The sequence below is a fragment of the Pantherophis guttatus genome, chromosome 2 (assembly GCF_059756535.1).
Source record: "Pantherophis guttatus breed Tessera chromosome 2, ASM5975653v1, whole genome shotgun sequence".
Classification (NCBI taxonomy): Eukaryota; Metazoa; Chordata; class Lepidosauria; order Squamata; family Colubridae; genus Pantherophis; species Pantherophis guttatus.
This window is the reverse complement of record NC_142064.1, coordinates 239,240,537-239,528,894: the sequence shown is the minus strand read 5'-3', so window position 1 is coordinate 239,528,894 and position 288,358 is coordinate 239,240,537. Positions and strand designations below refer to the sequence as shown.

Below are 288,358 nucleotides of genomic sequence, written 5' to 3'. Positions count from 1 at the left end.
GGTCTTCTCCCACGTAAAATCGGAAGTGTCTTGGCGACGTTTCGACGAAGTCTCCTTCGTCATCTTCAGGCTGGTGTTCTTGGCTTCGTGCTTCCAGGAGCAATGTGAGATCGCAGCTGTCTCTTCCTTTTAACTGCTAGTGGGGGTGTGAGCTGATTGGGTGGGAACTTGGCTGTGCTCTGATTGGATGGGGGGTTGGTTGTGCTCTGATTGGCTGGGGGTATGTTCTGTTTGGGTGGGGGCTTGGTTGTGCTCAGCTTAGTCTGAGTTGCAGGGGGATTTGAGCTGGTGAGCTGCATTGTTGTTGTTTGGCTTCGTGTTTGTGGCCGTGCGAGCTCTTCATGGTGGGTGTCAGTCTGCTTCATGTATGGATTGGAGGGGTTTAAAGTGGCTAATGATGCAGCTGCGGTCTGGCTTCTGGTCCTTGGTCGTGGCTCATTATCAGTGTGGGTTTGAGTCTGCTTTCTGCATGGATGTGTGGTGGTGACATCCTGTGTGGCTCTCGTGAGTGTGGGTCTGGTGTCATTCGTCGTGTTAGGGACTCGTTTGTCAATGAGCCATGACCAAGGACCAGAAGCCAGACCGCAGCTGCATCATTAGCCACTTTAAACCCCTCCAATCCATACATGAAGCAGACTGACACCCACCATGAAGAGCTCGCACGGCCACAAACACGAAGCCAAACAACAACAATGCAGCTCACCAGCTCAAATCCCCCTGCAACTCAGACTAAGCTGAGCACAACCAAGCCCCCACCCAAACAGAACATACCCCCAGCCAATCAGAGCACAACCAACCCCCCATCCAATCAGAGCACAGCCAAGTCCCTAACCAATCAGAACACACCTCCACCCAATCAGAACACAGCCAAGTTCCCACCCAATCAGCTCACACCCCCACTAGCAGTTAAAAGGAAGAGACAGCTGCAATCTCACATTGCTCCTGGAAGCACGAAGCCAAGAACACCAGCCTGAAGATGACGAATGAGACTTCGTCGAAACGTCACCAAGACACTTCCAATTTTACGTGGGAGAAGACCCGAATAACCAAAGACCTACATACAAACACCCGCGAAAACCTAAGAAAACAAATACATATATATATGTAGGTCTTTGGTTATTCGGGTTTTCTCCCGCCTAAAATTGGAGGTGTCTTGGCAACGTTTGATCGAGTGATCCAGTAGCGATGACAGCAGGTAGTTTGGAGAACCGGTAGCAAAAATCCCTGCCCCCCCCCCCCCCGCTCATGCCTACCCAATCGCCCGGTCACCCACTTGCCCACTTGGCAGCTTGCTGCTTCTTTCGGGCTTGCTTGCTTTTTCTGCCTTGCTTCAGCTGCTGCAATCAATTGCATCATCTAGCAACTGAATCTGCCTGCCTGCAATCAATCCAATCGGTGAACAACTCAATCTGCCTGCTTTGTGCTTTCTATTTGGTAAGTAACTAAGGGAGCTTTAAAAAAATAGTTAATTGGGGGGGTTAGTTTTGGTTTTTTTAGACATAGCAATTTAAAGTTAAGGAAGTCTTAAAATTAGCTGCTTTTATCTAAAAATATAAATAAAATAAAATAATAAAATAAAATATTTGTGCAGTTTTCTGAGATTTGGTGTGTTTCTGTAGTGTTTCACTCTAACTACACAAACACACACAATCTCACAAAGCTGTATGTGGCATTTTGTGTGAAAAAAGTGTGAAAGTTGGTTTTTGAGCTTTTTGTGGCTGTGTGAGGTTCCTGCTTGTTGCAAGGGCCATTTTAGGTGAAGTGCAGCTGCTTTTACATTGTGTATGTCAGTTGTGTTGTGTTGTGTTGTTTTGTGTGTGTGTGTGTAAAGTGTGAAAGTTGGTTTTTGGTACCTCTTATTGTTTTGTGTACTTTGTTTATTATTTTTATTATTTATTATTATTGGCCACACCCACCCGGTCACCTGACCACCAAGTCACGACCACTGGGTCACCTGACCATCAAGCCATGCCCACCAATTAAGCCATGCCCACAGAAACGGTAGAGAAAATGTTTAGATTTCACCCCTAATATATATAGTGTGTATGTGTATGTATACACACACACACATACATACATACACATACACCATATTATATAGTTTATATATATATTCAGAAAGTTAGATAGGCAAATTTAAATAAAAAGAACTCTATTAAATAATACAGTTCTTTGCCAGGAATTCCACTTGGAAAAGGGCCGTCTTCTCTTCAACTGCCATGTTATATGACAAGCAACAGAGTTGATGGCAATCTATTCCATTGTTTAAATTAGGTCAGATAGCAAATCCATATGTATTTCAAGAACAATTCTCAGGAGTGTGAGCCCTTACTATTTTTGTTAATGGCTGTGAGTTAGGATTTTCCCTTAATACTTTGTAAAAATTCATGAACTATGTATGTAATGTTTGCAAGACAAGACTTAACAACAACAGACCCTCTTTTTGCATAAATTACAACTAAAAGAGCAATGAGGAATCATAGCTTTCTTCTTCTTTTCTTTTCTTTTTTGATGAATTACTTGATTGACCTTTGTGATTTCTTCTCCATCGTCAAACACATGCAATCTTGATAGTTTTATTCCTTTGAAGAGCAAAAGAGGCATTTATTATCCTCCAGATCAGATTGTACAATCAAAATTCCAAATCCAAAACAACCACTCAGCAGAGCAGGGCTTGAAATACTTTTAAACACGAAATATTTTAAACACGGTACCAAAACATTTTTTTCCAAGGACCAAACTTGTGAAATCTGCCTTACACCTTGCTATACTTCCTCTTCATGGTGAAGAGGGCATTCCCATGAAGGAAGTGGAGTGGAGATGAGTGGAGAGCCCTAGGTAGGGATTGGCTTCAAAAATTTTAGCAAGGGGTTCTCTGCCCGGTTGCTGGGTAGGCATGGCCATGGTGGGTGTGGCCTAGTCGGCTTCCTGCACCATGGCGGGGGGGTGTTTTTTCCCTCCCCGGGTTGGTTTCAGAGGCTTTCCTCGAGCCTCCAGGAGGGTCAACAAGGCCTCCCCAGGCTCCAGAGGCCCTCTGTAGGCCAGAAACCAGCCCATTTCTGACCTTCCCGAATTTCCGCTAGGCCTGTCTTTCACCCTCCCTGAGCTTCCATATGGGAGGGGAGGGGTGGGTGGGGCCAGCCAGGAGTGGGATTTGGGGGTTCTCTGAACTGCACAGAATCTTAGCTAGATGTTCTCCCAAACTCCTGCAAACCCCCAGCAGCCCACCCCTGGCCCTAGAAGTAGACACAGCAGGGTTACCCAAAGTGGGAAGTTCCAGCTGCCCAGCTAAAGTATGCAGAGCTCTATAAATATACTGGCTAGTAGTAATATAAAAAGATGCTGGGGCCATATGCTCATTTTAGTGACAATGCCAAAAGCATCGTTTTATTCTGTTTGGAAAGAGGTAGTGGTGTTTTTTCCAAGAAATACAATCATGGAAAAAAGATAGGTAGGAATGGACACTATTCAAGCGATTGGCAATATGGGTCTCTCCGGTCAGATGGTATTCAAAATGCTACTGAGGATGATTATATTTGGACTACTAATGGTGTTGATGATGTGGCTATATTAAAGTCTCTGCAACATCTAGTTGCTGATACCATACCAAAAAAAAATCTTAAACCACAAAGACAGAATTAAAAAGAGAAAATGGAATATAAGAAGCATGAACATGAAGAAGCTCAACAAGGTGGAAGTTGAAATGAATTGACTACCCATTAAATAGCTTGGGCGACAGCAAATTGAAATGGACTGGCACTGGGCATTTTTCAATCAGAAGATTATATTGTTTAGTACTCAGAACACGAAAAACAAATTAGGAATGGCACCACTTTCCGAGACAGGAAGGATAGCTCAAAGACTGCACTCAAGTACAATGCAGTCAATGAATAATATCAATTAAACTTTCTGGAGAACCCTTTACAATGACAGTTATCCAAGTTTATGATCCAACCGCTGATGTGGAAGAACAGGTTGATGAGTTCAACAGTCAAGTCCAATCTGAAATCAACAGAACATGCAAGCACGATAGGTTGGAGACTAAAATGCCAAAAGAGGAAATAGTGGGAAGGAAAACATAGCTGGATGATATGACCTAGGAAACAGAAATGAAGCAGAATTTCTTCCAAACCATTATTTTCTCATTGCTAATTGTCTTCCAACAACTGAGATTACACTTATATACTGTATGTAGACATCACTAAATGAAGTACATAGAAGTCAAATTTTACCATCCCAAAAGTGCTTTTTCAAAAGGCAACTGGGTTTTGTTTTTCCTTGAAGACATTTCACTTCTTATTCAAGAAGGAGGAGGAGGAGGGGGGGGAGGAGGAGGAGGAGGAGGAAGAGGAGGAAGAAGAAGAAGAAGAAGAAGAAGAAGAAGAAGAAGAAGAAGAAGAAGAAGAAGAAGAAGAAGAAGAAGAAGAAACCACAAATGTTCAGCCATAGAAATCACAATTACTTGATGAGACGATCACTCAGGTTTTCTATCTTATGTTTTACCACACATAGTACAGATATATAACATAATGTAAATTTTTCAAGTATTACAGAAATGTTAATAATAATGTATGCACTTCCATATAATTTCTTAATGGCTTGGTTACCCTTATATTACTTGAGTGCCAGGTGCAAGAAACCATAGCGGGAGAGGAGGAGGAGGAAGAGAGGAGGAGGAGGGGGAGGGGAGGGGGAGGGGGAGGGGGAGGACCTGGATGACTGAGAATCTCCATAGTCAAATTTACTCTATTACTAGTACAGGGAGATGAAAGAATTAAAATATAATAGTAAATATCTGGCCACAGACTGATTGTGAAAAAGTTCACAAACTGATTGTGTGCAAGTTTCAAATCAAGCTGAAACAAAGAAGATAGCCAATTCATTTCTATGAAAATATATGTTTATTTACTTATTTTTATTTAAAACAAACATTCACAGAGAAACAAAGTCTTCTATAACATCTGCGAACTAAGAAGACGGCTGTAACCTCAAATTGGTAAGTTAAAGGATATCAATGGACAGATACTGACTCAAAGAAGATCAAACAAAAAGAGAAAAGAATATTCTGAAAAATAAAGTCCAGTTGCTTTTTGGAAAAATCACCTTTTCAACAACCATGACCTGGATGATTGAGAATTTCCGTAGACATTCTGAAATTTTGTAGAATAGAGTGGTCAAAATCCAAAATACCTTAGAAGATATTCCCTATTTAGCCCAACCTCTAGTAGCTGAAGTTAGACTGGAGGGAAGAGGGGAAGCATAATCAGATTCACATGATTGTGTTACTATAGTCAATAGCTATTTTTTAGACTTCCATGGAAGCTATTTCTTGGTCTGGTTTGCCCCTTAGGTCTGACAGGGAGTCTGAATGTTAGAATCCTCTACTTTCAAACCAATCTTCCTGCTGCCATAGGAAATGGTTATGTACTCTCCAGGAAATGAAGGACATACTTTGAAGTTGTAAGTCTCTGAGGGCTGAAATGTCATTTACCACAATGGTCCAATGCAAGGCTGATAGATTTCAACCAATGATCAACAGCTACTAACATTTGGTTTATTCTGAGTTCCCCAGTGTCCATTAAACTGCTCTCCAATAGGGAAATTACTCCATCCACCAATGAGAGAACATGTTCTTTGGTTCTGGTGTACCAGTTGGTGGAATTATGAACACACATACACACACACACACACCAGGGGCGGGCTTCAAAAATTTTAGCAAAGGGTTCTCTGCCTGGTTGCTGGGTGGGCGTGGCCATGGTGGGCATGGTCTAGTTGGCCTCCTGCATCACGGCAGGGTGGGGGCGTTTTTGCCCTCCCTGGGCTGTGGAGGCTTTCGTCGAGCCTCCGGGAGGGCAAAAACAGCCTCTCCACGCTCCGGAGGCACTCTGGAGGCTGGAAACAGGCCCATTTCTGGCCTTCCCAAACTTCCAGTAGGCCCGTTTTTTGCCCTCCCAAAACTCTGTGCACGCCCTGCACTTACCTGCATCCAAAACGGGCCACATGGGGACTTCTGGGAGGGACGGAGCAGAGTAGGTGGGGCCAGCCAGGAGTGGGATTTGGAGGTTCTCCGAACTGCACAGAATCTTAGCTAAAGATTCTCCCGAACTCCCAGCAGCCCACCCCTCACACACACAAACACACGGACACATTCAGCAATATACAATATTATTAGCATAGCATTGAAGGAAATGGCAAAATATTCCTAAATTCTGCCAAAAACTCCAATGGTTATTTGAGATGATAATGGAGGAGGAGGAAGAGGAGGAGGAGGAGTACTCTTCCAGGTCAGAAAGTATCCAATAAACTACAGGAGAAAAGGAAAAAAACAAATCTAATTATTTTTACGTTATGGATGGATCAAAGTCAAAAGGATATTCAACTGTCTATATAGCTAGAGGCCAAATAAAAGGTCTGCACAGATATGTATAAAGCTGGCACCTGTGTTGTAAATGTTCTGAATGTCAGAATCGTGAAATAAGACAAAGTTGTTATTGAAGAATAAAAACGTGAAGCCAAAATACCGAAAGTCTTGGAACTGGCAAATTGAAATGGATTGGAATGAGTCATTTCATATCAGTCTTCCATTAGGGACAAAAACACCATATAGGAATTGAAACAGCCATCAATATTAAGTTGAGAGTATCAAGTTAATGCTTGGATACAACCCACAAAATAATAGATTTCAACTGTAAAGTAAGCCAATAAATACTATTGGTGATCCAAGTCTACGCTCCCACCACAGAGGCTAAAGTAGTTGAAATTAAACAGTTGTATTTTGCCAACACAATGCCAAAAACCCACCTCATCATATTTATTATAAGAGACTAGAATGCTAAAGTTCAAGATGAATAGGATGCATCTGAAATAATGAGGAAATTTGCCTCTGTGTTTGCAAAATGAACATGAAGAAAAATTAATAGAGTTCTGCCAAGAAATTGCAATATTTATAGCAATTAGATTCTTCCAACAGCTTAAAAGATTATATATGATCATCACTGGAAGGACAATGCTAAAATTAAATTGATTGTATACAGCGCAAACAAAGATTAACAAACAGCATTATTCAGATAGCAAAAATAAGACTTTGTGCTGGTTGTAGCTCAGATCATGCACTCCCGATCGACAAATTACAACTGAAATAAAGTCATCCAATCAACAAGTTACAATCTCAGCAATTTTCCTTCTGTTTATATGTGAAGGTAAATAATAGATTTAATAGACTTAATGGTAGAGTTTCTGAATAACTCTGGTCTGAAATTTATGGCATCGTTAAAGATGAAGCAAACAACACTATCCACAAATTTAAAAAGCAAAGAACCTAAAATGGCTGTTTACTCACACATGGAAAATAGGCCGAAGAAAGGCAGAAAGCAAGAGACAGAAAAAAATTTCCTCAGCTACTCAGTTTCAAGCAAAACCAATAAAAGATGAATTATATGTAAATGGCAATGCAAAGAAATCAGGATAATTAAAAATGGGAAGGTCAAAAGATTTATTTAAGGAAATTCCATAAAACCTTTAAACCAAGCACAAAAACCACAAAGATTGTGGGGTGTTTTTTTTTCTTTCCCCTGCTGGAAAAGGAAGATATAAAGAGGTGGTGGCATGAATATCTATAAAAACTGTACCAAAATTAATGAAATATATATTTCATTATAATATATATTATATTATAATGATAACTGAACTAGAGCCAGACATTCTAATAACTGAAGTTAAATGAGCCCTAAAATATTGCTGACAACAAGGCTACAAGAATTTATGAAATACCAGCAAAACCCTTTAGAACAGTGGTGAAATCCAATTTTTTTTACTACCAGTTCTGTGGGCCTGGCTTGGTGGATGTGGCTTGGTGGGCGTGGCAGGGGAAGGATACTGCAAAATGTCTATTCCCACCCCACTCCAAGGGAAGGATATTGCAAAATCTTCATTCCCACCCCACTCTGGGGCCAGCCAGAGGTGGCATTTTCTGGTTCTCCAAACTACTCAAAATTTCCACTACCGGTTCTCCAGAACCTGTTAGAACTTGTTGGATTTTACCCCTGCTCTCTATCTAACTAACTTACAACTGTGTGTTCTGGCCTATTGTATACCTTACTGTTCCAGCTAGTACGTTCAATAGGCTAACAAGTACCGAAAAACAAGAGTGCTAAAGAATGAGCCAACTGCCAAACAATTGTGCTTATCCTACAAGCTGGTTGTTTATTTGTGTCAGAAGCATCACAATTAAAATAACACATATTATACAACATAAAATATAAAATAAAAGATTAAAGTTAAACAGATTTTGCCCAAAAACCATCAACATTAAATGTGTTCTGTTATGCTGCCATGATGTCCTCAAGGATCTAAAGGACAGATATACATATATGTTGTTGTCTGCATGTCACCAGAACCTTGAGTTGGTGAGATGTGAACTACTGGCAGTCAGCAGTACTGCATTCTAACCACTGTGCCACCATGGCTCTGTAAATATAAATATACAGGTTGGATTAAGGAGAGCAACTGAGACCACACTGCCAACATTTTATGGATTCTGGAAAAAGAAGATATTCCATAACGAAATCTGTTTTTGCTTGTTGATTATAACTCTCTAGGTTCAACAGTTCCCAGGGAGGATAACAAAGGGGTCAACTGCGGCTTGGGATATTGGTTGGATTTATATGCCACCACCTTGTGTAAATTCATGTCAGTTTCCCAAAGATCCACAATTTTTTAAAAAAGAAAAAAAAAACCTACGAAGGTATTGATCAAAACATTCATGGTAATTACTAATTCTCAATTAAAGTATCCACCGTTGGAGTAATGAAAACATCAAATCATGACAGAACTAAGATGTCTAATGAACACTAAAACATCCACAGTACAATACCAATAAAAATCTACAGAACATGATAAAACAGTAAAGCATCTACAATAAACATAAATTATTTCATAAATTATTTATTATTTTCATCAACAGCAAAGCAAGAATAAATTACAAATATCAAGGGTGAAATATTCAATCATCAATGTTAAATCTTAGTTTTACTGACAATTATTATATTTTTCTCGACTGCTATATATATATATTTATTTTATACAATTCTTACTTGTTTTAGAATTGTTCGCCACCCAGTGTCATTAGGTTGAAATGGGTAGCTAGAGAAATTAAATAAGTAAATAAAATCAATGACCCTTCAAAATAGCTCTGACTGAACCACCTTCCAGAAGTCCCATTTATTGACACCCAGACTTTTGTCACTTACCTGATCGAAATAAAATATTAAAGTGCAAAGACATCTAACTGATAGCAAAAGAACAGATTATCAGGAACAGATTTTTCCCAGTTGCAACATATAACTGTGACCTATTTGAATTTGAAGGACTGGACACAGAAAAATTGAGACCATTAAGTGGTAATACTGGATAATATTGTTGAGACTATGTTGGACCAACAGAAGAATTTTTTCAGTAGTAGATGAAGCAAATGCTAAATGAGGTCAGGAATTACCCAAAGCTTTGAAGCAGAAGATCTCAGATTTAGTCCAAGTACAACTAGAGATTGCTGACCAAAAACTACAGATAGTTTAGTTTAGTTTAGTTTAGTTTAGTTTAGTTTAGTTTAGTTTAGTTTAGTTTAGTTTAGTTTAGTTAATTGCCATTGAACATGGTACAATGAAATTAAATGCCGTCTTCAGTGTACATTTTAACTATAAAAATAAAAACACAAACATGCATCCTTTACATTCTATATAATTGAAATTGAAAACCCAATATTGTACTATACCGTAGAATTCAATATGGTTATTGCCCTGGGATAGAAGCTGTTTTTCAGCCTATTTGTCCCTGTTTTTATTATCCTGTACCGTCTGCCAGATGGTAATAGTTCAAAAAAAGGGTGCCCAGGATGAGATGGATTCTTTAAGAATGTTTTGAACTTTCTTAAGGCAGCAGGAGCTATAAAGCTCTTCCAAAGAGGGGAGAGGGCAACCAATGATCCTCTGGGCAATGACGTTGACCCTCTGGAGCGCTGTCCTATCTGCCACTGTGCAATTGGCAAGCCATACACAGATGCAGTAAATTAAAATACTCTGTGGTGCAGCGGTAGAAGGCCACCAGCAATTTTTCATTCAGTTGTTGTTTCCTGAGAAGTCTCAGATAGATTTTCCTGAGCTAACCAGTGGAGCAGCTTGCCAATGGGTGCTTCATCACTGGAGGTTTTTAAGAAGAGACTGGACAGCCATTTGTGTGAAATGGTCTCCTGCTTGAACAGGAGGTTGGACTAGAAGGTCTCCATGGTCCCCTCCAGCTCTACTTTGATTGATTGATTGATTGATTGATTGGATGGATGGTGGAAGTATTATCATCAAGAGAAGACTAGGTTGGGGCTTGAGTTAAGTGGGGAAAATTTATGACTTGGTACAGGTCTCCAACGTGATTTCTTAGTTTTCTGAGAGTTTACATCCTGTTTTAAGACAATCAAATTATGAAGAGGAACAAGATGACCATCGCATTTGCACAACTTTTTCAAACCTTGTCTAAAAGCCTCCAGAAGCCTTGAAAATGCTAAATGGTTCAAGAAGCCTGCTAGGATAAGAACCATCGGTAAGATTCTTTTGATCCATCTTATGTACAAGAAATCCACTTTATGGCCTTTTGCTATGTTTCTCCTATTATTATATTATACTGTATATTATATTATATTATATTATATTATATTATATTATATTATATTATATTATATTATATTATATTATTATGATATGATATGATATGATATGATATGATATGATATGATTATAGGAACAAAATCCAGAAGGGAAAAGACCGAGGCATTGTCCCAGAGCTAAATTATTGATTACTGTATCCCACCCAGAGTCACTTCGTATGAGAGAGGTGGCCCTATAAATTTGAGTCATAAATAAATACATGTTGTGCTTTTCCTTTCTTGGTGAAATCTGGCTAAAAGACTGTTGTTATGGGAGGCTCAGAAAGAGAATTACACCTGTTCTTTGTCAGCCATGAAATAAAAAAGCAATACTTTTCAGTGTGGACAGAAAAAGAAGAAAAATGTTCCCGGTGACATCTGGGGATTGTTAATGGATGGCTAAAAAACACACGCTTGGTGCCAGAATTGTCAGCACAAAATAAAATTTTTAAAAACCCCTTCCCATTTACATGTGTGAAATCAATAGCAGGTAATTTTTGTTTTCCTGCATTAATGATGAACCAATCCCTGGTCCTCCCAGTAAATAATGAGATGGAGAGTTGTATGAAAAAGGGTCCCCCTGAGATTTAGCTATATATAAAACAGGGATGACTAATTTCACCCTTTGCCATCATCAAGATACGGCCCTTCCTTTCTAGCACACAACTTCTGCAGCCCTTGCAGGCAAAATCTATATAGCTGCTCATGTGGGAAAGGTCCGTTCCTGTTAGAAAAAAGCTACACATCTTAATGCGATCTGCTTGCATTCCTTGAATTGGGAAATATTATATTTGATGCTGTGGATATGACACCAGAACTGGCTTTTCAATCAAACCACATAAAGATAGGGAATAAGCAGAAAAAGATAGTCATCTCTGATTTTATAGGGTTTTTTTCTCTTCGGTTACTGAAGAGAAACAAACTGTCCTGTTGGTTGAATATGATTTTCATTTTTCTAATGCAGGAAATATTCACCTCACCCCGTCTTGGGGAATATATTTATCTCTTCCAAGCTTATGTTTGCAGCCCCTGGGCTTCCCCAAAATCAAGAGGTTAACTCTGAAGCAATTTGGCAACATGATTCTTCCAGGAGGTCTGTTGCTTGTAAAAATTGCTTGTAAAAATAAGAATTAAATGAAGTCTTTAAAGCCATTGCTGAACTAAATAGAACTACCCTGTTTCCCAAAAAATAAGACCCAACTGGAAAATAAATCCTAGCATGCTTTTTCACGAGGCTCGTAATATAAGCCCCACCCCCAAAATATGCCCCAAAATAAATTAAGATTGTCAGCCAGATGGGTGCATTTAGAACCGTATTCCCCCCAAAATAAGACCTAACCATAAAATAAGCTCTAATGCGTCTTTTGGAGCAAAAATTAATATAAGACCCGATCTTATTTTCGGGGAAACACGGTATTTTGAACTGAATAAATCCTTCAAGTTCCCAACAACACAAATGGACAACATTGTCAGCTCACAATGTTGGGGTTCCTAGCATCTCTCTCCATGCTTCTTGTATCCCTGGAGGTCCCCCAAATGTTAAAAATTAAAAATTCAGCCTCAGCAAACCTAAAGATGGCTGTCATGCATGCTCTAAAATTTTCTTAGTATGGTATCTCAGAAACAGACTTAAAAAGCACTATTGAACATTTATTTTCCAAAAGTATATGTGGCATGATTGTACATGCTAATGAAAAAAAAATGGGTTTAATGAACCTGTTTTTTCCATCAGGAGAAAATCTTGAACCACTCCTTCCTATGACGAGTTGCTTGAAGAGGTCAAATATTAAAGAAAAATAACAGAATAAGAAAGTTGGAAAGGACCTTGGAGGTCTTTTAGTCCAAATCCCTGCTCAAGCAGGAGACTGTATACCGTTTCAGACAAATGGTTGTCCAATATCTTCTTAAAAACCTCAAGTGATGGAGCATCTACAGGGAAAAAAATAGAAGAGAATACTTGTAGCTCAGAGCTTAAAAAGACGGTCCTTGGTGCTCTCTGAGCTTGGCTGCTTTCTTGCAGATGTTTCATTACCCAACCAGGTAACTTCATCAGTGCTATGAGGGAGGGGAGCTTGATCTCTGTTTATATACAAGTGGCTTTGCCTCTCAGTATTCATTGTAGTGTTCTTGGTAGTTCCTTAATTGGGCTGTTATTTACAGTCCGATTGTTCGTCTGGGTTGATAGTTCCTTGTTTGGAATATTGCTTATTGCTTGATTGCTGATCAATTAACACTTCCCCAGAACCAAGGCAAATAGGCTGACCCAATAATAACCCTTAATCTTAGAACTATTTATAATACATAGGATGCTGTTGAGGAAGTACATTGTTTCTAATACATTCAGATGTAGATCTCCAGTTATATTCAGCATCAACTTGAGACTGGAATTAGAATGAAACAGCAAGATGGTGGTTGAGATTACATGAAACCAACAGCTGTAGGAGTTGCAAATCTTTTCAGTTTTCAAGTGTCCTCCATAAAACAGAGAACCTGGGACTTTCTTAAGATAGCTTACTTTGACATCATACTCTTGTCCCCAAAATCTCAGGACAATTTGTACAAGAATATTGAGATCCCGCAAAATCTTGTGCAATGGTTCTTCATTCAATTTTGACAGTTTGACAAGATTTTGACATTTTTGTAATTTTGAATAGTGTAGTTTGGTTTAGTTTAGTTTATTTCATTGCACCTCGTACAACGAAATTAAAATGCCATCTTTACTGTACATTATAACTATAAAAATAAAACACAAACACACATCCTTCACATTCTATACAATTGAATTGAAAACCCCTGATATTGCATTAATATTGCACTATACAGTAGAATTCAATATAGTTACTGCTCTGGGGTAGAAGCTGTTTTTCAGCCGATTTATCCTTGTTTTTATTATCCTGTATCATCTGCCAGATGGCAATAGTTCAAAAAAAAGGGTGCCCAGGATGAGATGGATCTATAAGAATGTTTTGAACTTTCTTAAGGTAGCAGGAGCTATTAAGCTCTTCCAAAGAGGGGAAAGGGCAACCAATGATCCTCTGGGCAATGACGTTAACCCTCTGGAGTGCTGAATATTGAGGTGGTGGTGATGATAGATACTGTGGTAACTGTTTGTACCATGCTGTCAATTCCTAACTGACTGTGATGTGTGACTATTGTTCTACTTGCCTGGGAACATAATGATTTCATTTACAACTATTTTTTTCTCTTTATTATTAAAGTATATATCTTTGCCTTTCTATCCATATTAAGGAGGTTAACAGAAAATATAAATAATTTAAGTAGAAAGACCTAAATTATTAGTAGTACAGTTTTACAAGGCTGGCTAAAGATGAAATTCTTAACAAGTTTCCAGAATAGGTAAAAAATTCATCTCCATGGGGAATATATATCACAGTTTGGGTATGACCAGTATTTATGACTTTCTGGAATCAAATTGTGCAGGGAAAAGAATCCTCTCCAGTTAAGAAAAAACAAACATTTGTAGTAGTATATAAAGGAATAATGGCTCTATGTGGCTTGAAAAGCAGGAGAAGGACAAGATGCATGAAAAATAATTTTTCAGCTGGACCTCAACTTATTACCAGGCACTTAGCAACCATTTGAAGTTATAATGGACCTGCTGCCCCCCCAAAAGCTACTTACAACTCAGTTTAGAATGTGTAATATCACCCCTACCGCTGCCTTATAGTCACATAACCAGATTTTGGGTGCTCGGCAACCAGCCCAGCTGTTTGCAGTGTCCTGTGGTCATGTGACTGCAATTTATGACAGTTTTGCCAAAAACTAGCATTCACTTCTGGTTTCCAGCAAAAACCACCTCATAGCGAACAATGAGTTTGCTTAACAACCGGATTCACTTAACAACCACCATATGTGCTTAACAACCTCTGTGGAAAAAAGGCATAAAATCAGATCCAAACAGATGGTGACCCACTTTACAACAGTCACGATTTATGACCATAATTGCCAGGCTCAATTACAGTCATAACTCAATGACTACCTGTACTGTCCAAAATGTTTTTTTGTTTTTTTTTTTGCTAAATTTAAAAACGGAGGATGAACAAATAAAAGATATAATTGGTACAATGGGGAAAAAACTTTGGCTATAACATAGAATTAGAGAAATTGCAAAACTTATGGGAAAGGAACTATAGATTAACAATGGTGATTTCTTATAAAGAAAATTTATATAAACTGTTTTATAGATGGCATTTACCACCTGCTAGGTTAGCTAAAACATTTAAAAATATGTCTAGCAAATGTTGGAAATGTAATCAAAAGACAGGCACATTTTATCATATATGGTGGACTTGTGCTAAAACACAAAAAAATGGCCAAAAATACATAGACAGATAGAAAAGATAATAGGTAAACATGTAGATTTTAAACCTGAACTGTTTTTATTAGGGATGGTATCAGAAATATTTGATAAGAGAACTATGTATTTAGTATTACATGTTTTTCAGCAGCGAGGATAATTTTCGCACAATATTGGAAAGATGAAGAAACACCTCAAGATGAAGAGATAATGAAGAAGATATTAGACTGTGCAGAAATGGAAAGACTTACATTGAAAATCAAACAGAAAGAAGACACAGGATATTATCAAACTTGGAATTTATTTTACCAGTGGTTGGAAAAAAGGGGTGGAGAGTAAAAATAGCATTTGTATTGTTAAGCAAATCAAATACCCAGACAACACCATGTTTATTAAGGACTAAGGAATGTAATTAATAGAAAATTAATAAAATTTATTTTTAAAAAAACCCAAAATGGTAATTTTTATATGAAAAAATAAACATCAAGAAAATATCTAGCACATATGTATTTATTTATTAAGTTTATATGCCACCATCTTGCAGTCATGCAACTCTGGGCAGCTTACATTCTGATAAAAGATATTAATATGCACCACAACCCTTTACCTATTTTATTTTGTTTTGTTCTAGTTCATGATGAGAATTAATTAAACCATTTTCATAAATTTATTCCATTTAGGTATGGAGTATGCATCTGTGAAAGTATTATGCTAAAAAGTAGGCCTTGGGGGTACAAACCCAATTGGTCATTAATAAAACAGTGAGGAAAATACTTATCCTTTAGCTTTTACAATATATTAGACATGCCAAATCTAACCCACAAAAACATATGAATGAAATGGAAATGAATGCTGGTAGAATGGCACACCATATAAGCAAGGGATCCTATCCAGGTTCAATTTACATTTTGTGCACTGTTTTCAGCTATAATTCACAAGATTTAGCAGCTGCTCAAATAGAAACACCATCTTCATCACCATAAAGAGGCAAAAGGAGCAGAAAAAATGCTGCCATTGGTTTCTTTTACCTTATATTTTTTTAATATATTTTGTTCCATGTAGAACTACTGTTACCAGAAATATATAGAAAATTCCATATGCCAAACAAGCTCAGAGTTGTGATAGTCTGTAGTTACTGATTTTAGCAAACAAAACTCCATCTTTTCAGCAGTTCAGACTAGAATAGAATAGAATAACAGAGTTGGAAGGGACCTTGGAGGTCTTCTAGTCCAACCCCCTGCTTAGGCAGGAAGCCCGAGACCAGACTAATCCAACTGGTCCTTACTGGAGGTGAAAGCTGAATGTGAAACCCAATCCAGAGATGATGAGCATCACGACAGAGGAAGGTGGTTTTATACTAAGAGTAGGAACTTTCATAGATGAGAATCCATTTGAACAGATGCTAGCATGTAATGTAGATTATGAAGCTAAATTATGAACCTGTCCGTGCGGAAGATCACATCCACACAGGAAGAGCCAATTAAACTGATTTATTGCTAAGCATGCCTATGCACATGAATTTTCACAACTAAGAGTTAGCATCTGCTTGGAGTTAGATAAGGATCAACAAATTAAGGGGGGGGGGACATAGTTCACTTGTGGATACATTGCAGGGGTGAAATCCAGCAGGTCTGACAGGTTCTGGAGAACCGGTAGCAGAAATTTTGAGTAGTTTGGAGAACCGGTAGTGGAAATTTTGAGTAGTTCGGAGAACCGGCAAATACCACCTCTGGCTGATCCCAGAGTGGGGTGGGAATGGAGATTTTGCAGTATCCTTCCCCTGCCACGCCCACCAAGCCATGCCCACAGAACCGGTAGTAAAAAAAAATTGAATTTCACCCACCACTGATACATCGGGATTCTAGCCGATCCCTCTTTTAACTCTGCCCCCATGTTTTGCCACTGCTTCTCCTGCAGAAGCAGGATAAAATGGCCTGTTTAGATGAAGCTGATGTGTGGACAGAAGAGAAGAATTAACAAAGCAAATGATAGCCAAATGGCACTGCAAGTGTTTTTAAGGTAATCTTGAGGACTTCAAAACAGAAAAAGCAGGAATGATTAGGCACTAGTAATAGAATAGAATAGAATAGAATAGAATAGAATAGAATAGAATAGAATAGAATAGAATAGAATAGAATAGAATAGAATAGAATAGAATAGAATAGAATAACAGAGTTGGAAGGGACCTTGGAGGTCTTCTAGTCCAACCTCCTGCCCAGGCAGGAAACCCTACACCACTTTAGACAAATGGTTATCCAACATCTTCTTAAAAATTTCCAGTATTGGAGCATTCACAACTTCTGCAGGCAAGTTCTTCCACTAGTCATATTATTATTATAATCGAAACTGATAACTGAGGAAGGGAAAGAAATCCAAGCTCCTATTCTTGGGCAGAATGTATTGTTGCCCCAGGCAGCAAAGCAAAACAAATGTACAGAGGATAGAGTCCAGACTGGGGTGGGTTCCACTTACCTTTACTATCGATTTGCAGCAGGAGAGCATGCACTTCTGTGCATGCGCAGATCACCCATGATGACGTTGTGGCAGGTGGGTGGAGCTTCTCATTGGTTTTACTACTAGTTCTATAGATCCAGACCGAACCGGGAGCAACCCACCACAGGTCCAGACGTTACTATTTTTCCGACTTTCTGCCCACAGCCCCTGTTGAAAGCTGCTTGCTGCTCTTACCAGCCATTCTATACATGGCTACCTCTCAGGTTGACTCTGCAATAGTCCCCCAGATTTCTTTCCAAAGAGCAATTAGCCACCCAGAAATGAGCAATCATGTTGCCAAGGGAAATTGTAAAGGGAGGAGGAGAATGTAAGAATGTGACACCAGGTTAAAAATCAGGAGACTGTGAGTTCTATTCCCACTTGATACATGAAGCCAACCCAGTGGCTTGGGCTGCTCAGTCTCTCTCGACCCTAAGATTGAGGCAAGGGCATGCCACTGCTGAAAAATCTTGCCAAGGAAACTGTTCTGACTCGGGAGAACAAGGGTGAATAGATGTGAGGCACAGACGGATAGAACTTAAGCCATTTAATCAGTAACAGCAGTATGCTAACAGGCAACAGGAAAACCAGCAACAACAAGAGAACAGGACAGCTGCTATTTATATAGCAGCTGTCAAACAGGCTGACCAATAGCGGGCGTCCATTTTCCCGCCAGCAGAACTGTCATGCATCAGCCAATGGGAGGCGTTTCCTTATTACTATACTCCGGCATGGCAGAATATACAACAGTAACTGTAAGGACCTGTCCAGTCAACACTGACATGAAGATATTAAAAAGACAACAACACAAAGGCTGAAGAAGATGAATACACCTCCTCCTGTCTCAAGAAAGGGGCCTGGTTGGGAAGCCCCTGAGTAAAATCAGCACTCTAATCACCGTGAGGCTTGGCTTTTTATGCCTCCACAGCAGGGTTAGTGTAAAGGCAAGATGGAAAGGAACACACAAGAGCCAATGGAGGAATGTTGTAAAAAAAGCTTCATTTAGATAAACATCGCCTAATTTTGGAAGAGAAAATATAGTTATAATAGCATATAAGGAAGATGGTGGAACTCCAGTTGTGTGTGTGTTTGCATGTTGGAGTTGAGTCGGAGTTGATTTCCAGTGACTGCCTGGACTGTCCCTGCAGTTTTTTCGGCAAGATTTCAGAAATGGTTTGCCACTGCCTGCTTCCTAGGGCTGAAAGACAGTGGCTGGCCCAAGATCACTCAGCTGGCTTCATGTTTAAGGCAAGATTAAAACTCATGTTTCCCAATTTCTAGCTTGACATTTTAACTACAACATCAAATTGGCTCTCCAGACTAGATACACTTAACATAAGCTGGTCTGGTTGCAGCAATCCCTCAAGTACATCTGTACATTAAGTGGGAATTTCAGCTATTTTTAACAATGAGTAAGAGAAAGAGAAAGACTTACTCATTCTCAATATTTATGGTATTGTACATTGCTTTAGAAAGGGAAGCCATAATGTTCATGGGGATTGATTGCTTTCGGATTTATTTCCAGACATATGCCTTTCCCCAAAACATAAAATGCAAATATCTCCAACTGTCCACAGCAAACCTCGTCAACTAATGCAAACTAAAATGGTGTTATTAAAAAAGTGGAATGCTTTATCTTCAGAAGTTAAAACTTCAGTCAACTGAAGCAACAGAGATCATCATTATCATCATCAGAATTGGAAGGCAACTTGGAGGTCTTTTAGTCCAACCGCCTGCTCAAGCAGGAAAGCTTATACCCATGATGGCGAACCTATGGCACACGCATGCCACAGGTGGCATGCGTAGCCATATCACTGGACACACAAGCTCAGCTCCAGCACTCATGCATGCACCAGCCAGCTGATTTTCAGGCCTTCTGGGCCCACCAGAAGTAGGGAAACAGGCTGTCCCCAGCCTCCAGAGCCTCTCTAGGAGTCTGGGGAGGGCGAAACGGCCTTCCCCCCCCCCTCCCCAGAGGCCCTCCGGAGGCCAGAAACGACCCTTCCAACTTTCGGTGGAAGCTTCCAATAGAATTATGGGTGCGGGCACACATGCGCATGACCCCCCACCAGCCTCCCCCTCCTGGCATGCAATGGCAAAAAGGTTAGCCATCACTGCCTTATACCATTTCAGACAAATGACTGTCCAGTCTTAAATGCCTCCAGTGACAAACCAACCACAAATTCTGAAGGCAAGCTGTTCCGCTGGCTTAACTTACTCCACCACAAAACTTACAAAGGAAAGAAGCAGTTTAAAGTCTTGCTATCTCTCCAGGCCCACCTTTTAGCCCTCAGGTGAAGAACTAAATTTTAATTGTTATGGGACAAAAGAGAGGGCCCAAATACTTCCCACTGACACACACCTGTAGCTCAAATCTGTTCCTCAGGGGGAAAGACATAAAGACAATCAAGTTGCTATGGCATAATTCTCTTTCATTAAGGAGAAGTGAATGGAGGGGTGATTGCCAGGCCTTGAAAATGTTAACTCCATGCATTTTAGACTGCATAATATATGCTGTCTTGTATTTGGTGTTATGAGGTTTCAGTGGAAAACATGAACTCCTACCTATGTAGAGGGAACCAATGGTTTATGGATTAGCAGCATTATCCATCCCTCATTAACGCTGCATACTATATTAACAACTCAAGCAGGCGATGGAAAGAACCAGCAGCTTTGATTAGGATGTTTACTAAGAACCATTTAATTTGTGGCCTCTCTGTGTCCATAGAAGGTTTGTGTTTTCCTTATAGCCATCCATATTTCGAAAATCCCAAGATAATAATAATAAACCATTGAAGAATAATGATACAGTAGATGGATGGATGCTGCACTCTCACTTTGAAAGGAATTGATGGACAAAAAAAAGAAGATACTATAATCTGAGTCTGATGAACTATGTAGATTATTTTTAACTGCTAATCCTCTAAATTCTTACTTACATAACTGGTGCAACTAATACTCTGACAGCTGTAGTGAATAAGAAACAAGAAGAGAAATTAATCCAGTACAGTAGACTAGGGAACTGCAATTTTCTCAAAGGCTACTGCAATATCAGGATTTGGTTTGGAAACAGATGGAGATGTTGAAGAGGAGTTTTTCTATAGCTATAGTTTTTCTATTTAATGATATTAAAATCTGGAGAAGAACCTGTGGATTAAATATTACAGATCCAGAAATGTCATATGTGAGGAATTCCTAATACACTATTTTGCTAGAATCTTCCATATGACATGGACAATAGCTCCATAGGGATAGATAGATCATATACAGTGGTAGGTTGCCCCTGGTTCACACCAGTTCTATAGAACCAGTAGTAAAACTGGCGTGAGGTCCGCCCACCGACCCCAACATCATCAAAATGCTTCTGCGCATACGCAGCCCTGTTGCGAACTGGTAGTAAAGGTACCAGCCCTGTTGTGAACTGGTAGTAAAGGTAAGTAGAACCCACCCCTGGTCATATAGTAGATGGATGGATGGATGGATGGATGGATGGATGGATGGATGGATGGACGGACGGACAATGTGGCACAAAAAAATCATACTGTGACTGTCACAAAGTGAAACCAACCATGCATTAAAGGGAAGCTGCCATCATTTAATTTATAGCATGTCATTGTCTACAGGATGATATAAGTTTATTTCTGCAATCTTCAGCTTAAAGAATTCAAGGTGATGTGAAAGTAGTTAAAGACTTTGCAAGTCAGTGAATGTAACTGGACAAATCTTCTGATCTGTTATTTCTATGGTTTTATATGTTACACAGGAAAGGTTTTTTTTCCTGGCAAGCTGTATTGGAAGAAGCTTATATTAATGATAAGAAATACTATTAAGGCATATGAAAAAAAGAAAGTGGAATTAATCTGCTATGTCTGTGCTGTACAGTAGTGTGGAATATATCAGCATTGTCCATGTTATTTTTAACATGTGGCTTTATACTACATACACCCTTACCTATCTGTATATGTATTTATGTGTGTGTGTGTGTCAATGCTATTTTTAACATCTAGTTAAAACATGTTTATACACATATACAGATACTAAATAAATGTATTGATATATAGATACTAAAGAAGATTCCTGACATGTAGGACAGAGGTGGGTTTCTACAGGTTCTGACCAGTTCTGGAGAACTGGTAGCGGAAATTTTGAGTAGTTTGGAGAACCGGTAGTAAAAGTTCTGACTGGCCCCACCCCCATCTATTCTCTGCCTCCCAAGTCCCAGTTGATTGGGAGGAAATGGGGATTTTGCAGTAACCTTCCCCTGGATTGGGGAGGGAATGGAGATTTTACAGTATCCTTCCTCTTCCATGCCCACCAAGCCACACTCACAGAACCGGTAGTAAAAAATTTTGAAACCCACCATTGATGTAGGAATACTAACTCTTAAGATGTATGTTAATCTTCCCTGTTCTGGTGCCTTCCAGATGTGTTATAATTTCTAGCAAGTATGGGTATTGTCCATGATTTATAACTGTTTATTTATTCCCTTTTATAGCCTTCCTTTTCTATAAGCAGAATACAGGTAGTCCTCGATTTACAGCAGTTCATTTAGTGACCATTCAAAGTTACAACGGCCCTGAAAAAAGTGACTTATGACCGTTGAGGCATCCCCACGGTCACATGATCAAAATTCAGATGCTCGGCAACTGGCATGTATTCATAATGGTTACAGTGTTCCAGGGTCATGTGATCATTTTTTGGGACCTTCTGACAAGAAAAGTCAGTGGGAAGCCAGCAGTGATTCACTTAACAACTGTGGCGAGAAAGGTCGTAAAATTAGGCAAAACAAATATCTCACTTCATTGGCATCCTTCAGTCTCAAGAGACTATGGTATCGTGCTCTGGAAAGAGGTCCCAAAACAGCATCTAGTGTGACTAAAAAGGCCAATTCGAGAGTGGCAATCCCTTCCACACTGAGGGCCAGATACATTCTACAAAATTTCTGTTGTTAAGTGATACATATCTCACTTAACAACAGAAATTTTGGGCTCAATTGTGATTGTAAGCCAAGGACTACCTTTACATAGAGGCAGTCTTCATTTTTATTCTCACAATAATAAACCCCAGAATAATTAGCATTTTATCAAATAACCCAAGTAAGTATGTAAGCAGGCATAATTCATCAAAATGTAAATATTTATGTTTCTAACTTTATCATGTCTTTCTAGAGAGATCTGTATGCAGATCTGTGTTTGCTGCAAGGAGTCTGGCCTTGTGATGTTATCATTTCAAAACCCTTTGATCTCTACATTCTTCCTCATCGCCCACCTGCAGAAATATAGAACATGGTTGGACCAATAGTCTACATTTTAAAAAATTAATAAACTCAGCAGGAAACTCATCCCTGCTGGGCTCTTCATTATAATTTAGCCCCTTGATCTTGACTTGTATCTCTCCTGGTGCAATGTTTGGTTCATGAAAAACAACATGCTCTGATGGGATTAGGTAAATTAGTTTGCAAAAAAACTCTGTTCTGTCAGCAGTTAACGATCCCCTGAGACTGCAAGAATAATTAGCAACTATTCCAATCTGGATGGATTTGGTCAGGTAAATACCTTTTGAACACTTCATTATGGGAAATATTCCTATACTGATTGTGCAGGAGGCTATCTGCATTGCTCATTCACTGTTCTCCTAAGAGCTCCAATATAGCAATAGCACTTGGGCTTATGTAACTCTCCACAGTGACTCTCTGGGCGCTTTACAATATTGCCCCCAATAATCTGGGTCCTCATTTTATGGACGTTGGAAGGATGAAAGGCTGAGTCAGCCTTGAGCCCCATCAGGATCAAACTCCAGCAGTGGTGGAATTCAATTTTTTTTACTACCAGTTCTCTGGGAGTGGCTTGGTGGACATGGTGTGGCTTGCTGGGTGGGGCAGGGGAAGGATACTGCAAAATCTCCATTCCCACCCCACTCCAGGGGAAGGATACTGCAAAATCCCCATTCCCACCCCACTCCTGGGGGAAGGATATTGCAAAACCTCCATTCCCACCACACTCTGGGGCCAGCCAATGGTGGTATTTGCCAGTTCTCCGAACTACTCAAAATTTCCGCTACCAGTTCTCCAGAGCCTGTCAGAACCTGCTGAATAGCATCCCTGAACTCCAGGCTGGGGGCAGAGTTTGCTTGCAATACTGCATTCTAACCACTGCGCCACCAGGGCTCTTATAGAGCGAAATACCCTCTATATTCATCACCATTTGTTTGGTTTTTCTATCTAAAAAAGGGGGAAATTTTATTGTTCAGCTCTGAAATATTTTAAAATGGAAAAGAATATATTAAAAAATTTATGGTACCAGTTTGCATTAATTCTTATTTTCTATCAGATTAAGTTGGTGCCTTCTTCCACTCCCAAATAATGTCTCTGACTACTCCACTATATCTATGGACCAGTGGTGAAATCCAATTTTTTTTACTACCGGTTCTGTGGGTGTGGCTTGGTGGGTGTGGGAGGGAAAGGATACTACAAAATCCTCATTCCCTCCCCACTTCAAGGGAAGGATACTGCAAAATCTCCATTCCCATCCAACTCTGGGACCAGCCAGAGGTGGTATTTGCCAGTTCTCCGAACTACTCAAAATTTCCACTACTGGTTCTCCAGAACCTGTCTGAACCTGCTGGATTTCACCCCTGCTATGGACCTATTCTATGAAGTCTATCAGAATTCTTTTCCACCTGACATATACAAACCAAAGTAAAAAGTAAAAGGTAATAGAGTCCCTGCAAATTTTACTAATGAAGGGACGCAGTGGCTCAGGGGCTAAGACGCTGAGCTTGTCAATCGAAAGGTCGGCAGTTCAGTGGTTCTAATCCCTAGTGCTGCGTAATGGGATGAGCTCCCGTTACTTGTCCCAGCTTCTGCCAACCTAGCAATTCGAGAGCACATAAAAAAAATGCAAGTAGGAAAATAGGGACCACCTTTGGTGGGAAGGTAACAGCGTTCCATGCGCCTTTGGCATTTAGTCATGCTGGCCACATGACCACGGAAACATCTTCAGACAGCGCTGGCTCTTCGGCTTTGAAACGGAGTTGAGCACTGCCCCCTAGAGTCGGGAACAACTAGCACATACTTTAATCAACTTTAGGGTATGGTGCTCATCTCTGTTTCAAGGGCATTGAGCTAGTGCTGTCTGAAGACATTTCCGTGGTCATGTGATCAGCATGACATCACGGAGTACTGTTACCTTTCCACCATACAAAAAAAACATTAGAATATCTTATTCCTTAATGAGAAATCAAAGTATATAATGAGTAAATATTAACCAAGAACTAGAGCCTTTAATAAAAAAATAATTTGCTTTTGAGATCTATGTCAGTAGCCATAACTATAAAATGAAAAACGTCTGGGGGGGAGGGAATAAATGATCTCTTCTGAAACTATAATCCCAATTTACTAATGATTTTAAAGTTTATTAGAAACATATTTCTTTCAAATCAGGCTCCTAGAAGAAAGCAAAATTAATCAAATACTGGTGTTTTGGGTTTTGTTTTTTTGGGGGGATGGCTAAAGCATCTACAGTATAAGTAAAGTGCTAAAAGACTATATAACATATTTAACTTTAAATGTACTATATTTACTATAATCCTATAACATATTCTTTCACTTCTAGATATACCTCTAAAATTGCAGATAAGGTTCCAAATTATTTTTCAGTTTTACCAATTTATAATAAAAAGGAAAAAAAGGAAATTATATTTTAAGAGTTTAAAAAAAAAATCACACATCACACATCCTCCTAGCACTGAAAGCCACTATTTGCACAATGGATAGAGGCAAGTATTAAATAACTGGCAGTTATCTTTCTACAACAGAAACGCAAGTCCTACAGCCATTCTACACCAATCATTTAAATACGCTAATCTTGCAGTACTCCATGTGCAAATAATAGCTCAAGCACTCTAAAATAATAAAACTCACACTGGACCAGGCAAAGATCCTACATATTCTCCTCTTGGTAATATTGGTTTCTAAATATAATGTAATTAATCAATTTCTTGCTTATCGATCATCTATCACCTATCTGCCTATCTATCTTCATCTAGTTATCTATCTATCTATCTCTCTATCTATCTTTCTATCTATCTATCTATCTATCTATCTATCTATCTATCTATCAATCACAGGGGTGAAATCCAGCAGGTTCTGACAGGTTCTGGAGAACCGGTAGTAGAAATTTTGAGTACTTTGGAGAACTGGTAGTAGAAATTTTGAGTAGTTCGGAGAACCGGCAAATACCATCTCTGGCTGGTCCTAGAGTGGGAATGGAGATTTTGCAATATCCTTCCCCCAGGAGTGTAGAGGGAATGGGGATTTTGCAGAATCCTTCCCTTGGAATGGGGTGGAAATGGAGATTTTGCAGTATCCTTTCCCTGCCATGCCAACCAAGCCACACCCACCAAGCCACACCATGCCCCCCAAGCCACACCCACAGAACCGGTAGTTAAAATATTTGAATTTCACCACTGATCTATCATCTATCTATCTACTATATCTATCATCATCATCATCATCATCATCATCATCATCTATTAACTTGTATGCTTCCACAGAACTAATGCAAAGGTAGCAAACATTTCACTTCAGCACAAACATTAAATCAGTGCTACACATAAATGCTATCAAAAAGTTCCATAAAATCCTTGAGAAAAGAAATGAGATATGATGGTTTCTAGACCATATAACGAGTTTTGATGTTTGTACCATCAAATAAAATATTCCAGAAAAACTATGTGCTTCTAGCTTCAAATGAAATATTTTTTAAAAAAAAATATCTATATTTAACACTTCTGGAAGAGAGAAGTTTAACCAAGTTACACAGGACAAGCTAGTAAGTATAACCAAGGAACAATTTCTTGAAAAGACATCAGAAGAAGAAGATATTTCACAAGAGGCCTTTAAAAATCAACAGTGATCCATCTTATCACAGGTGCACCTTATTCAACATTTTCTTACATCCAGGTTACCTTTGGCAATTTCTGCACCAAATGCGTAGGCTCCCAAAAAAAATAGTCTCTTGGGAATATTCTCCTGTTTACACATTGGGCATCTTGCCTGACTGTCAGCATTTATTTAATCTGCATTTAAGTCTCCTAGGCTGCACCTGCATTTAAGTCTCCCGAGTCTGTCAAACTAATAATCTACCTGACATCTTCTCTGTCTGTTGTTCAATTCCTTGTTTTTATAGCTACTCCTCTCTGTAGTCGCCGTAAAGTCAACATTTTATGCAAGATGACCTTGAGGGAAAACTCCTTTGCTATATAACCAACTCCATAAATTCACATTCCCTACTTAATTCCTCTATTATCTTTTGTCAATTTATAAAGGTAAAGTTTCCTTTGGATAAGTTTGATTCTGAATGATTACCTGGACACACAAGGGGCTGTTTTGCTCAATAAAAATGCAGAGATGGTTCACCACTGGCTTTCTTCTGAGATGGTGTTTTTTGTTTTTGTTTTTTCAACTCTAATTGCCAATTGGTACAAGAAGCCAGATAAACATTCCTTCTATCATCAAATGATATCTGGCAGTGTTGGGATTCAAAAATTTTTACTACCGGTTCTGTGGGCGTGGCTTGGTGGGCTGGGCATGGCTTGGTGGGTGTGGCAGGGGAAGGATACTGTAAAACAGAGGTCTTCAAACTTGGCAGCTTTAAGACTTGTGGACTTCAATTCCCAGAATTCTCCAGCCAGCTATGCTATGACTTCAACATCTTCATCAATGACTTGGACGAGGGGATAGATGGGGAACTCATCAAATTTGCAGATGACACCAAGCTGGCAGGAATATTCAACACTCCAGAAGATAGGCTCAAAATACAGAAGGATCTTGACAGACTTGAACATTGGGCACTATCTAACAAAATGAAATTCAACAGCGAAAAAAGTAAGGTTCTATATTTAGGCAAGAAAAACACAATGCATAGGTATTGTATATGTGGTACGTTGCTCAATAGTAGTAACTGTGAGAGGGATCTTGGAGTCCTAGTGGACAACCATTTAGATATGAACCAGCAGTGTGCAGCAGCTGCCAAAAACACCAACATAGTTCTGGGCTACATAAACAGGGATAGAAGCAAGATCACATGAAGTGTTAATACCACTTTATAGTGCCTTGGTAAGGCCACACTTGGAATATTTCATTCAGTTTTGGTCGCCACGATGTAAAAAAGATGTTGAAACTCTAGAAAGAGTGCAGAGAAGAGCAACAAAGATGATTAGGGGACTGGAGGCTAAAACATATGAAGAACAGTTGCAGGATCTGGGTATGTCTAGTTTGATGAAGAGAAGGACTAGGGGAGACATGATAGCAGTGTTCCAATATCTCAGGGGTTGCCACAAAGAAGAAGGAGTCAAACTATTCTTCAAAGCACCGGGTGGAATGGGTGGAAACTAATCAAGGAGAGAAGCAACTTAGATCTAAGGAGAAATTTCCTGACAGTTAGAACAATTAATAAGTGGAACAACTTGCCTGCAGAAGTTGTGAACGTCCCAACACTGGAAATTTTTAAGAAGATGTTGGATAACCATTAGTCTGAAGTGGTGTAGGGTTTCCTGCCTGGGCAGGGGGTCAGACTAGAAGACCTCCAAGGTCCCTTCCAATTCTGTTATTCTATTCTATTCTATTCTATTCTATTCTATTCTATTCTATTCTATTCTATTCTATTCTAAATAGTGATAAGAAAAGTCATAAAATGGGGCAAAATTCACTTAGCTGTTTTGCTTAACAACATACATTTTGCGCTCAATTGTGGTTGTAATTTGATGACTACCCCAGGGGTGGGTTCCACTTACCTTTACTATCGGTTCGCAACGGAAGCTTCTGCGCATGCGAAGATCATCAATGATGATGTCCGGGCGGGTGAGCGGAGCCTCCCACTGCTTTTACTACTGGTTCTATAGAACCGGACAGAACAGGAGCAACCCATCACTGGATTACCCATAAGTAATGTATATCCAAAGCTAAGGAAAAAGAAAATATAACATGCTCATCTCCTCCAAACTGAAGGAATCCAGGTTTTTTTTAGACCCATAAAAAATGCTGAAGGCCTTTCCTGGGCCATCATTTCAGGTAGCTGTTTGGTGAAAAAGATAATAAGATAAAAAGATAAAATGTGTGGCACACTTGTTTATTACAACTTTTATGCAGCTTTAAATTGACTGACTAAGTGGCTTACGAGTCAGTAATAAATATAACAGTTATGATAAAATAATACAGTAATCATTAATAAATATACTAGTATAACCCTGTGAGAGTTCTTTGTTTTCAAAAACCGGATACACCGCAGCATAACAAGTCTGTATACAATGCTTTATTGTGGCATACCAACAACAGGCTATTTATTTATTTATTTATTTATTTATTTATTTGGTCAAATTTATATGCCGCCCTTCTCCCGAAGGACTCGGGGCGGCTCACAAAGGATTAAAACCGTAGAACAGTAAAACTAAATTAATTTAGATTAATTAAAAATACAACAATTAAAACCCATATTAAAACCAATCTAAAAACAACCCGCAGGTCAAGCGATTTGTTTAAAAAGCCACGTCTTTTATTGCTCTGCAAGTTGATGTTGCCATGTAAATTTGTGTCCAATACTCAGTCCTTTCTACTCATATCTTTAATGATGGTGATAATGATGTTATCCATTCAGTCATGTCCGACTCTTGGTGATTTTATGAGCCAGGTTTCTCCACATCTTCCAATCTTGCACTACTTCTTTGAGTTATTCTATGCTCTGGCTGGTGTCAGCTCTGATGGTGTCCAGCCACCGTGTTCTTTGATGGCCTTGTTTCTTTTTACAGCTAGCTCTTCCAAACATAATTGCTTTCTCCGGCGAATTCCCTCACATGACTTGGCCAAATTAAGTGAGCCACAGTTTTATGATTTTACCTTCTAGTCACCTGTCTTGGGTTATGTGCTCTAATACTGGCTTATTAGTCACCTTTGCTTTGCCTGTTGCTCAGCGTATCTTTAATACTCAGTCACAAAGTTGGTAAAGTAGCATACAGCCTTTGCCTCCTTCCAAAAAGTTCTTGCACCGGTTGGGATGAGATGCTGCCTCAGTGAGGTTCCCCTTTTTAGTTTCTACCAAGCTCAAAGTCAAGCTCCAAGCTCTGCTTTTAAGCAGTGTTGCTTTGGAGCATTACAACTGAGCTCTGGAGCCAAACTTCAGAGAGAAATCCCACTAGAATACACAGCTTATCATAGCTTGTGGCCGGGCAGTTGACTGATAGTCCTCTTGCCTGCTTGTAATGTTTGTAAATCTCCAGACATCAACTCCTGCTTCCCTGTTTCCTTGCTCCTTTCTTATCTCCTTTTGTCCTACAACACTCCCCACATAAACTCATACACATACTGTCTTAGCATTCACTTTTGTACGCTAAGGGCAGTGGTGAAATCCTGCCAGTTCTGTCCGGCTCGCACAAATCGGTAGCGCCACCGGCGTGTGGTTCAGTGAATTGGTAGCAGAGGCAGCATAAGCTCCACCCACCCACCCGGACGTCATTACTTCCTGGTTTTTAACCCTCTGCGCATGAGCAAAGCCTCCTGCACATTCACAGAGGGTAAAATATCGCACATGATGATGGCGGCACGCGCACTTCCGAACTGGTAGGGAAGGTAAGTAGAGTTCACCAGTGGCTAAGGGCCTGGGTGAAGTAAGGCTACTCTGGACATCAGCACATCCCTGAAAATGCCAGGGTATGGCTGAAATGAGGCCTAGACATTCATTTGGACCCCCTTTGCTGTGAGATTACTAGTACAGAAATGTCTTACAAAGTGAAAAAGGAACAATTTTAAGCAGACTCCACAGGATATCAGTGAGGGCAAATGAACCCTTTCCTCTGGAGGTTGTAAATCAGTGTTGCAGAGTTAAACAAACAATATTGAGTTAAATGGACTCAAATGCAGAAACATCTACCCTGGAGCAAACATTAGGAATGTTACAAGTTCATTTAATAAGAGGTCAGCTTCGTGAACTATTCAGATTTAGACCACAAATGGGCATCATATACCAGACATGTCACTGGAAGACAAAAATCATTAAACTGTGTCTGACTTATTTTGGCCATGTCATGTGGGGGAATTCACTGAGGAAAGCAACCCAACAAGACAGGCACAGAGGATAATTAGAACTGCAGAAAAAACAATTGCTACCAACCTGCCTTCCATTGAGGACCTGTATACTGCACAAGTCAAAAAGAGGGCTGTGAAAATATTTACAGACCCCCTCGTATCCTGGACAAAAACTATTTCAACTCCTACCCTCAAAACGATGCTATAGAGCACTGTACACCAGAACAACTAGACACAAGAACAGTTTTTTCCCAAACGCCATCACTCTGCTAAACAAATAATTCCCTCAACATTGTCAAACTAGTTACTAAGTCTGTATTACTATTAATCTTCTCATTGTTCCTATCACCCATCTCCTCCCACTTATGACTGTATGACTGTAACCTTGTTGCTGGTATCCTTACGATTTATATTGACTGTTTTCTAATAGGATTTGATTGCTTATTTGTTCCCTGTGACTATCATTAAGTGTTGTACCTTATGATTCTTGACGAATGTATCTTTTCTTTTATGTACACCGAGAGCGTATGCACCAAGACAAATTCCTTGTGTGTCCAAACACACTTGGCCAATAAAGAAGTCTATTCTATTCTGTTCTATGTTTAGAAGAGTTAGCGGTAAAAGGAAAACAGGCTGCCAAAGAACAGAATGGCTGGACACTATCAAAGCTGACACAAGCCAGAGCATAGAGCAACTCAAAGAAATAGCACAAGATTAGAGAAGACATGGATAGACCTCGGCCAAGAGTCAGTCACAACTGAATGGATAAGATCATTACCATTCATCACAGGCATCTTACCACTTATCTCTTCTCTGATTCTTTTTCAAAATCTGTAATAAAGGAGTCTGAACCTGAAAGAGACTGCATGAAAAGCATATGATCTATGAGAACCTGCAATCCATCACATGTTCAAGTTTTGTTCACTTTTTTAAAAAAAAGATACAAGAAAGAATCCTAACCTGCTGTAGAACTATCTATGCATGGCCTCCCTTTCTTGGCTCCTGTCCTGCTACTGATTCAAAGGCTAATGTTGGTAAATTGAGAATAATGATGAGATCAGCGGTTAATTAAATATGAACATAAATCTATTTTGTGTTAGAAGATTTTAACACAGTTAATCTGACTTATATTTGGTGTATTACTTGAGCAATTGGCCAAAAAGTAAGAGGAGTTCCTCATCATCACAGCGAGTACTTTAAGGTACTATGACAAATCCCTCTTTATAAAATTAGAATGGTTGCAAGAATTGTCATATTGACCCTTAATATTAGATAACGTAAAATATCTAATAAATAATTAAGTGACAACATCAGTTTATTGAAAGAGCCCTTGGTGTTGTCTAACTTACAGTATCCTTCAACCATTAAGTGAGTTTGCAGCTTCCAGCTGTGGTGCATCATACCAGTTTTTCATCAATATGGAAGAACCATATATATCTCCTTTATAAAAAGGGGGAAAATTATATTCTTGTTCTTTACCTTTAGCAGTGAAGTCTAGAGTCAGTATTGTGACAGATGAGATCCATGTTTGTGTGAATCAGTCCTAAGATTTTTAACAAAGGAAACAGTGATGCTTAGATTCTTTGACATTATTGTTCAGGATGGATGGATGGATGGATGGATGATAGATAGATATAGATAGTTTTGTTCATTGTATATACACTTTAAATCCCTTATAAAGCAATTGGAATAAATCTAATTCAGATAGTATTCTTCTATGTAGGCATATTATTTGAGATTCCATGCCACAGATATCATGATTTTTCTGTGCAGCAATTACATTTTTTGGATTTTGAAAATCCCTAGCATTAGTTGGTAATATGTAACTACTAGAACCAAAAAAAGAGAATCCCAGTTCCCACAAATATTAATATTCCTGTTGAGGAGCTCAGAGCAAGAAACGAGAATTGTTGATAGTACTTTGATGAATGATTAGAATGGAAGGGAAACTTCTTTTCTTTCTTCAAAGTAAGTCCACGGCTCTTTCTAACTATAGAAATTTTTCAATATATTTTAATCCACATCAAGAATCATTATTGTTAGCTACTCTTTTTTTGTTACTTTGGGGTTGATTTTGGAGTGCAGGTTTTTTTATTTCCTATCTGTATGGCTTAAACGTTTGCCACATTTTAAAGATAATTTTAGATAGCTTTTTAAATAGTTATCAAGCTACCCTTAAATTTCTACCTGTCCCTTTTTTCCCTTTAAGATTTCCAATATTTGTTTAAATTTTATTTATTTTTGGCTGTCCCTCATCCCAAGGATTCTAGAATGATGTAGAAAGAGCAATTTATTGAAACAGCAAAACCAGGATGAATCCATCACTCCCTTAACCAATTTTGTTCTGTCCCTCTAAAATATAATCATGGCAACTTACATGGAAGTTACTTACCCAGCAATAAATAACAGAAATCACAACTGGCAACAACCAACCATCATTTATAAGCAGCGGTAGCAGCAAACATATCTTTAAAAGCAGCGGTCTCTTTCAAGCTTTGTTCCTGCTTCCTATTGAGAGTCCATGCTTTGACCTTCCCCAGCAATCATCAGGCCATTAAAAAGGCAATGATTTACTTGCCCACACAGTAGCTGTGTAGGGAGCCCCTCCACCCTGTCCCCCTTTAGTATCAGCCAGGCACTTCATAAGCCTGCTCCATTCATCATTAGTGGGATTTGTGCTGTAAAATGGGAAAGCTGCATTACCAAGTCTAATTACAAGCCAGGAGGACAAAGTGTTGTGTGTCTCCACATCACAGTGGAATTAGTGGAATTAGAAGTCAAGGCAGATGAGAAGAGAGCGGGCTTTTAATTAAGCAGTGACAGCTCCTTTTCACAGAGAGACTACAATTTAATTTAAACATTCTCACGGCAAGAGCACAGGGGTCACACGGCTTCCCCAATGCAAGAAATTTCAGCTTTGGTGATCGGGAAAGAGAACAGAACTGTTGCTGCTTCACACCAAGGTTGGATTTTGTTGGGTTTGTTCTTTTCAGCTCGGATGGTCTTGTGCCTCCCTTTCCACCGAGCTCAGCTTGAGTTAAAGGAAATGTAGTTCCAAACTTTAAAGTATGTCAGCTTTCACTTGATTCCGATCCATCACGTACTGAGTTGGTGCGTCAAACATTTGAGCAAAGGATTACTTGTTGATGATATCAAAGTAGGGATTAGACACCTGTATGATCACAGACTTGCTCCCAAAACTGATGACTTCTCAATGAAACCTCTAGAATGAAAACCAAGAGGTAGAAATGGAGTGATCTTAATTGCTTGTGGAGTTACCCCATTTGTACTGTTGAGAGAACTGAGTAAGTTATTTAAGGTAATGGAAAGCAATGGCAGTCATGTCTCTGGCTAGTCAGCACTGACAAAACACATGCAGAGAGACATTTTCAGTGCGAGCCACTATCTGCTAACGGTTTTTATGCGAACAGGCTAATTATAAAACCAAAGTACTGTGGGAATTTCAAATTACAGCTATAATGCCTTATATAATTGCTTCATATTTAATTAAAGAAGAAGTGTGCATTTTTGGAAAGAGGATAAGTCTTGGATAAAAGACTTCTAAAGTCATTTGCAGGGAGAAAAAAATAAAAATAAGAATGGCACTTGGAGTATTTCATGCTGGTCCACATCATACGTTAGCAGGCCTGATATTTACCATCTATAGATGCTTCTGCTCCATGAGGGAATCCATGTGGCTGCACTAGAATTTATATTGCTCACAGAGAAATGACTTAACCCGTTGGCCTTATCGAAAAGAAAATCTCAGGGTCAATGGAAACAGTCCTCTAGAGAGGACCGTGCCAGCCATAGAGTCTTTTCATGTAATTGGGCTCATCTATTTAAGCCTATATTTTGACAAGTTACACGGAAATTCAACTGCTTGGAAATGGTTTTCAGTGGCAAACAAGAAGGGAAAAAAGTGAATTGAAAAGTCCTGAGTGTAAGTAAATATTTTATAGTCAACAGCCCGACACATATTGGACATGATCCTTTGTCAAGGGCACTGAAAGACAAAATGATATAAACAACTCACAAAATTTATTTGTCTGTAAAAAAAACTATTTATTTGCCCGATGAAGACAATAATAATAATAATAGTAAAAAAAAATCCACATCATTACATTGTTTACTATGTAAAAAAATACATTAATGCTGTCATATTACTTGCCTAGCTTGTAAAATACTGAAACGAGAGAGAGTGAGGGAGAGAGAGAGAGGGAGGGAGGGAGAGAGAGAGAGAGAGAGAGGGAATCTTGAAGATGTAGCTTCTTTGCGGAAGATCTACTTGAAGTATGCAAACACATACTTTCAGGAAAAACACATATTTTCCTGAATAAAGTGTACACAAATATTCCCTGCATCTTTAATGCCACATTTTGGAGTGAAAAACAACATGGAATAATAGTGTATATTTTAAAGTGACAAAAACTGAAAAAAGTGGACTGTGGATAGAATTTTTTCTAAAAGATATTTTTTATGGACCACAAACCACTTCATCAGTTGTATGGAGTATTTTCTTGAAACTAGGAAATGGTAGATAGCTGGAAAATGAGAGAGAAGTCGAAATACAGAAATTGCAGACAGTGAAAATTGCCTATAGGTTGTGGTTGTTATCAATCCCCAAATGTAAAAGGGTCTCTCATGCACAGCTTATCTGGCTCACCACATTTTGAATATATGAAATTATGTCCCTCACTTTCTGAGGGTTTATAGATCAATTACATTCAGAGAATAAAACTACATAATTGTATCACTGGAGAATCCTACCTGCTTTGCTGATTGCAACACTCTGGCTTTTCACTGGACTCTTTTGAAAATGGCCAGAAATACCATGCAACGTACAGATAATCATCAGTTTATGACTACAACTGAGTCCAAAATTTATGTTGCTAAACAAGACATTTGTTAAGTGAATTTGTCCTCCTTCTGCAACTTTTCTTGCCACAATTGTTAAGTGGATCACTGCAGGTGTTAAATTAGTAGGGTAACACAATTGTTAAGTGAATCTGGAGCTTCCCCGCTGACTTTGGTTATCAAAAGGTTGCAAAAGGTAATCACATGACTCATGACACTGCATCCGTCATAAATACATGCCAGTTGCCAAGTATCCAAATTTTAACCATGTGACCATGGGGAATCCTAAAGATTATAGTCTATAGATGTTTTCTCATCCCTCTTTGTGGCTCATGCAGTATGCAGGTCCTCAATGGAAGGCAACTTGGTTGCAATTATTTTTTTCTGCAATCCTAGCCATCTGTCTGTACCTATCCTGTTTGGTTAGGGTTAGGGTTAGGGTTAGGGTTAGGATTAGGGTTAGGGGTTAGGGGTTAGGGTTAGGGTTAGGGTTAGGGTTAGGGTTAGGGTTAGGGTTAGGGTTAGGGTCAAACCAGACAGTTATAGAAGTACAAATGACAGACTCAATAATTCCCTTGTAGAGCTCCTTGGGCGTCTGAGCTTATATTATTAACAAAGAAGTATTCCAAAAGAGTTTCTCCCGCAAGCTACATAATATTGTTTCACACAGAAGACTCCAACTTGCAGGTCATATTCTTCACATGGTGAACAATCAAATCCCCAAGCTGGCAATGAGATGATGCTTTCCCGATACCAAAAAAAACAAGTGAACACTCTCAAAATACATGGCGAAGAATGTTCATGGAAGACTTAAAGGCTCTAAACATCAAATGGGAAGATGCTGAAGTACTCGCCCAAGAGCAGAAATGCTAGAAATCCTTTAATGCCCAATATGCTAAGTAGCATGGGATGATCTAATATTAATAAATGACCATGGGGATGCAGCAATGGTCGTAAGTGTGAAAATCAGACATAAGTCACTTTTTTCAGTGCTGTTGTAACTTTGAATGGTCACTAAATGAATGGTTATAAGTCAAAAACTACCTGTATTTGTTTCTGGGAGATGCACAGTGGTGGGCTGGCCCCGGTTTGGACTGGATCACAAGAACCGGTAGTAAAACCAGTGGGAGGCTCTGCCCACCGACTCCGACGTCATCAGGAAGCTTTTGCGCATGCGCAGAAGCATGCACACAACCCCGTTGCAAACCAATAGTAAAGGTAAGTAAAACCCACCCCTGGAGATGCATCAATTCAGGAAGCTTGCCTAGACTCCCTTTCTCCCTGTAACCTGCTAGTTATAAGTGCACAGAGGACCTGGCTGTTTTCATAATAATTGAATGGTATGTTTGGGAGTAACAGTCAGTGTTAGTCAGCTGGAAGTGGTATTTTTATTTTTTTAAATAGAAAAATATGCTTTCATATTGGTTGTTTTTTTTTTTTAATTCGTGTTAGCCTCCCAGAGACAAATTGGCAAAATGGGTGGCCATAAAAATTGAAATAAATAAATAAAAATAATAGAAGTCAGGTTAGCTGGGGTAGCCTTCATTCCATTCCATCAACAATAACTGTTATCTCAAGTGGGGCTTATCATCATCCGCTTATTTTAACTCCTGCCAGCAATGTTGTGCCATAAATTTATAATGCTACAATTTTTATTTTATTATGAACCAACCTTATGGTGCAATTTTGTGCATATTTACAGTATTAACCGTGGTTAATTCTCTAAGCTATGCAGATATGATTATAGCTAATGCTGGCCAAGACTCTTTTTTTTTTTCCTGTTTGGATAAAAAACAAAATGGGCTCCCTTCCTATTTTATAGAGATAATTTACTGGATTAACAATAATTCAGTCCTGGTAATATAACTGAATTGTTTATGAATGATTTTATGATTCTCACTGAGAACAACAGAATTTATGAGGCAGAGACAGATCACATAATGCCAAGAACTCTTTTTCAGTAGATGGAAACATTTATTGGGACTATTTCTTTTGCCCTCTCATGGGTCAGAACTTTCCAAGACAATCCTTTATTTCTGCTTATCAGCCAACCCTTGAACATTTTAACATTTCTTCAATTCTATGTATTTTCTTTTTTTTATTTTTTCTACTGTAGTTTATATCTGAAAAGATATAATTTTTATTTATATATGCAGAGTGCTTAGTTTTAAATTTCTTTCTGTTCTTTCTTCTGAATCTGTTATAACATATTCACTGCTTAAGCAGCTGATGCCTTACAATAAAACAGGGACTACCAATATCAGTTATGGTAAAGCTAAAGGTTCCGAATAACAATTTCCATTTGTTGTTAACAGAGAATGGGAAATTCTTTCCCGGCCCATCCTCGTAATGCATCCACCTCCAAAGGGCGGAGGTGCCAAACCGACGGATGCTGCTAGTCAACATATCAGCCGGAATGAGACCCCGGCAACAAAAAAGTTGCTTCTCCCTCACGACCTTCAGTTAATCTAGAGCCACGTGATGCAGGTGTTATGGGAGAAAAACATATTTTCTTTATTTTTAATGATAACCATATAGCCGTGATGGCAAAACTATGGTACGCGTAGCCATATTGGTGGGCACACGAGCCCAGCTGATTTTCGGGCCTTCTCAGCCCATCAGAAGTAGGGAAACAGGCTGTTTCCTGCCTCTGGAGGACTTCGGGGGGTGATGGGGAAGGCCAGTTTTTCTCTCTCCCCAGCCTCCAAAGCCTTTCTAGGAGTCTGGGGAGGGTGAAAATGACCTTCCCCACACACACCCCAGAGGCCCGCTGGAGACCAGAAATGGCCCATTTGCCAACTTCTGGTGGGACTGGAAGTTGGCAAATGGGCCATTTTCGGCCTCCGGAGGGCCTCTGGGGGGATGGGAAAAGCCGTTTTCTCCTTCCCCAGACTCCTAGAAAGGCTCTGGAGAGCCAAAAATGGGCCTTCCAGTCCCACTGGAAGTTGGCAAACAGACTGTTTTTGGCCTCTGGAGGGCCTCTGGGGGGGGCTGTTTTCACCCTCCCAGACTCCTAGAAAGGCTCTGGAGGCTGGGGAGAGCAAAAAATGGGCCTACCGTGCCATTGTGTGCCAGGAGCGTAGGGAGTGGGGGGGGTCGTGTGCGCATGCGCAGGGGCAAGGCGCATAGAATTAAGGGTGTGTGCATGCACGCGCATGACACACACACCTGCTCCTAGCATGCGATGGCAAAAAGGTTAGCCATCACTGCCATATAGAGTCATGTACATGATACAGGCAGCTACATAAATCAATTAAACAAACAAAACAAAAAAACAAAAAAAACTATGTAAATTAGCTCTTCTTTTATCAAAACAGGATTCTAAATAACTGTGTGTTTAGCCTGTAAGATTAAGATGTCTCTGGACAGTGAGAGAAGAGTTTCTGAACCCCAACACAACCTTCTTCAACCCAGTGCTCTCCAGATCTATTGCATTTTCCACTCTCGGAATCCCTCACTGATCCGGCCTGAGACGGATCCCAGAATTCATGAACTGAACTGCTCCTATCTGAACTGCTTCGGAAATTGCTCCTATCTGTACACGCAGCAGTGGCAAGTGTTCATCATCAAAATCAAATGAATGAATGGGCTTGAAGCAATTTTGGATAAAGCAATTTTGTACGTTCTATTTCTATTGTAACTGAGGCTAATCAATTAATGTACTAATTTTAGACATTCTGCTGCTTGGAAACTTTTGAATTACCTAGATTTATTTTTATTGTTATGTATTCTAGCAACTATTTCCCATTATATAAATATTTTAATTGTCTGAACTTTTACTGGATGATTTTACTTTCAAATTCTGGCTTTGTAGGTTAGAGCAGAACACATTTCAATTAATCAATCAAGCAATCATCAATAGACTTCTTTCCTGGGACCACAACATAATCTAATAATCTAATAACCTTAAATCCAGATGAAGACTTTCAGAGGGAGCTGCCCTGGCATTTCAGTCTTGTCCTTGGGTTATCCTGGGAGAGGAGGAGAGCATGAGAAGAAACGTACCTGTAAAGTAACTTGCAGAGATTTTAAATCCAAAAGTAGTATGGTCAAAGGGCAATCCAGTGGATAACCATTGCAATAGAAACACTAGGTGAGCTGAACTACCAGAATAAAATCTTAAATTTAGTCCAAGGACAGTCCAGAGTTAAGTGGTTCTAAGCGCTAGATTGATCATCAGTCAAGAGTGCCTTGATGCAAATAAAGATCAAGGTCACAGATGTTTCTCTAGTATAGGGCTGCTGTGAGCTCCAGATGTTCATGCACCAAATTGAAGAGGGCCTCCCTTATACCTTTTAGACTTAATCATTATAGCTAAATACACAAAGACATTATTTATTTTCCCACTTTTTTGTGCCATTGGGGAGAAAATAGCTTTAAAACAGAAAGAAGATCTACTTAGGAACCCTAATAATTTGCCAATCAACACTTCTTACTTGGACAATACACAGATCAGTCCATCTATTTTCCAGATGTGGGATGATGAATTGTGCTTCCCAGGGGTGAGTTCTACTTATCTTTACTACCGGTTCGCAGCGGGGCCACGCGGATGCTCTTCTGCGCATGTGCAGAAACGTTTTGATGATGTTGGGGTTGGTGGGCGGAGCCTCCCACTGGTTTTACTATGGGTTCTATAGAACCGGTGTGAACCGGGGCAACCCACCACTGGTGCTCCCCTTTAAAGTGATGTCTTAAGTTCCGTGTTTGTATCTATACACCTAAATTTTAAGGCGTAGCCCCTTCTCTCTTTTTTGATGCTGTGTTTTTTTCAATAATGCAAAAATGCCATTTTACCTGAGAGGAAAGTACAACGTGTCCATCAGTAATATATTTGTTTAAAACTTTTATTTAAGAAATATGGGGACAAGCGCATCCAATTCATACATTTTAAGCCGTAATTCTTATTGTCTATCATAAGCGAAAACACCTTGGCCTTCCAATTCTCATCCATCACATAGTTCTGATCTTATTAAACAGACATCAATTAAGGTTTACAGCTTCTTTTGCCTTGGTCAGTTTGATGATCAATGGTCAATTTAGTTCACAGACATTCCAGACGCACCATTGAAAAAAGAAATCATGTTCAGCAATATTCAGACCAAGTTTTTTTTCAATGACTGGCACTTGGATTTGCTCCCTCTCTTCCCCATTTCCAGATCAGTGATCCCAGATGTTAGGCTGTAGTTTCCATGATTGCCAGGTCAAGAGTGAAAGGGATTAGGGAGAGTAGATTGGGAAACGCTGTTTAAGATTTTGTAAATGGTAAATTTGTTCATTATATATCAAGTCTTCTGAACTTCAATTTAGTCTGTTCTCTCTATCTCTACTAGGTGTTGATAGTCTGTCTGTCTGTCCAGGGATTACCAGCTAAGGGAGAGAGGGAGAAGCACCTTTTCAGTAATCCCACTCCTTCACATAGCCTGCTATCCTCATGAAAGATTTTCGGTTGTTCTATATCACATAGATGTGGCTATCACCTGCTATCCCACTTTCATAGGACATAGAATCATAGGGCTGGAAGGTACCTTGGAGGTCTACTAGTCCAGGGGTGGGCAATTGTGGCTCTTTTACAACCATTGCCCACCCCTGTACTAGTCCAACCTTCTGCCTAAGAAAGGAGTCATTATCCCATATAAATTTTTTATTATTAAACTTCACAACAGAATAAATGATAAGTGAAAGAGTTCAACCTCACTGTCTTTATATCATAACCACCTTCAGAATGGTTTTCTCTTGAAACCATACTCATTTGGAAGTAAGAATTGGAAACTCTCAGGAAAATAAATAATTAATCAAGAGAATTAATGGAGGCAAATTGTCTTACTGTGGTTCCATGATACGGTCATCGTTCTGAAATTGTTTCAGACTTGAAGTATAAAATCATGGTCAATTAGTTGTTATTATTTAGATTTACATCCCACATTTTTCCAAAAGGCAAAAGGCAACTTATTGGATGCTCTCCTATCATGCCTAACAAGCCAGTAATTTGGCAGAGTCCAAAGCATACTACCCTTTTGGCTTCTCCCATGAGAACTGAGCAATGGTCCATCTGTGTTGTACTATTCAGAAGAAGGAACAATACTACTTAAATACCAAAGGTGTTTCTAGTCCAATGTTGACAACGGACACTGTTGACATTGACTCCATTAATTTTGGTCTAATGAGATATAGCCTGATAAGTGGGACTCAACTGTCAAAAACTGGAAGATCAAGGTTTTTGTACTTTATATGATGCCAAAGGAGGGATACATACCATTCAGTCTTGAAAAGCTATCTCTGGTGTGCAATTTTCTTTTGAAATTGATTGTTTAAAGCAAATGTTGATGGTGTCTCAGCAATTGATCAGCATTTCTCCAGAGTTATTTTCAAATGCTTTCCTTTCTCTAAATTTTTCTTTTGATACATTAAATTAAGGGGATTCTGCTGCATTGAACTCAGGTGACCCTGAGGACACAGACAAACCTCCAAGTGGCTTCAATGACTCTCTAAAAGAATGCAAATGATCAGCTGTCTGCAAAGAGTATAAATCAGAGGTGGGTTCTACTTACCTTTACTACCGGTTTGCAACGGGGCCACGTGCGAATGCACAGAAGCGTTTTGATGACATCAGGGTCAGCGGGCGGAGCCTCCTGCTGGTTTTACTACCAGTTCTATAGAACTGGTGCGAACCGGGGGCAACCCACCACTAGTATAAATCCTTCCATTCCCCACCATCCAGTCAGAGCTGAAGAAGCTTGTTGTATAGAAGCGAAATGTCTTCAAAGAAAAACAAGAAAGCACCTTTGGAATGAGAAAATACCAACGCAAGATGAAGTTATTAAGAAAATAATGGAATGTGCTGAAATGAGTAAATTGACATTTGAAATCAGAGAACAACAAGATAAACAATATTATAAGACATGGGACTTATTTTATCAATGGTTAGACAAAAAAACATGGAAATGAAATATGATAGAGATTTTTATAATACAAGAATTGTAGAATTATATAAAATATAGCATAAAGATGTATTATTATTGGATCGATTTAGGATGATGAAATGAATGTTATAATATAAATTAACTCTAATTTTAGAATATTTTGTACAAAATGAGGGAAGAATAGCTACAGTCAAATAAATAATTAATGAGAATAACAATACAAAGATATATATTAGATCGATAATATGAGAATTTAGGTAAATTGTAAGTTATGAATATGGTGAAGACACAGAAAAGACTTGTAACCAACCAACGCACTGTGTGTAATTGAAGATGGCTTTATGTATTTATGTACGTTTGTTTAAAAATAAAAAAAAATTCAAAAAAACAAAAAAGCACCTTTGGGACAACCATGACCTGGATGGCTGAGAATCTCCATAAACATAATTGATGTGTAACAAATAACTGACTGCAATGCATATGTGTCTTTAAAAATTGGAATAGCCGGCAATCTGAATGGTTTCAATGGAGCTATTTCAATACCTAAATCAGCACCAGCCTGCAGGATTCTGAAGTAGCTGAAGTTTCTGAAAGCTATCCATGTAGCTAAGGAATATGTCATAATAGTTAGTTCTGACGTCTCCAAGAAATATATGTGGCCATTGCGGAAATTTGGACAGTCTTCTGAGGCGGTGAAAGTTGTCCAGCAGCTATTACTTACAGAACTGTCTTTTAATTAACCCAATTCACTGATGTAGAGCTTAATCAATTTTCTTGGAAAAGAAGAGAAGAGAAAAGAATGCAGTTGGGTGTTTCTTCTGTACCATCCCATTCTGAGCTAAAATGTTCCACCCTTGATTGTTTTTTTAAAAACTTACTTTTGCCTGAAACCTTTTCAATAAAACAGAGGAAGGCTGGGACCAAAGAGCAACCTGATCCAGATGATGTAGGGGAAAAAAATCACTTGTTTTTGTTAACTATGATTTTATATATGCCTGTAGCTCCATCCACTACAAGAGACTCTACGACAAGAAGGTGTTTACAATTGCTCACATTAAAAATAGATCCATACAGAAGCTTGCCCTTGCCAATCATAAATTATTAACCTTGGCCTTTTGTTAAAAGATCCTGGTTACAAGGCTGTTCCGTGCATTAATACCTTTATTTCCCTTCTAATCTCTGTTGGAAAGCATCTGTGGATGAATTTGCATGATGAAGTACAGTGTGTTGCATTTTGACAGTGCATCTGTTGTGTTTGCATTCCATGTCAGAGTATTTGTTGTTGGTGAGGAGATCGTTATCATTTAGAAGAATAGTCTATCATTTGCATACTTTTGTTAAAAAAACATTTATATCATTTTAAATATCCAGTTGTCCATGAAGAAATTATTATCAGTCTTGTTGTTTCCTTTTTTCCCCCTTCCTACTGAATCCAAGACTACAACATTATATGAATCCTATTCTATTATGGACAGTAAGAAAAAAGGCATACTAAAAAGCAGAGACATCACCCTGCCAACAAAAGTGCGCATAAGTCAAAGCTATGGTTTTCCCAGTTGCAATGTATGGCTGTGAAAGTTGGACCATAAGAAAGGCTGAGCGCCAAAGAATTGAAGCCTTTGAACTATGGTGCTGGAGAAGACTCCTGCGAGTCCCTAGGACTGCAAGGCGATCAAACCGGTCAGTCCTAGGGGAGATCAACCCTGACTGCTCTTTAGAAGGCCAGATCCTGAAGATGAAACTCAAATACTTTGGCCACCTAAGGAGAAGGAAGGACTCACTGGAGAAGAGCCTAATGCTGGGAACGATTGAGGGCAAAAGAAGGGGATGACAGAGAATGTGGTGGCTGGATGGAGTCACTGAAGCAGTAGGCGTGAGCTTAAATAGATTCCAGAGGATGGTAGAGGACAGGAAGGCCTGGAGGAATGTTTTTTTTTTATTATTGAAAAAGTTTTTCAAATACAAATTTCCCCCCCTTCCCCCCCCCTAACCCCACCTCCCCCTCCCCTCCCCCCATGGCTTCTCCAAGATGAAATCCAAATTAATATCATATTATGTAATATTTTACCACCCTTATACACCACCCCCTATGTGCTATACATTTCTTCCTAACATTATTATTATATCCCCTGTATACTATACATTTAACAGCATTCGGCTAAAAACTATATAATAGATCCTAATTTGAAACATAACATCCCTTTTCCTAAACTAAGCAATCAGTAACCTAACCTATCCCCTTGTACCATATCAATTTTATATCACCCACTTTCCTACAGGTCTACCATACATAATATATTTAATATCTTTATTCTTCTGCCCATATCACTAAAAGATATTTCCATAAAACCCTCAAATAACTTTAAATTTGTATTCCATATAGTATCTTCTGTAATGTCTTTCAACTAGATTGTTAATTCCATCGACCATGTTAGGGTAATTCTGTCAGGAATACAGGAGGGGGATAAAGAAAAGCAAAATGAACAAGAGATTGAAACTCAGGCTAAGCAGATGGAGATGGAGGTAATGGAAAAACAACAAGTTATAGAGGGCTTTTTGGATGAGCCGCTTCTGGATTCTCCTTCAGAGGCTATAGCTGGATCACCTATAAATATAAGAGAGGCGGCTTTGGATCTCGATTTGATGTCTTATCAAGTTAAAGACCAGCATGTAATTCAATCAGCTGATATACAAGTCCTAGAAAGGCAACCAGGGTGGAGATCTAAACCACAACAAGTTAAGAAAAGAAGAAGCAGGTTCTACAAAACTAAAAAATTCTAAACTAAACAATTCTTTTTTAGCCAACAGATTAATGCCAGTTATTTAAGAGATGATTAAATATAATAAGCGGGATTTATAGAAGGCTGATACATGAAAATATAACTGAGGCAAATTACAGACTTACACTATTTTGAGAAGAATAACTTATCTCTGCAGTGCTGGTGTTTTGGGGATGTGGAAGATGGCCTGTGATTGAGCGGACTGGAACCTTCTATTTTGGACTCTCTGAAAAATGGATTATGTATATGTTGAGCTATAAGGCAAGAGAACTATGGAATTGGGGCATGCAGATGATCTGGCTGTTACCCTAACGTGGTTGTTGGAATTAATAATCTAGACAAAAGACATTACAGAAGATACTATATGGAATATAAATATAAAGTCACTCGGGGGGGAGGGTTTACATACAGAAATACTTATTAATGATGGGGGCAGATGGTAATTGAAGATACTGAATACACTGTTGGAAGCAGGACTTGATGTTACCCTAACATGAAGGAATGTTGTCCATGGGGTCACGATGGGTCAGACACGACTTTGCAACTAACAACAAGAAGAAAAAAGGCTATCGCAGGAAACATTTTTGCTATTTTTGCATACCTCACATTTACCCAATGGAAGAACTTATATTACTATATATATGTTGATAGTGGCAAAAATCTTATAAGCACAAAAAATAGAAAGACACATTAATTCCCACAATGGCAGAATGAATTAAAACTGATGGAGTTGGCAGAGATGGCAAAGTTGACTGCCTTAATTATCCCATTTTGTTTCCACTTGGAAAGTGGAACTTCTGGACTTTATGCTGAAAACAGAAAAAAAATGAAACTTTGATTTCAGATTTTGATGATATTAATTTTGTAGGAATGTTTTTTTTAATCTATGAGAAATATAAAGCAAAAAGTTGAGGTTGTACCTTTTTTTTTTTTGTACTCTACTACCCTAAAAAAAAAGTCATTGCTTTTTTCTTTTTCTTTCTGTATCTTTGCAATCTTCCTCATTCTCTTTTTTCTTTTCTTTTTGGATCTTTGTTTGTATTTTATAATAAACTTTAATAAGATTCTTTAAAAAAAAACATTTACCCAATTCAATAATACCTCAATTTTAAGAGGGTATGGTTATATTTGTATCAGTGGTGGGTTTCAAAATTTTTACTACTGGTTCTGTGGGTGTGGCTTGGTGGGTGTGGCAAGGGAAGGATACTGTAAAATCTCCATTCCCTCCCCACTCTAGGGGAAGGTTACTGCAAAACCTCCATTTCCTCCTGAACAGCTGGGACTCGGGAGGCAGAGAATAGATGGGGGCGGGGCCAGTCAGAATTTTTACTACCGGTTCTCCGAACTACCCAAAATTTCTGCTACCGGTTCTCCAGAACTGGTCAGAAGCTGCTGAAATCCACCTCTGATTTGTGTGGAAATGAGTGGTCCTGCAAATGATATTGTGTTGATATGATATTTCAATGGGAAAAAGCTGCAGTGAAAGATTTTTGATCCAGGCACCACCCATTATCTTGCAGATCTTGAAGCACCCCCTCCCATGGATGCACATGAAATAAAATGAGCAAACAATATTCACCAAGCTGTTTGCCTAATAGTCCAAAGATGAAAATGCATGAGCTGGCCTTTTATTTTTATTTTTGGCTCACAGTGTATTTAAAAAAGAATTGCTTGTTTACTTAATGTAAACAACAGCACAACAACTGTATCTATTGTTTGCTGTCAGATTTTGGACAGTATGCTATGCATTTAGAAAACCTAATTATAATGTACTATCGATTGGCAGGTGGATCTGCAGATCTGCTGTGAAAGAAAAGTCCTATTTTTCCACAATTCAGTTTGCTTTAATCTAATTACTCCATGTTAGCTAGCTGTAGACATATGTCAGTTCTTAAACAATTAGGGGCAACATTCCTTAGAAAGATATTAAACCAGATCTCACTTTCTAGCACTAGAAGTGAAATCTTGTTCAGCCTTTCTAGGTATTTTCCCTTGTTCCATGTTTCATATATTCGTGTGAAATATATCATTTTTTTTATCTGTCAGAAGTCAAAGTTGTGGGATGATGCTCACCTTCCCTTAGAAATGCAATCCGTCATTTTAGAATGAAGTAGGCAATTTAGGATGTGCACGCTGGCTTCCATGTAAGGAGTTGATATAGTTGAAGGCTGAAAAAACTTTTCAGCAAATTTGTTGTAGCAGCCGATTCTATGCAAAAACAGCAATGCACCTCAAAACTCTCATGTAACATCATTAGTTCATGAGCTCCTCTAGATTCCCTGGGTGGTAACCCTCTCTAAACGGTTTACAGAGTCAGCATATTGCCCTGGACAACCTGCATACTCGTTTTACCAACCTCAAAAGGCTGAAAGGCTGAGTCAATCTTGAGCTGGTCAGTATCGAATTTCTGGCAATCTGGCAGAGTTAGCTTGCAATTCTGCATTCTAACCACTGCCCCACCATGGCTCTAAATACGAGGTGGGTTTCAGCAGGTTCTGACCAGTTCTGGAGAACCAGTAGCAGAAATTTTGAGTAGTTCGGAGAACCGGTAGTAAAAATTCTGACTGGCCCCGCCCCCATTTATTCTCTGCCTCCCAAGTCCCAGCTGATTGGGAGGAAATGGGGATTTTGCAGTATCCTTCCCCTGGAGTGGGGAGGGAATGGGGATTTTACAGTATCCTTCCCCTGCACATCCACCAAGCCACGCCCACAAAGCCATTCCACACCCACCAAGCTACACCCACAGAACCAGTAGTAAAAAAATTTGAAACCCACCACTGCTCTAAATGGCAAAGGGACAGGTTATTTGCAGGACAGCATTTCTCTGGTTATTTCTGTGTGTCTCATTTGGAAGCAAGGGGTGAGAATCAGTGGTGGTATTCAGCCAGCTCTATCCGGTTTGGGCGAACCGGTAGTGGTGGCTGTGGGAGGCTCCACCTACCTGCCCGGACGTCATCACATCCCATTTTTGATGCTCTGCGCATGCGCGCACTCACATTTGTGAACCGGTAGCGAAGGTAAGTGAATACTACCCCTGGTGAGAATGCTCCAGATCTCCCTCAATAAGAAAGAGGACATGTGCATTCTCAGCTGCTGCTCTTGCCCTTGAGAATCAGCTCATCTCTCTAAGGTTCAGACCAGGGGTGGGTTCTACCTACCTGTACTACCGGTTCGCAATGGGGCTGCGCGCACGTTCTTCTGTGCATGCACAGAAGCTTCTGCACATGCGCAGAAGCGTTCTGATGATGTCGGGGTCGGTGGGCAGAGCCTCCCACTGGTTTTACTACCGGTTCTATAGAACCGCTCCGAATTGGGGGCAACCCACCACTGGTTCAGACAGTCTGGTAAGAGTTGAGACAGTCTGCCTTTTCTCCTCTGAGTTAGACTAAGATGGTAACTGAGCTTGTTTTGCTTGGTATGCTCAACTTCAGCTAAGTATATAATAAGGTTGTTATATTGATTTTGTTCAGGTTTTTTCTTTGGATAATTACTGTTTCTGATTTTGATTGATTCTGGATATTCTGCCCAGAGTCATAATTATATGTGGAGTGACCTTATAAATTCTATAAATAAATAAATACAGGTAGTCCCTGACTTACGACCACAATCGAGCCCAATGTTTCTGTTGCTAAGTGAGACATTTGTTAAGTGAGTTTTGCCCATTTTATGACCTTTCTTGCCACTGTTGTTAAGTGAATCACTGCAGTTGTTAAATAGTCACACAGTTGTTAAGGGAATCTGGCTTCCTCCTTGACTTTGCTCATCAGAAGGTCATAAAAGGGGATCACATGACCCCAGGACACTGCAACCGTCATAAATGTGAGTCAGGCATCAAGCATCACAATGTAAATCATGTGACCATGGGGATGCTGCCAAATGGTCATAAGTGTGAAAAATGGGCGTAAGTTACCTTTTTCAGTGCTGTTGTAACTTTGAATGGTCACTAAGTGAGCTGTTGTAAGTTGAGGACTACCTGTAATAAGCTAGCACTAGGGATACCATCCAGAAGGTTGCCCAGATATCACAGCATTTTTGTTAATGCTGTGCCAAAGTGTGTACTCTCCCATGGCATTGCAGGAAGCTATGTATGGGTTGCTTCTTTCCCCATCTGATTAAATTTTCAAGAAATTATTTCAGTACCTATTTAAAAAATAACTATTCTACTGTGATTATAAAATCTCACAAAAAGCAGAAAGCAGCAGGATTTTGTTTTATTTTTTAAATTAGAGCCTTGGTAGTACAGGGGTTTAAGGCACCCTGTTATTAAGCTTATTAAGACCAGCTGCCTGCAATTACTGCAGGGTTCGAATCTCGCCAAGGCTCAAGGTTGACTCAGCCTTCCATCCTTTCTAAGGTAGGTGAAATGAGGACCCGGTTTGTGGGGGCAATAAACTGACTTTGTATAAATATACAAAAGGATGAAGGCTATTGCTGAGCACATTGTAAGCCGCCCTGAGTCTTCGGAGAAGGGCGGCATATAAATCAAATTAAAAAAAAAAAAAATTAGCAAGTGAGCGACTGGAAAATCATACACATCACTTTAAAAAAAACAGAAGTAGAGATATATGGATCAGTGTAAATCAAATTACTTTCTGTCTTTGGATGCTAAATTTATACTGCAGACGTTTAATGAAATGTCTCGACGTAATGCTGCTGGGCTAGATACGGATAGGAGAGGATTTACACACTTATGGAAAAGTGGCTGAAGCATTGGGTGTTTTCTTGCCTTTCACAATAACATGCCCTAAAGATGGCAGCAAAATAGGACTTTCCTCAGAGGCTGTTTCCCTTGTGCAGGGCTCCGAGAAGAATGACACGACCATGTTGCGCAGTCAAATGATCCTTCCTGGAAGACCAAGTCTCAGAGGAGTTTGATGAACTGCTGTGAGCTCATGGGACATCTTTGAGGGAAGAGATGAACCAATATTTCAATAAGATCTATGTCCATCATTCAATTTATGAAAAAGAAAAAGCCTGGCTCATCTTGACATTAAAAGAAGGAAATTGGTGTGATTTTTTTTTTCTAGATTATAAATAGATTGCACTGATACATCTTATTTAAGTATAGTTTCTTTAATAGATCACAAGTAGCTGGGACCCTCTCATAGATTACAAAACCTTCAGTCAAAAAGGAAACACCTCACGATACAGTATTATAGCTGGGTTCACAGAATGTGTTAAAACCGAAAAGCTTAGTTAACAAAACATGGTGTCAGTATTCATCTACTAAACTCCAACAACCCAGAATACCAAAACAGTTTACTGGTAATTATCTTAGCCACCATGGTGGTAAACCGCATAGTTGTAAACCATTTATATGATTTAGCATGATGTGTACTAAATACAGCATACATACCCCGTGGCTGAAAGTAATGAATAAATAAAGTTTATGCTTATTTTAACCTTAGTATTGTGTCCTTTAAAAATTGTCGAAGGGTACTAGTTTTTGCATCATTAACAGCTTCAGGGTTTTATAAAATGTTTTAGAAGAAGAAAATACTATACCTTTGTAATATCAAAAGGACAAAAATCATTCATTTTTATTTAGTTTCCACTTTTTTAAATGTTTTGGATTTTTTTTTTCTAAATTTGACTTCATTCTATTTTAAAGCTAAATAAATAGTATAATCTTGATGTAGACCTCAGAATGATTTCAAGATGGATCTTGGCAATTCCATATATCAGCTGCATTATAAAAATAAAAACCTGATCAACAAAATGGCAGACAGCATTTATGTTGCCGAATTGTATCTCTAAACAAAGGCAAATGTGTCCAGCATTTTTGTATCCTGCTGCTTTGGATATCAGATTGGAAGCTATAAAATGGCTTTGGAGCAGTTTTGGACTGCCTGGTGTGCTACAAAAATGTCAAAGAGTCCTTAGCAGCATCAGCTTGGCTTTGAAGTGCACAGTTCAGCTGGTGTCACATGCTGAGGGAAGCACTTTCAAAACAATACTGCTATTTCTCCAAGAAAGTCTGTCAGTAAGTAACATTTTCTTTGTTGGATCACTGAGAGGGAAGAGAACAGCTAGACACAAAACCAACAATTATATGGAAGGAAAGTTAAGGAAAGCATGGTGGAAGTTAGCCATGGGACATGAAAGCTTTATTTTCTGCTTGGGAGTAGAAATATAAATGTATATGCGTACATACCCAACAGCCTAATCCATTTCAAGATAAATTAAGGGAGGAAGTGAAGCATAATAAAAGCTGTGGTGGCACAGCGGTTAGAATGCAGTATTGCAGGTTAATTCTGCCAACTGTCAAGAGTTTGGTCCTGACTGGCTCAAGGTTGACTCAGCCTTCCACCCTTCTGAGGTCAGTAAAATGAGGCCCCAGATTGTTGGGGGCAATATGCTGACTCTGTAAACCACTTAGAGAAGGCTGTAAAGCACTATGGAGCAGTGTGTAAATCTAAGTGCTATTGCTACAATCAGACTTGCAAGACTGACGTAAATCCCACAATGCAGGCCAAAGAAACAACTCTATGAAAGACTAAAACTATTTTTTTTTAAAGATGGACTGCAGTAATAGAATCTTGAAAGTCCTTATCTTCTCCCTTTCTTATACTCATGTGAATTGGGGGTGGGAGGTTTGTTTGTCCGAGACGCTTATATATGCTTTCTTGTTTTGTGTTAAGTCATATTTTGCTCTTCTTTGTTGTTTTTGTATCATTTGTATCATTTTCTTTACTTTGCACAGTAGGCATTCCACTGATCATAGAAAAGTCTTCAACTGTGTCCATCATGTCCAGTTGTGAAACATGCTTAGAAAAATGGAAATCCCCAACATCTCCTTCTCATATGAAACTGATATATAGAACAGGAAGTCACAGTAGAGGCAGAATATGGCAAAACAGAGGTTGGTAAAGGAGTGAGACAAGGCTGTATACTCTCCCATTATTTATTCAACTTTTATGTTGAATATATTTTAAGGGAAGCTGGATTGGAAGAAGATGAGTGTGGTTTTAAAATTGGATGAAGAAACATCAATAATCCCCACTATGCTGATGGCATTAGTCTGACAGCCGAAAATGCAAAGTATCTGAAAGACTGAGTAATAAAAGTCAAGAAGAACGGTGAAAAAAATGGGAACAGGCTTAAACATAAAGAAGACAAACTAATGACAGAAGATGTAGCAATTAGCTTTCAAATTGGCAATGAAAACCTTGAAGCTGTAGATAGCTTCTGCCTTTATGACTACCAGACAGTAAAGGAATCAGCAGTCAGGAAATATACCATAGAATAACATTTGGTAGAACAGCAATGAAAGTCTTAGCAAAGCTATCCAGATGTTGTGATATCTATATCTGCATTGAACAGAATTCTTCAGGCAATGGTTTTCCCAGCTGTACTCTGGAGAAGTGAAAGTTGGGTTTGAAGAATTAGAGTAAAAAGAATACTGATGCTTTTGAAAGTTTGTGTTGGAGAAAATGCTTGAATATATCCTGGATACTCCAAATGACAAACAAACGAATTATAAAACAAATCAATGCAGAATCCTCACGCAGCACAAATGCACAGGTGCAAATTATGTATTTTGGACACATTATGCAAAACTCAAGCTCCTTTGAGAAGTTGGTAATTCTGGGAAATGTGGAAGGAAAGGAAGGAAGACAGTCAGCAACCAGATGGCTGGACTCATTTATAGTGGTGATGGGTACATTACTGAAAGACTCGATGAGGCAGGATGAGGACAGATCATCCTGGACAAGATTTATTTGTGTGGTTGCTAATAATTTATACTAATCAATTACTGTTTTGTTATAAATAATTACATTGGTAAAGATGTCAGGATTACCTTCTGTCCTGACTGCAGTATCTGATTTATACCTGTGTAAATTGATTCAAGTATTTCTTGGTGCATTTGCTAATCACACCTGATAATCAAGGGAAAGACTTCAAAGCATTTATTTATTGATCTATTCATTGTTGTCTCATTTTCTTGCATACGTTTGTAAGAAAAACAGAGAGATCTGGAATGCAACTATAGTTTCATAAAGCTCTAGTTTTACTACACTATAACTCAACATATTTTACATCGATTTAACTATTGCAAAGAGGTTATTTCAAGGGCAGGTTTCAAAACCCATTGCTACTGGTTCACTTGTGGGCACGTGCATGTATAGAAGCATCCGGGTGGGTGGGTGGAGCCTCCCACCACCGCCGCTACCGGTTTGCCCGAATCGGGGCAAATCGGTAGCAATCCACCACTGGGTTACTTTAGAGGGAGGGAGCAGGGGTGAAATCCACTTACCTTGGCTACCAGTTCGCAAATGTGAGAGTGCGCGAGTGCTCGCTACACTCGCGCAGAGGGTCAAAAACAGGATGTGATGACATCCGGGTGGCTAGTTGTGCAAAAGGTGATTTTTCAAAAGGCAACTGGACTTTTTTTGTTTTCTTTGAAGATGTTTCACTTCACATCCAAGAAGCTTCTTCAGTTCAGTTGCCTTTTGAAAAAAATACCTTTGGGACAGTCCCTGCTCTAATTATAGTGACTTTGTTTTTCACACCCTCAGCGCACAAAATTATCTTCAGTGGATAAGAACCTAAGGATGTCCTATCCCAAAGAATGACCACGAATCGAATCCCAACAAGAATGAAGTGGATACTATGAGTTGTTCCAAAATGCACAAGAGTAAGAGCCCAGGAGCACTTTACAGTACCAAAGCTTTCAAAAAATATGTAATCTGAATCCTATTGAAGCAAGATTATCCCTAGTGATGGAAAAGAAAAATGGATTCTGAAGGTTGTGGAAGATAGAAAAATTAACTGCTTTAATTAAAGAGGAGAATTTATCTAGTTTTGTTTCCATTTGGAAACCACTTCTAGATTTTGTACTCAAAAATGAAAAAAATGAATGATTAATTATTTTGTTGTTATAGAAATGGCTTGAAATATTTAGAAATGCAAAACAAAAGCTTGAAGTTCTAACTTTTGTTTATATTCTAATGCACTGAAAAAGTCCAAAGTCACTATTTTAAAAATCTTTTCTCTTTATCTTTTTTCCACCTTTCTTTCTTCCCTTCTTAATTTTCTTAATTTTTGTACTTGTATTTTAACTTAAAATAAATTTTAATAATATTTTTTTTAAAAGAAAGAAAGTGGAATATTCCTAGTATCTAGGGCTAATGCGGTCCTTCCTTCCCCTGAGTATTATTTTTAATTTGATGTATCAACATAGTCTTTTCCAATCTGATGATCAAATCAAATCTTGATTATGGGCATGAAACAGCATAAGGAAGGTGGGATGCAAACCATTAGTAAAAAAGATAAAAGTTATAAAAAGTACATATAAAAAACAAAAACATAGTAACATAAGGAGGTTGGGGTACACAGGATTAAAAAGCATAAAAGTCACATCTAAGTCTTTTTTTAAAAAAAGCTAAAAGATATGGAAAGTATATACAAAAACAAGAGTCTAAAAATCTAACGGGAGGAGTAAAAGAAATAGATGTAAGCAAACATCTAAAATTTAGGGTAAGGCAAACTATATCTATCACAATAAAAAGCACTTTTAAATAACAAACTAGATGTTCATTAAAACTCATTTGTGGCACAGGTTATCATCTGATGGATTTTAAGTGCTGCTGCATAGAACCTGGCAACATTATATGTTGAGCAGCAGTGGCACAGTGGTTAAAGTGCAGTACTGCAGGATACTTCTGCTGCCTGCCGGCTGGCTGGCTGGCTGCAATTTGGCAGATCGAATCTCACCAGGGTCAGGGTTGACTCAGCCTTCCATCCTTCCAAGGTGGGTAAAATGAGGACCCAGCTTGTTGGGGGCAATATGCTGACTCTGTAAACAGCTTAGAGAGGGTTGTAAAACACTGTAAAGTGGTATATAAGTCTAAGTACTATTGCTATTGCTATCAGGATTAGTATCTGCAGCCAGCAGGATGGTGTAGAATTGTTCTGTACCCCCTGGGTATTTATACAATAATGGTAAAATGAAGCTAGTATCAATGTCTCTGTAATACAGGCATTGGGTACATACAGGTACATTCTCCGTTGTGTTCATGTGTCCAGAGTCACAGGGCCATTGTCTCTCCAGCTAGGGATTTTCCTGTATCAATCTTCAAGGACAGCTGAGGGACATTGTGCCAGAGTAAAGGCCCACTAGTGGTTAGGTACTTCAAGCTTAGTTAAGTATGTCACGGGAGAGACAAACTCCTGTTGGATTTACTGGCCCCAAAGGTTGAGGACCAGCTGAGGTCCATTTGGAGTCTGTGCCTGCTACACATTGCTGAAGGAGTATTTTGGTCTGATTATATCCCCCATCCTGGAGAGAAGCTCAAGGTTAAGATTTTAGTTGCCACCACATTTTCCATGTGGATTGAAAGTCATATTTCATAGATAATAAGCCAAAGTCAAGGGGAAAGGGGGAAGGACAAAGATAGCTTGGGCCAGTGGTTGAGCATGATTACTCATATTCTAGTCTCCTTTGTCATGAGGCTTTGTCTCCAATTTCAAGGTGGCATTAGAGACATTTTGGGATTTGACATTTTGGGCCAGTCTTAGTAATTTGGACTGAAAAAGTTTTAATGGTGCAAAATTGGAGAAGAGGCCCAGCTGGACAATGTTGGTTTGGCTTATAGTAATTTGCAGTTGTATAGTGGCCAACTCTTGACTTGAGGAATTTGAGGATGACAGATGAACTCCTCTGTGCATTTTCTGCAACATGGTCTCGGTTGTTTCTTTCTGTTGGTAGAATATGGGACCACTCCCAGATATTTGAAACACAATCTTGTGGTCATCTATCTTTGAGGAGTGCCTTTGGAAAATACCATGGTTTTTAATTTTTTGAAAATTGAATACTACCTGGTCTTCCTTTCAACACTGTGTTATTGAAGGACAATAGATCTTATTGAAAGTATTGTTGTATTGTCTGAATATAGTAAAACAGTACATTGGAACAGTAAAACTTCCAGCAAGTTTTGAGGTGTGAAAGTTCATGTTGAGGAGATGGCTCATCATGGAGTTCATACAGAAATTGAATAAAAGGGAGGAAGGAATATGCAGGCTTGCTTGAAACCTTCCTCGGTTCGAATGGCACTGGTGAGATGGCCTCTTAGTTTGAGTGAAGTCCCTTCATGGAGCACACCAGTGGTGAGTTGCCCCCGGTTCAGACCGGTTCACAAGAACCAGTAGTAAAACCGGCGGGAGATCCCACCCACTGCCCCAGATGTCGTCATCAGCAATCTGAGCATGCGCAGAAGCAAGGTGTGCGAGCCCGTTGCAAACTGGTAGTAAAGGTAAGTAGAACTCACTCCTGGAGCACACATATTAAATGAAGCAGGCATCAGGCAGTTGGACAGGCTCCAGTTTTCTCTACAACTTACCTGGGGATATGGAGTCAAAAACTGAAAAAGCAACATATAAGGAAGTTGTATTGGAGAAGGAATATTTTTCAATGAGAAAGTGAAGGTGTAAAGCAGATGCACTATGAGCCAGGGGCTAGGTGGGTAATTTTTGCAGCGCAGTAGTTTCTCCCACTGGAGAAGTAGGAGTATCATTGACTTCCCTTCTCTGTCATCAGTTTATCTGCCAAGCCTCACTTTTTGTGACAGGGCAGGAGAGTATATGTTCTAGGAAAGAGACCAAAAGAAAGAGCAGCATGAGCAGCAAAATTGTGGGTTCACTGACAAGCAGGGATCCCAACTCTTTAGCAAGGGGAGGGGCATCCTTTGGCTTGTTCAGTGAGAGATTTAAGGACAGTCAGGTTCCTGCAGGGCCAAGAGAGTCTGCTGAAATTTGGAAGTAGATGAAGGATTTAGATACCTCTAGTTTGGATTTCTATATAGTCTTTGGCTGAAGATTGTTTCTTTGAGACAGTTCTATTGAGGCAGTTTCTCTTGGGGATCCTTGACAATTGCTGGAGTGCCAAGTCACTGCCAGGGTCACTGTTATTGGTGAGGAGGTCAGAGGAGGCTGCTGATGATTTTCTCTGTGTGTCTGAGTCAAAGGAGAGGCTGAGATGTGAGATGATTTAGATGAGCATCTCAATGGGGCAGATGTGTTACCGTAAGTTGGTACTGGCCTTGCATTTCACTACCAACTCTGGGAAGCTACGTCAGAGTTGTATTGATGTCTGCTAATTTTCTTCCTCAGCTTAATGAATCCTGTATTTATATATTTAGCTTCCTCACTTGGAGTTTGCTTAGCCCCCTTGCTCTTGGCAAGTCTGGTTATTTTACTATTTTGAAGCATGTGTTTTTATGGCTCTTATCCAGGTCATGACCAGATGTCACTTTCCTAGTGATGAAGTCACGGACTAACTCTTCCTTTAAAATTCTGACAGTTTGGATATGATGTGTCTGCCAGAGAAATTCGCTCATTTGCGCGTCAGGTGGGAAATGGAATATGAACTTAGCATTTCATGAACTGGGTAACCAGTGAAACGCTTTCGAATGAATTGTCCCATTTTGACAATTTAGGAGCCAAGATAGGGAGGCACAATAATCTTGAGGCTGTTGCATCTATGGGCATTCCAGTGGATTTTTAATTGTTTTTTTCTGTAGCACACAGCGATGTTTGGGTGCTTCAGGATGCCCTGTTGACATAGGACAGGCTGCTAGAATTTTTTTTTTTTAATTTGATTTATATGCCGCCCTTCTCCGGAGACTCAGGGTGGCTTACAGTGCGTTAAGCAATAGCCTTCATACTTTTGTATATTTATACAAAGTCAGCTTATTGCCCCCACAAACTGGGTCCTCAATTTACCTACCTTAGAAAGGATGGAAGGCTGAGTCAACCTTGAGCCTGGCAAGATTCGAACTTACTTACTTACTGTTAAATTACAGTGCCTTGTCTGCAGAGCTATCCAGGGCTTACAAGCCTGATTGGGCTGATTGTCTGCAGAGCTATCCAGGCTCCTATATCAGCATGGCCAGCTTCTGCTGCCATTTTAACCCCAATTGCAGATCAAGGAATGGTTGGAATCGGTCCATGTTGATTGCTGTATCATTTAGCTAGTGCAGTGTGAAAATTAAGGACAAAAAGAAGACCTCGTGGGAAGTTGAATAGGTGTGTGTGTGTGTGTGTGTGTGTGTGTGTGTGAGAGAGAGAGAGAGAGAGAGAGAGAGAGAGAGAGAGAGAGAGAGAGAGAGAGAGAGAGAGAGAGAGAGAGAGAGAGAGAGAATGAGTGCAGGGGACTTGTTCCAGAAAGTTATTTTCACTATCTTCCTGGTCTGGGGAGTGACAGGAGCTGAGATCTTGGGAGAATTTGGGTGGGGGGAGCTGTTTTGTTAGTGGCTTTTGTGTTGTCATATTCTGAAGAGGATCTTGAAGCTATAGATCCGTTGTCCCTGCAGTGGGGAGATGGGAGTAACTCCTCCTTTGTTCCTCGGCTTTGTTGGACTTGTAGGCCCCAGTATCATTATGGGAGCTGGCCCATGTTCTTTTCTTGCCTCTGGATGGCATTTTTAGGTCATGGGAATAAGTTAGAGGGGTGAGATGGTAAGAGCTTATTTTAGGAGCTGTTGTTTCATCACCATCTTGGCTCCTCCCCTAAAAGCCCCAATCTGATGACCTTCCAATTTGTTCTGACAACAGTGCTCCTAGGGAGCCCATTCAGCAGCACAGTACTATTACTAAATTTGGGTGCTACCCAAAGCATTAGTGTGCAGGTCAATAGGTCTGCACACAATGAATAGTGTTCATTTATTCTTGCAATCTGATGCCTGCTTGGTCTTTGGTTTGTTTTAAATCAGTTACTAATCCATAATAATATATCAGTAATAAAAGGAATGTATGTTATCAAACATAGTTCTTTCAGTGCCCATATTTGGCACGGAAGAATAATTATACTGTTTTCCTCTTTTGAAGCTATACTATATACAAGGCTGGAGATCTACCACCTTCATCTAGGGTCTGACAGTTTTATTGCCAATATTTAATTTAATCTTATTTGGATGTAAATTTCTCCTACAAATATTTTATCTGCAGAGGTTTTTGTGAAGGGGTGGTGGTGGTAAAACCAGGAAATAACTGCTGTTGAACTTATAAAAAGGCATTGTGAAGAAAATATACACATAACAAGGATAGCACAGACTCGTAGTAAGATTTTAAAAATTAGTTGGTATTGTTTTGTTCTATACAAATAATGAAACTATTTAATGGTCCATAAAATAACTCCAAGAGTTAATTTAAATCATTCTTTAATGAGAATGATTTAACTGCCCAAAGGTTAAGTGGACTATATCACTAACCAAATAATCTATGTAAAGAACATTCATGAGTTCAATCCTTAGATCTAGTCGGTCTTCCCAGATAAACCAGACAGGAAACAGGATTGGATGAACTAATTCTATTTTATTGTAAGGCTGCGTTAACAGAATTTTGCAAGTCTATAAGCACAAACTTCCCGCCACAATCCCTTTTAATTGTTTGATCCTTTAGTGTGGGTCCTTTCTAAGTTTCTTCTTCTGACTGTTAAGACACTGTTAAGATTCTGCCTCTCGTCTTACTGTTTCCTAGGCAGAATCTTTTCCCCTCTTTCCCCAACTTTTCCACTTTCCATTTACAAATATTTTAAAATGCTGTGATTAAAAAAAACCAGTAAAATCATCCATCCTAAAACATAACTGATAAAATTATGAACAAATAAAAACATTTAAGATTAGATGAAAAGAAGAGAGCCGGACACAAGGGGGGAGGAATTAAGTTTAATTAGTTAAGATTAATTTAGATTTTATGGGTGCTTGTTCCCACTAACTCCAAAATTATTTTTCCACTCTACAAAGAATATAAAATTGACTTGTTTGATCAGGAATAAGATAATAAGTACTTTTATTGGAAAACCTTTATGGACATTTTGCTGAAAATGAACAGAAACGAGCTGGTTATTTCTGGATCTGATGACTGAAAGAGACTGAAGAAGCAACTATGTAATATAATTTTAAGTGGGATGGAATGATACTAAGTTTGTTCCTGCTGTAAAGAAGTTCAGAAGTCACTTCTTTAAATGTCTTTTTCTTTTTCTGTACTTTTACCTTTGTCTTTTCTTTCTTAATCTCATTTTCTGTACTTTTTTCATGTTTATCTTTTGCGTGTGTAAAAATCTCTAAAAATATATTTTAAAAGGATTACGGAAAATTGAAATTTAAAATGTACCAAGGTGAAATTGTTGAATTGCAGAGTGTCTGCAAATTCCTCCCTTTGAAACTGTCAGATTGCATATCCAATCTGGTCAAATCAAAGCATATCCATCCATCCATCCATCCATCCATCCATTGAAAGCTAGTAAAATGAAAAGGCCATCAGCAATACCCTGGTTCCATTTTTATTTCCAAACATGCCCTATAAGTTCCCACAAGCATTCCAAACAAATAATTAAACAAAAGATATGCTGTTTCATCTTCATTCTTTATTGGGAACATGTTCATCTGTCCAGAGAAAAGATAAAGGGTAATTTGATATTATAGAGGGCCCAAAGGATGAACGCATAAAAGGTACGGCAACCTCAATCTACTGGTAAGGCTTTGCTCACTATGGCTGCCATTTTGTAGCAATCAGAGCACCCCTCCCACTACATGACCATTATTATTAAGTCCCAATACATTGAGTGACTAAATAATGGGAAAAGCTGTTTTTGAGCATCCATTATTTGTCTCCAAGGATGGAATCAAGTAATTTTCCAAATATTTGTGTGGGGGGAACACCTGCCCCATTAACTAACTCTAACCAGTTATTAAAATTAAAACTCTGAAGCAAAAATGGAGAGCTGTTATCCTAATAATAAAAAAAGGAGTTCTGTGAAGATTTTGGAATGATGTATGAGTATCTCAAAATGTTTCTCACAAAATAAAATCCAAGCAATGCTTATTAATTCTAAACAACTTCACACTGTTACAAGAAAATTCTCACACCCAAGTGGACACATTAGTGCAACATCCACCATGTTTTTGGCATTTCTGAATCTATAAGAAATGGGGAGGAATCTATAAGAATCTATAAGAAATGGGGAGGAACAGGCTCAGGCTCAACCCATCCAAGACTGAGTGGCTGTGGTTTCCGACGTCCCGATATAGTCAGTTGACGCCATCACTGACTATTGGGGGCGAATCATTGGCCCCCACGGAGAGGGCTCGCAACTTGGGCGTCCTCCTGGACTCACGGCTGTCTTTAGAAGAGCACTTGACGGCCGTGACCGGGAGGATTTTTCATCAGGTTCGCCTGATTCGCCAGTTGCGTCCCTTTCTGGATCGGGACTCTTTACGCACGGTCACTCATGCCCTTGTCACCTCCCGCCTGGACTATTGCAACGCTCTCTACATGGGGCTCCCCTTGAGGAGCACCCGGAGGCTCCAACTGGCGCAGAGTGCGGCCGCGCGGGTGGTAATGGGAGCGACATGGCGTTCCCATGTAACACCTCTCCTGCGCGAGCTGCACTGGCTCCCGGTGGTCTTCCGGGTGCGCTTCAAGGTTTTGGTTACCACCTTTAAAGCGCTCCATGGCTTAGGACCCGGGTACTTGCGGGACCGCCTACTACCACCAATAGCCTCCCACCGGCCGGTACGCTCCCATAGAGAGGGGCTCCTCCGGGTGCCGTCAGCCAAACAATGCCGACTGGCGGCCCCCAGGGGGAGAGCCTTCTCTGTGGGGGCACCTACTATCTGGAACGAGCTCCCCCCAGAGATACGGAGGATCCCGGATCTGCGCACCTTCCGCCGCGCCTTAAAGACCTTACTATTTCACCAGGCCGGCCTGGCCTAATTTTCCCCCTCTTTTATAAAAGATTTTTAAAATTTTAAATATTTTTTAGTATTTATATATTCAATTTTAAATTGGTTTTAAAAGTTTGGGGTTTTAAATTTGTCGGGGCCAAAATTATTTAATTTGATTTTATTCTATTTTTTAAATTTTGTATTGTATGTGTTTTTATTGTTTGGCTGTGCACCGCCCTGAGTCCTTCGGGAGTAGGGCGGTATAGAAATCTAATAAATAATAAATAATAATAATAATAAAAATTAGTTGTATGTCAACGCAGGAAAAAAATACATAAAATACAGCAATGACGGCCTCACTTATGGTAAATTTGTAGGGAAAGATACAGAGATGGCTACATTGAAACATATTTTAATGTATTTCAAAGTAAAGTTGATACATCTGGGACAAGACTAAAAGTGAATTTTCTTTTGTATAAGCTGAAACAAAACAAAGGCAAACCTTGGGGGAAAGATGAGACCTGGAATGAAATACAATTAAAGTAATAAGAAATAGTTACATGTTAAGAAATCATACAAACTAGAAAATGTAGCCTCCTAAAGAACTGCATATTTAATTATCATAAATAGCAACTAACTGAAAGAGGAGGTATTTCTTCTACCTAGAACATTGTTTATAGGACATAAGTATACTTCTAAATAAGTGGTATACAGCAAGCAAAAGCCAAGCAAAAGAAGATTTTCTCTTCACCTACTGTATAATTCTAGGTAAAATATTGGCAGTTTAATCCAAAATCCCCAGATGCTCTGTGTCCTACAATCAACATTTTCCAGTTTGCTTCATTGGCACCATTGAAGGACATTACCCTGACTCAGCTCACAAGATCAGAAATCAGATTAAACGTAGTTAAGCACCAATACAGGCAACTAAAACATACATGGGCACTCCCCATTCCAAAGATTTTCCTGTACCTTTTGGTGCATTGATATGGACATCCAATTGAAAGGTCGTAATATTATATATGAAAGACAGAGGGCTAGATGCGTTGTTATACAGTACGCTGATACTCTATGTGAGTTTATAGATGTTATCATGAGTTTTAATTCTGCATGTGGAATATACAGTATGGATGGACAAATCTATCAAGTTCAGTTTGTTGAACCTGATTTTTTTCTTCCAGGTTTGCATCACCGTATATAAAGTTTGGTGCACTTCTTCATATGTATACACTTTGGTTTGCAATGTTGATTAATGCAGAGCTTTTGCAAAAAAGAATTCTTTGATAGATTGAATTTTTGCATATTGTATATTGGACATTTGTACAGTATAGTTCATTAGTGTATACCCCAAGTGACTCTTCTGTTTTGGTGATGTGGGAGGATGGATAAGGAAATGTAATCTTCCTTTCCAGTAAATGCAGGTCATTCACATTCAAATGTGAACAAAATAGTTCCTTTTTCATTTTGTTTGATTTCTAAACTCCAGAAGTCTACGGTGTATTTGTCCATGACCATCATCAATTGAAAATGCCAGCAATGTATACATTTTATTTCATTTATTAACTTAAAAATGTATTGACTGCCTGTGGACTTTAAATAAGTGGCTTAGCTTATTAATTTCCACATGTATATGGAACTAGCAAAGTGAGAACTGAGACCTCAATATTCCTTGAGTTGGGTGAAATTTCTAATCAATGCTTGCATTTTCTTTCTGTTTCTGGCTGCAGTGAAACAGAACGGTACTTACAATTCTATTTTATAAATGAGTGGACATGTCTGATGCTGTAAACGTTATCTACTTGTAGAACAAGTATTCTCTCTACTCTCTTTAACACTGTACAGATGGAAAGAAACAAAGTTGTACAGACTGTTAACAGAATATAAAGATTGGCATAAGCTACAATTTACTGAGCATAATGTTTTACTTCATGAGCTCGTTTAATTCTTGTTAAATCCTACATAAAAATATATTGATGTGAATATTTAAACATTAATTCAATTGCCTTTCCTACCATATTCATCTGAATTATTTCTGCTTCTTCATCTAATTATTCCCACAAGTTATGCGAAACCAGTTTGAGTATTTAAATATCATAAATCAGATCCTAGATGATACACTCCACTAGATGTTTTGGCTTCCCTTTTTAACAATTGTTCATCCTGAACATGAAAGGGTTGGACTTACAGTTCCTGTTTTACAGTTCTTTATAAGAAATTTGTGTTTTGAAGAGTGCTGTCATCATTAAAAAGACGGCAGTTCCAGTTCTTGCCAGCTAACTTGAAAAGTTGACAGTACAAACTTGACACTTTCCTTGCCAAGTAAATGTCTCTGTGCAGCAGTCGGGAAATTTGGTTGTAAACCCCCCATTATTCCAACTTTGACACATGTTTACTTTGTGCTACCGTGTCACCTGCAAGCAAAGGAAAAGAGAAATGAGAGAATTATACATATAAATATCGCTGCTGGTAATTGGTTTTTAAAACCTCTTCAGAAAGTTTAAATATGCAGAATGAAGATAAAACACATACAAAGATAAAACAAGTACATTATCCTCACAGACAGATCTTTGCGGTAGCATCTGAGAGAACCAATGGCTTCAGAAAGAGGTGAATTTTAACCTGTGGGCAAAACCTGTGATGATGCTAGACGTGTTGCAGCAATAGTAGTAGTCCAAATACCAAATACTGGGAGATTTCAAGCAAGAATACTGATAACTCAATGCTTGGAGGGTGCTTCAATTAAAAGTCACACATCCATTTTTCCTGAAGATTGGCAATTTATGAACGTCAACTAGGACAACGATCCCCAACCTTTTTGGCTTTTCGGACCAGCGGGGTGGGGGTGGGGGAGAGGGGATGGTTGCATGCAGTGGTGGGATTCAAATAATTTAACAACTAGTTCTCTGCCCTAATGACCAGCTGGGTAGGCATGGCTCGATGGTCATGTGACCATGTGGGTGTGGCCAACTCAACGTCACTCACGTCGATGGGCACTTCACCTTAGCTGTTACAATGTAATAAGGGTTAACCAGAGAGGCAGTTTCTGTAAGCAGGGCAATAAAGATTAGGCTAGAAACAATACCAGAATGTTTCCTTCCTACCTTCCTTACAGGATTAGACCTGTAAAGTGGAAAAAACACAAAATAAGATTTCTTCCAACAAGCAGTTCTCCAAACTGCTTAGAAAGTTAACAACCGGTTCTCCCGAATAGGTGCGAACTGGCTGAATCCCACCACTGGTTGCATATGAACGGCAGGTGCTTGTGCACACAGCTCCATTTGCTCAAGGGGCAGGTGCGTGTGCACGCTGCTTCACAAAAGTAGAGTTGCAAGCAAACGCAAGCTCACCCACCACTTGGACAGCCTGGTTCTGAACAAGCCGCAGTCCGGAGGTTGGGGACCCCTGATCTAGGGGGATCATATATAATATTGAACCTGGTCTTCAAAACATTTCATGAAAGGAAGAGTGTGCATGAAGGAAATGGTCCCAATAAACGGAAGAAAGGTAATAGCAGAGTTAAAGGATTGGTAGGACTCTCTGGAATCAGTGAGAAAAAGAACTTTATTCAGACTCTTAGGTAAACGCTGACAAAAGATAAGGAATATCCAAAAGCTTTTAGTTTGTTTCAGATAACTACTTTGGCCTTTAAGCTTTCACAATACATTTTATGTACATTTTGAAACAGCTCAGTTAGTTATGCTCACTGAATGTAAACAATAAAGTACATTCCATTGATTTTTATTTAGTTTTGTAATCTTTTCAAAACTGGCTTATCTGTTTGCTAGAATTTATCTTGTCCAAACAGTTATTGTAAGTATTAACAACATGCAAAAGCATCATTAGTCTTGGTTTGGTAGATGCTTTTCTTTTTCTTTTTTCTCATCAAATGACTTTTTCAGGTCCAGCACTGCTCCACACTGTAGCTGAGAAGAACAAGTTCCTTTTAAAGAAGCTGAAGCCTTCCTTGCTAAAAAGCTTTGAACGACTTTTCAAATACCTAATCATTTCTAAGGAGATTTCCATGTATTATCCTGAGAATAATACGCTCATTTCCCTCCCATCCCTGTCATACCAAAGCTTTCACTGTTGATGGCACAATCTATATAATCAATATACAAAGTGGATGCTCACTCTGTCTGGCTTTCACACCCAAGTTAACCGTTTTCAAACTAGTTTTAAAATTAATACTGCATAAAGTATATCAATATTAGCTTTTCTATCATCATCAGAGTTTGAAAACTTTCATAAAAACTGGTTACTTGCATTAACTGGCTCCCATGGATTGTCCTCGTTTTTTTCTGAGTAAATTCATTATTAAATGGACTCTATTTTAACCAAGTTTTGGAAATCCTACGTGGTGTAACTTCTGAACCTGTACACCAGGGGTGTCAAACCCAAGGCCCTTTGGCCGGAGCTAGCCCACAGGGTGCTTAGGTCTGGCCCACAGGGCTGCCCTGAAAACAGCGAAGGACCGACTTGCGGTGCCTCTACCATCAAAAATGGTGTCTGCGAGGGCTGCACGAGGGCCTCCAGAGCTCCATTTTCACTGGCAGAGGGTTGCAGGAGGCCGTTGCAACCGAAAATGGAGCTCCGGAGCCTGTTTTTGCTGGCAGACCACTCGGGCAACCACCAGCGCTGACATGAGTGACATTGAGCTGCCACCCACCCCAGCCCCTCTAGGTCAAACATAATCCCGATGTGGCCCTCAGTGAAATTGAGTTTGACACCCTTGCTGTACACCATGGTGATATTATTCACAATCTAAATAGTTATTCATATTTCAATCTGCTGACAAGGGTACTTGCTTCCCGGACTATGATTCCCCATTGACCAAGGGATACTCACACCAAGTTTTATATTAGAATTTGGTTTAAGTGTTCAGCAACCCTCAGAAATATCCGAGTTGTACCAACACCTGCAATTTGCACATAAGGGATCTCTTCTATGTTGCCCTGGTGATTCTGAATGGATAAATGTTAAAGAGTTGTGCAGGAGCTTTGGGCATCCAAAGAATGATAATATCTACCCTGATAATATTCAGGATACCTATAATTACAAAAAAAAAAAATTAAGTACCAAGAGCCCAAATTGATACTTCTCCAGGGCAGAGACCTAGAGAGGTGTGGAATAGTGACTCCATCTTTTCACAGCATCACCCTCTGCTGGTGTGACATTCAACAAGCTAGTAAATAGATTTCCTCATCCATGATACTCATCAAGTTTACAATCATTTACTGCTCAATTAAGGGACTTGCTCCAGCCCTTTCATCATTTTATTGTAGGTGTTTGCAACTGTTCCTAGAATGGAATGGAATGGAAGGCATGGAATGGAATGGAATAGAACCGTAATGGCGAACCTATGGCACGCGTGTCCAAAGTGGCCCAAAGTGGCACGCGAAGCCATACCATCTCCACATAACCTTTTCGACACTCGGTGCTGAAAAGGTTCGCCATCATTGGAATAGAATAACAGAGTTAGAAGAGACCTTGGAGGTCTTCTAACCCAACCCTCTGCTTAGGCACGAAACCCTATACCATTTCAGACAAATGGCTGTCCAATCTTTTAAAAACATCCAGTGTTGGAGCATTCACAACTTCTGGAGGCATGTTGTTCCATTGATTAATTGTTCTAACTGTCAGGAAATTTCTCCTTAGTTCTAAATTGCTTCTCTCCTTGATTAGTTTCCACCCATTGCTTCTTTCTCCTACCCTCAGGTGCTTTGGAGAATAGATTGACTCCCTCTTCTTTGTGGCAACCCCTGAGATATTAGAAACACTGCTATCATGTCACCCCTAGTCCTTCTTTTCATTAAACTAGACACACCCGGTTCCAACAACCATTCTTTATATGTTTTAGCCTCCAGTCCCCTAATCCAGTTGTGGGTTCTAACCGGTGTTACCACTCCAAAGCATGGAGCATGCTTTGCGCATGCTCTGTGCTGTTGTAACGTCAAACAGTCACTAAACAAATTGTTGTAAGTCAAGGACGTCCTGTAAATCATGCTTTACTACGGTTGTGTTCACACGACCTGCTAAGCCGAAACTAAATAATATTGTGGCTTAGAATAAAGACTGATTCAAGCCAAAGAGGTAGAAAGTAGATAGGAATGGGTGAGAATGTCATGCATTTAATTCCAAGAATCCATTCATCTATTTGCCTTCTAAACTACTTTTAAAAATAGATAGAAATGTGCATTCAACTGCATTTTTATGCACTGTTCCATTATCTGGATGTTGTATACATACTGATAAGGAGACGAGGCCTGTTCTCCCTTGCCTGTTCTTTTGCACAATCCAATTGAAAGACCCACTTAGGCCACTGAGTCCTGCTCTATGCAAGATTTCAAATCAAAACGCCCAAGAGAGAGGCTTTCTTCTTTAAAAATTTAAAACACAGCACCTGCCATCCAAGATAAAAATCTTTCTGACAATGTGCAAGTGTATTATGCTGTGGTCTTCTATTCTGGTTGGTAAGATATGGCTGTCCTGCTGGAGCTTGGAGGTCAGCCAACTTACAAAATATTGGCCAGGGAAGTAGTAATCCTTCTGCGTGCTTTCACTTAAGCCATGGATTTTTGAGCTACTGAAACTCATCTTTAATTGCAAGTGCAAAAGAGGAGATGGGGAGCAGAATGCTTGTTACCCTTACGAGTTTTACCCCCTCTGCTATCCATTTATCTTCCATCTATAAAGAGGTGTGTTTGTTTCTGTATGGATCTGTGTGCACAGGTGTGTGCAGGTGTGCGTGCGGGATTTTCTGAATGGAGAGGTGCCTTTTGCTAATGAGCTGCTTCTGTTCTCTTAGTTAGCACAGAAGGGATCTGAGCCAGTTCATTCATCGTTATACCTACACGAATTCACAGTGTGAAAGGAAGCTTAATGTCTTATCTGAATATCCCTGCCCCTTGTTTTTTTCTTTTCCAGCGAAAAGCATACTGAGATACCAAAAAGAAAAATAGGGGGAAAAGCCTCATCACAGGCAAATTAGCAAATTAAAGATACTTGCAGCACCTTTGGGTGCAATGCCAACCCATTAAGATCAAAGTGGAGCTTTGCCATTGACTTCACTGGGACGCAGATTGCACACTCGGGGCTCTCTTCTTTGAAGAGGGGAGTTAATAGCTTGTTACTTTAATGAAGCAAAGCCAGTTTAAGGGCACTCCCGGGTGCTAATTCAGCACAGTAGTTAATCTCAAACTGTAGATGTGCACAAAAGGCCAAATCAGACTTGGAATCTAGATTCACACTTGTGGAGGAGGAGAAAGTCCTTATGCTCATCTGCATTCTATGTAGGTCTGCCAGGTCTTTGGTCCCTGGTTTCTGGTGACTTCCCTACGTGTTTTTAATCACATGTCCAACAGCACGAGAGGCTACCAGTGATGGATCGTTGCTCCACCCAGTCTGTGTAATAAGTGGGCTTGAAACCGTTACTATTTTCATTGTCGTCTTACCTTACGTGTGCGAACAACTCAGATGCTTACGCTTCCCCGCTATGCTCCGAATCTCTTGGTCTGATACTGTTCTTTTTTGATGGCTTACACCTCAAATCAGCTTAGAAAGAACTTGAATGAATAACCCAGGGTGGCATATACAGCAGGCTCTTGGTAATATTGACTCATGCTCTTATCACCACGGGCTTGAACATGACCTTATTATCTCACTCTACATGGGGCTGCCCTTGAAGACAACCTAAAAGCCGCCCCTGATGCAAGAAGCACTGCCTTCCTGCAGACAGATGAGAGGTCTTATTGTAAAATGACACCAGTGCTGCACGAGTGCCGGTGATCTGATCCAAATAGGATCTGCTTATCTACTACATATGGGCGGAGAAGGCATGTTGCAAAACCTAACTTCCTGGGATAAGATTATTTTATCTCCGAAGGTCAGAATAGCTCTCTCCCTATTGATGTGTTTTTAAGTCTATAAAGATGATCCTCTTTATACAGCGTTTGGGGTATAAGGCGCCAACACAGACAGCAGATGTCTAACACATAGTTTTAAGACTGGTTACTTCTGTGGAATAACGGAGGTATTTTTATTACGAACTTTAAAATACGAGGACCAAACGATGTGCATGAAAAGCATTTGTGGTTTTACTATTTGTGTTATTTTTATTAGATTGTGAACTGCCTTGAATCTTGAATGGAACCAGCATAAATTGATAGAAGTAAACTAACAGAAGTACCCATGTGAAATCAATAGCACTTGTATAAAAGAATTTTTCTTTGTCCCTCTTTTCCCTCAGTTTTCCAGAACGGATTTATTCTGTTTCATTTTAGATCATACATTCCCCAAAAAATAATTTTTATCTGAGTAATCTCTGATCTTCTGGCCACTGGTACAACAAGGGGCGCACCTCTCGTTTTGTAGCAGAATATCCTGCATCAACACCTTTTTTTTCTAAGCTAGCAGAGTTTTCAGCTTGTGAATGGTGACAGTAACGTCTGCATCAAAGGAAACTTCAACCAGCCCCAACAGGTTTCTGAAAGCTGAAGTTTAAACCAGTGTCAGATGACCAACTAATACAGATCAGATTGAAAATTTCAGCTGGTGCTTTATAATAAAGGCCTGCGGCAGAGTTATGCCATGTGCATGTCTTAGAAAGAATTTAATTTATCACATTTAATTTAATTTATCGCATTTCTATGCCGCCCAACTCCCAAGGGACTCTGGGTGGCTTACAGCAAAAATAATGCGAACAATGAACATAGAAAAATTATTAAAAACATTATAAAAACATTTTAAAAACATTAAAAGCCCATGCACACCATTCATGGCCGGATCTCGCAAGATTGCAACAGCGAGATCAATGGCCCCAAGCCTGCCAGAAAAGCCAGGTTTTCACCGCTTTCCGGAAGGCCAATAAGGTGGGGGTAGTCCGGATCTCAGGAGGTAACTGGTTCCAGAGAGCTGGGGCAGCCACAGAGAAGGCCCTCCCTCGCGGGCCTGCCAGCTGGCATTGTTTAGCTGACAGGACCCGGAGGAGACCAACTCTGTGGGATCTTTCCGGTCGCTGGGAGCTATGCGGTAGAAGGCAGTCTTGAAGATAGCCTGGCCCTGATATAGAAGCCATACTATATCCAGTAGAATTTATTTTCAGGTCAGTGTGCCTAGGAGCAGCATCCTATGTTCAAGTAGGCCAGATCAGAGTTCAAATAATTACCGTATTTTTCAGAGTATAAGACACACTGCAGTATAAGAAGTACCTTAATTTTTGGGGAGGAAAATAGATAAACAAAATTCCGCATAGCAGGTATTCAACTGGCTAGCATCCTTAGCCTGGCAAGCTTCAGCACATTAGTTTCCTGGTTTTGAGTGTGCGCCTGGTTGGGGCTGAAATACAGCTTCTAAAGCTGTATTTGTCAGAGGGAGCTGATCGTCGGAGGGAGCAGCAATGAGAACAGCAGACAAAGCACGGAATATCGCTTCACTCGCAGGTGCCTCGTTGAGGCTAAAAAACAGCTTGAAAAGCCCAGCTGATCGTCGGAGGGAGCTCCAGTGACTAAAGTAGGCAAAGCACGGAAGGGGTAAGAGAAGGCAGGAGCTGTTTCAGGTAGCCATTTTGGGCATCCTGCATCGTGTTTTCAGCCTCAAAACGCATCATGTTTTCGGGCGGCGATGTGCTTTGGCGATCCCTGCAGTCTAGAAACAGAGAATTTGGAGGCTGAAAAAGCAACATGCAGTGCCCAAAATGGCTAAACCATTGTCCGTAGTAATCTCTGCAGCAAGGAAGAAGACGCGCGGAGGCCGAAGGGTGGGGGCCAGTGGGTGGGCGGGGCTACATTCAGAGTATAAGATGCACCCAAATTTGTTGCACAAAAGGAAAAAGACTTTTCAGAGTTCATGCATATTCCTTAGCTTGCCTTGTTTTATGTGCCTTATGCTTTAAATTTAACACAGGCTTAATCTGTTGGGAAGGTTTGAAAGCCCATCCTTTACATTCATCTCTGTATAAGAATGAAAAATATCAATATCAAAAACAAAGCGTGATTCTAAGTACTGCGAGGCAAAATCAACTAGGTGTTTTAGGAGAGGACCATTTTTTCTCAATTGACAAGTTAGTCTTGGTTTTATCTATATATTTAATAAGTTGGCAAACAAATCACAGAGCGCCGTCAGCCTGCTGAGTTGTCCATTCTTCTTCTTTATAGCCTAAGTTTACACATCTCCAGTTTTCAGAGACGGCTTACCTCAGGTTTTCAAATTTGGAATGAAAAAATTCCAAAACAAGAACATCGAAAACTATGGTTTGCATCTTGCCGGAAGGTCTGAGACTAGCAAAATCCAGATGACCAACAAATAGCAGCAAAGATATACAAAAAAAAAAAAAAAAAGAGGACTCTTTGGTTTCAGCCAGGGGTGCTATTCAGCAGATTCTGACAAGTTTTGGAGAATCAGTAGCGGAAATTTTGAGCAATTCGGAGAATTGGCAAATACCACCTCTGGCTGGCCCCAGAGTGGGGTGGGAATGGAGATTTTGCAATATCCTTCTCCCAGGAGTGGGGAGCGAATGGGGATTTTGCAGTATCCTTCCCCTGCCATGCCCACCAAGCCACGCCCACCAAGCCACACCACGCCCACCAAGCCACGCCCACAGAACCGGTAGTAAAATAATTTGGATTTCACCACGGGTTGCAACCTATTTGTTTTTTTGTTTTTCCCCCATTAAAAGTCTTGAACTTCCCAGAAAACAAATTTGTTGAATTTGTCTTTATGGACAGACTTCGCTCACCTAGGTCCTCCTTATAAAGTCCTCAGATTGACTTCGCTTTTGTTTTGTTTTGGCAGGAAAGGAGGGAGCAAATGTGTCTATGTTCAAACAAAGCACTGGCTTGGGAGAGGCAACCTGTACCCCTAAAGAGATTTAGGACCACCAATTCCGCAGTTGGCAATATTGGCTAAGTCTGATGGGTGCTGAAGTGCAAAACCTGTTGAGGACATCAAATTGCCTATCCTACACTGGACTGTATCCATCTACTATTATGTTTTTTAAAGTCTATAGAAAGTTATGTTAGGTCCCTATATTCTTGAAAATAACGATGATAACCGGGACTGGCTATTTAAAATAATCCCTATACTTTTGTAAAAAAAAAAAAAAAAAAAAAAAATCAAGTGTAGAGGAGACTTGATGATTGCCACAGAAAATATTCCATCTTCAGTCATAGGACATTAGTTTAGTTTTATATTAAATTTATATACTGCCCTTCTCCCGAAGGACTCAGGGCGGTGTATAGCCAGGATAAAAAACCCACAATATAAAAGTTAAAAACAATTTAAAATTATTAAATAGTTTGGCCCACAATCTAAAATAACATAAAATAACCCATTAAAAATAATATTTTAGGCCAGCCCTGCTTGATGGAATAATAATGTTTTAAAGGCACGGCGAAAGGTACGAAGGTCGGGAATCCGACGAATCTCTGGGGGCAGCTCGTTCCAGTGGGTAGGTCCCCCACAGAGAAGGCTCTCCCCCTGGATGGGGGAGATGGAACACTCATTGTGCATGTGTAGAGTTCTCCATCCCTTCTATACCAGTGATCTTAGCTGCACTGAAATGCCAGACAATGATGTTGCATGCATTTGCGAGAATTCTTGCTGTAGTATGACCCAAATATCAAAGTCAATGCATGGACACTGAGAGAAAGGCAGCATTAATGATTTGTGATGGGTGTCACTTTAAAAAAAAAGAAAGAAGCTGCAACCTCAGCTCAACCTTGACTCAAGTATCAGTCTTTTACTTCTTTCCCGTAAAAGACTGTCATTCATTCCTTATTACAGTAGGAACAAACCACTGACTTTGGGGACATTATGGTAATTAATAAAGCCTGACCGTACACTGCATGGCTGCATCTTCAGTAACTAAACTACTACAAGGAGATGAATTACAGTCCCAAAAGACTGATGCAATATGGATGTACCCTTCCCACAGAACTGGCACCAAGGTGAATGAGGCTTGTGTCTGTGCATCTGTATATACGCATGGCCCTGCATGCACATATGCTTCAAGAAGTCTTTGTTTTAACAATGTCCATGCTTAGTGCAGAAAATTATAAAAATGGAGGGAGATGTGATTGGATGTCCCACCTTCTGAATTAAAATTGGAAAAGATTGGATTAGGACACAGTTTAGCAGGAAGATGTTTTCTTAGTACATAAAGCCTCTACCTCTGCTATTTGACCCATGGAGAAAAACAAAAAGGTAAAGGTAAAGGTTCCCCTCGCACATATGTGCTTGTCGTTCCCGACTCTAGGGAGTGGTGCTCATCTCCGTTTCAAAGCCAAAGAGCCAGCGCTGTCTGAAGACATCTCCATGGTCATGTGGCCGGCATGACTAAACGCCAAAGGTGCACGGAATGCTGTTACCTTCCCAGCAAAACTGGTCCCTATTTTTCTACTTGCATTTTTTACGTGCTTTCGAACTGCTAGGTTGGCAGAAGCTGGGACAAGTAACGGGAGCTCACCCCATTATGCGGCACTAGGGATTTGAACCGCTGGACTGCCGGCTTTTCGATCGACAAGCTCAGTGTCTTAGCCACTGAGCCACCACGTCCCTGGAGAAAAACATAGTCTCCATCTAATAACATGATTTCCATCCTGGAGGGGAGAGGGGGCAGCAAACTCTATTTCAAGAGGAAATTTAGATCTCAGAGTAGATTAAACTCTCCTTTCCCACCCAGTATCATAATCTGGATTATTTTGTGCATCCTTTTTTTTTTAAAGGTCAGCATAGCCCCTGGTATTAGTCAGCTTGAGAGCAGGGAGTGAGGCCATCCATCCAAACACTTACCTTGGTTGTTTTAATTTTGTTTCCACTGCTGCATGACCAACCTGAGTAATCTGGAAGCACTTTACATTCCTCTCCTTCCAGACAAGGTTCCATATGACACCACCACTTCTGGATAACAATGGCAGCTGGAAAGCAAAAATGAAGTCATTTCAGAACTACATGCAACAAATGGGACCCAGAAAATGCTGCCGGGAAGCAGCTAATAGCTACTTTGATCTTCCCATCCTTGGCATCTCCAAATGTGTTGAAGCTGCAGGCCAAAAGATGGGAATTTTGGGAGTTTCATTGCCAACACAACTGAAAGTCTATGCAGATTCTCAGTCATGCAGGTCATGGTTGTCCCAAAGGTGTTTTTTCCTCCACCTATTTTTCCCCAACTGGACTTTCTTGCTTTTGCTTGAAGACATTTCACTTCTCATCCAAGAAATTTCTTCAGTTCTAATTAACTTGTGGGAAAAGGAAAGATCCTTTGAAGAGAACAAGGTTCGCATTCTAGACAGAGAGGACCAGAAGCTTGAAAGAAGAGTCAAAGAAACTATGTTGAAACTGAACAGAGATCAGGGAGCATGACACCACCTATGTCTTACAATCAGTGGTAGGTTGCTCCCGGTTCAGTCCGGTTCTTGTGAACCGGTAGTAATGGCGGTGGGAGGCTCCGCCCACCCACCCAGACGTCATCATGAAATTCCTGAGCATGCTCCCATTACGAACCAGTAGCGGAGGTTAGTAGAACCCACCCCTGCTTACAGTGCAGTCCTTTCAGCAGTCCCAAGGCACTTCCACACTTTTTTGCACTCTGATTCAGGTGACTCTGAGGACACAAATTAATTCCCAGACCAGGGGTTGGCAAACTTAAACATTCAAAGAGCCACTTGGACCCGTTTCCCAAAGAAAAAAAACACACCGGAGCCACAAAACCTGGGTGGGCATGGCCAACTCAATGTCACTCACTCACCCAGTCACATGACCCCCCCTAGTCAAACCATTCTGTCTCTTTCCCTTCTTCCTATCTCCCTCTCTCTCCCCCCATGTCTCTCTCCTTCTGTATCTCTCCCTCTCTTCCCCTCTCTCACCCCTCTCTATGTATCACTCTGTATGTGTCTCTATGTCTCTCTCTCTCCCCCCCCCATTTCTCTCTCTGTGTGTCTCTCCCCCTCCCTTTGGGTAACCGTCCTCCTTCTCCCCCTCCTCTTGTGATGTCCTGGACGGCTTTGGCTGAGCCAGGAGTGTGTGCATGGGCGGGGAGACCCTCCCCAAACGAGCACCAAAGCACAGCAAAGGCACCCGCGGGGTGAGCGGCTGCTTGATTAGGAGGGTCTTAACAGGATGGGACTTCTTTCCTGCACTAATGCTCTGGCCATCGCCTTGCTGTTTCATCCCCCACCCCCAGCAGCTCTTCGCTGCTGAGTGCGGAGGGTGCGAACTCCAGCCTGAATCGGCAGGAAGCAAAGGCTGCCTTACGTGCAAATGTGGCGCGAAGGTAGGTACAGGGCAGCTTCTCTCCTGCACTCTCCTCCTCTCCCACTCTCGTGATGCCCTGGCCGGCTGTGGCTGAGCCGGGAGCATGCGCACACATGGAGAGACCCTCCTTAAGCAAGCCGCTGCCCACCCTGCGCGCACCTTTCCTGAGCTTCGGTACTCGCTTGAGGAGGGTCTCTCTGTGTATGCGCACGCTCCTGGCTCAGCCACAGCCGGCCAGGGCTTCACGAGTGTGGAAGAGCCACACTCAAGGAGCCAAAGAGCCGCATGTGGCTCGCGAGCCGTGGTTTGCCGACCACTGTCCCAGACGGTTTCAACAACTATCGGTGTTAGCTGCTGACTGAACTGACTGGGAAGAGTATAAATCATTTCCATTCTCTACCAGTTAGTTAGACCTGAAGAAGCTTCTTGGATGAGAAGCGAAAAAGTTTTAAGAAAAACCAAGAAATCAAATCCAGTTGCTGTTTGCAGACAAGCACCTTTGGGACAGCACATCTGAAAAGGAAAGGCCCTTGCTATACCATGGGATCGGTGTAAGGAAGGATAATAAACTGCAATTTCCAACGAGAATGTTCCTCCCTTTCCTTCTAATCCAACTAAGGTTCTCTTGACAGAAAGTTACACACACACAAAAACCCATTAAATGCTAGAAAAAGAACATTTTAAAACCACATAAGAAAAAAAAATCAATGTCAGTTAAACAGAACAAAACAGAAACAACATTTCTATGCACACAGAGAAATTGGCATTTTTATTTTATTTTCTTCTCCTGTTGAGTAGTCCCATCCTGGCTTTCACTATGCTGGAAATTGCTTCTGAAATTGTACGTTTTTTTTTCTTACGGCAGTTTGTGAAACAACAGTCAAGAATAAGTGCCTTAGGGGAAGAGCATGGAGGAAGTTGTTTGAGTCACCACAATTTCATGAATGAATTTTTAGGCCCAATTATTCTCATATGCATGTCCTTAAGGATTTTCTCTAGGAGGCATTCTGTAAACAGTATCCTCTTTCTCACATCAAAAGGATCTTCAAAAAGAATTCACACATCTCATTTTTCCAATTCTCCAAGCTATGGTTTGAAAGGAACTGAAATATATGCATTTAATTATTCACTGATATTTGTATTCTGCTCTGCTCTGGAGATTCTAAGCGGCCAAAATGAAGATCATCAGAAAGATTTAAAACATTTGAGACATTGGGTTGTTGTTGTTTTTTAAAGACCTAGATCTTTGTTCTGTGAAATAACAGGATCACTAGACTGCTCTGGAATTTGGAGGTGGGTACATTCCATAGAGATGGGATAACTGTTGAAAAGGACTGATTCTTCTGCTCTTGATCCTACTGAGGAAGGATGCCTCAAGTTCAGAAGAATCCCTCATCACCTCATCCAGAGTTGGGTTTCACATATTTTTACCACCGGTTCGCCGCCCGTGTGTGCCTTCCGCGCATGCGCCCAGCCTTCCGTGCATGTGCTTTGCTCACGCATGCACCTTCCACGCATGCACCCAACCTCGAAAACGTGGCTAAATAGGACAGCATAGTGCCGGGGCAGGTGGGCAGGCCCACCCGTGATCTCCAGTACCGATTCACCCGAACCGGTCAGAACCGGCTAAATACCACCACTGAGCTCATCACACTTTGCCCCAATTATTTCCTTTGGTTCTGCCAATGTGGAGTCCAGTTCTGAACAAGGTGGAGTCCAGATGAGCAATTTTATCAGAAAAGTGTTTGATCTTTCATATCAACATTAAAAAAAAAGGCTTTCTGAGCTGTCCTTACTTGCTGCTGCTGGATGACAATCTGCTGCTCATTCCCTACCCAGAATCTTTCCTATATCTGTGCAGTCCGCATCTTCTCTTCTCTGCCATGTTCTTCTCTCACCATGAACACAATCCTAATTTTCCATTCCAGGGAAGTGGATAAGAGCTCCTTCCTCAACAAACCTCTGCCTCTCACTCAAAGAATTGCAAGCTTATCGCTTATTCTGGATCTACCCATGACACACAATGACAAAATTCCAGGAGGGAGAGTGGCAAGTATTTGGCAAGTTTGATTTCTTCATCTGTAGAGGAAATAGATCCCTTAGCCAGCCACAAGAATTGCCTCCTATTTCGTCCAGTCCTTCCTTCCTTTCCTTTTGTGAATACTTTTAATGGAAGATGCCTTGGTTTCTACAAAGTGCAGCTTGCTCCAGCAAACATCACATAAATCAAATCCTCTGATTTAAGATTACAAACCTGGATCCAACCATTTCAGGAGGAGGAGCTGACTTAAATCAGGACATGTTGATTCACATATTATCAGCAAATTCAGTTTGCTGAAACTACATTGTGTATGTAGTTACAGTTTTGATGTGTGCGTGTGTGTGTGTGTGTATCCCACTTTATTTTCACAAATAACTCAAGATGGTGAACATATCCAACCCACCTTCCTCTTCTATTATTCCCACAACAACAATCTTGTGAGGTAAATTGGTCTGAGAGAGAGTGACTGGCCCAAAGTCAGCCAGCTGGCTTTCATGGATAAGGTGGGACTTGAACTCCCTGTCTCCCTCTTTCTAGCCTGGTGTCTTAACTAGACCAAACTGGCTTTCCAGTTTACTATCCAGTTTACTTTAATATAGGGACATGGTGGCGTAATAATTAAGATGCTGAGCTTGTCAATCGAAAGGTCGGCAGTTCAACGGTTCGGATCCCTAGTGCTGCGTAATGGGGTGAGCTCCCGTTACTTGTCCCAGCTTCTGCCAACATAGCAGTTCGAAAGCACGTAAAAATTGCAAGTAGAAAAATAGGGAACACCTTTGGTGGGAAGGTAACAGCGTTCCGTGCGCATTGCCACACCTTTGGCATTTAGTCATGCCGGGCACATGACTACGGAGACATCTTCAGACAGTGCTGGCTCTTCGGCTTTGAAACGGAGATGGGCACTGCCCCCTAGAGTCGGGAACGACTAGCACATACATGCAAGGGGAACCTTTACCTTTACCTTTTACTCTAATATCCAGTTAGGGAGTTGAAGAAAAGGATAAAGTAAAAAAATACCACATCAAAGCTGTGAATGAATGGTGATAGGTTTCTTTCTTACTCCCTTACTCCTACCCACCATGTACAATTACATCCATGCACTGGGAGGGAAGATTTAAATTGGTCTTGGACATGGATACTGGCCATACAGAAAATTTCCACAAGCTACTATAACTACTATTATTATTCCTACTTAAAGAGAATTCAAGGTATCTTACAAACATTGTATTTATTACAAGCTTGTGGTGTGTAGGTTGAGAGAGAAAGTGGGAGAGAGAATGGCTCAAGGATACCCAGTGGTCATATGATAATTTGAAGCTACATTACCTTCAGTCTAAGTCCTGAACACTAACCAATTTACTGTTTATGAAATGTGACTTATGAGTGCTGTTCCTACTTTTGATCTAAAATAGCTATATTGAAATCTATGCTTCATTATTAACCCATAACCCAAAAAGCTATTCTTGGGTTATTCTTCAGAAAGTAGTACAAGGAAAGGACTTACCAAGCATGCCACTCAAGTAAATTTTTAATGCAACTCAGTGATTAAAATGCTGGCCTAGAAACCTGGAGACTGTGAGTTCTAGTTCTGTTTTAAGCATTAAGGCTGGCTGGGTGATTTTGGGCCAGTCACTCTTTTTCATCCCAAATCACTTCAAAGCATTGTTGTTATGGGAAAAACAGGAGGAAAGAGTATTATATAGGCTTGCCACCTTGAGTTACTTATAAAGTAATAAAAGCATGATCAAAATCAATTAAACAAACAAAAACAGCCTTGTGAGATAGTCCAGACAAGAAGCACACCTACCTCTAACTGTATTGTAAGATTAACAAAATAACAGAGTTGGCTATCCCACTGATGGCTAACTTTTTCCGGACCGAGTGCCCAAAGCGTGTACCCGAACCCCCAAAATGCAATGCCCGCACGGCCCTGCGCATGCAGGCACGGCCCTGCATATCCCCCCTGCCTCCCGCATGCATGCAAGGCCCCTGCATGCGCCCCCCACGTGCATGTGCCCCCCACATGCGCCCCACCGTCCCTCACATGCACGCGTGCCCTGCCCCCACACAATGCACACGTGCCCTGTACATGCACACCCCCACGCATGCACACCCCACACATGTGCATCCCTGTAAATGCAGGGCAGAGACCCGAAGACCAGCTGGCCGGCGGGAGGCACGCATGCATGTGTGGCGGAGCTGAGCTGGGGCGACGGCTCCCGTGCCCACAGAGAGGGTTCTGAGTGCCATTTCTGGCACACGTGCCATAGGTTTGCCACCACAGCCCTATACCATTTCATACAAATGGTTGTCCAGTCTCTTTTTAAAAGCCTCCAGTGATGAACCACCCACAACTTCTGAAGGCAAGCCATTCCACTGATTTATTCTCACTGTCAGGAAATTTCTCCTTAGTTCTCCTGGGTTAGTTTCCAACCATCGCTTCTTGTCTTGCCTTCAGGTGCTTTGGAAAGTAGGTTGACCCTTCCTTCTGGCAGCTCTTCAAATATTGTAACACTGCTATCATGTTGCCCCTGGTCCTTCTTTTCACATTACATTAACATTTCAGATTACATTAATAGAATCTTGCAAATCTCCCCCCTCACTTTTACAATCCAAGAAACTAGGGAAGGTTTTTCCTGAGAAGTTTGCCACGCTCACATTCCTTCTGCAAGCTCAGATGCCTTTTGTTTGCCTACTCTGTGACTCTTCCTCCTGTGGTTATTCTCACATGCCATTTCACAAATGAATGACTAGGGCACCAACCTCAGGAAGCAAGAATGGCTTTCAATGCAGTATCCTAATGCAACAAGCTAAAAATAAGGGAATGTTTGCCAACAGTGCAATTTCAAAATAATCAACTGAAGATTAGCAGCTGTATATCTGTTTTACAACACATCTCACGCAGCAAGACTCAGGGCAGCATTCAAGGAACAACCAGAAACAGAATATTTCAAACCTGTTAAAACCAGCCACACTAACAATCATAGTATGGATGAATGCCCACAGTCAGCCTAGAGACCAACTGCCTGTTGGAACAAAATGATTTTCAAGACAGGGAATGTAGATAACTTAAAATGATGGTAGTGTGACTTTTTGCATCTTTTGAGGTTGGGGGGGAAGTGAGCAAGTGATCAAGATGCTCATTAGAAGTTACTAAATTTTCAAAGTGTTTACATTGTTGTAAAACCCATCAATATGGTTGGGGAGGAGGAAACTGCACATATCTGCTCTTCCTACATTGTCACAAGCACCCTGGAAACCGTTTCTCACTTTGGATGTTTCACCTTTGCCACCCTGGTGTCTGAAAATTACATGGTTGCTTCATCCACACCTTAGTTATTGATGTGAGCTGACTCCTGGTCCCTGGATTATAGGAAAATTATTTTGAATATTGTGGATATTAAATTAACAGATTTGTCCAAGTAACTTGGCAATAAAATGCATGGAAAATGTGTTCATGAATTATAATAGAGCAAACAGAATTTCTGCACCTTCAGTTCAGTGTTTCTTAACCTTGGCACGCATACCAGCTCGGGAATTCTGGGAACTGAAGTGAACACATTTCAACGTTGCCAAATGTGAGAAACATCTCTCTAGTCAAAGTGCTTTCTTGCAATCTTAACCATACTTGATCAAAGAACACATCGTGACAGAGGTCAGGAACATGTACTTCCTCTGAACACAAAAACAATTCTGCTGGATCAGGCCAAGGTGTACTGTACATCTGTGTTTAGTATTTTGTTTCTCACAACAGCCAAGCATAATAAGCAGCACCTGCACTTATTCTAGGAACATGCTTTGTTCTTTCCTCGATCCCCAAATCTCTGTGAAACAGCTGGGTCATTAAGAGCTTTCTAAATGTTAACAAGTAGGACACTTCTTATTTCTGAGACTGACTGCTTTCATAGAGGAAAGCATTCAAGTCCCCTGATTGTTTTTGATTGTCGTCTTCTCTACTCCTGTGCCCACACACTATTCCTTTTCACAAAGCAAAAAATCAGAATTTTCATAACGCTCCAGGTACAAATGTATCACAGAGTTGTAAAAATGCATTGGTACTTTTGTTTTGATTCCATTCCTAATGATCCCTAACCTGGATCATTGCCTTTTTCACAGGTGCCTCACATCAAGTTAACATCTCCAGCTGAGGACTGTGACTTTAAAATCTTTTGCCTCATGAGCGTCTGATGTCCCAGATTTCCTCAGTGTCTATGTAAAATGAAAGAGTTTTTGTGCAGTTACATTGCTTTACCTCTATTCAAAATAATGAAGTGGGTTTTTTGATTTGGTTGACCACTCACACAGTTTAAAGAGGTCCTTTTGCAGATCTTCACAATCACATTTGGATTTTTTTTCTTCCCTGTAATCTGGATGATACAGGCAGTCATTATTGCAATTATTGTAATTTGTTATTGTGGTTACTGTAATTCCAAAGAAAGAAGCAGTTTTCGATTCAAGTTGCCATTATGATTCTAAGCACAGTACAACACACCTCCAAAATTTGTGTCAGGCTCAGTGACCAAGGAAATGTACTTTTGGGGGAAATCTCATCTGCCTAGTTTCAGGATATGACGTGCCTCAACACTTTTATTTCTGCCCTAAGCCTTGCCATCTCTGTAAAAGAACTAAACTTGCCCTATGAGCTCTCTCTCAATCTCACAAACTTTATCAGGGTTTAATCTTTTTCACTGAATAAGCTTTTTCAGATTCCCTTAGTTCTATGCATGGATAAGTGTAAGTGTCCTCTTGGTTATTTAATAGGTGGCCTCCATTAATAGCAATAGCACTTAGACTTATATACCACTTCACAGTGCTTTACAGCCCTCTCTAAGCGGTTTACAGAGTCAGCCTATTGCCTCCAACAATCTGGGTCCTCATTTTACCAACCTTGGAAGGATGGAAGGCTGAGACAACCTTGAGCCTCTCAGGATCAAACTCCTGGCAGTGGGAATGCAATTAACCTGCAGTATTGCAATCTAACCACTATGCTATCACAGCTGTAATATGCATTTTTTTGGCGGAAGAGGTTGTAGAAAAAAATGCTTTTAAAAGTAAAAAAAAAAGCCTCTGATGATCGCGCAGCTCAGCTGGGCATGGGGGGGACAGGGATTTTTACTACCAGTTCTCCGAACCACCCAACATCGCTACCGGATCGGGCGATCCTGTCCGAACCGGGAGCATTTCACCCCTGGTTATATGTAAAGCAAATATCTAATTCAGAATTCATCACCATTGCAAGATTGCTTTTGCTGCACCACATTGCTAATTACTTTTGTCTGATGCCTTCGTAGGAGTTAGCAACTGGTTGACCTTGGTTGGGCTAAGTAGGGTCAGGTCTATTTAGGACTTGGATAGGAAATATTGGGACATATTGGGAATGTTGGGACATGGACCAGACTAGAAACTGGAAAACTCTTAGGAGAAGGTGCTGGCCAACCACTTCCATACTATTGCCATGTCTGTACAATCACTGGAATCCAACCTTGACTCAGAGGAAATGTGTTCTCATCTGTACCTTTGTCTGACAGTATGCATGGCAAAGCACCAACCTGTTTTCATCACTAACAGAGAAAGGTTTAGTGGCACCATTAAGGCTGAGCCAAGGAACAAAAATGGCCTGAAGTCCTAAAGCTGAAAGGGACCAAAATAACAAGGGGTCTTCTAGGGAATGTTGGTAGATCACCCTCCGAGATCTAGTAGCAAGTAGAGTATTTGAGCCATGGTGGCGCAGTGGTTAGAGTGCAGTACTGCAGCCTACTTCTGCCGGCTGCCTGCAATTTGGCAATTCAAATCTCACCAGGCTCAAGGTTGATTCAGCCTTCCTTCCTTCCTTCCGAGGTGGGTAAAGTGAGGACTTAAATTGTTGGGGGCAATATGCTGACTCTGTAAAACCGTTTAGACAGGACTATAAAGCACTTTAAAGCGATATGTAAGTCTAAGTGCTATTGCTATTTCCTCTTTCCTAGCCAGGTTCCCCAGCCAGTTTTCTATTATATTCCTTCTTGAAGGGGGACAAATGTACCTTTCTTAGCACAGTAATCAGGTTTGCTGTACAACTGCAATTCCAGCACAATATAGGTAGTTCTTGACTTATGACTGCTCACTTAGCAACTGAAGTTACAAGGAAACCCCAAAAGGTACTTAAAATCTGATTTCAGAGTTCCAATGGTATCTCTCTGTCTCTGTCACTCTGTCTCTCTCTCTGTCTCTGTCTCTGTGTGTGTGTCTTTCTCTCTGTCTCTCTCTGTCTCTCTGTCTGTTTCTCTCTCTCTCTCTCTCACACACACACACACACAAAATCATGTGATCACATTTTGGGCACTTGACAACCAGTCACTGCTCTTCTCAACTGCACATCCCATGGTCATGTGAACACAATTTTTGCCTTTTTTGCTTATTTCTGGTGTTTACTTCCGGTTTCCAGAAAAAGAAAAAGAAAAACAACACCCATTGGATGAAATATTCACTTAACGACTGTTGCATTCACTCAACGACTGCCACAAAGAAGGTTGTAAAATCAGATGCAGACACATGACGACCTGCTTAACAATCACAATGTCTTACCATTGTAATTCCAGCCTCTCAATTACAGTAATAAGTTAAGGAGTACTTTTAGGGCAAAAAGAGAGGCGATCTCTCCTGTTGTCCTGGCAGTGAAGTTCTCTTTCAACATGATCTCTTGCGCCTAAAATGTTGTGGGTGAATTACCTGCCATACACATTGTATTCATTACCAAATGACTATTCAATGCAGCATTTTGGAGTATGCCTTTCCATCAAGGTAGCTCAGCATCTTGTTTAGGGAAACCAATTGGCATACAGCTAGTCCTCGACATACAACAGTTCATTTAGTGACCACTCGAAGCTACAACAGTACTGAAAAAAAGTGACTTATGACCATTTTTCACACTTATTATGACTGCTGCAGCATCCCTGTAGTCATGTGATTTACACATTTGGATGTTTGACAACTGGTTCATATTTATGATGTCCCGGGGTCATGTGAACCATCTTTGGTGACCTCCTGACAAGGAAAGTCAATGGGAAAGCCAGGTTCACTGAGCAACCATGTTAGTAATTTAACAACGGTAGTGGTTCACTTAACAAATGTGGCAAGAAAAGTCATAAAATGGGGCAAATCCAGCGGTGAAATCTGGCTGGATCTATCTGACTCGCACAAAGTGGTAGGGCCAGAGGTTGGAGGCTCCGCCCACCCACCAGGACGTCATTACATCCCATTTTTTACCCTCTGCACATGTGCAGAAGAGGCACAAGTGCTCACATTTCCGATCCTGTATGTAGGTAGCAAAGGTAGCGATCCTGTATGTAGCTGGGCAAATCTCACTGGGCAAATTTCTAACTCAGCAACATCAATTCTGGACTCAATTGTGGTCCTAAGTTGAGGACGACTTGTATGTATGCAGTCATGATGCCAATTTGTCAGTCCTTTAAAGTAGGCCAAGAAAATAGCTACAGCAGAGAACTGAGGAATGCCCTTTATTTAAACAACAAATTTTAAACAATCTGCCCAAGTTTTCACTCCCTTCCATCAACAAAATTAAGAGTTATTCTGAGTGTCCTTCTTCTGTCTTCCTCTTTCTCAAGACTGATCAATCTTTTCTACAAATCCATCTTCCATACATAGGTCATTATTTCCTACAAGGTCAGCTGTACCTTCCTGCCTTTACACAACGTACCCCCATTTAGACGGATTAAGTTTCTTAATCATAACCAGGTATATGTAGAACTAAGTCTCACTCTGCTCAGCTGCAATCTATATTCGTTTCATTTCGACAGGAGTTAACCAGCTCCAGGGCACCACGGCAAAAGCAGACAGTTCCTTCTAATAACCAGTCTACTTTTTGATTTTTTTCATTGTGGTTATTCATATTGAGGTTTGTGAAATGAGCTGGCAGCGTAGCTGGGTGACATCTTTATCATCCTTATAATCTGATTGAATGGAAGCTATTCATCAGTTCAAATAAAGTTACTAGACAAGATACTGGTTCACAAAACAAACTCAATTAGAAACTGAAATATGAAAACAAATATTAACTTGGTTAGCTATTATTATTTTGTTATGTCTGTGATATCTCAACCTTCATTCCCGGTTACAATTCCTCATTCTACAGAAGGGGTATAAAATCCCTCTTCTTATATGTAAAGATGAAACAGCAGATTATTAATTCATAGGGCACTTTTTTTTTTGCTTCAACATCTAAATTAGCTTAACTGACAGCAGATTGATAATGGGAGACTTGCTAGCTTGGGTGCTGATGCAATTATTTCATTTCCCCTGTGCATTTCAGTGCAGGCAGCAGCTAGAAATAACTTTATGTCTGAAGTTTACTTAATATCAAATACCAATAATCTCTCCAAAGTCTGCCTGTCTCAACCCCTAACCTTAACACTCTGTCTGTCTGTCTCTCTCTCCCTCCCTCCTGCCCTCTCTCTCTCTGTGTGCACACGCATACATATGTACATTTTTTTTCTGGTTTAAACAGTTATTCCAGGAGAAAGCTGCACTTTCTCTGTAAGTGGAATGTAATCCACCCAGAGTCATTGATTGAGATGGGTGGCTATGGCAAATGAATAAATAAATAAAAAATAAAATAAATAAATTGTCAGCATTCCAGAAAAACCCAACTCCAAATAAAAACTCAGAGACAAGCATTTTCTCAAAGTTCCATTTATTAGAGTAGGAAAACCCGAATCTGAGAGTTCTGGGTTTTCCCTCAGTAAATCAAAACCCCCAAAACTATCCCCTCGCTCCTCAGTCCATCACATGCTTCAATCACCATCTGTCCCATCTCGAGACATCACTCCGACCACTCTTTCTCCAGATGCAGGATTGTCCTGACCTTGACCGAAAGGAAGAATGCTATTTTGTCTAACTACATTCCCTCTACTAAATCCCCCCCCCTCCTACTTTCACACACACGAGAAGATGGCAGCGTGGAAGCTTCCAGGGCTAATATGGCTTCCAAAGCTGATGTAAGTGACATACTTGGGGCCAGTGGTGGGTTTCAAATTTTTTTTACTACTGGTTCTTTGGGCGTGGCATGGCTTGGTGGGTGTGGCTTGGTGGGCGTGGCAGGGGAAGGATATTGTAAAATCTCCATTCCCACCCACTCCACGGGAAGGATACTGTAAAATCTCCATTCCCTCCCCCCTCCAGGGGAAGATTACTGCAAAATCCCCATTTCCTCCTGATCAGCTGGGATTTGGGAGGCAGAGAATAGATGGGGGCGGGGCCAGTCAGAATTTTTACTACCGGTTCTCCAAACTACTCAAAATTTCCACTACTGGTTCTCCAGAACTAGTCAGAACCTGCTGAAACCCACCTCTGCTTGGGGCAAGTTTTTTTTAAAAAAAAAATAGGTGGGTGGAAGGAATCCAATACAACTTTCTCTTCCCCTAACTAAAGACCCAATTTAGTTTAATGCTTCCAAGACATTAAATCTGGTAACAGTATCTTAATATTGTCAAATTAGCCCTCTAAATCTTGGCACAATTTCTGCAAGGCTCCAGGATGTAGAACGTACCATTGGAGGAATACCTGCATCTCTCAGGGTGTCTATCGGGGGCTTACTTATACATGGGTAACAGTTTTGGTTCTAAAGGCTACTTGTGGTTCCATGTTAGGCCCTTACCCACTCCAGCTGGGCCACATTGCATATGATATACACACATCTATTAATCTGAGGGGTCCGTGGTGCTCTCTGAGCTTGCTTGTATTCTTGCAGATATTTCATTATCCAAACTAGTTAACATCATCAGCGCTAGACTAGCTTGATGTTACCTATTTTGGGTAATGAAACATCTGCAAGAAAACAAGCAAGCTCAAAGAGCACCAGGGACCCCTCATTTCAACTCTGAGCTATAAATATTCTCCTTTATTGGTATCTATTCACCTTCTCATCCTCCTTCCCAGAGAGGCCTACCTCAAACCAAGGGAGCATCAATGTTTTCCCAAAGCCACTGGAAAAACTCTTTAAAAAGAGTTTAACTCCAGTGAGGTTGATCAGTATAGTGTCAGTATAAACAAGGCTCATTTCCCTCACTGCAGCTCCCCTCATAATAGGATTCTACTAATCTTCTGATTAAGATTAGTAATTGCTATCACTGGAGGAGACAAACCTGGAATTTCCCAAACAACTGCGTCCTTCTTCCAGAGATAAACTTCCTTACAGAATCAAACGTCTATGCATGTTTCTTTTTTTTCCCCACAGGTTCATGTAGGCTATAGAATAACACCAACACCAATAATACCAACAACATATTTGCTGAAGACACTCCAATGGGATCAAGAACTATTTTTACCCTTACTGCAATGAAACATTTCAAAGTAGTTCTCCTAAAAATGTTTTCTTTAAAAAAAAAAAAGGGAATGGACATATTTTCGAGGGAGACTTTAGGGGGCAAATAAATGCATACTTCAATTATGGCATTAAATCCTTTAGGTTTACATATCTCTCAAGCAGAGGGTTAGAAGACCTCCAAAATCCCTTCCAACCTTATTATTAAATGTTGTGTTCTAAGAGAAATTAGCAAGGGGAAAAAAAACCTTATTGTCTGTAATATGTCTGTTCTTTGCAAGAGCCTTGGTGATGCAGCAGACTAAAGTGCTATTAAGTAGCCCCAGCTGCCTACAATTACTGCAAGTTCAAATCTCACCAGGCTCAAGATTGACTCAGCCTTCCATCCTTTCGAGATAGGTAAAATGAGATCCCAGATTGTGGGGCAATAAGCTGACTTTGTATGAAAAAGAACACTGCTTGGGGGGGGCCAAAAAGCCCTACTAAGCAGGTATATACAAAAGTATGAAGGCTATTGTTTAATGCATTGTAAGCCGCCTTGAGTCTCCTGAGAAGGGCGGCATATAAATCGAACCAATAAATAAATAAATATTTCATACAAACCCTTTCAGTATCATGTGGTATACAGAATACTTTGTGGTACAATCGCACTGTAGTTACACCTTCACAATATGAGGCTCTCCAAGTGTGTGTGGACTACAATCTCCATCACTCCTAGCCAGCTGGCAAACATCGGAATTGCAATCTAAAGTTTGGCAGGTGCTTTGCTTGCAGTATTTTACTTAATGGCAGGACACAAAGCTTATCCGTCTTCTGGGAAGAAACTGTCAATCTCCTTTGAGATACGACCAGGCCAAGAGTGTTTATTCCCCCCACTCACCCCCCCAAAAAGGCGAGAAGCCTAAATCTCTTGATCACATTGAATTCAAGTGTTTATTGCTTGTTTAAAAAAGAGACAAGAGGTTGACCTTTAGAGAACACAATACCCCGTGGCTCCACTGGAGTCCTCCGACTGCCGCAAAAGGCAGTTGAAAATCACTGTGGTTCCTCTCCCCCCCTCCCTTTCCTTTCTGTTCCATTTCTTAATTCTTCTTTTCATTTGCTAGGCTGCTTTGAGAGCTGAGGAAATCAATAGAATTGGGGGAAGCAGGCATCAAGACCATTTTTTTGGAGCCTCGCAGGATCCTTAGGAAACAAAAAAAAAAGAGACCTGCCAGTGGGCGACTCTGGCTGCAGCATTAAGCTCTCGAGTGGCTACATACAATGAATAAAAGGCAATGATATTGCATAGCACAAAATTGCATAGGCTAATGTATATGCATAGAGGCACAATTAGGAATAAATGCTATAATTTAAACAGTGTACATAATAGAGTTGAATACAACCAATGGCCTGCATGCTTGCTCTCTTGCTTTGGGGTGGATTAACCCTTCATGGTCCAATCTGGATTAAGGCTATCAGGCACAGGAACAGGATGTGTAAGTTGTCCCCATGTTCTGTAACACTGCCTTAAAATGCAAACTCTTGAACCTTTTCTTCTCAGGAATATAGATGTGATTCAGTAGCTAAGACGTTGAGCTTGTCGATCAAAAGGTCGGCAGTTCAGCGGTTTGAATCCTTAGTGCCGCATAATGGGGTGAGCTCCCATTACTGTCCCAGCTTCTGTCAACCTAGCAGTTCGAAAGCACATTAAAAATGCAAGTAGAAAAATAGGAACCACCTTTAGTGGGAAGGTAACAGCGTTCCGTGCACCTTTGGCATTTAGTCATGTTGGCTGCATGACCATGGAGACATCTTCGGACAGTGCTGGCTCTTCGGCTTTGAAACAGAGATGAGGACCACCCCCTAGAGTCGGGAACGACTAGAACATATGTGTTGAGGGGAACCTTTACCTTTACCTTCATGGAGTACAGGTAGTCCTCAACTTACAACCACAATTGAGGCCAAAAGTTGTGTTGTTAAGTGAGAAAATTGTTAAGTGAATTTGCCCCGTTTTACGACTTTTCTCGCCACATTTGTTAAGTGAATCACTGCAGTTGTTAAATCAGTAACACGGTTGTTAGGTGAACCTGGTTTCCCCATTGCCTTTGCTTGTCAGAAGGTCGCAAAAGAAGATCCCATAACTCCGGGACACTGCAAGCGTCATATAAATGTGAGACAGTTGTCAAGCATCCTAATGTAAATCACATGAGCATACGAATGTTGCAACAGTCATAAGTGTGAAAAATGGTCATAAATCACTTTTTTTCAGTGCGATTGTAACTTTGAATGGTCACTAAAAGAACTGTTGTAACTCGAGGACTACCTGTACATAAATTGGTTTCATGGAGAATATAAATTGAAATCAAGGGAACAATTGACTGCAGACAGATATGGTTTTCATATCTACAGCTAAGGAAAAGATTTATTCTAGATAACAAGACATTTGGAATTGAGCAATTGAGAAAGACACAGTTTGAAACTGAATGATGTACAAATGAAGAGCATCAAATTGCCAAAACGTATAAACTCTTGCTGAAATGTGGAGGATGAACAAGTGAAATAGTGTTATGATAAAATGGGCTGAAGGTTTTATCTAATATAACATAACACATTGTTGGAAAATTGGGAAAATGTGGTTGAAAGGTTTGAAATGTACATTACCATTCAAAAGAGAATTTCCATAAAATGATGTACTATCGATATATGACTCCAGAAAAATTAGCCAGAATGTATAAAGGTACTTTATGTTGTGAATGTGGGCAACATAAAGGATAATTTTAGCACTGCCTGATGGACTTGTAAAAAAGCCAGAAAATTTTGAATTCCAATACATACTTTGTATTATGTGTGTTTTATCTTTTGGCTGTTCACCGTCCTGAGTCCTTCGGGAGTAGGGCGGTATATAAATTTAAACAATAAATAAATAAATAAATAAATAAATAAACATATGCTCACATAAAGAATTTTAAAGACTAAGATTCAGCTAAACCAAACAACTAGAAAAGAGCCATGGAAGATGATTTTTATACATGAACAGTTATGAAACTGTATCCACAAAAAAGATGGAAAGATTCTGATATGCCCCCAATGAAGGAGTGGATGGTGAAGATGACACAACTAGCAGAGATGGCAGAATTAACTTGTTTACTTAGAGTAAGGTCAACAATTAGTGCCTGGAAACTATGAACCTATTTCTGAAAAAGAGGGGGGGGGGAAATCTTATGATTCATGAGTTTGATGATTAGAAAGTGCATCTTATGAAAGAAGGAAATTAGAGAAATATAAATATATTTATAATGGCTGTCAAAAAGTTAGGAAGCCATTTCTTTATTAACTTTTCTTGGCTTTCTTTTCTTTTCTTTTTTTAATTTATTTAGTATTCTTCATTTCCTTTGCTTCTTTTCTAATATTGGTATTCCCTTTTTCTTGTTAAAAATTAATTCAATAAAAATTGCAATTTTAAAAAAGGGAATATGCATGTAATTTGTCATTACCTTGTTCTGGGATTATTATTGTTGTTATTGTTCTTAGTTTACTTTCCAGTCTAGCCTATAACCTTGGTATTTCCTGGTAGGTCTCACATCCAATTCCCAACCAACTCTTACAGCCCTTGACTTTTCAAGGTAACAAATTTCCATCTAACTTGGGACACTGACACATTTATTATTTTTAAAAAACTCTCATGGTACCAATGGAATTGGGGTTTTTTAAAATCAATCTTCAATTCAATCTTCGATGAATATTTTAAAAGAATAATCATAGTGAGGAAAACGAAGTTCCCTTCTCCTGCCCAACAATTCAGATCCATATCACGGTATCTGCACACACACCAAAACCAAATACAAAAGGAAAGAGAAGCTGCCTGATTAATATTTTACATGTGATATGTTGTCCCATCTCTAATAAATGAAGGGCGGTTTAAAGATCACTGTTCTCCCTTCTTAACGCTCTTTATCTTTGAACTAGACTTAAACCAGACAGTTCTTCAAATATTGGATGACTTCAGAGAATTACATTCAGTAATTAAAATGGGTCACCATACTTCCTCCTAGTACTCAAATAACAGCTTTACCTGCTCTTCCTCATAGTGTACTGTATTGAAAAATATTCTATTCAAATCTATTCAATAAAATGAATTCTTCTCCACAAATGGAGGGAGGAAATGCTGGAGGGTATGCTGGTAGCCATGGAGTTTTTTAAAAATAAAAATAAAGCTTTGTAGAAAGTTAGCACCCACCCTTCTCCTAGAAGAATGAAATATTCTATGAAATATTAAAAAGGCAGAATATTATATTTTCCCTAAAGGATAAACATGTTTCTAAAGACATAAACTCACAGCCTCAGCTCCCAGCTCCCCCCCACCCCAGCAGATATTTTGGTGCCAATTTATCTACAAAACATAAGGCTGGGCCAGCTTATCTACAAAACAAAAGACCTTCAGCTCCAGGGTGATAAGATTAGCCCTCACTCAAGGTCCAAACCAGGACAAAGCCATTAAGCCATAATAGGAATTGCCCAACACCCTTTCAGAACACATGCCTCTTTGTCAGAGTGTGGCTATTTTGAGACAACCCAGGAGCAAAATACAGTAAACAGAGGTTTGTCGTTCAAATAGTGGTTTATCTATAAGGAATATATACATACACATACTAGGCAAAGTCAGGCAATCAATCATCAACTACAGCATGGAAGCACACATGAAGAGAGAGATACGCCCTCACAGGGCCTCTCTCATATTACAGCTTCTTAAAGCAGTAGAAGTCAAATAACCCTGCTGACTCATTGCTACCATTGCCTCATCATTACAGCATTACAGTATTACAACAGTATTCCCCTCCCTCTCCCTCCCTCCCCCCCCCTCTCTCTCTCTTCTTTGGAGATTGAAGTGAGTCTTGCATGTTTAACCAATAGAAGAGAATATTTGTAGTTCAGGGTTGAACTGTAGGGTCCTTGGTGATTTCTGAGCTTCGTCCTTGCAGATGTTTTATTGCCCACTAGGTAATATCACCAGTCCGTGTTGATGAAGTTACCTAGTTGGATAGGTAACATCAACATGTTACCTAGTTGGTTCCATCAGGCATGCTGATGATGTTACCTTGTTGGGTAGTGTGGGAAGTACACCCCAAAAGGACATCACCATAAACCTCAGAAACTCAAGCCAGCCCTTCCCCCTTTATGAAAACCAAGAAGCACCAGCTGAAAAAAACACTCAGAGAAGCCCTGCTAACAGAGCTGACAATAGAAATACTTAAATAGAGGCATTAAGATAAGGAGAATCAGGCTAAAAAAATCTCACCAAGGCAAAACCAGAACTCCCTTTTTCCTGCCCCTTGACAAGATTAACCCCCAGGATAGGAAAGACAAAGGTCCTGGGACAGGATTAACCCATTAAGGCTGGAAGAGAGGATCCAGGGCAATCACTTTAACTAGAGGCACACAAATAAACCCATCAAGCTGCAGGAACTTCAAAGGGGAATTAAGCATAAAAGGCTCAGAGTCACACCCCCAAGCCAGGGACTCTCCAGCTATGTCACTACTTTTCTTGCCTTCCTGAATTAAAGGACCCCTTTTTCTGGCAGCTGGCTTCCATGTCTATTTCTTCTCAGCATCAGTGACTGCTTCCCAGCTGGGAAACGAACACAGGAAATTTTTTCCAACAGTAGTGAAATGTCTGCAAGAAAACCATCAAGCTCAGAGAGCACCAAGGACCCCATCATTCATGTTTAAAGTCCATCCATCCCCCCATTCTGGTATGATATCCTTTAATCAAAGTCCCAACACAAGTATTCCCTGGAACTTGCTGTTCTTGTCAACAGCATCACACCATCATGCTGCAAGCTCCACCTCTTTTGCATGAGGGTGCAATATGCATGTGCAAAAAATGGGCAGAGTATACAACACACTACTGAATCCTCAGAAACCCCCCCACACACACACACACACACATATGTATAAGTCCTGTCACATTTAGCCTTCAGACCTGCAGGAGACAGTGGTGCAGTAGATTCCACCATCTTGATAAAAGATGAAGATAAGCAAGTCTGTTTCCAACTCACCCAATTTTCACCAGCTTTCTCTTCTCTCCCCCCACTTCCTTGCCATTCTTTTGTTCTAATGATCTGGTTTTACTTCTATGGCTACAGTATCTGCATTTGTAGACGGACGGAGCCGAGGAACTGCAAAGTGTTGTACCAACATTAATTAAACCTTGCAACAGGATAGCTATTATTAGGCCCATTTCACAAATGAGATAGTGTTTAAGTGAAGCCTCAATTGAAAAGACTGGGCTTTCCTTATTTATCAGATTCGAGGCTTCTGGCAGGATGGGTTTTACGTTTAATTACTATTTGAGTTTCTTCCTGCTGATTGCTGTTAGCTCCCAATGATCGCTTTGGCTGTGTTTCTTTCCCTGCTCTAATCAACACAGAGAAAATTGCTCCTCTTCTCCCTCTCTCTCTCTCCCTACAAGCAAAGTTTCTCCAACAGAAAACATTAATAGCACGCTCCAATTTATGATCTTTGCAAAGCCCAAAAAGTGGTACCTGCATTTTTTTTCTCGATCCTAGCCCTATTTTGCCAGAACCCACAGGGGGCCCTGGGGAGGCACTAGTAAAGTTAGGCAGCAGCAATCCTTGATCCAAAAATAATTTTTTTAAAAAAGGATGTGGTTTTGTGTGAACACAGTCATCAGCCTGACTTTTTTGACCCATCTTTTGGAGACACCCTTGACAATCAAGCAAAATCTTTTTTCCTTTATTGCTACAACATATGACCAGCCGCTTAGACCCATCCAAAGCTACTTAAAAGTTCTGAAGTTACGATGGTCAGCCGCCGCCCCCCCACCCCTGCAATCATGTGCCTGTATTTTGGGTGCTCATCAATCGGCCTGCGTTTATGGCCATTGATAGCATCCTGCCATTTATGATGTTTCTGCCAAAATCCGACATTTACTTTGATTTTTCAGATAAAACACCACCATTGCGAACAATGGGCTCTGTTGAGATGGGTTTCAAAGACCGTGACCCTTATTCGTTTGCAAATGCACCAGACAAACCAGGCAGAGAGGAGTTTAAGAAAACTAAAATAGTTTAATAAAAACAAGTAAGTAAAACAAAAACCTATAAAAGTATCAGTAGTTATTTCTTCTTAGCAAAGTCCATTCAGCTCTCTTGGAGTCTCTCCATGCGGTTTTGAGTCCAGCTCTTTCTTCCTTTCCCAGAAGGAGGAGTGACTTCAGCTAAAGCGTGTGTGAGAGCGAGGTGTGCGCGCGTGTGTGCAGGTCGAAGCGTTGGGTAGGAAGCGAGTGAAGTGTATGGAGGAAGCGCGTGGAACCTGCTAACGAGCAGCTCCTTATATGCTGAGTCAATGTCAGTTAGAAAGCCCGGGAAAACTCAGAGTCAAAGGCTGTGCGTTGATTGGCTGATTCAAACATTCAAACCAAAAACCAATCAATAGGCACAGCAAATGCTGAGAGAAGTTTTCTCTCACAGGCTCACTTAACTGTCACAGATTCATTTAATGTCTATGTTGATTCCCTTAACCACCATCACCCAAAAGGTCATAAATTACTTAATAGAGCTTTGATAAATATGTGCAATTAATATGGGCATTGAAATTAGTACTGTTGATATTTTAAATATACAATTATAATACCAATAAATATACTCACATACTTACGCACAAATTTATATGGGGCTGGGGAGGGGCTGTTAAAGTCATCAAATACAGGTGGTCCTCAGCATACGACCACAATTGACCCCCCCCAAAGCCCTGTTTGACCGGAAACCACCATTTCCGGTGGGACTAGAAGTTGTCAAACAGAGTGTTTTTGGCCTCCAGAGGACCTCGGGTTGGGGGGGGGAAGCCATTTTCGCCCTCCCCAGACTCCTAGAGAGGCCTTGTAGCCAGGTGAGAAAGAACATTGGGCCTTCCCCATGCCTCAAGGCCCTCCGGAGGCAACAAACAGTCTGTTTCCCTACTTCTGGTAGGCACAGAAGATCTGAAAATCAGCTGGCCAGAGCACGCATGCGTGCTGAAGCTGAGCTCGTGTGCCCACTGATATGGCTACGCGTGCCACCTGTGGCACATGTGCCATAGGTTTGCCATCACGGGTGTAGGGTCTCCTGCTTGGATGGAGAGTTGGACTAGATGACCTACAAGGCCCCTTCCAACTCTGTTAATCTGTAATCTGAATGCTGGATTGTGGGGGTGCTGCAATGATTGTAAGTGTGAAAAATGGTCATCAAGTCACTTTTTTTCAGTGCCTTTGTCACTTTGAACAGTCACTAAATGTACTGTTGTAAGTCAAGAACTACCTGTAGAATCTTCTGCTCAATGCAAGAATAATTATAGTAACAGGGAAAGTTTAAAAGCTATTATGTGATATTTTTAAAAAATCTCATTTTTTTTAGGAGGAAAGCTTTCCTGTACTGTAATCATCTCATTCTGGTTTGGGGAGGTAAACTGTAAATGAGAAGGTCAGAAGAAAACAAAATGTAGAAAATACAAGCAGACCCTTGAGTATAAATATATGTTTTAATTATAATTGTTTCTTTGTTCATTCCTTGTTCTAGTGCAGGTATAAGGCAATAATCTTATCCATTCCCTGTTTCTACACAGCAGACTTGTAGCCAATATTTTTATCTCACATACTATTTCAAGGGTTCTTAAAGGGGTATAATACAACATTTAAACAATGGGAGGCTGAATGCAATTAAAATGATACATTCACTTACAGAAAAATTCTCTTTATGAAAGGACACTCACTACTGTCATTGTTCAAGGGTTACAATAGCTCGCTCCATTGTTGGTGAGCCTTGGTGATAATGGTCAACCACACTGGGTCTCTAGGATGTATGCAGTTGCGAAGACTCTTTTTTGCAACATCTGGAATCATTGAAATTCAGCACAAATGGCACACACACTACTTAACTGCAGGGATACTCACCAATGTCCATAAGAAAAATAAATAAAGGGAATGGGTAAGCTAAAGAAGCTCCAATAAGTTTAACATACTTATTTAGAACATGAAAAAGTAAAAGTTTGTTGACATTTCCTTAGCATACCCATGTCTTTAGCATATCAATCCCAAAAAAATAATAGTACCACAATGAAAGCGAATCAGTTGGGTTTAGTGCAGGGGTGAAATCTACTTACCTTCCCAACCGGTTCAGAAGTGCATGCGCACATCACGTGTGCGCATGGACCCTCTGTGCATGCGCAAACCCTTCTGTGCACGCGCAGAGGGTAAAAAACAGGTTACTTCCCAGTTAAAACCCGGAAGTAACAATGACTTGGCGGGTGGGCGGAGCCTCACACCGCCAACGCTACCGGTTCTCCGAACCACCAGCCATCACTACCGGTTCAGCTGAACCGGTCTGAACCGGGAGCATTTCACCTGATTTAGTGGTTAAGGTGCCTGGCTAGAAACCGTAGAGACTGTAAGACCCCTTTCATGACTCTCTTTTCATACTTTGCCTAAATAGACATGCTTTGTCATTCTGCAAAATGCCTTGGTATTATATACAATACCTAAGAAAAGTATATAGCACAGGGGTGTCAAACTCAAGGCCCGGGGGCCAAATCTGGCCCACAAGATGCTTAGATCTGGCCCATGGGACCACCCTGGAAACAGCGAAGGACTGGCCCGCAGTGCCTCTGCCAGCGAAAATGGAGCTTATGAAAAGGGCTGCGTGCGGCCCTCCCGAGTTCCATTTTCACTGGCAGAGGGTTGCAGGAGACTATCGCAGCCGAAAATGGAGCTCCATTTTTGCTGGCAGAGGGTTGCAGGAGGTTGTTGTAGCTGAAAATGGAGCTTGGGAGCCCGTTTTCGCTGGCAGAGTGCTCAGGCCACCACAGGCACCCCCGACACAAGTGATGTTGAGCTGGCCATGCCCACCCTGACCTCCCAAGTTCAAACACAATCTTGAAGCAGCCCTTAATGAAATCAAGTTTGATACCCCTGATATAGCACATTAAAATAACAGACATTTCGTACTTTGTCTAAACCTCACACATTCTATAGATTTCCTAGGCATTCTGTACTATTCTGTACTATACCAGCTTTTCACACATTTATCTGTCTGTCTGTCCATCCGTCCATCCATCCATCAAGCAAAAATTACAAATTTGAATGAAAAAACTAAAATAGAGGCAATAGGCACATTAGTGCAGTTATGCATCCCCCCACTTAGGAATCTCTTAAATATGGGATGAGGTCCACAGAAGTTAAATTGGAATTAAAATTGTGAAAGTTAGTAGCTAAGACAACTGAATTGGGCAAGACATTCCAGATATTGCCAATAATATATATAAATATCCTGTACATAGGACAATTTTATCCCTCCTTGCTCCTCAAAGATACCAACCCTGCTACAACATGCAATATTGTGGAGAAGTATTCAAAATACATGGTTTTTTTAAAATATATATATATATAACCCATCCTCCTTATGCTGGTCTTCGACTGTAAAAAAGATTGATTTGATTTAATCTGAATGTTGGAGGTGAATCCTGGGCATGGACTCAATTGACTCTCTAACATGAAACACTTTGTAGCATCTAATATTGGCAATATTTTTTTAAACAATTAGCAAACAGAATGCTGTGAGATTAAACAAATCTGTTTTGAAGGTGATACACTTCTGCTGACTTAGTAAAGGCAACTATGTATGTCTTTGGCTCTTGTGCCTTTTTAAATAACTCTCCCCAAGAAAATATAACCAGCTTCAGATCGATGCGGAGTTATAAATTGTTTCCCAGACCATATTGGCACCCATCACCTTGCTTGGCACGGTGTGACCTGAAGCTTTGACTGACATAGTATCAAGAGCTTCACTTCTGTTGTGCTGAAGAAGGGACAATACGCCTATAAATTTTTTTTCTCTTTTGTGCTTCCAAAGTAACGTAAGGATTACCTTTTTCTCTATAATCCTCACAAATAGAGACTAGTTCTCAATTTACGGACACATTAGACCAGAATTTCCATTGCTAAACAAAGTGGTTATTAAGTGAGTTGCACCTGATTTTATGACCTTTTTTGGCATAGTTATTAAGCGAATCACTGCAGTTGTTAAGTGAATTACACACTTGTTAAGTGAATTTGGTTTCCCTCATTGACTTTGCTTGTCCAAAGCTGGCTGGAAAAATCTCAGATGACCCTGGAATGCTGCAACCATCATAATTCCAGTTGACAAGCAGTTGACTCAAATTTTGATCATTTGACTGTGGAGATGTTAAGTGCAAGGATTAGTTATATGTTACTTTTTTCACTGCTGTTATAACTTCAAATAGTCGCTAAGCAAATGACTGTAAGCTGAGGATTGTATTCCATTTTTTTTTTTTAATTTGATTTATATGCCACTCTTCTCCGGAGACTCAGGGCGGCTTACAATGCGTTAAGCAATAGTCTTCATTCTTTTGTATATTTTATACAAAGTCAGCTTATTGCCCCCACAAACTGGGTCCTCATTTCACCTACCTTAGAAAGGATGGAAGGCTGAGTCAACCTTGAGCCTTGGAGAGATTCGAACCAGCAGTAATTGCAGGCAGCTGTGTTAATAACAGGGTGCTTAGACCACTGTACCATCAAGAGATTTTTCATCTCAAAAAACTGTATCCAGATTTCCAATACACCTTTAAGCAAAGTAAGCCTAAGGAATATTCAGACATATTTTTACTTTACCAGAAAAACATACTACCTAGCAGTTTTATAACATTCCCATCTCTAGCCCTCCATTATTAGTTTCTCCTAAAAGTACTAATTGAATGTTTTAATTGCATTTTTATTTAAATATTTAAATAATTACATTTTAAAAACTGCAATAAACACATATCTGTGTATAAAAATTTAGTACAAGTTCAGCAGTCCTTCAGATTTATCTTCACCCTTCAGAAGGTAGTTATTGCCACACCCCCAACCTCTTGAGTCTTTAGCCAATTAAGGTCCAGATGAAACTGGAGCAGAATATTTCTGTCAAATTGTGGGAAATATCTTTGGATTTAACTAATGATTTCAGTTTATCTACCATAAATTGGTAAATAAACTGGATGGTGGGGCAGGGAGCAGGTCCTGGCAATCTGGATACAGTGGAGTGGGAAGAAGTTGCCAGGGAATGGGCTGTGGCCTCTAGAACCCTGACAACTTTGTGCACCCTGGTGGGCTGGGTGGGCAACTGAGTTGGGGTTAGAGATAAGCAGGTGGGTGGGAGTTGCAGCACCATCATATTGGTAAGGGCAGGCACATTGCCAAGTGCCCAAATTTTGATCACATGGCTAAGTTACACATGACTTTGGGCAGAGGTCATAACTCTCTTTGTTCAGCATCACAATTTCAAACAGACACTGACAAAACAGTTGTAAATGAAGGACTACCATTTTTTTCGGAGTATAAGACGCACCTTTTTTCCCCCCTAAAAGGGGGTGAAAATTTAGGTGCGTCTTATACACCGAATATAGCCCCACCCACCCACTGGCCCCCACCCTTTGGCCTCTGCCTCGCAGCAGTTACCTCCTTGCAGCAAACAGCAAGAAGAAACAGCTCTTTTTAGCTTCAGCACAGCCTAATTAGCACAAGTTGATTGGATCGGCCTCTCAACTCTCAGCTGTTTTGCGCAGGGCTCTGCTGCTTGCTGCAAAGAGGTAAATTGCTGGAGCAGATTTTTTTTCCCTAGTGCTAATCAAGCTATGCTGAAAACGAAAATGAAAGTAAAGCAGGCTGTTTTCTGCAACGAGGCAAAATTGCTCAGAGGCAGAGGGAGATTTCTTTTTCTTCTTTTCCTCACCAAAAAAGATAGGTGCGTTTTATAATCCGGTGCATTTTATATTCCGAAAAATACGGTACTTATAGCAACTGGATGGCAGGCAGAGGCTAAGGATAAAGGGAATAATAGACTTGGAAGGAACCTTGAAGGTCTTCTAATCCAATCCCCTCCTCAAGCAGGAAACCTTATATGATTTCAGACAAATGGTTATCCAATCTCTTCTTTAAAATCTCCAGTGTTGGAGTACCCACAACTTTTGGAAGCAAGTCATTCCACTGATAAATTGTTCTGACTGTCAGGAAATTTCTTCTTAGTTCCAGGTTGGTTTTCTCCTTGATTAGTTTCCATCCATTGCTTTTTGTCCTGCTTTCAGGTGCTTTGGAGAATAGGTTGAAACCAGGGGTGAAATCTAAAATTTTTCCCTACCGGTTCTGTGGGCGTGGCTTGGTGGGAGGGGGTGTCCTGTGACTGAGTGGGCATGGCCAACTCAATGTCACTCACAGCCACGCCCACTCAGTCACAAGACCCCCCTTCCACCAAGCCACGCCCACAGAACCCGGTAGGAAAACTTTTTAAATTTCTTTCTCCTGTGGCTCCACCCACCTGCCCCATTCCCCGAACTCCTACTGCTCACCTTTCTCCCGCAGCTCGCTGTCAGGAAAGGCAAGCACCTGAAAGGTACCGGAGTCACTCACTGTCCTTCTTGAATGAGCCGCTCTGGTCCACGTGCCGGCTGCGCAAGCGCACACCCAACCTGCCACTGAATTAAATAAACAGTGTGCACTTGCGCAGCCGGTGCGTGAACCAGAGCGACTCATTCAAGAAGGAAAGTGAGCGACTCCGATACCTTTTGGGCGCTTGCCTTCCCTGACAGCCAGCTGCGGGAGAAAGGTGAGCAGTAGGAGTCCGGGGAATGGTGCATTCCCCGAGTCCGGGGAATGGGGCGGCTGGATGGAGCCTCCAGCTGCCATTGCTACCAGTTCTCTGAACCACCGGCCATCATCGCTACCTACTCACCCGAGCCAGTCCGAACCGGGAACATTTCACCCCTGGTTGAAACCCCCCCCCCTCTTCTTTGTGGCAGCCCCTCAGATATTGGAACACTGCTATCATGTCACCCCTAGATCCTAACCTTAGATCTTCTTTTCTTACCCAATTCCTGCAACTGTTCTTCATATATTATAGCCTCCGTTCTCTAATCATCTCTGTTGCTCTTCTCTGCACTCAACATCTATATACATACATACATACATACATACATACATACATATATATATATATATATATATATATATATATATATAATGGTGATCAAAACTGAATGCAATATTCCAAGTGTGGTCTGTACTTTCATGCTTGAAAGATTCTATTAATGTAGCTTTATAATAAAGTAGAATTATCTCATGTGGTTGTGATGCCTCTCTAGTTTACCCTAGAAGGCCAAGATCAAGAAAATGCAGATAATAGTTTGTAAAACATTATTAGCTTGGATCATCTGCTTCTTTTTGCATTGTCAGGAAGGCAGCAGTCTGATGGGTCCATTAAATGGTTGGTAGCAAGAGAATCAAGACTTTCCTAACTACAAAACATAGAGATACATTGGGTGTTAAATTGAAAGTGTTTGCTTGCCTAATGTCTTTTCCTCTTCAAAACATCTGATTACAGAGAGGGCTCGCAATCTGGGCGTCCTCCTGGATGCACGGCTCTCTTTAGAAGAGCATATGACGGCCGTGGCCAGGGGGGGCTTTTTTTCAGGTTCGCCTGATTCGCCTGTAGCAGCCCTTTCTGGACCGGGACACCTTGCGCACGGTCACTCACGCCCTTGTCACCTCCTGGCTGGACTATTGTAATGCTCTCTACATGGGGCTCCCCTTGAAGAGCACTCAGAGGCTCCAGCTGGTCCAGAATGCGGCCGCGCGAGTGGTTATGGGCGCAACCCATTGTGCCCATGTGACACCCCTCCTGTGCGAGCTGCACTGGCTCCGGTGCGATTCAAGGTGTTGGTCAACTCCAAATCTCAACCGACAAATGCTCTGTCTTACACATTGGCAAAAAGAATCACAACACAAAATATAAGCTGAGTGGACATGACCTTGTAGATGACCCTCACTCTGTCAAGGACCTTGGTGTACTCATATCAAATGATCTAAGTGGCAAAGCCCACTGTAACAACATCGCCCAAAATGCATTAAGGGTTGTAAACCTAATCTTGCGTAGCTTCTTCTCTGGTAATATTACACTACTAACTAGAGCATACAGAACATTTGCTAGACCAATTCTTGAATACAGCCCATCTGTCTGGAACCCGTACTGCACATCTGACATTAATACAATTGAACATGTCCAGAAATATTTCACAAGAGTCCTCCACTCCTCCACTCCTAACAAAATGCCTTATGCCACCAGACTTGAAATTTGGGGCTTAGAAAATTTAGAACTACGCTGCGTTCGATATGACCTAAGCATAGCTCATAAAATCATCTGCTACAATGTCCTACCTGTCAATGACTACTTCAGCTTCAACCACTACAATACATGAGCACACAATAGATACAAACTTAAAGTGAACCGCTCCAAACTCGATTGCAGAAAATATGACTTCAGCAACAGAGTGGTCAATGCCTGGAATGCACTATCTGATTCTGTAGTTTCAGCCCAAAACCCCCAAAATTTTAACCTTAGACTGTCTACTATTGACCTCACCCCAATCCTAAAAGGTCTGTAAGGGGCGTGCATAAGTGCCTACCGTCCCTGTCGTAATGTTCCCTTTAATAGTATTCATTTTATGTATCCAATTCATGTTTATACTTATATATATTATCTAATACGTACTCGGCAAAATAAATAAATGAATAAAATAAAAAGTAAGGGGGATTTATAAACTGGTGCCACAGCCGTTGAGAAGGGAAATGTTGGAATTTGGCTTAGTTTGCAGCATCTTTCTATATCTACAGACCTTGAGGGGCAACAAAGGGACTTATATTTTATCTCTTTCCTGAAAGAAGTAATCTGCAGGCCCCTGTGGAACATGTTCCTATTGGTTAGACTGATATCCTGAAAACTTTTATCACTTCCTTCCTTTCTCTCATTTCTGTCTCTTCTGACTCTGATCAGTGTAGTTCAACCATTTAAGCTGAATCATTATTTCTCCCTCATGGAAGACTACAAGACTATATCTTAGCTATAGCTAGAGTTCAGTCACTTAAAATTACCAATCAAAATACAACTTCCTAATGAAAGTTATGTCTTTTTTTCACACAAATATCAGCCTCAAGAATAATTTATTACAAAAGTTATACGCCTAACTTTAGTGTTTCTCCCTGCATGGAATCTTTCCATTACATTAAGCTATCTGCTATCTGGCATTCTATTTTGATATAGCTTTACAGTGGTTTGAATAAATTTAGGGCTATAGTTGATACTTCATTTTGCTTCAGATTTTAAGTATATTCATATATATATACATATTTATTGTGTGTGTATGTGTATACACACGCGCATGCGCGCGCACACACACACACCCAAATGTTCAAGTTACTACTAAGCCCAAATTGGGGACGATGGGTTAGCTCTTTGAAAAAGAAATGTATACTGAAAATAATTAGCTACACAAGTGAGGGCAGGAACAGCCAACCTTAATTAAAAAGCTCCTTAAGGCTTCTGCAGTACAGAAGCTTCACAGAGTTGCATTCATCCCCCCAAAATAAGATTTGCAAAGTGTAAGTGGACATACATGGATTCCTGCCCTAAATATAGAATAAATTATCTGAGTTTATAGTATAATTTTTTTTAAAAAAAAACCACTCTAAGCTATCATACTATAGGGAAAATGCAGAATTGCCTGTTTTGTACATCTAATACATGCATACATAATATTTCCTTTGTTAAATCTCAAAATATATGCAGTAAACAGTTTCAAGAAAGATCTGTTAGGGCAAATATTAGAATATTGTAAAAAAGAAACCAAAGGGAATCTACCTCTGCCATTTAGATGCATATTTTAAGCAAACATCTTGAATTTATTCCACATCATAAGGTGTGTTGTTTCACAGTGCATAGTATATAAAATGTTATCGGCTTTGCCTTGGAATAGATGTACACACATACAGATACATACAGAGAGGGGAAGGGAAGGAGATAGGGAGAGGCAGAGGGGGAGTGGGAGGGGAGAGGGAGAAAGAAGGAGAGGAAGAGAGAGGAGAGAGAGAGAGGGGAGAGATCGAGGCAGAGACAGAGGGGGGGAAGAGAGTAAGAGAGATTGCATTTTGAATTGCTTGCTCAAATATATGAGGTACAAAAAGTAAACATACAAGCAACATTTAATCTCTGAATAAGAGAAATTAAATATGCGACATTGGGAATAAAAAAATGTGTCAGGGAATTGATCTTACACCTAAGATTTCAACAAATCAAAAATAAATGATGCTCCATCCAACTTGAGATAATGCACAAATGCTTTCGGGGAGATAAAGTTTACTCTGTATTTCTCCAGACTGAGGGGATTACTTGTGAAAAGATTCAGTCAAATGTATTTCAGATATCTTCTGAGGCAATTAAAACATACATAAGGGTGTGTGTGTGTGTGTGTGTGTGTGTGTGTGTGTGTGTATCTGTGTATCTGTGTATCTGTGTATCTAATGTTTAGAAAATTTATACTCCCCCTTTATGCTAGGATTAACATTTAAGGGAGCTGAAGTTTTTTAAAAAATACAAAAGTTAAAACATAAAATCAATACTAACATCAGTTATATTATGTTAATCTCTGAATGAAAAACTTTCTAACGAGGAGGAAACCAAAGGTCAACATCCAAAACATAATGGGGACTTAGTCAAACAATTTTATCCAAAATAAGTGGATGAACTACACCATTCATCCTGCTTTACCCACCACTTGTGAAGGTTCTACACAAATGAATCCTTGTAGCTGGGTTTCTGTCCTTCTCGATCACTGGAGGTTTTTAAGAAGAGGATGGACAGCCAATTGTCCAGAGACCTTAGAGTTTCCGGCCTGAGCAGGGGGTTGGACTAGAAGACCTCCAAGGTCCCTTCCAACTCTCTTTTTCTGTATTCCATATTTTGTATTTTCTGTATTCTATATTTTGTACTTTCTGTATTCTATATCTGCACCTACTGGTACTCTTGGTGCTTGTTTTTTTGCTGTTGTTTCAGTTCAGATTTCTTCCCATTGTCTTGATGCCTTGTCTTACTAATTCTATCACCCATACAAACATTACTGATTAGAAGCCCATAAATTGATGCTGTCTTTCCACAGAATACTTAAACTACCTGAAAAATAAATTTGATATCTCTTCCAAACTCTGTGGAACACGTAAACATTAGATAAGGTTCAAATGTTAGCAGCACAACTACAATCTATAATTTGACCAAAGCATGTTTTACCATTGAAAAACCCTGGGTTAATTCATAGATTAAAACATCAGAGAAATTAGAGAAAATGAAGTTCTGTGTTATTGCTAATTCATTTTAGAAGGATACTGTTTTGTGTGGAAAGCAATGAAAAGAGAAGTTAAGCATCTTCTACGTAGCTTAATAAATACACGTTCTATGTCAATATTAATTAGCAGGAAGCTATTAAATAACGTACTGTTTTGCTTTCATGTAAATATAAATCTCTTAACTTTTTATATCAGGATATTTCACTGCTGTTGACAGAAGCACTAAGTAGAATTTATAGTTCTTATTGCTCAACAAAAAACTATCCAGTAGAAGAGAGAAATCTAATCACTCTGATGTTGAGGAGTAGGAGGAAGGAAAGTGTCACATTACGCAATTTCTTGATTTTCTTTAAAGCAATCTAAATTTCAACCATTAATATACATTTAACTCAAAAAAGGGAAACCCTTCACATTTTCACTGGAAGTCATATAAATATCTGCTGAAGAAATTCAAATAACAGATATCGTTTCAGAATGTCCACCTATCCAAGATGAGGGTGGCTGCTCTTATGCATTGCCAGAGTTAGACAAACGAAGAAAAGAAACAGAAGATATATATCGATACAGAAAAATTCTCATTTAAACACAAAAGCAAATTATGGAAAGCAACCGTAACCAGGAGACTATCAGGGTTACCCAGCCTGAACGACAAAATCAAGATGACCTTTGGAAAACAGCAAAGAGAATTAGAGTTTAGTGAACATCCATTTCTTTCAGCTCAGTTCAAGTAGTTGTACTACAAATTCATTTTGCTCCTTAGGTTGAGGTTAAGGTTGATGGCTAAATTCAATACCTGTATTCCCACATATGTTGCCTCTATCTTTAAACCAGGCTATAATTCAAATGGCAAGTATTTTTTAAATAGCTCTAAAACAGGAATGCCCATTCCACATGTAGTTTAATCTCATTGAAACAGGTTCCTCTCTTCATTACTAGCATGGCCTTCTGAAAGTAACCAGAAGACGATCTTCATTTTCTGCTGATTTCACTGAGTCTCTGATTCCAATTTGCTTTATATGTATATAATGGACCTAATTTCTTTCAGACATCGAAACTCTATGGATGACTGTGTGAATTGCCCTGTCTCAGACTTATCTTCCTCCTTAGGGCTGCTATCATGGGGATAAAAGTAAGGCCAGAACCTTATATAAGCCATCTACAAGAAAGATGGGATATGGATAAGGAATAACAACAGCACAGCACTTAGACTTATATACCGTTCCATAATGCTTTATAGCACTCTCTGGGTGGTTTACAATGTCAGCATATTGCCCCCAACAATCTTGGTCCTCATTTTACCAACCTCAGAAGGATGGAAGTCTGAGTCAACCTTGAGTCCCATCAGGATCAAACTCCAGGCAGTGGGCAGAGTTAGCCTGCAATACTGCATTCTAACCACTGCCCCACGAGGGTTCAATGAAACAAGTAATTCCATTCCTCTTATCAACTGCAAAATCCTACTGTGTTTCTTCATGCTTCTAAGTCCAGATTTTACACTGTTTCAAGAGATTTAGTGGACAAAAGTGGTAGATCTGTTCTGGTTTTGTGGAATTGGAGGGGGGAGGGGGAAGTGGTAATGGCCATGTTTGGTGGAGGCATAATTAACTAATTCCTTTATCCTGATTTTTTTGGCAAAAAAAATATCAAATAGGGTCAAGTTGGCTATTCCTGGATTAATTATCCAAAAGGCCTTTGTTCAATTTAGGCCTTGTTCAAAGTAGACTTTTCCATGCAAAGAGGTTAAAAATATATCTATTACATAACAAGTAATCATTCTGGCAGAAGACTGCATGAACAAATATTTAATTTTTGGAGACTGACCCTTTGGGTTAGGATCACTGCTATAACTAATTAACTGCATCAATTATATAAATTAATTAACAATTACATGTAAAGAAACATATATCTAACTTTGATAAAGAAAGGGATTTATTCTTGTTATTATCAATTATGAATTCACAATGTCAAGGAGATGGACAGAGTCTTTGAATTCTGAAGCCAATAAGGTAAAAGATCCTTACCTTCGACACAAGATGGCCGCGCGTGTGTTGTGCCTGCAACCTGACCTGGGAAGCAGGAGCACTTGACTGTCTGTGACCGCTCTTCAATCCTGTTCTTGTTGCAACACCGATGCACTGCAACCACCTCACAGGTTCCTTGCTTAACTTGGTTGAGGCCTACGAACAACAAGGCATGGGTTATTGTCTCAGAACTGATTACAAAGGACATTGTTTCCACGGTTGTTTGTTTTTTTCAGAAAAAGCAGTTCATGGATAAATTATGAGAAATCTTATTACAGCCTCCATCATTTCACCTATTGCACTGTGTGACTCATCCTTATCATGCAATCCATTACAATGGAATAATTCTTTTTATTAAATTTGTATACTGTGGTAATCACATAATAAGACTTAAAAGCAATTTGGTATTACATGGGCTTCCAACAGAATAGAATAGAATAGAATTCCTTATTGGCCAAGTGTGATTGGACACACAAGGAATTTGTCTTGGTGCATACGCTCTCGGTGTACATAAAAGATACATTCTTCAAGAATCATAAGGTACAACACTTAATGATAGTCATAGGGAAACAGTCAATATAAATCTTAAGGATACCAGCAACAAGGTTATAGTCATTCAGTCATAAGTGGGAGGAGATGGGTGATAGGAACGATGAGAAGATTAATAGTAATGCAGACTTAGTAGCTAGAGTGACGGTGTTGAGGGAATTATTTGTTTAGCAGAGTGATGGTGTTCAGGAAAAAACACCAATACGGGTGTTCTTGTGTCTAGTTGTTCTGGTGTGCAGCGCTCTATAGCGTTGTTTTGAGGGTAGGAGTTGAAACAATTTATGTCCAGGATTTGAGGGGTCTGTAAATATTTTCACAGCCCTCTTTTTGACTCGTGCAGTATACAGGTCCTCAATGGAAGGCAGGTTGGTAGTAATTGTTTTTTTCTGCAGTTCTAATTATTCTCTGAAGTCTGTGTCTATCTTGTTGGGTTGAAGAAACAAACCAGACAGTTATAGAGGTGCAGATAACAGACTCAATAGCTAAGCACCTGCCTGACCTTAACAGGAGGACTATTCCATAGGGCATAGATTGCTACCAAAAACCAGCTTCAGATTTCCTCTTGCCTTTACCTTACATAAATTAAGGTAATTTCTTCCCTGAGAGGCACACTGGTCAGGTTAATTCCAGTTGAAAAAGGCAATCCTGACGATACCTGGGAAGCAAGCCATAAAGTGCTTTATAGGTTAAAAATAAGTGTTTGAGCAATTCATGATAACCTACTGGAAGCATTATTCAACAAGATTCTATTTACATCATTGCATTGCAATCCAATCAGGCAACCTTATTTTTTATTCAAGTAGGCAATCTACTGATTGAGGCATACCTTTACATCCAGAATTTTGATGTACAGATAGAGTGAACTTTTTTTGCTTTACTTTCTGATACATTTACCAAAAGTAATATAATGTACTTTCTGACTTTGGGCTTTTATCAAAGGTCTAAATAAGTTAGTATGTATATCTAACAGCAACATTTATTCATTTACTAGTAGAATGTGGCAACAGTCTTGGGAGCAGTAAAACATGCTCATCAGGTTGCATTAATATGCAAAGCCAGGCAAAAATGTGAGTTAACTTTTGAAACTAAAGGGATATAGAATTAAAGATACAAGTTCCCTCATAAGAACAAAAATACTTTTATAATTTTGAAAGGCCAGAGTCATTCATATTGCTAAAACAGCTTTTAAAATAATAATAATAATAATAATAATAATAATAATAATAATAATAATAATAATAATAATAATAATTAAATTTGTATACCGCCCTACTCCCAAAGGACTCAGGGCGGTGAACAGCCAAATAAAATACATATACTACAAATGTTAAAAAAACCATTAAAATACAATTAAATAATTGGCCTGAAAAATGAAATTTAAAACACCCCAAGACAAATTTAAAATTTTTAAATTTTAAAAATTTTAAAAAAGTTTAAAAGAGAGGTTAGGCCAGGCCGGCCAGCTGGAAAAGAAATGTTTTGATGGCACGGCGGAAAGCGCACAGGTCCGGGATCCTCCGTATCTCTGGGGGGAGCTCGTTCCAGATGGCGGGTGCTCCCACAGAGAAGGCTCCCCCCCGGGGGCCGCCAGTCGACATTGTTTGGCCGACGGCACCCTGAGGAGCCTCTCTTTATGGGAGCATACTGGTCGGTGAGAGGCCACTGGTGGCAGAAGGCGGTCTCGTAGATACCCCGGTCCTAAGCCATGGAGCGCTCTAAAGGTGGTAACCAAAACCTTGAAGTGCACCCGGAAGACCACCGGGAGCCAGTGCAGCTTGCGCAGGAGGGGGGTCACATGGGAGTACCCTGTCGCTCCCATAACCACCCGCGCGGCTGCATTCTGTACCAGCTGGAGCCTCCGGGTGCTCCTCAAGGGGAGCCCCATGTAGAGAGCATTGCAGTAGTCCAGGAGGGAAGTGACAAGGGCATGAGTGACCGTATTTAACGAGTCTCGATCCAGAAAGGGACGCAACTGGCGAATCAGGCGAACCTGATAAAACGCCCTCCCGGCCACAGCCGTCAAGTGCTCTTCTAAAGACAGCTGTGAGTCCAGGAGGACCCCCAAGTTGCGAGCCCTCTCCATGGGGGCCAATGACTCGCCCCCAATAGTCAGTGATGGCACCAACTGACTATATCGGGATGTCGGAAACCACAGCCACTCGGTCTTGGATGGGTTGAGCCTGAGTCTGTTTCTCCCCATCCAGATGTACAGCCTCCAGGCACCGGGACATCACTTCAAGGGCATCATTGGGTTGGTCCGGTTTACTTCTTCATAAAGAAGAATGGAAACTAAGCATAAGCTTGAATTTAACCATGAATCCTTGCTTACTAAACCATAATATTTTAAGATGATTTCTGATAGTGATTGATGTGATTGAGGTATTCCTTCCATATTTATTTATTCATTCATGCGAAACGATTAGCAACATTTCTGTTTGTATGCTACTTGTACTCATTCTGTTTTATTAAATCAAGATTCCAAAATTAATATGTTATTCAACACAGCCTACAACCTAAAAGAATCAGTGATCGATGCTCATTTGCACCCTCAAGTTAGTTTCAAGCTGTATTTTTAACACTAATATTATGCTAAATATTTTTAAAAAGTGCTGAGAACAATGTGAAGTCACTCCATAGGTAAATGAAATTGTACAACTGGAATTCAGATCCAATGAAGACTCCGCTTAGTCCTTTAATATATTTTCTCTACAGCATTTCTATGTATAGTAAAGAACTACTACCTTACATAAAGACTTAAACAGCTGCACTGAAAACTACGCAAGGGTGAATATGAAACAAATAATAGAATATACGAGATTTTATTCAAGCTCCCCAGCTCCTAGATATCACCCTTTTAACAAAATATGCTTCATCTCTGGGATGAATCATCCATTTACTGAAAGTTGCAAAAAGGTTGATCATTGTACTAAAAAAGTTGATCATAGCCAGTATATTATATTTATCGACAGCCTGTATATTTTATGGACATGTCTAACATCTAAGTAATAGCATTTAAAAAAAAAAAAGCTCTTTGGGGCAATGGATTTATTGCAAACTGAGAAATAAATAAGCCGCCAACATCTTTATATCTCCATATCTTTCAAAAAAAAGTCACTTCCTAAAATCTGTTGTGAATATTTCCAAGCTGCTATAAACAGAAGATTTTATTTTGTTAACAAATAAAGAATAAGTACCGTTCTGTACACTTAAATGACTTAAACAGGTTAATAGCTTGCTAATAATCTTGCATCAACAGGAGGTAATGGAGGTGATTATTCTCTTGATAATTTGTGTAGGAGAGACCTGTTTGTATTTTTTTAAATATAGGATTCAATCTGGCCTAAGCAAGTTCTAAGCAATTGCATGTTGAATTTAGAGACTAAGGTTATGAGCAGTAAAACTCACTAAGATGAAGCACTATGAAGTAAAACAGCATTAGAGCTTTGTGCCCTGAAGTCATGATGTACTGCCAGCATGTGATTCCCAAAATTAGCAGTCAGAGATCAGTCAGGGGCATGGCTATTGTAATATCCTGCTTATTTCTTTTATTCAAACTCTGCAGATTCGGGTCCAGGAATCCCAACTGCATCAAGTGGAAGACAAGAATTGTTTTAATTTAAGAACCTAAGCCAATATACATTCAAATCCATTAGAACCCTTCACCAACTCCCAAATTCCCTAAAGAATACATCTAGGCTTGCAATCATATATGAGCACATTCAGACCAGTATCACAGAAGGTTTTCCAGTTTAGAAAGTTCTGGGGACATCATGTCTTAGTTTAGAAGGAAAGTTCAGAAAGGAGACATAACTGCTCAGAGCCCCTCTTACTGCCCAGAGCTCCTGGGCAGTACAGAAATATAATGGATGGATGGATGGATGGATGGATGGATGGATGGATGGATGGATGGATGGATGGATGGATGGATGGAATAGTGGGTGGTTGGGTGGGTGAGAGAGTGAGTGAGTGAGTGAGTGAGTGAATGAATGAATGAATGAATGAATGAATGAATGAATGAATGAATGAACGAACAAACAAATAGCATGGGATATGTTAGAGGCCTTGGGGTCAACAAATAATGCTTAGTGATGGGAGATTCTGAAGAAACAAAAAGAAGTCTTTCTTCACACTGAAATCTGGAATTTCCTCAGATATAGTCATGACATTCAGTTTGGGTGACTTTAAATTCGAGAAATTCATGGAGAAAGGAGCTATTAGCATTAATGGCTAAATTTTATTCTGCAATCAGAGGAAGTATGACTCTCAGTATCATTTGCTTTACAGCCTGTATATGGAAATGGATTGCAGAATCACAGAGTTGAAAGATGTCTTAGAAGTCATCCTATCCAACCCCCTAGCCTAGATCATTGTAGGACATCTTTGAGAGACACATGGCTGTGTCTGGCAGACCACAACTCTTCCCAACCTCTGGCCTGGATCTGCTTCCTTTTAGTTTAAGCCCACTGATTCTAATCCTGCCCTCTGGGACCATCAAAGTCCACTCCTTTTTCCAAGTGACAACCCTTTTGATATTTGAAGGCTATCATTTCTCCTCTCCAAATACTACACTAGCTAGGCTTTTGATTTAATCCAGCGGAGCGGTTTCTTAGCTTCTCATATTTACCCCAGTTTCTGCTTATTAAGACATGAAAACAGTGATGTCCATGCAAAGCAGAGAACCACATGAATCTAACTAGTGTATGCACATTCATGAACAGATAGCATAATTTTAGGTCCTCTGCTGTCAATCAATTTTATCAGTGGAATACATAAATACATCTGTGTTTTCAAATCAAGTCACTCCCTCTCCATGCATATGAGGTTCGGAGGTTCTTTCTGTGCTTATGAGGGGGTCTCTCTTTTTTTCAGGGAGTTTCGTTTTTCCATTGGAAGCCATAACACCCCTGATTGTTCCCATGCCTTTCTTAATAAGGAACTTGAGTAGATTTGAGAAAAGACACGTTCCTTGATTTGCCTGAGGAAGTCACCAGAACTCTTAAAGCTCACTTCCCACAACACTCTTTAAAGATAAAGCAGCAAACAGCTAGACAGTCCTTGACTTTCAACTGGCCGTTTACCAACTAGCTGAAGTTATGACAGACATTCACAGGGATACTTACTACATTGTTCTGAAGTTCTGACGGCGCCTTTAATTACATGACCACATGTCAAGTGCTTGGAAATCAACCCACATTTTTGGCTCTCTCGTAATCACAAGACCGTGTTTTACAATGTTTTTGCCCATAAAAAGGCGTTTACTTCCAGTTTTTGCAAATACTGAACAAATCGATTTGTGTACTGACCACTGCATTCGCTTAGCAACCAGCAGGTTTACTTAACAACTGCCACAAAAAGGTAGTAAAATCAAATCAGTCATGTGGATAACCCACTTTACAACTGTTATGACTTTTATCTGTAATGGGCAGGCTCTATTTAGGCCATAAGTCAAGTACTACCTGTACTGTTTAAAAGATCTGAACTGCTAAGGGAGACCCAAATCACTGAAAAAATTGCCAGAACATTTCTGACATGCTGCAGCTTCAATATATGTTTAGTATTTCACAGCACAGTGTGGCATTACAAAAAGAGATCTCTAATTTGTACAGTGTATATTGCTGTCTGGAGAAACATAGCAAGGTCATGTTACAACTGTTTAAAGAGCCTTCAGGTGATGATTCCACACTGCAATATTTTGTTCAGTAAAACCTCAATTTAATGGACTATTTGGGGAGCAGGGGTGCTTGTTAAAGCCAAATGTCTATTAAATCCAAATTTACCTAATTGATGCAATGTATATCATTTGCATAATTATGTTCTTGACATTTTTACATTGCACAATTACTTGTGCAACATCAATTATATAATTATGCCAATGACAAAAAGAGATGCAAATGTCTATAATGCAATTAGGGAAACTGATACAAATAACGTAAAGCATCTATTACATCATTATGCAAATGATGTAAATTGACATAAATGGAATATATTAAGTGAACTGTTTGAACTATGCCAAAAATCCTCAGATTTTGATCTCCTGTTTGTGAATGAAGTTCACAGTAAAATTCATCCAAAAGTCCATTGAATAGGGAGACTGCCAAGAGAGGTATGGTGAACTAAAGACAGCTCTTCAAAGGCGTAGCTGATGACTATGACAAAGACAAGGAACTGGTGAATAGACTATTTGCTTGAAACCTCTCTGGTTTAAGAGAGGATGGGAGATCACCCACATGTGCTCCAGGCAGCTGTTCCCCCTTAAGGAGATTGTAGCCACTTTTCCATGATTTTGAGCACTAGGAAACAATGGGAATAACCCAGTGTTGAAATGTAAAATTTGTTACTACTGGTTCTGTGGGCGTGGCTTGGGGGGGGGGTAATGTGACTGGGTGGGCGTGGCCATCTTTTTTTTTTTTTTTACTTTTAAAAGCATTTTTTCTACAACCTCTTCGGCTGAAAAAAATGCTTTTAAAAGTAAAACAAAAGTCTCTGATGATCGTGCGGCTCAGCTGGGCATGTGGGGGGGGGGGCAGCGCAGGGATTTTTCTCTGAACCACTCACCGCCATCGCTACCAGATCAGGCAATCTGATCCGAACCCAGAGCATTTCACCCCTGGAATAACCATCTTGCTCATAAACATGATGGAGACTTTAAAAGTTCACAAACCTCACTTTGTAATCACTTTCAGAAAATGTTCATTAATTGTTTCTAAGCTATTAGAGACTCCTGAAATAACAAGTTTGAAGCTGTCTTTAATTCTAAACAAATGACAACTGTAATCATAACTTTAGAATTTAAAGAATCCAAAATAAATAACAGGAAGCTTTCTGAAATGAAATGGAACTCTGCATTTTTTTTAACATCAGCATGAATATTTGTAAAACACATACAGTAATGAACAACTTTTTCATTCCCTGCCCCCTTCACTAGATGAAGTCCAGCTATTTTTCCCCATCTTGATCTGACTGAAAGAAATGGAAATGGATGGTTAGGGGAGAATGCTTCTCCCACCCTTTGCTTCTCTATCCTTTCATGATGATGATGCTGTTGCTCTTAGATCTGTGCCAGCTGGTAACAAGAAAATCAGGGTCATGCAATTATATGATGTTTGCTTCAAAGTCATTGTACATCCTTTCCAATACCATCCCACCAGCACACATGTATCACACAAAAGTGGAGATCAGAGACCTGTTCCACAAACTTGCAAACAATTCAAGACAATTTATCTCCTTGTCAGCTCCAAATTACTGATCTGGTTTGGACATCCAGAATTCCAACAGGAGCAGCCTCATCTCTCTGTGCTTCAACTTTACTTCCATTGCTCTCAATTCTCCCCTAATAAAAATATCAAAGCACTAAAAGAAACAAACCTGCGCATCCAAAAGGAAATTTGAAGAATTAACACAAATGTTTAGAGAAAAAGCTAACAATTGGACAGGAAAACATGATGATAAAGGACTCAAAATATAAACATGCAAGCTTGCATTATGGATGGAAAACAAACAACAATTAATTTTATTACCTTTCATCCCACCAGTACGCGAAGTTGAAAAAACTGCCTGCTTCTTTCAAGCACATTATTAGTACGAAATTAGAAAGCTGAGGGAAGGTGGGTGTAAAATGAAAAGTCAAGGTGGGCACCCTCAAGTCCTGGTAATGAGAGTCCCAAGAAGTTAACTAAATCAAAAGCCTGACCTTTCACTCCTACCAGCCAAAGAAAATGCTGACAATGTAAGAGGAGATCATAGTATAACAGCATTTACTGGTGAACATCAGAGGTCACATCTATATGGAGATTGAAGTCCCCTGAAAATAAGTAGTGCAGCTGACCTTAAATCAGATACAAGTCAAAGGCTCACCCAGGAAGAGAACATAGCACTGGATGAAAATGGCTGATAAATCAAAGCAGATTTGACATAACCATGTGCTCCAAAAAAAATTTGTCAATACAGATAAATATTGGCACACACGGGCGGGCGCACATATTATTCACAGAGGCCAGCATGCTCCCTGGAACCATCCTTAGTGCCCACTGCCCACTTCGTGCCCACTGCACTTGATTTTATTTTCTTTTTTTTTCAAATGCTTTTGATTCACTTGGAAGACAGCATGTTATCATCAAATGAAGTGACAACTCCTGTATCATATTCCTATACCAAAAAGTTTCTGGAGTTAGCACAGAGAAGTGGATACATTGCATTGCCTGTTTCTGAATATACCTTCCTACCAAGGAGAGGCAGGGGAGGGAGGGAGGGAGTAAAATGTGGTGTGGAAGGGACTATTGTGTATTCCCTTGAAACAGTAAAATTGGGAGATGGCTATTAATCCAAGATGTAATTTTCTCTTTTTCCCTTCTCTTTCTTTATAGGCAAAGGGGAAAATCAGCTGGTTCTGGCAAATCTACCAACTCCTAAGAGGATCTCGATAACTGTCTCCCTACATTATCTATTTAAAATTATCCTGCATAAGCAATCTACACCCGGTGAATCCTCCTGAAATAGAAGTATCAAGGTGTCAAAAATTGCCCAGTAAAGATATAAATGCGCTATCTATTTGAATCTGTACAGTGGGAATAAACAAATGTCTGCTAAAGTCACATTAAATAAAAATGGTGGGTATTGAAGATAAGTGCCAGGGAGAGTCCTGCTATTCTTAATATGAACTGTTTAAACAATGGTTTTCTTGCTTTGATCGCCAAGCATTGTGATGATTTGCTAATATCTCTTACAGAATAGAAGGCAACTGAGGTGGCTGCATGACACCAATCGACTTGGGTCTGGAACATTTTAATATGAGAGGCATACATTACAATCTAAAATAACTGGATTTTCAAGAGGATTCTAGCAGGCTGATCTGGCTAATCATTAATCTTCCAGAAAGACCCAGCACTTCGCAATTACTAGAAAACTGCTTTCAGTGTTTGCCTTATCCTTTAAGAGGCCTTTTTTAGTTAAAGCAGGCTTATTCAGATGAAACAAGTAAGGGTAATATTCCAATTATGAAGACCATTCTTTCATTCTCTCTCATTTTCTCATTCTCTCTCTTTCATTCTGTCTCTCTCATTCTCCCTCATTCTGTCTCTCTCTTTCATTCTCTTCTCTCTCTTATTCACTTTCATTCTCTCTCTCTCGTTCTCTCATTCTCTTCTCTCTCATATTCTCTCATTCTCTCTCTCTCTGTTTGTATATACACACATCCACACCAGGGGTGGGTTCTACTTACCTTTACTACCGGTTCACAACAGGGCCGCGCGCCATTGCAAACCAGTATGCGCATGCGCAGAAGCATTCTGATGACGTTGGGGTCGGTGGCGGAGCCTCCCGCCAGTTGTACTACCGGTTCTATAGAACGGGTCCGAACCAGGGGCAACCCACCACTGATCCACACCCTTGAGTGAATCTTGATTCCTAAGGGATGCCTGAACAAATCCATGCAAATCCCTCCTGAGGCCCAGATCCATAAAAGAGCTCATTACAAAAAAAAAATTATTAAAACAGAAATTTGTAAGTTTAGCATGGATGTGTTAAATATTGTGGTATTTAAATTCTGAATAAACCCATTTCTAAAGAGATAGTCAGAATGAAACTGCTTAAATTGCCATTTGAGTTTTTAAACCTTTCAACCGGAAAGTTATCTACATTCCATTGGATCTTATTTTCAATATGTACTAAGCACTACATTACAATAATGTAACAATATTACCATAATAAGAGTTGTGGTGGCGCAGTGATTAGAATGCAGTAACGCAGGTTATTTTTGCTGACTGCTGGCTGCCTGCAATTTGGCAGTTCGAATCTCACCAGGTTCAAGGTTGACTCAGCCTCAGTTGACTCAGCCTTCCATCTTTCCGAGGCCAGTAAAATGAGGACCCAGGTTGTTGGGGGCCATATGCTGACTCTGCAAACCACTTAGAGAGGACTGTAAAGCACTGTGAAGCAATATATAAGTCTAAGTGCTATTGCTATAACCATAAAAACATTCAGTCTTTTCTCAGAGACTTGCATTAGAATCCATATTCTGGTATCACTTGACTCAGGTTTGCTTGAAAAACAGGCAAATGTGTAGGATATCTCTATTTGCTCCATTCACAATAACCAGGACTTGATCAAATAACAAAGAAGTGAGATGGGCAGCAAGCAAATCCAATGAATAAAATTAATTAATTAATTAATAAAGGATGCAACCAGCTCTTGTGGTAAAGAATACTTTATTAAAAGTATTCTTTTTAGAAAGAAAGCAAAACAGCCTGTCCCATGAGAAACCTCTGAGTCCATAGTTTTTGTCTGAAACCAACATTAGTTCCAGTGTCAATTTACAAATGATCAAATGAAAATTTCATGTGAACATTTTAACTTGCATTAGAAATTTGGGTTCAATGTTCAAGAATGAATTTTTCTTTTTTTAAAAGAAAATGCTGTAGAGATTTGTAATTTGTAAAATCAATACCACCATACATGCAATAATATGCAAAGTATTAGATATTATTTTGTATCTTTGGTTACAAAATATATTATTGCATGCCAATAACCATCCAAATATTAATATGCTTAAAAAAATACCAACAGTTTTGTTCCATACACAGCTACCAGAGAATGACAAGCTGAGAATCCTATATACCACCAGAGAGACTTTAAAATTGACACCAAACTCAAATTTTTAATAAGACAAAATAGGAAAATCATTCAAAACTGGAGTTTTATATATTGTAAATTAAAACTGAGTCAAATATGACTTTTTGGCTCTTCCTACTTTTTTATCTGGACCAGCCAACTCAAATTTTGATAGTTGCCTTTGGAGCGCTGTTGAAATTTAAATGTGATTATTTTTTATTGATATCCCACCTTTATTATATTTATGAACAACTCAAGATGGCGAATATACCTAATTCTCCTTCCTTCTCCTCCCCCTTCCTCCCTCAACTACTCTGGGAGGTGAGAGTGAGTGACTGGCACAAAGTCACTCAACTAGCTTTCATTTCTGCTTGTCCTAAAGAAACGTGTACACTCTGGAAACACAATTTAAATGAAACATGAACAATTCAATCTAATGACAATCACATAACTTCTTAGCAATAGTAAGAAAATAGTCCTATTTACTTGCCACCTAAAAAGTGCCCTGCAGGTGCTTTTCAATGCAGCACAGCATATTACACTTGAATGCCTGCAAAGAATGCTTGATAATTTAGGTGAGAACATTTGGGACTTTCTGAATAATGAAAAAAAATCGGAAAGATTGTTTAGAAATAAAGGCAAATACCCAAAGCACTTTATTTGCAGAATTTTCTGTCACAAAACGTGGAGATGGGCAGCTGCTTAGATTGACTTAAAAAGAGACTACATATATTCAGTGAGACGTCAGGTAAGAGCTGCAACTGATAATAATGACAATAGGAAATCGTAGTTTACAGATCCATGAATGAGCTCTTGATTACTCCATTCTTTCTTCCGCTTCCCATTATTGAAACAACAGTCTGATTCTGATTTACTTATCAGAATTAAAAAAAGCTCAGTTCCTCAGCTTAGATGCAGTATTCCAGTAAACAGTAAAGAAAGTCAGTTTGGTTCAGTGGTAAAGCACCCACTGCTTTAAAAACCAGGAGACTGTGAGTTCTAGTCCCACCTTAGGCAAGAAAACCGTGTTGGTAACTTTGGACCAGTCACTCTCTCTCAGCTCATAATATCAAGCTTGGGCAATAGGTTGGTGAGTCAATTCCTGTCACAACTAATGGATCAACACTTGGCTGATCAAAAAATACAGGGATTACGCACTCACAGGAAAACACCAGGAAGGAGAAAAAAATGGAACAGCGGTTTAAATGAAGACATAATCAGTGTGCAAAATTAGAACACATGAAAGGAATGTATTTCTAAGACCTGCGGTGAAATGTAATCCTGATTCCGAGGATGGAGAAAGGACGTTCCAAAGGACCAAAGACAGAAAAGTTTAAATAGTTTGTCTGGGAGGAAGAGAATCAAAATAGCTCCTCCCTAGGAGTACTCAGACTATATATTTGATGGTGTAATTAGTCTGCTTTAGTTTAGCAAGGGATGCGGTGGCTCAGTGGTTAAGACACTGAGCTTGTCGATCAAAAGGTCGGCAGTTCAGCAGTTCGAATCCCTAGTGCCGTATTAACAGGGTGAGCTCCTGTTATTTGTCCCAGCTTCTGCCAACCTAGCAGTTTGAAAGCACATTAGAAATGCAAGTAGAAAAATGGGGACCACCTTTGGTGGGAAAGTAACAATGTTCTGTGCTCCTTTGCCATTTAGTCATGCCGGCCACATGGCCACGGAGACGTTTCGGATAGTGCTGGCTCTTTGACTTTGAAACAGAGATGAGCACCGCCCTCTAGAGTCTGGAATGACTAGCACGTATGTGTGAGGGGAACCTTTACCTTTACCTTAGTTTGGCAAGATTCTTGTTTATAGGTGGGGAATGATAAAAGAAACTGCTTAGAAGAACCTCAACACGTCTTTCTTGGGTTTTGAAGCCTGACAAGAGTCTCTGTTATCATGTTCACATAGTGGGATCTAAAGCTAACAATTAGTTGTGCACAATGATGACCTTCAGAAGTGATGCATTGGCAGGTAGAATTTGGCACATGGGGAACAACAAACAAACTCATCCAATCAGTCCTAAGACATGCTATGAAGTCCATGAGTACAGAAGCTGCTCTAGGGAGTCCATTGAATATAAGCGAGTGGATTGCAATGGTGGAAAAAGACCCCTCCATGGAATGTTGATGAAGATTCTCAGTCATCCAGGTAGATTTACTGTATCTGGAAGTTAAGTCATGGCAACTAGGCTTATTTTTTTATTGGTTTGTTACCTTTTGCTGCTTATCCAAGTAGGTTCTTCAGTCTGAGCAAGCTGGTTAAGGTGCTATCTGAGTAGGCAGAGTCTCGCTGGAATGTACCAACTCCTAAAAATTCTTAGGGGTGATTAAATGTGACCTGCCTGGTGAACCTGTGAAGTGGTCTTAATGTTCCCATTTTGGACAGGGAAAATAGATGGTTTGAAAGAAGTGTGAAGGAATCTATTTATGCCAAACTGAAAATTTCTTTCCTTAGTAGAGCTGGAGGCTTCAGACGCAACCTGCCCCCCATTTTTTATGTCGGTCATTCATCAGTCTTCAGAAGATTAAGACCACTTCACAGGTTCATCAGAGAGGTCACACTTAATGACCCCTTGAAGCAGCAAAACGTATCAAACCAACAAAAAATAATAAGTCCAGTTGCCATGACTCAACTTCCAGATATCCCTCCACGGGCTTTCTTGGAATTAGAGTTATTCCTTGGGCTAGAGTAACTTTTTAGCTGTTTGCAACTCGGGAAACTAAAAGGCAGCTACTCAGTTGCTAGAGAATGTATTACTACAGAAATATCCTACTTATGGATTCCAGCTGCCTACAGTGAGAAAAGAGTGCTGGACTAACAGTCCTTTCATCTGATGTAGCGATGCTCATTATTTATTTTATTTATTTATTTATTTGTTTAAATTTCTATACCGCCCTTCTCCAATGTAGGACTCAGGGCGGTGAACAGCCAAAGTAAAAACAAGACATACATACAAACATACAAAATCTAAAAACTGTTTAAAATAATTAAATAATTTTGGCCGTAATTAAAACATTCCAATTTAAAATCCATTTAAAATTTGACTCAAGCCAGCCCAGCTAGTTGGAATAAATGGGTTTTCAGGGCCCGACGAAAAATCCGGAGGTCTGTTATTATACGTAGCTCTGGGGGGAGGTTGTTCCAGAGGGCGGGCGCCGCCACAGAGAAGGCTCTCCCCCTGGGGGTCGCCAGCCGACATTGTCTGGCGGACGGCACCCTGAGGAGGCCCACTCTGTGGGAGCGTACTGGCCGGTGGGAGGCTATTGGTGGCAGAAGGCGGTCTCGTAAGTACCCCGGCCCTAAGCCATGGAGCGCTTTAAAGGTGGTCACCAACACCTTGAAGCGCACCCGGAAGACCACCGGGAGCCAGTGCAGCTCGCGCAGGAGAGGTGTCACGTGGGAGCGCCTCGTCGCCCCCAAAATCCCCCGCGCGGCCGCATTCTGGACCAGCTGGAGCCTCCGGGTGCACCCCAGGGGGAGCCCCATGTAGAGAGCATTGCAGTAGTCCAGGCGGGAAGTGACGAGTGCCTGAGTGACTGTGCGTAGGGAGTCCCGATCTAGAAAGGGGCGCAACTGGCGTATCAGGCGAACCTGATAAAAAGCCCCCCTGGCCACGGCCGCCAAATGATCTTCTAACGACAGCCGTGCGTCCAGGAGGACGCCCAAGTTACGAGCCCTCTCCGTGGGGGCGAGATTAATGGGTGAAATCCAAATTCAGTTCTACTAAGAAACCCCCCCACTGAAATCAATAGGAGTTAAATTGGTCAAAACATGCCTAATATATGACTTTTCCCTGGTAGAAGATTAGGTCTCTATATACCTGTTCTTATGGTACTCTACAATGGTTGCTTCAAAATAATCCGTTTTACGTTTTTATATCACAGGAACTCTACAGGTAAGTACTCATGAGTTGAATTCAACTGGAAGTAGATTTTGCTTTTTTTTTTTTTATGCCTACGTGCATTTGTAAGCCAACTGAAGTAGGAACATTTCTGAAACTTCGGCCCAATGGCCACACTTTTCTTAGTGCGGGTACAATTAAAGCAGCAGTATTATACGAATTAGTTAACATACTTTAGCATTCTTTTATCTTATTTTACGCTCTGGAAAATAAATGTGCTGGAAATGTTTATGGAAAATTCAAAGGCCATATGAGAAAAATTCAAATGAAATGCCCAATTGCAATGTAGAAAGAGGGAATGGTCATCATGAAAAGGAGAAATAAAGATAAACAGATGCTAGTTTTGAGCCAAGCTTGCAGCTTGTCAGCACTGAGAAACGTAGATATTTGACAGGTTTTTCAACCTGTCTTTTTGAGACTATCAGCAGGGGCAAAGACAAAGATAAAAGCTCGGAAAATAGCTTTGTTTAAACAGAATCCCAAACAAATAGCTCAGTAGTGTGACATGTTTAGACCAAAACAGGAAAAGCAACGTATGTCAAGTGCTCTGCTTAGTTGTAACAGTAAAATTACAAGAGAAACTTTGTCTAGTAATATGTCTGCAGCACATTAGTATTTCTAGAGCTGAATCTGTAGGATGAAAAGAAGGGGTTTTTTTAAAAAAAAAAAGTACAATGCAGAAAGACTACTAAACAATCACTACCAAACAGTTGTTAATGTCATATGTCCTCCAGTTATTTATATGAACAGAAAGCCAATAAACTTTTAAGAAATTAGGCGGGGACAATTAGATTGACGTCGTAAAGCTTATGCTTTGCACTTCTATCTCAGTTTGTGTTTGCCAATATGTGTGTAAAAAAAACCTAAAACATGAAAACAAAGTTTGCCCGAAGGTGTGTGTCAAGATTGCAATGAAGGTATTCAGGGGTGGGTTCTAAAATTTTTTACTACAAGTTCTGTGGGCGTGGCTTATTTTGTGGGCGTGGTTTGATGGTCATGTGACAGTTCTTTAGGATTTAGCAGAGGTACTGGTCTACCAGGCTTTTAACTGCTTGCAGAGCTGTACCAGTCTACTCATTTGTTCTTGGAGCATTCTGGTCAACCCATTTGTTTTTCGAGCATCCCAGTCTACCCATTTTTTTTTTGAGGCACCGGTCTACCCATTTGTTTTTCGAATGCACTGGTCTACCACCACACTGCCTTTAACACTGATCAGCTGTAGGGCGGCCCTTTGAAGCCCTGCGGCAAGAGTTTAAACAGGTTTTTTCCTTCTAGCCAATCAGCTGGGACTCAGCAGGCAGCGAATAGATTGGGGCAGGGCCAAACAAAAGGTAAGAATAACGCGGGGGCAGGGGGGCGGAAGGACCCAGCTCCCGAACAAAGAGAACCGGTTCGGTGACGTCATATTGTCACCGCTACCGGCTCAGCTGAACTGGGCCGAACTGGGAGGAACCCACCACTGAAGGTATTGTGCAAACCATAGATCAGAAAGCTGAGTACAGGTAGTCCTTGACTTACAACAGTTCATTTAGTGACTGTTCAAAGTTACAATGGCAGTGAAAAAAAGGTACTTATGACTGTTTTTCACACTTACAACCGTTGCAGCATCCCCATAGTCACATGATCAAAATTCAGATGCTAGGCAACTGACTCATATCTATGAATGATGGTTGCAGTGTCCCAGGGTCATGTGATCCTGTTTTGTGACCTTCAATGGGGAAGCCAGATCCATGCAACAACCCAGTTCCTAACTTAATAACACAGTGATTCACTTAACAACTATGGCATGAAAGGTCATAAAATGGGGCAAAACTCATTTAATAAATATCTCTTAAATGTTGGGCTCTCTCTCTGAAATGTTGGGCTCAATTGTAGTTATAAGTTGAGGACTACCTGTAATTTTTCCTTTTTGTTTATTTATTTGTTTAATAGGTTTACTATACGAAATATATACCCCAAATGCGTTAAACCTATTATCTACAACATTTTTTCCCTTTTTGCTGTATTATAATAAAACTTGATACATTACATTATTTCAGTACAATGTTATTTATATCGTATAATTAAATTATTGATATTATGTTAGATACCTTAAAGTGTTAGAAGTAAGGAAGAAAAAAAGTTTTTAAAAGTATATATTCTATCAATATTAAGTACAGTTTGGGATATCAATGTTAGGAATGTGGCAATAATTTGGGAGGTTTTTTTTATTCAAAGCTAAATATAACATTGGAAAGCAAGAAAAAAAAGTCAGTGGGAAAGATTATAGAACTGTAGAGATTTTATGGATATTGTTTTTCTCAGTATCGGTGAAGATATAATCTTCACTGAAGATGGTCTATATGCTCTCTTAAAAAGCTATTTAGTGTTCCAAAAACTGAATTGGGTAGATGGCAAAGGAAAGGAATTAACAATCAAAGTGTTTTTCATTTTATTGCCTTACTTTGTTTTGCTCTACATTTTGTATTACATACATATTGATAATATTGACTGTCTTCAGGCTGATTTTATGTCAGATTTGAATGGTTTTGCATAGACATGTATTGGATTTTTTTTCCAGGTTCTGGGAGGTGTGGTTAATCCAAGTTCTGGGAGGTGTGTCCCTAAACTGTAGTATCTACAAAAATTTCAGTGTAATTTCGCTTTTATTTTTTTAAGGACTGAATTCTAGAAGTCTGCCACATGCAAAAAAAAAAAGAATGTTTTTTTTCTCCTTGTAATAAAACTATCCATAATTGAATTTCACTTTTATTTTATTGTAAACAATTAAAACAAAATAGTTCACATTCAGTATTAGAAGTGAAATCCACCTTTGTAGAATAGGGTAGGTGTGTCATATCCATCAAAGAAAGAGTACAAAACAGTTTCTTTTAACTGGAACTACAAAATTAGTCAAGTTGCTTATTTTCCAGATCCGTGAAATCACAGAGTTGGAAGGAACTAAGTTCACCTATTCCAAAACTCTATTCAATTTAATATCTACTAGAGTGCTTTAACAGATGATCATCCATTCTCAATTTGAAGATTTTTAATAAGTTCATTTTAGGTTTAGAAATGTGATATCTATATATAAAAACAACACTTCTGATATTTGAAGACTGTATTCTATCTTCTTTCAGTTGCTTCTTCTGTAGACTAAACATATCCAGATCCTTTAAACCAGAGGTGTCAAACATGCAGCCCGCAGGCCATATCCATCCCACGATAAGCTGCGGAGTTGACCCACGGGCTGTCCCAGAGACAGCAAGGGACCAGTTCCTGCACCCCAGGCCTGGCCACACCCACCCAGTCAGTTATGATGACCAACCCCCCCCCCCAAGGGCAAACAAAATCCTGACGCGGCCCATGACAGGATTGCGTTTGACCCCCCTGCTTTAAACCTTCCTCACAGGCCTTGGTTTCCAAATTCTTCACCATTTTAGTAATCCTCAACTGAAATTCATTTCACTTTGTCTTTGTGCTTTTTAGAGTGTCATGTTCAGTTCTGGATACAGTATTCCAAATGGCGTGACCAGGCCAGAGTAGGATGGAGTAATTACCTTCCAGATCTAGATTTTATGCTCCAGTTAATGTACATCAAGATAATAGCTGGCTTTTTAGCAGCTGCATGACACTGCTGGCATACAAAGTACAGCCAAATTCAATAATATGTCCAACAATGGAAAATAATTATTTCTCAACATCCATTTTGGTTTTGAAGCATATCAAAATTTCAAAGCTGTTATGAGAAATATCTATTATTCTTCTTGTTCTAAGAAGAAGTCAAAAGAGCATAAGTAATGATAAAGTTTTTCTACAGCACTCATGCCATGCGGATCAATTCTTTCACTCCATTTCCCAGAAAGAAATTCACTAGAGAGAAGTAGCTTCTCCTAGAGGGGTATATAAAGTTGCCATACCCCTTGCTGCTTTTTTATTGAGATCTATGCTTTTAAACATATTCATAAGTGATCTGGACTTAGGACATGGAGTGAAATGGCCATGTTTGTTAATAGTACCAGATTAAAAAGCTAAAGATTTCCCTGAAGGCGTGTCCAACTTTAGGGCATGCTGCTCATCTCTGCTTCTCGGCCAGTGTTTCTTTTCTGTTTTTATGTATTTTATATTATAAACTAATTTTTTTAAAAAAGATTTGTGAGAAACACCAAAAAGGTAATTCAAAATTGAGTGAATGGGTACTAAAGCTGCAAAGGCATAAAAATTTAATAAAATAAAAAATAAAATGAATGGTGTACATGGAACGAAACATCCTACCTCAAAATATATAAAAAAGAAAATAAGGGACAGGGGGTATGACAGCAATAGCAATAGCACTTGATTTATATACTGCTCCGTACTGCTTTACAGCCCTCTCTAAAGGGGTCACCAACCTTTTGGACCCCAGGGACACTAAATTCATAATTTTAAATCCCACGGACCACTAATATGATCTGCCTAATGACCAGCTGGGTGGGCGTGGCTAGGTGGTCATGTGACAGGGTGGGCATGGTCAACTCGATGTCACTCATGTTGAGGGGCGCCTCGACGGCCTCCCAGCCACTCCTCGCCTGCTGTTCTGCCCCAGCTACGGATCCCAAAGAATGTAGCACACACAAACTCCGAACAAAACTCTGAACAAAACTCAGTTTACTTTACAGTCTTTTGCAAGTGCAGGTTGTTAATAAAACATTCTTAACAACCTGCCAGAAATTCCACAGATAAGATAGAGTCTTACTAGAGTTGGCAGAAAGCCCAGAAGCCAGGTTTGCAAAGAAAATTCAAACTCAATGATCAGCGAACGAATGGACGAACACACGTTGTTTCCTGCAGCTTTTTACAAGTTATGTGCAAACTTAAATAGGCTAAGGGAGCGGCCAATTAGCCCCAAGCCTTACTCTCAATGAGACCTCCTCCTGAGTAACCACTCCTGCTTTTTGGCAGCTCTATGTGCTCCTGCATTGAGAAAAGGCTCCTCCACTTCATCCTCTTCTCTTAAAGGAGCCTCTGGAGGTTCTAAAGGCCCTGGCTGAATCCCTGCCTCTGGCACCACATCTTCTTCAGACTCCTCACTGTCCGACTCGTGCGCCGGCTGCACAGGCTGCTGGCGCGACACCACACCAGCCTCCTCATCGGTATTAGTGCCAGCTGTGCAGGCCACTGGTGGGCCACAACACCTGCCAGTCCGGGCTCCTTGGGGCCCCAACAGGAAGCAGTTGTTGGAGCTAAGCAGCCACCACAAGAAAGAGTTGGCAAAAGAGCTGGCTCAGTTCAAATTGAATCTGATCGAGAAGGAGGCTCAGCAGAAACACCTCACTGAGGACTACGAGCATAGGCTTTCCAAGCAGAGGGAAGACCTGTGGGAGTGCAAGGCCAGGTACCGGTGCCTGGAGGCTCAGCAGGCTGAGATGGTCAGCCAGTTCCAGGTCATGATGCTGTCCCACTGGAACAAGGCCCTCCGGCTCTTCGCCATCAGTGGCACTTCCCTCCAGCCTTCGCCCAAAGCCCCACAACAGGAAGCTGAAGCAGACCCCAAGTCAGAATTTCTCTGACCCGCAGAAAAAGACCCCGAAGGGGGAGACTCTCTGCATCAACACAAACATTCATTGCACGTATGAGGCCCAGGGGCTCTAGTTTGAAGACCCCTGATTTAGTGAAATATAAAAAATGCAAATAATTTTTCTGTGGGCCACCAAAACTTTCTTGCAGACCACCAGTCCACAGACCACCAGTTGGTGACCACTGCTGTAAACTATCTCTAAGTTAACCAATTGTACCTCATGGGAAAAATGGATGATGAAAAAACAAAATGCTAAATCAACAATTTTAAGAGCCTCGGTGGTGCAGAGGACTAAGTGCTGTTAAGTGCTAGCACTTAGCTGCCAGCTGCCTGCAATTAGTGCAAGTTCCAATCTCACCAGGCTCAAGGTTGTCTCAGCCTTCCATCCTTTCGAGGTAGGTAAATTGAGGACCCGGATTGTGGGGGGCAATAAGTCAGCTTTGTATAGAACAACACCGCTTGAGGGGGGGCGAAAGCCCTAATAAGCAGGTATATACATGAAAGTATGCAGGTTATTGCTATAATGCATTGTAAGCCGCCCTGAGTCTACGGAGAAGGGCGGCATATAAATTGGACTAATAAATAAATAAATAAATAAATCAGTTCCTAGCAGGATCGCAGCATGTTACCCTGGAGAGTTTGGAGAGAAGATTTTTAAGGTTTTCTGTCTGACTTTCATGTTCACTTCTTTTAGTTCCACCTCATGTACATGTATGTTTAAAGGGAGGTAGCATATCAAAAAGAAAAGCATTTAATTGCTGAATGCAAAGGAAGACTTTGGGGGAATGGAGTCTGAGGTTACACAATCCAGAAATAAACAGAACAGATGAATCTGGTGATCCGGAAGAGAAATTAGCCTTTAGCTCACAATTATCAAATCTTTAATTACATATAATAACAGCCATTCAGCCACGATGAACAATTGTTGTCCAGTCAGTTAGTTCCACTGAATTGCACTGGAAGTAAAAACAGGATGTGTGAGACAATGCTCAACAGATGTGAATCTTGCTTATGTTTGAAATCAATCCTTATTTAGAGTAATCCTGAGAAATGGATTCTCAAGGATAAACAACAGAAGGATTTTAATTAATATTGGTAAATGCTAGATCATATGTTAACAAAATGTAAAATACTAGAAATTCTATTCCTTAACACTAGACATAAGCCTTAGAAAACTATGTTTGTTAGAATAGGCAAGGTTCAGTATTTGCAAAAATAAGTTGCCTTTAAAAAAACAGACATCTATATGCACAAAATTATAGGGTGCATTCTGTTTTGAGGAAGGATGTTTATTAATAAGGAATTGAACCGTATTTTTTTGTATAATTGGTAATAAATATATGAAGGAGAATGAGGAATGGAACTACTCTTCTACAATACTTACAAGTTGCCATGGCAGATGAGCAAATTAAAACCAAAGTACTAATCAGGAGTTGGGTCAAGAAATAAGCCAGAATACAGGAATAGAAAAAAGGTAGGGTCCCAAAGTAAACTAGAAGCCTAGACTGTGGAATAATCATCCTGTTTAGGACTATGCTGTTCCTTATCAGTATAGTATAAGGTCAGAGTGACCCCATCAGGAATCTCTTTGGCCAAGACCAACAAATAGGAGGGGTGATGAACCGATTTTCTTCTGGCAACTACGTGCCTGAAATAGAGGTCTTTTACATCTGAATTCTCAAAACTCAATGTGCCAACTGCTGCCCCTCAAAGGTTGTTCTTGAATGCTTCTACTCATACAGACGTTGTATTATGTTTTCTGGCAAATATAATTTAAGCACACCGTCAATTGAGTTTAGCTTCTATAGAATAACAGAGTTGGAAGGGACCTCGGAGGTCTTCTAGTCCAACCTCCTGCTTAGGCAGGAAACCCTACACCACTTCAAACAAATGGTTATCCAACATCTTCTTAAAAGTTTCCAGTGTTGGGGCATTCACAACTTCTGCAGGCAAGTTGTTCCACTTATTAATTGTTCTGTCAGGAAATTTCTCTTAGTTCAAGGTTGCTTCTCTCCTTGATTAGTTTCCACCCATTGCTTCTTGTTCTACACTCTATTATCTGCACTCTCTGGTGTTGGGAATCTTTGAAGGTGCAATGCTTTTTTATTTAGCATTGTTTTAATATTATTTTTATGTTATTTAACTTTAGCATTTAAAGCTACATCTTATGCTGGAACTATGTCACTTTACAGATACAAAACTTTTAAAAATGCAGTAGGATGTGGTTCATTTCTTATTGCCAGCTGAACAAGGTATTTGGAACTACAAGTAGCTAAGTTTTAAAGGATCTGCAGAAAAAGCACAGGAAGCAGGTGGCGAAGTGTAATAAAAATTGTGAGGTGGACTTTTACTGTTGTTACTGAGACTGCAGCACACACTAGATGTGAACTGTTTGTAAGCAAATCCTGAAATCTTTTCAGTCAGGACTGAAAAGAAACCAGTCCAAGTGAAATGAAGTGAAATTGGATAAGTAATGAGCCAATGAGCAGTCAGAATGGGTGGGACCAATAATCTGAACACACGGAGGATGAGAATTATATTTTGCAACAAAATCTCACGACAGTTTTCATCACTGCAGCAGCAATTCTGTATTTTCTTCACAGTATCCTAATTTCTGATTTGTACAGTATTTGCAAATTACCTCATGATTCATAGTTAGGTTGTGACTTAACTGATCCTTACATCTTGGCAAGCCTTTGTTAGTTTCTCAGAGCTTTGGTTAGTTTATTTTGGTTCCCTGTTATCATGAGAGATTGTGTTCTCACTTACTAAAACAATTCTAACTTTTTTAGATTCTGTGTTTAGATTTAATTGCCACTTAGCTTAAACCGTGAGGGCTGAGGTTTTTTACCAATGCTTATATGCAAATATTGTGAGTGAGTGATGGAGAGTGATAATGACATAAGACAGACCTGTGATTCCTAGAAAGTCATGTAGGAGTTTCACAGAAAAGATAAGAGGACAATCAAGGGTGGACATCCAATACTCTAGAACACAAGTGAAATGATATATCCTTGGAAGCCCACCTAAGAAAGTCTTGATCCAGCAGTGAGGATCATTATTTTTCAAAATCTTTGCTGATAGTTGAAATTTAAACATAACCCAAGAAACCCAGAGATTATGTGCCATCACTAAGGAATGGAGAGATCAGTTTTGTTGAGTGGATGGGCATTAGGATTAGCCCCTAGACTTAATCAGAATGTGGCAGTGCTTCAGATGATGGTTCATTCGAAAAGGAGCTTTATGTAATCTGTAATAGTTTTAGAGAAGAATGTCCCCTAAGAGAGGAAAATGAATTTCTGTAAGTGACATGATGTCTTCTGACTCAGGGAAACCCTACATTTGTTGAACAAAAAGAAAGCCTTCACAGAGAAGGAAGGCATAACAACAACCAAGGACATAAGATGATGATGATGATGATGATGATGATGATGATGATGATGATGATGATGATATTGAGGAGGAGGAGGAGGAGAAGGAGAAGGAGAAGGAGAAGGAGAAGGAGAAGGAGAAGGAGAAGGAGAAGGAGAAGAAGGAGAAGGAGAAGGAGAAGGAGAATCTGCAAAAGTAAGGGATGGAGAAATTTCTAGCTCCAAGCATCCAAGCACTCCAAGCATTCATTATATATGGCTTTGAATTTCTTTGTGAAAAGAAATTCATTGTCAAGAGTGGAAGGCAGCCTTTAATTTTCTGCTTAGATGAGTGCCTATTTTTCAGTTATATAGGAGGCAGTTTTAGAATCAGATATTAATCCCATTATCTACTTCTGATAGTCACTGAGAATCAAACCTAATCCTTCTAACTCTACAAGCTTTTGTGGCCAGACTGAAGTATGATATCTTGTTCAGGATTGGCCTTTATCTCAGTATTAAAGAATTAAGAGGACTTTGGATAGTATCAATTGGAAGAAGAAATGGAATCTTTAACATTTAATAAAACAGTATTCACTACATCATTTAACAAGTATAATTAATACAACAGATCAAAAAAATGTGAGAGTGTAAAGAATAATGCACATACAGTATAGGGTTTTCTGCTAACTAATAAGGTTTTCTGCTAATAATCTATATATTGATAATTTAAGGCTGGCTGGTTTGTTTTAATTATTTAATGCAGAGACTGAAAAAGGTTAATGTTACCCACAGCCTTCTTTGTATTTTGAGCTACTGCTTCCTAATAAAAGGCAATCAGCATTTAGTGCTGAGTCTGTGTGCATGTTAGCATAATACACTGAGTTTGTAATTGTTGCTTCCACTAGAGGTAATTTATATAGCTGCATTGTCATTTCTCACAAAAGACTATTGTGTGCTTTTCAAGGGAAACAAAACTATATATTAGGATAAGCACTGTTCACAACTTTTGATTCAGCCTAATTTGGTGCTTTGGAAATTAGTCCAATTTGACTTGGATTGAATTAGAGGCTATCCAATTCAAATTGGAAAAGTTCCAGTCTAGCATTCTGGAAGCTAACATTTAGAAGGCACCAGATAGGGGAAAAACCTTTTTCCTGAATCGAATTATTTTTAAAACTTCAAATATGGCAAGAGACCTTTCTGTTCAAAATACCAGTGAGTTACATAAACTATGTTTAAAGTAACTTTTGAATTTAAATTATTTAGATACCTACAACCAACTTCTCCAAGTATGGTTTTAGGGGGAGGTGTCTCAATACAATTAGAAGTCATTTCTGAGGAATGCTCACTTGAAACCTAATTTTATTGGACGGCAAAAAAATAAATGATCCAATAATAGATTTATCATTGGATAATATTTCCTATTTAACTATGATACCTATTGAAAACAACGTTAGGAAAGAACTATAGAGGGATTTTAGGATTATAGCAAAACTATTCTGAAGCCAAGTGAACCAACTCATAACCAACTCATATAAGTCTGTAGAGGTTCTCAGTCATCCAGGTTATAGTTGTCCCAAAGATGCTTTTTCAGGAGGCAACTGGACTTTCTTGTTTTTTCTTTTGAAGACATTTTTCTTCTCATCCAAGAAGCTTCTTCAGCTCTGATAGGATAGTGGGGAATGGAAGGATTTATAGTCCTTGCAGACAGCTGGTCATCTGCATCCTTGTAGAAGGTCGTTGAAGCACTTGGAGGTTTATCTGTGTCCTCAGGGTCACCTGAGTAGCGCTCCTGGTCCTGTAGTCTTCAATTTTTCTCTGGAAATCCATTGACCTGGATGACTGAGAATCTCTACAGACTTTTAGCTATACAATTTGGGATGAACACCCCTGGAATGGTGTGGGAATAGAAATGGATTTCCAGAGAAAAAAATTGCAGACTACAGGACCAGGAGCACTACTCAGGTGACACAGATAAACCTCCAACGACCCTCTAAAAGGATGCAAATGACTACTTTACTTTACTTTTACTTTTATTTAATTTATATACCGCCCTTCTGCCAAAGGACTCAGGGCGGTGAACAGCCAACAATAAAATACATACATACAAAATTTAAAAAACAGAACTAAAATCAAATTAAATAATTTGGCCCAGACAGATTAAAACCCCAATCAATTTAAAACATATTTAAACTTTGAAAATTAAAAGATATTAAAAATATTAAAATATTAAAATTGTTTAAAAATTGTTTAAAAAGAGGGAGAAAGTTAGGCCAGGCCCGCCTGGTGAAATAAAAAGGTCTTTAGAGTGCAGCGGAAGGTGCACAGATCTGGGATCCTCCGTATCTCCGGGGGGAGCTCGTTCCAGATAGTAGGTGCCCCCACATAGAAGGCTCTCCCTCTGGGGGCCGCCAGTCGACATTGTTTGGCCGATGGCACCCAGAGGAGCCCTTCTCTATGAGAGCGTACGGGCTGGTGGGAGGCTATTGGTGGTAGTAGGCGGTCCCGCAAATACCCAGGTCCTGAGCCATGGAGCGCTTTAAAGGTGGTAACCAAAACCTTGAAGCGCACCCGGAAGACCACCGGGAGCCTGTGCAGCTCGCGCAGGAGGGGGTGTTACATGGGAGCGCCATGTTGCTCCCATCACCACCCGCGCGGCCGCACTCTGCGCCAGTTGGAGCCTCCGGATGCTTCTCAAGGGGAGCCCCATGTAGAGAGTGTTACAAAAGTCCAGGCGGGAGGTGACAAGGGTATGAGTGACCGTGCGTAAGGAGTCCCAATCCAGAAAGGGACGCAACTGGCGAATCAGGCGAACCTGATGAAAAATCCTCCCGGTCACGGCCGTCAAGTGCTCTTCTAAAGACAGCCGTGAATCCAGGAGGACGCCCAAGTTGCGCACCCTCTCCGTGGGGGCCAATGATTCGCCCCCAATAGTCAGTGATGGCACCAACTGACTATATCGGGACGTCGGAAACCACAGCCACTCAGTCTTGGATGGGTTGAGCCTGAGCCTATTCCTCCCCATCCAGATCAGCACGGCCTCCAGGCACCGGGACATCACTTCAAGGGCATCGTTGGGGTGGTCTGGGGTAGAGATGTACAGCTTGGTGTCATCAGCGCACTGGTGGTACTTCACCCTGAAACCACGGATGATCTCGCCCAGCGGCTTCACATAAATGTTGAACAGGAGGGGCGAGAGGACCGATCCTTGCAGCACCCCACATATGAGGGGCCTCGGAGTCGACCTCTGCCCCCCGTCAACTGCGACCGGTCAGAGGGAAAGGAGGAGAACCACTGCAACACAGTGACTCCTACCCCTAACTCTTCCAACCGGTGCAGCATGATACCATGGTCGATGGTATCAAAAGCCGCTGAGAGATCTAATAGGACCAGGACAGAGGAGCACCCCCTGTCCCGAGTCCTCCAGAGATCATCTACCTATGCGACCAATGCCGTTTCCGTGCTGTACCCGGGCCTGAAGCCCGACTGGAACAGATCCAGATACGTCGTTTCATCCAGGTGCTGGGGGAGCTGTTGCGCAACCACACTCTCAACAACCTTCGCCACAAAGCAAAGGTTGGAGACCGGACAATAGTTTACCAACATTGCCGGGTCCAGGGAAGGCTTCTTGAGGAGAGGCCTCACCACTGCCTCTTTCAAGGCGGCGGGAAAGTCACCCTCACCCAACAAAGCATCTTCCTAGCTGTCTACAAGGAATATAAATCCTTCTATTCCCCACTGTCCTGTCAGAGCTGAAGAAGCTTCTTGGATGAGAAGCGAAACGTCTTCAAAAGAAAAAAACAAGAAAGTCCAGTTGCCTCCTGAAAAAGCACCTTTGGGACAACCAACTCATATATTATTGGCTTCAAAGCTTTTAAAGTTTGTTGGTGCCTTGCAAGTTCCAAAAGGAAATAAGGATATCCATGAAATGGATGGCTATGCTCTTAAGTTTACAACAGCAATGCTGAGTCTGCTGAGCAAGATAACCAAGAACGTTAAAACTAATGCTATCGTAAATTAAGTAATAACTGAGAACAGCTTATTAAACAATGAAGCATCTTTGTCATTTACAAAAGGTTAGCAAATAGTTTTAGAACTTGTGATTCATCTTTGGAGTTTACCCAACTAATTAAAATTGGATTTTCATGGAAATACTGTACATGCTGTAACTTTTTCTACTTTCTATTTAATTTACTTTGCAGCTTTCTTTGGGAGCATTGTTAGTTTTTGTTTAAAAGCTCTGTATTCAAGATATCTTTTCTCAGATAACTGATAAAGAATTTTAAAACAGCAGGAAAATTATTTTCTATGCTGTTATGTGGGAAAGACCTTGGGAGACTGGCCCAAGAGACACTGCTAAGGGAACAATCCTGAAGATGAAATTCAAATACTTTGGCCACCTAATGAGAAGGAAGGACTCACTGGAGAGGAGCCTAATGCTGGGAAAGATTGAGGGCAAAAGAAGAAGGGGATGACAGAGAACGAGGTGGCACTGAGCTTAAATGAACTCCAGAGGATGGTAGAGGACAGGAAGGCCAGGAGGAATGTTGTCCATGGGGTCGCGATGGGTCGGACATGACTTTGCAACTAATGACAAAAAACCCGCAACTGGATAATGGGTGGGACAAGAAGCTAAGAAGAGACCTTCCCTAGTTTCTTGGTCTATAAAGGAGAGTGAAGGGGGAAATTGTACTTTCAGACTTGCAAGATTGAAGTTGGTCTTCTGAGATATACCAAATAAGAATCATAACCATATGAACTAACTCTACTTTATTGTAAAGCTACATTGACAGAATCTTATAGTACAAACCTGTTCTGTGAGAAGTCTGTATAATCACTTTACTTTTTCTGGCTTCATCATCAAGTCAGTCCCTTCTCATATCCTGTTATATGACATTATAACTGGTTCTCTGTGACTGCTGTTTCCCGCACATTCCTTGCTTCAAAACAGACCTATGTTAAATTGTTTTCCATAATGTGATCTACAGAAAGTGCAATTATCCAAGCTGGTTGACGCAGGCCGATTTTAATTAAAGCTGTAAAATCACTGCTTAGTTTCTGGTATACAGACTGCATTCAGTCACTGACAATGAAGGCCCTCATAGGCCATAAAGGGAGCTTTTTCTGTCTCTTGCAACTTTTAAGAGATTTTGCCTCAAAAAGCATCTTTATTGCCTCTTCAAATACTCGGGACTATCATCAATACCCTGTTTTCCCCAAAATAAGACATCCCCTGATAATAAGCCCAATCGGGCTTTTGAGCGCATGGCAATAAGGCCAAGCGCTTATTTCAGGGTTCAAAAAAATACAAGACAGGGTCTTATTTTCAGGGAAACACGGTATGTTTATCGTCAAACAATTTTAAATAGAAGAGACTTTTCACAGTCAACATAAAATTCTTTGTAGGCCTCTATCTATTCCATGGAAGAGGCATACATTAGACGTGTATTCTTAAATCCTTTAGAAGCTCGGTTCTTATTTTAACAAGTGTACCAGGGATTTGAGGCAAGTGGTAGTTCTTCCCCAACCTTGATAAAATTGTGTTTTGAACTTTGCTTGCTAGGTGATTATTTTCCCTTGATCCTTTCCCTTCTCTTTATGGCCCTCTCCTGGGGGTCAATAACAGGCCTGGAGAATTTCAAAGAGGAAGAGAAAACCAACTCACTCAGCATCTTTGTTCCCAATCGTACTGGCTCTAATTAGTAGACAAAGATTAAAATGACAACTTTTTTATCATTATTGGCTTATTCTTTTAGAAAAGGAGGGGAGGAACACACACACAAATAAACAAAACAAAACAAAAAACAAGTTAAGCTTTCTAAACTCAGATAAACTGTTGAAGTCAGCAGCTTGCAGCAGAAGCAGACAGATAAAATCAAATTTATGGAGAATTCTTACTACAAAGCTCCCATGCCTTGTGGCAATCTTACTCGAGAACAAAGTTTTTGTGCAGCAGGCAGGTATCATAATTAGGTCACTAGGGGCAAGAATGGTTAGAACCTCAGCCTCAAGGAATCAGCACGAATTGTCAAATTAGGCTGCTCTGGGTTCTGGGAGAAGAGGCTGTCCTCTTCTCCCTGCTGGGTTTTTCAAAGCTCTGCAGAGTGATTACCCAACCTCTCCCTACTCCAGTGGCAACAGGCAGAGTAGTCTGTGCAGATCTGCCACACTTAAAGCTTCCCCCATCTCCTCCTCCAACATGGCTGAATCTGAGGCTCAAAATGACTGATGCCACATAGTTTGAAAAAAAAAGTCATGCATATCTACTCCAAAGACCTCTTGTTCTTCACTGGTTCTTTTTCCCATCCCCTCTGATGTACATCAACATCGACAGCTTCACTAACATCATCATGGATGGGTATGGATAATTTGACCAGATGCAGAAAAATAGCAATTCCTTGCAAGCCAACTGGCTAACAACGGGTCATGTGTGAGTTACTATTGGAAGAAATATCCATCTGATTCAGTTCCAAGCTGGGAGAAAAATACTGGAAACATGGAGGCTGTTTGGAAAGATGGTTTGATGATGAAGCAGAACCACATAGGTGATTCTGGTGCAGCTGACCACATCAAGTTCAAAGTGAGGGGTATTTATACCTTCTCTTGGGCTTTGACCTTGAGCTTCCTGTTCCTGTGCAAGAACATGTATTCTATTGACTGTTGTCAGACTCCCATGGGACCATGTAGGGATCATGTTTGTCTGAGCTAGTTTGATTGAAGTTTGCTGGGTGTTGCAATGTCCCCAGGTGATTGTGCCATGTGGTGAGCTCTGCTGCTAGATGGGTTAATCCTATTATGTCCTGGAGGGTCATGTCTTAATCCCATCATCCTGGAGCTGGAGGTCTTTTGTCTTGTAGATAGGCTGGCCCAGTCTTTCTTAATGGGCACCAAATATCTGCTGGGGGGAGGGAGCTGCTTTCTGTCTTTAAAACATGTTTCTTCTATTATCATCCCGGGAAATATAATATTCTACCTTTTTAATATTTCCCAAAATATTTCATACTTCTTGGAGGGGGGGGTGACTTCCCACATTATTCTGAAATATGTTAATGGTTAGTAAGTACAATTTTTGCTCTTAATGAAGCAATGCACATGACTGCAGATGGGGAAAACCAACAGGGCTTCCTGTTCCAAATCCAAGTGAAGCCTCTGTCAAGACAGGAATGGAATAGAAAAACAAAACAAAACAATGAATGGCCTACAGCAAGTCACCCACAAAGAAAAACAACAGAATTATTTATCTTGAAGAAAGATGTATATTATAAAACTATGAGGTGTCCCTACTAGAGGGATAGTGCTTTCATCCATTTCTCACAGTAGTAAATCTTCAGATCATCCATTGATACTAAATATAGATAGCCCTTGACTTAAGGCCAGTTGCTTAGTGACTTTTCAAAGTTCAGACCAACCCGAAAAGGAGAACTTATGACTCAAATTCGAAGTTCCGACAGTCAGACTCCTTCCACATCACATGACTGAATGTCAAATTAGTCAAGAGAAAAATGCAGAAGAATAATTTCTTCAGATGAAGAACTTCAATAAAATAAGACTCATACACTCACTAATGCATTATTTTGAGAACTTTGTAATGCCAATAATTTGATCTCCACAACACAGGTAAACAAAAGTCAAGGCTTCATTCCCTATACACAAATATGTACTGGATCCTTTTTATCAATGAATAAATGAAGAAGTATAAAGTTTTCAACTCATATGTTTAATTGGGGGCTCTATATCTAGCTTCAGCATTTGCGTGGAGAACAGGTAACATTTTAAGTCACATTTTAAGTCACATTTATGTAGAAATATTTAACATTCAAAAACATTCACAAACTTTTAAGCTCTATGTTTTCAGATGTTTTAATATGGTATGATGAAGTAAAACTGTGTTTTTAATCCTATTACACTCTCCAATATAATGTTATAAGTAGGTCACTTTCATTCTCATTTTAAGATAGGGAATGAAAAAATATTGTTTTCATAGCACAGCAGAATGAATCATAGCAGAGGGGTGAGATATGCGTAAGGAACTTCTGAATTTTAATTTCATCTGCTAAAACCCTCCCTCCCAGCTGGGGGAGATCTCCCCTAGACCTATTCTCATAATTTTGTGACACGGATTGAGCTAAGAGAGTGTGACTTGCCAATGAGGCAGGACACAACACACTTTTACCAAATGGAGACAATTATGTGAATCTCCTGGTTTAAGTGAAATATCTTACCCATAAAAACACCACCTTTGGGGCCAAACATTTAAAAAAACTGCTGCATCCTAACTCTATGGTGTTCCATCTACTATGAGAGAGTAAATGTAAAGATTCCACCTCAAGGATCTTCACCGTAAAAATGTACAGCTTGGTACAAGCGCTAGAGGCAAGCATCTTAGGGGCTCTATACTAGTAGTGTGTAGCATTCTGCGTATTTCATTTATGCTTTATTTATTTGATTTCTATAGCCTCCCATCTCAACAAGTGACTCTGGGCACTGTACATCATAAAATATAAATAAATAAATTTTGCATTGAGATATCCTACACTGCTGAGTATAAATCCCCCAAAACCTCACAAATGCACAACCACTGATCTACTGTCTATGGATTCTGAAGTCCTGTCTGCAATTTATAATGGGCTTGAATGGGCTTACCCCTTTACCCCTTTCACTGCCATTTTCAATTTCTCATCTCCAACCTGAGCCCTGAAAGCTCACAGGACTTCTGAGGAGCAGTTTCATGTTTATTTCCTTTTCTTTCCCTGACAAAATTACATTCTTCTTCATGCTGAGAACAAGAGCAGGCTAACATTTGATGGCAGGGAAGTATTTTGGAAGTCCAGAGGTCTTAGTGGATAATGTGATCGAATAAAGTAGATGGATGTCCATCATACAAAAGAGATCTTTTGGGATTCTCTCCCATTTCTGTGAAGGAATGAGTTTGTTTTTCAGCTATTTTATGGCCTTTAAAAATGTTTTGAACTTTCTGTCCAAAAAAATCTGGAGAAGTACCTCAGCACCCACAGAATCCTCAGGTCACGCAAAGAAAAGAGGAGGAGGAGGAGGAGGAGGAGGAGGAGGAGGAGGAGGAGGAGGAGGAGGAGGAGGAGGAGGAGGAGGAGGAGGAGGAGGAAGAGGAGGAGGAGGAGGAGGAGGAGGAGGAGGAGGAAGAAGAAGAAGAAGAAGAAGAAGAAGAAGAAGAAGAAGAAGAAGAAGAAGAAGAAGAAGAAGAAGAAGAAGAAGAAGAAGAAGAAGAATGTTCAGCCATAGAAATCACAATTACTTGATGAGAAGATCACTCAGGTTTTCTACCTCATGTTTTACCATACATAGTATAGATATATAACATAAAATTTGTAAAACAATGTAAATTTTTCAAGTATTACAGAAATGTTAATAATAAAATATGCACTTCCATATAATTTCTTAATGGCTTGGTTGCCCTTATATTACTTGAGTGTCAGGTGCAAGAAACCATAGCGGGGGTAGAGTTCAAAAGTACAAGTTTATTTCATGCTACTTATACACAAGAATCTGATCTACTAACATTCAAGGCAAAGTGGCGCTAGATAAGAGTCAATGGAATTTATGGGGGAGTTGGACTTGGGGCAACTCCAAACCAATGATGCATTTGATCCTGCTCTCAGGCTCACTCTGGTCATCTCCTACATTGGAACACATAAAAGGAGTAATTTTTGAGGTTCAATCACAAAATTGTGTTAACCAGCCATCTTTGGCAAATGGCACCATTTATCTTAACGAAAAGAGTAGGTTCTTTTTCTTCCTCCCCACGCCCCCTTTTTTAAAAAAATTGTTCCGTAAATGTTTTTAACTTTTCTATCATTTGGTATATTAATTTAATCCAAACAGCCAGACAGGTCAATCTTAAATACCAACCCAGCTTCTGCTGCTGGGTTCTGCAAGATCATTTATGTAGCATAAAGTAGCATGCTTTAGCACATCAATCATTTTCACAAATGGAGATTGTGGCATTATTACTATTTATATTTGTTATCGCTGTTGTGCCAGACAACTTACAAAGCAGTTTCATAGCTGCAGTTGAATAACTTGGCCATGAACCTTAAGGTGAAAGTCTACTGTCACTTCCCACACAATCAAATCCATTGTACTACTTATAGCTACATTTGGACAATGCAAAAACTAGCACATGAACCTTGAATCATATTAAAGTCCTGTGGAAAGTGTTACTGCTTTTTGAAGTTGAATATCTGAGGGGGTCACTTCATTCAGTAAGAAGTTCACAAACATTCAAATAGGTAGGAAAGAACCTATACAATACCACAAAGGTGCTTTTCCAAAGGCAACTGGACTTTCTCTGTGTTTCTTTGAAGATGTTTCGCTTCTCATCCAAGAAGCTTCTTCAGTTCTGATTGAATGGTGGACAATGGAAGGATTTATATTCCTTGCAGTCCTTAAATCCTTTCATTCTCCACCATTAGTCAGAACTGAAGAAATGTCTTGGATGAGAAGTGAAGTCTTCAAAGAAACACAAAGAAAGTCCAGTTGATTTTTGAAAAAGCACCTTTGGGACAACCATGACTTGGATGACTGAGAATCTCCATAGATAACTTGTGAAATATGCCTATGTTTTCCTGTCCTATCTGTTGCTAACAGTTATGGTATCTTCCTGCTCAAATTATGGGGTGTGCTCTCTTGAGAGTTGAATGTACTCCCCATTTTTAATATCTTCCTTCTCAGCCAAAACTTCTGAGCCAAACAAATAATCATTTTAGTTGCTATTCCTAAATTTCAGTTGTCTTTGCTTTATTGTAGATGGGTAGGTGCCTTGAATGGGCTATAGGTAGAAAAAAACTGGGTATAATAAATAAACTGAATAAATACAATAATTCAAAGAAACTGACTCTGTGCAATCACATCAAAGCTTGCACTATTAAGATCAAGGACACTTATATCCTCTTTGCCATCCTTGCCAGTATGGTCAGTGGGGAGCTAAAGTGGGACTTTTAATTTATCAAGATCCGAAGGCTACAGATTCTATATCAAAAGCAAAGCAAATCTGCTTTTTATTTGGGCTGAAGTGATTCCTGCTCAGGAGATTATTCCCGTTAGAGCTGAAAACATCTGAGAAATCCACTTAGCTGCAACAAACCTAGCAATAAATAGTACAAACTACATGTTGAAACATTTTCATCTGCAAGAGTCCCATGCTACGTTGATATTAATATCTTCCCTGATTTCATTAATATAGAGAAATTAGGCAGAGGAAATGGTATACAAAGGCATTAAATAGGATGGTTGGATAAAATATGCATGTATATCTGCCTTTCCCAACTCTGGTTCCCTATAAATCTGGCATATACATAATGGAAGGATCTGTGAGCAGCTTCCAAAACCACCAAAGGAGCCTCAAAACAGACTCAGCTGCTTCATTGGTTCAAAGGGGACACAGTGTAAATGCTTCCACATTTCACAGTAATTCTTCGGAAGAGTTTGCACAGCCATTCAGCAACATTTTCTAGCAGGAACGGGCAACCTACTGCTCTGCAGGTATCTTGAATGCCTTCAATAGTCATCAACTCATAAAGGTTCGTGGAAGCAAAGCTCCAAGGACACCTACCCTTCTTGAAGGTCAGCTGAACATCTCCCCTGAGTAGCATAATCTGAAATGTAGACAGCATCGCTGATTCTGCAGTCAGACCTTTGGCAAGGAAGGACAAAGGATCATTGCCAGGCAGCAAGGCTTTCTCTAGGAAGAGGATGGCCAGGTGGTATCGTTAGGGAGAAGGGTCCTATCTCAAACGGGCTGGTTCTGATCCAGGCCTGAGCAACTTGAGATTGTCATGGACAGAATCTTCTGCAATGAAAGCTCTATGGACAATTTTACTCTACATACACACAAGAGCTGTATATATGTAAAATTTAAAATAGGAGACATAATGTAAGACTGAAGTAAGATACACGTCGGAAGTAATCAGAAAAAAACTTGATCCTGATGCTCATATTTGTGTTGAATAATTGAATATGCATTAGTCAGCATTTAAAGAGCATGTATTTGTCTCTGTCACGCCAAAAAGGAATAGCCATTTAAAAAGCTATCAAACACAAGTCAAACAAGCCATCGGAACCAATAACCATCATTTTTTTATGGCAAGGCTCATCTCGTTACAGCTGTTAAAGGTAGTGATCTAGGCTTGGACTTCTTTTCAGAACGAAGCAAAACACTTCATCCAAGTGTATCTGTGTTACATAGGATTAGCTACTGTGGTTCTCCCAAGATTGTTGGACTTCAACTCCCATCATCCTTCACCATTGACTAGGATGATTAGATTTCATGGGAGTTCAATAACTACTGGAATTCAATAACATTTAGGTGTTACATTTCCCATGGCTACTTATGAAGACAATGAATATATAAAGAAGAGTGGATCTCTATCTTAACAATATCTTTTAAAAGACACGGAATATAACCGAATTATTAGCTACTGAAACTTCAAGTGATTAAACTCTCAAAATATTTAACTATGCTGAATGTGTCATTGTTCCAAAACTTTCTAATTAAAGGCCAGATGCACTAGCATAATGACAACAGAAGGAAACAGAAATCTATATTGTATCCTCAGTACAATCAGGCTCATAATTAATTTCTCCTTAATATTGCACAGAATTGGCCCTGGGCTATGGTAAATAGGCTGAATTGTTATATCTTTCCAGTCCCTGAAAAAGACATATAGTTCCTTTGAATGTTATAGGTGGGATTACTTTAGAACAGGGCTGCAAGCATTAGATGACCAAGTCTACTAATGACACCAAATTGTGGCACTTTTTTTTTTAAGGAATATGCAGACCTCTGTAAGATGTTTCCAAAGTAAAATAGTGAGATTTCAATTTGCAAATACACCTTAATGCAAGCAAACACAAAATGATTCACATTGGTATATATATATATATATATAAAACGAAGTTCACATATAAAGAGGCTACAGTTGACAGGAACTGACCAAGATTTTGAAGTTATGGCAGATAATTCAGTGAAAATGTCAAGGCTGCTTTAAAAAAAAAGAATTTCCAACTAGGAATTGCTCAGAAAATTGAAGTAAAACTGTTATTAATCTATGATATGGTTTCTGAATACTCTGTACACAAACCTCATTACATCATCTGAGAAAGGATAGTATGGAGCTGTAAAAATGCAGAAAAAGGCAATATCTAATAATTAAAGGATAGAGCAGTTCCTCATTTAGAGAAAATTAGAGTGCTTCAGGTAATTTAAAGTAAGAAGGCTACACCAGCTGTATTTTAAATCTTGCATATGATGCAAAAACTATCTGCAGAAGTTATTTTCATTCTCTCTCCTAATCTTAGAATGTTGCTAATTAAAGTTAAATGGATGCAGATTCAGGATTGGACTGCTTTTTATGTAACACATAATTTTAAGAAAGTACTAAATCTGCTGTGATTTTGAAGATTTTCCTTAATTTTAGTTTTAAGGTTTTAGCTTGTTCTGCTAATTTTTATTTTTGTAGTATATTTCTATAAAACATTTTCGTGTATAATTTTTCTGTTGATTATCTTAACTTATCATGTTTAATTGTGAGTGTCATTTTTAACTGTAAACCACTTTCAGATTTTTAAGTTGGGAAGCAACATTGAAACCGTTTAAATAAAAAAATAAAACTAGTTACATCATGGAATATGCACTACCAAGCATGACTACCATATTTGACAGTTTTAAAATAACCCTAGATAACTTCACTGTCAACTATCTGTGACTGTCTGTGGCAGCTTCATTAAAACAGTAGATTCATACTTAAGAAAACACAACTCATGTAAATGAAACAAAATGTCTAACATATTTATAATGGGGAATCAATCAATACCCCCAAAGCAGGGGTGTCAAACTCGATTTCATTGAGGGCCGCATCAGGGTTGACTTTGGGGGGGCGGGTGTGTGTGGCCAGGGTGTGTGTGGCCAGGTCAGCATCACTTGTGTCAGGTCACCTGTGGTAGCCTGAGCGCTCGGCCAGCGAAAACAGGCTCCTGAGCTCCATTTTCAGCTGCAACAGCCTCCTGAAACCCTCTGCCAGGGAAAACAGAGCTTGCGAGGTCCACACAAGGCCTTCCAGAGCTCCATTTTTGCTGCCAGAGGCACCACAGACCAGTCCTTCACTGTTTCCAGGACAACCCCGCGGGCCAGATCTAAGCACCCCATGGGCCAGATCCAGCCCGCCGGCCTTGAGTTTGACACCCCTGTCCCAAAGTGATATTATACTAGCAAGATTTGGCTCTATGAGTAATTCATTCTGTCACTTTCAATTTGTTTTTTTTTTAATCAGAGGAGTCCATGGAAACCCATCTGGTGGTACCATGGCAGCTATGATGCTGGTAGTGCCTGCTATCTCCATTTGAAAGCAAACTTGTGAAGTGGAGCTGGGAAGTCTCTCTTTCATGTAGATGCTTTGTCTAGCAGAGAATTGAATTATGCTGTTGCAGCTATTCTTTAAATTAATATCCTGCTTTTCCACACAAAATACATTCAATCAATATCCTTATGCTATCTCCCAAATTGGGGGGATAATATGGATTGTAGAACTTTACTAAATCCAGGAGTTTCAAGTATAACTTGAAAGACCTTTACTAGATAAACCTCACTTTTATTGTTGTATGGCATTTGCAGGCACTTTGAAAAGTGTGAACTTCTTCGTGATGGATGACTAAGTTTTGCTAGTCACCATTTCAGAGCCAGCACTCTGTAGCACAGAGAGAGAGGGGCACTCATGCCAGGGGGGGGGGGAATTAGTACAAGACATTGATGTTTGGTTGTGAAAAATTCTCCCATCTTACAAATGTGCCATGCATCATCATATTTTCTTGCCAATGGAAGGGCTAACTACAAGTAATATTGGAAACAGAAAATGCCTCAAGGGCAAATGTTTTTTAAAATTTGAACAATGTAGTTATGGTGTTGTAATGTTTAATTTTGTTTTGTTTTGTTTTTTTCAGGAAAAGATCTTTCAGTTTGATTTTTCCAGAAACAAAATTTCTATACCTTTTAATTACAGCAGCTTGATTTGCATCTAGATGGATTTTTTCTCCCCAGTAAGATTTTACTAGACTTGACTCTCTGTTCATTCCAGGAATATGACCCATGAAATTCATCCTGGCATATTTGTAATAGACAAGGTATGACTCAGCCACCTGCGTCTTTAGCTACCAGCATGGAAATATCTGGGTTTTTTACTCATCCTTGTGGTAATTACTGAATTAAGGCACTAGTCTTACCTCCTGACTGCACACAACCAAATTTTGGGTATAGAGAAGCTGTGGTGCTACAGAATCAGGAGGTGGTAAAGGTATAAATGTTACATGCTACTTATAAATTAAATCCTAATGTATTTTCTTTCTGTGCGTTGTTCTACTGCCATCTGCTGCTCAGGACAAATATCAAAACATGTTAAGAAAAGTTGCAACTGTATATATAAAAAGGACTCTTATCTTATACCTAGTCCTAGCTGATTGTTATCACAATGCAGAGAATATCAAATTGGTTGTTTCAGCACCCTGCACAATATAATTTGATATGACAGCAGAACCATGAGGGGCAGTAGTTCAGCTAAAAATCTTTAGATATCAAACATAATAGGCTTAGCGGTGTGCAGTTACTTTTGTTGTAGATATCATTTTACCGTGCAGTACAGAATTAATTTAGAAATGAACAATATTGTATTGTCGGAATACATTTTATTTGTGTGTGTGTGTGTGTGTGTGTGCATATTTGGGTGTAAGATGGACGGATGGACAGACAGACAGAACATGTCCAGATCTGACTTTTTAAAAATAGTAAGAGAAGAAACAAAATTAACCCCATCCTCAGGGACCGTAATGGTTTCTGGAATAACTATCCAGAGGTCCAGGGGTTGATGATGACAGTCAAAAATATTGTTGTACACATCACCTGAAGGACTTCTCTTAGGTGACAACCTTCCAAGCTGTAGCATCCCAGGGTTACACCTTAGAATCTAGCTCTAGTTGCACCTATCACGATACAGAAAGTATTTGGATCCCCTGGTTCTCTTCAGGACTTACCTTCCTGGCTAACTCTGCAGAGAAACTTTGGAAGAAAATTTGGGGAATACCAGACAAACTTTCCAGGTCAATTTTATTCCAGGAATCTGAGAGGTCATTGCTAGTTGCCACTTATTTATTTTATTTATTTATTTATTGAATTTGTATACTGCCCTACTCCCAAAGGACTCAGTTGAGGTGCAACATCTAACTAAGATTTTTGTTTAGTGGTAATTTACATTTAAGTGTTTTGAGTGGGAATTGGCACTTGATTTTTTTTTTTTTCAAGTTGTATGCATTTTTATTTTAGGAATTCTATATCATTTATCTGGTCCGTCTATCAACCAAAACTTAGTCAGCAACATGGAAAAATTGTATTTTTGTATCATAAGAGTTTTAGCAATAGTAGCAGTGTATTAGAGAAGGGGGTCTGTGTATTCAAAGCATGCTATGAGGGAAAGGATCGGATGGCATGGGATGGGATGGGATGGCATGGGATGGATGGCATGGGATGGCAATGGCAATGGCAATGGCAATGGGATCCAGCCCACTGCTCAAGCAGACAAGTGACTGTCTAGTCCAGGAGTGGGCAATTGTGGCTCTTTTACAACCTGTGGACTTCAACTCCCAGAATTCCTGAGACAGCCAAGCTGTCTCAGGAATTCTAGGAGTTGAAGTCCACAGGTTGTAAAAGAGCCACAATTGCCCACTCCTGGTCTAGTCTCTTCTTAAAAACCTCCAGTAATGGAACACCCATGATTTCTGAAGGCACGTTCAAGGGAAACATAGTATATTTTACTGTGTATATTATACATAATAAAAGTATTTTGACCCTGTGTTGTTATACTGCACTGAATGCTTTTTTCTTTCTGCCTATGCATACTTGTAGGCCAGTTATGCTTGTCACTAAACACTATTAGTGTCCCAAAGGTGCTTTTTCAAAACGCAACTGGACTTTCTTTAGGTTTTTTTTCCCCTTGAAGACGTTTCGCTTCTCATCCAAGAAGCTTCTTCAGGGATAACCATGACCTGGATGATTGAGACTCTCTGTAGACTTAATGTTTTTTTTTTTTCTTTCAAACCATATGATCTTCCTAAGTGAAACTATTAGCCCTTCGTGTTCAGCGCAGTCTCGTCCTGGATGGCAGCAGTTCTCCAAGGCTTTTGAAGGACGTTTTCTATCCTCATATGGAAATGGCAAGATTTAATTTGATACCTGCTGAATAAAAGGTATCTGATATGTCATTGAACTTTCCCTCATAAAAATGCAATAAAGACACACATACAGACATATTCCTTCCCATGACTGTTATAAAAGTACATGAAAAGTAAGAGATATGGTCACAACATTATTATAGTTACCATAATTACAATTGTGTTTTGCATTAATTCAGAAAGTAACCAGTTTAACTATGGAGTCAGAAGTGGGCTAGGCAGGAAATATTAGTTATGTCAACAATCAACATTTCTTTATTCCCAAGGCTGAGAAGAACATGACAAAAATATCTGCTAAACCATGGAAAATATGTAGAAAGAAGCAGTGAAATTAAAAACCCTGCTGGTCTCCAATTCATGTTTACAGAAAACAATCAATTGCTTAAAGAAAACGAACAATACATATACAATACAAAACAATAAAATACAATAGTATCTCACTTAGTCATGCCATATCAAATGAGTAACTTCTGCCAAATTTGCACCTTCTGCCAGGCAACTTGAGCCAAGTTCTCACTAGCTGAGGAAAAGCTATTTCTGAAGATGAGCCCTCATCGAGGATTGCAAAAGTCATCAATCACCTCAAAATAAAATTGTCTCAAATTTTGCAAAATTGTGGAAGTTTATCAGATTTTGCTTCCCCTGTGAGAATTCGTGCAAGAACGCTGACAGCTTGTGAGTTTCAACCTTCTCATGGGATTTTGGAACTTTTAAAAACATTTTAACGTTTTTTTAAAAAATAATAATTTGGGAATTCTGTGGATGACATTTAAGGATATAGAAGATATCACACTGCCAACTCCTTCTGTAAGACACTGATCAGCATTAGCTATACCTGTAAATGTGCAGCTTCTTCATCTTCCACGCGTTAGTCCTATCTCTCTCAAATCCTAACCTTGCTATAGTAAATAGCATCTACCTCATCTTGAAGTGGGCCACTGAGCCAAGAGGCATCATAACCTACGTTCAGAATGTTCCCCAGGTGTAACAAACACTTTCAAGCATATTTAAGAACATCAATTGTCTTAAATATTTCAGTCAAGAAGAGATATAATCACTAGAGGAAACTTATTTATCTACATCTCATTTTAGCTCCCAGTAATTTAAATCTGATTTCTGATTCTCAGTCTGCTTATTGAGCAATACCCTGAATTCCTGTCCTTGCCAAAAATGTTTTTCTTTTCTTTTCCTCTACAGACTGTCATATCTTACTTGATTTATCAATTCAAGCTTGACGTGTCTTCATTTCTCAGTGCCGTACATTTCAGTTCCATGATTTGTGGTAGTAAACAGCAACAACAACAGTATCAATAAAAGCAGCTTCTTTAAAATTGAATACAACCTTACAGAAACCATTTGCAAAATTCTCTTTTTATCATTTTTTTCATCTTTCCATACTTTAATTTTTCATCACTTTGTGATGTAGATCAGTGATGGGTTTCAAAAATTTTTACTACCGGTTCTGTGGATGTGGCTTGGTCGGCGTGGCAGGGGAAGGCTACTGTAAAATCTGCATTCCCTCCCCACTCCAGGGAAAGGTTACTGCAAAATCCCCATTTCCTCCCGATCAGCTGGGACTCGGGAGGCAGAGAATAGATGGGAACGGGGTCAGTCAGAGGTTGTATTTACCAGTTCTCTAAACTACTCAAAATTTCTGCTACCGGTTCTCCGAACTACTCAAAATTTCTGCTACCGGTTCTCCAGAAGTGGTCAGAACCTGCTGAAACCCACCTCTGATGTAGGTGCAACATACCTGCTATATAGCAAGCAATGCACTGCAGCAGTCTACTGCTTATTCACATCAAAAATCAGTAGTCACAGAGCCATGGCCAAAATGTTTGCAATATTTTGCAAACAAAGGTTTGCAATATTTAATCAAGAATAGATAAATAATATCTATGAAATGAGGAAGTGATAAGCCGCTTGGGAAAGCCGAGGGAAATCATCAAAACCATAAAAAAGCAAAACTTTTTTGGATATGCGATGCGACACCCGGAAAAATACAGTATACTTCACTTAATCCTCCAGGGAAAGATTGAAGACAAATGAGATCTAGGCAGCAGAAGAACATCACGTCTTCAAAATCTAAGGGATTGGTTTGGACAAAACTCAGCAGCACTTTTCCGTGTGGTTGTTGATAAAAATAGGATTGCCAACATCCAATGATGGATATGGCACAAGAAGAATAAGATAGATAATATAGAACCTTAGACTTGAAAAAAGTAACTAAGTCCAATAAACAAATTCAAATGAAAGAATCTTGATGGATAACCATCAAGCCTCTGTCTGAGTATATCCAGCAAATGGCTAATTGATTCCAAGGTCTAACTGCTTTTATTATTTAAAATGTGTTTGAACATTCAATCAGAAGGTTGACATACCTATAAATAATTCCTTAAAAATGTATTCCAATAAGATCAATTGAAAATTAATCAATGAGATCAAAGGAACTGAGGGTTACTCAGAACAGCCCTCTCTAAGTGGTTTCCAGAGTCAGCATATTGCCGCCAACAATCTGGATCCTTATTTTATTGACCTTGGAAGGATGGAAGGCTGAGTCAACTGCTGGCAGTCAGCAGAATTAGCCTGCAATACTGCATTCTAACCACTGCAGCACCAGGGCTCATTTATGAACCTAGGCAGTTGTTCAAATAAACTCTAACTTAGTGCAATGTACACACTGATTTTTTTGTATGTTTAACTGTTACTCCATCTTATTTTCTTGATATGATGGCCCGATTGTGACTTGAGAAATACAATTTTAGAATTCAGATTCTCAAAAAATTTGATGCATCATTGATCTGACTCAATATAAGGCATTTTACCAACCTGGGAAGAATGGAGCATTGAATCAACCTTAAGCTGGTTTAGATCGAACATTGAGTTAGCCTCAATGTTGCATTCTAACTACTGCGCCACCATGATGATGTCATTGCCAACACAGCAGATGTTTAACTGACATCCCTACTGATGGTTTTAGTTTAAACGGTTACTTATGTGAATGAATAAGAGATTTGGTGAGTTCATTCAATCATTTGCATGTTTTTGTTTAGTTCTGTTTTGATGCCCACACCACCCCATTCTTGTGGGCCACAAGCAGAGCCCACAGGTTAGGAACCATTGTTTTTGGAGCATTAATACTGGCCATTTCCATTAAAAGGAAAACAGTGAAACAAAATGAAATCCTTAATCAGTGCTTCACAGAAGCACTGTTATTCCTTGGCCTGTCACAGAAACATTATTTTGGTCAACAATATGAAACAGCTAAGGGGCATGTTTTCAGCACAGACTTTGTTCTTCTTTGGTGCAAACAACTAAGTCATCCATTCCAATAGAAGAAACGTCTCTTACCATTAGCAAAATAGAATTATTTTTAAGCATCAATCTATTATTACTCGATTCTTCATGTGAGGATTAGAACCATGCTGGGCCTCAATACTTTTTGCTGCAGCAAATGCCTCCCAAAGGACTCTCCTGGTAACAATTTTTTTTCCCTTCTCTTTCAGCTCCGAAGATGTAAAAAGCATTTTGCCCTCTGCCCAGTATCCACTGGTCATAACCAGTGGTGAAATTCATTTTTTTTATTATCAGTTTTGTGGGCGTGGCTTAGTGGGTGTGGTGTGGCTTGGTGGGCGTGGCTTGGTGGGCGTGGTGTGGCTTGGTGGGCGTGGCTTGGTGGGCGTGGCAGGGGAAGGATACTGCAAAATCTCCATTTCCACCCCACTCCAGGGGAAGGATACTGCAAAATCCCCATTCCCACCACACTCTGGGACCAGCCAGAGATGGTATTTGCCGGTTCTCCGAACTACTCAAAATTTCCGCTACCGGTTCTCCAGAACCTGCTGGATTTCACCCCTGGTCATAACCTCTTTTGACAGAAGTTTCCTATCATCTACAATTCAAGCAAAAAAGAAGTCAACAACAACTCTGGCAGAAAAAGTAAAAGTAATCTCCACTTCCGCTTGGGTCTCCTGGTTTGATTCTGAAGAGGCATGTGCAATGAAAAGAGTGAAGTCAGCAGTGGAAGTTCACCAAATTTCCAGGAAGTGACAGCTCGATCTAGGATACTCCCTTGTTGCTAAACCTTGTAAGGAGGAAACGTAACATTCAACTGGCATTTTATTAAGAGCGAAATGTTCTTTACAATGTATCCCTGACAGACAGCATTGTGTTTGTCCCATTCCTTCTTTGGCTAAAGGAAGTGACTCCATTTTTTTTTCATAACATATATTGCATTTTATCTTTACTATGATAGAATGACCTACACTGTCATAGCCTTGATTATTGATTGTGACTAGGCTAAGAAGAAATACTTGCTAAGGCAGATTACGCACTTTCGGTGCCAAAGCAAGATGTCTGAAAATTTAGGAAAGTGTGTTTATCCGTAACATCTCTGTAAAATCTCTCCAAACAGCACAACAATGAAAAGTAAAGAATCCCTCTTTGCTGCTTATCCTAATGCCTGTATATCTATCTGGGAATTGACTATAACATTATATAACAACATTATAGGGCAAGGACTTTGGGGCCAGCATCTTTTTTTTTTTTTTAATTTGATTTATATGCCGCCCTTCTCCGGAGACTCAGGGCAGCTTACAATGCGTTAAGCAATCTTTCCCCTTTCCATAGACCATGTGTTCTTCTGTGGAAGTAACAACATTTCTGTCTGTGTCTAATTGTTCCTCACAGAGAAGGAGAGAGCATTTTTCCTGGTATTTTTGAAGAACTAAACAGGCTTTTGAATCTTATACAGAAATAAGAAGAGAAACTCCATACCATGTAATGCAAATATCAATCTTTGAGCCCCTTGAACACTTTTTTTTATTTATTTTAGAGTATACCGTTAAAAATTGCTATCCTAGAAAGTTAATGGATACCCAATGTTTGTTCCATTCTGTTCTGACAGATATCATTTCCAGTCTGATGAGAAGAGATTACCTAGCAGAACAGACTCTGATATATCTAATCTCCTGGCTTTCAACAGGCATTGCCCTCCAACTGTCTTTTGCGTGTGTGAGTGAAACAAAGCAGTTCAACTGCAGTCAGAAAAAAAGATAGCTGCATTACATTTCTTTGAAAAGAGGTACCGTGAGAATGTATTTAACTGAAATCAAACTCCAAATCCTATAAAATTACTCCTTGTTCTGAGAGAGTTGTCCATATTGCCCAGCTAGCCTGTTAGGCAATGGAGAGAGAGAAAAGTATTAGATGAATGGGACAACATAGAAATGGAGGTGATTTTCAAGAGGTTCACCAACCTGCAATTTGAGTTCTGTAAATAGTGGCTAAACTGTTCTGTGACAGGGCATTCCTACATTTCATCCTACCGCCAACAAATAACAAGAAATTGCTTTTGAGCTGTTTTAGAACGATGGCATTTTAAGCAGTGCTACACGGAACCTGCCCTATATTAAGTTAGACCCTTAAGAGACAAAGTGACCTTGCTATTGAATAACAGCTATTATGGTAGCCAATGGGGGAGATCTTGAAGAAATAGCATTTAGATTTATGTACCACCCCATAGTGCTTTACAGCACTCTCTGGGTGGTTTGTACTGTAGAAGCATTATTTGCATATTGCTCCCAACAATCTACCTCCTCATTTTATCAATCTTGGAAGGATGGGAGGCTAAGTCAACATTGAGCCCCATCACGATCGAACGTCAGGCTGTGGATAGAGTTTGCCTGCAATATTGCACTTTAACCACTGCACCACCAGGGCTCTTAGTAATTAGGTAATAAAATTTTGAAATTATTGATTTATTAGATTTTATTATAAGTAATTCAAGGCAGTGAAAATACCTATTCTCCTTTTCCCTCCTATTTTTCCCACAACAACAATCCCTTGTGGTGATTTAACTGAGAGACAATGAGTAGGCCAAAGTCACCCAGGCAGGACTAGAACTCAAAGTGTTCTGGTTTCTAGGCCAGCACCTTAACCACTACACCAAACTCACTCTCAATATTATATTTCATGTTATGTTATATTATATTTTATATTGTATTTTGAAATTCAGGTAAGACGTCAGTTAAATAAAAGTTGCATGTTCTGCAGCAATCTTGAAGTAATTTTGGAGTAAGTAAGGCTACCCTACTGGGTAGGGTGGAGAAAATAAGATTCAGATATATGGATCACAGATAAAGAAAGGCCAGAGTTAAATTGACATTCACTGCTTGAGCTATGATAATTTAAGTTCACTCCACATATCTAAAAGGAATATTATTCTTTCCTAATTATTATGAAGCCTGACCCTTGAAACCTACATATTAATCATCTAATCTGTAATTTTTTTCCAGCTCCCTTGAATATATAAATCTATTCCTACAGTAACACATTGTAAAGTGCATGTTCTGAGAAACTATACCAGAGGCTATATTTTACATTATAAAAGACTAAATTAACACTGAATTACTCCCAGGAGAAAGTTTACCTATGCATTTAAATGGAAGACTTTGTCAAAAACCTATCCTGGGTGTACTACTGTATGTCCCCTATAGTATTTAAAACAGATACAATTATAGATTCTTTTTTTCCTTCCCCTCTTTATTTTTCAGCAATACACAGGTTCCAAAATCCAGTATTCATTATTTAAACAAAACCATTTTTCTTAGATATTTTTTCTTTCATTTTCCAGCAATTCAATACAGCTTTCCACCACAACTAGCCTTTTTATTTTATATTTTTAAAGGAGCAAGAATATCCATAAATGTACATCAGGAATAAAAACATTAAGACATCAAAGGAGCCAAGCACAAGAAAAAGGCTGGAATCTTCCAAGCCTGACCTATGAAAAGGCAAACATCCTATTATTATGCTTATTAGCAAATTGCAACATTGTGACTTTGATTCTTTGATAGGGAGTTGGGTGTCTGGTTTTTAATCTTGCAGAGCCCTCTAGTGGGTTTGACAGGATTGCAACATTTTTCATTTCAATTTTTTTTTCCCACTAGCTATGACCGACAGTGGGACGTGACAAACGACAAAACAAAAGAGAAAGAAAGCAATCATGAGGAAGAATTGTTCTGTGTGGCCTCCTTTCCTTTGCTAAGAAAAGCTCAGTGGATACACAGGTCTATATTCAGAGGAGTCCTTCAAAGTAGCACCCAGACTTCTTCATGCAAAGTACACACGTATCTGTAGAAATGCATCTAATATCTGAATCCTGCGTAGTCTAAAGCGGGGATTCTGTAACATTTTTGGACTACGGGTAGTCCTTGACTTACAACCACAATTGAGCCCAACATTTCTGTTGCTAAGTGAGACAGTTATTAAGTGAATTTTGCCCTATTTTATGACCTTCCTTGCCAGAGTTGTTAAGCGGATCCTTGCACTTGTTAAGTTAGTAAAATGGTGGTTAAACGACTCTACCTTCCCCATGGACTTTGCTTGTCAGAAGGTTACAAAAGGGGATCACATGATCCCAGGTTACAGCAACTGTCATAAATATGAGTCAGTTGCTAAGCGTTTGAATTTTGATCACGTGACCAAGGGGATGCTGCAACGGTTGCAAGTGTGAAAAACGTTCACAAGTCACTTTTTTCAGTGCTCTTGTAACTTCGAACAGTCACTAAATGAACTGTTGTACGTTGAGGACTACCTGTACTGGGCATATTTTGATTGTTTTGACATGTTATGAAGTTTTTCATAAAATCACTCGCCCTGAGAGGTGCAATCAACCATCCAGAAATCAAACAAGATAAATATGCAGCCCCCATCCATACATCCATTTCAGCTCTTATCATCTCAGCTTCAACTTTTTGTCTTGGGCATCTGGAGACACATTTCAACAAAGGACTGAGCTGCCCTCACCAATCACTCCTCAACATCAATGTTTCTGAACCTTGGCAACTTTAACTTGTATGGACTTCAACTCCCAGAATTCTCCAGCCACATGCTGCAGCATGTATTCACTCACTTTTATTCAGTCTGGTTTTCAATCATTATTCATCTAAGCATCTTTTTTTACCACTGCTTCTTCTTCTACAGCTCTTCTGTGGACCAAGGAGCTGTTTGGGATTGCTGAGTGGTGGAAGATCATGCAGAAAGAATCTCACCTTTAGACAAGGGTGAAATGCTCCCGGTTCGGACCGCACCGCCCAATCCAGTAGCGATGGTGGCGGGTGGTTCGGAGAACCAGTAGCAAAAATTCCTGCCCCCCCCCTCATGCCCAGCTGAGCCGCGCAATCATCAAAGGCTTTTTTTAATTATTATTTTTAAAAGCATTTTTTCTACAACCTCGTTGGCCGAAAAAATGCTTTTAAAAGTAAAAAAAAAAAAGCCTCTGATGATCGTGCGGCTCAGCTGGAATCGTCAGAGGCTTTTAAAAGCATTTTTTTACAGAAATAGTTTTAAAAGAAAAAAAAAAGTTGGCCAAGCCCACCCAGTCACATTCCCCCACACCAAGCCACGCCCACAGAACCGGTAGTAACAAATTTTACATTTCACCACTGCCTTTAGACTTTTGGCTATAGACACCCCCTTGTTTCAGGGACCAAGCAAGTGTGTGATAAGGCTATCTGTGAAATTGTTAGGAAAATCTCCCTCTTGGCCCTTCAGATTCCTTGAACAGCCGTGGCTGCTTTAATAAACAGCAGAGAGGTTCTGTGCTCATATCTCCATAAAGTTTTAAACACTTCCACCAAAACACTTTTGAATACATTCAATCCTAATATAGCAATAGTAATAGCACTTAAGACTTGTATACTGCTTCATACTGCTTTACAGCCCTCTCTAAGCGGTTTGCAGAGTCAGGATATTGCCCCCAACAAGCTAGGTCCTCGTTTTACCGACTTCGGAAGGATGGAAGGCTGAGTCAACCTATGAAATATTTCCTCTCTTTTCTTCATAATGACAAGCCTGGCCCCAATGAATTTCACTGGCGGTGACTCTTCAAGTGGGTTAATTTGCTTAAATTTTCATTAGGCTTGCAATGTTGTTTGTGTGTGAAATGGCAAATTACACTATTCATCATAATAGAGGGTATGAATTCTCAAAATGCATGCAACGTTTACCAAGTTTAAACAATGCACACATGTAAAATTCTCCACATGTCTTAAATATTCAGAACACAGATCCAAATATACTTCTGAACTGAAGTAGATCATTTTACTGAAAAACACCTTTCAGACTAGACAAATGAATGAGCTACCTTGCCTTATTTATACATAAATAGCATGAGAATGGGAGACAGAGATGGAGAAGTAGAAATCAACTAAGTTAAAGTGATAGAGAGCACACTGTGTAGGCAACTTCTGATGCTAACTGTAGAGCAGATTTAAAAGATGAATCGATAGCATGCCAAATATTGTCTTTCACTACTCTTCTCTCCTGCTACCTTATTTTTGAAGAAGTTTGTGAGCCGTGAGTCTCCGACTACAGGAAGCATCAGGTCTGTTCCACCAAATTATTTAAGACTAGTATCTTTATTGTGTTTCCTTGAAAGTCCTTTCATGGTCCAATATTTCATGTTCTTGTAAATGTCTAGACTATTCCAGTGTTTAAGGGGAAATGTCTCGCATGGCTCCAAACGAGATGATGAATGAAAACAGTGGTCACAGAAATCATAAAGAGTTTAATATGTAAGCAGATACAGTCTCAAGTGAGCTAAGAGCTTGCTTGAGAGCATAGTTGGTAAAATGCCTCCTTTTTAATTGGAAAAGAGTCATGTCCAGGATGAGGTGAATACCAATATGGAAATCCATCTTAGGCTGCTTAGTTATTAGAGGTCCCACCATACCTCTATAGAATATTTATTATTTTATTTATTATTCATTAATAGCATTTATCTACCCTGAGGGAGTCTGAATGGTGTGGAGCAACATAGAAACAAAATACAAAGCCAGCTGGACAATAAAAATCCTTTAGTCAAAAGGTCTATGATAGATACCCTGAATCAAATCAGCTGAATAAAAGTGTCAGGGTTCCAAGGAACACCCCCAACGAAATAAAGGAACTTTGAGGAACTCTGAGTTCCTCAAAGTTCCAATTTATTAGAGATGTCATGTTGGCACATCTGGGAAAATCCGAATCTGAAAGCTTCCAGGTTTTCCACACCCAGCTGACAGTTCACAGCCCTGCCCCACACCCACAATTTCATCACATTGTCCAATCAACTCTTCACACTCAACTGGATACAATCTTCAGGCAGTCTCCATCAGACGCAGGCAAAAGTCCTTGAATCCGGAATGTTGTTATAACTAACTTTCTACCGCTCCAACAACAACCCTCTCCCAACTTCCCCAGCTAAAATATGTGGCAGTTAAGAAGCAAAAAAAGAAAATTGTCTTCCAAAACTGACAAAAGGGTTCATTGAAATTCTATAGATTTTACTTGTTTACCAGATATGAACAGGGTTAAGGGGGAAGGGGTAAAAAAAAAAATTTCAAAAATAGTGGATGCTGTAGAAAAGCCGTCATTTGGTCTTCTCCCGTGTATTTGTTCCCCAAGTAGAGTACCCCACCTATAGTTTCAAAAAGATATACAAGATGAGATATTGGTACGCCATGAATGAATGTCTAATCAAGATCACTTTATATATGTACTATAAGCCAAATAAAAACTGTGGCCCATCAAATTCCAACTGATACTTTCTTCCCAGAAGTATCTGTGAGACCTACTATTTTTGCCAAAATGGCGGGAGGCGTCAAAACATGTATGAAAGAGATAGAACTTCCACTGTGCTGGCACGATGCTACTGTCACCACTGCACTTTGCCCCTTGATGACACAGTTTTTCCCTTCCCTCCATTCCAATCTTTCTACTCCAGAATTACTTGCAAATTTTGATTGGAGATACATACCTAATTCCTCCATTGTATATGCATGGAAGCTTGGGGAATGGCACATGAACTGCTGTCAAAAGTAGTTGTCTATGGCTCGATCACATTGAAACTCAGGGGAAACTTATTTGGTTAGACTTAGATAAGAGAGAAATATATTCATCCTGAAGATTTCTTGCCTTAAATTAACTTCAGATTCATAGTGAGGAAATAGAAACAGGATATAAAATGGAATGGATAACAGGGGGAGGGGTGAACTTATTAACTTCAGCTTTCCTCCTACTGTCCTGTCAATGACACATATTTTCTCTCTCCACATGATGCAGCTGTTTGTTTAGATGGAGAACTAAGCTGTAGGATTCACATATTCTTCATGTCTCATGACAAACTCTCCTCTTCCTGATTACCCTTGGAAGCTGGCATCTTGACAACTAGAATTTTACTCCGGGCATTAATCCTGTATTCATTAGGAGGAAGTGTGGGGAAAATGCCTGGGTGATTTAAGCATCGGAAATGCTATGGGGAGGGTGCAGCAGTGCTCAGAAGCTATAAAACTGGGCTGTGTCATAAAGGTCAGCAAAATAAAACCAAGTAAAATCTTCTATAGAATTTGTGCATCTTTGGGCTCAAAAGCCTGTTGTGCCATCAATTTTTGCTTATGAGTGAGCATTTCTAGTTTCATCTTTCTTGCAAGACTAGGAAACCACTTAGGGCTGGTTGGAAATATTATTTGGAATGTTGAAAATATTGTTTTTTGTTTGTATCCCACCTTTATTATTTTTACAAACAACCCAAGCCTGAGGACATATCCAACACATCTTCCTCCTCTTTCTTTCCTTCCTCTAACACATTTTTCCCACAAAAACAATTCTGTGACGTGAGTTGGGCTGAGAGAAAGGAACTGGGCCACAATCACCCAGCTGACTTTCATGGCTAAGGAGGGACTTGAAATCATGATTTTCCACTTTCTAGACTGGTGCCTTAATCACTAGACCAGTGATGGCTAACTTTTTCCGGACCGAGTGCCCAAAGTGTGTGCATGTGCATGCGCCCGAACCCTCAAAATGCAGTGCGTATGTGGCCTCCATGCATGCGCCCTGCCCCTGTGCATGCGCCCTGCCCCCAGAGCATGTGCCCCACCCCCTGCATGCACATATGGCCCCCTGCAGCAGGCCCCCATGCATGTCCATGCGCTCCTGCATGTGCCCCCCGCATGCACACATGCCCCGTCCCCACACATGCATGGCAGAGACCCAAAGATTAGAGGGCCGGTGGGAGGTGCCTGCATATGTACAGCAGAGCTGAACTGGGCTGACGGCTCACATGCCATCAGAGAGGGTGCTGTGTGTCACCTCTGGCATGCGTGCCATCACGGCACTAGACCAAACCGGCTCTCACAAAATCACTGTTCTCTCACAAAATGGATGCCACAGTGAATGTGTAAATTATACAAAGGTAATTATAAAACATTTGTTTACTGGAAGGCAAACACGAGAGACCATCCTCCACCATATCCTCCAACACCCTAAGACACTTTCTACCGGGATAACTTATCTTTTCCTTTGGGTAGATCGATAGGCCTTTTTCTGAACAAAGTGATGAATTGTAGCCAGCAATAATTTTAATTCAAATTCTAGAAATGCCTTAATTACATTCCTGTATATGAAGATTCTAAGTTACTATTAGAAGATGGAGTTTTAAAAACATAAACAATATAAAGAAGAGAAGCAAGAAGAGTAACATGAAGCTGAGTTTTCCAAGGGCTGCCATAGGTATCTCATTGCCTACTCCTGCCTGCTTGAAGAAATCAATCTGCCAGGCGTTGCTAAAACTGGCAGTTGGGGTTGCTAAAACTTGCCTGGTGTTAGTGAACTGAAGAGCAAGAGAAGGTTCCAATTGAGCATTTTGCTCAGAAATATTAGTGACGGCCATGATCACAAATCAAAGACATTCCTTGTATAAGTATTAACTGAGACCCATATAAGATACAGCCTGTGTACCAAGCAAATCTTTTACTGCTTTGATATGATTAAATGCAGCAAAGATTCCTGTAACAAGAGCCCAGAAGCCTAGCATTGAGATCATTCAAATATCATTCTTATTCTCTGCCATTTCTATTTGCCTAGACTGAGCATCTCAAACCTCTGCTTTTAAGCTTCCTGGCTCATTCTGTATTATTTTATTATTCTGTATTATTTTATTATTTACCCAGTACTTCTTGCCTTTTGCAGTTTCGAGAGACTTAATATTTGGGTATATCGCTCTCTTCACCAGTTCTTCTTTTTCTCAATTACATCCTTGATCTTAACTAAATTATCTGCTTCCTCCCCTCAACTTTTTTAGTTATCTGCCTATTGACCCTTCCTTCAGCCATTCTGATTTCTCTCTCTTTATCTTCTCTTCCACTTGGACCTTATTCTCTACTCTTATTTCTTATCCACCAGCCTCTGTTTTCTGAGGAACCCTCCCTCTTTTCTCTCTCAGTCCCTTCACATCCTTCACAAAGACTTCATGGTTTATCAACATCCTAATGACTGATCTCAAGCTGAGCAGTTACAATGTGATGGAATATTCTGTGACCTCAAAGCAGTTTAGCAAGGTTATTGGGTGGTGGGGAGAAAATCTCAGCCAAAATGTGGCAGGCTACGTTTTAGCCTATGTGATAGACTAATCTTCCATTCCACTCAAATTTAAACTGTTTGCTTCAATTCCCAAGAAGAAGCAAAACTCAGCAATGACAACAGTATATTGCTTGTGTGTTCTTTGAGGTTTCCAGGAACAATTACCCGTAAGGTCATCTATTTTTCTTTCACATCGAGTGGTACACATTTTGCAAAGTCTTTAATATCACAAGATGCATTCTGGAAAGTCTAAAAGTCAGTCTTAATCCTACCAAAATGTATAATCATAATCTTGGGTTGTAAAGTGAAAGAATTTGCATCACCTATAATGAGCACTTATCTTTCGTGCACACAATACACAGCATCAAATTCCCATCACAGGTATTTCTCTTGGGACTGGATGGTGAATGAATTTTAAAGAGGTGTGATTGAATCTTAGGTTGGAAACAAATTCCAATGTCAACGTGTTTTTGCCACTGCATCTTCTCTTGCATTCCAGAAAAATAAAACCTAAAATATAGTTGGAACACTGTCTAGACATTAATGGCTAACAAGCTAAATAAGGATGGATGTTGAAGCATTCAAAATATGCCCATTTATTTTGGTTACTAACTATAGATGGTGTTTTCAAAAGAAACCCTGAAGTTCATCCTCAAGGACAACTTTGGTACACTTCCTATGGGTAGTCCTTGACTTGCGACCTCAACTGAGCTCAAAATTTATGTTGCTAAGCAAGTGAGTTTTGCTCCGTTTTACGACCTTTCTTGCCATAGTTGTTAAGGGAATCACTGCAGTTGTTAAGTTAGGAATAATGTCTTTAAGTGAATCTGGCTTCCGCCATTGACTTAAGTTGCCAGAAGGTCGCAAAAGGTGATCACATGACCCAGGGATACTGCAACCACCATAAAGACATGCCAGTTGCCAAGCGTCCAAATTTTGATCACATGACCACGAGGATACTGCAATGGTATGAAAAACAGTCATAAGCCAGAACTGCAGAAAAAACAATTGCTACCAACCTGCCTTCCATTGAGGACCTGTATACTGCACGAGTCAAAAAGAGGGCTGTGAAAATATTTACAGACCCCTCACATCCTCGACATAAACTGTTTCAACTCCGACTCTCAAAACGATGCTACAGAGCATTGCACACCGGAACAACTAGACACAAGAATAGTTTCTTTCCGAACACCATCACTCTGCTAAACAAATAATTCCCTCAACGCTGTCAAACTATTTACTAAACCTGCACTACTATTAATCTTTTCATCGTTCCCATCACCCATCTACTCCCACTTATGACTGTATGACTGTAATCTTGTTGCTGGTATTAAGATTTATATTGATACTGATTGTTTCCTGATCGCTTATTTGTACCCAAGACTACCATTAAGTGTTGTACCTTATGATTCTTGACAAATGTATCTTTTCTTTTATGTACACTGAGAGCATATGCACCAAGACAAATTCCTTGTGTGTCCAATCACACTTGGCCAATAAAAAATTATATTCTATCTATTCTATTCTAACTTCAAACAGTCACTAAACAAATGGTTGTAAGATGAAGACTACCTGTACTGTACTTTCAGACATTCATATCTTAGACACGTCTTATGATAAGAGCACACAGATCTCTGCACATTGAATTGTTAGATGTGGGACTAGGTAAATGAAGTCAGGGGTTGCCAGCAATCACAGATTTCTTAAAAGGCAGATGGTGTTAATTAGATCTTTAACACAGAACCATAACATAGACATTTGATTTTAATAGGGGCAATATGTAATAGTAGCAAAGTAGGCATTTCTAAATTTATAATTTACTAAAATTTCATCTTAATGCTGCAATTGCATCTGGCTACGATGACATGAAATAGGAGCAGTGTACTATCCAGGAAAGCTGGATAATTCTAATTCTAATTCTAATTATAATTCTGATTCTGATTCTAAAGCTGGATTAACTCTAAATTATCCTGTCCTTCCCACAGACACACATCATTTCCGCACCTTGAAAATATTTAAATGAGCTGAATTTACTTAGCTTAATTTGCTTCACAAATTCACGGATTTTTATCCCCACAGAAGCTGCAAGATTCCCTACATCCCAAACACATTGCATTCAACACAAGACAGGCATCCTTCCCTGGTTTTTCAAAACAATCAGAATATCAAGTACTGTTCTTACTGCAACAGATACATTTTTATGAACATCACAGCTCTAATAAATTGTTACCCATTCCCCCCCAAAAAGCATGGACCACATCTTTCTCCTTCCCCCTTTCAGGGATTCTTTTTATTTGCAGAAGTACTCTGTAATTTTGACCTGATCTATGGAGAGAAAGTGACCCTCACCGCAACCCCAACTAATACGAGGTTAGGAGAAGCCATGCAACTACAGGGAATTGCTAAATGTATGACTCTCTTGTTTGTGGGATGGCTTTTGAGAAGAGTAGTGGCAGGTTTAAGGTTTTTGCAGAGTTGTATTTCCATGGCTCATAGCCCTTAAGCAGAATGCTATCTTCAAACGGAGTACTGGGTTGGCCTTCTCCGCTCTAAACTTTGCTTTCCACTGAAGAATAGAATAGATTAACAAAGTTGGAAGGGGCCTTGTAGGTCATCTAGTTCAACCCCCTGCTTAGGCAGGAGACCCTATACCATTTCTGACAGGTGGCAGTCCAGTCTCTTCTTGAAAGCTTCCAGTGATGAAGCCCCCACAACTTCTGAAGACAAGCTGTTCCATTGGTTGATTGTACTCACTGTCAGAAAATTTCTCCTTATTTCTAGGTTGAATCTCTCCTTGATCAGTTTCCATCCATTATTCCTTGTCTGGCCTTTGGGTGGTTTGGAAAATAGATTGACCCTCTCTTCTCTGTCTCCCCTGGTCATTCTCTTCACTAGACTAGCCATGCCCAGTTCCTGTAACCGTTCTTTATATGTTTCAGCCTCCAGTCCCCTATCATTTTTGTTGCTCTTCTCTGTACTCTTTTTAGAGTCTAAACATCTTTTTTGTAGTGTGGTGATCAAAATTGGATGCAGTATTCTAGTGTGGTCTTACTAAGGCTTTATAGAGTGGTATTAGTACCTCACGAGATCTTGATTGAATCCCTCTGTTAATGCAACTTAGAATTGCATTGGCATTTTTGGCTGCCGCCGCACACTATTGGCTCATATTTAATTGATTGTCCACTAAGAATCTAAGATCCCTCGCTCAGTTACTGCTATTAAGAAAAGTATCACCCAATCTATACGTATACTTTTGATTTTTCTGTTCCTGTTGATTAGAAAGTGGCACCGTTACACAATTACAAAGAGCTACTATAGCCCTCAAAACCACATCATTAAATACAATGGGCATGAGCCACATGGAGCACCTCCACTGCCTGTTTGTGCCCCAGAGAATATCCCAGAATGAGCAGAGGTAAATATTTCAAACTATTTCAGAAGAGTAAAGGAGCAAAATGATGCCCTGATGCCTTAAAGCTCTTTACAGTAGTGGTCGAAATTGTGGAAACCTTTTGGTTAAAGTGTATTTTCTAAAACTAGCTAATAACACCACTTTTTTTGGAGTAGTACCATAAAATTGTACATCAATGGAAAGATAATTTAATCAAGAATGTAATGCAGTAACTTTTATGAAGGATTTGCTATTAGTATAGCAGTTATAGTATAAAAAAGTAAAGTAAAACACATAGAAAAAATGAAATATACAAAAATTATCACCATAGAAAAAACAAGATATACAAAAATTATCACGTCAGTTAATACTTAGTTCAGTAACCTTTAGTGTGAATTACGGCCTTACAACATCTTCCCATGGTGTGAATCAAGTCTTTTAGTTCTGCAGTTCTTATAATGTGAAACCAAGATGGAATGAAGGCTTCTATTAACTGGGTTTTATTGCTGGATCGCTTCTGACTAACAAGTTTCTTTAGTTGGCTCCATAGATTTTCAACTGGGTTAAGGTCTGGGCTATTCCCAGGCCATTCCAGCAATGGAATATGGTTATCTTGAAACTCCCCCCAAAAGGTGGTGTTATTAGCCATCAAACTTCAAAAATACACTTTTCCCAAAAGTTTTCCACAATTTTGGCCACTACTATAGGTGTAGTACAGGTAGTCCTTGACTTACGACCACAATTGAGCCCAAAATTGCTGTACTTAAGTGAGACATTTGTTAAGTGAGTTTTGCCCCATTTTACCAACCTTTCTTGCCACAGTTGTTAAGTGAATCACTGCAGTAAGTAAGTTAGTAACACGGTTGTTAAGTGAATCTGGCTTCCCTCATTGACTTTGGCTTGTCAAAAGGTCACAAAAGGGAATCAAATGACTCTGGGTCATAAATATGAGACAGCTGTCAAGCATCACATCATCATGGGGCTACTATAAAGTTCATAAATGTGAAAACTTTGAATGGTCACTTAATGAACTGTTGTAAGTCGAGGACTACCTGTATCCAAAAGTATGTCTTAATATCCTGAATTCCCCCCCTCCCAAATTAGACCAATTTTGCTCACTGGGAAAGAGATTTAAGGAGTCATACAATTCCTTTTTAAATAAATCTATATGAGCCTCGATGCCATGCACTTGGTACAAAATCAAAAGCATCAATAGAGGCAATATACAATATATTAAAACAGCCATGGTAAAACAAAGATAACATCTATAGTGATTATTAAATTAATGGCTGACGTAGTATCTTCAAGTTCAAACATTATTGTTTAACGTTAACATAATGTTTAAGCATTAATACGTTGCTTTTATTTCTTTAGTTTTCTAGATTGGTGTTTTAAACCTTCTTGTGAGATTTTCAGAATAATTAAATAACCTGGCAACCCCATCCAATCCTGCTTAGCTTCTTAAGAACAGCCACGGTTGACTAGACGCAGCTGTTCACACTCCATGTGTATGAATTCTCACAATTCAAAAAAAAGGAATCAGCCTAACTCAGTGGTTCTCAACCTTTTCTTCACCATGGACCCCCCCCCACACACACACACCTTTAAATATCTTTTGTGGTCACGGACCATGGTCATGGACCCCCAAGACTTAACTCAAGATTTAAATCATAACATTCCTTCGAGCCTTCTTGGACATTGTAACCCTCCAGGCGTCTATGGACCACAGGTTGAGAACCAATGGCATAACTCATTTCACAACTTCCTTTCTTCCTGTACAGTATTGTTGAAAGTGATTTCATTTTTTTCCCACACAAAAATCCCTGCCATTGTGGCAAAGATCAGAAACGCTAGCTTGCGTGACGAATGCGCAGTGCTTTCAACCGATTAACCGAAATCATTTTTTTTCCCTGACTGGCAGAAAAGAATATGAGCTGTGGTTCAAAAATCCAAAGTTGCCTAGGCAGACTCCTCAGCTTTCATCCAAATAACCTTAGATTTATAGCACAGAGACAAGTTTCTCAAAGCAAGGCATTTCTCCCATGGGAAAGGTCTTGTGGGGATAATATTGTCTCCTATGTTCAACATTATACAGGCAATTCAGGGCCAAGTCCTTAAGTGCATTGACGTTGTAAATCTGCTGCGATGATCCCAGCATTCTTCAAAGCCAATGGGCTTCTTTGGAGAGGGGTGGGGTGATGCCAATGCATACTGTATGTTATGATGTCATTGCATTCTGCAACTTGCATCTGACACAGGTGCTGTATATAACTACAATATTTGATGATGACATCCTCCAATGCAAGTTATTAAATATAAAGATTTTCCTATCGGTTGTATATGACTCTGTTTTTGACTGGGGTTTCGAATCCGGGCTATCAGCTCACCAGCTGATACGCTCAGCATCTTCAACCACTGAGCCATCATGCTTCAACATTACTTCAACATTATTATGGTTTGCTATCAGTGCCACTGCCAAAGCCTTTTTTTTTTTTTAATTTGATTTATATGCCGCCCTTCTCCGGAGACTCAGGGCGGTTTACAATGCGTTAAGCAATAGCCTTCATTCTTTTGTATATTTTATACAAAGTCAGCTTATTGCCCCCACAAACTGGGTCCTCATTTCACCTACCTTAGAAAGGATGGAAGGCTGAGTCAACCTTGAGCCTTGGAGAGATTCGAACCAGCAGAAATTGCAGGCAGCTGTGTTAATAACAGGGTGCATTAAATCACTGTACTATCAAGGCTCTTGTGCTTGGACCCAAATTTAACTGAAAGCCAGTAGTGGGTTCCACTTACCTTCGCTACCAGTTCAGAACTGTGAGCGTGCACACGGCACTTCTGCGCACGGGCAGAATCTTCTGTGAGTGTGCAAAATCTTCTGTGAGTACGTAGAATCTTCTGCGAGTGCGCAGAGCATCCGTGATGCCGTCCAGGTGGGTGGGCGGAGCCTCCCGCTGCCGCCACTACCGGTTCGCCAGGGTGAACCGGTAGAAACCCACCACTGCTGAAAGCCCTCCCATTTTTTCCATCATTTGAAAGCTGATTTATCTCTCTAGGAGGCCACAGCATAAGGCAACTTGTTTTTATCTCTTTATAGACGAGAACTTGCCAACTGCTCGAGATTGCAACAGCTGTTCAGGAAAGGATTTTTTTCTATTCAGGTAATCAGTGTAAACTGTTTACAGGAGAACAATATCTCCTCTCCTCACAATTCTGTAGAATATTTCTTTTACTTTTTGGTTCCGTTTTATGATTTCGGGGGGGGGGTTGGTTTGGGTCTTGTGAAAAAGAAAAACATGAATCTTTGAAATCCACAGAGTCTCGTGAATTCATTCAGGAAATTGTCTGACACAGACAATGATCATGAACCGCTTCAAAGGCTTAGCAATAATTCATCTTTCTTTATGTGCGAGTTCATAACCTTTTCGTTTCCTTTGCTCTGATCACAATCGCATTGCCAAAACGGCTTCATCAATTATCTATGGCTAAAAAGTGGACTCTAACATTTTGGAGAGTGTTATTAATTGGCCTCGGTAGTGCCTAATGAGTTTGAAAGCTCCTACCTGCCGGTCCCCGAGGAGGATGGCTACTTGCGGACAACAATTTACAGCACACCATTAACACATATGCCAGGAACAGCCACTGAGATGGAAGCATTGATTTGGCACAGGAGCTCATCCTGCAGAAAAGGAGGGCAAGGGGAAAAGAAAAAAAAAGGAAGCCACTGAGAATGAAAGAACAATAATAAATGCGGAACGGTAAAATACAAGGCAAAAGCTATAAAAAAAAAGGGGTGGCAGAGGAAAAGTTAATGAAGACTGGAAATTAAATGAAATGGATTAATAAAAACATAATACTTAAGGGGGTAGAATCACATTCACACCTAAACTGAGGTCAATTCTTAATCAGCCATGCTTTACAAGAAAGGATGAAGAACGGTACATCTTTTATTTCCAATTTCTGTCTCTGGGGATGCTCTTTGTCTGTTTCCATTATGACGCTGAAACTATGAGCTTTAACTGGTTTATTATCAGACTTTTGAAGACACTTAGCCCATCATCAAATTATATCCAAAGGAGGAAATTTTGGGGAGGAGCCTATTCCAAGAAGTCCTCAAAATGCAGGTAGCCCTCAACTTACAACGATAATTGACCCCAAAATTTATGTTGCTAAGTGAGACATTTGTTAAGTGAGTTTTCCCCCATTTTATGACTTTTCTTGCCATAGTTGTTACGTGAACCATTGCAGTTGTTAAGTTTATGACTCAGTAGTTAAGTGAATCTGACTCCCCCATTTGACTTAGCTTGCCAGAAGGTGTTCACATGATCTGGGGACACTGCAACCGTCATAAATATGGACCAGTTGCCGAGCATCCAAATCATGTGGCCATGAGGATGCTGCAATGGTCATAAGTGTGAAAAATGGTCATTAGTCACTTTTTTCAGTGATGTTGTAACTTCGAACTGTCACTAAATGAACTGTTGTAAATTGAGGACTACCTGTATCAGCATTGGGGGGGAGGGGAGGCCTTTTTCCCCCATTGATAAAGCAATTTTAGAAAATGGTGGGGACGATGCCCACTGATGCAGAAAAAAAGAAAACATCTGGGTACTAGAAATCATTCTGATCAGCTAGAAGACAGGACAATGAACAATCATTCATCTAAATTCTGATAATTTAGGTGTTCTGGACCAGGTAATGGGTTTCAAAAAATTTTACTATCGGTTCTGTGGGTATGGCTTTGTGGGCGTGGCATGGCTTGGTGGGCATGGCTTGGTGGGCATGGCAGGAGAAAGATATTGTAAAATCTCCATTCCCACCCCACTCAAGGAGAAGAATTCTGTAAAATCTCCATTCCCTCCCCACTCCAGGGAAAGGATACTGTAAAATCTTCATTCCCTCCCCAATCCAGGGGAAGGTTACTGCAAAATCCCCATTTCCTCCTGATCAGCTGGGACTTAGGTGGCAGAGAATAGATGGGGGCGGGGCCAGTCAGAATTTTTACTACCAGTTCTCCGAACTACTCAAAATTTCCGCTACCGGTTCTCCAGAACTGGTCAGAACCTGCTGAAACCCACCTCTGTTCTGGACCCAAGTACAGCTGCTTTGGGACTAGGAAAAACTCAACAGGTGGAAATTTTCGAGAGAACACCTACAGCCTACTTTCAAAATTCCAAAGGGACCGATAGAAAAACTTTACTAGCCTATTGTACATTCTCAATAAAAAAGGGAGGGGAGGGAGGGAGGTTCACAGAAAAAAGAGCAACAAAGATTTAGAATATTTTGAATCTCTTCATTTCTACCTATTGATTGCCTAGATTGTTGCAGCCAAGATCAAAAATTAATGAGCAACAATTAATTAGAAATTGTTGTATGTCTGGATTAAAGATTTTTCCTGGTTATTGTTAATTAAAAAGTGCTTTTATAGTGAAACAGTATAATCAGGCAGTATAGATTCTATTGTCATAAAATATAATTTATTAATACCTAGCATTCATACGCAACATTATTTAAGAATTTGACTATATCAGGTTTTTCAAACCTGGCAACTTAAAGACTTGAAGTATAGACTTCAACTCTCAGAATTCTCTAAACTGGCTGGCGAATTCTGAAAGTTGAAGTCCACATATCTTAAAGTTGCCAAGTTTGAAAAACACCAGGCTAAATGATCCACCAACTCCTTCCAATGCATAGATTTTATGATTTAAAGGAATAACGAGCAAAAATCAAGTAGAAACCTACTTGCAAACCTCTTCCCACCATAATCCTGCACAAAACGGGGGAGGGCCTTCTCTGTGGGGGCACCCACCCTCTGGAATCAGTTGCCCCCTGAGATAAGGAGAATCCATGACCTCAGTGCCTTCCGCCGTGCCCTTAAAACTTTCTTTTTTCAACAAGCCAGGCTGGCTTAATTCTTTTTAAGGGTTTTTTAATTGTTTTGTTTTGTTTATCGTTTTAATTAATGGGGCCAAATCTATATATATATTTTTAACTGTGTTTTAATATTTGTATTTGATGTTTTTATTTGGCTGTTCACCGCCCTGAGTCCTCAGGGAGAAGGGCGGTATACAAATTCAAAAATAAAATAAAACGTGTACAAAGGAAATACAACAGCACATAGTACCGTGTTTCCCTGAAAATAAGACCCTGTCTTATATTTTTTTCCACCCCAAAATAAGCACTTAGCCTTATTTTCAGTGAGGTCTTATTATTTTGGGGCGTGTGGAGCAAGACGGGGCTCCTCTTGTCATCTTACCTGATTTCCAGCTCTGTCTCCCTAACCCTAACCAGAGGAAATGGTGGGGACTGGCTGCACATGCGCTTAAATATTTTGGGGAGGGCTTATTTTTGGGGAGGTCTTATTTTTGGGAAAACATGGTATATACAACAACATAATAATTTTAATAATTTTAAATAATAATAATAATAATAATAATAATAATAATAATAATAAATTTTAACTGATGTCTGTCTTTGTGTTTTTAATAGGCTGTACACCGCCCTGAGTCCTTCGGGAGAAGGGCAGTATAGAAATAAAATTATTTATTTATTTAACACATAGAAGTCTCCTGTTTAAATACGATATTCAGTAAATTTGAAAAAGATGAGATTTAGATTTTTAAGTCACCCAGAGTCACTTTGTAGGAGAGATGGGCAAGCGTAAAAAATTTTATAATAATAATTTTAAAAAACCTTGAACAATTTGGATTACACTTTTAGAAAAGATATTCTAAAGAAAGATTTCACTAGATGCTACAGCCTGCCTCTCTTCTGCTCCTTCCACCACCCCGCTAACTTCCTGCCTCTCCATTCTCTTGCAGAGCCAACCCAGGTAAACTCCTCTGGGAAGAATACCCAATACTGTGCTAACCAATACTGTGCTACCAAGGAGCCTTGGTAGCACAGTGGACTAATGCACTGTTATTAACTGTTATTAACATCTGCTGCTTGCAATTACTGCAAGTTCAAATCTCACTAGGCTCAAGGTTGACTCAGCCTTCCATCCTTTCAAAGGTAGGTGAAATGAGGACCCAGATTGTGGGGGCAATAAGCTGACTTTGTATAAATATACAAAAGTATGAAGGCTATTGCTTAATGCATTGTAAGCTGCCCTGAGTCTCCGGAGAAGGGCGGCATATAAATTAAAGCAAAAAAACAAAACAAAACAAAAACAATGTTATGGGCAGAAGTGAGCACTAACGGGCACTTCTCCAGCCTTCTTTGATCATGGCCAAAATCCGAGTGCAATTAAAAGTATTAGCCCTAAAATAATATTAGCATAATTCAAAATTCAAATAAAATAAAATAAAATGAATTCAGAAAAAGCACTGCCCCCTAGATATGACTAGTACATATGTGCAAGGGGAACCTTTACTTTTAACTAATTCAAAAATAAGCTGCAAAATTCCCACTCCCAAAATACCCAGGCTCACTTAGTCTTCTATACCTCCATCCACATAAATTGTGGCCCCACTAAAGGTTGCAGACTCAGGAATTCTGGGAGTTGAAGTACACAATTTGTAAAGGGCTTATAGTGGTTAATAAATGGCTGTGGGTCAAGGGGATTAGTAAGCCTGAATGTCAATAGGTGGGGTTGATAATGATGGGAGGTATAAATCTTTCACCCTTTTTTTTTTTATAAAGATGGAAAGTTCATTGGGCTCAATTAATCTTTTGGAGCCTCTGTAGAATTCCATGCCAGTCCCTAATCTTGAAGGTAAGGTAGCTACTGATAAGACAACCTTGCTCAGCATTAAATGGTCAGCCAGCAGTGAAACTGGGCTTCAGTTCCCATTATTATTATTATTATTCATAGTACTGTTAAATAGTATTTATTAAATTATTATCATATAATAAATGTTTGGGGGTTAATGAAATGACATGAAGGGGTCAATGAGCTAAAGAGTTTGGAGACATCTGCTTTTGAAGGAGGCAAAATACTTCAAAGAACTTTATTAAGCTTATGTTGTCATCAAATATTTCAGAAATCTCAGGATCTATTTAAAGGATTGGGGGCACTTCTTACCTTGGTAGTTTTTCCAGGTTTTTATTGCAGGTCAGCAATCTTAGCAGCAGGTACCTTCTGCCACAAATGCAGATTCCCATTTGTAAATATATCCGAGCATTTCTGCACCCAAATTTTCCTGCACATCCAAAGCCTAGAGAAGAAACGGGATTGGGAAAATACTGTATTATTATTGAGGATGTGGATTGGTTAAGTTAGAAACTTTTTAAATTAAAACCATTGTTACACAGCAGCAGGGGTGAAATCCAGCAGGATCTGGAAAACCAGTAGCAGAAATTTTGAGTAGTTCGGAGAACCGGCAAATACCACCTCTGGAGATTTTGCGATATCCTCCCCCCAGGAGTGGGGAAGGAATGGGGATTTTGCAGTATCCTTCCCCTGGAGTGGGATAGGAATGGGGATTTTGCAATATCCTTCCCCCAGGAGTGGGGAGGGAATGGGGATTTTGCAGTATCCTTCCCCTGCCATGCCCCACCAAGCCACGCCCACAGAACCAGTAGTAAAAAAAATTGGATTTCACCACTGCACAGTAGCCTAACAAAGAAAGGTATAATAATCTCTTTCACATTATTCACATTATTCTTCCAGATCTAGGTATGAACTAAGGTTTTTAGGAACAGTAATTACAACAAGGTAGCGATACATCTTCCAGAGCCAGAAATATACCTAGCCTCCTAACAATTAAAAATGAAATGAAACTTGCAATATTTCAACATCTTGCCAAATTTCAGAGACTTTTCAGAAGATCTTAAGATGAATACTGACATCTCTATGCCTGGGTTTTGTATCAGTAGTGGGATATGCAGGAGGTCAACACCTGTACATAAGGCAAGTATTATAATCCATACCACACCCTTACGTGCATGTATCAATGTTGCATACATACACAAAACAGGCAGAGCTTAGATTGTGATACTACACCCACTCCCGTAGATGCCCTTGCACTCTATAATTCATACATGCAATCTCCTTGTTCTCTTAACCAAGTGTTAAATACTGTTTGAAAACTAGCATTCAAGGCATATTCAAGGCATAAATTCAAGAAAATTTCCAATAAAATGGTCGCCACAGACATCAGCAAGAAAGTAGATACATATTTTCATATGCACATACATATATTCTGCACTTTCCTGTAGTTATTTATCTATCTTGTCTATGCGAATGAACATTTTGAGATGGTAACGCTACTGTAATTTGTATTTTAACTATAATAAAATAGAAGAACAATGCATTAGACAAGAGTATAAAAGGCCATGTTATTATTACATACACAAAAATAATAGCTGCCAGTTCTTCAGATGATGTTGGCCTTCATATGTATCAAGGTCTTCCTAAGAACTTAGGATATTGTGATGTAGTGGTTTAGTAAATGTGCAGATTTCAGCAGTGTGGTTTTTTGTAATTGAGAGATGGAAATTTTGTCAATGTGCATATTATTATTATGATGATGATTAGGGTCTGTCATACAGTCAACCAGATGTTTAGACTGAATCTGGCATTTTTATATGTCAGATGTAAATGCCTTATTCTCCAATGTGTAAATAATGTATATATGGAACATCAGAGGTTAACTTATTCTTTGGACTTTAATGTATTCATAACTTACCACTCCCATTCCTAGCTCCACCCCTTGTATATATAAGGAGCCACCCTCACCATTCTCGTTGCTTCTACCTCGAATATTCAGTGAATATAGAATGCCTATCATAATTAAAAAGAAATATATTTAAAGCTTTAACTTCTATTATCTTTATTGAGTCTGATCCTGAAAATATTGCAACAAGCTGGTAGCAGAGGATGGTTAATTGACTCAATAAGTAATTAAAAAATGTCCAAGAAAGATAGGCCCAACACCAGGGCCTACAGCAAAGAAATAGAAACTGATCAAGAGATGATCAACGAATCCACCAATGCGATTTCGAGAGAATCCGAAGAATACACCACTGAAGAAGAAGAACTAATGAGTGAAAATAATGACCAGAAAGAAATCGAAATAGAAAATAACGAACTCAGGTCAGAGATATTAAAGATACTAAAAAGCCAAAAGAATGATGAAAGTCTCATCGCGGACCTCCAGGAGATGCTGAAGAACAGCGGAGCAGCGAGAGAGAAAAACGTCATTAAAGAAAAACCCAAAGATCAAAAAATCGTAAGTGAGATGACTACTGAGAAAATAGTTGTTAAAAAGAAAAGATGTGATCCCGCGCGAAATTTTGAATGGCAGCCATCTTGGTTTCAACGAACTTCAAAAGAGAATGGAGCAGAGCCAATCAAAACGCTCAGTTCAAAATTTCTGGCGCGAAAAACACTATCAGACGAAGAAAGTGAGAAAGAAGTCTCAAACTCTTCAGATGATCCAAAATCAGAAAGTGAAGACGATTTAACAAAATCTCAAGTAAAATCAGCAATGAAAACGCTTTTTGCTGCTTTTGGGCCAAGACTGAAAATTACCAAGACATCTACGAAGAAGCAAGAAATCAAACCGGCGACTCAAGACCTGCACGCTCCCATCCTGACTTCGAAAGCGACGACGCCCGAGCCCAGAGAGCCATGCCGATTTCGCCCTACACCACAGACAAAATCGAATACCAACGCACACAAAAAGAAGAAAAGAACCGTCACCACCACCAGAACCCCAAAAACCGAGCCAGAGACCGACTCATCTGAGGAGGAGCGGATCGAGAGAGCTGAAAGGGAGAGAACCTTCCACGACGCCACCAAAGAAGAAATGAACAACGCGCATGTGCGAAACTACGTAGACGACCCAGAAGGACTTGAACTGGCCAGAGAACCGCGCAGACTCATTGCAAGCATCCCAATGCCGTTCTGTAATTTCCTGCACTTGAGAGATCACGGACTGCCCCAGGTTGTAAGTAATGGACAGAATAATGTAGGTAACTTACCCAGTGACTTCCCAAAACTTAGAATTGATGGCATTAATTTACAAGAGTGGTATCAACAGCTTCAGGTTATTTTCATGAAAGAAAATTTACTATTCTTTATAACTAGCCCTCCAAGAAGACCTTGGACTTTAAAAATAGATTGTTTACATCATAGAGCATTTTTCATAATAATATCTAGCGTGTCTCCTGCAATGTATCATAGCATCAAACCAAACCTAACTGTATCAGAAATAATTCAATGCATGTTTAATCTATTTCACAGCGATAGCGTAGCTACAACCACAAGAATGTCTAAGGATTTCTTTTCCTCTAGAGTAAAACCAGGGGTTTCTATAAGTGAGCATTTGATAAATCTAAACAAAATAAGAGCTGAGCTACAATTGAGGGGGGAAGTGATTTCAGATCAAACAATGAAAAGTGTTATTATCAATTCACTTGATCCATCATGGGATAGCTTTATGTCACACTTAGATACCATTAATTTGGGATATTTATCCATAGAAAGTCTATCTAACAAATTGATAGCAGAAGACAATTCAAGAAAAAATCGATCCAGTAACCAAACAGACCACAAACCTTTTAGGAAAGTAGTCTTTCAAGATAAACATAATGAGGCCTTTAGATGCTACAATTGTGGATCCAGGGAACATAGTAGAAGAGACTGCCCCAAAGTCTCAAGAGAGAGACATAGACTAGAATATAGGAGCAAATATAATTACAGACAATCTTCCACAGATAGACACAAATATAGAAGCCCACCAAATTACAAAGAAGGTAGAGGGGGTAGAGAAAATTCAAAAGAGAGGAAATCTGGGTCACTGAATGGGCTAAATAAACAAGACAGCACCAGAACACAGCAGGATGAGAATAACAATTGGCTTATTGACTCTGGTGCAACAAATCACACCACCAACAACAAAAGTATATTATCTTCATTTATAGAAGATAAGTTTGTGATAAAGGTAGCTAATCAAGAAAAGGTTCAAGTACTAGGCAAAGGAAATGTGACCTTGCCTGGTCTAGGGAAAATAGAGGGGGTATTATTAATCCCAGAAATACCTCACAACATACTAAGTGCCATAAAATTAAGCAGAGAATCTGATATCAATATAGTTTTCTCAAAGGGGAAAGCAACTATAGAAAAGAACAAAACAAATGTAGGTACTGTAATGATAAAAGGAGGTCTACCCTATCTGATAACTAAAGAAAGATGTTTACATAACATTGATTCAAATATGGAAGATTGTATTGAAGCAGATGATGAAAATGTCAGTAACAGTGACAATGATGAGTGTAGAATAACTCATGATCACAAAAACACATACAAGGAAAAGAAACCAAAAATAGGTAAACCAATTCATGATGAGTGTGCTCACATCTTACACAGGAAGTTAGGACATGCAAGCTTTCCTGTAGTACAAAAAATGACTGAACACGCAGAAGGTGTCAAAATAAAAAATTGTGAAAATTATTTGGAATGCTCAGTATGTAAGTCCACCAAACTAAAAACCAGTCCCAGACCAAAAAAATCTAACAGATCAACTAACAATATTTTTGATTTGGTACATATGGACTTAGTTGGTCCATTAAGTCCCTCAATTACCTATAGAAAACGTTACTTCCTAACAATAGTGGATGACTACAGCCGATATGGTTTTGTTTACACATTAAAGCACAAGGATGAAACATTTCAGAAATTTAAGGAATTCTACAAACGTATAGAAACACAACATAATATCAGAATAAAGCAAATTATGACAGATAGGGGATGTGAGTTCATGTCTAAAGAATTCTCCCAATGGTTAAAGGATAGAGGAATGTTACATTTCACGTCCAATCCTTTTTCTGCATTTCAAAATGGAGTTGCAGAGAGGAAAAATTCCACACTACAAACCATGATTAGGTGCACATTAGAGGATGCTGGTTTAGGCAAACAATTTTGGTCAGAGGCATTACATTATTCGAATTACACTCAAAATAGAACCTGGTCCAGTATTGTGAATAAGACACCATATGAGGTGATGTACAATAGAAAACCCAAATTATCACACATGCACATATTTGGAGTCACTGCAGACGTACACATACCTAAACAATTGAGGAGAAAGGGAGAAAACGTATCCAGGAGATTAAGATTCATGGGATACGAAACTGGAACCAAAGGGTACAGATTTATTGATAGTAATAACAAATTTATAGTATCCAGAACAGCTGTGTTCCATGAACAGGCCAATTGGTCAAAATTGCACCTTAATGAAATATTTCCTAATAAATGTAAAGATACGATATCTTGTGAGGAAGGAACAACAGAAAATCAAAATATTAACAAAAGTAAGAACAAAACCAAAACTTGGACTAATAGTCAGCATAAAATAAAGACAGACACATTAACAAAAAAGGAAGCTAGATATTTGCATGATAACCATAGCAAGCCTGAAAGAACTATTAGAAACAATAGAAACCAAATACCAAATAAATACAAAGATTACATAATGCATATGAATGGAGAACAAATAACACCTAATACATATGAAGAAGTATTGAAACTTCCACATGAAGAAAGAGAAAAATGGGAACTAGCTATGGAAAAAGAGATGGAAAGTTTACAAGGATTAAATGTATTCACACCTGCGATCGCACCTAAGGATAAAACAATTATAGGTACCAGGTGGATTTATAAAATTAAGAACTTAGAAGGAGGCAATACCTTATACAAGGCTAGACTAGTTGCACAAGGCTATGCACAAAAATATCCAGAAGACTATACTGATACATATTCACCCACAGTGAGAACAGAGAGTGTCAAAACAGCCCTTGTAGTAGCATCTGCACTCAATCTGGACGTATTCCAATATGACATACAGACCGCATACTTACATGCAAAATTAGATAAGGAAATATATGTAAGAGCACCACACAGTCAATACACTAATAAGAACGAAATTTGGTTATTAAATAAGAGTCTGTACGGATTAAAGCAATCCGGCAAAAGATGGTACGATTGCTTGGTAAAAGTACTTAAGACCATGGATTTCAACGCCACCACTGCTGATAACTGTTTCTTTGTAAAAAAGAGTAATGATCATATTGAATTTGTATTAATTTACGTGGACGATATTTTATACATTGGAAAGCATAAAGATAGCAGGGAAATCTTTGTAAATAAGTTAAATGAACACTTCTCACTGAAATCTCTGGGTAAAGTGAATAAATACCTTGGTGTGCAAATTAACAAAACTAAAAGGGGATTCAAACTTACACAGAAAGATAAAATCATCGAACTCCTAAACAAATGTAACTTAAATAATGCTAAAACCTGTGACACCCCTATGCAAACTGATTTTCTTAGAAACACTGATGAATCTTCCCCTGAGTTTAAAGACAACACATTTTACAGATCAGTTATAGGTTCACTCCTTTATATATCTAATTGGACTAGGCCAGATATTGCATTACCTCTCAATCTATTGTCAAGATATGTTAGTAAACCAACCTTGTATCATTGGGAAGCTGTCAAAAGAATTCTAAGATATCTGAAGGGTACATTAGATTTTTGCTTAATGTTGGAACCCAATAATGACAGAGAACCAAAAATTACTTGTTATGCTGATGCAGATTGGGCTGGTGATACAACATGCAGAAAGAGTACTTCTGGTTATGTTTTTCTATTGAATGATTGTCCAGTTTACTGGTATACTGGTAAACAAGAACTAGTGGCCACTTCTACTACAGAAGCGGAATATGTTTGTTTGTCCAAAGCTGCAAATAACCTTGTATGGTTCAATGATCTGATCACTGATGTTTGGAAGAAACCCACATTACCATTTATTATGCATGAAGACAATAAAGCGGCCATTGAAATATCCAGATCCGATGCAATTGGACAAAGGTCCAGGCATATTGATATAAAGTTTAAGCATGTGAGACAACTGTCTCAAGACGGATTCATTAAAGCAATACATTGCGATACTTCTGAACAATTAGCTGACATATTAACAAAACCCTTACCTTCTAAACAACACAAATATTTAACTTCTAAATTATATGTATTATATTGTCCTGAATCAGAATGTAATTGGTGTTGTGTAAAGAACTGGCATTTAGAGGGGGATTTGTCAGATGTAAATGCCTTATTCTCCAATGTGTAAATAATGTATATATGGAACATCAGAGGTTAACTTATTCTTTGGACTTTAATGTATTCATAACTTACCACTCCCATTCCTAGCTCCACCCCTTGTATATATAAGGAGCCACCCTCACCATTCTCGTTGCTTCTACCTCGAATATTCAGTGAATATAGAATGCCTATCATAATTAAAAAGAAATATATTTAAAGCTTTAACTTCTATTATCTTTATTGAGTCTGATCCTGAAAATATTGCAACATTATATACCTACAGAATCCTTCCCAAGGACCCGGGATAACCAGATATTGTTTAATAAGATTAAAGTTATTGTCACAGGACGTAAGCTGTTCTACGTAAAGCTGCGTAAAGTTCTGCAAATGACTGATGGTGATTTTATCAATGCTGGCGGTGTTCAAGTAATGTTTTGGGATTGTACCCAAGGCACTCAATACTATTGGTACTTTCCTTTGCCTCAGATTATTTTCTATGCTGCCAAATCTTTTCAGAATTATTAATTTTGCTATTCTGCTGCCTGGATTACTGTAGAGACTTATAGAGGTTATTGTACCTGCAGGATTCTTCAATCCATGTGTCTTCTTCAGGCTAAACTCCTTTGAATGCCCAGCTGACCATGTGCTCTTCCATAATCAGAGGGGCACTTCCAGAAGTACTGATGTTTCTTCTTTGTGTCTCCACAGAGAAAAGAATTCAGCTTTCAGTCACCCATTATGCTTAAGTCATAAAGATGTACTAAGCCATGTGTTGGAGCCATTGAAGATGCAAACTGAAGCAATACTCTACTTGCTAGATCACAGCAGCACCATTTCACTTCACTTTGAATGTCTGTCTGCATTCTCTGTATGCACAGAAGCCACTTGCCTCGAAGCAAGGTGGTTGTGTGAGGTGGCCTGTCTCTGACTCAACTTTTAGTGACCTCCTCCAACACTTTCCTTCAACTGCTAAAGTCGATCAACAGCAGGCTCTTTTGCATAGGCCAGTTAACAAATAAGACGTATACCCAAGCAATATCCCACACAGAATTCTTTTTTTTTTAATTTGATTTATATGCCGCCCTTCTCCGGAGACTCAGGGCGTCTTACAATGCGTTAAGCAATAGCCTTCATCCTTTTGTATATTTATACAAAGTCAGCTTATTGCCCCCACAATCTGGGTCCTCATTTCACCTACCTTAGAAAGGATGGAAGGCTGAGTCGACCTTGAGCCTGGTGAGATTTGAACTTGCAGTAATTGCAGGCAGCTGATGTTAACAACAGTGCTTTAGTCTGCTCAGTCAGGGCTCAGGTGAGTTTTAGAGAAGTATGGGTGCTACCAGAGTAGGTTTGTACTGCAACATCTAAATGTGTTCCATGAGAATCAGCAATGGATTTCTTCTACATTCCTAATCCATCTTCTCTAAATTGATCCCTTGCTGCGTTCATGTGTGCGGAAAGAGCGGAAGCCAGCATTGGACCTGGCCGGACACAAGACAACACAACACAAAGCGCGACCGGCAGAGGAGCCCAAAAGAGCCAGCAACCTGAGTGCCGCTAGTCAGACAGTGTAACCAAGGTGCACCAAGGATAGGCATGCAAGTGCTGAACAGAATGAGCCTGCAATTTAGGCTATCAGGACTGTATTGTATCTAGCATTTGTAGATTTCCCTGACATTGTATGCCATATGCTAAATAAATAAAATAAATAATAAAGTGATCCCAGACCAAAGTGCCATGCATATACATTCCTCTCCAAGCATATAATACTGATAAAATCTTCAATCTCCCCACTCTCCCCCATCTCATAATACATTTCCTTAAATAGCCTAAAGAAGCACGGGGAAAGTAGCAATTAAAACCTGTCATTCCCAACCTATACTATACTATGACCGCTGGAGAAATGCAACAGGTTGGTTGTCACATTTCATTAAAAGAGACAATTCTGTCATGTTTATTTCCTGAGCCAATGTGTGTAACTATTATGGGGGGGGAGGGGGGAATGGACTGTATAATTCATTATTATAAGCCTGGCTTGCACTGAGCTCCTGGTAGCTGAAGGTCAAGTTGAGCCCAGGGACTGGAGAGGGAGGAACAATAAACAGTTGCAACAAAAGCTTCTGCATTTCTATGAGATGGAAGGAGCTTTGCTGGCTCATTATTTTGTGGGACATATGTCAGTAAGGACCACTGGGACATCTTTGCCAGCCATTTCCCAAACCAAAGACTTGCTTGCACGGAAGTCGAGCAATGGGGTTCAAGGAAACACTGATCCAATGTAACTCGGAAGACCCCCCTGGCAATTATCTTGAACCACCTGCATGACCAGATGTGCATCCGCTACCTGAACTTTTCCCACATAAATAGAAAGCACTAAGGCCCCTACTCTGCATCCCATTTTATTACTGCCTATTAAATTGGATTGGCAGTGTGAGATGAAGTGAGAAGACAAGAGGGTTCACTTGGGGAATATGTGAAGGACTGCCAAGGCAGGTAATATGACATCCCATCCTGCTACTTCAGCTCCTGACAAATGGAATAGCAGCTTTGATTTATTTGACCTGATCAATTATATCTGGGAGGTGCACAGCAGAAGCACGAACCCTGGTAGGTCAGGTTGATCAGGGAATGCTCCTGCGTTCCGGGTTGCATAAGAGGTTCTCCGTTTTCCTTTTTCTTCTCTCTCTCAAACATCTTGGCTCAAACCATGCCAAACAATTAGCAGAGGCATCAGAAATGCATGCTGTTTCTTTTCTTCCTTTCTTTTCCTTCATACCACTCATGTAAATTTGAGGGTAGTGATCATTTATCTTTTTTCAGCACCAACAAACTTGGTTCTTTTTTTCCATGAAACAACCCAACATACAGTAATTGGCTCTTTTCAGTCAGAGCTACAGCTTGAGCCGAGTCTCAAACAGAGAGTAAGAGATACATGGCCAAATAGGTAGTATATGTGCTCCCTGAGTGGAAGTGTGTTATTAGAGAATGATGGCTCTGTGATTATCGAATTCTTTTATCTGTTTTATGGTACTAAGTTATTATTTTAATTTATACACCACCAAGAATTGCTCTGGCATGGATGGATTTAATTTATACACCACCAAGAATTGTTCTGGAATGGATGGATGGATATAAGATAGGTAGGTAGGTAGGTAGGTAGGTAGGTAGGTAGGTAGGTAGGTAGGTAGATAGATAGATAGATAGATAGATAGATAGATAGATAGATAGATAGATAGATAGATAGATATAGAGCAGGGGTCAGCAACCTGCGGCTCTGCAGCCGCATGTGGCTCTTTCACCCCTCTGCTGTGGTTCCCTATCACTCAAAATATGCCTCACAACCCTCAATGTGTGACATCCACTGGCACACGATTTAGTGAGCTTTTCAACCCCCGGTAGGCCAACCATGGATAAATCCAAGAAAAGCAAAGTTTCAGAAGAAAACAGATTGTTTAATTCAACTACATATGCTAGTTTTGTGGCCGCTCAAGAAATAGTCAGGCACGGGAAGGGTTTTGTGGTTCCCAGTGTTTTCTTTTCTGTGGGAAACAGGTCCAAATGGCTCTTTGAGTGTTAAAGGTTGCAGACCCCTGACAGACAGACAGACACACAGACACACAGACAGACACACAGACAGATATCCGACCTTGAGATCCCAGTCCTATTGATTGGAGCTGATAAGTAAAAACTGTGAATGATCCTACAGGGAGGAGGGCAACTAAAAACCTCACTTCAAAACATCTTCACCAATGTTGTCTAACAAGGTAAAAAAAAGAATTCTGCAACCCTCAAAATAAAGCTTGGAAAAACTGAAGAACGCAACATGATTGCTTGTCCTTCTTGACATTTCTTCACCTCTCTGCTAGGGAAAGGACAACAAATGGTACCCATGTTCTTCCTAATGATAAACATGCCCTGAAAAACGTATAAAAATAAGTATTTCATAAATGCTTGAAGCAGAGAACGGAATGCCTGATTTTGCCACATATATTGATAAAATCTGTACCCCACCCACATTTTCACTGTTTTTTTTTAAAACAATCCCCAAATGGAAGGAAACCTAAAGTAAAAAAGGGTAGCATTCAGAATAAGATCAGAAGCATGTGTGTAAGGGGAAAGTCCTGCTAGATGCGGTGTTGTTGTTTCTTTTTTGGATAGAGTACTGCTTACTCTAGACATGGCTATTCTGGGAAAGCGTGTAATGACTCACACACATAGCATAAACAACACAATCTTCTCCTGACCTTCTGGAGCACTGAGGGTTTTGACTGCAGCCAGTCCCTTGAGCATTGGTGTCATGGTAAAATAAAGTTATTAATTAGCAGTCATGTTTATGCTTTCGATGATTTGCACAGGCCCTTCCCCCAAATGTGTGGTCTGCAGAAAGAGGCAACCTAACAGCTTATCCAGTTCTTGTTCCTGTACTGTAACTTTAAAAGACACAACAGTGAGTCTCACCCTTTTATTGGTGTAAATAGAATAACTGTTATTTTGATAGGATTGATTTTTACTGTAGAACAGGGGTGTGTCAAACTGGATTTCTTCGAGGGTCAGATCAGCATTGTAGTTCTCCTCCGCGGACCAGCCAGGAGGAGGAGGAGGGGGTGGGAGAGATGGAACAGACGCTTCCTGCAGCACCCTGCCGGCCAAAACAGGTCGTACACCCACAGCCCCCCCCCCCACACCCCATTTTTGGCCTGGATGGCCTCCTGCAGCACTTTGCAGGTCAAAATGAGGCGAGGCTGAAAATGAGGCACGGAGGCACGTGAGGCATGAGGCTGAAAATGAGGCACGGAGAGCCGGGCATGGCCTCCATGTGCCCCATTTTACCACCAGAGTTTTGCAGGAGGCAGTCCAGGCCGAAAATGGGGCACGAGGGGGGGGACGTGCGTGGGGGCCCTGTGTCCCATTTTGGCTGCCAGATGCACCATGAGGTGGTCCTTTGCTATTTCCAGGCAGGCCCCACAGGCCAGATTTAAGCACCCCTGAGGAGTTTGACACCCCTGCTGTAGAATCTTCTGAATGGTTCTTGTATTTACCTGTTACACTCCCCATTGAATGTATTATAGTCCTAACAGCATCGTTCATAATCAGTTTTTATTTATGCGACACACTAAGAGGAAGTTGCACAGATTCAGGCAATACATAAACTTGAAGGTTTAAAATGAGCAATTTGACCCAGGAAGCGCTAATATTGCAACAAAATTATTTGGGCTTAAGGTTCAAGAAGAGGATTTTACCTTTTGATTATAATGACTTTCTAAATCACAACATTATTTAAAGCTAATTGCTGCTTTTCCCATCACGATGTATATATTATGAAATGCCTTTTCTAGCCCTCTATAATCATTTATTATCATTGCAATTTTACACACACACATATTAACACACACACATAATCATCTTGTTTAATGGGTGGGATATTTTACCCAGACACACGCCAAGCAATTAAATATGAATGTGGATTTGAATATGAATTAAATTATGAATGTGGATTTAATCTGAATTATTCCCCAGTTTCTCTTCATGTTTTAAAATAAGCAGTCCACTGCTTGTTCTCACTCCCTCTACAGTATCACCATTTTAAGAAGTGCTTGTGTAACATTTATAACTATGAAATAAACAAGTATACCATGTTTGCAACATTTACAAAATGAAGGCTATTAAAAAGCAGCTGAGAAAAAATCTATTATCACCAAATGTTATGTAAATGAACTACATTTTCCAAGAAATGTTAGAAAAAGCACAAGCACAGGGGGAAAATCAACTCATGCTACTATTGTTCAGGTAGCTTTAAAAATCATCAAAGCAAAAAAATAACAAAGTAAAACAAAAATGCACTTACCAAATCCTTAACATAATCTGCTGTCCAAGTCAGACTGTCCTTTAATAGCCTAAACAAATGTGAACTGTAATGGATAGTTAACATCAAATCCCTATAGGCCAATTAGCTGTTTCTGTTCTACCTTTTTAAATGATTGGACCATTTTTTTTAAAAAAAAAATGTGCTTTAGCCCTAACTTCATGTACAGCAAACAAATTTCTCTGAATGTGAAAAAGTTAAAATTAAAAAACCAACACCTGCTCTTGAGTTATCATGATCTGGTTCCTTAGCTTTCTCTTTTCTGATAAAAATATATATATTGCCCATGAATGTGTGTAATGGGATGTGAAAATGACCTTAGGATACAGGAGGAGAGCCACAGACTAGACGATGGTCAGATAAGCAGCAGCTGGGTCCACAGAAGGAAAGTGGGCATGGCAAATATCTCAAATGGGACCCTCTCTAGTTTCTTGAAGTGTAAAGGTAAAGGGGGGGGGGCGAGTTGTACTTTCAGATTTGCAAGATTCTGTTAATGTAATCTTACAGTAAAAATAGTACTTCTTGTCTGTATTAACAGAAATATGTATTTAAAAAGTGCTTTAATATAACTGGAACGATGAAGAACAAAACAGAACACACAGATTTACACACAGATGCACACAGATGCTGAGTTGCCTGATCGGCAAAGGCTTTTTTTCTTTTAAAAACATTTTTCAGCTGAAGAGGTTGTAAAAAAAAATGCTTTTAAAAGCCTCTGATGTTCCCAGCTGAGTTGCCTGACGGGCAGAGGCTTTTAAAAGAAAAAAAGCCTCTGCTGATCAGGCAACTCAGCTGGGATCTCAGAGTCTTTTGAAAGCATTTTTTTACAACCTCTTTGCCGAAGAGGTTGTAGAAAAAATGGTTTCAAGTTAAAAAAAAAATTGGCCACGCCCACCCAGTCACATTATCCCCCCCACCAAGCCACGCCCACAGAACCAGTAGTAACAAATTTTAGATTTCACCAGTGCGTTAACAGTCTTTTTGCAATATTCAACAGATCCAAAAGTTCTCCGTAAACAGATAATTCCAAATTTGGGGGACTATAATTCAACAATTAATTAAATCTTTAAATCTCATCCTTGAACCTGATTCACCGTATTAAGGATATTCAATCAAAATAGAATGACCAGGGGGCATGACCAAATCAATTAGGATGATCTTCATTTGTCCTGCTGCTTTCATTAACATCTCTTTGTCACAATTACAGGCTTCCAAGGGATTTCCAGGAATCGCCGAGACAGGATGAGAAAGGAGCTCCAAAAAAAAATCAGTAGGTGTCTAAACCCCTATGTACCCATGAACACATCCTCTCAACACATGCCTTAATTTTCATTTTCAAAAGATCGCTTTAATTAAAAACAATAATAATTGAATAGGAAGCTGCGCTGCCACAAAGGGGAAGTCACAGCCTTTGAAGTCTCTCGGTTCTTAAGAGAGCTTGTAGCCCTGGCCTGGTTTCATATGCCATCTTAGAAGATACAAACCATAGCCGGTGCCTTATTCAGATGTCTCTCCCTCTGGCCAAGAAAATGACAAGACTAAGCTAAGAAAGCAGAGCATATGTTGGGACCGAGCTTTTAACAAAGTATTATTTTGCCTGGTCAGAGCTACCAAAGCAGCCATCTTGGGAAGCCATCTCTAACAATGGTGGCCATTCAGTGGCACCACATAATCCAGTGGTGAAATTCAATTTTTTTTACTACCAGTTCTGTGGGCGTGGCTTGGTGGGTGTGGTGTGGCTTAGTGGGCGTGGCAAGGGAAGGATACTGCAAAATCTCCATTCCCACCCCACTCCAGGGGAAGGATGTTGCAAAATCCCCATTCCCTCCCCACTCCTGGGGGAAGGATGTTGCAAAATCTCCATTCCCACCTCACTCTGGGGCCAGCCAGAGGTGGTATTTGCCAGTTCTCCGAACTACTGAAAATTTCAGCTACCGGTTTTCCAGAACCTGTCAGAACCTGCTGAATTTCACCCCTGACATAATCCAGTCTAAATGTGCCTACCAACTCCAGAGTGTTGTCATCCTGATTCTGTTTCTTCATAAATCAAGATTTCTGATGAGGAGAATGCTATGTCTGTAGAAACCTCTTATCTACCTGATAGACGAAGATGGTATGGCTATGCAAATCCTTAGAAAGAGATATTTCAGAGCCCATATGAAGCAGCTTTTTTTTTAATAATTAAATCAGCTACAGGATTATTCAACTACAGGTAGTCCTTGACTTACAACCATTTGCTTAGCAATGTTCAAAGTTACAATGGCACCAAAAGGGAGTTATGACTGGTCCTTGCACTTATGACCACTGCAGCATACCCATGGTCACATGATTAAAATTTAGGCGCTTGGAAACCACCATGTGTTTACATTGGCTGCAGATTGGTTTGTGACCTTCCCAGTTGGCTTTTGAGGGAAGCCAGATTTGCTTAACCATCACATCATTCTCTTAATAACCGACTTAACTGGTTGCAACTTACAATTATGGATGTAAGTCGAGGACTACCTGTATTTCAGAAGCTTCCATTTGTCTCCACACCGTGTTTCATTGCTGTACATGCTTAGCCTGCTAAGAGTACAGGGTAATTGCCACTATGCATACGCATCTTCCTTTAGTGCAGCATTTTCTTTATAATTCTGATCCTTACTTTCAGATGAATTTTTTTTTTAAAAATCCACTATATGGACCTTCAATGAAGGACATAAACTTTTGAAATAAATTCTGAGCAACCTGAGTAGAATTGTCAGTTTGTCAGGAATCTACAGCCCTACCAGCTCTCTGAACAGTAGGTATTAACAGGTGTTTTTAACAGTTACATTTGTGGTATAGAATGTTCCAGGCTCAGAGCAATTTTCTCTCCAATATGTTCGGTCTAAAGTGCTGTTGCCATTTTTAATAAATCTGCTCATTTGATAACACTGAGACAGATTTGCACAATTTGAGACCCCCGTGGTCAGAGCGGTCCTTCTGAATGCTCCTACATTCCACTAAAAGTTCCCCCCCCTCGGGGTAATTTATAGCGTGATACAAAAGGGGGAAAAGAGTGTTCTGCCCCAGCTACAGATCCCAAAGAACACAGCACACACAAGCTCTGAACAAAACTTAGTTTACTCAAATAACACAGTTTTAACAAATGCCGGCTGTTAATAGGCGTTCTTAACAGCCTGCCATAATTCCAGAGATTGATTGATTGATTGATTGATTAAATTTATATGCCGCCCCTCTCCGGAGACTCCGGAGATAAGATAGTGTCTTACTGGAGTTGGCAGAAAGCCCAGAAGCAAGGTTGCAGAGATATCCCAATGCAATGATTAGCGAACTAAAGTTGTTTCCTGCAGCTTGTTACAAGCTGCGTACTTTCTAAAATAGGCTAAGGGCGTGGCCAATTAGCCCCAAGCCTTACTCTCGAGGAGACCTCCTCCTAAGGAACCACTCCTGCCTTTTGGCAGCTCTGTGTGCCCGTGCATTGAGAACAGGCTCCTCCTCTTCATCCTCTTCACTTAAAGGAGCCTCTGGAGGTTCTGAAGGCCCTGACTGAATCCCTGCCTCTGGCACCACATCTTCTTCAGCCTCCTCGCTGTCCGATTCAAACGCCGGCTGCACAGGCTGCTGGCGCAGCACCACACCAGCCTCCTCGTCATCGGGATCAGCAACAATCCGCGCAGGCCGCTAGCGGGCCACAACAAAGAGGGAAGCACATTGAAAATGTAGATGAGAAATAAACATCACAATACAGTTAGTCCTCGATTTACAACCACTCATTTACAAATATTCGTTTATTAAAAGTTACAACAGCACTGAAAAAAAGTGGCTTAGGGCCATTTTTCAGACTTATGACCGTTGTAGCATACTTATGATCCCATGATCAAAATTTGGATGCTTGTCAAGTGGCTGCATTTATGGCAAATGCAGTCTCCCAGCTCATGTGATCACCTTTTGTGACCTTCTGACAAGGGGAAAGCCCAGAGTCACTGTGTTACTAATAACTGCAGTGATTTACTTAACAACTGTGTCAGGAAAGGTTGTAAAATGAGGGGAAACTCACTTAACAACTCTCTTGCTTAGCAACTGAAATTTTGAGGCTCAATTGTGGTCATAAGTCGAGGACTACCTGTAATTGTCAATATTATTTTCATTGATTCAACTCTTTGTTCCATTTTTACACATACTTTTAAAGCAATGACCATTGTCAGCAGATTCTGAGATTTAAAAGAAATAGTGATATGAACAAAACAAAAAAAACCCTTCATTCTCTCTTTTTCATACAAAACATTTGGATAAAGGACAGTACCATGGAATTCACAGGCAGCTACTGTATATGCAACTTTCCTGCTGGAGCTCATTTAACCCCTGTGTAGTGCTATGTGGGAATGGCCTTGGAAGAGGAGAAGGGAAGAAGAGCTGCTGCCTAGGAACAATCAGATAAATGGGTGGGGTTGCATAACAGAAAGAAATTCGGGGTCCTCCCTAACTTATCAGGCTGTAAAAAGAGAAGGCGAGACATTTGTGCTTTCAGACTTATGAGATTCTTTAAATGTAGCCTTGCAATAAAGTAGAATTAGTTTCATCTGATCATGTTTCCTATCATCTGATCCATGTTTCCAACCTTCCTACCTCAGAAGGTTGACACCCTGAACCACTAGTTCTCTATAACTATGCCTTAAATCTCTTTTAATTAGAGATTTGATTTGTTATCAGTAGGGTTATGTGCCAGCAAGAGGAGGAGGAGGAGGAGGAGGAGGAGGAGGAGGAGGAGGAGGAGGAGGAGGAGGAGGAGGAGGAGGAGGAGGAGGAGGAGGAGGAGGAGGAGATGATACGGTTCCAAACCAAGCCAGCAAAAGAAGAGGCCACACTGTGAGCAGAATGGGTCTCTTTACTGAAGTCTCAGCTTGGCACGTGGTGAACAATACAAGTAAAAGGATTTCTAGCCAGAATTACTGGCTTCTGCTAACCAGCTGGCTATATGGACTCAGCACGCCCAGCCCTCCTGTCCCCGGTTGCTCTCGGCTGGCTCCAGCAAGTACTTTTTGACCCTGGTTGCTCCCTAGCCGGCTCCAGCAAGTACTCTTCAGGCATGAATGGCTTCTGAACCAACCGCACCTGGCTTGCCTTCCTGGCTCCCCTCCCAGCATCAGTCCCATCTCCCGACACCCATCTGTGGCCCCCATGCGCACACACACCCTGCACATGTGTGGCAATTCTACAACGGCGCATTGTGGCAACTTTGAACAGCGTGCTGTCTCGGACGTTGACAGATGATTGACGACGACGACGACGACGACGACGACGACGACGATGATGATGATGATGATGGAATTGTTTTAACTGCCTTTTTCTTGGTTATTTTGTTTTAAAGTTTTCTATGTGATCCACTGAAGTTGTTTTGAAATATGATGATATATGAGCATTGCAAATAAATAGGACAAGGACCATCTGTGAACAAAACATATTTTCTACTATTCAGTTATGACTAACTCCAATTTCCAAGTCAGAACAGTGATTTAGGCTCATTGGTGGTGCCATAGCTCCTCACCACTGAGCTGGTCAATGACAAATTACCTTCTACCAACAAAAAAAAAAAATTGAGGAACTTGCACTCTCTAAAAAACACAATAAATCCTCTGGGATATTGATAATAATAATAACAACAACTTTATTGTCATTGTACGTGTATACACAGTATACCCATACAATGAAATTCACTTAACACCCAAAGACCAGGTCCAACACACATAACAATCCCCAAGCACACACCCTCCCACCACAAATTGCCCATCCCTAAACCACCCAAACATTCACACAACAGACCAAGTAATTAACAGACCAAGTAAATTAACATTCAGCAAAGGCTAAACGGTTATCATTTTGACCTCCTGCTGCACTTTTGCAAGAGCAAAACCCCATGTGTTCAAGGTTCAGTGTTCACACTATGTACTGCATCTAGTAGGTATAGATTGAGTCATGCCCTCCCCAGAGTCAAGGCCTGCTTGGCTAGGAAACATTTATACCAGGTACAACAGACTCTTGACAGCATCTGAGCAAGAGGAACGTTGCAAAATGTATAACCCAGTCATCCATCAAATATTTCACACCATTTTACAGAAATGACTCTCTGTGGAAGAAAAGCCATGGGCTATCTTTTCTCACTTGTTCTCATCCCAACCCATGGCGTGTTGCTATTGCCTGAATTCTTATTCTGCTCTTGAATTAATTCCCATAAAGCATACTGGGATTTTCCTGCCATTTGCTTTAGTCCAACACCCTTGAGATGCTAGACAGACAGACAGACAATAGATACAGATATAGATAAATGATAGACAGACAGCCACATATATAGGTGATGACAAATAGATAGATACCATAGATAGATGAAAGGTAAGTAGGTAGGTAGGTAAGTAGGTAGGTAGGTAGAGATAGGTAGGTAGGTAGGTATAGAGATGGGTTTCAGCAGGTTCTGACCAGTTCTGGAGAATCGGTAGCGGAAATTTTGAGTAGTTCGGAGAATCGGTAGTAAAAATTCTGACTGGCCCAGTCCCCATCTATTCTCTGCCTCCCAAGTCCCAGCTGATCGGGAGGAAATGGGGATTTTGCAGTACCTTCCCCTAGATTGGGGAGGGAATGGAGATTTTACAGTATCCTTCTCCTGGAGTGGGATGGGAATGGAGATTTTGCAGTATCCTTTCCATGCCACACCCACCAAGCCACGCCCACCAAGCCACACCCACAGAACCGGTAGTAAAAAAAATTGAAACTCACCACTGGGTAGGTAGGTAGGTAGGTAGAGATAGATGATAGATAGATGGATAGATAGATAGATAGATAGATAGATAGATAGATAGATAGATAGATAGATAGATGATAGACAGACAGACAGACATGTGAGGATAGACAGACATAGGTGAAGAGAGAGAAAGATAGACAAACAGACAGACAGAGATAGGAAATAGATTGTAGATGGTGGGTAAATAGGTAGACGGATAGACAAGATAGACAGACAGACAGATAGACAGACAAAACTTCCTAGAGAAAATCCATAAAGTTTACAAACATCAGTGATTCAAGCTATCCTATGGCAAAAGATCAGCTTAAAAGGTTGAGCCAGCCTAACTGCGCCTGTATATAAAGCATTTTAGCATGAACTCTGCAAGTTTACGGTGTGAATTTCTGAATTGAGCGTTACACGGTTGCCCTCTTGTGGCTTTCTAAAACAGAATCCTCAGATCGGCCCCAGCAACAGCAGCTGCTGCCATTTGTGGCTTGCACACTTCATTATCATTTCAGTGGTGCTTTAAAAATAATCAGAAAAGGTCTAAATGAAATCTATCCTTGTCTCAGAGTCCAATTAAATTATTCCTGCCTTCTGGGAAGTGAAGGAAGAAAATTAAACTATATACTTATAATTTACAGCGATAAAAAGATATTTAATATTTCTAATTTGGGTCATAATCTCATTACAACTCATTTCATAGAATTGCTGTGCCATACTCTTCCATTCTCTCTACTCTTTCTCGCCCTCCGACAAATCCTTTCAAAGCCAACCACCCTTGCTGCAAAGCTACTAATCTGAGAATTCTCCTTTGCGCGGATATGAATCACCTGTGAAAATTAAATTGCGTCGTTCTTCATATTCATGTGCCAGGGCCATCACAGCCTCCCGTTCATCTTTTTCCTTCTGCACTGTGCCAGATATCAAGCCACTGAGACAGAAGCTTCCCAGTCACTAGCACATGTGCCTACCTTATTCCCTATTCTGGCCGGATCTACCGCGGCTGACCACTCAAGAGACTATTTCCTGAAAGTTGAGTTCTTGCTCCTTTTCAGTTACCGGGCTTTATCCTATTTTCCTTTCGTGGAGGCAAACTGGCCTCAGCAATAAAGAGTTTTAAGCTACACAACCAGGCAGCGGCCTTCCCTCCAGCAATTCACCTTTTACCCTCAATCAAAAACCAAGGCGGCGCACGATGCCAGAAAGGAACCTGTGATCCCAGAGGGGGAAACCCCACACAGCTGCTGTGCGATGATAGCTAGCTACATAACTGGTAAATAAGGTCCACAACATCCTGACCTCAAGACTGTCAATGCACTGACTGTCTGCTCAGGATTGTGCACGGACAGAAAATTGAACAGATGTAACGGAATGTCCTGCTCCTCCCCTCAGAAGTATCAAGCGGTCGGTTACTTTGGCACACCTCCGTTTTCAGGGACCGATTTCCTCTAGCCCACCTGCCTAGGCTGCTTTCCTTCCATTAAATCGTTTTTTCTTTTACTGAGAAGGGCAGGTTTTATGGGAATTGGTTGGAAAGAGGAACAATACTAGCCCTTCCTTTGTATCATTAAGAAGTACAGGTAGTCCTCGACTTACAACCACAATAGAGCCCAACCTTTCTGTTGCTAAATGAAATATTTGTTAATAGCATTTAGCGATAGCATTTGGATTTATATACCGCTTCACAGTGCATTCTAAGTGGCTTACAGAGTCAGCATATTGCCCCCAACAATCTAGGTCCTCATTTTATCGATCTCGGAAGGATGGAAGGCTGAGTCAATTTTGAGCCTGGTGAGATTCGAACTGGCAAATTGCAGACAGCGGCAGTCAGCAGAAGTAGCCTGCAGTACTGCACTCTTAACCACTGCGCCACCGCCGCTTAAGTGAATTTTGCCCAATTTTATTACAGTTTCTTGCCGCAGTTGTTAAGTGAACCACTGCAGTTGGTAAGTTAGTGACATGGTTGTTAAGCGAATCCGGCTTCCCCATTGACTTTGCTTATCAGAAGGTCGCAAAAGGGGATCACATGACCCTAGGAAATTGCAACTGTCATAGGCATGAGTCAGTTACCGAGCATTTGAATTTTGATCTCGGGACCAAGGGGATGCTGCAATGGTTGTAAGTGTAAAAAATGGTCATAAGCAGGGGTGAAATGCTCCAGGTTCGCACCGGATCACCCGATCCAGTAGCGATGGAAGCGGGTGGTTCGGAGAACCAGTAGCAAAAATCCCTGGCCCTCCCCAATGCCCAACTGAGCCGCACAATCATCAGAGGCTTTTTTTTACTTTTAAAAACATTTTTTCTACAACCTCTTCCGCCGAAAAAATGCTTTTAAAAGTTTAAAAAAAAAAGCCTCTGATGATCGCAGGGCTCAGCTGGGATCATCAGAGGCTTTTAAAAGAAAAAAAGCCTCTGATGATCAGGCAACTCAGCTGGGATCATCAGAGCCTTTTGAAAGCATTTTTTACAACCTCTTCGCCCAAGAGGTTGTAGAAAAAATGATTTTAAAAGTAAAAAAAAAAATTGACTATGCCCACTCATTTCACATTACCCACCACCACCAAGCCACGCCCACAGAACTGGTAGTAACAAATTTTAGATTTCACCACTGGTCATAAGTCACTTTTTTCAGTGCCATTATAACTTCAAACGGTCACTAAATGAACTGATGTAAGTCGAGGACTACCTCTAAATTTACATGTAGAGGTAGTTCTTGATTTGCAATCGCTCGTTTAATGATCATTTGAACTTACAACGGACTTGAAAAAAAGTGATTTATCACCATTTTTCACACTTGGGACCATTGCAGCATTTCCCCACAGTCACATGATCAAAATTCGGATGCTTGGCAACTGGTTCATATTTATGACGGTTGCCATGTTCTGGGGACATGTGATCATCTTTTGCAACCTTCTGGCCAGATTCATTTAACCACTGAGTTACTAATTTAACAAATCAGTGATTCACTTAACAACTGTGGCAAGAAAAATTGCAAAACGGGGCAAAACTCTCACTTAATAATTGTCTCACTTTGCAACAACAAAAAATTGCACTCATGGTGGTCGTATGTTGAGGACTACCTGTATTCACCAGAGGTCGAATGGAAAGCCAAGAGCACAGTCCACTCCCAATGTCAATATATCAGCAGAGAAGGTCACTTTATTGCACGGGTGTCGAACTCGATTTCATTGAGTTTGATTTCAACCATATCTGGGTTGTGTTTTACCTCAGGGGGGCGGGTGGACGTGGTAGCCTGGGTGGGAATGGCCAGCTCGACGTCACTCGTGTTGGGTGAGCAAAAACAGCCCTCTGCCAGCAAAAACAGAGCTCGGGGGGGGTCGCGCACACACACCCCGAGCTCCATTTTCACTGGCAGCGGGCTGCAAGAGACGATCATGGCCGAAAACAGAGCCTGGGATGGCCGTGTGCAGCCCTCCCAAGCTGCGTTTTCATTGGCAGAGGTACCACAGGCCAGTCCTTTGCTGTTTCCAGGGCAGCCCAGCGGGCCAGATCTAATCACTCCGCGGGCCGGATGCGGGCTGCAGACCTTGAGTTTGACACTCCTGCTTTATTGGGACCAGTATGATGATTCTGCCGCTTATCTTTGGGTATCCATGGACCACTAACAGAAAAAGCCAAAATCCTCAAGAGTGTTAAGAGTGCCTCCTATCTCTTAAGAAATTAAGCAGAGCAAGTCCTTCTGTTAAGCAGAATGAAACAGGGGGTTGGACTAGAAGACCTTCCTTCCAACCCTATTACCCTACGTTCTATGGTCTAAGACCTTCCCACGTGAAGTAAATGCATGAGGTCCCTTACAGGAAGATGAGGAAATCCCATATGTAGATGAATTGACTTAGCAGCACAATGGAAAAGCCTGTCAAAATACAATTCAGTTGCCATCCTATGCGCAGGATGTCATCAGTTCAGTCACCAAAATGTCCTGAGCCAGTTCTGAAGCTTAAAGATACTGTTTCAAGGGATCTTCACTGTTATCAGGTTGTCACAACATTTCAGAAATGTTATTCTACGTAGGGAGCACATGCTGTAAAGTGACATACCCTTGAGAGTTACGAGATGGTTGTAAGCATTTTAGCTACAGCTACTGACACCGCAGTTGAAAACTACTTTGGGCCGATACTCTGACTCGTAGAAAGTAACTTCATATATATCATAGGAGCCAGGCAGCAAGAGGGATGCTTATATAATTATATACATATTCCCCAATCCTGATAAGCCGAAAGCAGCAGCTATTTAGTCGCTTGTATTGATCAGGAAAGTCAGAAAGGGTGATAAATATTCCTCTGCCCGTTTCTTGTTTTAAGGAGTCAGCTAGGCAGAGATTTTGCATTTAAAAATAACTCGCCTTTTGCATTTCCTGGGCTGTTGTCAGTTCTACACATTGGTGAAAGATGAATTAATGTTCAAGGCAAAGTTATGTACTTAAACTGCGATCTGACCTGGAAATAAGCTTTGAGCTGTATCTCTGTACTGCATCTCATCTGGGGAAATTGTATTTATCTCTGTGGATGGACTTACTAAAACAAAGCCACTTGAAAAAGCAAGAAAAAGATTGCTGTGTTTCAAGAACTCTGACTACAGGTAATTTTCAATTTATGAACATAATCGGGACCAGAATTGGGTTGCTAAGCAAGGTGGTGAAATATACAGGTATAATCCATCCAAAAATTTACACACCAACTCTTAACTAGCTATGATTCTGCAAGTGTGTGAACGGAGGCTGAAGATGAGCATGTCAGACAGACCCACCAATCTCGATCTGGCTTTCAGTCTTGAGCTACTAAGCAGAATTGAACACACTGGAATCAAACAGCATTACAAAAAAGAAAATCGCGCTGTAGTAAAAATCAACTAAAGAAATAGAAGCTAATTTACAACATGTTAAGCCATCATGCAATTCTCTAGCTTTGCCTTGTCAGGGGCTCCTTTGCAGCCTAGATTTGTGGCTCAATATCATGTGTAAAAAAATGCCAAAACAATGATAAAACAAATCATTTTCAGCGGCAAATAAACTTAGTACAAGTCCTAAATTTCAGTGCATAAAACCAACTGACCCAATAGTTTCACTACAATATAAAAACCCTGTTTTTCCATTTGCTTTGCGGGGAGTCCCCGAGTTATAACCACAACTGATCCCAAAATTTATGTTGCTAAGTGAAACATTTGTTAAGTGAGTTTTGTCCCATTTTACGATTTTTATTGCCACAGTTGTTAAGGGGGATCTCTGTACTTAGTAACATGGTTGTTAAGTGAATCTGTCTTTCCCATTTGACTTTGCTTGTCAGAAGGTCGCAAAAGCTGATCACATGACCCTGGGACACAGCAAAATTCATAAGTATCTTATGAATTTTGATCAGGTGACCATGGAGATGCTGCAACCGTGTGAAAAACCATAAATCACTTTTTTCAGTGCCACTGTAACTTTGAACAGTCACTAAATGAATTGTTTTAACTGGGGGACTTACCTGTACTACATTTCTCTAATGCTGTTTTCACTAACTACCTTTCTTGTTATTTTATCCCACTCTGAGCTAAAAGCTCGCCCTGTGGATAATCCATGGAACCTAGGCTACTAATCTCTAAATTCCTAACCTCTAAAGAAGAAGAAAGTCAAAATGTTAATCCATACAAGTTCCTCAATCATTCCTTATCCCATAGACATGGGAAGCATATCTTGATAAACAATTCTTATCATCCTTAGAGCTGCATACAAGACAGAACATTTCACTTCTATGTTCATCAACCAAATCCTCATTACAGAGAAAGATTCTTGTGCTTTAGTCCATTACAAACTTCAAAAACCACAAATCGAAGTGGCTGCCTGCTCTCAAGACTTGGCCTAAAACCAGGGAACAGGTTTATATTCTAATAATCGTTTGCCAAATTAGAGTGCAATTTTCCAAAGGGAAACTTAAGTTTCTCAGATCGGGCAACCTAAATGGCAGAAGGATTAAGAATTCTGGTAGTTCCCACACACAATGGAACCACAGGTTGAAAAAGGAAGTGATTTAACTACAAGGGACGCGGTGGCTCAGTGGCTAAGACACTGAGCTCATCGATCGAAAGGTCGCAGTTCTGCGGTTCGAAATCCCTACTGCCACATAACGGGATGAGCTCCCATTACTTGTCCCAGCTTCTGCCAACCTAGCAATTCGAAAGCAAGTAAAAAAATGCAAGTAGAAAAACTTCCCTTACCTTTGGTGGGAAGGTAACAGTTTTCCATGCGCCTTTGGCATTTAGTCATGCTGGCCACATGACCACGGAGATGTCTTCAGACAACGCTGACTCTTCGGCTTTGAAATGGAGATGAGCACCGCCCCCTAGAGTCAGGAATGACTAGCACATATGTGCAAGGGGAACCTTTACCTTTACCTTATGAATTACTATCTTGGCACTGGGAAGCAGATGGAATAGAAAACTCTGGGCTCTTGCAAGAATAAATAAAAAAAATATCTGTGTAAAATTATTAAGACAATCCAACTTAATGAAAAACCTATGTAAAATTAGAGTTAAATTTACCTTCACAAAATAATGTACTTTTTCAGTGATCGCTCCTGTCATCTACCACAGGATAACTAATACATTAGGCATCACACTGAATTGATGACTGATGATGATGAAGCAAAAACATTTTGCTTTCTTGGATTTAAGGGAGATTGCAAGCGATATACTTGTGAAATATATCAAATAAGTTAAATATAGCTACAACACATTCTTTTCTTTAAATGAGGTATGTGCTCTTCAACAATACAAAGAAGGCTCAAGCAGTCACAACTTACTTTCAGTGAGAGGGAAGGGCTAAATAACTAGCCAAATGATAGAAGAATATGTCTCTGTTTTGTTCTTCCAACCTGAATTGTTCTAAATTATTTCTTTAGGAGAAGCATTGATCTCACTGGCAAAGTGTTTCTTTCTAGAGTTAAGGACTACGTCCATTTCAGAGAATGCCTTTCTAAAATTATCTTGAAAGTATAAAATGCCATTTTCCCTCTCTGCATCTTCTAAAATAGGAGAACATTGGCGCTGATTTCCATGACTTCTTCATCTGCTGCAGTCTGGTAACTATTCCCGAAGATGGCATGTTTAATGTCACTCTTCATTTTCTATAATTCACAGACTGAAAGCAAAACACAGGTAAGAGGCCACGGAGGCATTTGTACCAGTGCGATGATTCAAAGCCTGATCAATAAATAATTGCACTTAAAAGATTAACCCAATCTCATCCAATCTTTTTCCTAGTTAAGTGGCTAAAATACATTCAGAAAAGAGTTCCCACATATCTTTATCTACCTCTGGTTTACCAATATCAGACAGGGCAACTATAGATGATGTTACACAAGTGCTTTCAAAATTTATGGCTCACTGGAGCATTGATTTTTTTCCCGCCGGGCCTCTACTGCAGTAGGCCAGACATTGAATATTGATAGCCTAGATACCTCTATTTCTTTTGACTTTTTTTTTTTTAAAGCTCAGCATTGGGGAAAATCCAGGGCTTAATTCCAGGACCCTTTCCAAAACCATGGAAAGGTGTTAAATCAGTAGTGGGTTTCACTTACTTTCGCTATCAGTTTGGAACTATGAGTGTGCACGTGCTTTGCTCACAGACGGCACTTCTGTACAGGCACAGAAGGTTCTGCGCATGTGAAGAGTGCCCGTGATGATGTCAAGGCAGGTGGGCGGAGCCTCCTGCTGCCACCGCTACCGGTTTGCCCGAATCAGGGCAAACCGCTGGAAACCCACCACTGTGTTAAATGATCCTAATAGGCAGTGGTGGGATTCCAATAATTTAACAACCAGTTCTCTGCCCTAATGACCAGCTGGGTAGGCGTGGCTTGGTGGTCATGTGACTGTGTGGGTGTGGCCAACTCAACATCACTCACGTCGATAGGTGCTTCGCCTTAGCTGTTACAATGTAATAAGTGTTAACCGGAGAGGCAGTTTCTGTAAGCAGGGGAATAAAGATTAGGCTAGAAACAACACTAGAATGTTTTCTTCCTGCCTTTCTTACAGGATTAGCCCTGTAAAGTAGAAAAAAACAAAATAAGATTTCTTCCAACAACCGGTTCTCCGAACTGCTTAGAAAGTTAACAACCGGTTCTCCCGAATAGGTGCGAACTGGCTGAATCCCACCACTGCTAATAGGTATAATATTGAGGTAATATCTTAACAATCATCTTGAAATTATATCGATAGTATATTGTTCCATCCAAGTATGATACATCCTGATACTTAAAAGCAGTATATCAGCAAAGTCTTTTTCAAATTAATGTCATGAGATCCTGAAAAAAGTACTCATTTTATTAAAAGTTTTCATAAATATTCACAATGGCATCATATGCATTTAGGTTAACCACCATTTGTTTTCCTAACAAGTGAGCCCTGGGCTTTTTGGAGGTTCTACCAAGGAGAACCCAGTTTCATATATTCTTGGCTGAAGAACTCTATTTAGGATGGTCGTCTTTTTCCACTGAGCCCACAGCATTGGGGAGACACATATGAGCCTACAGCTTTGGGGAGTGGGAGAGGAAAACACAAGCCTAGCCAGTCAAATCAATTGAATCATCCTAGAGTGACAGATGTCACAGCCAGAACACTGCAACATCAGATATGTATTCAAATTCACCACAAGAAAAAAAATTCTCAGTCAATCGGGTCATGTCCCAAAGGTACTTTTTCAGAAGACAACTGGACTTTTATTTTTCTTGTTCTTCTTCGGTTCTTCTTCGGAACTGAAGAAGCTTCTTGGATGAGAAGTGAAACATCTTCAAGGCAACTGGACTTTCTTTGTTTTTCCTTGAAGTTGTTTCACTTCTCTTTCAAGAAGCTTCTTCAGTTCTGAAGAAGAGGAAGAGGAGGAGGAGGAGGAGGAGGAGGAGGAGGAGGAGGAGGAGGAAAGTCCAGTTGCCTCCTGAAAAAGCACCTTTGGTACAAGAAGAAAAATAAAAACATATAAACACAAAACAATCTATAGGTAATCCTTGCCTAACAACTGGTCACTTACCATTTCTTCAAAGTTATGAAGGATTCCCCAAAAGGTAACTTACAAACTAGATTCGGCCTGCCCCCCACCCCCCAAATCTAATTGCATTTAGGGTTTTTAACCTTTTTTTTTTTTTTGCCAGAAACCAACAATTACTTCTGATTTCAGGCAAAAAAACCCCACAAAACCCCACTGCAGACAATGGGTTTTCTTAACAACTATTGTGTTTGCTTAATGACCGCTGCAGAATAAATGTCATAAAATCAGATCAGTCACATAATGACTTGCTTTATGACCAGCACATACTACAACTAGGCTCAGTTACAGCTATAAGTCAAGAACTGCCTGTACTTCGTAACTGATTTCACTTTCTATATATCTCTTACAAGAATGAAGGCGAATATACGTGTCCCGGGATAGTGCTGCAGGATCCAATCTTACAAGAACTAGAGTTTTCCTTCAGGGTAAGTAATGTGTGTGGGGAGAGAGAGAAACACAGAGAGAGAGAGACAATAGTCCTTTCTAACATGGGACCTGACTTCTGTCCCAGCTATTTCATTCCTTATATTAATCCATCTCTTGGGTTCCATGATCCTTTTAACGTGTCTACATCCATGAGAGAGAAAAAGTGAGTAAGTGGCATGTGCCATCAATGGCTCCACCCATTTTCAGCAGAGCGTTCCCTCCCTAATTTGGCATAGACTTTTCCACTACTAACCTGTTTCCCCAAAAATAAGACCCAACCGGAAAATAAGCCCTAGCATGATTTTTTCAGGATGCTCGTAATATAAGCCCTACCCCAAAAATGAGCCCTACCCCAAAAATAAGCCCCAGTTAAGATCATCAGCCAGACCGACACAATTAGTACAATATTTCCCCCCCAAAATAAGATCTAACCAGAAAATAAGCCCTAATGCAACTTTTGCAGCAAAAAATAATATAAGATCCATTCTTATTGTCGGGGAAACACGGTAATACGCAGTCCAAGGTTAATTCATCCCTCTCGCTGGGGATCATAAAATAACCCCCCGTCTTGAACTATTATCTAGTTGGTCTCCCAACAATGGCAACTGGATGGAATGCATCAGCTGCTGTCACTATTGGCTCACTGCAAACAAGCATCCATTGCCTCTAATCATGGAGACTCGATATAACTCCTCATGGCTAGCAGTGGCTGAGAAATCTTTCCTCTCTGGAAGATGTCATTTTTACAGGTCACCTTGAGAATCCAAGCATTTGAGTACTATATCAAATCATATCTTTCAAAATCTCCACACAAGATTAGCTTTACATGAGATAAGGTGCACATTAAGTAAGATTAGAGCGTATAAAGAAGGCAGATCAAATCTGTTATCTGGTCTTATAATACTGCACTCAGGGAGACCTTCTTGCTTTTAGCATACATTTTGGAAGGTCACCCAAATGAATACAAATGCTAAAATGTCTTTACATGCTTCTTTTATCTTTGGTCCGATGTCCCCAGTACAGCAAGGAAGCAAAGCAGCCTATTCTCAGTCATTCAAGTCATGGTTGTCCCAAATTGGGTGCCTTTTCAAGAGGCAACTGGACTTTCTGGTGTTTCTTTGAAGACATTTCGCTTCTCATCCAAGAAGCTTCTTCAGCTCTGATTTCCATATAAATCCTTCCATTCTTCATCAACATCATCCAGTGAGAGCTGAAGAAGCTTCTTGGATGAGAAGCGAAACATCTTCAAAGAAAAACCAGAAAGTCCAGTTGCCTCTTGAAAAAGCACTTTTGGGAAAGCAGCCTATAGGTTACAGCTTCTCCTCATGGTAAATTCTGTAAAATAAATGAAAGCTTAAAATTGGGCTCAGTTCTGTTCTATGGAGAGTTTCAGTATCACCACTGAGACCAGCCAATGAAAATTTGGAGACTTCATTCCCAGATACTATGTCCTGAGACTCTGCTTTGCAACAGGCAGGAAATTCTCCCACAAATTTTGCCATGTCTTGTACCATTGCAATGGTATAGATCCATGATAGCAAACCTATGGCACGTGTGCCGGAAGTGGCACACAGAGCCATTTTTCCAGGCACGCGAACTGTCGCTCAACTCACCTGCAGCTGTGCATGCAAGCACACGCCCCAGCTGGTGTTCGGGCCTCAGGTGCGCATGCACGCAAATTGAGGAACCCAGCTGGTCTTCGGAGTTCTCTTACGCATGCGCGCACATTTGTGCATGCACACACATGTACTATGTGCATGCAGATGGTGTTTGTGCGTGTGCATTGCGCAGGCAAAAACATGCATGCGCAGATGGTGCGATTTCACACACCGCGCATAGGGGAGCCATGTGAAACCTGGGTGCATGCGCAGATAGTGCAATTGTGTGCGAAGCGCACCGTGGGGCACACGCATGAAAGCTGTGTGCATGCACAGATGGTGTGGTTGCATGCGCTGCGCATGGGGGAGGAGCCATGCATTAGCATGGATGGCACGCGCATGCGCAAATTGCACAAAGCACGTACCTGTTTGGCACTCGGTGAATAAAAGATTCGCCACCACTGGTATAGATGAATGACAGAAATCTTGACCTGGTGGTGAATTCTTGAAGGCTGTAATTCACAATATCTATTTCAGTATTTTATTTCCACTGCTGAAAAGCAGGATGAAATATGTATGCAAATTTTTATATTGTGGATTAAATTATTACGTGTATTAGATATAGATGGATGCCGAATTGGAGCGATTTGAGGTGAAGGTAAAATTCATTTCCTCCTATTTATAATTGACCTTGTTTTTCTTCCTAGCGTTTTTCCACAAGTGCAGGTTTGACTTTTTTTCAGATCGATCAAGGGTTTATTCATTGATTGCAACAGAAACTGACTGACCAGCTTGTTGTCCGAGCCTGATAGCATGAGCTGAGAGAGATTTGACTAGTCCAAAATCATCCAGCCAGCTTTCATACCTAAAGTGGATCTAGAATTCATAGTCTCTTGCTTCCTAACCTGGTACCTTAGCCACTAGACCAGGGGTGTCCAAACTTGGTAACTTTAAGACTTGTGGACTTGAAGTTCTGGGAGTTGAAGTCCACAAGTCTTAAAGTTGCCAAATTTGGAGACCCTTGCACTAGACTAAAAACTCAGATTTTCATGTTGCCGACTCTCATTCCAAACAAAGGGAAATTGTTATTAATTATGGCTGCAGTTCTCATGAGTTTGCTATGAAATGAATTCAGGTAATTCTCGATTTACAATTATTTGTTTAGTGCCTGGTCAAAGTTATAACAGCACTGATAACCAGCCCTTGCACTTACAACCAATGCTTCCATTTCCATTTCCATTTCCATTTCCATTTCTATACCGCCCTTCTCCAATAGGACTCAGGTCATGTGACCAAAATATGGGTGCTTGGCAACCGGTATGTATTTACAATGATTGCGGTGTCCTGAGGTCACATAATTGCTAGCTTCTGACAAGCAAAGTCAATGGGGGAAGCTGGATTCGCTTAATGACCGCATGATTCACTTTACAACTGCAATGATTTTCTTATCAACTGTGGCAAAAAAGGTCATAAAATTGGGCACAATTCGCTTAGCAACCTCCTTCTTAACAAGAGAAATGCTGGTCCAAATTGCGGTAAGTCGAGAACTATCTGTGAAGAAAGTACATTTTTACTGGTTATCTCTTAGGGTGACAGGAAGGGCATCCAGCCAGTAAACACTCAGCTCCATTCAGTTGCCCAGACTCCATCCTGCAAGGGATTATGGGGTCATTCAATGGAGATGATCTCTTAAGGGCTGTGCGGAGCTTTTGATATGAAAGGGGAAAAAAGTAGTTTGGAATGCATAGAACTACAAATGAACTGTCTTTCCAGAACTCCTTAAAGCAGCCTTATCTTTTCCCACATCTGTGTTCTGACCTAGGCCTCCTGAATCAGTAAAACACACGAGTAGTCCCAAAAACCTGTTTTATTTTAACAGCTGTGAATTCTGTTCATTCACAAATGAATCCCAAATAGTTGTAAAGAGTCCTTCAGGATAAGGCTGATAATCACACACCTTTATCTCCCTTGAAACGCTGCCAAAGACCTAATTGGCAGAGCCACATGCAGAGTCCAGAATCAAAGAGACTTTAAACTGCACAGAATTAACAAGGTTGCTTCCTGCAAAGGCCCGCGTGCCTTTGCTCCTCTTTTAAATCTTATGGGAGGGGCCAATCATCTCCAAGCCCTACTCCCAAGTCATCCCTTTTGTTTTAACTGTTCTTGCCTTCTGGCAGCTCTGCGCATGTGCACACTGGGAACAGGCTCACCCTGTTCCTCTGCCTTGCAGTGGTCTGACTCTGGAGGCTCCAGAGGCAGCACGTACTTCCCAGATGGCCCTTTCTCTGCCTCCGACACAGAGCCCTCGTCCGAGCCTTTCCCAGACTCCAGGACTGGCCCATGTTCCTCCCCAGCCTCCTCACTGTCCGACTCTGCTGCCAGCTCCACAGGCTGCTGGTAGACTACAACAATCTGTGTGGCTGCTTCACAGTCCTAGGAAAAGATGCTTTTTTTTTAAAGGAGTGCAAACAGGTGCAACATTTGCATCTATGTGTACTTTGAAAGAAGTTTACATGCTAAAGCTTACATAGCTTATAATCTTTCATGAATTGATTACCAGCCTGTTTATTTTGTGAGAAAGTAAACTTCTCCCCACATACTTGCTCCACTTTTTGTTACTTCATAGACTTCCAAAAATAATTTTGGCCACCCTGAAATGCAGATAAGGCAGCAAGCAGAAAAGTCAATTTGAACAGCCTTAAAGACACAATTCATAGCTGCTGGTTAATCTTGTGGGCTCATATTATGCCGATTTGCTATTAATTTCATTAGCACTGCAGAAAGTTATGAAAAATATCTTGACAGCTCTTGATACATAAGCATCTCTAAGAAGAGAAATTTCATAAACAAAAAATCACTCATAATGCACTATTTTCCCCATATCCTCTAGGACATTTTATCAAAGATTTTTAAAGTTTAGGGAGCTTTCCAGTTCAAGCATGAGATTGTTTTTAAGGCCCTGATGCTCTCATTAGGAGGGGCAAACATGAGCATTAATTTACCATCCAATGAGAACTTTTAGTGTGGGGGCGAGTTTTGCTTTTAATTTCATGCTGCAAATGAACTGCAACCCTCTTTTGAAAGTGATTCTTCTTGTAAATCAGCCAATTAGGCCTGCTTAACCTGCCAGAGTCTCCTTTAATGATTGATGCGGTGGGACGTAAAAGTGAAACCTTTACACGTTCCAGTGATTCTCTGCTGAACTCCCTTCACTATTCAAGTTCTGCAAGAAAAGGTATGGGGGGCGGGGGGTCTGTTTGTTTTTAAAAACACCCAGAAGCAGATGTTCATGATTCAGACACAAAGTTTATAAGATGGGTAGCACTGTTTAGCAGTACAATTCAGCAAAGTTACAACCAAGTTTTACTTTCGGGGCAACAAAAACCAATTCAACAAACACGCTCATGTTAACATTGGAAAGCCCCTCACTGATCCGAAGAGGCCTATGTTAAACTGCCTTAGCTGCTGCTATTAAAACATGAAGGACCAACATAAATGCAGAAAGAAACTTCAGGTTTTCCATCCTGAATGAAGGGCTTTCCATTTTTTTTAAAAGACCTCTTACATTTAATAGATCTCTTGATAAAACACTGAGAAACTTTACTTCCAGATGATAAAATCTCTTTCACATTGGCTTTGTCTAGTGTTAATAAAAAAATAATGAAGTTGGCAAACAGGCTGTTTTCAGCCTCCAAAGGGCCTTTGAGGAGGGTGGGGAAAACTGTTTTCGCCCTCCCCAGACTCCTAGAAAGGCTCTGGAGGATGGGGAGAGAGAAAAACGAACGTTGTCTTATCTGAACGTTCCTTTTCAGCTCTCTGCGACTGCAATCCACGTGTGGGTTTCCTTCTTCCTCACTTCCTATTGACTGGGTGATTTTTTTCAACTGTCTCTCCGTGCTGTGGCCACGCCCACCTTCCCATGTTGCACCAGTCTTTGAACGAAGGCGTGACCACCTAGTAGACAAATCAAAATTTCAGAACAAGCCATATAAACTTAAAATCTCTGGAACCCGTACCAAACACAAGAATCAGAAAACCAACAGGGCGGGTGTGGATTGCAGTCGCAGAGAGCTGAAAAGGAACGTTCAGGTAAGACAACGTTCGTTTTCCAGCCCTCTGCTCCTGCAATTCACGTGTGGGATATACCAAAGTTCACATCCCAGGGCGGGAAAAAACTACTTGGACTCAGACCCCTGAACCTCAAGGACACTTTGGAGAACACGTCTCCCAAAGGATGCTTCGGCTGAAGCATACGTATCAATCCGGTAGTGCCTGATGAAAGGTGTCACAGACGACCAAGTGGCGGCCCGACATATGTCTGAAACTGAAGCCTGCGTAGCCCAGGCGGCCGACGCTGCCGCACTACGCGTAGAATGAGGTAAGATGCGACTCGGCACAGGACGAGAGCGTTGCTTGTAAACTGTAGCAATGCATGTCTTAATCCACCTGCCCACTGTAGATGGAGAAATCTTTTGGCCCAAAGGTGGGTGAAAAGACACCAGAAGAGCCTCAGTTTTACGGATGGATTCAGTCCTGCGAATATAACGACGTAGAGCCCTACGCACATCAAGGGTATGCCAGTCTTTTTCGCGTTGATGTTTCGGTGACGGGCAGAAATCCGGAAGGATAAGCTCCTGAGCCCGATGAAAATATGAGTTCACTTTGGGTAAGAATCCTGGGTCCAGACTTAGTATTACTGTATTAGGTTGAAAAATACAGAGATCTTTTCTAATCGATAGGGCGGAAAGTTCAGACACCCGTCTGGCAGAAGTGATCGCCAAAAGAAAGGTCAACTTGAAGGACAAATACTTTAAAGGAATAGACCCCAAAGGTTCAAAAGGAGGGTACATCAAGGTCTGAAGAACAAGGGAAAGGTCCCAGGTCGGGTATCTATGAACAACAGGTGGGCATAGGTTTACTGCTCCATGAAGAAATCCCTTAAGTAACGGATGCATAGACAAAGACGAGTATGGGGGACACCGAATGACCGTAGATAACGCAGCCGTCTGACGACGAAGGGTAGATGGTGACAACCCTTTGTCTAAGCCGGATTGTAGAAAACACAGAACATCCTCTATCTGGGCTGAAGTAGGGTCCACCAGGTTGGCCGCACACCAGCGACAGAAAGCCCTCCAGGAAGAGTCGTATATCCGTGAAGTTGACAGCCTACGAGAAGCTTGGATCGTACCTATGACGGAGTCGGGCAGTCGGTCCTTTCGCAAGATAAGCCGCTCAAACGCCAAACGGCCAATTGGAGCCATCCTCGCTCTGGGTGGTCGATGACCCCTTGGCGTAGAGCGATGCGGTCTCGTGGAATCAGCCACGGTGGACGAGACGATAAAGCCACAAGATCTGCGTACCACTGTCGACGAGGCCAGTTGGGAGCCACCAGGATCATTTCGGCCCTTTCCTCCAAAAGCCCCCAAATTACCTGAGGAATCAAGGGAATTGGGGGAAAGGCGTACAATAGCTCCGGGGGCCAGCTGCAACACAGCGCGTCGTGATCCATCGCTGACTGGCAAGGGTAACGAGTCACATAGAGTGGAAGTTGGGCATTCGATGGACTGGCGAACAAGTCCACAACAGGCGTGCCGAATAGAAGGATGGCTTCGTGAAAGAGCCTCGGATGCAGCTGCCATTCCGAGTGATCGAGACTTTGTCTGCTGAGCCAGTCTGCCCGCACATTGTCTACGCCGGAGATGTGATCGGCTCTCAAAGAAAGAAGGTGGCGTTCCGCCCACCGGAATAGACTCTCCGCTTCTAACATCAGAGACCTCGAATGTGTCCCGCCTTCTTTGTTTACATGGGCCTTGGCTGCAATGTTGTCCGTGAGCACAAGGATGTGGTGACCCTCCAACTGAGATTGAAAATGTTTGAGGGCCAGGCGGATTGCTCTGAGTTCCAACAGATTGATGTTGTGGCCTCTTTCTGGAACGGACCAACGACCCTGCACCACCTGATGTTGAAGGTGGGCTCCCCAGCCGCGAAGGCTGGCGTCCGAAGTTAGAGTCATTCTGTCTTGAATCAGAAAGTGCGAGCCCTTGCGAACGGCCGATCCCATCCACCACTGAAACGACAGCCGAAGTTGAGATGGAAGGTATACTTTGTGAAGGGAATCGCTGCGTCCCGAGCGCTGGTAAGGGAGCAGAAACCATTGCAATGGCCTCGCGTGACGTCGTGCCCATGGAACAATTGAAAAGCACGACACCATCTTCCCCAGCAGTTGTGACAGCTGGAGAAGGGGGATGGAGCGATGAGACAGAACTTGACGTATCAGGTCTTGAAGACTCGAGATTCTGTCTGGAGATAGAAAAACTTGACCCCGAATAGAATCTATCACCGCCCCCAAGTGCAGCAGTGATGTGGACGGGTAAAGGTGACTCTTGGGAAAATTTATTGAGAATCCGTGATTCTGGAAGGCCATGATGACAAGATGAAGGTCTCGAGCTGCCTGACTCCTGGACGATGAAAACACCAGAATGTCGTCGAGGTAACAGAGTACCCGTACCGGGATCTTTCGGAGTGACGCCGTCACTACAGCCACTAATTTTGTGAAGGTTCTTGGGGCGGAGGATAAACCAAAGGGCATTGCGCAATATTGATAATGATCGTCCCCAATTTGAAAGCGCAGAAACTTCCTGTGTGAAGGTGACACTGGGACATGCAGATATGCCTCCCTGAGGTCAACCGATTGAAGGAGGTCGCCACGACGAACCCCCCCCCCCAAGATGGACCCCAGGGAGTGCATCTTGAATCTGCGATAGCAAATGAAAAGGTTTAGTTGTTTCAAGTTCAAGATGGCCCAACAACCCCCGGAATGTTTCGGGACGAGAAAGAGTGTCGAATAGAATCCCAAGGCATGTTGTTCCGGCGGGACCCTCTCTATTGCTCTGATGTTGAGTAAATGGCAAACTTGTTCCTGTAGCAAGCGGCCCTGTTCGGGAGAACGTGGCACAGGGCAGCAAATGTGTCGAGAAGGCGGACATCCCAGGAACTCGATCGACAGGCCGGAAGACACCATATGAAGGATCCAAGAGTCCGAGGTCGACTGCTCCCATTGATGGTGGAAAAGTTGCAGACGACCGCCAATGGGATCCCGCGACCCGCAGTCATTTCCCCCTGCGGAATTGACGGTATCCGGCTCCTCGAAAGGGGCGCTTGGAGCCAGAGGAGTTCCTGGCTCTGTCACGAAACCGCTGGCGATCTGAGGAACGGTCGGAGCCAAAGAATTGTGGACGTTGCGAATAGGCACCGCCTGACCCGGAAGTCGCCCGAAAGGACTGTCTTTGATAATAAGGCGTATAACGTCTCTCAGGCCTGCGATATGAGGAAGTCGGCATAATCTTCCTCTTGTCCTTATCCTCGATAAGAACAGGATCAAGAGCGGAGCCGAACAGATTCGGAGCCTTGTAGGGCGCTGCCGCCAAGCGCCACTTAGCTTTGGCATCGGCCCTCCAGTTCCTAAGCCAAAATAAACGACGGGACGTAATAGACGAGGCCAAAGCCCTGGATGTAAACTTCACAGAATTTAAGGAAGCGTCGGCCGAATATTCCGTCGCTGCAACAATTTTGTCTTGGTGGAGACGTGTGTCTTCTGGTGGTAGCCTATCCTGAAGTTGCCTCAGCCAAAGCAGCGTTGCTCGGTTGAAAAAGGATGTGGCGGTCGCGGTTTTAATTGCCCATTCCAGGGCTTGATGTTCTTTACGAAAGGAAAGCTCAGACTTCCTGTCCTCCGATTTCAATCCGTCCAGCGCATCCGTTGACAGTAAGGACGATGAGGATAGGTTGGCAATGGGAGTGTCCACCACAGGCACAGACAGCATGGCATCCAATTCTGGTGCCGCACAATACAATTTCTTATCAATGCTATTGGGGCCCGTGGACGAAGCAGGTTAAGACCAAGGAGACTGTAGCACGTTAGAAAAAAGTTGAGGACAGGGGATGAAGTCCCTGCCCGGTTTGGAAGATGAGAACAAGGCCTCGTGTGGGGTCGACGTGGACGCGGTCTCAGATGTTGCAGACGAAGAAACAGACATGTTTGTGATCTGACGTGCCTTATGTAGAAGAGATTTGAACAATGAGGGCCTGAACAGCCCGGTAAAGGCAGGAACATCAGGGATGAGGCCCTCGTCCTCTGAAAATTCTAAGTCCTCGACCGCATTATCCCCATAATCAGAATCATCCGAAGAATCGGGTGCCAAATGGTGAGAGGGCCTCTGAGTTGGTGCCATAGGAGGTTGAGGCCTCTGATGGGGAACCGTCGGAGCCAGAGGCATGGGCGGTTGTTGAATTCCTGCGGCCCACAGGGAGGACAAGGCATTAGACAGCAAAAACTGCAAGTCCATCTGGGAAGACGATAATTGTCCATCAGCCCCGCGCAGTCCAGCGGCGGTTGGTGTAAAAGTCGCCTCAGAACGAGAAGTAGGCGGGGGAGCAGGATGGAGCAAGCCCACCGATGAAACATCAGGCAAGGAGATTGAAGCTCTTTTGGACAGGCGTCCAGAAGGACTTGGTTGTGGCGGATCAGGCGCCTGGGCCCTGCTGGGTGAAGAAGGCAAAGGTGCTGTAGTCTGGCCCGTTGGAAAAACTGAGGCCAAGGTGGCCTGTCTGGCCTTGTCATATTGGCGCTCCAAAGCTCTGTGGCGTCATTGCGCATCTTTATCCGCCGCTGCCGATGACCTAGGCTGGCGGGAGTCCTCAGAAGCAGATACGACCCTGCTGCGAGATTTGGACTTGTGCTTGGCCGGAACCCTAGGGGGGCTAGGCTCATGCTCCGCATCCGATGAAAAATAGGCATCCGCCATTATTGATAAATTCGAATATATTTATTTATTTATTATTTATTTTATTTTATTTTATTTTATTATTTTTTTGGGTTTTTCTAGTGAAAAAGGTAATGAAAAATAATATTTATGATAGTTATCGTCTTTCTCCTCTTTTTATCCTTTTTTTTTTTTAAATATAAACAAGAACGATCTGAACTATATACACCTAGGCACCCCTAACTGCGAGGGTAGCCTAAAGACAGCCCAGCCAAGCTATCCTTGACAGGAGAGACAAAAGGCTGGCAAGGGTGTTAAGGGAAAAAATACCAGATAACGTCCAGCCTCTAAATCACAAGACGACAGACGGCTGGACCTTGAAGTCAAGAGGCTGAGAGGCTCACAGTAACAACGGTCCGTAATGGACGACCTTGCAGCCCCAAAATGGCGCCCGTTAAATTTCGCCGCCAAGAAGAAGTCACAAAATGGCGGCCATGGAACGTCTGGCGGCAGCGCAGATGGCTGAAATACAAGTACAAACGGGCCAAGAGCAACTTTCCCCGGACGCCGCCCAAAGGACGGACGTCAGCGAATCTCACCACCGTGGTAGCCGACGCTCTCCAAGGCACTGCAGGCTGTAACGAAGCCGCCAACGCTGACGGGGCAGCTGAAACCCCGAGCGGCAACTTCAAAATCTGACGATCAGAGCGCAGCGGTGGGAGTGTCAGAATACTTCAGAGGCCACAGGGCAAACCCTGCGGAGCACTCCGGAGCCGCCCTAAGAGAGCCAAAAACAAATTCAAATGGTAATTGGCGTGGGGAAGGGAATGCGACAAACGCAAACCCCCGCTCACCACACCGGCGGCTAGGAGGAAGAGAGGGAACCACCCCGAAGGGCCGGTAGCCCGAGCTACTGTTAAATGAAAAATTTCCTGGGCGGAGGATGGGCTGTATCCCCAGGCACGTAACTCTCGCCCCGCAGCTCACCGACAGAGGCTCTCACCGAAGAAACAAAAATACTAAGAAAAATAAATAAAAAACCTAACGCAAGACTGCTAAATAGGCCAAAATTTGAGCACGAAGAGAAATGCACACCAGTCAGTCAGCGACTGAGTGAAAAGACTGGTGCATCATGGGAAGGTGGGCGTGGCCACAGCACGGAGAGACAGTTGAAAAAAATCACCCAGTCAATAGGAAGCGAGGAAGAAGGAAACCCACATGTGGATTGCAGGAGCAGAGGGCTGGAAAACGGGCCTTCCCCACCACCACCCCCGAGGCCCTCTGGAGGCAGGAAACAACCTGTTTCCCTACTTCCGGTGGGCCCAGAAGACAGCGCCGGAGCTGAGCTCGAGTGCCCATCAATATGGCTACACGTACCACCTGTGGCACACGTGCCATAGATTCACCATCATGGGTATAGAGTTTCCTGCCTGAGCAGTGGGTTGGACTAGAAGACCTCCAAGGTCCCTTCTAACTCATACTATACTATACTGTACTGTTCCGTTTCATTCTAAATATGCAACATGGATTCATCCACCTTGTCTTCTTGGTTTATCATCACCTTTCTCCAGCCTATAGCTAGGAATTTTCTGGTGGTCTTCCATCAAATTACTAACCAGATCTGAGTGTGCTTAGCTGTTTTCAAAATCAACAATAATTATTAGCTGCTTAATAGAAGCTTCCTCCAATTCTTACAGCAGGAGCAGGCTTTTTACTACTAACCCGTTTACATTTTTAATTAAAAGAACCTAAAGAAAAAAGAAAACCAATAGATTGAGAAAGGCTGAGAGTCACCAATGTCTGTCCTATAAGTATTTTTGTGGTGTTGTATAAGTTAGACATCATGTATTGATAGTTCTTTTTTTCATTTACAGTTCCAAGAACAAATAAGATTGAAAAAAAATCTAATTTACAATATTTTAAGTTATTCTATTGGGGTTTTGTGGTCAAAGTTCAAAGGGGCAGCCATGCTCAATTTCCACATATTCTTCTTTTTATTTAAAATACCTGAATAAGAAAATGATCAGGTGGCGGCAGAGGGGAAGCAGTTGCTAGCTTTGGAAATGCATTGCAGGAAGCATCACATCCAGTTATGCTACTTGATCAACCCAGGACTCAGAAATTATACCAGGATCTATGTTCAAGAAACAGAGAGAGGGAGAAAATTTTGTTGTAGTGAATCCTGCAGTGTACAGAGAGGGTTGGGCCTGATGACCTCTTAGATACCTTCCAATTCTTTGTTTCTATGAAAAGATGTTTCCTTCTTTCCATATTGAAAGATGTTTCCTTTTTTTCACACTCCTATTTTCCATATTATTAAATGGCTACGGAGACTTTATGCCTTAATTAATGAAGAGGAAGCTGAAGCATGATAGCACAGCAAATTAGCAAGAATAATTCACAAAATAAGAGCACATTAGATTATTTCCTAAACAGTTTTAGTAGGGAGAGAACAATATTACCCTTCTAAATATAGCAAGACTTTCTTCCAAGCAAATATGGACAGGATTATCGAGTAAGGTGGTGTAAATTTTTGCAATTTGTTAAGCTAATTTACTATTCTTATCAGCTACCAAGACTTTAAATTCATCACCTGTAATTTTAATCAACTTAGACAGACTTTAAACAGCTTCTAATTTATTTTATTTTTTCTTTACTTTAATATGACACAATTATTTCTCTCATAAACTACCAAGTTTATTGAAAAGGAGGACTTTCTCATTATATTACTTTGCCAATGTTATCTCTGAAGCCATGTTTTCAACAACTGGAGGAGAGGGAGCTGACAAACTAGATCTGGCAGGTTTACAAAATGTTCAGCAGATCTTATTTACATCTTTGATTCTGATAGTTTTCCATTTCTTAAACTAAAAACATCACCTCCCATTCTGTTGCTTCATCTGTAGCTAAAGCCTTATTAAAGTAGCAGGTGTTTATAACTTCTTTGCAGTGAAACCAAATATATGTTTAATCAAAATTAGAACTGGGAGATGTGCCAGAAATAAAAAGAAGAAAAACAAAAAAAGAGAACAAACAGCAACGAAGAACAAACAATGACTGAATTTTTTAAAAAAACAGAAATATTTATTCTTTTCCTTACCTGCATAGTGATCTCATTGATAACCAGATGGTTTGACAATAATGCACATGATGAATTAACTGGGTAACTACAATTCCCAGCATGCTTCACCACTGGCTACACTACAGCATTTCATAGATCTTTCATGATATTTTCCCCAAGTGCATCAGTCTGCCAACAACACCCCCCCCTTTTTTTTAACTATGGCAGAAACCAGTGCTCTCTCTAATATTTATGATAACTTCAGAGCCTGTAGCTTTATTGCAATCTCCTAAATCAGAAGAGTACATCATTCAAAGTGAGAATTTGCCTGAAAGGCATCTAATCCTCTTGCATACTTTTAACAAAGTGGAAATGCTAGTGTTCTTATAGCATTGGGCACTTGGGTATTGGGCATTTTATTTGTCAGCAGAGTTGAAAAGAAGCATAAAATAGTTCCCTTGTTCAAAGCATGATTTTTGATCCAGGGCTGTAAAATCCAGGGGACCACTAGATGGCAGCAAAGTCATACAGAAAATGCTCCATTTTGGCAGCATTATCTCAGGGATCCCCAAACTTGGCAGCTTTAAGACTTGTGGACTTCAACTCCCAGAATTCTCCAGCCAGCTATGCTATGCTGGCTGTAGAATTCTGGGAGTTGAAGTCCTCAAGTCTTAAAGCTGCCAAGTTTGAAGACCTCTGCATTATCTGGTAGCTTGAATCTCCATAAAAAATATGGACCTCAAGCTCATTGTTCAGATTATTTGCCCCAATGTGCCACACTCTGCACTGGCTTCCTTTAAACCCATTTCCCAAGTAATTTAAAGAATATTTGATTATTTTAACAGCCTTAAACAATTTGAAGCTGCTTTATTGCTCTAACACAAACCCCTAAATTCACAATTAAGAGTCCATTTCTGTGCTGATGTTTAAGAGCATAATCGTATCTTCTGACATCTTAACATTACCAAAGTTGTTGCACAACCTAGCAGGAGAAAAATGAAGCATATGCACTAAGCATATACATACATAATGCTACAGACCCAGAGACTGTTTATATACTGGAAGCCCATGCTAATAATCATATATACCTTCAGAAAAGAAGACAGATTTACATTTATTGTGGATGCCAATGACATATTTGCCAGCATGTGCCATGCTTTTTGGTCACATTTCATCTAATGATGCCTTTCCATCTGCTGAATGGCTATCTTTTTTAAGATAAAAATCCCAGCCAAGCAGATGGCTGGTTATAGAGTGGTGTAAGGGAAGATAAATCCCATTGCAAAAGCAGGAAAAAGGTACTTTATTCAGTCAAATTGTGGCTTTATTTATACAGATCTTTATATTGCCCTACTTCAGAATCCACAAGGCAGTTTATAACAAAATACAAACAAAGACAAAATAAAAACAAACCCAGACAGAAGGAGGATCAACCACATAACCCAAACCAATTTAAGTATTGAGGCTGCTCAGCTAAATGGTGCAGTGGCCTAGAGATGGAGCTCTCGCCTCATGATCAGGCGGCTGTGAGTTTCATCCTAGATAGCAGCAGATATTTGTCTCTCTGGGTGCAAAGAGAAAATATCTGCTGTGAGCTCTGCGTAGGCATGAGGAAGGGCATCTGGCCAGTAAATGCTCAGCTCCATTCAAGTCACCCCGATTCCACCCTGATGCAAGGGATTACAGGGTCTTTGAAAGAAAAAAACCATGCCCACCTGGCCACGCCCACCCTGGCCCACGAGGTCAAACACAACCCTGATGTGGTCCTCAATGAAATCGAGCTTGACACCCTGGTCTATATTAATACAGCAAAATTTACCAAAGTTTTCCAGAAAAAAGGCTTGTAAAGCTCAGTTATCACTGATAACTTTTAACTAATAGCTAATATGAGTTAGAGAGCCACTTTGTCACAGTGGTTAAGACACTGAACTAGAAACCTGGAGACCAGGAGTTCAACTCTTACCCAAAGCACAAAATCAGCTGGATGATCTTGAGCCGGTCACTCTCTCTCAGCCCTAGGGAAGAGGCAATGGCAATCCACTTCCAAAATCTTGCTAAGAACACTGCAGGGACTTGTTCATGTAAATGCCAGGAGTCAAGACTGATTCAAAGGCGTCCCTATCAGATATATATTGATGGTCGTGCTCATTTGGTTCTATGAGGAAGTTATTTGGTCAATACAGCTTCAGGTTCAAAAAGTTGTTTTTATTATTTACAAATATATACATGCATACGATAATGAACAGGGTGTCCTGTTACATTTTTACCCTAACTGTATGACTCAGATGTTGAGAGGAGAGAGAAGTTCACGTGTTGTCTCGCTGAGAGATAGATGAGAGAGAGAAGAAAAAAAAGGGGGAAGATATCCACGTGGTTTCTAGGTAAGAGTCCAATAAGAGAGTTCATTGGCTGATATAGTCACATGTGATGTCTGTAAAGACTTAACCCCTTCTAGTCTCTGGTGCATCATATGCAGGCAATAACTGACAGTCCTTCCCATCAGTTAGGTGACAATTATGTTTCCTGCATCTGTATAACCAACTTATCTTCCCCTCCTCCACCACCACCACCACAGCCTTCCCCCCAGTTTCAATCAAACATCAACCATTCTGTGCATCTAATGCAGAGGTCTTCAAACTTGGCAGCTTTAAGACTTGTGGACTTCAACTCCCAGAATTCTCCAGCCAGCTGGGAGTTGAAGTCCACAAATCTTAAAGCTGCCAAGTTTGAAGACCTCTGATCTAATGAAATGATGCAATTCAGGGAAGCTTATATTTTATAATGTGCTACAAATTCTTGGTTTGTTTGCAGGTTTTTTTGGCCGTCATAGACTTAGAGCCAGTTTTGTGCAGTGATTAAAAGCATCAAGCTAGAAACTGGAGGTTCTAATTCTGCCTTAAACATGAGGTGACCTTGAGCCAGTCACTTTCTCTCAGCCCTAGGAAGGAAGCAAGGGCAAGTGACTTCTAAAATACAGCCAAGAAAACTGCAGCAACCTTTCCAAGAAGTCTCCAGGAATCAACACTGATTAAAAGGTACAAAACCAAACCAAAAGGAACTCGCCTCCATTTTTAAAAGCTCATGTTCATTTTATATGCCATATAGAACTTAATAATATTTGCACATCTAAATACACCATTTTTCACACTTGGGATCCTTCAGCTTTGTAACTATATAAAAAAAGTAAACTTTGAATCCTAGTTTCTTCAGGATGCTGGGGTTTCCCCTTTCCCCCCCCCCCCCATTTTTCTTCCTAACCATTGCAAAGAATCTTTTCACTTTCACTTTTAACTTTCACATTTTTAAAATGCATGTTTTTTTTATTTTTGTGGGTAGGTGACTATGTGCCGACAGTCAATTCCTTTTGTTCTAATGATTATTTATTCTTATATATTAGAAAATATAGTGGACAGAAACCTGTTCAAAAGCACACATTTATTTTTTTAAAAGACCAAGCTGTTGACTATTGCTGATTTAAACTGATTTTCGTTTATTCCAAATGAATAATCAATTAATCTTTGGTAGAGAAAATCTCTCCTCCCTTTCTCTTTCTCCCTCACTTTCTACCAGTGCCACAATGGTTTTGTAAGTCTTTTGTAATTTCACACTTATACATATTTTTATTCTAAAACATTGTTTAACACAATTCAATGTGTTATGAACATTGAACAAATCAAGAGCCTTGGTAGTACAGTGGTCTAAAGCACCCTGTTATTAAGACCAGCTGCCTGCAATTACTGCAGGTTCGAATCTCGCCAGGCTCAAAGTTGACTCAGCCTTCCATCCTTTCTAAGGTAGGTAAATTGAGGACCCAGTTGTGGGGGCAATAAGCTGACTTTGTATAAATATACAAAAGGATGAAGGCTATTGCTTAGCGCATTGTAAGCCGCCCTGAGTCTCCGGAGAAGGGCGGCATATAAATCAAATTTTTTTTAAAAAAAAATCAGAAGGAAGCTTTTCCATATGTACATCTTATAACATTTACTAATGTTTAGGGGGGGAAAGATGCTATAATCTGTTCTCCTTTAACTGATAATGTTTGGCAATATTTATGTGTATTCTGACAAAGTGTACATTGATACAATTCACACACAAGGGGTCAATCAGTGCAAAAAAAATTCAAGCACAGTTCAATACTTCGACGTTTTGCATTACTGACTATCAGCACAACTACTTCCCACAAAGTAATGACTATAATGAATAAACATGCCGTGTTTATGAAAGTCTTTGATCTAACAAGCAGATCAATCCCTAATTCTATTTCTTAAGCAGATGGTAAAGTGTCCTTCTGTCAGTACGTGAACCAACTCATGTTTGTGAGATTAAGACACCAGACACCATCTCAATATCTTCCAAACCTTCTCTTGTTCTTTTAGGCAATTATATGGTTAGTATTTCAATTAGCAGCATAAACAAGTTCTTCTAAAACTCTTAAAGCCACTGTATTATCAGCTACAGAATGTGCCATTAAAGGCAAACTTGTTATTGAAAGCAAAGTCTTCTAGATATCCATTTTTCTCATGTAAACTTTGCTAACCTTATTGACAATAGTCATCCCAAGAATAGATTCAAAATATGCCTTTTTCTCTGTGAAATCTTTTGCTTGAGGCCTGCAAACAGCAAAGCATTACTTTCAACAAATCCATAAAGGTTTATTTTTTTTAAATAAACGTATCTTCAGTAAAGCAATTTAGCTAAAACTAGTAAGAAATAAAAAAAAAAAAAGCAAAGGAACAAGACTGTGTTTTGTGGTAAGAAATATATAGCAAGAGAATCTTTTAGCATTCTTGCTATCTACTATATAGTTCCAAATTAGCTTAGATAATTTATTCATTACTGAAGTCACATTCAAAAGTAGAACAGCCATATAGTTAAATTTGTGGACATAGTGGAAGCAAAATATGGTTTTGTTAAGTTTTTGCAGCTAGCGAATATTAATTCTAAAAATAAAATTAAGCAGGGATAGTTGGGCAATAGGATTATTTGACAAAAATGATCTCGGAATGTAAAAACAACCCTTAATGCCAAGCAGCTAAAAGTGTAACTACTGTTGCAATGCACAACCATTTTATACCCATAAAATGTGGACCTAAACAGATATTTTAAAGTTCTCAGCACCTGCCACAAAAATGCATTCCATCATGGGGACAGTCACCAAAATATGAGAAAGAGCTGGTAGTGTCTCTCTGACAATAAAAACTAAGTACAGGTAATCCTCAGTTAATGACAATACAGTAATTCAGACCAGAACATCAATCGTTAAGCAATGTGATTGTAAAGCATGATGTCATATGATTATATCACTTAGTGATGGCAATCCCAGGACTACCCACTGTTGTTATTAAGCAAGGATTGTGGCTTTCTAGCAGCTAGCAGGCAAGTAGGGCACTGCATGTGGCCTTACTTGCCTGCTAGCTGCACAGTAGAGCCACAGGTGGCTGCTGTCAAGCAAGATACGAGAGTGGCCCACAAGGTACGGTGCGAGGGTTGGCTGCTGCTGGGTACGAGAGGGTGCAAGTGACTTACCATAATAACTTACAACCTTCTCTGCTAATTTCCCCATTGACTTTGCTTGCGTGAAGCCAATAAGGAAGATCACAAATGATGGTCATGTGACCATGGGCTGCTGCAACCATCTTAAGCAGGGGTGAAATGCTCCCGGTTCGGACCGGATCACCCGATCCGGTAGCAATGGCAGCTGGTGGTGCCCCCGGCCAATGCCCAGCTGAGCAGTGTAATCATCAGAGGCTTCTTTTTTAACTTTTAAAAGCATTTTTTCTACAACCTCTTCCGCCGAAAAAATGCTTTTAAAAGTAAAAAAAAAGCCTCTGATGATCACGCGGCTCAGCTAGGATCGTCAGAGGCTTTTAAAAGCATTTTTTCTACAACCTCTTGAGGTTGTAGAAAAAATGCTTTTAAAAGGCTCTGACGATCCCAGCTGAGTTGCCTGATCGGCAGAGGCTTTTAAAAGCATTCTTTTTACAACCTCTTTGGCCAAAGAGGTTGTAGAAAAAATGGTTTTAAAAGTAAAAGTTAAAAAAAAAAAAGTTGGCCACACCCACCCAGTCACATTACCCCCCAAGCCACGCCCACAGAATCGGTAGTAACAAATTTTACATTTCACCACTGATCTTAAGTATGAGCTGGTTGCCAAGCACACTGATGGCCATCACATGACCATGGGGATCAGTAGTGGGTTTCAAATCCCACGCTACCGGTTCGCTATTGGTAGTGCGCAGGCAGGCATTCTCACTTTGTGAGTGCAGTGCTTCTGCGCATGCGCAGAGCATTTTTGATGATGTCTGGGTGGGTGGGCGGAGCCTCCCACCACTCCCACTACTGGTTCGCCTGAACCAGGGCGAACAGGGAGCAACCCACCATTGTCGGGGATGTTGTGACTGCCAGAATCTTGAGAACTGGTTGTAAGTCTCCCTTCTCAACATTATCATAACTTCAAACAGTCACTGAATGGTGTTTAATTGAGGACTAATGAATTAGGCTTACTGGAAAACTCAGAAGAGCATCATTAGGACTGAAGCAAAACACACATTAGTAAGAGGTATGTGTGGATAGACGATGCTAATACATGAATGATTAGAAAATGGGCTAGAACAGGGGTGTCAAACTCAAGGCACGGGGGCCTGATCTGGGAGCCATCCCACAATATGATTAGATCTGACCTGTGGGGCCACCCTGGAAACAGCGGGCAGCGGGCAGCCCTCCTGCGGGTGGCCCTCCCAAGCTCTGTTTTCGGTTGCAGGAGACCATTGCAGCAGGATTGGTATTTATTTACCTTCGCTATCGGTTCACAAATGTGAGCGCACGCCTCCTCCATGCATGCGCAGAGGGTCAAAAACGGGACATGATGATGTCTGGGCGGGTGAGTGGAGGCTCCTACCACTGGCGCTACCAGATTGCGCCATCCGGATAGACATGGCTGAATTTCACCACTGCGTTGCAGCCAAAAACAGAGCTCAGGAGAGCCACGGGCACCACTCCTAAGCTCCATTTTCATAGCAGGCGGTCATTGCAGCCAAAAACAGAGCTCAGAAGCTCCTTTTCTCTGGCAGAGTGGTCGGGCCACCACAGGCACCTCTGACACCAGTGATGTCAAGCTGGCTAAGCCCCCTCCGCCCCCTCCAAGGTCAAACACAACCCTGATGCGGCCCTCAATGAAATCAAGTTTGACACCCAAGAATATGAAAATTGAGGAAAGCAGAAAAAGAGAAAAGCAATGACAGGTTCAGGACTATTAACAACATCAGCCTGGAACAGCTACAAATTGTCACGAAGTACAGGGCACGATAGAGGCCATTTGTCTGTGGCCAAAGGTCAGCCCTTTCAAGGATGCCAAGTCAGGATACAGATGACACAAGGGTTAGAGCGCAGGTGTCAAACTCACGGAGTCACGTTGCCGTCACGTGATGTACCGTGACCTTTTTTCTCTTCGTGGAGCTGGGGTGGGCATGGCCTTCACCTGATGCATCCAGCCCAGGGGCTGCTAGTTTGACACCCCTGGATTAGAGGAATACTATGGTATGTTGTGATATTGTACAATAACAGACTCTAAGAAATGTGCCAGAGTTTGAATGAAAACAAACCAAATTAGAGTGACTGTATCTTACAGAGGAACATCTGACTTTGAAGGGATTTCCAGTTGGACAATTTATCCATAAGATTCAAACATTAAGGACCTTGAACATTCTCACCAACAGGCAGCACCTGGGCAAGCAGCAAATTAAGCAAGCACATCAGGCGCTTTGCTTGGAGTCTTCCCCTTTGCTGCATCTCTTTAAATTCTAACAATTATTCCCACATTTGCATCTGCACATATCAATTAATACATGGAAATTTTATGTAAAGCGTCATTTCTTTTTGTAAGGAACAGGTGGCCATCCTAAACATCACAATTTCTTTGTGATAAATTATATAGATAACCCCTGCTTCCATCCTCCAGATGTTGACAGCATTGCAGAACACAACAAAATAACAAGTTGGAAGGGACCTTGGAGGTCTTCTAGTCCAACCCCCTGCTTAGGCAGGAAACCCTATACCATTTCAGACAAATGGTTGCCCAATCTCTTATTAAAAAGTTCCATTTACAACTTCTGGAGGCAAGTTGTTCCAGATACTTAATTGTTCTAAGTCTCAGGAAATTTCTCCTTAGTTCTAGGTTGGTTTTCTCCTTGATTAGTTTCTACCCATTGTTTCTTGTCCTACCTTCAGGTACTTTGGAGAATAGCTTGACTCCCTCTTCTTTGTGGCAAATCCTGAGATATTGGAACACTGCTATCATGTCACCCCTAGTCTTTCTTTTCATCAAACTGTTGTTATTAGTTGCGAAGTTGTGTCCGACCCATCACAACCCCATGGACAACGTTCCTCCAGGTCTTCCTGTCCTCTACCATCCTCTGGAATCCACTTAACCTCATGCCAACTGCTTCAGTGACTCCATCCAGCCACCTCATTCTCTGTCCCTTCTTCTTTTGCCCTCAATCTTTCCCAGCATTAGGCTCTTCCTTCTCATTAGGTGGCCAAAGTATTTGAGTTTCATCTTCATGATATGGCCTTCTAAAGAGCAGTCAGGATTGATCTCCTCTAGGACTGACCGGTTTGATCGTCTTACAGTCCAAGGGACTCGCAGGAGTCAAACTGGACATACCCAGTTCCAGCAACCGCTCTTTATATGTTTTAGCCTCTCTTGGCTGCTCTTCTCTGCACTCTTTGTAAAGTCTCCACATCTTTTTTATATTGTGGTGACCAAAACGATGCAGTATTCCAAGTGTGCCTTACCAAGGCATTATAAAGTAGTATTAAAACTTCATGTGATTTTCATTCTATCCCTCTGTTTATGCAGCCTAGAATTGTGTTGCCTTTTTTGGCAGCTGCTGGCTCATCAGCCAGTGTTAAGATTCCCCATTTGACTGCCTCTAACCTGGCTGAAGATTTCTCATACACTCAACAAGGCAAGACTAGTAAAGCATCCTTAATGCGCCCTAGGAACAATGCCACGTCAAACAATTGGACTGATTTTTGATAGTTAAAGATTATTGACAACGTCTATACTTCTGAATTTTAACTCAATACCTCTTCTCCCCACTGTCCCTGGTTTGCACAATTCCTCCTCTGTGCTAAATGACAGCTGGTTATTGATAATTTCATCCTTCGTACCCTGGAGGAATATCTAGCTTCCAATGTATCTCCCATACAGAGGATCCACTGCTGATTTACTAAGATTTTCTCTCCTTGCCATTGCCATCTACTCTACGGAATTGAAGGAAAACATGGCTGCCATGGCTTGATCACTGGTGCAGAAATGAAATGGGCTACTTGCAGGCACGACAAGATGGACCCACTTAACTTTTTTTCACCTCAGGCACTTTCCCCAAAATTAGGCCAGGTTGCAAGCCCAGAAATCTGCATATTAATTGTTTCTTCCATTAAAAGGATGGCACTTGCATGCCCTAGTGTAATTCTTAATAAAATGGACACATTAGATCATTCCTCTTAATAGGTTCCCAATGTAATCTACACTCATGAATTGTGCTTAAGTAAACAATACATTTTGTTTGTATATTGAACTGTAGAGTGGTTAATGCATTAGATTAGAAACTCATGATCTAGTCTAGATTAGACTAGATCATGAGTTTCTAATCTAATGCATTAACCACTCTAGTCTAGATTAGACTAGATCATGAGTTCTAGTCGTGTCTCAGTCACAATGCCCACTGGGTAACCTTGTGCCAGTCACTCTGGCACTGGCACTGGCAAACTACTTTTAAACAAAATTGTCAAGAAAACTGCAGGCAGTCACCAAAAGTCAAAAACTGACTCAGAAGCAAAAAACAAAAGGAGAATCTATATATATGTATATATTTATATAACTATATGTATACATATACATATACTGTACCCGTACATATACATATGTATTCATATACATATGAATACTTGTGTATGTTTGTGTATGTATTCATATATACATATGAACTTTATATGTATACATGTGTATATGTATGTCTGTGTACATGTACGTACAAATGTATGTACATATATATGAATTTCATTTTCATACATATGTACATATATATGTACATTTATATATGTACATTCTCAATTTCATTCATATATACATATACATATACAGTTCATATGTATATATTAATGAAATTTATATCCCAGAGTCATGACAGACTATCAGTGATACCCAAAATATACAATGATATAACTTTACAGTAGCACAATAAACTACAATAAGATAATAATAAAAAGATGCAATACATTAGATTATAGTAATATATTAGATGGTGCCATTAAAGCGAGCTGCACTGGCTCCCGGTGGTCTTCCAGGTGCGCTTCAAAGTTTTGGTTACCACCTTTAAAACACTCCATGGCTCAGGACCTGGGTACTTGCGGGACCGCCTACTACCACCAATAGCCTCCCACCGGCCGGTACGCTCTCATAGAGAGGGGCTCCTCCGGGTGCCATCAGCCAAACAATGTCGACTGGCGGCCCCCAGGAGGAGAGCCTTCTCTATGGGGGCACCTACTATCTAGAATGAGCTCCCCCCGGAGATACGGAGGATCCCGGATCTGCGCACCTTCCGCTGCGCTCTAAAGACCTTTTTATTCCACTAGGCGGGCCTGGCCTAATTTTCTCCCTCTTTTTAAACAATTTTAATAATTTTAATATTTTTAATATTTTTAATACTCAAAGTTTAAATTGTTTTAAATTGATTGGGGTTTTAATTTGTCTGGGCCAAACTATTTAATTCGATTTTATTTCTTCTTTTTAAATTTTGTATATATGTATTTTATTGTTGGCTGTTCACCGCCCTGAGTCCTTCGGGAGTAGGGCGATATATAAATCAAATAAAAGTAAAGTAAAGTAATAAACAACGTACGTTTCAGCTACTCCTCGAAGGCATTCAGGCATGCCAAAAGGGAAAGTACTATCTTGCCCCAACAACTCCTAGAAAGAATGTCTGCTTTCACCAAACATCTCAATTCCAGGGGCTGTCAATCAGCACTTTCAGCTTGCATGAAATGTAGAGGCAGGATCTATCTGTAAAGATATCCAGCTCCCAAAAGCCAGACAGCGGTGAGAACCGTAACTGTAGATACAACCCAAAAACCTATTGATAACCAGTGCAGATTGTGATTATTCTGAGTCTGAACCATGACGTCAGAAAACCGAATTCAGCTCCGTGTAAAGCAAATTATAATAGCACAATCAAGAGCACGAAAAGGTATGAAGTGATCTTAATTCCAGGAAAGGTGGCAACTAGCATACCTATGAAAGCTGGGCGAAGCCTGTCCCGATCACATGTTTTCCTTGCTCCTTTACTGTAGCAGGAGCCTTAAGTCTAGAAAGATACACACATATCCACACACCACACACAAAAAGATTCCACAACTATTTTTAAACGGAACAGTCCTTGAACAACTCTACCCTGCTTGGTTGAATCTGTACTTGCCTTTCTCTCTAACTGTCCATAGACACTGAATTAGGATTGCACCACAATATTTCACTGAGTTTAGGGTAGAGATCAGTGATGGGTTGCCCCCAGTTCAGACCGGTTCACAAGAACCAGTAGTAAAATCAGTGGGAGGTTCCACCCACCGACCCCGACATCATCAGGAAGCTTCTGCACATGCGCAGAAGCGCGCATGCAGCCCCATTGCAAACCAGTAGTAAAGGTAAGTACAACCCACCCCATGAGTCTCCCCCCCACCCCTCTGAACTCATGGAGAGGTTTCATGGAGATATTGAATAAAACGTGGGAGAGGACAAAGCTGTAAAATGTAGTGCAATTAAATGTTCTTTTACCTGTAATATAACCAATCTCAAACAAAATGACTCCAAGCAATTAGATATATTGACCTACTAAAGTTTGTTAAAGAGTTCTACTGCCTTTTCTTGCATTTTTTATATTCTCTAACATTGCAAACTATGTAAAGTCTGCTCGTCTGCTACGTCCTCATCTATGCATTTGCCTCTATAACTGAAAAATCAAAGCTTCTCTTCATGGAAGTTGACTTTTCACTCTAGCATCATGCTTCCTTCCTGAAATTTTGTTTTGATTCAGATAGGGGGTTTTGTGCAACATTTCAGAGAATAGCATCAAGCAATGTATTGAAACGGTTCTTTATTCTGATCAAAATACTTCCTTAAGCAAGGAAGTATATTCTACTTGATAATTCATTGATGCGCAGATCAATAAAAATCTGATCCATATATCAATATTGCATGCACTTAGTAATTTGTCAAATTTTATAAGAATTATCTGCAAGAATAAAGAAGCTGTCAAAAGACTACAACTGAGATATCTTTCCTAAATATTTTTTGTGTCTGCTCAGCTTTCTTAAATGTTTACTTCTTTGTGCAGAATTCTCCAAATCCGTACAGGTTGAGTCCGGAAATATGGGAAGATATACCAACAGATCTGTAAACTGCGCACCTGTTTGTGCAATGAAAAATTCCATTTTGGAACACGGTGAGATTTTTATTTGGGGGGGTGGAATCTGTAAGATGATTCCTTCAAATCACTATTCAAAAGTACATAGCATTGTGCTGTGCGTTGGCAAAGCATTGTGCTGTTAAACTCAAGAGCTAAACCAAACACAAATGCAAATAAATTCTTATACTATCAATTTCATCCAAGCTCAGGGGTAGCAAGAATAGTACAATGGTTAGGGTATTGAATAAGGGTGAGATCACAGGTTCAAGTGTAACCTGAGCTATGGAAATTTATGGAATAATTGGAGAATTGTTGTATCTCACTTCAACCGAACTTACAGTGCACCTAACTGGTCTGTCACTATACAAAAGGGATATATTTATATAGAGGAGATATACATGGATGAGTATGGTGTGATGTATGTTATTCTTGAGATTACGGAGGTTGGAGAAAAAGGATCACAACTCCTTCCTTTCCACGGCTCCATCTATTCATATCTTCTGAAGGTCAGGGCAGTGGTGAAATCCAATTTTTTTTTACAACCGGTGGGCGTTGCTTGGTGGGCTTGGCAGAGGAAGGATACTGCAAAATCTCCATTCCCACCCCACTCCAGGGGAAGGATACTGCAAACTCCCCGTTCCCTCCCCACTCCTGGGGGAAGGATATTGCAAAATCTCCATTCCCACACCAGCCAGCCAGAGCCAGCCAGAGGTGGCATTTGCCGGTTTTCCGAACTACTCAAAATTTCCTCTACCGGTTCTCCAGAATCTATCAGAACCTGCTGACTTTCACCCCTGGTGAGAATGCAGATAAGGTGATGCACATAGACACACACACACAGACACACACACTTTTTCCATTAAAAAAATGTGTGTGCATGTGGTGCACACATGCTCAATTTAAGTTCTGGAGAGACAGTAAGCTTTAAAACACAAGTTCCAAGAAAGAAAGTGTTTGTAAACCCTTGGAGATATAGGCCAAATCTGGAACCTTGGCAGGCTAACATTTCCTATTGGAAATGTGGAAATTCATTGGAGCAAATCACAGAGAGTATTTGAATTTTATCACTATGAATGTTAGATGAGATAAGGGAACAAAAACCCGATTGTCATTTTTCTTCTTTTTAGATGCACTGATGAAGTTAGTCTGATGACTGCCTCTAATTATTTAATGCTTGAAGCAAGCAGAATTAATTTCTGTGTGTGGTATTAGCAACTTACCCTGCTGGGATATTCTCATTGTTCCGCTACGGTGAGCGGTAGGATCACTCACAGCCACTGCACATCCTTTTAAAACAGGTAAATCTTAAATCAATCACGTTATTAATATATTATGTTCATTGTAGCAGCAGTGAGAGGCCAATTGAAATGTGATCTCCTACTGTGCTTACTCTATGTCTGTATGGTTATAGCCAGGGGTGAAATCCGGCAGGTTCTGACAAGTAGTGGAAATTTTGAGCAGTTTGGAGAACCGGCAAATACCACCTCTAGCTGCCCCCAGGAGTGGGGTGGGAATGGGGATTTTGCAGTATCCTTCCCCTGGAGTGGGGTGGGAATGGAGATTTTGCAGTATCCTTCCCCTGCCATGCCCACCAAGCCATGCCCACCATGCCACACCACGCCCACCAAGCCACGCCCACAAAACCGTTAGTTAAAAAATTTGGATTACACCAATCCAAATTGGTGAAATTGGATTTGGTTATAGCATATTAGCTCCCTCTGCCCAAAATAAAGAAGAGGGAAAAAATGGATTTCATTTTGCAAAGGTTCTCCTCATTTGCAAGTATCTATTCTACGTAATCTATTTTTTTTTTCCAAAATATTATTAATTTCAGTTTTCCCTTCTTTTCCTGTTCTCTTGGGCACATATCCATCTGACTTTTACTGATAAGAGTCAGATGAATAAAATAAGCTTATTTTTTTGTAAGTGGAATATATAACTTGAAACCCCAGGCCGGTAGGCTCGTGAAAGTCTTCGATGACATGCCCAGAAATCCTGCAAAAAACATCACAAGTTTGTCATGTACTAAGTGACAAAAGAGAGTAATCATTATGTGCTTAGAAAGTCAATAGTAAACTAACTCTTAGTTTAATTATATTTAAATTCAATTCAAACACATTCAGTATTTTGCTGTCTGCCCAATTCTTTGTACTTGCTGATCTGGCACTTTGAAGCTTTTATATATCATTCAAAGAACTGTGGTTCTCAGCCTAAAAAACTTTTACATCTCTTACAGTCCACAGCTTTTTATGATCCACTCATGGCCAATTTTTAAATTATTTTCTAACCATTTTATGTTAAAGTGAGTAATATAAAATTTACTACATTGAGCAACGGAAAAATAAAGAGTTTTTCAGCTGTCCTATTGTCTTTCTTTCTCCCAAGAAGTGTATTTTTATAAAAAAAAAGAGGAACCCAACACAAACAGAAAGGAGGGAACTATTTGTCACCTTGAGTTATTAATAAACATAATAATGGTAGGACATAAATAAATAAACTATGAAGTCACTGTTGCTGGAAAGGAAGAGAGAAGGCAGAGAGATAACTTGAAGGATAGTGTTCAAAGATTAATAGGATAAGATAGCAGGAAAAAAAGGAGGAACTATAACACCAGTAATAAGATAGCTAATTTTGAACCTTTGATGAATTAATGGATTGCATTGTTGTCTGCAACGATGAGTGAATAGGGATAAAAGTTGGATGACTACAACCATTTGTTTAGTAACGGTCCAAAATTACAACAGCACTGAAAAAAGTTACTTATGACCAGTTTTTATATTACCACTGTTGAAGTATCATCGTGATCACATGATCAAAATTTGAACTCTTGGCAACTGGCATGTATTTATGACGGTTGCAGTATCCCAAGGTCATGTGATCACCTTTTGAACCTTCTGGCAAGCAAAGTCAATGGGGAAGTCAGATTCACTTAACAACTGTGTTACTAACTTAACAACTGCAGTGATTCACTTAACAACTATGGCAATAAAGGTCATAAAATAGGGCAACCTCACTTAACAACTCTGTTGCTCAGCAATGGAAATATTGAACTCAATTGTGGTCGTGAGTTGAGGACTACCTGTATTTCATTGTTACTTGCCGCTTTACAATTATGCCTGGTAAATCATTCTGAAGACCTGAAAGATCAGCGTGTCATTCTGTGCTCGACTTGAGTTTTGTGCTGTCTAGATTTTGTAAGAAATATGACATGTCATGTTCTCTCTCAAAAAATAAATGGAAGACAGATATGGCTTTAAGCTGTTATGATATGGGCATGACATTAGGAATAAGAAATGTACGTATAAATCAAGATAATAAATCTCCAATAGGACCCATTTTTCTTTCTAATGTTAATTCTTCTGGTTTCTCTCTGTAGTTTTAAATGAACCTTACTTTATCCTTAGAATCAGGGACTGGCTGTATATGCTCCATTCCATTTGGCTAACCACACTGGGCCCCTTCAGACATTTTGAAAGCAGAGGGGAAAGGGGAGGAGAAGAAAAGGTACAGATTGGGGTCTGACTTCACAGAGAGTACATGGTTTGTTTGTTTAAAAAGCCCTGTAAATCTCAGGTTAATGATCAAATTACCTCCTGCTAGAAGAAATTAGGAATACAAAATAACTTACCTATAATTTACCTATAACATTACCAATAAATGAAATCCAGCCTACTCATTGTTTGCAGGACAAGTAACCTTGCTCTTCTATAACTACTGAAATAACCGGGAAAGTATTTCTCACATTCGTTATCATTCTACTGTTTACAAAATTCCAATTGCTTTATCGTACCTATTTGTCATAGATGCAAACTGTAGAAAGTTAGCACTCACCCCTCTCCTAGAAGAATGAAATATTTTAGGAAATATTAAAAAAGGCAGATTATTATATTTCCCAAAGGGAGAAGTGGAGAAACATGTTTTTCTTAAAAGACAGAAAGCAGACTCAATCTCCCTCCCACCCAGCAGATATTTTGTGCCCATTGAGAAAGACTGAGCCAGCCTATCTACAAAAGACCTTCAGCTCCAGGATGATGGGATTAAGAATGACCCTTCAGGACATAACAGGATTAACCCACTGCCGTCTAACAACAAAGCTCCCCACATTGCATAATCTCCTAAGGACATTGCATCACCTTCCAAACATCAACCAGACTTAGCTCAAACAACCTTCAGAGCCAGCTATGACCCCTACATAGCCCCATAGGAGTCTGACAACAGCCAATAGAATACATGTTCTTGCACAGGAACAGGAAGCTCAAATTCAAAGCCCAAGAGGAGGTGTAAAAAACCCTCACTCTCAACTCCATGTGGTCAGCTGCCCAGAACCCAAAACTGCTGGTGGTTCTGCTTCATCATTAAACCATCTTTCCAAGCAGCCTCCATATTTCCAGTGTCTTTCTCCCATCTTGGAACTGAACCAGATGGATATCTCTTCCAACAAAACTAATACAATTATTAGTTCTTATATTTAGTCTCCCCTCTCAAGTCTCTAAGCTGCACTTTTCATTCTTAACTGATCATCATAGAGATTAACAATTAGAGGCAGTATAAAAAAAAAGCCAGTTCTGAAATCATAATATTGGACCTTCTGTCAAATAAAAGTTAATTTTAAAAAGTTAACAAAAAAAGATCCAAACAATGAGGTCATTCATGCATTTACAGGTGGATGACAAAAATGTCTTTACTTTTATCTAGTACTTTCTATTAAGACAACTGATGGGATTCAGAAGTGATCTATAGATTAAGTGGACTTTTAGCTTCCTTGATATCTGCCGAAGGATCTGGGAAATTGGTCCAGTAATGACTGGAAGACACAAGAAAGATCAAGGGCAAATGACAGTAGGTGCTCTGTGTAGCACCTACTTCAGAGTAGGTGCTACACAGAGGAAGATTGACACTTCAGGATGCAGAATCATGGATTTAAACTACAGGAAGGAAGATTCTTCTGGAATATAGAGCAAATCTCCAGACAATAAGAGAGTCTGACAGCAGTATCAGTCACAAAGGGAAATGGGCATGCTCTCCATCTTTTAATGTTTTAAATCCGGATCTTTATAGGCACACATTTAGTCCTTAGTAGTTTTAATGGCCTCTTCCAAATCAATGATTCCTTGCTCCAGTATTTAACCTTGCCTAATTGCTGATGTGTTGAACTACAGTTCCTATTTTCTGTAATCAACATGATTGTTTTCTTCATGTAAATCTAATTATCAAATTTAAATAGGACAGAACCTTAAACACAATTTAAACAATTAAAACTAACTTAGAATGCTTATAACAGTTTCTTTTATTCCCTAGCAGTTTCTTAATCAACAGGTGCCAATGTCATTTTCTAACTTGCTTTTTAAAAGTGGAATAACATATCAAGCAAAGTTAATATTCTGCTTATTTGAATATTCCCATGATAACTAAAAAGTTATTTACGATTTTCTAATTTAAATTAATTCAACTCATGAACATTTCCTGGCCAACTGAAAATAAATTATATACAAGTACAAATAAATTACATCAAGGAATTCACTGGCCACCCTTTTCTACAGAGTTTGTTTCAATGTGCACCTATCCATGCAAGCTGCCAAGGAAAATACTTTCCTTAATTGGATTAAACAAGTCTAATGGCCTCACATATTTTGTATGCATAGACTGGAGTAGGCAACTTCAATTTCTGGTAGGTTTTATTCATTTCTGCAAATATTAGAACTATAGCTTCCACAATCCCACACCACTGGCCATATTAGCTAGGTAATGGAAACTGATGCCCAAAACATTTGGAGGCCCTATCCCTATGGTAGCGAAAAAAAAGAAACAATTTTGTTTCCTATATTCTGCCCTGGTGGCTTGGTAAATAGATTAGGCTATCAATATTCCCAAATCCAGCTTGTATTGCATTATGTACAAGTGGCTTGGTTTAGTCACAAAATATTTATTTTGTTAATTTCATATGCTGCCCATCTCACCAATAAGGCAACTCTAAATGTATTATATATATTAGATATATATTATATTATATTATTTATATATATATATATATATATACATACATATATACATATATACATATATACAGTATATAATATATATATTAGTATATTAGATTTGTATTCCATTTTTATTACCTATACAGCTCCAATAGAGGATATAATGCTACCACTTCCTATTTAGCCCATAACCATTGAGGGGGTGGGGCAGGGGTGACATTCAGCAGGTACTGACAGGTTCTGGAGAACCAGTAACGGAAATTTTGAGTAGTTCGGAGAACCGGCAAATACCACCTCTGGCTGGGCTGGAGTTGGGTTGGAAAGGGGACTTTGCAATATCTTTCCCCCAGGAGTGGGGAGGGAATGGGGTTTTGCAGTATCCTTCCCCTGGAGTAGGGTGGGAATGGGGATTTTGCAATATCCTTCCCCCAGGAGTGGGGAGGGAATGGGGAGTTTGCAGTATCCTTCCCTTGGAGTGGGGTGGGAATGGAGGTTTTGCAATATCCTTCCCCCAGGAGTGGGGAGGGAATGGGGATTTTGCAGTATCTTTCCCCTGGCACGCCCACCAAGCCATGCCCAAGCCACCCCACGCCCACCAAGCCACGCCCACAGAACCGGTAATAAAAAAATTTGAATTCCACCACTGGGATGGGGGGTTGATAAGACACTTGCCCAAATCACCTGGCCTGAGTTTGAATTGAAGGAAAAACTAGATCTCACAAGTCTCCTAGTTTCTAGTTCAGCACCTTAACCACCACCCAAGTTGTTCTGGCCTTTCCTCAGCACCTGTTCTCAGGTTTTTACTGATAGTCCCAGTGGACAAAAACGTGCGCCACCATTCTCAAGGAAAAAGCACACCTGAAGGACAGTGGCTTAAGGCAGGCTGCTCTAAAGCATCATCAGTGGTGCTGCTCTTCATTGCCCTTGCTGGATCCCATGAAGTTTTACATCAGGTAGAAGAATCAACCAGCACAGATACAATTTAATTGTCTGAAAAATAGGGCTGTGCAGATAATCAAATCAAAAAAGTATTAAAGATGGCCAATGTACAAATCACAATAACAAAAATACCATTAACATTTACAGCATATTTCCTAGCCAGGAAAGTGAAATACAGGTTGAAATCCTCAATTTACAACAGTTCATTTAATGACCATTCAAAGTTGCAACAGCACTCAAAAAAGCGACTTATCACCGTTTTTCACACTTATGACCGTTGCAGCATCCCCATGGTCACGTGATTTACATTCGGATGCTTAGCAACTGACTCACATTTATGACGTTTGCAGTATCCCGGGATCGCCTTTTGCGACCTTCTGACAAGCAAAATCAATGGGGAAGCCAGATTGACTTAAGAACCGTGTTACTAATTTAACAATAGCAGTGATTCCCTTAACAAATGTGGCGGGGAAAGTTAAAAGTAAAAATGGGGCAAAATTCAATTTAACGAATCTCTCATTTAGCAACATAAATTTTGGGCTCAGTTGTCATAGTAGGTTGAGGACTACCTGTATTTGATCATATCAACTTGCTTTCTTTAGAGGTATTTATATCCCAAATGAGTTAATGAACAAATGTAAAATAATGATAAATCAATGAGGCAAAAAGACAGATCCAGGTCAAAGCAGAAGAGGCAGTAAGATTTTGCTACTTAAACATGGCCTTCACCGAGAAGCATCGAACTCAAATGAACTAAACCTTCCTGCGGCTGGCACTTAACATTCAGGGTAGCATAACAAGAACAGCACCTCTCTCTTTCCTGCACACTTAACTCCAAGGAACAAGGATTCCAAAATTAATGGTAACATTCAGGCATACACGTTGAGAAATGAGACATTTAAGAGTTTTAATAGTAAGGGAAAACCTAAACACAGTCAGTGCAATTGAACATGTCTTTCTTCAGGAAGCAATCCACTGGTGGATTCAAATTTTTTTACTACCGGTTCTGTGGGCGTGGCTTGGTGGATGTGGCGTGGCTTGGTGGGCATGGCGGGGGAAGGATACTGTAAAATATCCATTCCCACCCCACTCCAGGGGAAGGTTACTGCAAAATCCCCATTTTCTCCCAATCAGCTAGGACTCGCAAGGCAGAGAGATGGGGGCAGGGCCAGTCAGAGGTGGTATTTACCGGTTCTCCAAACTACTCAAAATTTCCGCTACCGGTTCTCTAGAACTGGTCAGAACCTGCTGAATACCATCTCTGAAGCAATCCCAATTTTCAGCTTTAAGGAAGGTTCTTAAAAACTGCTGTGGAAATCTACAGGCATCGTTTCCATCTAGATATGTGTTACACAAACATACATATACAAATTCTTTAGGTTCTTAGAGCAAAGCTGAACTGGCTAGGGACTACTGTGGGATACAAAAATCTGGATGAGAAATTGGCAGCAAAATCCTTGTTCTTGCTGCCATCTCTAGTGGAATTAAGATTTCTGCAGCCCAGATCTAGTAATGCCAAAAATGACTGGATTAAAAAAAAAAACCTCATGTTTGAGTTTGCTTTGATTATGGCACAGAACGTTTCCAACAGAGGACATCCGCTTCCTCTTATTAATAATGTAAGCATAGACTTGATTTCCATTAAGTGAAGTTTCAGCATCTCTTAGGCGTCCTCTCAGCAGCTCATAAGCAAAAGTATTCTTCTAAGTGTTAATGTGGAGAGAGTATTACTAAGATACTAACATACTTCAATAACCTGTTGAAACATTGAGTTCGGCATAAAAGAGTTAGGTTGTCATCAGGAAAGTCCACAGTTACAAAAGCTTTCTTTCTTCCTCTTTCCAGAATTTCCTTGCAGGAAACTTTAAATTTTTCCATCAGATTCTGATAAATAGCAAGGTTGTGAATATTATGTACCTTTAATGTGAGTAAGCCTTATTGAGCTCAGTGGCTGGGTTTATGTACCACATTAAATCATTGTGTAATTTGTTTCATCTTGTTCAGCATGTTTTATTCAATAAATTATGATAAAATAGAAACAAACCATGTTATAGTTGAAGAAGCCATGGCTTAACGCATTATGTTCACACTTGTGAGGCATCTGAGCAGATATATATAGATACTACACGTTATCAAAATACACCTGATTCAACATTTTCAACAGATGACATCTCCTTTAACAAGATAACCAGGTTATGAAAATATTCCAAATTCTAAATATATAGATATGGATATTTAAGTGATAAAAGTGAGTTGTTAATATTTTTCCATAGAAGTAGCAGACTGCCTGCAAACAGCCAGATGGTCTCTTTGGAACAGACTATCTTCACAGTTCATTATCATTGTTGTTTTAAGTTATCACAATAGACATATTGCTATTGTTTAGTGGGCAAGGTGACAGAGCTGTTTACTTCTGCCAAATAATATATTTAGATTACTTGCTAGGAACAGAAAAATCAGATTACTCAGTAGAGCACTACAATTAAAAACAATGAATTTAGGGTGCTTTCCTTCAAATATCTCTTTCAAAATATGCAGAAAATGAATGCCAGCTGTGTAAATGCAACTTGTTTAAGGGGGAAAAAATGTGTCAAAGCAATTTGGAAACATGTCTGTGCAAAGGTATGCATGCAATTATTAAGCACGTATCTTAGAATATACTGGTATATTCTATATCAGTATTTATAGCATATGGAATTAAAATCGGATGTGTTTGTGGTGCTTACTTCAAGCGACTACCTAAAAATTCCAGGAATTACTAATTGAAGCTTTAAAGGATAGAAATGCTTTTATAGCCAAATCTGTTTGTGGTAGTTATTTTGGTCCAGTAAGTCAAGGTACCAGGGTAAAAACTGAGGCAACTCCAAGGTTCAGTCCTGCTTTAGAGACAAAGACAGCTGGGCAATCTTGGATTAGTTCTCTCACTCCTCCTCCCTCCCTCTCTCTCTGCCCTAAGAAGGAGGCAATGACAAACCACTTCTGAAAATGTTGCCTAGAAAACTGCATGGAATTATTAACCAGTAGTTATCCTGGTTCATTCCAAACCCATTCTGAAAAAGTCAATAAATATTAACTATATTGAAGTTGATGCTGCAATGCTGAAGTGTTGATACTAGAGTGCAGAACCAAAGATGCTATCAAGAAAAGGTTGTATATTCGTAAGTATTTTTATATTAAATTGCACTCTAAGAGGTCTGCATTTCTCAAGATTATGTTCCTAACATTACATTCCTTAATCTACCACATTACTTGGAAGAAACACCAACAGAATTCAATGAATGCATGTCACACAGTGTGCAATGGCACCTGAAGAAAGAAATGTTCTTCTGTCGGGTGAGACTGTCATCCTAAATCAGTAGATGCAGCTTGTAAGGAAAGTCCACAAATACGTTATCACAAGAACACAAAACATGATGGCTGTATTTCATCAGCAAAGCCACTCCTTCCCCAGTTGTGATAGGAATATAAAACTTCAGAAGCTTTACTGTGTAACTTAGAAAACTAATTATTCCTTTGCAGCCGGGAATAAATGAACCAAAACTTCTCCAAGCAGTTCCTTTGTCTCCCAACAAAAGGAAGGATCCTCCTTATCCTATTAGGGAACATCTATAGATGAAGCAAGCTAAGGCTTTGTTTTGCTGTGGGCAACCCACCCCACGCCAGAAATCTCATTTACCCAGCCTGGTTTATCTCACGGCCTGGGAGAGCAGCTCCTTCTGCATATACCTCCTTCCAACCAGGTTCAGGGTGCACGTATGGAAGCAAGCAAAAAGCGAGCCTTGCTGAAACAGAGATGGAAGCGGGGGGGGGGGGGCGCAGGAGGTCCTTGCTCCACCAGCCATGAACACCAACTCTTCACCTCTGCACGCCAAAGAATCTCACCACAACAGGTAAAAGAGGACCAACGTGTGTCTAGGAGACACGGGTGGCAAGGAAGCTCCTACCTCTCCAGGAGGAGGGACTGACCTTTTGCGCTCCCATGCAGGATAGAGCGCAGTGACTAGGATAGGGCGCAGTCAGTGACTCCTCGTTCTCCACCCCCAACCTACTCCGGTGCTGCTTTTCAATCGAATCCGTTGGCTGAGCAAGCGGGATAAACCCCGCTGCAACCACCCCAAGAGAGGAGGACGAGCAGGCTGCGTCTGGGCGGCACCGCTAGCCCGATCACATGGCCGAGAAACAAAGGCTCTCCTGGGCTCCGGAGCAACGGGCGGCCGAGGCTTTGCTGTTCGCTCCTCGTCCCCGCGAGCCGAGCAGCGTTTCAGGCCCTCCGCTTTCCAAGCCGGCGCCTGGGTTTCTCCCGGCGCCAGACAACCCCCGTCTTGCAGGCCGCTCTCTTCCCTCCCATCTTGGAGGGAAGTTTGCTGGAACTCCGTAAGGCTGAAGCCTCTGGAGGAGAAGCGCCGGCAATGGGCTGTCCGCCAGCCTTCCTCTTCCCACTACTCTCGACTACGAGTGACCGCAGCTACCTCCCCCAGTCAAGTTTATGGGGAAAGGGGGATCGAGACAGCCCTACGTTAAAATAAAGCCTTGAGGTGAAAGGAACCCAGCAACCTTGAGAGGGGTCAGCATCGCCACAAAGCTAGTCCTCGATTTACAACAGTTCATTTAGTGACCGTTTAAAGTTACAAGAGCACTGGGGAAAAATGGGACTCATGGCGGTTTTATTCAGGTTTTTTTTTTTTAATTTGATTTATATGCCGCCCTTCTCCGGAGACTCAGGGCGGCTTACAATGCGTTAAGCAATAGCCTTCATACTTTTGTATATTTTATACAAAGTCAGCTTATTGCCCCCACAAACTGGGTCCTCAATTTACCTACCTTAGAAAGGATGGAAGGCTGAGTCAACCTTGAGCCTGGCGAGATTCGAATTTACTTTAATTGCAGACAGCTGGTGTTAAATTACAGTGCTTAGTCTGCAGAGCTATCCAGGCTCCAAGTTATGACCTTGGCAGCATCCCCCCTCCCCATCAAAATTCAGATCCTTGGCAACTGGTTCGTATTTATGACGGTTGCTATGCCCCAAGGTCATGTGATTTCCCCTTTTGCGACTTCTGAGGAGCCGAGTCAATGGGGAAGCCGGATTCACTTAACGACCTGGTGACTCATTTATCAACTTAACAGTGATTCCCTTAACAACTGTGGCAGGAAAGGTCTTAAAAGGAGGCTAAACTCCCTTATCGATGTCTCACTTAACAACAGAAACATTGGGCTCAATTGTGGCGGTAAAGCGAAGACAACCTGAACATCCAGCGGGGCCTTAGGCTATGTTCCAAACTAAGCGTGGTGGGAAATGACACCCACCGGGCTCCCGAAGGTCCTTCTTCCATCGCTCCCGGAGACAGCGAGCTCTGCAAGTTGCTCGGCTCAAGTTCTCCGGGTCCCTAAGGCAGTGTTTCTCAACCTTGGAAGCTTGAAGATGGGTGGACTTCAACTCCCAGAATCCCCCAGCCAGCACTGCTGGCTGGGGGATTCTGGGAGTTGAAGTCCACCCATCTTCAAGCTTCCAAGGTTGAGAAACACTGCCCTAAGGGGAAAAGGAGGACCGCTTCTGCTCCCAAGTCTCGCTTGCAAACTCCTACTCTGTCGCCCGCTAGCGCTTCCTCCGCTCGCCGCAGCTTCTCTTCCTTGCAAACGGAGCATCGCCCGCCCTTTGACTGGACCGGGCTTCCTCCAGAACGGAATGGGAAGCAGCGCTCGATTGCTGGCCCCAGTGGATTTCCAACCCCCTCGGAAAGAACCGATGGAAAGAAGGTCAGTGTCAGCCACGGAATCAAGCAGAGCCTCTCTCGACTCGCGAGTACTGTAGGTGAAACACCAGCAACGCAACTTAACGACTGCACCGGCGCCACCGATATTATACATACCCCCCGTTTTGCAGGACTTTCCCCCGCTTGCAGGAAAGAAGGAAGAGAAAGCGGCGCGCGGGCTTTCCCGCCCGCGATCCTTACCTGGAGCGCGTTCGGAGGGAATGCTCAGGATGCAGCCGGCGCAAAACAGCAGCGAGACCCCATTCAAAGCCGCCCTTGCCTTTTAGTCTCCCCACCAACGGTAAAGCTTCGGTGGCGCCGAGGAACCGAAATGGACTACTTGGCTTAGCTCGCTCGCGGCTTGGGAAAAAGAGCAGGATTTAAAAAAAACAAAAACACAAAAAGCAAAGCTCGACCCAGCGGCGAAGGGAATGGAGGGCTTGCTTGCAAGAGATCCTTGTTTGTCTGGTCTTCGTCGTCGGAAGAAGAAGAAGAAGAAGAAGAAGTGAATGAAAGCCAGAAGGAGAAAAGGAGAGAAACAGCAATAGGTCTCTAAACAGTAAGAAAAAGTTCCACCACGACCCGGAATCTGCGACCACTAACACGGTAGCAGGAGCCGAGCGGCCACCGGCTGCGTTTGGAAAGCCGGCAAGAAGCCCACGAGCGCTCCCTGAGCTTCTTTCAAAGCTCCCCGGGTCGGGCGGTCCTGATTGGGCGACGGGAAGAGCTGCCCCGCCTCTTTTCCCAGGCTCTGGCGTTGCTTCTCCGCCTCAAAGTGAAGGCTCGTTTGCTTCTCTTACTCCCCCACCACCCTCCTCCTCCAGTGCGTGTCACTATCCCCGTGCCCAGTCTGAGGTAAGGCCGAAGGAGGGAATTCTGATTTCTCCCCGAGACATGAAGGAGCGCTTCCCGTCGTGGTCTTGCCTTCCGCCTGCTGGAGAACCGTGTTGGAAAGGCTGAACGTTGATTTGTGCGTTATCTCTAGTTGGAGATCCCGGAGTTGAGTATCTCCTATGCCTGTCAATTGGGAAGCAGGGGTGTCTCTTCCACTTTTTGCCACTCTGCTGTTGTCCCCAATCGGGGTCTGACTGAGCCTGGTGCCGAAGCCAATGATGGACTCCAGACACAAGGTGCAGATTTTCTGTTTGTTTTTTTATTGGAGTACTCCAAGGGAAAAGGGCTCCTGGCCAAAACGCCAAGAACAAAGGATTAAGTAAGCTTTATACCTTTTCACTAAAGGAGAAGGTGGGACAAGGCGAGAAATATCATCTAATGAACATTTTAGTCAAAATTCTACAATTTGTTCTATTGGTCTCTAGCTGTCCCTCTTCCTAAGCCTTGGCTAATGAATGCCCCAGGAGTTACCTAATACGCATTTTATTGGCTGCAGGCCTTCACCATTCCTAATTTTTAGATGAGGCCTGCAACTTGTCTAACTCTTGTTACTTTTATCAGCTTTCTAACTACCCAGAATTGTTACATGTTTTACACATGCATATTTCCTGTAGATAAGCACTCTTGGTTCTTGCTAGACACACTCCCCAATTACAGGCTTCCTGATTTACTTGTTGGCTTTATTTTAGCATACAGCCCATCATTCTCCCCCCCCCTTTGAATCTGAAAATGATTTAAATTTCCAAGATTCACCCAACATCAATATCCGTGTGTACTGGGAGACCCCGTAGTTTGCTTACAGGTGGAAAGGCATAGCAGAAGGCATTGTAATGCACAACAGGTGATTAAGAGAACAATGACTATGCCTGCCAGGGTCATTATTAGGTTTTTAACCGGTTGAAATCAGGCAACCATCCTGTCAGTCAATGCCATCAGCCTTTCCATTCATCCATGAGGTGGTGGTGTTGCAGCTAACTTTGTGATGTGTCTAGTTCGGGTGTGGAATTCCTCCGATATGTCCAGAATATGCACACAGCATTGTTGTCCAAGTAGTGCATACATCCCTCCTTAGGATGCCAATATGATATCAAGAGCTATCCTATTCTGAACTGTCATTTTCCAAATGGCTTCTTGTTTTTTTGCTGCAGCAATAAAAACATTCCCCAGTCTCATTAGCTAGCTCCACTGCTTGTATATGATACATGGCATTATTGAGGGACCAGAGCCCACTGAACAAAATAAGGGGTTGGTCAGGTACTTTCTGAATTGTTCAATGTCCCTATGGTTTCTAATCCTTCTTTCAGGTAAAGTGGGTATAATATAGGTGGGTAGGAGGAGCACAGTTACATAACAAATTGTATGGTCTCATCCTGACAGTTAAGTCTATTTGTCTTAATATCTTAGCCTTCACACACACACACCAATTATCTAGTGGTAATAATTGGGTAACTCTCCTAATTCTAGTGTGGGTAGCTAGAAATACCTTTTGGGGAAATTTTCTAATTGAGAGAACACCTGTGGGAGATTGTAGTTTTCCTCTCACACGACTATGGTTCCAGAGGCTTTTGCTTCCAGAACAATAACTTAAGTCCCAGTTCTTCTACTGAGGAAGTCACAGGCTGCGTAGTCCAAGAATCAGGAATGGCAGATCGTGGGTATTTCATCACTCTGGGAGTGATCTATGCAAGATGCCAGGCCTTCCACTTTTAGTGCCATATGGGTGGTCAGAAGGACTTGAAACGGTCCCTTCTACTTCTGATCCAAGGTGGTTGTTGGTCCCCATGTCTTTACAAGCACCCAGTCTTCAAGCTGAAATGGATATACTGGATGATCTAGTCCAGGGTATTGATTTTCCTGCAGATAACGGGAAAGAAAATTCATAACACCAGCGAGTTGTCTTACATATTGGTACAAGGTCAGTTCACCCACCAGTGGGATGGACCTCTCCTCTGCCTTTAGGGAGGGCCTCAAAGAGGCTCAAGCCTATTCGCTTTTGAGGTGCAATGTGAAGCTCTAACAATGTGAGTGGCAAAGTTTGAGGTGAGGACAAGTGAGCCTCCTGGCACATCTTAGCTAGCTGTTGTTTTTGTAAATCATTACCTTTTCTGCCAGAGGACTACTTGCCAGGTGGTAGACTGAGTAAAGCTTCCAAGTGGTGCTTAACTGTTCACACAAACCTTAGCTCTGAAATATGGGTCACAATCAAACAATATACTATTTGGCAACTCAAACCTTAGGAATAATTTCTTCCAGTAGGACGTTTACTACTTCATGCTCTTTATTAGTCTTGCAAGCAAAAGCCTCAGGCCATTCTGTGAAGCTACATTTTAGTCCCAAAACATACTTAAAACCTTGCTTCAGTGAAGTCTATTTCCGAAATTGCCCCTGGGTAGTTGCCGTTAAGTTGGACTCATAGGGATGGGTACCTGGCTGCTTTTGGATTATTTCTGGCATAGATCAGACAAGCTGCTACAGCTTGGGAAGCAGCGGAATAGAGACTCTTGCCTACTACACAGCATGTCACAAAGTCTACCAGTGCTTTTGACCCCCCAGTGTGTGCTAGCATGTATTTGTTATAAATGATTCCCCTGAGGTGTATTTGGTAGAATAGGTCCGCCCTCTACCTTCCACTACCCATCATTCATCTCCCTGCCTCCAATTGATGTGGACCATGTCCTATCCTAGGGTGTATAAGAGAGTGGAGAAGTGCGTATGGAGAAATAGGTATTAGATGGCTGGTAATTCTAAGTGTTGTAGGGTGGCTTCCTTAGCAGCTCTATCTGCAGCCCAATTTCCTTTTGTGTAAAGGGGTATCTTAGAATGCCCCTTGACATGAAAGACTGCTACTTGTTTTGGTTGCTAAACAGCCTCCAATAATTTTACACTTTGTGGGCTATATTTAACAGTTGATTCTCTTGCATTTAATAATCCTCTCTCCTCCTATAAAGCTCCATTGGCATGCAAGACTCCAAAGGTATATTTGTTAGTAATGTTTGTCCCACAGCCAGTTGTAAGGCTCTAGTTAGAGTGACCTGTTGGGTAGAAATGTTTACTGGTAATGGGTTGACTTCTGCAACTTCCCATGGTGTGACCACTGCATATCCTGCCTTTCTCTGGTCTTCTACCATAAAGCTACTAGCATTCATAGTCAGCATTTGGAATAGGCTGATTACAAAGATTGGGGCTACTGGCATAGACTAAATTCATCACCTGTACACAATCATGATGCAATCCAGCTGGGGCAAGAGTGTAGCTGGATTGAATACCTCTAATTGTATGGCTGGGGAACCAAGCAAGAGGGTCAAATACTTGGCTTGACGGCCCCCAGTCATCCTTTACTTCCATAATATTTTGACCTCCATTTGGGACTTTTACTATGAGCTAAAGTAATAGTGTTAACTGCTGAGCTTCTTCAACTAGCAGGGCTGTTGCTGCCCCTGTTCACAAGCCATCCCAATGCCACAGGTCTTTGCCATGAGCCTAATTTCTGGGTGAGAACTTTCATTGCAATGCCTTCTCATTCATGTACAAATAGAGTAAAAGGTGTAGTGGGGTCTGGAAGCCCTAGTGCCGGTGCTCCCATAAGCTCACTCTCTATTTGTGTGAATGTTTGTTGGCATTATCTAATCCATTCAACTATTTTCCCATCCCCCCTTTAACAGCCTCATAAAGGGGCTTCACAATCAAAAATTAAGAATCCAAATTCTATAAAAACCAGCCATCCCCAAGAATACCAATTGTTTTCTTTTAACAGGAGCTTTAATGGATTGCTTCCCTCCTTAGGCTAAAAGTTTCCAGCTCTCCTGCAGAGATGCCATACCCTAAGTTTTTAACCTCCTGCTGTGCAATTTGGGCTTTTGTTGTTTCAGGCACATTAGAGCCTTTCCTGAAGCCCCAACAAAAGGTATCTCATCGGTAGGCCGAGGAGCAGTAGGTCTGTTAGGGACAGATCTACTGGCTCCTGTATCTTTTAACACCTTATGTTTAGAACCCCCAATTTGGACTTCCACCAGGGGCTTGGGGGTTGAGGGAGCAATAGCTCCCTGCCCCTGGTCTCTTCACTCTTCTTTTTCTGCTTTCATGGCTATAGCCACCAGGCATCCACTCTTCCAATAACCTTCTTTCCTGCATATAGCACACTGGTTGGTCCCAAGGGGACCTTTCCTCTTCCATGCCCATACTACTTCAGATTCCCTGAACTCCCACTCCTCGCTACCTCTTCCAGTTTGTGCCCCCTTCCTCCCCACTTCTCCTGCCTAAGGGCATCTGCTAGGAAGATAGCGTTTCTGTGAGCCTTCTGAATTTCTTTCTTATTTCTGCTTACCCTTCATCAAAATAACTAACCCCTTTCACAGTCTGGAGATAGGGAGTCAACACACATGGGCACTTACACATCAGCATACTTACACATTTATCCTTCATTCAAACTGCTTGCATAAAAAAGATCCACATACAAATATTTCCTTTCATACTTTCTTCAGGCAAACCAATCGTTATTTTAGGGGGCTTTCTCAAGCCATTGAGTTCCATTTTTCCAAATCCTTTTTATTTTATTTCTTTTTTCTTTCACTACATGATTTGAACATGTTCCAGAGGGCTAACACAGCCGAATGGAGAACACGGCCCTAATCTTTTTACTAGGTTAACACTGCAGTATTTCTTTACCACCCTTTGATCTCTCTTTAGGCACTAGATTGTTACTACCTGTGTCTGCTCTGGGAGTGTTCTGTGTGCTCTCATTCTAGCTTGGAACTCATTCTAGCTTATTTTTAAAGATCCAAACTCTCACCTATCTATTTTAGATCTCCCAGCAATCATTGGCCCATTTTAAAGATCAAGATGTATAAGAGGTATAGAGACCTATGTTCACACATCATTTGCATTTCTCCAGGGCTCTCATGAGCAAGTTTGAACTCCACTTTTTGTTTTAAAGACAACTTTTACTGCCACAACATTTTTTAAAATAATATATTAGGCCTTCTTGTTTATTGTTATTAGAGGGTCTAGCTCCTCTCCCAAGTCTTGGAAATGACATAGCATAGAAACACATATACACTACCTCCACACTCCTCTAACAGAAATGGACTATTAACAAGTTTCACAAATAAATTCAAATATCGTATCTCTGTCTGTCTCTTTAGTTTCTGCAATATTGCTTTTAGTTGCTCAATAAGTCCCATATTATGAGGTCCCTGAAATCACCTGGAGTGTCCAAGGGAAGTTGAGGCCAGACAGACATACAATAATGAGAAAAGGCTGTCTTTGATCCAGGGGTGAAATCCAGCAGGTTCTGGAGAACCGGTAGCGGAAATTTTGAGCAGTTTGGAGAACCAGCAAATACCACCTCTGGCTGGCCCCAGAGTGGGGTGGGAATGGAGATTTTGCAGTATCCTTCCCCTGGAGTGGGGTGGGAATGGAGATTTTGCAGTATCCTTCCCCAGCCACACCCACCAAGCCACACCATGCCCACCATGCCACGCCCACAGAACCGGTAGTAAAAAATTTGGATTTCACCACTGCTTTGATCCCTAGATCTAATCCTCCTAGTATCTCAAAATGAGGCAAAATAGAACCCATCGGGCAGCTTCCCTTTTGGCAACTCTGTCGTGCCCCCCACCCCACCCCCCCCACACACACACTGGATGCCTTTTTGCTACCAGTTTCCCATTTCAAAGCCGGATCTCAGGTGGATTCCTCTTATCCCCTGAGACGTCTCCTGTCCAATCCTTACCTTTTCTCCATATTTTGCCTCTTTCTTTTTCTTCCACCAGTGCTTGTTCCTGCTCCTCGCTTTCTTCAGGGCTTCAGCCTTTGAGTTCAGTTAAGAAGTCACCAAGGATTTTACCGAGGCTGGACGTTCATTTAGACAGTGGCTCATTGCATTCAATCAGTCCACTCTATGCATCAGTGAGACACGTGGATCTCCGCATCACCCCTTGCTTTTCAGCCTACTCAATCACTGTCAAAAGACTCAAGAGCTCTGAGGGCGGCTGGCAATGCAGAAACACACAGTCTTGGTCACCGACCAGGAGTTCTAATTCAGAGCATTCACACACCTTTCAGCCACTTACCCATCCAGGGACCCTCCTCTGGTAGTCGTTGGTGTCTTCCAATTGAATCCAGGTGTGGAATCCCAGAACGGGCCCCCAGATTGTTATCCCTAATCCAGGTCTGAGCCTGGTGCCGAAGCCAATGATGGATGCCAGACACGAGGTACATGTTTTCTGTTTGCTTTTTATTGGAGTACTCCAAGGAAAAAGGGCTCCTGGCCAAAATGCCAAGAACAAAGGATTAAGTAAGCTTTATACCTTTTCACTAAAGGAGAAGTGGGACAAGGCGAGAAATATCATCTAATAAACATTTTAGTAATAATTCTACAATTTGTTCTATTGGTCTCTAGCTGTCCCTTTCCTAAGCCTTGGCTAATGAATGCCCCAGGAATTATCTAATACACATTTTATTGGCTGCAGGCCTTCGCCATTCCTAATTTTTAAATGAGTCCTGCAACTTGTCTAACTCTTGTTACTTTTATCAGTTTTCTAACTACCCAGAATTGTTACAAGATTTACACATGCATATTTCCTGTAGATAAGCATTCTTTGTTCTTGCTAGACACACTCCCCAATTACAGGCCTCCTGATTTACTTTCAAGTGTGTATTATGACCTGGCTTTATTTTAGCATACAGCCCATCACTTCTAGGTGCAAAAGTGTCTCTTCCACTTTTTGCCACCCTTCCAGATGCAAAACAAAACTACAGGTCATCTTCGACTTAACGACCACAATGGAGTCCGATATTTCTGTTGTTAAGTGAAACATTTGTTAAGTGATTTTTGCCCCATTTTGCCACCTGTCTTGGCACAGTTAAGTGAATCACTGCAGTTAAGTGATTTCCCCTCCTCCCTCCACGTGTGGGGTTGAATGAAAGCAAAGTTAAGCTCGATTTCAACCAAGGTGTTAGCTTTTGAGTTGTTACTCAAACATAGGACGTTGCATGGGCTTCCAAGAGCATTTATTTAAGAAAGGTATAGTATAGTATATATAGGATTGTAGCCCCATTTCTTACCTCTGTGCTTAATGCTGATACCCCAAAGGAACAAACCACATCTACGTGTCACTTCCTGAGAAAAAGAATACATTGCAAGGAAGAACTTAATTAAATGATCTGCAGGTGATGCTTTATTCCTGCAGGATTTACCCTAATATCTTTGATCATAATCAGTTTAGAAGGAAGGGCTCTGTAGACCATGGAATCCTTGCTTTCAGCTGTGAGGAAACCTCCAGCACAGGAGTTCTAGTTGCTGTTAGTTAGCGGTTGTTAATGGTTGTTAGTTGCTGTCAGAAATCTCTCCACCTTAGAGAAGTGGTCACTCCTAAGCCCGTTCTTCACTGGGTTCAACTTAATTGCTCTGATTCCTAAGCAAAGTTTTTTCTCAGAGTAATTGCATACAATTGTAACTGGAAGCCTTGGCAACAAGCTTTTAAATCCAGTGGTGGAAAGGGAGAGAAAATAATATTTTATAAAAGTTTACACATGTTGCAGAAAACCACAGATATACTACACCTCTGTTCAGATTTAATTGAATCTTGCATTTTTTAATTTATATCCTGTCTTTGGCTCAAGAAGCTGGAAAAAAGGAACAAATCAAGAAGTTTATAAAACTATGAATAAGAGTGGAAGTAAGCTGCTCAGAGTCATTGTTTTGACATGAGTAGCCATGAAAATCATTAAATAAATAAATATTGAGAGCCTACTGCTTACGTATTTCCTTTGTTGCGAAGATTAAAACTGCTCTTGGAGAATTACCTCTATAAGCAATAACAATATAATATATCACAGTCAATTCAACAGCCAAGGCAATTGAAAACATGTCTGGAAAAAAATAAGGCAGTCATCTAAAAACCCTTCATAATATTTTGTTTGCTAATCCAGTGTTTCTCAACCCTGACAACTTTTAAGATGTATGGACTTCAACTCCCAGAATTCCTCAGTCAGCATGCTGACTGGGAAATTCTGGGAGTTGTAATCCACATTTGATAAAAGTTGCTGAGGTTGAGAAATGATGGCTTGTCAGTTGTTTTCATCAACTACATCGAACACAAAAGAATAAAAATTTTCTTGTAGTTTCTATTCATTCTTAAAAGTTGAAACAACTTTAATCTTCCATCCTTCCTTGTATGTTTCTTTAGGGCAGCAATGGCTGGAGTTTGCTCAGGCTTCTGGATTAATTCCACAGGTTCCTCTTTGATCATCCTCTTCATTTCCACTTGTGATGGTTAACTCAGCCATTGAGAACTTTTGGAAAGTTCTCAAGATTTGTTTTAGCTGCGTCTATTTTGCACTCTTAATTTCTCCATTCAACCGATTGTGCCAGAAGTGTCTTTGGAATGATATTTTTGGCCAGGATAATCCTCAAAGGTGTCAACAATTATGTGACTATGACCAAGATCATATAAGAATTATAGGCCAATATCGCTTTTAAATACTGATTATAAGATTTTTGCTAAAATACTAGCAAATAGGTTAATGGTAATTATGCAACAAATGATCCATAATGACCAATCTGGATTTATAAGTGGGAGACAAATGAAAGGTAATGTAAGACAAATTGTAAACTTATTGGAATATCTGGAAAGGAACAACCAAGTCCCTGCAGCGTTTATCTTTCTGGATGCAGAGAAGGCATTTGATCGATTGAATTGACAATTTTTATTGAAAATAATAGAAAAGATGCAGTTTGGAGAATACTTTACACAATCTATTAGAGCAATATATCAGAGACAAACAGCACAAATAATAATTAATGATGTTTTAACAGAAACTTTTAAAATTGAAAAAGGAACAAGACGGATGCCCTTTGTCACCGTTATTGTTTATTTTAACTTTGGAACCTTTATTGAATAAAATACAAGGGACAAATAAAATAAAGGGAATTAAAATTAGACATCATGATTATAGATTAAGAGCATTTGCAGATGACTTGGTTGTTACCTTAACTCAACCAGTACAATCAAGCTATAGGTTTAATGGATATAATTAGCCAATATGGACAAATGTCTGGATTTAAAATAAACAAACAAAAAACAAAGATAATAACTAAAAACATGATGGCAAAGCAAAAAGAAGAACTAGAAAGACTAACAGGATTTGAAATAGTAAAAAAGGTTAAATATCTAGGGGTATATATCACAGCCTCAAATGTAAAATTATATAAAAATAATTATGAAATGTTATGGCAAAAAATACAGAAAGAGATGGAGAATTGGGGGAAACTACAATTATCTCTGTTAGGAAGAATAGCAGCAGTAAAAATGAATGTTCTACCTAGGTTTCTATTTTTGTTCCAAATGATACCAATACTCAAGAAAGATGAAAATCCGAGGAATTGGCAGAAGGGTATTAATAATTTTGTTTGGGCAGGGAAAAGACCGAGAATAAAGTTAAAAATAATGCAAGATATACGTGAAAGAGGAGGTCTTAAAATGCCTAATTTAAGATTATACTATGAAGCAGCTGTCCTAACAATAATTAGTGATTGGATTAACTCAACAGAAGAAAGAATATTGAATATTGAAGGATATGATTTATTATATGGCTGGCATGCTTATTTATTATATGATAAAAAGGTGGATAAAACCTTTAAAAGGCATATATTAAGGAATGCCTTGTTACGAGTTTGGAAAAAGTATCAATATAAGTTAAATTATAAGATACCTATATGGGCGATACCCAGACATGCGATAGAGAATATAAGTATAGAACAAAAGCAAGAGGTGATTACTTATAAAGAGCTTCTTAAAATGGAAGGGGAGGTATTGCAGTTAAAATCTTTAAGCGCATTAAAAGAAGAAAGAATAATTCAAACTTGGTTTCAGTATGGTCAGTTGCAAGCTAGATGGAAAGAAGATCAGTGAATTGGTATCATGCAGAATGAGGAAAATTTGGTAAAACAAATTAGAGATCAAGGTCAAATGCATATAAAAAGATTATACAATGTATTGATAGAAATAGATTCAGAAGTTAAGGATAGTATGATAAAATGGGCACAAAATATTCAGGAACCAATAATGATGGAAACTTGGGAAAAAATATGAGTTAGAAATGTAAAATTTACGCAAGCACAAAATTTAAGAGAAAATTTTTATAAAATGTTTTATAGATGGCATTTAGATCCTAAAAAGTTGGCTTGTATGTATCCGAATTTACAATCTAAGTGTTGTAGATGTGATTGTGATGATGCCACTTACTATCATATATTGTGGACTTGTAAAAAGGTTAAAGCATTTTGGATTAAAATATGGTGGATTATCCAAAATACTCTTAAAAAGAAGATAAAGTTTACTCCATAATTGTTTTTGCTGGTATAATCACAGATTGTATGGTTATAGAGACTAAATTGATTTTAAATTTAATAACTGCAGCTAGATTTTTGGTGGCGCAATACTGGAAGAAGGAAGATTTGCCTACTATTGAAGAATGGACATTAAAAGTAGCGAATTTGGCAGAAATGGCGAAGATTTCGGCATATTTGAAAGATCACTCACAAGAAAGATTTATATCGGAATGGAGAAGATGGATTGATTATATTCAAAACAAATATCGGACTAAAAAGTATCAAATAGCTTATGAATGAATAGAAAAATTAAGAGTATTGATGCTTAGTTAGTAAAAGGGGAGTTAAAGTGTGAAGGGGGGTATAGGAATCCTTAGTTTATTAGCTTAGTTTAGCATATGATTGTCAATTGTATACCCTGTATTTTGTTCTGGGAAGTTCGGGGGGGGCGGAGGAAGGGAGGGAGGGATGGAGAAATACTTGTAAAAAATTTTTTTGTTTTTTTTCTTTCTGTAAAACTCTTTAATAAAAAAAAAACAATTATGTCTATTTCCAATGTTGAATTCATAACTATATAAGGAATAGCCTACTTCCACATATTTCCTAATTATCTAGAATCAACCTGAAAGTGAAGGTTTTTGTTTTCTGTTTTTTTCTGGAATGATTATAACTACTTTTGCCACACTTATTTTCTTCTCAAATTGGCACCTTTCATTCTTGTAGAATTACTATTTTATAAGCACTCAAGTTTTCCCTGCATGCAAAAATGTATATACCGATAGTCCTCTGCTTACAACCACAATTAGGAACCAGAATTTACATTGCTATGCAAAGCGATTGTTAAGTGAGTTGCACCCAATTTTACGATCTTTTTTTGCCATGCTTAAGTGAACTGCTGCAGTTGTTAAAGGAATCATATGGTTGTTAAGTGAATCTGGTTTCCTCCTTTGACTTTGCTTGTTGGAAACTGACTAGGAAAGTCACAAATGGCAATCACATGACTCCAGAACACTGCAACTATGGCAAATACATGTTGGTTGCCAAGCAGCTGAATTTTGATTATGTGGGGATTCTGCGAAGATGGGTTATAAGTCAGTTTTTTCAATGCCATTGTAACTACAAATAGTCACTAAATGAGTGATTGTAAGTTGAAGATCACCTTCCTTTTACTATATATTCAGCAGACCTTTCTCCATCCCTTCGCTTATTATGAATAGTTTATACACCAGTCAAAATATTTGGTAAATGAGGATCACTGCTGAATCTCAATGAGAGACCTGATTCCATTGCTCAGGAAAGAATGAAGTCACCTGTCTTGTTCAGGGATTGCTATCTGGAAGGATCAAATGCTTATGGGAAATTGTGTTCCTTGAACAAAAATAAGCCTTTTGTAGTCTACATCTTAGGCAGGTTTAGAGACATAGAAAGTCACAGTGTCCGCAAAGCAAATGGGGAAAACATTTCGAAACACTTTTTTGAGAGGGGGAGTTTAATTCCTCAAACAAAAACTGGCCCAAATGTGTTTGAGATCTTAAAAGATGTAGCAGATACCTTATGTCTATACCAGTGATGGCAAACCTTTTTGGCACCCAAAGCGCGCGCGCACACACACACACACACACACATACCCAAAATGCAACGCATGTGCACCCTGTGCATGCACATGCGACCTCTGTACATGCATGTGCAACCCACATGCATGTGCATGCCCCCCCACATGCACACATCCCCGCACATGTGCCCCATTCCCCCACGCATGTACCCCACCCCCCGCGCATGCACAGCAGAGACCCGAAGACCAGCTGGCCATCGGGAGGCGCGCACGCTTGCGCAGCACAGCTGAGCTGGGGCAATGGCGCATGCCCACAGAGAGGGCTCTGCCCACAGAGAGGGCTCTGTGTGCCACCTGTGGCATATGTGGTCTATATTGTGTAAATTATTGTGCATGCTTATGAAAAAAAAAAGCTGAACTGGATTTAGTCTATAGTAATTCTCCGTTTTAGGAGTACCTATTTTATAGCATGTTTAAACATATTGCATATATTTTGGTGTGCTATAACCCTTTTAAACATCGGGCCCACATTTGTGCACATAGAATTTATATATGTGCAACAAAGGCTAATTAATGTCCTCATCTTTCCATTCCTGATCACATTCCAATCAAGCACTGATATCCATTTTTCCCTGATTGTTACTCAGCTACATAACACATTTAAAAATGTGTTTCCCCATGAGCTGTTCTAATTAGTTTCCCACAAGTCCATTCATGTTATAACAAATCCTATAAGCAATTGATCACTTTGTCTTAAGTATAGTAGTAGTCTACTAAGTATAGTAATCTCTTGTGATTTTTTTTTTGTTGTATTTTAATAGTTTTCTATTACCAAATCCAATTGCAAAAAAAATGGAACTAACACCAGTTGGTTATCAAGATCACACAAGTTTATCTGCATGAGCAAAATAATAAATCTTAGTAAAAAAAATAACTCTTTTGGTAGATCTGCAAAAATCCCAGGTTTGATTTTATTAGTTAAACAGAAATGAATAGTAAGAATTGCATTTTATAATTCTGAAAATAAGAGTCTGTTTTAATAAACAGCATGTATTTCAGTTCCAAGCATGTTTGTCATTAGTGATTTATTTCGGAAGAGCAGTTTTATTTATTTATGTATTTATTGTAAGAGCCAAGGTGGCACAGTGGTTAGAATGCAGTATTGCAGGCTAACTCCGTGCACTGCCGAGAGTTCAATCCTGACAAGCTCAAGATTGACTCAGCCTTCCATCCTTCCAAGATCAGTAAAATGAGGACCCGGATTGTTGGTGGCAATACATTGACTTTGTAAACCGCTTAGAGAGGGCTGTAAAGCACTATTAAGTAGTATATTGTTGCTTGTATCCTTACGATTTATATTGACTGTTTCCTAATATGTTTTGATTGCTTATTTGTACTCATTAAGTGTTGTACCTTATGATTCTTGATGAGTGTATCTTTTCTTTTATGTACACTGAGAGCATATGCACCAAGACAAATTCCTTGTGTGTCCAATCACACTTGGCCAATAAAAGATTCTAGTCTATTCTATAAGTCTTAAATGCTATTGCTAAGTGCTGTTTATTTATTTCTAAAATTTATTGGCCGCCCACCTTACCACATGGTAACTCTGGGTGGAGTTTTCACACACAATTAGCTTAGGCAGCATTGTGGACCAGAAACAGGAAACATTGGAGATATTACCATCAGGTTCCCAAAATGCCCTAATGTTGGCTCCATGAAAATTGCCATATACACATAAAAAGACCAAAAGAGTGAGATGAAGCTAATCTTTTAGTCACTGAACAGAGAAGGAACCGAGGTTATAAGTGATCTACTACCGGTAGATTGCTGCCAAACTTTTGCATATGGATCAGTTCTGTTAGGCTACAAAGAGGTGTGCACCAGACATGGAATTGTGGCAATTCCTAAGCTGGTCGGCTGGAAAGAAATGCTCTCTTAATTCCAAATGCTAAAATAATTTTCAATACTTCATGGGAACATGACTTTTTGCATACCATAACAGTAATAGCTAACTTGGGGTGCCATTGTGACTGTTCTGGCTGAAAAGAAAATTCAGATTGCAAATCATCCACCTTGTTGAGACCCTTCCTTTCCTGGAGGTGTGTGCACCTTGAAATAATATAATAGAATAGCACTGCAGGTTCAGGTACTATTCAGCAGGTTCTGACAGGTTCTGGAGAACCGGTAGCGGAAATTTTGAGTAGTTCAGAAAACCGGCAAATACCACCTCTGGCTGGCCCCAGAGCGTGGTGGGAATGGAGATTTTGCAATATCCTTCCCCCAGGAGGGGAGAGAATGGGGATTTTGCAGTATCCTTCCCCTGGAGTGAGGTGGGAATGGAGATTTTGCAGTATCCTTCCCCTGCCACGCCCACCAAGCCACACCACGCCCACCAAGCCAGGCCCACAGAACCGGTAGTAAAAAAATTTGAATTCCACCACTGGGCCACTGTGGCTCAAACTATCCACCTCACAAGCAGTAGCTGCTCAGTAACAAGACCAGTGGTGGGATTCAGCCAGTTCACACCTATTTGGGAGAACTGGTTGTTAACTTTCTAAGCAGTTCGGAAGAAATCTTATTTTGTTTTTTCCCACTTTACAGGGCTAATCCTGTAAGGAAGGCAGGAAGGAAACATTCTGGTGTTGTTCTTAGCCTAATCTTTATTGCCCTGCTTACAGAAACTGCCTCTCTGGTTAACCCTTATTACATTGTAACACCTAAGGCAAAGCGCCCATCGACATGAGTGACATTGAGTTGGCCACACCCACACGGTCACATGACCACCGAGCCACACCTACCCAGCTGGTCATTAGGGCAGAGAACCAGTTGTTAAATTATTTGAATCCCACCAGTGAACAAGACCAGTTGTTACCAAGCAAAGTGGGGTGTCTGCTTCACTTCTGCTTATTAGAAACAGGGCACTGCTTCATTCTGCAGGCTTGTTTTACTCAGATAACCCCTTGATGATCTACACCGTTCTGCTGGCTCACACAGCACCCCTGGAACTGCCTGTAAATGTGTGCTTTGGCTGCCGAAACTTTAAAAACAGCAGACTTCCGTCCATATTTGATCTTCTGTCACTTGCAGTCGTGTGTACTTTAAATTAAAATAGGGGTCACAGACAATTCAAACCACAGGGTACTTGAGTCATGGAGTAATGGCCCAGGATTAGATAATTCAGCATTCTTAATACCGTGGTCCAGACGCTATGTCAATATTATCTACTCAGCTGCCCAATGATTTTTAAGTGCATCTTTTCCAATGTTACTTGCATTCACTACATCATTCAGTTCCAGGAATGTTGAATTGTTATCAGGAGTCTCGCACATGTGGATGTGTCTATAGTGCTGGTGTAGATAGTAAAAGTAAAACATTAAAGTCACAAATCAAAATTCACAAGGCTGGAACTGGAATCAGGGTTAACACTGGAATGGATTAAAAATAAAACACAAATACTCCATCTTGCAGCCCTTCAAATGTTTAGGAAAACAATCCTTTGTCTTCTGGCTCCTGTCTTTTCCAAACTGAAAGATATCCAGTTGTTTCAGCATCTTTAACCTCCTGTCTTTAAGCCTTGGTCCATTTGTCTATATAATATTAAAATACATAATGGGCAAACTAATTTCATCCAACACAAGCCATACTGTCCCTTCAAATATCTGATACTACAATTCCCATCATTTCTAGTCCACATACAACAGCTTCAGAAACATCAGGTTGGAGAATGGGGATTTTAGAGCAAAACCTTTTTATAGGCTTATAACAAGTGCTCTGTCTTTGCACGCTGCAATTAGGATGTCAGATAACGAAGTCTAACAAATTGTTTGATTTACTCAGTTTGCTGCAGTCATGGAAACCTTGACTATGACACCCGTTTGAATATTTGTTTTTTATTATTATTATTATTATTCAGCACTTGTAATAAAAGCGAAAGAGCTTAGATCTCTCTGAGAAACCTCCTCTCTAACTTTACTACTAATTTTAAGCATATGAGTGTGGGGGCCATGATTATTCAGTGCTGAAGATAGGGCACTCTGAACCTGTTCAACATGCTTTTGTCCAAAAGTTCCAAACCTAATTTAAAATTCCAAAAATAGCACCATGCCAATCTGTTTGCTGCCTTGTAATATGCTCCACTGTGAAGTCAAATGAATTTTAACAGGAACAAACAAAAATAAAGAGGTGAGAATTCTGTTCAAAATCCTTAATGGAATTTTGAGAAGGAGCAGATGGCTTTTCTTTGCAGGAGGTGATTATGGTAGAAGGCCTTTTTGTCCCTCAACTTTAAAAAGGCCTCATAGATGCATTCGTGCTGTAGTCCAGGTAATCTTGCAACTCCTTCTGGAAATGGATCACCTGAGCTTGCAACGTGGATTAAGGGGCCACATACAGTTGTGCAGAGATGATGATTTTTCAGAAGTCGCTGCATAATAGAGGAGAGCTCCCATACTGATAACAGGTAGTCCTCGACGTATGACCACAATTGAGCCCAAGATTTATGTTGTTAAGCGAGACATTTTTAAAATGAGTTTTGCCCCATTTTACGACATTTCTTGCCACAGTTGTTGAGTGAATCACTGCAGTTGATAAATTAATAATCTGGTTGTTAAGTGAATCTGGCTTCCCCATTGACTTTGTCTGTCAGAAAGTCACAAAAGAGGATCACATGACACCAGGACCAGAGGTGGGTTTCAACAGGTTCTGACCAGTTCTGGAGAATCAGTAGTGGAAATTTTGAGTAGTTCGGAGAACCGGTAGTAAAAATTGTGACTGGCCCCACCCCCATCTATTCTCTTCCTCCCAAGTCACAGCTGATCGGGAGGAAATGGGGATTTTGCAGTAACCTTCCCCTGGATTGGGGACAGAATGGAGATTTTACAGTATCCTTCCCCTGCCACGCCCACCAAGCCATGCCACGCTCACCAAGCCGCACCTACAGAACCGGTAGTAAAAAATTTTGAAACCCACCACTGCCCAAGATGCTGCACTGGTCATTAGAATGAACCAGTTACCACCCATCTGAATTTTGATCACATGATCATGGGAATGCTGGAAAGGTGGTAATTCTGAAAAACGGTCCTAAGTCATTTTTTTGTCAGTGTCGTTGTAGCTTTGAATGGTCACTAAATGAACTGTTGTAAGTCGAGGACTACCCATATTAGCAAAGGAATGTACAAGAGTCTTTTTTAAAATATAAAAAGAAGGCACACCAACACTGCCGCCACCACCTCCAAGGTTAGGCAACCTTTACTGCTTTTCCTGTAAAAGTTTGATCTCTGCAAAAGAGATAGAAGTAGGTGTCAGCCGGATCTCCAGCATGGGTTTTCCCTTTGATGTTTGCTTGCTATCGCCTGCCATAGTAACAGGGAGGGGGGGGCATGGCATTGGTGTTTGGGAAGTGTGCTGGTGTGATGAAGGCCCATGTGAACTAAAAGGGAGGTTTGCTCTCCAGTTGTTTACACCCAGTCAAGGCCAACCATCCTAGAACTCCAGATGGACGAAGATGTGCCCCACATGACACTATGTGGGACGTGGATTGGACATTCAGCCTGGGGGGGAGGGACTTGGGGAAACTTTCTGTTAGAGTTTCTTGCAAAAATCAAATCCAGAAGCACACACAGATAACTGATTCAGTAGGATTCACTAACTTCTCTTTATATACATAATAACAGATGAAGTAAATTTTACAATACCAATAGCAGAGTTCTTTCAACGTGGTAACAAGTAGAGAAATCAGTTTCAGTTCAGCAGACAGACAAGCCCAGTTACCATGAGCCTGTTATCATGCCTATTCATTGGCTGACCTTGTTACCATGCCTCCATTCAGTCCCCATTGGCTGATCTATTCCAGTCCATGAATATTCATACTCTGACACTTTTGATATATAACTTTTGAGCCTTTTGGCTCAGATCTTGCTTTTCTTTCACTGCTATCATTTCAAACTCAGTAAAAGTACCTCTTCTCTACTTCAATGGCGTCGGAGGTGTTTTTTCTTAGGTTTTGAATGGAGGCAGGCCTGATAGTAGGTCTTTTTCAAAGAGAGTTGTAAGGGATTCCCCCATCTGATGGGAAATCTCTCAGTTCTAAAAGCCCAATAATGGTTTTACAGAAAGAAACATCTTCATAACATGGTGGAATCAAGGGTGGGTTCTAATTTTTTTTACTACCGGTTATGTGGGCGTGGCTTATTTTGTGGGTGTGGCTTGGAGGTCATGTGACTAGGTGGGCATGGCTAGCTGGTCAGAGTTGTTTCTGGAAGGTCCTCGCACTTACGACCAGTCCTCGCACTTACGACCCGACTCATTTGTTTGCTTTTAACACTGATCAGCTGTAGGACGGCCCTTTGAAGCCCCGTGGCAAGAGTTTAAACAGTTTTTTTCCCTCTAGTCATCAGTTGGGACTCAGGAGGCAGCAATAGATTGGGGGTGGGACCAAATAAAAGGTAAGAATAACGCGGGGGTGGGTGGGAGAGAACCAGTTCGGTGACGTCATATTGTCACCGCTACCAGCTCAGCCGAACCAGACTGAACCGGGAGGAACCCACCACTGGGTGGAATGTTTGGGGAATCCCCTCTTCCACTCCCACCAGTGACATGGAGCTGTTGCCCTGATTTAATGCTTTCTGCAAGAATAAAAATGCAATTGTAGGGAGAGAACAAGAAAGAAGACAACCTGCTGAAAGGTTGATTGGATTACAAATCACATCAAAGCTGATCACCTTGAAAGTAGATGTAAAAAGATAGCCTATTTGTAAGATACTCAGAACTTAGGAGCCTCTTGTAAATTTCATCTGGGTGAAGGGATGATTCTGCATTCCCTAACTACCCTCAACTGAATGCACATTGCATTAAAAGCCTGTCTGAACCCTTACCATGACCTCTTCTCTGCCTCTCTAATTGAGAATTGAAGTCACTCTGGGTCTTTGCAAGTTATTTTTTCCAAGTCTTCTTAATGGACAGGATCTTGGCCTAATCAATGTGACCACAAGGTGGAAGGGGCCTTTCAAGATCCTCGACTGACTTGGATTTGTAGTCATATCCTCAAGAAAGTGCTGAATTCAGCCCTCCTAGTATGATGCCTCCTTAAACCTGAGAAGCACAAGCTGCCCTGAATTGGTGATTGTAACCAATTGTAGGAGTCAGCCAATTTCTCCTGATTAGCTACTCCAGATCAGCCTGGCTGTTCAGATCTCCTTTTCCTTTAGAATAAAATAGAATAACAGAGTTGGAAGGGACCTTGGAGGTCTTCTAGTCCAACCCCCTGTCCAGGCAGGAAACCCTACACCACTTCAGACATATGGTTATCCAACAGCTTCTTAAAAATTTTCAGTGTTGGGGCATTCACAACTTCTGCAGGCAAGTTGTTCCACTTATTAATTGTTCTAACTATCAGGAAATTTCTCCTTAGTTCTAAATTGCTTCTCTCCTTGATTAGTTTCCACCCATTGCTTCTTGTTCTACCCTCAGGTGCTTTGGAGAATAGTTTGACTCCCTCTTCTTTGTGGCAACCCCTGAGATACTGGAATACTGCTATCATGTCTCCCCTAGTCCTTCTCTTCATCAAACTACACATACCCAGTTCCTGCGACTGTTCTTCATATGTTTTAGCCTCCAGTCCCCTAATCATCTTTGTTGCTCTTCTCTGCACTCTTTCTAGAGTCTCAACATCTTTTTTACATCGTGGCGACCAAAATTGAATGCAATATTCCAAGTGTGGCCTTACCAAGGCATTATAAAGTGGTATTAACACTTCACATGATCTTGATTCTATTCCTCTGTTTATGCAGCCCAGAACTGTGTTGGCTTTTTTGGCAGCTGCTGCACACTGCTGGCTCATATCTAAATGGTTGTCCACTAGGCCTCCAAGATCCCTCTCACAGTTACTACTATTGAGCAAGGTACCACATATACGGTACCTGTGCATTTTGTTTTTCTTGCCTAAATGTAGAACCTTGCTTTTTTCACTGTTGAATTTCATTTTGTTAGATCGCGCCCAATGTTCAAGTCTGTCAAGATCCTTCTGTATCTTGAGTCTATCTTCTGGAGTGTTGGCTATTCCTGCCAGCTTGGTGTCATCTGCAAATTTGATTTGCATATGACCTTTCCCTCATTGTCCTGCTGAACTCTTGACTCCCAAAACTAAGGTACATGTGCCACAAAGGTGGGTTTCAGCAGGTTCTAACCAGTTCTGGAGAACCGGTAGCGGAAATTTTGAGTAATTTGGAGAACCGGTAAATACCACCTCTGACTGGCCCTGCCCCCATCTATTCTCTGCCTCTCAAGTCCCAGCTGATCGAGAGGAAATGGGGATTTTGCAGTAACCTTCCCCTGCCCTGCCCACCAAGCCCCACCCACCAAGCCATGCCCTGCTCACCATGCCACGCCCACTAAGCCACGCCCACAGAACCAGTAGTAAAAAAAATTGAATCCCACCACTGATGTGCCAGTCTCCTCTTTCCCAGGTTATCCAAAACTCTCAAAAGCAGAGGGAATGGCTTGAACTGAGCATGGCTTGCTTTCACCTCCAAAGCTGCTGTTCGATTACTATCGATTACTAGCGATCTCTTACTATTCTCTCAGTACTGCTTAAATACTGTTTGCCCAGTGACTGCTATTTTCTCCTTCACTGTCATTTCGTCTCATGCCTTCGGGTTATTCCTGCATAAAATCCAGCCCTTTCTCTGAGGCAGATGTGATCACCAATCCTGAGATGCACTGTTTTTAAATATGCCTTTGTTATAAGAACTCACCTGTGTATTGCTTCCTACTTGTTGGTACTCCGGTAACAGAACAAAGACATTCCAGATTCCCAAGAGGGCTAAGTCTGGGCCCAGCAGTGAATGAAGATGTTTTGTTGTTGACTTTTCCATAAACATTATTTACAGAACCTAAACACTGATAGAAAGAAAATGTCTCTCAAAAGCAGAAAACAGTGGACTGGGTTTTTTTCTATAAATAAAGTTCAGCTTTAAAAAGACTGTCTAAGGGTGAGCCTTCTATTCAGTTTTCTTTAAGTATCACCACTGATTTTTGTTTTTAGGGTAAATTGGATTATTTGAATGCCAAAGATCTTATTATTCACTCATTTTAGAACCAGATATCCTGTAGGAGAAGAGCTGGCAGAGCTGGGGAGTTGGAGTTAAACAAGTCATCAGCCTAGAATCATTACATTCCCACAAAAGGTCTTAAGTCCAATCCCTCTTGAATTCCATTGACTCTTATCTAGTGTACAGTAATTTTGTACTGAAGGTTAATTGACTAGATTCTTGTGAATAGGCTTGAGCAATATACCTTTTTAACTGCGACTTAACCTATGGTCCTGTTTCTTTGCATCCGACACATCCTTTCTAGCTCTTAGTTCTGATTAAGGTGCTCAGTTTCATTCCTCTGCCCCCTACCCTCTGGCCATCTGGTGCAATAGCTATTTATAATGATAATAAAGTCTCCCTTTATTTCTTTATCAGCGAAATATAAATTATATAAATATATATCAATATATCATATATACTACTATATATATTATAATAATAGTATAGTAGCATTTGCTGAGTACAGACTGGGGATTCAGGAAATACATGGTATTTTTCTCCCTTTCCAAAAGTGATAGGAAACTGCACCTCCATCACAAGTGATTCGCTAGCAGATTTCAACAACCAGGAGCTGCAATCACATGTAGCTCACAGATTAAAGTTGTTCCAATGGGGGAAGTGGTGAATCATCATCACGTTTCAGTGACATAGTGCATTTTTACCTTGCCAGTTCACACTCAGCCAATGCCATCTCTTCCCATTATGCTGTCATTTGGAGCAGAAGGAACCCATCCTTCACTATGCTAGTGTTGGGGGCTGTGAGAACTGGCTGCCCCATTACTCTATGACCATGGTGGCGAACCTATGGCACACATGCCAGAGGTGGCACGCAGGGTCCTCTCTGTGGGCACGCACACTGTCACCAGCTGCTCTTCTGGTTTCTGCTGCATGTATGCACACTGGCCACCTAGTCTTTGGATATGCCGGAGCCCCAGAAACCTGAAGACCAGCTGGTCTTTGGGTTTCTGGTGCTCCGGCACGCGCAAAGACCAAATGGCTGGCATGTATGCACATACCAGAAACCAGAAGACAAGGTAGCCGGCGCATGCATGGGCACCAGCCAGCTTGTCTTTGAGTTTCCAGTGCTCCGGCATGCATGAAGACCAGCTGGTTGGCATGCATGCACATGCCAAAAACCAGCTGGTCTTCAAATTTCTGGAGCTCCAGCGCACGCACGTGCACATGCACACACACACGTTCTGGTTTCAGCACTCAGGGCCAAAAAGGTTCGCCATCACCACTCTATGATATCTTCCAGCATTCGATGATGTCTGAAGGCCATCAAATGATCTATAGCCGTGATGGCGAACCTATGGCATGCGTGCCACAGGTGTCATGCAGAGCCCTCTTTCTGGGCGCACGCGCCATCTCCATCTGCTCTTCCAGGTTCCATCACACACATGCGTCCTGGCCAGCTGCTCTCTTCCAGGTTCCGGTGAGCCAGCTAGTTTCCATGAAGACCAGCTGGCTGGTAGGCATCTGCGTGGCAGACCCAGAAGAGCAGCTGGCCGCCGCACTCATGCACACCGGCCAGCTGCTCTCTTCTGGGTTTCGGTGCTCCGGCGCGCACTCCAGTTTCGGCACTTGGTGCCGAAAAGGTTACCCATCATTGATCCATAGAATGACCCTGAGATCTCAGAAAAGTTCACCTACAAAGCCTGTGAAAGGATTCTTGTTTCAAATTAGAAAGCAGAAGGTCACTGATGGGGCATCAATGTTAGCTACACAAATATTATTTTTGCCCCCTTGGTTGTATTGTACTGAGGTTGCTCCCATTCAAAAGGAATACACTGTACTGTATGCTTAATAAACCCGACATTTATATTGTTACTGTTACATGAATAATTCTGGAAACGACTACAGCACAGTCCTTCAATTTTCTTCCTTTCCTATATTTGCTGCACAAAATGGTACAGATTGTCAGCAAAAGGAAAATATTAAACAATTGCTCATTAATTCATGGTTCAAGGGAGGAAATAAAAAGCATCCTCTTCCCTTTGTGTGGCATTTTATTTAGAAGCCTAAATCCTGTAACCTAATTGAATACTAATGGAAAGCCTCATAATAATTTACAAGAGCTAGCAGGGTCTGATTAATTAAGAACAGAGAGGCTGAATGCAAGAGGCTTAAAACATACTTCAAAAAAATCTAATTCAATTACACATTGTAAACCGAGTATAATCAAAAAACAAACTCTTCTGTACATCATGCCCTCTTTTGCTACTAGCACTCTTTAACTACAGCACTTCTGCACAACAGAACAACTATGTTCCATTGCAGTGCTCAGAAACAGATATAAAGGAGCCATGTAGCCAGGGGTGAAATCTACTTACCTTCCCTACCGGTTCGGAAGTACTCACTCCCTGCGCGCGCGTCACATGCGATTTTGGACCCTCTGTGCATTCGCAAAGCCTTCAGCGCATGCACAGAGGGCCAAAAACATGTTACTTCCTGGTTAGTAATGACATCCAGACGGGTGGGCAGAGCCTTGTGCTGCCGCTGCTACTGGTTCTCTGAACCATGCGCCGCTGCCGCTACTGGTTCGCATGAACCAGTAGCATTTCACCCCTGCATGTAGCCCATTTGGGATTATATCCTGGCTCTTCAAAATATTATTACTATCACACATTAGCTCTTCAGGATACACATAGTTCTCAACTTAAAACCATTTATATATATATATATATATATATATATATATATATATATATATATATATATATGAAGTTTATTGTCATTGTACGTATATATACAGTATACCCATACAATGAAATTCAAATAACATCCAGAGACCAAGCCCAACACACATGACAATCTCCAGACACACCCCCACCCACCACAAATTCCCCACCCCTAAACCACCCAAGCATCCACACAGCAGACCAAGTAATGCTGTCCAACAGCTCACTGATGGTGGCCCTTTAGTTCATTGTTGAGTGCAATTATAGCTCTGGGATAAAAACTATTCAGAAAACATGTGGTCCGAGTTTTAATTATTCTGTATCTTCTGCCAGAAGGCAACAGTCCAGAAAGACTGTTTTTAATGACTGATCAAAGTTACACTGGCCCTGAAATTGTTTTCTGCCATTATACTCAGGACAAAAACTTTTCAATCTCGTTTACATTCATTCAGCAATCAGGAAAGCACCACTTCTGGTGACTATATGGACATTTCCATTTTATTTATTTGGCCCAATGCAGAAAATGTCTGGGATGTCTCTGTTTTGAGTGCCAATCCATTTTTCGTGTCTGGAATTTCCTCTTGATCCCCCAATAGAAGGCCTAACCAGATTCAGTTTTTGTAAAATTAGCACAATGTTGCTGCTGCTACTGTGACCATTGGAAAATGCAACAGTGATTGATTGGTTGGTTGGTTAGTTGATTGATTGATTGATTGATTGATTGATGGTGTGCCACCAAGTCATTTTGAACTCCTAGCAACCTCATAAATAGATATTTGTCTATGATAAACAATCCCTAATCTGATCCTTCAGATCTTCCATTCACAACTACGGTATCTACCCACCTTGTAACTGGTCATCCTCTTCTTCTCTTTCCTTCCATCTTTCCCAGCATTGGAGATTTCTCTAGAGAGCTGAGTCTTTGCATAGTGTATCCAAAGTAGAATAACATAAGATTGGTCCTTTGTGCCTCAAGTGACAACTCTAGTTGAAAATGCAACAGAAGAAGGATCTGAACGTTTAGGTACTGTATGAAGATGTCATAGCTTGTGAAACGAAAAGCCAGATGTTTTCAAAAGGCCACCATTTCTTCGCTATGCTGGCCTGCATCCCACTCCCAAGTAAAGGAATAGATTTCTTCTGCAGTAACATCTAATTCCTCCTCTTTGGAAAGGGAATGAAGTCCTTCCTCTTCAGCCAAGCATTTCCAGTGAAGCTAATAATGATTCTAGCTGCTCTTTATGAATTTTACTGATTGATATTATTCTCTGTGTGTAGAGAGGGTTGTTTCTTTTTTTCCCTTTGCTTTTTGTCTGATGTCCTCATTGAGAACCCTAGGGATGAAAGCATTGTCGAAATAACAACAAATAGCCAATGACTGAAACAGCCAAAATTGCTCTTAGGGTTGCAGGGAAGGTCCGGTGATGCTGTTGCATACTGAGACTCTAATATTGGTTTAATCATTCAATGAGACAAGTCTAAGAATCAGACTGTAAAACGCAATATCATTTGGGGGTGAATGGCATATTTTCCCATATATGTAGAGACACTGAATGGAGAAAATAACCTGTTAGCATTTTGCAGTCTGATGCCCTTTGGTCTCATCAAGCTTTATCAATGGCTTTTTCCTTGGCCATGCTGTCCGGCATTAATAGGAGTTGTAGTCTAAGAGATCTGGAAGGAATCACACTAGAAAAAACATACCTGATCTATACCTGTAATTATCTGGGTTGTGTTGTGTCCCATATTCCCTCTCCCGATATCCAATATTTTGCCATCATTTATGCAAGAACAAATTAGTCAATCAAAGTCTCTTATTCTGATGGGAAACCAACGGCAACTACTCTTTTTTAGTTAACCTTGAGCTGCAATAAACAATGAACCATAGCAAGAAGAAAAGGCAGCTGCATGCAGATGCTTCTATTCCATTTATTATAGTTCAAAAATGTTGAGGAAAGGACACAAAAACAATATTGGTCATATCTGCATTGTTTAATAATTGGCTAAATAGGAAGGATAAATACTGTCATTCTCCCATGAGCTATGTATACAACGTAGATATGAATCATGATGTTTGGTTGTAGCACTTTTGTGTCTGATTTACGTGTATGAGGAGTTCTCAGTCAATGTTTGTTTGTTGATGCTGGGTATCAAGATCAGCTTTGTTTTATTTTGTTTTTTCCTTCTCTCTCTCTCCCCCACCCCGACCCTCTTTACACCCCCCCCTCCACCCTTCTCAGTGAAAAATTAATCAGGATCCATCTGTTTCTTCTTTATCCTGTACAATTTCATTACAACTAAACCAAAGATTAGAGGATTCTCGTACCTTTTTTAGATTTTTTTTTTTTTAACTCCCCTCTGTGTAGTTTTGGTGCTCTCTGTGCTGGGCGATTAAAGTCGCTTGCCGCTTGGTTTAAGTAAGATTATTTCCAATCTTCCTTTCTGAAGGGAGAAGCATAATGAGACCAGCTAGGGAACAAAAGCCATTCTCAATTACCCGATGTACTAAAATACTGCAACTCCATTTAGAGTAACCGAATGGTCTCTAATGGAAGCCAGGTCTTTCTTTTGCTTGGCTTTCTTTGGAAAAAAAAAAAAAAAGAATATGCTGGAGCCTGCAATTGGATACTGGCAAATGCCTCCAGAAGATAGTTTGTCATAATTTAATATTTCTCTCTTTTCCTCCTTATTGACTGTTATTGATTTTGAAGTCTCAGGAGCATCAAATCGTTCTTTTCTGTGACATCAGTCATATTTCAAACTTGTTACCATTCCTTTCCAACCACTTCCCTGACCCAGTGCACTATCTTGCTATTAATCCTGTATTTATTCTTTAACATTTGTTTGCAGGACGATCCAATTCTCTAGGGCAATTTTGCCAGCTTGAGACCTATTAGATGGACTGGACTTCCACACCATTTATGTATGTACCCTGTTTGCCCCAAAATAAGACATCCCCTGATAATAAGCCCAATCGGGCTTTTGAGCACATGACAATAAGGCCAAGCGCTTATTTCAGGGTTCAAAAAAATATAAGACAGGGTCTTATTTTTGGGGAAACACGGTATGTATGTGTGTATGTATAAAATTTATTGGCTGTCTATTTTACCTCAAGGTAACTCTAATAATCCCCTTCCTTTTGTCAGTTAGGGGATTGCCAACTTGAGATCTATTAGAGGGACTGGACTTCCACTGTATGTATGTATGTATGTATGTATGTATGTATGTATGTATGTATGTATGTATCTATTGACTTTCTATCTTACCTTAGGTAACTCTGATAGAGTTAGTCCTCAACTGACAACAGTTCATTTAATGACCATTCAAAGTTACAACATCACTGAAAAAAAGTGAGTTAAGACCGTTTTTCACACTTATAGCCGTTGTAATATCCTCATGGTCACATGATCAAAATTCAGATGCTTGGCAACTGACTAGAATTTATGATGGTTTCGGTGTCCAGGGGTCATGTGATCTCCTTTTGTGACCTTCTGACAAGCAAAGTCAACGGAGAAACCAATTTCATTTAACAACCATGTTACTAATTTACCAACTGTAGTGATTGACTTAACAACCGTGGCAAGAAAAGTTCTAAAATGGAGCAAAACTCACTTAACAAATGTTTCACTTAACAACAGAAATTTTGGGCTCCATTGTGATCTAAATTGAGGACTACCGGTAATCCCCTTCCTCTTGTCAGTTAGGGTATTGTCAACTTGAGGCCTATTAGATGGACTGGACTTATATATTTATTTAGAAAATTTATTGACTGTCTATTTTACCTCAGGGTAACTCTAATAATCCCCTTCTCCTCGTCAGTTAGGGAATTGTGAGAATATATCCAACCCACATGGAGGTTCCTAGCAGCTAGGGAGGGCTGGTCTAGATACTCACAATTACTGAGCATGTAACAAAAACCTGGAGGCCTTCTGCCTCAGCATTAAATCTAGGTGAACGATTAGCCAAAAATACTGCTCAGTGTTTTCTTTTGTAAAGCTAATGGAAAGGAACAGCTTATTATTAATTTATAAAAGCCAATGAATGCCAGGTGTTCTGGCTGCAAAAAGCATAACACTGATTTCCCCCCTCCCTTAAAGCAAAATAGAAACTGGGTGCTCAGGATTCATAACCCCAAGAAAGTTTCAAGCCCAGTGGGCTGGTCACCATTTCTTTTCCTAACTTGAATGAAGACATCAGAATGAAGATAGAGCTTCTTGTATCAGTGCTCCCTAAGACATTAATATAATCAGTGTTATGCAGTGGTGGGATGCTGCCGGTTTGACAACTGGTTCGGTAATCGCGCACTTTGCGCGTGCGTGCACAGTTTTACATATACTAACCTTCTGTGTTACCACTTAAGAGTAACACAGCTGAGGCATGGCAATCAGCTCTGCTGCGCCTATCAGCTGAGAAGATAAAGGTAAGTAAAGTGCAGGGGCAGGTGGGCGGGCCAACCTGATTGTCGGACTGAACCAATTCGCTCCCAGCTGATCATTGGAGTTACTGATTCGGGGGTTAGGAATTGGAGGCACCGTGTTACGGTGGTTTTCCTCCTACCTCTCTGACTGCTCGCAGTTTGTGTTGGCAGGGGGGCAGAGGTCGACCTCGAGGCGCCTCGCTTGGGGAGTGCCGCAGGGGTCGGTCCTCTCACCCCTTCTGTTCAACATTTATGTGAAGCCGCTGGGTGAGATCATCTGTGGTTTTGGGGTGAGAGTCCACCAGTACGCTGATGACACCCAGCTGTACATCTCCACCCCAAACCACCCCAATGATGCCCTTGATGTGATGTCCCGCTGCCTGGAGGCCGTGCGGATCTGGATGGGGAAAAATAGGCTCAAGCTCAACCCTTCCAAGACTGAGTGGCTGTGGCTCCCGGCGTCCCGGTATAGTCAGCTGGTGCCATCGCTGACTATTGGGGGTGAATCTCTGCCCCCACAGAGAGGGCTCGCAATTTGGGTGTCCTCCTGGACTCACGGCTGTCTTTAGAAGAGCATATGATGGCCGTAGCCAGGGGGGCTTTTTATCAGGTTTGCCTGATCCGCCAGTTGTGTCCCTTTCTGGACCGGGACGCCTTGCACACGGTCACTCACGCCCTCGTCACCTCCCGTCTGGACTATTGTAACGCTCTCTACATGGGGATCCCCTTGAAGAGCACTCGGAGGCTCCAACTGGTCCAGAATGCGGCCGCGCGGGTGGTTATGGGCGCACCTCGTTATGCCCATGTAGCACCTCTCCTGCGCGAGCTGCACTAGCTCCCAGTGGTCTTCCGAGTGCAATTCAAGGTGTTAGTCACCACCTTTAAAGCGCTCCATGGCATAGGACCAGGGTATTTACGGGACTGCCTTCTGCCACCAATAGCCTCCCACCGACCAGTTTGCTCCCACAGAGAGGGACTCCTCAGGGTGCCGTCAGCCAAGTTATGTCGGCTGGCGACACCCAGGAGGAGAGCCTTCTCTGTGGGAGCTCCTGCCCTCTGGAATGAATTGCCCCCGGATATTCGTAACATTTCTGACCTCCGGGTTTTTCGCTGCGCCCTCAAGACCCTACTGTTCCGACAGGCGGGGCTATCAAATTGATTGATTTTAAATTGGGTTTTAATTTTGGGTTTTAAAATTTGGCCAAAACTATTTAATGATTTTAATTAATTTTAACTAGATATTGTATATTTGTATATTTGTATTTTAATTTTGGGTGTACACCGCCCTGAGTCCTTAGGGAGAATAGGCGGTATATAAATAAAATAATAATAATAATAATAATAATAATAATAATAATAATAATTATTATTATTATTATTATTATTATTATTATTATTATACACATACCAGATGATCAATATCTCCAAAGTGGACAAGTGAAGATGTTTTCTACTTCATCTCCTGTATGCTTAAAGCAATATGATCAGTAACAGTAAATATTGGGAACTAAGTAGGTCAGACATCCGGATGTGATGCTAAAAGAGCCAGGGAGATCATGAAAATCAAACCCTTATTCAGCCATGAAGCTGATTAAGAGGCTTTGACCTTTAGTTTAGTCTGTTTTACAGGTTTCATTAAAGATAAAATAGAATGATCTGTGTATCCAACAGAGCTCCATGTAGGAAAGATAAGAAATCAGCAAATGATTTTTAAAATCTGAATATCCTCCACAATGCTTAATTTTCTTCAAATGTCTGATGAAAACCCACATCTAGGAAAGTTACCTGAGTATATGATATTCAGTCTGTATGAAGCATCACTAAGGAAAGAGTTATTTTAAAATGTGCATTATCTGGGTAGATTTCAGATTCTCCACATGAAGAGCAATGCGCAAATGTTTTTCATTTTTAAAATCAATTTTATGTGTAAGAATGAATGTGGGCGTCATAATCAAAACAACTAGGTTTTTAATTCTTATCCCTCTTTTTCAGCTTGAAGAATAGAAAGTTTGGGAACGAAAAAGTCCTCAGTCCTCTCTGTCAAATCGTAGGTTTAAAAGCCTGCATTTAAACTTACCAAATGCAGCTGGCAATTTCACAGTAATTAACAAAACACATTGCAAGAATTATTGCAAAAATGGATTAAGAAGATAAGAACATAAGCAGGGCCCTGCTGGATCAGCAGGGGTGTTCATGGGAGGGTTATTTCTCCCTTTTTTTATTTTCTGAAGAATCATTTATTCTTTGCAACCCAATAATGTATAGAAAAGAAAATATGTGAGGAGGTTGAATGTTCTGTTCATCAATACAATAACTCTTCATAATCTGATCAGAATGAGACCAAAATTGATATGGAAGTGAACCTACAGAAAAGAAAGATCAACTTTGAAAATGGTCCCAATCCAGCTGGGAACCATGGAAGGGAGGGAGGGAAAAACCCAGCGCATTCAGATTGAAATAGAAATAGAAATAGAATAACAGAGTTGGAAGGGACCTTGGAGGTCTTCTAGTCCAACCCCCTGCCTAGGCAGGAAACCCTACACCACTTCAGACAAATGGTTATCCAACATCTTCTTAAAAATTTCCAGTGTTGGAGAATTGGTAACTTCTGCAGGCAAGTTGTTCCATTTATTAATTGTTGTAACTGTCAGGAAATTTCTCCTTAGTTGTAAGTTGCTTCTCTCCCTGATTAGTTTCCACCCATTGCTTCTTGTTCTACCCTCAGGTGCTTTGAAGAATAGTTTGACTCCCTCTTCTTTGTGGCAACCCCTGAAAAGATTGGCTGCCTTCTCCCAGTTGTGCATCCCATAGTAAGTATATCTGCAGCCTTCTGTATGTATTCAGTGCCCATGTTTACAGAAATGTTTGGCACCACTGGTAATATATTGGAAAGAATTCTAGGAGCCATATTCAGCATGGTTTGCCTACCTTTTTTCATTTTTCTGAATGAAATCATTTCTAAAGCTTATAGGTCAGATAATAAAAATCAAGGCAATATCAATATCCTTTTATCCAGAGGAATAGCTGAAGAAACAAACAAAGCTGTTCCCAGGAAGTTATATGCTTCAACATCCTACAGAAGACTTATGGCACCGCAGTTCAATAATAAAAAGATAATATTTGAGGTCCTTAGTGCTCTCTGAGCTTGGTTGTTTTCTTACAGATGTTTCATTACCCAACTAAGTAACATCATCAGTGCTACCTAGTCAGTTAATGAAATGTCTGCAAGCAAACAATTCAACTATGAGCTTCACATATTCTCTTTTATAGATACATCTTTGCCTCTTTCCTGTCTTGTGGCCCCTGTACCTGCTCTTTACACAAACATCAGAGCAATGTCAGTTTTCTCAGAGAGAAAGCTGAATCTGCTGAGTTTTACATTAATTTTATTTCAGTGTGTTTCAAATTTTCTGTTGAAATTGACAGGACTAGAATTAACTTAATTCAACTGGCCAGCGTCATTTTCTGAAAATGCCTGAACTATATATCTTAGTTTAGAGTTCATTGAAACTAAAAAAAAGTTTGCACATTACTTGAAACTAACAATAAAACATCACTGGCTACAGATGTAAGGAGACTAAGTACAGTTCTAAGCCCTTGTAGAAACTTTTTAAAACCACCACCGTCCATTTTTGCACATTAAAAGCCACAGTGAGATTTATTTTCTACATTAACCCCGCCTCTTCTCCCTCACAAGATGTTTAACTATTAAAATATTCATCACACAGTCCAAACCTTAATGCCAGCTGATGTTTTTCTAATATAGCCTTTAAGGGATTATTGTCTACAAAAATGCCTTTATATATAAACATTATTTTGCATATGGGAACATAGAAAAGAGAATAAAGATAACATGAATCATATTTTGAGAATGAGCACATGTGAACTCACTCAAGGTAGACATTTATTTTCTCTGAGCTAGAAAATGAGGGAATTCTAGAGTTCTTAGGTTAAGAACTAAAAATAAAACAATCTGACGCTAATTCTCATGGGAATTTTGTTAGTTTTAATGCTTTATTAAGCATTACTGTTACTAGCAAACAGAATCACATTTGCTCCTGTTTTTGCTTAATCAGACAAAGTTTCTAGCTCATATAATTAGAAGAAACAATTTCAGTATTTATTCCAGAGACTGACTTTGAACCCCACATGCAACTGACAAAATCCATTACTGTCCATGTATATGGTTCTTAAATTAGTACAGGTAGTCCTCATCTTACAACCATTTATTTAGTGACCATTCAAAGTTACAATGACATTGAAAAAAAGTGACTTATGACCATTTTTCACATTCACAACCATTACAGCATCCCCATGGTCGTGTGATCAAAATTTGGACACTTGGCAACTGGTTCATATTTTTGGTGGGTGCAGGACAAGAAGGAATGAATGGAAACTAACCAAGAAGCAACCTAGAACTAAGGAGAAGTTTCCTGACAGTTAGAACAATTAATCAGAGGAATAACTTGCCTCCCGATGTTTTGAATGCATCAACAGTGGAAGTTTTTAAGAAGATGTTGGATAACCATTCGTCTGAAATGGTATAGGGTTTCCTGCCTAAGCAGGGGATTGGACTAAAAGACCTCTAAGGTCCCTTCCAACTCTCTGTTCTATTCTATTCTATTCTATTCTATTCTATTCTATTCTATTCTATTCTATTCTATTCTATTCTATTCCATTCCATTCCATTCCATTCCATTCCATTCTATTGTCACTGAGTACAGTGCCTGAGAACCCAATCACCCCACAATCTCTTTTGCTCAGTATATCTGAAAATTTAAGAATGGATGCTGTCAAAAAATATCAGTCATTGTGAAACCTTATTGCTCATTCACAAAACAGCTGCAACATGAATCACAATATACTCATTTACCAAAGAATAACCAGTGAGGATGCTGCTCACTATCCATCAAAGGCCCTGCCTTTCCAATGTTCTATGCAACAACATACCCAATTTACATTTTATGAATGGGTAAACATCCCTCCATTCAAACTACTAGACTGCTGCTCTCTGCAGTTATTATTTTCTAAAAATACCAAATAAGAGAATTTGGTTCCAGAGATAGCCTTGGAAACAAACAAAGATAATGCTGTAGTAAGCCAACTCCATTTCATTTTTTTCCTCCAGTGGTAGGTGGGATTAAAGATTTGGCAAAGAACAAGAAAGTATATGCAGATACATTGGCACCAGGGGTGAAATCTACTTACTTTCCCTACCGGTTCGGAAGTGTGTGCGCATCAGGTCCAATTGTAGAACCTCTGCACATGCGCAAAGCCTTCCGGGTGTGCAGAGCCTCGCGCTTCCGCCACTATTGGTTCACCGAACCACGTGCCGCCGCTGCTACCAGTTCTCCTGAACCAGGGCGAACCTGTAGCATTTCACCCCTGGTTGGCACCCATTTGCAGTGTACTTGGAGATTCCGGAATCATGGTCACCTGACCTTCTAATGGTCACATCTTAGTCACTTCTTAGTTCTACATTTCAACTTTTCTATTTATTGACTATTGTCCTCCTCTGTGCAAGTTTTCTTAGAGATACTTGGCCTGTGATTCGCTTTTATCTGGTTTCAGAGATACACGGTAGCAGTTAGTAAATGTGCAACGGATTTATTAGTGAGCATGGATATGGTTGTGATTACATTGGGCAGCCCTTTTAAGAAGTCCCAATTCAGGCACGAAAGCAACCAAGATCTGCTCTTATAAGACACTTTATCTGTGTCATCTAGAATTGTTAGTTCCATCTGGCGGAGAAATTAATTTTTAGATCTTCCATATGTAAGTTTAATTTTAAAATATTGCTTTGCTATTTTCTGGCCATAATGGTTGATATGAAATAAGTTTAATTAGTAAATGGTATTGCTCTTCTGACAGAAGGTGTTATCAGTGTTTCTTAGCATTGCTTCTTTTTAGCAACAGATTGCCTAAAAGTATTTGGATTGGAGTGCAGCAGCTAGTGTTAGATTAGCCACTGCTGCTGGTGATGTCTGATCCTATTTTTTAAAAGACACCTCAGAGTTGGCAGTAAAATTTAATTAACCATGCCCACCTGCATGTCCTCTAGATGTGTTAAATTCCAATCTCAAAATTCCAAATCGAGTGTATCCAAAAGGCAATTTTGGAAATTGTACAGGTAGTCCTCGACTTACAACCACAGTTGAGCCCAAAATTTCTGTCACTAAGCAAAACAGATAAGTGTGCTTTTGCTCCATTTTGACATCTTCCTTGTCACCATTTTTAAGCAAATCGCTAAAGTTGTTAAGTTAGTGACATGGTTGCAAAGTGAATCTGGCTTCTCCGTTGATTTTGCTTTGATTTTCTCTTTATTTGTTGATTAGCCTATAGGCCTATATCTCCTGGCAAATAGATGGGGAAGAAATTGAGGTAGTGACAGATTTTATTTTCCTGGGCTTCAAGATCACCGCAGATGGAGACTGCAGCCAAGAAATTAAAAGATGCTTGCTCCTGAGGAGGAAAGCTATGGCAAATTTAGACAGCATACTAAAAAGCAGAGATATCACCCTGCCAACAAAAGTGCGTATAGTCAAGGCTATGATTTTCTCAGTTGCAATGTATGGCTGTGAAAGTTGGACCATAAGAAAGGCTGAGTGCCAAAGAATTGAGCCCTTTGAACTATGGTCCTAGAGGAGATCAACCCTGACTGCTCTTTAGAAGGCCATATCCTGAAGATGAAACTCAAATATTTTGAGAAGGATGGATTCACTGGAGAAGAACCTAATGCTGGGAAAGATTGAGGGCAAAAGAAGAAAGGGACGACAGAGAATGAGGTGGCTGGATGGAGTCACTGAAGCAGTAGGTGTTCACTTAAATGGACTCCAGAGGATGGTAGAGGACAGGAAGGCCTGGAGGAATGTTGTCCATTGGGTCGCGATGAATCGAACACGACTTTGCAACTAACAACAACATAGGCCATATCAACGAACAAGGTTCAAACACATATTATCAATAAAATCCTATACAAACAATTTAAACTAAGAGTAGGATTAAATGCAATAGTTATAGAATAAAATACAATAATTTAATCCATAAATATGTAAAATGGAATAAAATGACATAAAATTATATGCAATCTATGCCAATCAGGCCCACATATGCCGATCACAGCCGGACCATTTTAGTCAGAAATTGTGCTGTATTAAATGTCGTTTTCAAATTCTGGCCACACATGAGGTATGTTTTTTTTAATTTGGGCCTCCCACTGGGCCATATGTTTAATATATGGATCAAGGTACTTATCTCTCGCCCCCTTATACAAACAACAATCGAATAATATATGAGTCAGATCTATTAAGTGAATCTGGCTTCTCCGTTGATTTGGCTTTGATTACCTTTTGAGATCTTCTGTCGCAAAAATCACATGATCACAGGGCACTACAACTGTCATAAATATGACTCAGTTGCAAAGCTTCTGAATTTTGATCACCTGACTATGGGAATGCTGCAATTAGGAGGATGCAATTACCATATTTTCCAGAGTACAAGACACTCCGGAATATAAAACGCACATTAGTTTTTGGGGAAGAAAACAAGAAAAAAAAAATCTGCCTCTGCCTACCAGCATCCATCGATATACATCTGGCTAGTGTCCTTGCAGTAAACAGCAAACAGCCTGGTTAGCTTCAGCACATTATCGCAGCCTGATTTAGCACGAACAGCTGATTCGCAGTTGGATCAGCCTCCCAGAATACCACCAATCAACTGTTCCAGACTGCGGGGATCACCAGAGCCCTTCGCCGCCTCTGCATGTTGCATTTTTGGCCTCTGAGTGTTGCGTTTTTGGTCTGGAACCGGCCAAAAATGCGATGCACGAAAGCCAAAAATGGGGCATGCGGAGGCCAAAAACGCAATGCGTGGAGGCAGTGATCGGCAGTGATCGGCAGCGATGTGCTGTCGCGATCCCCACAGCCTGGAACGGGTCTAAAACAGGGCGTGCAGAGGCCAAAAATGCAATGCGCTGAGGGCAAAAATTGCCGAAGGGTGGGGGCTGGCGGATGGGCAGGGCTTCAGCAACATTCGGTGTTTAAGATGCACCACAATTTTCACCCACTTTTGGGGGGCGGAAAAGTGCATCTTATACTCCAAAAAGTATAAATGGTAGGTTATAAATGTGCAAAACAGTCATAAATCACATTTGGCAGTGACATTGTAACTTCAAACAGACACTAAATGAACTGTTGTAAGTGAAGGACTACTTGTAATCCAAGACACTGGGGAGACACATAATGGAAGGAGACTACTATGTGTGTGGTCATGTACTGTTTGTGGAGTTCTGTTCAAGTTCCCGGGTGAATGTGAGGGTCCCACTAATGAGCTAATGATGAGGATAAGAGCTCTGTGAGACTACAGATCCTCATGCCATCCAGACATGGAAATGACCACTTACGGTAGTAACTAGGATATTTTGGTGCCTGAAGGAAACCCATATGCCTCCTCTCCACCAAAGCCTAAACTTCAATAATGCCCATTCTTGTCTTCATACACACCCTCCCCATTCGTGACAGCACCTGAATTTGGCATTTTTACTGAGCTGATCAAAAGCTCAGCCTTTAAAGAGAAAGCTGGCAAAGGATTAGCTGGGATTAGCAACATGATCAAGTCATCTACAAAACCAGAGGAGCTACGGATGGCATTCATTTAGTATTATCCCAGTACAAGCAGTACAACCCTCAACTTAAAACCATTTGTTTAGTGATCATTCGAAGTTACAGTGGCACTGAAGAAGTGACTTATGACTGGTCCTCGTGTTTATGACCATCACAGCATTCCCACAGACATGGCATCAAAATTCAGACACTTAGCAAATGGCATGTTTGATAGTTGCAGTGTCCCAGGCCATGTTGTCGAGATTTGAGACTTTCCCAGCCAGCTTCTTACAAGCAAGGTCAATGAGGAAAGCCAGTTTCACTTAACAACCGTGTCATTTACTTATTAACTTTTGTTTATTTTGTTTATTTATTTTATTCAGTTTGTATACCGCCCTTCTCCTAGTGGACTCAGGGCAGTGCACAGCCAAAACTAAAACACATACCAATACAAAATTTAAAATTATTAAAAGAATTACATACTTTGGCCCAAATTTAAAACAATTCAAATTAAAACCCATTGACAAATTAAAAGCTAAAAAACTAAAAGACTAAAAAAAAGGGGGGTTCACGCCAGCTCTGCTTGATGGAAAAGAAAAGTTTTTAGGGCACGGCGAAAGACCCAGAGATCCGATATCCTTCGTATCTCCGGGGGCAGATCGTTCCAGAGGGCAGGAGATGCCACAGAGAAGGCCCTCCCCCTGGGGGTCGCCAGCCGACATTGCCTGGCTGACGGCACCCTGAGGAGTCCCTCTCTGTGGGAGCGTACTGGTCAGTGGGAGGCTATCGGCGGCAGGAGGCGGTCCCACAAATACCCAATTAACAATTAACAATTGTTAATTGTTGTTTATACAATTGTTGGTACAATTGTTGTTGTAAATTGAGGACTACCTGTAATGGAACATGGAAGGAGAGAGATGAAACTGTAAAACCAAGTCCCTCTGCAGCTAACCAATTGGGATGGAGGGGCTTGAACCATAAACAACCTTCTCTCTTTTTGCAGATTGGTAGCTTTCATCCATAGAACAATCAAAATTACATACAGGATTGTATGCTTGACTGATTGGAAACTGATCTGTTAATTATACTCTAAAGCAGGGGTGTCAAACTCACAACGACATGAGCCTGACTAGGTGGCTCAGTGGCAAAGACACTGAGCTTGTTGATCAGAAAGGTCAGCAGTTCAGCGGTTCGAATCCCTAGTACAGGTCTCCTGCATGAGCAGGGGGTTGGATTAAATGACCTCCAAGGTCCCTTCCAGTAACTCTGTTACTGTTACTGATAATGTCATCATGTGACATATCACAACTTCTTTTCCCTTCACTAAACCAGGGGTGGGTGTGGTCAGCATGTGATGCATCCGGCCCGCCGGCCAAGAGTTTGACACCCTGTTCTAAAGCATACTTCCACTCCAGCATCCTCCTAATTGCTAAATATCAACTCCCATAATCAATATTAACTAAGCCAGCTGAGAAATATGGGAGTTGAAATCCAAACCATTCACTTCGTACAGATTGGAGGTGGCTGTTCTCTTTACACAGGCAGGTGTATGTACTGATCTTTCTTATCTCACTACTGTGTGCAAACCTAGTGCTTTGTGGAACAAGCTATTTTCCCCTGCTTTAATTTTCTGCAAATCCATTGCTTATTCCTACTGCATTAATCTTAATGCTACAGCCTGTAACCAAGTTCCAATCTTCAAGTTCAATGACATTATCTTTTAATTAACCCGGGGAAATTAATGCTTATAGTATTACAAACTATCTACAGTTTTTTTTTTCAGTATGTGGTTATTTTAGGTGTATACAACCATTCAAATAAGCTTTTAAAACTACAAAATGCTTATAGAGGAGCTGGCAATCTTAAAAAAATGGTTTTAGGTACACCCAGGAAATTTTTTTTTTTTTTAACCAGCATGCCTCATTGCCGTATCTAAAGGTACTTTGAAATTCCTTTCACTTTTTTTTTTTTTATTTGATTTATATGCCGCCCTTCTCCGGAGACTCAGGGTGGCTTACAATGTGCTAAGCAATAGCCTTCATCCTTTTTGTATATTTATACAAAGTCAGCTTATTGCCCCCACAACTGGGTCCTCAATTTACCTACCTTAGAAAGGATGGAAGGCTGAGTCAACCTTGAGCCTGGTGAGATTCGAACCTGCAGTAATTGCAGGCAGCTGGTCTTAATAACAGGGTGCTTTAGACCACTGTACTACCAAGGCCCTTAAGAGTAGTTTGCAATATTGGAGAAGATATGGAGTCTTGTGGTCTAACACAGCGTTTCTCAAGCATGACAATTTTAAGATGCATGGATTTCAATTCTCAGATTTCCCAAGCCAACCATGGCTAACTGGGGAATTTTGGGAGTTGAAGCCCATGCATCTTAAATTTGCCAAGGTTGAGGAACATTGGTGTAATGCAGGGGTGGGCAACTATGGCCCTTTTATGACTTGTGGACTTCAACTCCCAGAATTCCTGAGCCAGCCATGTTAGCTCAGGAATTCTGGGAATTGAAGTCCACAAGTCATAAAAGGGTCATAGTTGCCCACCTCTGGTCTAATGGATTAGGGAAGGCCTCATCAAGGCTGCCCAGGCTCTCCACTTTTGCTAAAAATCAGGGGCATTGTTTCCTACTATTCTGAGGCAAGACTCCATACAAACTGTATTGTATTTTAAATATGCCATTTCCAGTTAGTAGGTACTTGATCCCTTAGCTAATCACATGCTATAAGGGCTAGTGGTCACCATCATGTTAAATTCACCATTGCAATTCCATTTCAAGCAGCCACAGGCACTAAAGAAAGATAAGATATTAAGATAAGAAAGAGAAAATGTATAAATATGGATTACTGATGCAAAGATGTTGAAAAGAAGAAGATGTAAATATCTGTTTTTGATTGTTTGTTTTTTGTTTGTTTTTAAAAACTGTTTAATAAACATTATTATAAAAAAATTTTTAAAAAAATAAAGAAAGGGTAGCATTTCATTTGGTTGGGTTAAACTGTTTGTGTAGGCATTCCAGTGGATGTCTCGTTCCACTTCTCTCAGATCCTATTAATTCTGACATGGCTTCTTTACGGCACAACTGGGGAAAGAGGCCTAGGCATACAACAGCTTGGCAGGATTTCATCACTGTATTATATTCCATCACAGAGGGAATTGCTCTGTGAGTGAGATGGGTGGTTTCTAAATTTTATACACACGCCAGTGGTGGGTTGCTCCTGATTCTGTCTAGTTCTATAGAGGCAGGAGGCTCCGCCCACCTGGCATGATGTCATCATTGGTGATTGGTGAGCGCACGATCCCACTGCGAACCGGTAGTAAAGGTAAGTGGAACCCACCACTGCACAACACCCACACACACCATACATAACATACATAGACAAACATGCACATAAAACAGAGGGGGCAGATTGAGGTGTTGCTCCCTGGCTGACGAACAAATTAACAGTGATTGGCTGAGACATTTCTTTTCTTAGCTATTGAAGTGCTTATAGATCGTAAATGCTGCATAGACCCTTGCAAATAAGTAGCTGTGCTCATTTCCATATATCCATCAATCCGTTTAAATTCATATTGGAGACACTCAGCTCTTCCCCAACTTATTATTCAGGATTTAGCCAATGCCATTTTCATACATTGTCTAGTACTTTATAGACATACTATTAGATGTAGGCCAGTTATCAGCATAACAGACTATAATATGACAATTTGCAATACAACATTTTATGGTACAGAGAACAAGAATCCCACTAAAAGAACTTTTGACCAGTATATTATAGTCCACTTGTTCTGCTTTATAGTCCTCTAATTCAGTGGTTACTGAAAGCTTTTGAGAGCAACCACATACTGTAAACCTGGAGGCAACCGTACTTGCAAGCATTATCAAGATACTGGCGGCATCCAGAAAATTCCAAAATTGTGACTGTGTGTCTTTGAAAATGATATGGGAAAGTGCTTTCTGATGCTTGTTCATATGGTGGGGTTGCAGCTACATTCCTGAAAAGAGAAGAAACATACACTAAATCAATCAATTTTAAACTTCCCAGTATCCATGCTTGTTCTTGGAAAGAAGGCAAAAGAGCATTCAAAGATGGCTGAAGTAGTTTAGGCACAAGGCCATCGGGACCTGAATGAATAAGCATGCAGTAGCAATACACTACTGGTACTATAGTTGTTCAATAAAGTAAAGGTAACGGTTGCCACTATAAAGGGCTAAAGGGCTAATGGTGCCTCATCTGTCAGAGTCCAGAGCTTCTTTGTCACTGACACCAAAATCATCTCAGAGCCCTGAAGGAGGATGGAATGAAAGGTTCAAGGATGGAAGGCATGGTCTGGATAAAATACCAGAATCTTGATCCTATTCCCATGTTATTTTATAAACCAAAGGAGATAGATAGACAACATCACTTTGCAAACAACACTTTGGATATTGAAGTTACATTGTCACAGAGCCAAAGTTCCCTTTCCACTAACTTCATTTATTTTCAGGGCTGTACAAATCTTCCTCATAATTTATTTACCATGGTGCTAAATTACTCTAAAATATCACATCTGCCCTTTCAGCCCTCTGACATCTTCCTTTGATGCATCATTATTCATTATTGAAGAAGCCTAGATCCTACTGACTTTTTAAAGCTCCCTTCCCTTCACACCTTGTAGTCTAATGCTGACATCAAAATTTTTACATCATCTTATCAAAAAATATCTTTTCCATTTGTCAACTCAGGCTGGTTAGCTTCCATAGAGGTAACCATTTAGATTCAGCAAACGATTATTATGGTCTTTTAAAGGTTCACCAGCTTATGTGATAATATATTTGTTAGTCACAAGATTATTTTTTTTTTAATAGTACTCTCTTGTTCCACTCTGGTTTAGAATGAAACACAGTCGGACGACTTTGAAAACAATTTAAAAACATAATGGCTGGCATGGAGAGAAAATCCTTTTATATGAATTTTAAATGCCTCAATTTCGTGCTATGTGCCAATACAGCCATATTGATGATTAGGAACTCAGGGACTTACAATGCCATCATATCAAATGTGGTTGTCCTATTGTTGTTTTCATCTGGCCTATAGCTACTTTTTTCTGCAAAAAGTTGTATATTTTTGTTGTGGTTTGTGTGTGTATATGCACACACTTAAAAACTGTTTCATGTTTTAGAATGTTTGCATTAAGCTAAGCAGTGGGAAAAAGGACTATTCAAACAAATAGAAGCTTGGAGCTACCCCAGTTCTTTCTATCGGTACCAATAGGTATGTCAGGGAGTCAGATAGTAGTCATACTCTCTTTTCATTTTTATCCAGCATTCTTGCTTGCCTAATTCTTTATGATGGATGGGAAGAGAGAATGATTATGTGGTGGCATCAAAAAAGACGACCAACTGGAAGTAAAAGCCTCTAACATTTGTTGATGAGTTTCTAGTTTGGCATGTGAATCTATGCAAGTATTCAATAATGTCCATTTTTTAGAAATATAAAAGGGAGGAATATTCCATCAACCAATATCTTCTCAGTTTTTAAGTGTGTGCATATACACACACAAACCACAACAAAAATATACAACTTTTTGCAGAAAAAAGTTTCAGTCTTCTTTACAGATCTAAAGACATGTTATTCCTTTAGATATATTAAAGGATACATATATAATGTATTTTACTCATAATGTCATGATATCGGTATATTAAATTTAAAAATGTTTCACTTAAAATTGTGGTTAAGAATGATTTTGCTGCAAAATATCAGGCAAGCAAAAATTGCAGTTTGGATTTAGTTTATGTTGATTAAATATTGTTTAATATATTAAATTCAGAACTTTCTATTTTCTGATCTCCATGGGAAAATATTTTATAGATATTTTTATATGTTATATAAAATAGTAATATAGGTATTTATAGGTATTTTAAAAACATTTTCCTCCCATATGTTACTGAAGGAAATTACTGGTAATTTTGCTTACTTATTTTCCTTTCTGCATTTTTACAATATCTAACGGCCACATTTCTTAGGACTTCATTTGTTATTTGTGAAGTACCATTTGTAATACTACTATTAAGTGCACAAATGTAATAAAGCATTATGCAAAATCTAAAATAAATTAATTAGTTTGAAGCAACTGTGAATTAAAATAAAAGCCAAACAACAAAGGGTAACAGCAATGAAAGGAACTAAATTGGAGAAAAATAGTCAATTGTGACATGATAAAGTGATACAAAATTATACTTGCTGTGGGGAAAAAAAGTGAAGAAAAAGTATTTCCTCCTCTCTTTTTTCCCCCTTTCCCATTCTTTTTCCACGTTTTTGAGCGATCCAATGTGGCCGAATGGCAAATAATTCAGGGCAGATGAAAGGAAGCACTTTTGCACAAACCCATAATTAACCAGGAAGAGTTGCTACCACAAGATATTGTGATGACTTGGATGGGATAAAAGGAACGAGACAGATTTATAGAGGAGAAAGCTCTTAATGGATACTAATCATGTTGGCTATACATTATCTCCAGAATCAGAAGCTGTATATAATCCCAGTAGCTAGGGAATGTCTTCAGAAATTGCTCTTGGTGTCCTGCCAATGATCTCCTTATACTTATCTGATTGGTCATTTGGGGAACCAAATACTGGACAAAAGTGGCCCTTGTCCTGAATCAGCACAACTTTTTTCTTATTTAGTTAATTTTTCTTTCTTATTTTATTATATATTTATTTGCAGTCGTGGCGAATTTATATTTATTTATTGAAAGAATTTATATCACTCTTTAGATATAATATTTATTATATTTATATCACTCTTGAGGGTTGTCAGAGAGAAGAGGAGGTTAATCTATTCTCCAAAGCATCTGAGGCCAGGATAAGAAGTAAGGGTTGGACACTTACCAAAGAGAAATACAATCCAGGGGTGGGTTCTATTTACCTTTAATACCGGTTTGCAACGGGATCGCGCGCGCCTATGACAACATCTGGGGCCATGGGCAGAGCCTCCCGCCAGTTTTACTACCAGTTCTTGCGAACCGGTCCGAGAACCAGGAGCAACCAACCACTGATACAATCTAGAAATAAGGAGGAATTTCCTGACAGTAAGAAGGATTCATCAATGGAACAGCTTGCCCTTCAGAACTGTGGGTGCTCCAACACTGGAGGTTTTCAAGAAGAGACTGGATAGCCATTTTTCCGGAATGCTCCAGTTTCTGCTTGAGCAGAGGGTTAGGTAAGGAGACCTCCAAGGACCCTTCCAACCCTATTGTTCTATTTCTACTCTGATCTTCCTCTATATTCCAGCTGATTCCCAACTCGTAACAGTCAAAATAGGACTTTAAAATACAAATACAGAACCCAGTGCGAGCATTAAAACAAACCAAAACAACAAAACCCTTTAAAAAGAATTTTAAAATCCTACCACTTGGATTTATGAGGTTCTAGCCTTTCTATTTACAATGAGAAAGGACTGAGAAGAGGAAGTTATTTCATCTTTTTATAGCAGCTGGTTGTTAATATTCCTCCCTCAGCCACAACTGTACACATGTTATAGCTTCTTCTTTTTTTCTTTCAGAAAAAAGCAGTGCCTATGTAACCATGTGGCTCTGCAAGTTCAGATGATCAGTCTTTCAGGAAAAATTCTTCATAACTGAGCTGACCATGAAGGGGAGTACACACTTTAATGCAGCTTGATTTCAATTAGTAAGCATGGCAATCAATAAAAGCAGGAAATGTTTGTACAATAATGATCTTTCTAAAAAGAGAAAATCTTCAGTTTGTGGAAGACTATTACTGAAAATATAAAATGGGTCCGTTTTGGAAATTCTAGAGCCTAGGGGCAGCCAAACATCCTCTCTTTTGTCATAGCTAGACAGATCTCAAAAGATTGGGAGATGCACATCATACCCTCCGAAATTCATTTCAGTAGACAGGTAGGTTTCTGCAGGAAATGCTGTTCCTACCCAACACGTTGAGATCTTGCCTTGGAGCAAACTGGAAGCCAGTGTAGGTTTTAGTAATGGATCTTCATGGTCTTTCCATTTGACCTCTATTTTTTCTTCCATGAAGATTCTTGAAAGAGACCATGAAGCATCATTGCTAAGCTAGAACATTATTGTTTTACTGTAATTAATGTAACATAATCAGCGTCAAGAGGTTGTGATGGTGGCAATTTGTATGTTGTGAAGTCTAAGAGCAATTCACCAACAACTGTTTTTGAAAGCATGCCTTATTCTTGCGAGATTTTTGTAGTTTGTGGAGGCCACATGAGAATGGGGTGCTCTTGTGGGGCATCTGGACTCTCCAAAAATTGCATGAGAGGGCCATACTTTTGTATGGTCTCTGGAATCTCTGAAAATTGTGTGAGATCAGGGTGTGCTTTTGTGCATTTTTCCGAGGCTTCCAAAATGGCATGAGCATGATTCTCATATAGCTTCCGAATCCTCTGGAAGTCATGCTAAAGAACCATTTCTCTTTTTTATCACATAGATTTTTATTAGTTTATCAGAATATAAA

The 288,358-nt window shown here is 40.4% G+C and overlaps 1 protein-coding gene, 1 long non-coding RNA gene and 1 pseudogene across 4 annotated transcripts; 1 reads left to right on the top strand and 2 right to left on the bottom strand.

Moving 5' to 3' along the window:
• Window positions 1–37,565: 37,565 nt before the first annotated feature.
• On the bottom strand, window positions 37,566–37,842 carry LOC148115555 (cytochrome c oxidase subunit 7C, mitochondrial pseudogene; annotated as a pseudogene).
• Window positions 37,843–62,199: 24,357 nt separating this feature from the next.
• TAFA4 (TAFA chemokine like family member 4) lies at window positions 62,200–243,006 on the bottom strand. Of its 3 annotated transcripts, XM_060684192.2 has the most exons (7): window positions 242,504–242,579; window positions 205,777–205,863; window positions 174,642–174,774; window positions 170,179–170,294; window positions 108,630–108,785; window positions 74,590–74,714; window positions 62,200–64,214 (listed from the first exon to the last, which is right to left on the bottom strand). In XM_060684192.2, the coding sequence occupies exons 3-7, from the start codon at window positions 174,719–174,721 to the stop codon at window positions 64,203–64,205; spliced, it is 489 nt and encodes a 162-aa protein (XP_060540175.1). In that variant the 5' UTR covers window positions 174,722–174,774; window positions 205,777–205,863; window positions 242,504–242,579; the 3' UTR covers window positions 62,200–64,202. The 3 variants fall into 3 exon arrangements, with proteins under 3 accessions (XP_060540175.1, XP_034296495.1, XP_087744083.1); XM_034440604.3 differs by lacking the exon at window positions 205,777–205,863 and having other exon boundaries at window positions 242,504–243,006; XM_087887957.1 differs by lacking the exons at window positions 205,777–205,863; window positions 242,504–242,579 and adding an exon at window positions 240,519–241,025.
• A 108-nt stretch (window positions 243,007–243,114) lies between these two features.
• LOC132709702 (uncharacterized) lies at window positions 243,115–256,622 on the top strand. The gene is made up of 2 exons (XR_015732689.1): window positions 243,115–243,432; window positions 251,386–256,622. It is a non-coding gene; the product is annotated as an uncharacterized LOC132709702 (long non-coding RNA).
• The last annotated feature ends 31,736 nt before the right edge of the window (window positions 256,623–288,358 follow it).

Bases quoted from the DNA above. Each gene is read 5' to 3' on its own strand.
- TAFA4 (XM_034440604.3), bottom strand. From the start codon at position 174,721: ATGGGAATCTGCATTTGTGGCAGAAGGTACCTGCTGCTAAGATTGCTG. The intron at 108,786-170,178 runs GTAGGAGCTTTC...TGTTGTTCGTAG, and splicing joins TCCTCCTCGGGGACCGGCAG to GCCTCAACCAAGTTAAGCAA. The intron at 74,715-108,629 runs GTAAGGATCTTT...TTTGCTTTCCAG, and splicing joins GCGGCCATCTTGTGTCGAAG to CTGCCATTGTTATCCAGAAG.